The following is a 243,793-nucleotide window of genomic DNA, read 5'->3' as shown; positions in this document are numbered from 1 at the left end:
CTAGGAAGATCCATTTCAGTCCATCAGTCTCTAGGTGAGATCATCCCTGCAGGTCCTCTGCCAGATCAGGAGTTTGGTTGTCCCTGACTTCAGAATGGAGTAGCTTGTGATCAGAACATGATTGAAGCTTCTCCCATCATACCAAAAATCCAGAATGAGTCCCCTTGCATGGGCACAGCCTGTTGTAAGCCACTCAATGAAACAAAGTTATCATTTATGAGCATATGGAAGATGTTTCAGAGTGGCAACTCCAGAATCAGTCCCACTATAGGGGGTCTGTGATGTTGTGGGGTGGTCCATATATACCACAAGGATTCCTACACCCTCTCTATTTGCTGTATATCACACCCTATTCACCATATCTCAAGACTCATATCAAGACCTTGTCCATGAAGGAGTAGATCTCTAGTGCGTGCCTTACCTCTGACATGCAGAGAGCTTGGTCACTCCCCTTCCTGCCCATCCCTAGGTTCACGCGTCACCGAGACACCAAATGGCTAAGGCTGTACTAATTCACAGCCAAGGGAACTATCCAGCCATGGGTCCGTAAAAGTACAATAGGAGGCCTGTAGCAGGGTGGCCATTTGCCTGGCACCCCCTCGTGGCCAAACACATTTCCACACGGGTCTCGCTCTGTTCCCTTTCTTCAGGAGCAGCACACAGCCTCCCAAGGCTATCACCAGCCCTCCCCTGAAATAGGGTCCGTAGCCTAAAGTAATTCAAATAGACCTTAAAGTCACAAACACAACGTCCATTGTACTAGCTCCATAGTTCATACCCACCTCCAATGCAACTGCCATGCACAAAGCCCGTATTCCACTCTGCAGACACCTCGCCTACCTCTATCTGTGCACACAACCTTGGCGCTTCCGGCTGCCTTTTACATTGACAACACCTGACTCCTCTCAGGGGAGTCTCCTCTTGCAACAGCGCTGGCTTAGACCCAAGCTCTCCAGCCCCTGGGCAAACCCCCCTGACACAAGGCCTCATCCACAATCAGAGCATGACGAGAACTGGTTTTATTAATGAGCTGTCTGGCTTTGGTCAGCCGAAGTCTGGAGCCCTTGTCTATTGTTGTCTGGTCATGTAAGGAGTGGAACTCAGGAGTGATCTAAGGGGCAAACAATGAACCCCTGCTGACCAGGCCATGCCTAGGCTGGTGGCACCTTACTCTATTGCCCCTTGCTGGCTGGGACAGGGAAGGGAAACCATGGAACCTGCACCTGCAGCCTCCCAGAGCAGCCCCATTGCAGTCATGGGCCCAAGACCCCATGCAGGGCACATCCCCTCCTGCAGCTCAGGTCAGAGCGGAGCTTTGCTGGAGGCTGCCCTCGCTCAGGCGGGCTCCTGGCCCCACTAGTAGCACAGCACTGGGCACGGTTAGCAGGCGGCACCCTGGGACACACCCAGCCAAGGGGCAGGGCAGGGGGGCTGCGCCCTGAGCATCACACAACCCCCTGTGCCACAGCCAGGGGCGGGGCCTATTGTAAGTGGGGGACGGGGCCTGGCCGGGGCGTGGCCCGTGGGAAGGAGGGGTGTGGCCACGTGCAGGGGCGGGGTCTCTTGAAGAAGGGGCGCCGCCAGGCACAGGGGCGGGGCCTGGCGCGGGGGCGGGATTGCCGGCTAGGGGAGGGCGCGGCGCTGGCCGCCTGCGCCCGCGGGAGGAAGCGGCGCCGAGAGCCTCGAGCAGGCACCATGAACCGCTTCAAGGCGTCCCGGTTCCGGCACGCGGCGGCCAAGCCGGCCCGCAAGGAGGTGAGTCCGGTGGGGCAGGGCCGCCCCCGCAGCCGCGCAGTGTGCGCTGCGCCCCACCTGCCGCCTCGGCTCGGGGGGGGCCCTGGGACCCGCGGTTTCCCAGCCCGGCCCCCGGGACCCCACGACCTCCCCCCCGCCTCTCTGGTTCCCTGAGCCCCTCTCCCCTTCTTCCCCCACCCCACGCCAAGGGGCCACCCCTGCTTCCCCTGCCTTGCTCTGGGGGGGGGCAGCCCCGGAGGCTCCCTGGCCCCCACCCTCTGTCTCCCACCCTGCCCTGGCCCCTGGTGGTCCGTTTCCATCCCCTCCCCCACAGGTTGTATGGGGCAGAGGGCACATGGCTCCCCCCTTGGAGCTCCTTTCCCGGTGCTCCCGGGTGCAGGTGCCAGGCAGAGCTGGGTGATGCAGTTTGAGGGGCTCTGACCTCCCATGACCCTGGGTTGGCTGGGTGGCCCCCAAAGTGCCTTGTCCCCTCCCCTCTGTCTCCCTCCCTGACCATGCAACCTGGGGTGATGGGGGATGACGTCTCTTCTGGAGGTTCCCCAGTTGCAGGTGGTCCCAGGCAGCCTGTGGCTGGGATGAGCTCTGGGGTCTGAGTCTGTCTGCTCCCTTGCTCCCAGTTACTGCACTGGGGTCCAGTGGAAGTAGACCCCTCTGCCCCCAGCTTGCTCTGGTGTCAATGGCCATGTGTGGTGCAGGATGGTGGAGGTCTGGTGCCTAGGGTCTGGAGTGGGGGGCTCTTCCCTGACAGCTGGTGATCTCCAGGTGCCTGTCCTGGCTGTGAGTGGATATGGGCCGTCCAGTTTGAACGTATCAGCGCTTCCGCTGTTCACATCCGGAGCTCTGAATGGCATTGCATTTCCTGGGCTTTGTTTGCTCTCAGGCCATCTCCAGGCTGCTTTCTTCTGCATCATTTTTTAACTGTCAGAAATCGGAGAACAACTCTCATCCCATCAGCCAGTCCCTGAACACACATGCCGGTTTTATTGCTGGTATGAAAAAATCTAACTGGAAAACAAGATCCAGCTGACTCGAAATGAGTTTTCAGTGACTTAGTTGCTATCTAGGCTGCCTGGTTGGCACCCTGTCTGTAAAACACAAATACTGTTGTCTTCCTGTGTTGGATCTTAACCCTAGGTGAAAAATGCTATCTGCCTTATTGTAAGTGTTCTCCCTGGAAACTTTTTTTTCCTAATGACACTGCTCTGCTAGATATTCTGGTGCCATGTGGCTTTGAAATGCTAAGTTTACCACAGTGTGCTGTTCCAATGGACTTCTCAAAGAGTTGTTTGCAACTGTTTTCAGTTTAGGTTTTTGTATCACAAGATGTTCTCAGCATTTCCGCCCTCTCTTCCTCTCAGGGGTTGAGTAACCTCTTCCCTATGATATAGAGCTTTTCTTTACAGAGCAAATTTCTAGCTTAACCTGCTAGGAAATGAAAATGTTTCAACATGCCCTTTATGCTAATGTGGCAGAGACTGGCAGTGTGCATCTATGCTACCAGTGAATTAGAGCAGGAGGTAAGGACACTGCATGACCGCGATCCACAAATGCAACACTACGGACAACTTCTCTCAGTACAAACTGGGAATCTTGGGTGTCAGACACTGAGTGCAATAAGCTACAAACTTAAGCATTAGGAAGCAGAAGAGTGAAGGTGGTCTAACAAGAGCCTCATCCTGCAGCCTGTTTACATGTAGTGAGTGGCCTCATTGGCTTCTGTTAGCCAACTCATGCAAACTGAGGCTAGGGGATCAGCCTCTTAATTTGGAGGCACACTGCTTGTGTGCTACACCTCAGTTATATAAGCCTAACTAGTAAGTGCATTATGCAGGAACTGCATTGGGAGTTAAGGATGTTCAGCATGACTTTCACATTTCCTCACTCTTGCAAGTGTAAATTGGTGGCCGTTAAAGGCAAAAGAAATATATTAATACCCAACTACTTTCTTTACATAAAAGGAAGATTGAACCTGCTCCTGTGATACGAGGGGACTGCCCAAGTCAATTCTATGCCCCTGAGTGGTGCAGAGTGGAACTGTGCAGTCCTGTGATTCTGTAGATAAGGAAGTGAGGGTGCAGACTTCTGGATAGCTTGCTGCAATGCTGTATAGTGAACAGTGCATGCATGTGTGAAGCTCTGAACTACTACATTAAAAATGAAAATATTTTGTGCCTGTGTAGTAACGATCTCACTAAAGAGTCTAAAGTTCTGTGACTCTCTGCCATGTTCTTCACAGCCCTGCACTTCTATAGCAGCTGGCTGGTGGGGATCTTGGAGTGCTGCACAGGCCATTCGCCCCAGCTCAGTTCACTCACCCCAGAGGTGGCTGCCTTTTCATGGGTTGGTAAGAGAAGGGAAGTGATACTTCTGAGTGCTCAGAAATGAGAGGTGCTATGTAGCTTGTCAGGGTTGTTTTTGTATAGAGCAGGGTAATTGCACATGGCACTTTACACTCACATTGGACAACGTCTCTGCTTCCAGGTGCTCACAGCTCAGTAGAGAGCGATCACAGAGCACACTGGCTAACTGTTAGAGTATCTGACTCACTAAACAGAAGCGCGGTTGGTTTTTGTTTATTGGGCAGCAAAGTTTAGCTTTAAGCATTTAACTATCCCCCCTCTCAAACAGTTGATTTAATGTCCATTAGAACTGTTTGAGCCAGTCATCTTGTGGGCAAGTGTTGTGCAAACTTCACTCACCTAAATCTGCTGTTCTGCTGCTGGACACCACTTGGCCCTGCTGATGTACCTCTGACCTGGCCTGTAGTCCCTGTGCTATTCAGGTCTAGGCTCAGGGCATAGCTCCTTGTCTGCCTGTCTCTGGCACACAGTGCTTCCCAGTGGCAGCGTGAAACTGACCAAGATCGCATCTCTTCTGCAAACTCTGTTCAGGAGCACAGGGCTGATCCTGGGGGAAGGGAGGGAGCTGGAACAGGAGGGAGCCTGAAAAGAAAAGGAACCGCTAGAAAAGAAACTGGGAAAGGAACAGGAGTAGGAAATGCCCTGGGATGCATTGCTGTTGGATCGCCCACTGAGAGACCGAATTTTGTCTGTCTGTATTCAGACCAGCAGATGGCTAGGACTAGGGGACAGGACCAAGGGAGGAAGTATTTCCTCATACTACTCTAGTGACCCCATCCTGACCTGCTGTTTCAGGGCATGGGAGGCTTTTTGACACCCTGTTATGAGAGCCATAAGGGCTCTAGATTAGCCCTTCTGGGTTCGGTGGCCTTTATGGGTCAGGGATGAATAAATAAAGGGCAGGGGACTAGGGGCTTGTGGCAAAGCCCCCCTTGAGTAAAGAGCTAGCAAAGTGAGGGAGGAGAAACAAGGGATGGTATGAGAGGAGGATGGCGGAACTGACTGGGGTTGGGGAGTTTTTCTGAGAAAAGAGGCATGCACAATATCCAGGTAGGGAAGAGGTGAGTGAGTTGGGTAACTGCAGGTGGAGATGATACTGAGTTTTTCGGCTACCAGTTTAATTCCATGGGGTGTAGCCATTTTGGTTACCCAGCTAGTCAGGGGTATGGTGCATTATTCCCTTTCCTGATGTAAATACATTGCCTTGAATTGTGGCCCCTCTTCTTCCCTTAGTGCAGGAACACTGTGCTCAAGTGGTACTGAAGTGCAGACCTTGAATCTGTTGCCAGTTTGAAACCTGAATCTCTTCCTAGATCAGACAGAGCAGGTCTGAAGGCAAGGCAGCTCAGGCCCTGCTGATAAAAGCAAATGAGGAATTCCACAAATACCTTTCAAGAACCCAGGAAAGAGAGGGAAGGCAAGTGTTAGGGGGAGAGGCTGGTGCCATGGTGGGGGGCCAGGCTGCAGGGTGATGAAGCTCAGCTCTCTGAGGGAGGCTACAGGGCTGCCTGGCGTTGGAGATTAAAGGCCAAGCAATTCGGGAGGAAAAGTCAGTGGGAGGCAGGGGAGGTGAGGCTGTGACAGTGCAGCAATAATGAGCCTTGAGTATTGTGTCTGTAGCTTTCCTCTTTCAGCAGGCTCAGGTGAGTGACCTGTTCCCTGATGCCATGTGGCAAGGCACGGCCAGACCAGGGTTAGGGTTTATTACTGGCTTGCAGCTGCGAGTGAGACCACTTGACCTTGCTTCCCCTCTACAGAGCACTGTCTGGACAGCGCTTGGTGCTGGCTGCTCTCCATGAGATCTGGTGTGTGTGACCCAAATTCTGATTCCTTAACATGGAGACTGTTTTTTTTTCTCCTTCCATATTTTTAATTGCAAACCATAAGAGTTCTCATAACCCAGGCCCTGTGCAATGAGCAGTTGTCTGCTGGCAGTTCTTGTGTGTGTCTGACAAAATTGTGCAGGTCAAATTAATTCCGCAGGTAAAAGCGGAAGCAATGGCCTAGTTACAGCAGCTGCCTGCACCTCCCGATAGGTTCTTTGCACACCCGCAGTCAGGTGTGCAGAGCCAAGAACCCACCTGGCCCATTGATGCTTCTGTCGAGTGACTGGAATCTTGACTGGCTGTGGCTAAGTTTTCTTCAAAGGGTTGATTCTCTGTATTCAGATTAACAAACTGCTAAATTTCAAAGGCCTAACAGGAGCTGAGCTGCTTGCTAAACAGCAGTGGGTATAAAAATACACTCCGACTGGCAGGCCTTATGGACGTCGCTGCTCACGCTGAAGGCTGTGGGAGTCGCGCTGGCAGCAGGCCCAGGTTTTTGCTGGGCTAGTTATGGATATTGGTAGCCAGCGAGGCCCAGCTTCTTACAGGATGCTCGTGGCTTGGTTTAGAATAGAATCCCATGCTTTGTGGAAGTGCTGGGCTGACAGCTGTGGAGAGCAAACTCCTCTGCCTGCAGAGCAAGGCAGCAGCATGGAGAGTGGCAGTGTTTGCTCCTCCACCTGCCCCAACTCCTGGATCTGGCTCCTCTGGGTGGGAGCGGGGTCTCCATAGGCCACTTGTCGGCTTCTCTGCTGAACCTGCCCATGAAGGAGCAAGGGCTGCCAGTCAGGAGGGCCTGCTGGGAGTGTTGTCCAAGCCCCAGGGCTCCTGGGCAGCAGCTTGGCAACACTCATGGGGGTGCAGGGAGACTCAAACCTGCAGCATCAGCTGTGCTCCATGTCTCTCACTCCCAGCATGCCTTGCTGCTTTCCTTGACATCGCCTAGAGGGCAGCTGGAGCTGCTGGTTAAACCAGCATCCCTCTCTAGCCTGAAAGAGCCCCAGGAGCAGGGAGGGGGCAGCTCCTGCTCCAGCACTTCCCCGCCACTCCTGTGAGGTGAGACCAGGTTTGACTGGGGTGCCGAGAGATGGGGGCAGAGCCTAACGTCTTGTCCCAGGCTCCATAACGCCTGGCTGTGGCCCTGAATGGGAGGGGCCAGTTTCTGGTGAGTGAGGCTGCTCATCGCCTGGGACCTGGAGGGAGATCAGCACCACGTATCGCCTCTGCCTTCAGGGAATAATGGCAGCCTCACCACTGTCCTGGCCTTGGCTTTGAATGGGTGACCGAGAAGTGAAGGCGCCACAGCGATCCCTGGTCTCCAGCCCTGCACCATTCAGTCTCTGCCCTGTCATGTCCTGAGGGACAAAAGTTGCTCTGCCTCTGTTTGGAAGGCACCTGAGAGCGAGGCTCGCATTCTGTCCCACAAATGAGAGCTTGAGGTCTGGGAACCAGGCAGCTACTGTAGCTAATTGGGCTCGGAGAAATGGGGAGAGATGAGTGTCTGTCAGCCTGGCCAGGCTGTGGTAGCTCCTTAGAGGTGCCTCAGGCGTTGGGGGAATGCACCTGTGTTTGGCGGAGCTGTTGTCTGCTGCGAGGAAGCCTTCCCCTTGGCATGAATGAGGTGTGGATGTCTGCCAGCGTGCAGCAGTGAGACGAGGAAATGATACTCGGGGTGCACAGTAAAATAGGTCCTACTGGAAATGCCACCTGCTGCTAGTTAAGTCTTCCTGACCAAAGGGCCAGGGCCCTAGGATGGGCAGTAGGGGGACAAATAGACACTTCTAATCTCCTCGACCCATGTGCTGTTTAATAGACCACAGTATCTCTCAGAAAACTGTTTCAGATCCTTTAGTTCTGCCATCTGAGCTATTGCGTGCCTTTACCTTTGTACGCCACTCAGGATCTACAGATGAGCAAGTGCTAGGTACGTGCAGAGGATTATGGGTGTAGATTGTAACCCTTTACGGCAGACTTTGACGAAGTCTCTTAGCTGTGATATGCCACCTGCCCAAACTCTCCTCTCTGAGAGGGGTAACTCTCCCTCCAAGGACATGATTTGTTTGAAGGAGTGCCCCAAGCCAGGGTGCTACCTTATGCTTCTACTGGCTGCCACCAGCATGCTCTGGAGTGCAGCCAGGAAGCTACATGCAATCATCACGAGCATCAAAATACAACAGCGGACAGCCCATCTGCTAGTATGGAACACCTACCTCCAGGGTAGCCATGACTAGGACTGGTCTGTTCTGTCCCCTCTGAGTGGCCAAATACCAGCTTGTGTACTTGCCTGTGGATTGTAACCCCGGGGAGGTACATGCAGAACCCATGGGCTTTACCAGGCCAGTGTAAATTCTAAACACAAAAGGAGCTTTCCATCTCACTGCTCTCAGCTGGGTGGGTCACCCTCTAAGTGAAATGGACTAGTCTGGCCTAGGATTCCACAACAGCCCCATGAAGGCCTTCTGGAGTAGCCTCAGTGACTCCCTGATATTGAATAGTGGCTGCTTAAACCTCCTGTGAGGTGTGGTATGCTACTCCGGTTTGGGAGGCACCTCACTACCATGGGCCTTAGTGTGAGGAAGCCTTGTTTATGCCTGCCAGGGTCAGCTCCCCAACTCTATCAGCCTCTGGCAACACAAGCACTGCCATCCCTCATGGCCGCCAAACATCTCCAAGGTGTTCCCCTGCCCCTGGTCCACTGAACACTGAGTTTTCAGGTCCTCTGTTCTCGGAGTGGTACACCCCAACTTTGAGTGATGCTGTCAAACACAGCTCCTCTTACCACATGGCATTTAAAAAGCAGGTATAAGTTTACTTAACAAATACAGAGATTCAAGTGACAGCAAGCAGAAATATTGACTACCAAGGGTTACATATAAAATAAAATCATAACTCGCATACTAGAGCCTAAACTTAACTCCCAAGGCATTGTTGGGTTACAGAGAGAGCAAAATCCTTCCAGTGTATTACAGCCAGGCTTGGCTGGGACCTTCTGTTTGTGGGACAAGTCACAGTGTCGTCTTGCCTCCACAGTGGAAAGATGCAGGATTTCTGTACAGATATAGTTCAAAAATCCATTGGCTTCACTTGCCAATTGGATAGCCATGGCTGCTTGTGTTTTCCTATCTAGGATCTCCGCTGGAGACTTTGCAGTCACTTGGTTAGCATTTGGCCCAGACTGTACATGTATACTGCACAATGGGCACCTAATATTCAAAGACCTGACATGATCCTTTGGCGAACTATTGCATAGAGACCAGACTCCCTGCAACCCTTACGCACCCCGTGCCCTCGGCCAGTTGGCCTCGAGCTCCCGGAGTCACAGTATGATCTGTGCTGATTTAGTTCCCCATTGGTAGAGTTTGTGCCACTAGAGCTTCCTATCCAAGGTCAGAATGGGAGGCTGCACCTCGGCAAACTGCTCATCAGAGAAAACAATGAGCCAGGTTCATCTCTGTCCTAGTGCTGGCTGGGGCAGAGAGAAGCATGTGTACACCCCCTATCTGGTAGCTGCAGGGGTCAGGGCAGCCCTCAGTGCAGGCTGTGTGGATGGGGCGGGGTTAGGTCTCTGCTATGCTCCCCTTTGTGCCGGGCAAGCTGGTGCTAAGCATCCCAGGGCAACACTGAATAGGGCCCACTTGCTTCACCTTCCGTCCCTGCAAATTTAGCAAACTCTGTGCCACTGAAATGCAGACACCTCTGGAGTGAAGGTCCATGGTGAACTTGCAGGCAGCAAGCTGAATACCAGTTAGGAGGATAGAAAGTTTGGACAAGGCGGCCAGGGTGAACCACTACTCACAGGAGAAGTGCTGAGAAATAAATATATTTTTCAAGACACTGTCAATGTAATCTGTTTTAGTCCTTTTCCAAAAGGAGCTAAAAGTTGTTCCAGGGCTTTCATCGGCCTGAATCCTCCTGGCAGTTTTTGTGGCCTTGCAAATGCGTTCCTATTTATGATTTTGCTGTGTTACAGGCCCTCAGGAGGTGAAAGTGGCTGTAGAGGGGAAATAAGGAAACTGACTAGACTCAGAAAAAATCGTGGAGGGGGGAACCTCTTCTCTAAACTTTTACGGTAACTTTGTGTGTTTCTTGTAACAGTAGCAGGCTAAATACACTGGAGGCCCAAGTGACTCTTAAGAGGAGGGTCCCTTTCATGTAAGGTGGGGCAGTTATTTACGGTCTCATTCACAAGGCACAACAGACTGCGTGGAATCCAGCACAGCCATTTGTGCAGGATTTGAACATGCTTCCGGGAAATCTAGGTCTGATGCTTACTCCACTCAGCTATCTCCTCTGCCTAAACAAACCTCAAAGCCACCTCTTGTTTTCCTGCTAAAAGTTGCCAGCTTAATCCTGGAGACCAAGGCTTTCTCCACCGAATAGCCGGGGCAGCTTCTTGCACTGCCTTTTATAGAGACTATCTAGAGGGCAGGGAGGGGATTGATTGGTCTCCATGGTCCATTTAGTCCTTGACGTCTCTGCTGAGACTGCCAGTAAGGAGGCAATTGGTTCCATTTGGGGAGGTGGTTAGGAGACAAGGCACCTGTCCATAGGAAATTGGACTCACCGCAAACTGTAAGGGCTTCCCTTGACCTCCAGCATAAATCCAACTTTTCCCTTGGCATTAAGAGGGATGGGCACTTTTGTCTCTGTCTATATTTTTCTACGATGTCTCTATCAAAGTGTCAGGTATAGACTGCGGGGTGGTTACGGTTAGTTTAGAATGCAGTGAAGAGGGTTAACAACGGGTTTCTTCTGCTATTGTGTGACTTATTCACTTGGGTGTCTCTGAAATTCCTCACAATCTCCTCTAGTCCTGGCTAATCTAAATCATTGTCATCCTGCAAATATTGCTACCTCACTGTTCACTCCCTTTTCCAGCTCCAACAGTATTTTTCATGTTGAGAATAATATTCCCAAATCATAACCTTTGTCCCTCTTAGCCAAAATGGGATCAGATCCCAGGTAGGAACATTTCTTCATCTTGTCACTCAAAGGTGAGGATTAGCATTTAAATGTAGCTGGCCTTTTAAGTGCAGATGACTAAAATCATGCCTAGGACAGCATGATGCAGATCTGGCAAGTGCCTTTATTTGTTAAATTCCTTCCTTCCCTCAGTATCTGTTCCCCTTTCTCTGCTAGCCAGCAGCCTCCTAATCTAGTGCCCCGCTGGCAGCACTAGCTCTAACAGCAGTAAAGTAGCTAGGGCCCAAACCAAAACCTCTGAGTTTGAATGAAAAGGGATTGATAAAATCTAATATGACCAGAAGTATTTTAAGATGGCTTTTTACTGTGAACCTTCTCCAGACCCTAGGGTCGCATGAGCATCAGGCCTTTCGGTGGCAGTGACCATCTTTGCCACTCAAGCTTAGGGATTTGCAGAGTAAAATGTTGACATTGATTTCTGTGCATTGTTCTCTGGTTTCCCTAGTAGCTCCAGTGACTGTAGGAACAGTCATTAGCGCGGGTGACTGGGAGTCAGAATTCTGGGCTCTGTTCCAAGTTCTGCCACGTATATTTGCCGCTTATATTTTGTTGAGCTCATAGATTGCAGGGTTGTGTTAACAAATTGTCTGTAAAATGGGCAGGGGCTACAGCGGTCTAAAGCGATGGCAATTGTGGATCAATCCGAGAGAAAAGCTAACCTTGTAGCTCGTGAAGGATATTGTCTCAGTAACTCTGGGTATGCACAAGCTAAGTTTATTAGGAAGCTGCCAGTAGCTGCTGAGTGGATAGAAATCCCTTACATAGGCAGTCATAAACGGTTAGTCACCTCTATTCTAGAGTTGGACTTAGCCCTTAGAATGCTGGTATTTCCAGGTTCTCATCCTAATGGCTACTTAAAAGCATGTCTGCCTGCCTCATCCGGAGCGTTAATTTCCAGCTGAAACAGAACGTGGAAGTGCTCTACCAAGTTAAACTGTTCGGCAACAAAAATAACTGCTAAGTGTTTTAGGATGATCTCAATTAAGTCCCTTTCCTCCGACCTGTCTCAGACAGGAAGCGTGCTGAACAGAAGCAATCTACTGACATCAGTTCAAAACCAGCACAACAATATTTTGTTGCTGAGCACAAAACTCCAAAGGGTTGATCGAGCTGCCTTGAACTGTTAACAGTTTGGGAGTTCGAGGACTGGAAATTACATTGAGCCATAGTTCCAGACTGGCTATATTAGGCCTTGGACCAGCGTCACGAAAGCACTGCTTGTCCAAGGGTCCAGTGAAAGCTGACCTGCCAGGGCTACAAATCAAGGCTGTGTGCCATTAGAGATCACATCTTTTCAGTGGTGTTCGACACATGATTTGTAGCCCTGGTAGTTCATGAGAACAGACTCACAGCAGGGCTTTCCAATTCCCCTTGTCCCTCTCTGTCCCTGTTCGGTTCTGCCTGGGGTTAGTGGGTGGCAGCTGTCTCCAGGGGCTAGTGCTCGAAAACAAAGTGGTGCTACGCATGGAGCTGCTCTGGGCCCTGTTTCTTGCACAGAATTAGCTGTTAATCTGCCGCGCTTGGAAAGGGGCTACGTCCTGGCGTTGGCCTGGGGATTAAAGAGGAAGATGGTCCGAATGGTACTGCCCATTTCTCACCCGTTGGTGTCCCTGCTAAATGCTCACCGTGTAACTTCTTGTTGGTCACAGTAAACCTCTCCATCCTTGTCTCTGCCAAGACCTCCTGCCCCAGAGAAAGCTGAGTCTGGCTGAGTCTCTCATGGTGCTGTTGTAGGTGGTGAAAACGCTTCTCAATTTCTGCTAAAATTTTCTCGGGCACATGCTTGAAAATCAAGGCAAGGGCCAAAAGAGTCTGGGTCCTGAAGCTGGCCTTTGAGGAGGCTGGGTGTGGACTGAGGTGCTGCTGCCAGTGGCGATGCATGGGGGTGTGTGGAGGCTGTGGGGCGAAGGGGATTGTTCGGAGCATGGGTGCAGATGCTGCTCTGTGCTGCGGTGATTCAGCTGGTCTCAGAGGCGGGTGCTCAGTCCCAAGAAAACGGAGTCTTTCTAGCCTGGAGGAAGCAATGGAGAAAGCGGGACTCTCTTGTCTGCGGGACTTTGCCCGTTGCCTGGTAATGAGGGTCAGCACCTGGGAAGCTGCTTTGGCTCTCGGCTTCTTCACGCTGCCCCAGCTAGGAGCTATTGTTGAGCACGGACACACACGTCAAAAAGACCTTGTCCCAGTGACCCAGACCTGGGCTGTACTGAAGTTAGATTCCAACAGTGGGCTGTGCTTTCAGGGCACCCAGGAAGCCCGGCGGGTGCAGAGCATGTTTCATAGGCTGTCTGTTCTGCAAATAGAAGGTGTGTTCCTAATGCTGGGTAAAATAGCAGCGAAGACATGGCAACTCCGCGCTTGGATTCCACCTCAGGCTCCTTTCCATGCTTTTACGCCAGCTCCTAACCCAATTAACAGCCTCAGGGCAGTGTCCTTGTTGCTGTTGTAACCCAGGTAAGCTAACCTGAACTAAGGACACACCTCTTGTTTGCAATTTAGGCAGAGCCCTTGGCAGTGCAGATCCCAGAGCCTGGGTGCAGTCACTTACCAGGTGACATGTCAGGTTTTAGATTTGCCTGTACAAAGCTGCAAGTCTTCAGTGCATCCTGGCTGCTGGGGAGCAACTCTTGTGATGCCAGGACTGGTGTAGTCAGCTGAAGTTTTCTGTCCCGTGGTCAGTAGCAGGGAGTTCTCAGTGAGGCATCGTTGGCTGTGAATTCAGACGTGTCTACCCACCACATGCACCCCCTTGTCAGATAGTGCTTGAGCTGGGGCCCATCAGGGCGCGCTGCGAGACTTCTCTACCACGGGGGTGTGGAGGGAGGAGGAGATGCTATTCCTGGCCAGACAGTGTGATTGTGGCTCTGCTCCTAGAGCCCTGGATAGGGGCTGTTCTGCATGAGCCATCCGGACAGGATTCAAGGGCTGACCACCTCTGGGGTAACTTCGTGCAGGTAGGCCCAGAGCAGGGCTGGATTGCCAGGTGAGCACTTCCCAATCTGAGCAAGAGGGGAAGGGCCTGGGGGTGGCAAATAACCACTGGACAAGATTCCTTGGGAACCAGCCCTGGAATGCCTGTCTGTAACTCTGGGCCCATGGGGACGGGGGTGGAGGGGAGATGGGGATTAAGCTGTGGAGTACCGGGGCGTGGGGAACCCCACTGATCTCTTCTTGCCCTGACTGGGGAAGCCTTGTTTAGGGGGGCTGTTTGCCATCTGCACCCCCAAGTGACAGTCTGAGAATCCATGTGCTCTGCACTGCTTGCCTTGTCTGTGCCCCAGGGTGTGCCCGGGCAAGCCTGCTGAGAGCACCCTTGGGCCAGCCAGGACAGGGCTGGGCATTGGGAGCAGCTACTCCACAGAACTAGCTGCAGTCCCAGAGGGAGCCCAGCACTGCTAGAAATGGAGCAAGGGAGAGGGATGCTGCAAGGAACCCCCTGGGGCAAGCAATGGCTTGGGGAGACGGGGCACAGCTGTGTGGTGGTGGGAGGATGAAGTGTTGCATCTCTCCCTTGGATGCATGGGAGATCCAGCTCCATGGCTGCTTCTCTACTCCTTCCCCTCTTCCTTCTCCCCAGCCCACTCAGGGCAGGCCTCTCCTAATCCAGATTTCTCCTCTGGATTCCAGGCCTGGATCAGGGATATCCGAGCCGGCTCCGCCACCTCCTGTGGGAACCACATCAAGTCCAGCTGCTGCTTGATAGCATTTAATGCTGACTCTGCAGGTAAGGCGCTGGGTGGGCCGAAGTGGAGCCTTGGTGGAGAAGGGTGACTCAGATGTGTGTGGAACACGGCTAATGTGCCCATTAACCCTATAGTCATTGGGGCCCCATTGTGCTAGGTGCTGTGCAAACACACCCTGCCCTGAAGAGTTTACTTTCTAATTAGACAAGAAAGGGAGAAAGGAAACATTATCCCCATTGGATAGGTGGGGAAACTGAGGAACAGAGGGGCAGTGACATGCAGGGACTAGAACCTGTGTCTCAACCCTCTAGGAGGCTCCAGACTAATAACAGGATGTTGTGAGTTAGAACAACCAACAGTAGGGAGCACAATAGGTGAAAGCAGAGGCAGGGAGGCCAGGTTACAAGACCATGTGAGTACTTATGTTCATTAAAGACATGAATATAATGAACCTCGGTGTTCAGGGCGCCTGCCTCGTGGGAAAGATGGCTCTAGCAGCACAGTGCCCCATGTGCCCTGCGGGACATTGGTTCAGCAGAATGTCTCTGGGAAGCATGGCAGTACCACATCCCAAAGTCTGTGTCTGTGGTTGGCGGCTGCCCCATTTGGGTACTGGCCTGGCTTTGCTTGGTTCCTGGGATCCACTGAGGTGTCTGGAAGTGAACAGGGGGTGACCGTCAGCTCAGTCATTACTCGCCAATAACGGACTGAAACTGGAGTGGGCTATGTGGACCCTGGTGACTGTTATCTCCCCCAATAGCGCTCTGTGCTTCAGACCGGACTGGTACGAAGCCGGCAAACTCCCTTGGTGGCGCTCTCTGCTAATGACTGGTCCAGGCACTCTCCGGCAATGGCTGGGGGGAGCTTGCACGTGCATGCCCTCAGCCCTTGGGGTGTCGTCTGTGACTGTGATACGTTGTCTGTTTCACTGCAAACCTGAGTCTCCCTGTGAACATGCTGCAGGGATGGAACCCAACACCTGCAGGAGATGGGAGCTCCCAGCTGAGCTGGCGTCAGAGGCATGTCTGCCCCGGCTTGCTTTTGGATGCTAGGCGTGCATGGTGTGTGGCACTCCTGGCAAGCAGGATGGTACTCAGCAAGGGGCAGCCGTGATGGGCTGGTGGGCAGCTCAGGACTTACGTTGTCTTTCAGGCGTGTTGGGCATCGTGCCACTGGAGAGCCAGGATGGAGGGAAGATGGCTGTGTCCCAGCTGTGCTGCCATTCAGGTGAGCTCACCAGACCAAAACATATTGAATGAGGAACCAGCGCTAGTGGGTGGGAGCCAAGCAGTCTCAAAGGCCTCTCTAACACTGCCAGGAAGGGGCAGGTTTGTGAGGCACGTTCCTATATGCTGAGAACAGGACCGAGAGCCACCAGATGCATTTCACGGGCCAGCCACTGGAAGGCAAGGAGTTTCTGTGATTAGTGACCTGGTGCGGATTTGAACCTGTGACCTAGTGGTGAGAGTCTCCCTTGCCTACTGCTAATCCATGAGCCTCCTCCCAGCCATTGCATGAGGTTCTTACAGCCAAGCAGGGCATGGATCTCTGACTGGGTCAGTGGCCCTTTGGAAAGGAGCTGTCACTTGTCGCCCACTATCCCTGTGACTCATGTGCTAGGACAGAGCGCATGAGAGTACTTGACCGCTTAGTGGGATTGCAGGGCAGCGCCTGGACAGCCTGCTGGCCTGTCTCAGCACAGGCTGCCTGCTCCAACCGGAGGATTTTTCAGGGCATATGCAGCAGATAATCAGAGCCGGAGGAGTGTGGGTGTTTTTTTTTTAAATGCTTTATGGGCCTGTATCTCGTCATTTTGTACAAATGGAAAAGTACGCAGTGACCTACTTTCTTGAGCGTGCCAGATGCAGCAGAGGGGCTGTTAATTACTGTGTCCGCCTCCCTCCCCCAGGTCCCTGCAGATGGAGTTACAAGGAGCGCCTTTCAGTGGCCTGCATGCCGAACCAGGGAATCACAAAGGGGTGTTTTGTTACCAGCGGCGTTGCTTGCTGAAGCAGGGCCTCACGCCGCAGTAGTGCGTCCTGACAGAGCTGTGCATCTGTGTGCTGGCTGTGGTGCTATCTGGGCTGGACGCTGTCTGGCTAAGGTCGTGAGGCTCCTGCAGATACTGACACCAATTTCACCCTTAAGTTAGCAAGGCATTCCACTGCCTCTCTTCATAGGGGGCCAGCAATGGAAAATCCACTTGGGCCCAAGCCCTTTGATGGGTACAGAAGGCCTGAGTGAGGGTGTTAAAGAGCAGGTTTGCTCCCATTACAGGGTGTACAAATCAAACCCAGAAAGCTGAGTCCTCGCTCTCCTGGGGTATGATGGGAGCTCTTCCAGCCTTCATGTGGGATGGCTGGATCTTTCACACACAGTGCTTTCCTCCCAGCTGTTCCATACATTTGAGTTGAGTAGCTGTCTCCCCTCCTCCTTCAGGGGTTTTCAACAGTCGTCCGAGAAAACTGGAATTTCTTACGTGGAACCAATCGCCACAAGGCCTTTTTGATCCATCCCTAACAAAGCAGAAAGGGCAGCGAGCTAGTTCTCCCCATCCCTTGGCAGAACACCTGGGACAGGCTGGTTAGCTCGTGGCAGCAGAAGGGAAAGGAAGGCGTCCCACAGTGGGTTAGCAAGGGCTGAAATAGAGCCACTCTGCTCTCCCCAGATACCTAGCTCAGCAGTGGGGCTTCAGTGATCATCTGATCTTCGAGCTGCTCATGGGAGAGGAGCTGCTAAGCCAGCGGAGGTTTGTCCATTGCTGCCTGCTGGGAGCTGTGGGCTCTGGGAGAAGCATGTAGCAAGGCTGTTGTAGGGCAGGGAGCAAGTGGGCTGTGGCTGCAGTGGACATGCTGCAGCATATGAGCCGAGAGCTGGTGTGCCATTGGAGTGAACCTCTGCTCTCCTCTCTCCCCATCAGATGTGGTGACGGACTTTGACTTTTCTCCATTTGACGCGCTCTTGCTGGCGACAGGCTCTGCCGATGAAACTGTGAGTGTAAATCGAAATGGGGGCCGAGGGGGGTGCGTGCGGCAAACCCACTTGAGCAGGGCAGTCCTGTGGCCCTGGGGTCATCTCTGGGCTGTCCCATACAGAGAGCTGGGCCTGGCTTGTACAGGACCTTTCTTGGAGAACTAAGGAGTGGGGCTGAGGGGCAGCCACAGAGGGATGAGGATGTAAAAAGGAGCTGTTCAGAGGAGGGTGCTTGGCCTTCAGGCTACGAAAAGGATGAAAACGCCTTCCCAGTTGTCGGGGGAGAGGCAGCTGCTGAGAGCCCAAGGAGATCAGTGAGATGCGGGCTCAGTGCCCCCCTCAGGGTCTGGGGCAGTGACGGGCTATGGTAACTGTGCTCTGCTGGCAGCAAGCCAAGATGTTCATAGCAGCCACCTCTGGGGTGGAGGGCGGGCTCAAGGGGCAGCCACATTTGTGCGGCAGGTGGGCTGTGTGTCTCCTCTGTCCGTGCTGGGGAGGGAAGGGGAAAGGGCTGTGATTGCCTCGGATCTATAACCCCACATGGCACCCAGGCTGTATATCCAGTTGGGTAGGACTGGGAACCCCACAGAGGCTCCAGCCCCCCTGCCTAGGGGGGACAAAGCCGAGGAGGTGAATGGCTGAGCACTTGCTGCCAGCTTTCTAGAGTAGAGGAGCCCAGTTCAAACCCCACCTCCGCACCTGGGCGCTGTGGCAAATGGAGCCTTCTGAGTGTGTGGCATCTTCCTGGGGGATTTGGGCATGGGGGGAGGGGCCTTCAAGGGGTCTTGCTGGGGTTCACCCTTGTGTCTCGGGCTGTAGGTGAAGGTGTGGCGCCTGTCTGAGAGTGGCCAGGATCTGCCCTCCTGCCCTGGAATGACCCTGGGGCCGGCGGGATGCCAGGTGGAGACACTCCAGTTCCACCCAACAGCGGACGGCGTCCTGGTGAGCGGAGCTGGGAGAACAGCAAAGGTCTGGGATGTGGCCCAGCAGAAATCCCTGACAGGTAGGCATGGCCATCACAGTCCTGCAGAGCATGTGCCCTTGGCCCAGGTGCAGCCTTTCCTGAGTGAATGCTGGAGCAAGTCTCTGCTCAGCTGCGTTTACTCCGGGAACTCCTGCTACCTGCCTGGGGCTAGTCCCTTGGCCGAGTCTGTGTCCCCTTTGTAGGTGCGGTGTTTTTCTGAATGACCTCAGTGCTGATGAAAGCTGCCACCTGAGCAGTGCTGCAGGGCACGGGTAGTGACTGTCCTAGACACCCATCAGGGTCTTAACCCCGTCCCGAAAGGGCCACCCTACAGGGAGTTCAGACACCATGGCCCAGTTATTCCTTGGCCTCCCTGCTGAGACACCCGTCCAGAGCATGTGGTGAGTGGTGGTGCGGGCACCTGCTCCCCTCACTCTGGGGCGTGTGTGAGACCAGCACATGTGTCACGCTGGCCACTGAAGAGCCCCTGCATTGGGATGGTGCTTGAGCACCCTGGCCTCAGCTGGGTTTGAGCCAGGGCCCTATGTGAAGGAGGCCTATGCCACGGCTAGGACCTCGAGCGGCTCACTTCTCCTGGCACTACCTGCATCTGAATTGGACCGGAAGCCCTTGGGGCTGGAGCATGGCCCTTCACGTGAAAATGAACCGAAATTCAGTCACCTGTTTGTTACTTCCAAGCAAAAAATCCAGAATTTGAAATGTTCAAAATGGAAGTGTTTGGCTGGAGAAGAGACTAATGCCTACAGTGGTGCAAACTGCAGCCATTCTTCTAAAGCGCTGCCGTGTGCTAAGTGTCTGACCTGTGACGAGACTGTATGTTTGTGGGGTAGGGGAGGAATCACCCCCCTTTTGCCCTCCCCTAGTGGTGACTGACAGCTGTGCCCGCCGGCAGCTTGTGCCCAGCAGGGATTGACTCCAACTCTCTCACCTCCCCAGCACTGGAACCTCACGGCGACCTGATCCAGAGTGTGGCCTGGAAACAAGATGGTGCCCTCCTTGGCACCTCCTCTAAGGTGAGCACAGCAGGTGCACCAGGTCAGGTGGGCTGGGAACCCCGAGTGCTATTTCCTGAGCAGATCTGGTGTGCAGCATTCGGGGGGGGCACACTGGGGTACGATCAAGCCACGGTGTGATGGGAGCATCTAAAGATCATTCTCCTCCCTCTGCTGTGCTAGGAGTGCTGCTGCTGCTGGAGCCTGGCCTGCTGCCTCTTCTCTCAAGCAGCCTGGGGCTGCCCGCCGCAGCACCTCGGGGCAAGCTTGTAGAACCGAGGCGTGAGTGTCGAGCAGCTTGTGCACTAGATGCCCAGGGCTCTCTAGACTCCCCCGCAGCAGAGCTAAGCCTGGACTAGCTCCCGTCTGCCAGGGAGCCCATGACAGCGGTGCAGTGGGGGATGGGACTGGACAGCTGCTGGAGGGGCTGAGCCTGGCAGAGGAGAGGGGAAATGGTAAAATGCAAAGCGCTCCTGCATGTGCCGTCCTTGGTCTTGTCCCTACTGAGCCAGCAGGCGCGGGCTGGAAAGGTCTGACCTCAGTTCTCCTTTGAACTGACCCAAATCCCTCTCACTCCGTGTGCTAGGGGAAAGGAGTTCAGCTTTTACCAGCGAAAGGGGTCTGACAAACGTGAGTCCAGGGCCTGATGCAAGGGGAAGGAGCAAATAAAATACGTGGTGGCTGATTGTCCTGGCTTCTGTGCTCCAAATACACAGCTTGCTGCTTTCCAGTGAAGACCTCCCACCCCAGTACTAGGGAAATGGCAGAGCCCTTGTCTAGAGAGTCACTCGCTTGGAAAGGCAGCAGGGAAACCAGCAAATGCCTCTTGCCATACGTGCTCTGACCCCTGCAAAACCCCTTTCCTAGAGCCACGAGGCTAGCACCATCAGTGTGCCGCCTTCTGCTCCACGTGGTATTGCCAAGATCTGTCATCAGCATTTCTGCTTCCCTCCTCCAGACTTGGGTTGAAAACACTTGATGTGTTATGAACAATTTTGCTGTCTCCCTGCAAATATACAGCAAAAGCAGCTAACCCATCATCTTCCCCGTCCCCACCTCTCTCCTCCCCTTTACAGCCTTTGCTGTTACCCTTCCTCTTAGCTCATCATGTGAAATCACTTAACAGAAAAGAGGCTGCAGTTCCTATGGCATTCCTTGCTACAATTGGGCTGTTAATCCTGGTTGCTGTTCAAATAACATCACCAGCTGGGTTCTGCCTCCCTAAATTCCTCCTGCAGTTTCAACTGGGTACAATAGTCACTTCCTATCCTTAGCTGTTATGTAGTGTTGCTGTGTGCTATTCTGTTCCACCGTAGAGGCAGCTGCATTAAGAGATTCCTGTGAGGTGGGTAAGCTCTCTGGGATCCTGCATGAACACAGGATGCTGTTTTCCTACAGTTATGTAAATCCACTAGTCATGGAGTGGGAATACAAGAGGCTGGCCTGCACTCCAGAGGCCTGCTCAGTATCTGAACACATCCGTTCCTAACGAACAATGTGGCTCTTCCCTAATAAGGGTATCTGGAGGGAAAAGTGTAGTGGCGGAATACCACTCTGCAGAGGCAGACCTCCCAGTAAGCACCCAGAGCAATGCTTGATGCAGGGACCATCTGCTAGACGAGTAATGGCTCTCTTTGAGTGGGACCTGCATTCTGGCTAATCTTCAGCAGAAAGCCTGCCAACATCCCTGCAGAGGACAGAAGAGGTTGAATGGAGGGGAGGGCATGATGCATTCTGTATTACTAGTCAAACGTATGGGCGGGTGGCGAATGTGAGACCAGAGAGTGACCCTGGATTTGGTGTTGCTCCCTGAGCAGTGTGTGCTGCAGAGGTGGAGTACTCTGTGCAACGTTCTAACGCTATGTAACAGCTGGCTTGCTTGCATGGGTACCAATATAACCTTCAGGCAGCAGGTCTATGCATAAGAACTGCAATCATAGGGCAGAAACAAGCTTTCCTGGGGATATGCTCAGCATGTATAGAGAACTGCACCACAGTGCACAGTAAGCATTTCTCCAAGTTTCTTTCAAGTCTATGGTACTAGTAAACTTGATCCTTCCTTCTGTAAAATAGGAATGTAATATTCCTGGAGTCACTAGATGGTGCTATTTCAGATTGTAGTTCTCTTCATCTGGCTGAATAAGAGTTAAATATTTTATTTACCAGATATTTTCAAGACACTGTCACTTAACATCAGACTTAATCAGTATTAATGTCATCATAACGGATAGTCATAAATAAGGCCCTACTTAACTTGCGATATTGTGGAAATTGCAGATTCTGCAATATTAGGCTTCCACCACAGTTTTGACAGCGGGAGCCCTGCCATGCCCTCCCGGGTGGCTGACAGCAAAAAATCTCAGGGAAAGTAGTAATGTATTTTATTACCACAAACAATAAGATCCATTATTACTTTTCTGCAATTTTCCATGGCTTGTCCACAACTCAGCTGCAATTTTTTGACAATCATTCTGCAATTCAAAAAGGGCCCTAGTCATAAATAGTTTGTCAGGCAGTGCTACAGAATGGTCAGCAGGGGTCACCCAGGATTTTCCATGGTTCTTGATTTTCCTGGCTTCCAACAGCAGAATTCATGCAATGTTCCCTCTAATTTTTTACATCCATGTACAGAATTAATCTTATTATGTGCACCAATATGGAGGTGAAGTGTGGTGGTGGTGGGGCTGAGGGATTTGGAGTGTAGGGGGCTCAGGGCTGGTGGTGGGAGTGGGCTCTGGGGTGTGGCTGGGGATGAGGGGTTTGGGATGCAGGCTGCCCCAGGGCTCTGGTAGGGTGAGAGGACTCCCCTCGGCCCTCTCTCGCCACAGCAGCCCAAGGCCGGGGGAGAGGCGCCTCTGCCTGTGTGCGCTTGATATCCGTGTGGCCACACAGCTTAGAGGGAACTTAGTTACTAGGTGTGTACAAAAGTGTTTGAGATCCTGATGAACAAAACTCTCATGGTCTAAAAGTAGAATTTCTTGATCGAAAATCAGAACCAACTGGATTCAAAGTAAATTTCTGCAACTTGTCCCCCTCTCTGATTGTCCAATCATTCCTCCAGTTTCTGTACCCCATGGTCTCTGAGCGTATGCGCGATCCTTAACATGGCTGGTGCTGGCTCTCCCTGGCTACCTGGATACTGCAGGCATACTGCATTTTTGTGCCTCTAGAAGAGGAAGTGAGGCACTAATATTCCTGTTGATACTGGCAAATCTGTCTGCAGCTGGGCTAATGACTTCTAGCTCTAGCTGCTGACTGGGGAAGGCAAAGTCAGACATTTGTGACAGCTTGCTGATAGCAGCCCAGGTAATCACATGCCATTGATTGGCTGTTCCCAGGGCTGTTTCTTCCCTGCCTGGCTGCTCTGGCGGGCGACTCGCTCTTTGTCCCGTCCCTTCTATTTGCCCACAGGATTGCAGACAGCATGGCTAAAGTGCAGTGAAGGCAATCCAGTGATTTTTCAAGTTGCTGGCGTTCTCGTGACTCATACTGGTCGATGCAGGCATCTGACTGCCTTCGAGCTCTCTGAGTGCAGGGCTTCCATTGGCCAGCCTGGAAGGGCTGATGCCACCTCTTGCCGTGGCAGAGTTGACCTGGTGTGGGGGATTACAGGCTCCTTGCTTTAGTAGGTGATGCTGGAAGCAAATACGACACTTCAGCAGCAAGGGGAAATCCTGGCTCACTGCTGTCAAGGGAAGTTCTGCCATTAGTTTAAATAGGCCAGGATTTCACCCCAGATCTCTGGCCCTGTACACTTTTAATCCCTCAGGTCCCTGAAGACTGAGCTTTGTCACTGCCAGTGCATGTGACTGGAACCATTGGACTCCTCCAAAGCTGTTGGGTCTTTGCTGACCACTGTCCTGGGTGGCAAGCGCACGCTTCCTCCCCTGGCCAAGCTGTGGGGGAGAGTCCAGCGCTGTGTCATTCAGAAACTCTCCTCACATCCCACTCTGCCTGGCTCCTCCAAACAGTCCTGCCCCCGTCCTGCGCTCTTGCTCTCTGGGGTAGATCCTTAACCATATTCCAGCCGTGCCCAGGCACCTTGGCCAGGCTTGAGGCCCGTTGTGCTAGGAGCTATGCAAACACAATGAGAGGCAATCCCTGCCCTGATGACACTGCCATTAAAATGACCAGACCAACGGCATCTGAGCGGAAGGAGGCTGTAAGAACAAACCCTGACGTGCTCAACCCATGGTACGGCAGTGCCACCAGCCTGAGCTGGGTTTTGCTGGGAAGTGATCAGCTAACCAGCTGGAGGATGGGAAAGGGGACTGCACAGGGCAGGTGGGGAGATGGGTGAGGACATTGGCACCAGCAGCAGAGGACAGAGAAGGCCCAGTCAAAGCATCGGTTGCTGGTGATCTCAGCGCCCAAAGGTTCCTGCTGTGGCTGATCCTGCCCACTCCTGTGCTTGTGAGTGGCTCCTCCCAGCCTGTTCTCTTCCCCAAGGGGTTGTGGCGAGGGGTGGGGTCATTGGGGGCTCGTGCCCCGTGAGGACAGTGTGGGAGGGGTAACTGGGTTGGTCTCCCCCCATGGGATGGCTGGCCCTGCCCGGTTTCCACATTGTGCTGCCCCTGCTGAAATCCAATTACCCCAGCGCTTCTGCTGCTCATTGGAAGATGAAGGGGAGGATGGGCTAGGTCCTCGGCTGGTTCCACTGTTCTGGGTTTCCTTGAATTGGGTGGGAGTGAGGGACAGGCCCGTGCTGCGAGGTGCTTGTGCAGTGGGCTGATGCGCTGCTCTGACCAGTCGGCTGCGCGGAAGGGAACGGGCGATACTCAGCCGGTCTGGGGCAGGCTTGTACCTGCTCGTCTTACCAGCAGAGGTGTTGAGGGAGGGAGCCCTAGCTCCATTAGGGCCCTGGGTGTCCTTGTGGATGCTTTCCATTCTCACCAGCGTTAAAGGACCTGTTTGTGTCCCCCTGACACCTAGGCAGGCCTCTGCCTTCAGGAGGGGCAGACATCTATTGAGAATTTAGTGGATGCCTGTGAAGGAATATGCTGCAGCTGCCCTTCCCCACTACCCGGGCTAGGCTGTCTTTGTCTGTGCCAGCCCTACAGATGCCAGCTTCCTCCCCCAGAGCCGGGCGGGCTCTGCAGGGCCCACAGGAGTGAGTGTGCCACAAACTCCCCATCAGCATGTTTGACTACAAACACACCTGGAGCATGGGCAGGACTCCCAGCCTGCAGTCTCATCTTCATAGCGGACCCAGCCTGAGACGGCTGATCCGAGCAATGCTATGGAGAGCTTGTGCCTGTGGGCATGGAGCAAAGACTGATTGAGAGGAAATGCGTGACAGGGGATGGATCACTTGAGAATTACCTGTTCTGTTCATTCCCTCTTGGGTGCCTGGCATTGGCCACTGGTGGATGACAGGATACTGGGTTAGATGGACCTTTGGTCTGACCCAGTGTGGCCATTCTTATGAGAGAGGACAGAGTAACACATTGCCCATCTGTAGCATCATCCCCCAAGGATCTCTAGCAGCATGTGCACTGGACGCGTACTTACTCCCAGTGTACTGCTCGGGGTGGGACCCCAGAGGAAGAGCCAGTAACAAAGCCATGACCAGAACCTAGCAATCCTGCATGCCGGGCAGCACCTCTCCCATTTTTACAGCACCTAGCACAATGCGCTTCCCATCACTACCATAATAACAAGAGCCCATGACTTCCAGCCCAGCTCAATTCACCGGAGAGATTGAGACTTCATCCTAAAGAAACCCACTGCTTACTCCTGGCTGTTGTTCCTAGGGACGGCAGAAGCAAGCTTTGTTCCATGCTGAGCCAGGGGAGAGCGGGGCTCAGCCTTGGCTGAGGCAGGGATGTGTTAGGGTCGCCAACTTTCTAATCACACAAAACCAAACACCCCTGCCCCGCCCCTTCTCTGAGGCCCTGCCTCCTACTTGCTCTATTCCCCGTCCCTTTGTTGCTCACTCTTCCCCACCCTCCCTCACTTTCATTGGGCTGGGACGGGGGTTGGGGAGGGGTGAGGGCTCTGGGCTGGGGCTGGGGAGGAGTGGGCTCTGGGCTGGGACAGGGGGTTGGGGTGCAGGGGGGTAAGGGGTTTAGAGTGCAGGAGGGGACTGGGGGCTGGGGCAGAAGGTTGGAGTGTGGGGCCCTCTGAGGAAGTGGCCGCCAGGTCCCTGAGGCCTCTAGGCACATAGGCAGCTGTGCGCACTGCCTTTATGCCCACAGGTGCCGCCCCCCGCAGCTCCCATTGGTTGCAGTTCCCGGCCAATGGGAGCTGCAGAACTGGTGCTGGGAAGGCCTAGGGGCTGCAGGGACCTGGCAGCCACTTCCGGGGGCAGCGTGGAGCCAGGGCAAGTAAGGAGCCTGCCTTAGCCCTGGGCCCCTGCTGAGTTGTCGACCAGACTTTTAACAGCCCGGTCAGTGGTGACAACTGGAGTTGCCAGGGTTCCTTTTCAACCGGGTGTTCTGGTCGAAGACCAGGTACCTGGCAATCCTAGCTGTTTTGGAAAGTCACCAGGCACATTCTGGGCACTGTAGAAATGATGAATCGGGGGCTAGGTGTCTCAGAGCTGGCTGGGTTTGTGTGGGGCATTGCAGTGAACCGGGGGAGCTGACCCCTTCATCCTGGTTGAGAGAGGGAAAAGGTGGTGGTGTGGGACTGTGGCGAGTGAGCACTAGATGGTGCTTGTGACACACATACTGCTCCGGAAGGGCCGGCAGTGCGGCACTTTCCCTGCCTGGCTCGAGCACCCAGCTCAGGGCAGGTCTCTGAATTCTGCAGGGGCAGGCCTCTGACCTTCAGGGCACCCCAGCCTTGTCTGTGCTTGACTCTAGCAGAGCCGGGGTGGGCCGGCTGGCGCTGCTAGGGTCCTGGCACTGTACCTCTTGCTCAGAGCCAGTCTGGGGGACGTGGTGTTAATGCAGCCCTGTCCCTTCTAATGTCCCCCTACTACTGGAGCTCCCCATCACTAGAGCTCCCTGAGGAGTCTCTCCAGACCAGGGCTCTGGGGCTCTGTCCTCGCACCCCCATCCTCCCGTGCCCTCGTGGGAAGGCTGGGGCATGGAGCCCTCAGCAGCTGGGAGAAAGGCTCTGAAGGTTTGAACAGCTTGATTCGTAATAATTTCTCTCCACTGGGAGCTGCTTCCTTGTAGGGTCACAACCTTGCTAATTCCCCGCTCAGCCAGCCCTTGGCTGCCTGGGGGGCTCTGTCTGATGGAGGGTTGGGGGAAGACACTTTTCAGGCAGACATGCCAAACCCATGAAAAAAAATGCAGAAATTGGGCTTGTTTTTGGTTTAATTGGCTTGTGAGTTGTTTGTTGGCTAGTTTTTGGCTTCTAGCTTGTTTGGCTTGTAGCTTGTTGCTTTTTTTTTTTTAAATTAATTAATTTTATTTTTTTTATCAGGCCCTGGCAAGCAGGGGCAAGGTGGGGGAGAGAGTCAGGGGTGCACAGTGGGCCCACCACAGTCCCAGACTGCACGCCAGGGGGATCTAGTCACATAGAGTGTTGGGGTTCTTAGGGATTGGCTTGTTTTGGCCTTATTTTGAAATGGGATTAGCTTGATTTTTTGGCTTATTGTGAAAGTCAGGGTTCTTATTTACTGTGTGAAAATTGGCAACTGTGCTTTCAGGCCCTTTTCTAAAGCATGCCTTAAAAGTTCCCACTCCTGAGAGCTGAGTGGGGGCAGGTTGCACAGTGGGCTATTGGCCGCCTTGCTGCCAGCTCAGCAGAGGTCCCATGGCACTGGGCTGCTGTCAGAAAGCTTCATTTGCACCTGCCAATGTGCTGAGGTGTGAACAGCCTTCAGGATCCATAGATCTGGTAGGAACAGATGTGGCCACCCGGGCAGTGCTTTCCCATTGGACCAGCTTCCTCTGCCCCCTGGTGGTGATAATGACAAACCTCATGGTAGAGTGTGCTTCCCAAACCAAATACCAGGCTGGTGGAATTACTGTATTGAGTGTCCTTGGGATTGTCCTGTGACGAGGGTTTGGCTGGAGGAGGTGGTGACTGAGCAGAGCCCAGCAGCAGTAACCAACCATTTGGGCCAGGAAGTGAAGAACATTGCAGCGACATTAAGTAACAGGGGAACTGGACTGCAATGACCCAGCTGGAATCTGGCCCGATTGCACACCTTGCATCTCTTCTCCGGCACAGTAAGCTCTGCCTGGTCAGGAGGGGGCAGACCCTCCATCTGCCCTCCTTTGTGCCTGTAGCCCAGCCTGGGTTGGCATTAACCAAGAAGAGCGCCTTTGGTGTTACATCACCTGCTCACTTGCAGCACTTTGGCACAGAGGATCCCAGTCCAAGCAGTGACAGGATCTGTCTGCTCTTCATGTGAAACCAGGTTCCATGCACCTTCCCCTGAAGTACTGGCTGCTGTCAGAGCCAGGTTTTTGGACTAGATGGACCTTGGGTCCAATCCAGTCTGGACAGTCCTAAGTCCTGGCAGGCACTTTGCTGGCCCCTGTCTAGCTGGGTAGCAGTGCTGTGCTGTTGCTGTGGGGCAATTGATCCTCTTCCTGCTGGTGCTGCTGTCCCACAGGAATGGGGCTGGGGCAACAGCTGAGAGGAAGAATTTCCTGGGCTCAGCTAGAATGCATAGACAGGCGTCTTCGGTCTGGGGCATAGCAGTGATATGTGGTGTGTGTTCGGTCCCCTTGTGCTGCCTCTTCTCCCTGATCCTATGGTTGGGTGGCTGGGCTGAGTCGAAGGCCATAATCTGCTGCAAGGCAAATGCTGTCCTGCAGGCACTAGGGCTAGCATGGGGCTGGGCCCAGAGAAGGGAGTGAATTTCGGGCCTGCCGAATCCCTCAAGCCCTCAGCAGGGAGTGGGCCAGAATGTCCCTTTGTACCGCCCCTTGAGCCAACCTAGCCCTGCCAGCCCGGAGTGCTGGGGAATCCACCATTTCATCGTGGCTGGCTCGCAGTACGGAGTAGCTCCTGCTGCTCTGAGCACGCTATGAGAGCCAGGCTCTTGAGCTAGGGAATAGTCTCCCCAGAGAAGGGCTTGGCAGCCCCTTTGCCTGGGACACCCAAATTAAACACTGGCAAAAGAAGCATAGATTTGTCCTGGGTTTGTACAGTGCCATGGGGTCCTGCAGTGTCCTGGGCCTGCTAGGGTGATATGCATAATCAATAAGCCGTGGAGAGCAGTCAGTCCTGGCCCCTGGCAGGGAGATGAGCTGAGCAGCAGGGCTCTCTTCCCTCCCTCCTAAAGTGATTTAGGAAAATGGATCATCTGCATGGTGCCGTGCCAGCAGGATGCCTGAGAGGCAGGGGAAGCAGGGTGATGGGGGAGGTGACGGCGATGAGGTCAGCTCTCAGTCCCGCCTCCTTAGAATCAGGCCCTGCTGCAGTTTCCCTTGGTCCAGGCATTTCTAGTCGCTCCTCCTTTGGGAGCCTCTCTGCCAGGAGAAGTGAGCCCAGTAGCTGAGCCAGTCGGCACCTCTAACGCCCTTGTGGTGTGCTTGGAACTATTATTGATTCTATTGAGGGCTCTTTTCTCTCTCTTCCCCCCCGCCCCACCTGTTGGCCTTCACCGTGGCTCCCTCCCTTGACTCATGTTCCCCTGGACACAGGCCAGGGCATATGGGCAGACAAAACAGACCCCGTCCTCTCCCGGAGCAAGATAAGAGACAGCCCCAAGGGCACGGGAGAAGAGGAAGCAGCCTGGAGACACAGGGTGTCTAGGGCGGAGATGGAGCAGGAATCACTGCCACTACCCTTGTCTGCACTAGTGTCCTTGATCATCCTGGGCTGTTGTCAGTGCAACGTTGATAAGGGGCTTGATCCCTGGGGCCCTGGCCTGCACGAGGAGTTTGTAGGGCGGTCAGTGCTTGGGGGTGTTACGGGGGTGGTGGAGCCGATTGGGGCCAGTGTGACCCATGGGAATGCTCCCCAACACACACAGCCCGGAGCTCTAGGGACATGTGGGGTGTCAAGCTGAGCCTGCCGATTGCCGTCACCACACTCCCCCGTGCATATGGCAGGGCTCTCCAGCATAATGTCCAGACCAAGGGTTTGGTCATTACACTAACAGCCAAGCCAAAGGTGCATCCTTTCTCTGCAGAGGCTGCTGGGCCCCTCTGTCCTCCTGCCGGCCCGCTGAGCTGCTGCCACAGGGAGCTCCGCAGCCAGGCTCTCAAGAGCTGGAGGCAAGGGAGCCTGCAATTCCTTCCCTAGCAGCTTTGGGGGCAGGCGTGGCTTCCCCCTCGTTCAGCTCTCCTCCCCTCACCCCGACCTGTGGGCTCCTGATGGCTCAAGTGCTGGCCTCAAATCTGTGAGTGAGGGGATGGGTTTCCATCTGATGGTGGCAGGAGGGAATAGGTAGGCCCCAAACTGATCAAAGCCCCAAGCCTGCCTGCCCGTGAAGAGGGATTGGATTGGGGTGAGCACCATGCTGGCTCCATGGGAGAGCCAGTCTCTCTGGCGTGAGGGGAACTCTGTCCCGCCAGAGCCAGCGTGCTTGGGGGTGAGCACAGACAGCAGCTTTCCAAGCACCAGCACTGTCAGTGCCCCGGGGTCTGCACACCCTCACGCCAGCCGGATAAATTCAGCTCCCTCTCCACTAGCCGGAGCCGCAGGGCTTGCCGCATATGGCAGAAGCCGGCAGGCCGGAGCCAGAGCAGAGGAGTGGCATACGAAGGGTTTCAGAGTAGCAGCTGTGATAGTCTGTATCTGCAAAAAGAAAAGGAGTACTTGTGGCACCTTAGACTAACATATTTATTTGAGCATAAGCTTTCGTGGGCTAAAACCCACTTCCTTGGATGCATGCAGCGGAAGATACAGTAGGAAGATATATACATACAGAGACCATAAAACAATGGGTGTTATCATACACACTACGAGTGTCTCGTTGTAGTGTGTATGATAACACCCATTGTTTCATGTTCTCTGTGTATATATATCTTTTCCTATTGTATTTTCCGCTGCATGCATCCAAGGAAGTGGGTTTTAGCCCACGAAAGCTTATGCTCAAATAAATTTGTTAGTCTCTAAGGTTATTTCTCAGTCACTTTATTTTGCCTGTAAGTGCACTTTGACAGCATTTCCTAGGCCGCTGGGGTTCCCTTTCCTTCCCTCGGGGACAGTGAAGTGGCTTGGTAACAAGGCAGACCTATAGGCCTCAGGGACTTGGAGCCTATCTGCACTGCAGTCCTGTGGCACGATCACAGCTCGGGTTGACGTCCCCAAGCCAGCTTTAACCCAGCCAGCTCAGGTACCGGAGGCTGGAGCAGGGACGCTGCAGCAGCTTAGCCTAGCCCTGTGAGTGATTCCCCAAGGGTGTGTGGCCCAAGGTGCCACAGTCGGCTTTGTGGCTCTGGTAGCTGACCTTGCTAGATGACAACTAGCTCCAGTGTGTCTGTGAGCTGCAGTCACACCTTGGAGACACCCTTAGCGGGGCTGATTGGGAGGCAGGGGGATAGATGAGAACAATTGAGGGGGAAAGGAGTCCAGGAGAGCTGGCTGTATTCTAAAGAATCCTCATTGAGGTTGCCGGAACAAACCATCCTGGTGTGTAGAAAGAGTAGTAAATATGGCAGGCGACCAGCTTGGCTTAACAGTGAAATCCTTGCTGATCTTAAACACAAAAAAGAAGCTTACAAGAAGTGGAAGATTGGACAAATGACCAGGGAGAAGTATACAAATATTGCTCAGGCATGCAGGAATGAAATCAGGAAGGCCCCAGCCTTGGAGTTGCAGCTAGCAAGAGATGTTAAGAGTAACAAGAAGGGTTTCTACAGGTAAGTTAGCAACAAGAAGGTGGTCAGGGAAAGTGTGGGCCCCGGGGAGGCAACCTAGTGACAGAGGATGTGGAAAAAGCTAATGTACTCAATGCTTTTTTCACCTCTGTTTTCACAAACAAGGTCAGCTCCCAGACTGGGCAGCACAGTATGGGGAGGAGGTGGCCAGCCCTCTGTAGAGAAAGAAGTGGTTCAGGACTATTTAGAAAAGCTGGACGAGCACAAGTCCATGGGGATGGATGCACTGCATCCAAGAGTGCTAAAGGAGTTGGCGGATGTGATTGCAGAGCCATTGGCCATTATCTTTGAAAACTCATGGCAATGGAGCGAGGTCCCGGATGACTGGAAAAAGGCTAATGTAGTGCCCATCTTTAAAAAAGGGAAGGAGGAGGATCGCGGGAACTACAGGCCAGTCAGCTTCACCTCAGTCCCTGGAAAAATCATGGAGCAGGTCCTCAAGGAATCAGTCTTAAAGCACTTGGAGGAGAGGAAGGTGATCAGGAACAGTCAGCATGGATTCACCAAGGGCAAGTCATGCCTGACTAACCTAATTGCCTTCTATGATGAGATAACTGGCTCTGTGGATGAGGGGAAAACAGTAGATGTGTTATTCCTTGACTTTAGCAAAGCTTTTGATACAGTCTCCCACGGTATTCTTGCCAGCAAGTTAAAGAAGTATGGGGTGGATGTATGGACTATAAGGTGGATAGAAAGCTGGCTAGATTGTCGGGCTCAAAGGGTAGTGATCAATGACTCCATGTCTAGTTGGCAACCGGTATCAAGCGACGTGCCCCAAGGGTCGGTCCTGGGGCCGGTTTTGTTCAATATCTTCATTAATGATCTGGAGGATGGCATGGATTGCACCCTCAGCAAGTTTGCAGATGACACTAAACTGGGAGGAGTGGTAGATACGCTGAAGGGTAGGGATAGGATACAGAGGGACCTAGACAAATTAGAGGAATGGGCCAAAAGAAATCTGATGAGGTTCAACAAGGACAAGCGCAGAGTCCTGCACTTAGGAAGACTCCCATGCACCACTACAGACTAGGGACCGAGTGACTAGGCAGCAGTTCTGCAGAAAAGGACCTAAGGGATACGGTGGACTAGAAGCTGGATATGAGTCAACAGTTTGCCCTTGTTGCCAAGAAGGCTAACGGCATTTTGAGCTGTATAAGTAGGAGCATTGCCAGCAGATTTAGGGACGTGATCATTCCCCTCTATTTGGCATTGGTGAGGCCTCATCTGGAGTACTGTGTCCAGTTTTGGGCCCCACACTACAAGAAGCATGTGGCAAAATTGTAAAGAGTCCAGCAGAGGGCAACAAATGATTAGGGGGCTGGAGTACATGGTTTAGAAGGAGAGGCTGTGGGAACTGGGATTGTTTAGTCTGCAGAAGAGAAGAATGAGGGGGGATTTGATAGCTGCTTTCAACTACCTGAAGGGGAGTTCCAAAGAGGATGGATCTAGACTGTTCTCAGTGGTACCAGATGACAGAACAAGGAGTAATAGTCTCAAGTTGCAGTAGGGGAGGTTTTAGTTAGGATATTAGGAAAAACTTTTTCACTAGGAGGGTGGTGAAGCACTGGAATGGGTTACCTAGGGAGGTGGTGGAATTTCCTTCCTTAGATATTTTTAAGGTCAGGCTTGAGAAAGCCCTGGCTGGGATGATTTAGTTGGGGATTGGTCCTGCTTTGAGCAGGGGGTTGGACTAGATGACCTCCTGAGGTCCCTTCCAACCCTGATATTCTATGAATTAATCGAGCTGCCTCTTAGTGTGACATGGTTCCCCTGCTTTCCAAGAGAAGTGCGTGGGACAGTCGCTGGGCTGGGGGCATGTCCCTGGCCTTCACTTCTACCTTGGGCCTAATGACCAGGCATTTGTGGGTCTCTAAGTGACCCTTGTGTTTAGAGACCCTCCTCCTCCAGGTGTATGTGGTCCCTAGGTGCTTCGGGACAGCAGTGCTGGCTGGTCCTCCGGGTACCAGGCCCTGCACTCTCTGCTTGCCCTGGCTCTGGCAGACCCGCTCCTCTTCCCACCCCCCCAGCAGGCAGGACTTGCCAGCTATTAATCAATGGAGAAGAATCCCTGATAGAGTCCAGGGGGGAGCCCCTTGGCTGGAACAGGGCCAGCTCTGACTGGCAGGCGGAGAGGAGTCAGTAAAGAAAATGGGCCGCGGGACCCTTGGGAAGTCGCAGGGACCCATCTCTGCCCCTGCCAGGAGAAAGCAGCTTGAATGAGGGCAAGTGTGGCTATGGATCCAGGCATTGACTCAGGTCTCTCCTGGGGCAGGTTCTCTCTGCTGCAGGCGCTGGGGGCTGGAAGCTCTGGCCGTTGTCCCCGCTCCAACAAATTGCAGAGCAGGCCTCCCTGAGACTGGCTCCTTGGGCAAAGTCTGGCTCCCCATATGTCCCCCCAACACACAGTTCACTTAAAGCAGACTGCATCAGGGTTCCCCTCTAGGGGGCTTTTTGGGAAGGGATGGGGTGAGCCATAGGGGAACGGGAGCCAGCAGCCCCAAGGAGGGTGGAGGTCACAGGCTAGTGCTGTTCTGTGACTGGTGGTCCCCCCCCCCCCCCCCCGCCAACCATGCATTCAGTCCAATGTGCGTTAACTGTCCTGTGTTCTCCATGGCGCTCACCTCCAACTGTTCTCCTTGTATCTCCACAGGATAAGAAGCTGCGGATCTTTGACCCAAGGACCAAGCCAGCTGCAGCCCAGGTACTTCCTTAGTTTGCCGGGGGTGGGGCGGGGGGGAAAACGGACGGACGGATGGACAGCCTGGGTGGAGCAAAACGAATTCGAGGTCGGTGGTCAGATACCACGGTGATGGGCCCAGTAGAAGGAGCTGAATCGACCCAAGAGCTACAAGGTGTAGATAGTCCGGGGCCTGTCTGTATGGGATCTTCACTGCCGGGATCTGATATTCGGGAGAGGTACCAGGGTTTGGAAGGATATCGTTACAGACTGAGCTCTTTGCGGTGGGGTGTGCTCCGGGCAGCTCCATGGAGACTGTTCAGCATGGGTTGAAGAACTGTAGCAACCTCTGGGTGTTCATATGCCCAAACCACTGAATCTTGGGTGCCCGGAGTGGCTGCTGGCTGCCGTGGGCTCTGGCTGTCTTTTGCCTGGTGAAGTTCTGCCTGTTGCTGCCTCCTCCTCAGGCCTAGGGTCCTTTCTTGGCTTCCCTCAGGCTATCTGCATAGAGCATGGGGAAGCTTTTAGGCCATGAAGACTTCAGTGCAGGACACCTGCTTCCAATCTGCAGTCCCCTTTCATCCTGATCCTGGTATTCCGTGAATTCAAAGCGACTGGTCGGGGCCCATCTGCAGTCAGCGGCCCCAGCTCCTGCGGGGAGGGAGGTGGCTCCCACATGGGTTGTTTGCCTCCAGGTTTTTCCAGCAGCTGAACGAAATAGCTTCAGTGTCATTGAGGTCTGACCGACCGGCTCACTAAACGCAGTGATTAGAAAATAAATAGTGGGGTCGGAGCTGCATTCAGCATGGTGTTTAAACAGCCCCCATTAGAGGTTTCCTGTGGCTTCTGGGAAGCTGAGGTCCCTCTCCCCTCTGGGCTGGCTTGAGTTATAGGAAGCATGGAGGAGGGGGAAGAACTAGTGGCTTCTCCTGTGCACCCAGACTGTTTCCTTCCAGGACTTTCAGTGTCTGCGCCCTCCAACTGCTCATGTTGCAGCCCTTCCATTGTATGTTAGGCCTCGCTTTTTGTTGCGGGGGTCTGTGTGTGTAAGACACAGGCTGGTGTGGTCTCCCCAGTCGCGCATGGTGTCAGATGGATGGTAGGTTGTGCCTGTTAAGGCCCTTCCACTATCCTCATGGCTGTGGCCTGTCGAGAACTCGCTGCACTAATACTGCTCGCAGCCAGTGGAGATTCCTCTTCAGCACCAGCACTAGAGGCCTGCGTGCCAGGAGCTGACAGTCTGCTCTGCTGGGTGTCTGTCTGTCTGTCTAGGTGCTGGCAGTGGGCAGAACTCTGTCCCCCATAACCTTGCCCCCCCCCCCCCCCCGTGCGGGAATGGGGATGCGTTATTTGCCAGAGTGCAGTGAAGTGCAGCCTCTCGCAGCAGAGTCAGAGAGCCATGCCCCCCGGCCTTCGTGGTTAAAGGGCTGCTGGCTATTCCGAGTGCTTGCCAGTAGCCCGTGCTCACGGGTCTGAGGAGAGGTGAGCCTGGGGCACCTGGGTGTCGGCTAGCTGGGGCAGTATGGGCTGGCCTGGATCTCAGTGCTGAGCTGGTCTCCCTCACCCCATCCTTTGGCCTGTCCCAGCAAATTGCTCCAGCTGCTCAGACCCTTCCGTGGGAGGCGGTAGAGACGCCGCTCACACACAAGCCTGCAGTCTTCTCCCTGGAACTAACCAGAGGGCTGTCTGTCTAGGGGTGCGGGACCTCCCTCCCTTTGGGGCTGAGTGTGATGAGTTTCTGCCAGGTTCCTAGCCCTTGCTGGCTGGCCCCTAGCGCTATCTGAACCAGTTGGTTCATAGAGCCATACCCCACTTGGGGTGCTCTCATCAGACAGCATAGGCTAAGCAGGGTCGGGCCTGGTCAGGATTTGGATGGGTGACACCTACAGAAAACCCAGGCTGCTGCAGGAAATGGTGTGTCTGATTCAGCAGGTGGTGCTGTTGAACTGGTGTGCTAGCATGGTGCTAGGGGATTCCCCAGTGCTGAAATAGCCTTAATTCTGACCACCAGGGGCTATCGTCTGTCCCACAGCATCCTTCCTGCATGTCGGAGGTGTTAGCTCCGGGGTCCTGGCCTGACTTCTCTTTCCACTGATTGCACTAGCCTGCCTTCCCTCTGCAGCAGTGCAGAAAGTGCTAGGTTCCAACACTGAGGTGGCTACGCTCAGCAGCAAGGGGGGGGGGGGCCTACCAGGATGAAGGGCACGCAGGGAATAAGATTTTCAGCGACACTCTGAATTTACATCGCTATAGCCACGTCTCTTGGGGGTGGGAAAGATCTCCCTCCCTGAGGGACGATGCTATACCGACCTGACCCCTGATGTAGACACCTCTCGGGGAGGTGGATTAACCTATGCCGACAGCAGAATGCATCCTGTCGCCATGTTTACGCCGCAGTGCTACAGCTGCGCCGCTGTTGTGTTTTAAGCCCTGACCGCCTCTTACCACACATTGCTTGGGTGCCAATCAAAGCATCTTGCGTAGGCCTGGCTTGTACACAGCCCCTCTCTCCCCTGGGGTGGCTATATGCACAGTACCTGTCGTGGGAAGTGGAGCAGCTAACACAAGCTGGAATGGCAAATGTTCGCCTTTTGAACTGCATCTTTGCCTCCCACTGCTCCAGGTGCATGCCCGACACGGCTGCAAAGTGTTGAATCTCTTCCTGCTGGCGTGCAACCCCGTGCTACTCCAGAGGTCCCCCTATTTATTCCCTGTGAGCCCCTGTCTGGTTGTATAATGGCACGTCAGCAAGGGGTGAGCTCGGCGGGTTCCAGCCGAGTCTCCCAGAGAGGGTGGACCCCGTCTAGCTGAGCTATTAAAAATATTGTGTGAATGATGGTTGCTGTTGAAAATAGGCAGTTTGCCTCCTCTGCCGTCTGATCCATCGATGTTTGTGTCCAGTGCGAGCCCCTCATCTGTGTCTGGAGTTGCCAAGAGAAACATGCACCTTCTTGGCAGTTACCAAGAAATGCTGAGTTGCAGCCATAATCCAGTCTCGTTTGTAATTAATGAAGATGTTTAGTCTTCTAGAAATGCCACATATTACATTGTGCTGAAGGGAGAACCTTTAAAATGCCATAAATCCTGAGAGTTTGCACAGGATTTAGTCAGCCAAGAGGAATAAAATCTGATTTTCCTGTTGCTGAAGCGGCTGGGTTACTTGGAAGGGCGTCTCCTCCTGCGGGCCAGAGCTGCTATGAAACTGTGTCGTCTCAGGGCTGCCATGGAAAGCAGTGGGTTGCTGCGCTCTGTCCTTTGACGTGACCCAGTTTGCATAGCAGCTACTGAGGCACCAGTGCAATGAGTTTTCCAGGTCAGCTGGAACCACTGATGTGACAGAAATAGGGGCAGGATGTAACACAATCTGAAGCAAAACTTGTGATGCTAATGTCCGGAGGCTCCGGACCTCTGACGCCATAGGTATGCTCTGATCCTTCATGGCATAGAACCGTCACAGCCTTTCCTCTTAGAGCCTGGGTACTGGAGTTACTCAGGACTGTCTCACTAAACTGACTGCTCCTTCTTTAATTTAAAAACAATCTGACCAATTGCAAACAAGAAACCAGGGATTGGAGCTGTGACCGCATGGAATGTTGGAGCCTGACTGGCAGCTGTGTGGCCGGGAGTCCTCTGTCTTTCCGTAGAACAGAGATATTACGGGCTAGGGCCATGTGAACTTCCCTCAACAAGGTGCCTCTCCGTTGACCTTCAGGTCCGCTCTTGGGGTGGGGTAGGAGTTCTGTCTTTGAGCCATTCAAGCCTTGATTGTTCTGCTGAGGCTGCCACTGCCCTGGTGCCAGCTGTGGTGGTGGATTTCTGCTATGTGTGTCTGTCCCCTGAGCACTAGAGGGCAGTAGGAGGGGAACTATAAAAGGCTGAAATTAAAAGCATGAGAACATAAGAGCTGGGATGCTGGGTCAGACCATGGTCCATCTTGCCCAGTATCCTGTCTCTGACAGTGGTCTGTCCCAGAGCTTCAGGGGGAGTGGAGAGAACAGAGCAATTATGGAGCAATCCACCAGTTTTCCACACTCTGCTTGTGGCAGTCGGAGGCTTAGGGTCACCCGAGCGTCGGGTTGCGTCTCTGACCATCTTGGCTAATATCCATTGGTGTACCTAGCCTCCATGAACTTATCCAGTACTATTTTTCAACCCAGTTAGACTTTTGGCCTTCACAACATCCCCTGGCAATGAGTTCCACAGGTTGACTGTGCATTGTGTGGGGAAAAAGTACTTCCTCTTGTTTGTATTAGACCTGCTGCCTGTTAACTTCATCGGGTGACACCTGGTATTTGTATTGTGTAAAAGAGTGAATAACGCTTCTGTATTCACTTCCTCCACAGCATTCCTGATTTTTGTAGACCCCATCATCTCCCCCATTAGTCGTCTCTTTTCTAAGCTGAACAGTCCTGATCTTTTTAATCTCCCCTCGTATGGAAGGCTTGATCATCTTTGTGGTGACTGCTAAATTAGACCCCATCATTTTATATGCATAGCTGGGATTATTTTTTTCAATGTGCATCATCTACATTGAATTTCATCTGCCATTTTGTTGCCCAATTGTGTGAGATTCCCTCTGTAACTCCTCGCAGTCTGCTTTGGACTTAACTATCTTGAATAACTTTGTATTTTCTGCCAACTTTGCTTCTTCATTAATGATCTGGAAAAGGAGATGAACAATGAATACATTGAACAGCACCAGTGCAAGCACAGATCCCTGGGGGACGCAGCTGTTCACCTCTCTCCATTGTGAAAACTAACCATTTATTTCAAGCCTTTGTTTCCTGTCTTTCAGCCAGCTTCTGATCCACAAGAGGACCTTCCCTCTTATCCCATGGCTTCTTAGTTTCCTTAAGAGCCTTTGGTGAGGGACCTCCTCAAAGGCTTTCTGGAAATCTGAGTACACAATAAATTGATTGGATCACCCTTATCCACATGTTTTTGATCCCCTCACAGAATTCTAATAGATTGGTGTGGCATGATCTCCCTTTACAAAAGCCATGCTGACTCTTCCCCAACAAATCAGGTTTATCTGTACCTGATAATTCTGTTCTGTTCTTTTCTATAAATTTGCTCTGTACTGAAGTTAGGCTTACCAGCCTGTAATTGCCAGGATCGCCTCTAAAGCCCTTTTTAAAAATCGGCATCACATTAGTTACCTTCCAGTCACCTGGTACAGAGGCTGATTTCAGTGGTAACTTCCATACCACAGTTTGTAGTTCTGCATTTTCATATTTGAGTTCCTTCAGAACTCTTGGGTGATACCATCTGGACCTGGTGACTTATTACTGTTAATCAATTTGTTCTAAAACCTCTTCTATTGACACATCAATTTGGGACAGTACTTCAGATTTGTTGCCCAAAAAGAATGGATATGATTGTTGGTATCTCCCTCACCTTCTCTGCAATGAAGACTGATGCAAAGAATTTGTTCAACTTCTCTGCAACGGCCTTGTCTTCCTTGAGCGCTTCTTTAACTCCTATGTCATCTAGTGGCCTAGCTGCCCATTTGGTGAACTGCTTCTGATGAACTTAAAACAAACAAACAAAAAATTACTGTTAGTTTGTGCATCATTAGCAAGTTGCTTCTCAAATTCATACTTATATTTTTACATTTTACTTGCCAGAGTTTGCGTCCCTTCCTATTTTCCTCAGTAGGATTTGACTTCCAAATTTTAAAGGATGCCTCTTTGCCTCTAATGGCCTCCATTACTCTGCTGTTCGGCCATGGTGGTACTCTTTTGGTCCTCCTGTCATTTTTGATTTGGGATATATGTGTAGTCTGAGCTTCACTTATGGTGTGTTTAAGTAGGTTCCAGTCACTGTACCCTTGTGACTGCGCTTTTTAATTTCCATCTAATTAGTGTTCTCATTCTTGTGTAGTCCCCCTTTTTAAAGTTAAATGTTACTGGGGTGGCTTTTTTTTTTTTGGTATTTTTCCCCCCCCCTACAAGCATGTTGCATTTAGTTACATTAAGGTCACTATTACCGAGTGGTTCAGCTACAGTTACCTCTTGGACCAGATCCTGTGCACCACTTAACACTAAATCCAGAATGGCCTCTCCCCTTGTGGGTTCCAGGACTAGCTGCTCCAAGAAGCATTCATTAATGGTGTCTAGAAACTTTGTCTCTGCATCCTATCTTGAGGTGATATGTTCCCCAGTCAATATGGGAAAAGTTGAAATCCCCCTTATTAAGGATAAGATTATGTCATGGATTCTGTGACTTTCAGAGACCTCCATGGTTTTAGAGTGGTAGCCGTGTTAGTCCGTATCAGCAAAAACAACGAGGAGTCCTTGTGGCACCTTAGAGACTAACGCATCTATTTGGGCATAAGCTTTCATGGGCTAAAACCCACCTCATCAGATGCCTGGAGTGGAACATACAGTAGAGAGGTATAAATACACAGCATATGAAAAGATGGGAGTTGCCTTACCAAGTGGGGGATCAGTGCTAATGAGCCAATTCAATTAAGGTGGAAGTGGGCTATTCTCAACAGTTGACAAAAAGGGGTGGAAATCACTTTTGTAGTGCTAATGAGGTCAATGTGATCAAGGTGGCCCATTTCAAAAGTTGATAAGAAAGTGAGTATCAGCAGGGGGAAACTAGTTTTTGTAGTGACCCATCCACTCCCAGTCTTTATTCAGGCCTAATTTGATTGTGTCCAGTTTGCAAATTAATTCCAGTTCTGTAGTTTCTCATGGAGTCTGTTTTTGAAGCTTTTTATTGAAGAATTGTCACTTTTAAGTCTGTTTGTTGAATGTCCAGGGAGATTGAAGTACGCTTCTACTGGTTTTTGAATGTCCTAATTCTTGATGTCAGATATGTCTATTTAGTCTTTTGCATAGAGACTGTCCGGTTTGGCCAATGTACATCCGTTTCAGCCCTGGAGTGGGAGGCCAGAGCTGTCAGCCAGCAGGGGCCCTGGAGCTCTGAGCCACCATGGGCTTTGGGGGTGCTGGCACCACCAGCCCCGGAGCCCCCCTGGGCAGCAGGAACAGGGACCCGATGCGCCGAGCCACCAGCCCCAGAACCCCCAGGCACCATGGAGCTGTCAACCACTGGGGCGCAGGTGCTGGACTGCACCCCCACCCCAGCAGAGCTCGGGCTAATCTCTCCTCTTCCCCACCCCCGCCAAAACCTGCAGGGCTCAGGCTTCAGTCCTCTCCCCCAACAGCCCCCTCCCCCCATTATTTTTAGTAAAAGTCACAGACCGGTCATGGGCTTCTGTGAATTTTTGGTTCTTGCTGCAACCTGTATGTGGTTTTTACTAAAAATAACTGTGACAAAATCTTAACCTTGCCCATTATTATTGTGTTTTCTGGGTTTGTAGCCTCTCCCTTAGCATTTCACAGTCACTGTCACCTTCCTGGTGAGGTGGTCAGTGGTATTTCTGCTAGGATTCTCTTATTATTCAAAGCATGGCATTTCTATCCACAGAGATTCTATGGGGCTGTCTGATTCATTTAAGATTTTCTCCTTATTTGACTGTGTGCTTTTTCTAAACCCGTAGTGCCACTCCCTCCATTAGCATGACCTACTCGGTCATTCCCGGGTATTTGGTACCCTGATATTACTATATCGCACTGATTATCCTCATTCCACCAAATGCCAGCCTTCTCCTAGCAAGCTTCTGGAGCAGCCACGTCTTACCGGCTCGGTTTCAAATGCAGGAAGGCCAGACATGAGCGCCCTAAGTCTTGGGATTCCAAGCTTAGAGTTTGGTTTGGTTTGGATTTGCCAATCTTCCCACTGGGGGTGTAGGTGGGAACAGTCAAGGGTAGGAGCCAGTGCATCTAACTACCGAGGGGCTTGGTTTACTGTTTGAGGCTGTGGCTGTGAGTCTGCCCCAGGCCCCGGTGTTCAGAGGATGAGTCCTTGCACGCTCTAATGGACTCTAGGGCTACTTTACGATTCCTGGGCATAGCTACGCCTACAAATAAGAAACTATTCAGTAGGTCACAGACCGCCTGGAGATCACATCCTGTTCAGTTTTCTGGGTTCCATAGATCCACCGATTCCCCCCCACACCCAAAAAAAAAGACATCAAGCTCAGGGAAAGAGGGTCACCCAAACGCCCTCCACAACCACCCAGCCATCTTCGAAGGAGTAGTTTTGATGGGTTGGTTGAGGGTTCGAATCCCCTCACACCTCTGGATTTGCAGCTGTGTCTATTAGCCCACCTCCCCCCTTTGGAGACCACCTTGCCTCTTTCCAACATGCTTGGAGGTGGATCACTTCAGACAAGTGGGTCACAGAGGCCATAACATTGGGCTATACCATCTGTATTACATCACTCTCCCCCTTCCGTTCCTTCCCCATCCCTCTTCAGGGATGTCTCAGTAAAAGCTTGCAAGAGACAAGAAGTGAACTCTTTCCTTTGATTAGGAGCAGTAGAGCCTGTCTCTCCTCCTCCTCCTCACAAAGACAAGGGATTTTACTTGAAGTGTCTCCTTGTGCCAAAGAAGGAGGGAGGGTGGAGACTGATTGTAGATCTAAGACTTTTAAACAGTTGTAAAGTCTCAAAAGTTCAGGATGGTGAGCTATAATTCCGGCAGCTATAATTCGTTCCCTGGAGAAGGGGGATTGGTTTTCAGCCCTCCACTTACAAGTTGCCTGTTTCCATATAACACTACACCCATTGCACAGGAAATTCCTCTGCTTCACTATAGGCCAGGATCATTTCCAATGCCAAGTGCTTCCCTTCACCCTTGAGGCCAAGGAAAGGCCGTTCTTAAAGGTCCTGGCAGTAGTGGTGGCTTCCCTCCGACAAGAAGCCCTCCTAGTCTTCCCGTACCTCGATGACTTGCTACTCAAGGGCTCAGAGGTGCCAACTTTTCAAAGTGCCGGGGAGTGCTCGACCCCCCCCCCCTCCCCCAGCTACACCCCATGCACTGCCCCACTCCACCCCTTCCCCCAAGACTCCACCCACACCCCACCTCTTCCTGCTGCTGCTTCACCCACGCACCCCACCTTTCCCTGCCCAGTTCCGCCCCCTCCCCCAAGCGCGCCGAGTCCTTGCTCCTCCCCTCTTCCTCCCAGCCTCCTGCCTGTGTGCTGCAAAACAGCTGATCGCAGCGGGTGGGAGGCGTGGGGAGGGAGGAGGAGGCATCACTGATCCGCAGGGCCTGCTGGTGCGGGGGAGCTGATGGGGGGGGGGGGGATGCTGGTGGGTGCTCCGAACCCACCATTTTTTCCCTGTGGGTGCTCCAGCCCTGGAGCACCCACAGAGCCGGCACCTATGCAGGGGTTTCTCCTCCAAAGCAGTGCTGTCTTCCACCCAGTTGGCCCTTGCTCTGTCCCAGGAGTTGGGTCTGCACCTGAATGTAAAAAAAGTCCAAGTTAATCCCTGTACAGAAGATACAGTTTATAGGGTGTATTTGGGCTCATTGACTATCGGAGCCTACTATCCTTTAGACAAATTTGTAACCCTGTCAGGTCTAGTACAGGCAATTCAGAGGATCCCTCGGACCAAAGTAGATCAGTGTCTTCAGCTGCTTGGGCATGTGGCAGCTTACAACTTTGTGACTGATCACACATGGCTAAACCTCCCCTGCTTCCAGGGCTGGCTCAGAACTACCTGTTCTCCTGGCACATGCCTTGGACAGACAGATGACAGAGGGAGGAATTCTCTAGACTAGTGGAAGGATCAACTCCGCATGTGTGCATGTGTTCCTTTCTGTGGCCCAGCCCCATTAGTGACTTTAACAACAGCCGCGTCCCTGTTGGGATGGGGAGACTACCTCAATCCCCCCTCACTGCTCAGGGCAGATGGACAATTCAGAAAACCCGTCTCTACATCTATCTGTTGGAGTTCAGGGCTGTCAGGAACGCTTGCCTTCGTTTCCAACCCCTCTTTGGGGGAAATCAATCAGGGTCATGACAGGCAATGTATCTCACATGTTCTATATCAACAAACAGTGAGGAGCAAGATCCCCCACCCTGTGGCCAAAGTCACAAAACTATAGAACTGATGATCCAAATTTCAGCGGTCTGCCTCCCAGATATTTAGAACACCACAGCCAATGTCCTCAGCAGACACTTCTCACAGGACTGTGAATGGGAGCTAGACACCCAAGTTCTCCACAGCATGTTCCAAAGAAGGGGACTGGCAGAGGTGGGTCTCTTGGCCACCTTCAGCAACAGAAAATGCCCTCTTTTCTGCTGAACGGGAGTCCGAGTCACCACTCCTTGGGAGAGGCCTTTTTTCAATCTTGGAAGAAGGGTCCGTTCTGTGAGTTTCCTTTAACACCGCTGATACTGAAGGTGATGAACAAGATCAGGCAGGACAGCCAGAATTTTCCTTAGTGCTAACCTAGTCGAGACAAGCTTGGTACCCTCACCTGCTTCACTGGTGTGTCCAACTGTCCCTCATCTCCTGTCACAGGATGCGGGTCGTGCGCATCATCCCAATATAGCAGTTCTTCACCTCAGGGTGTGGCTCCTCAAGTGTTCATAGGATTAGACTCCTCTTGCTCTCCAGTTTTGCTCACCGAGTACTGTCTAGCTTTATTAAGGGTTTGGAGCATCTCTCCCTATAGATTAGAGATCCTACCACGACCTGGGACCTCAACCTTGTACTCAGTTACCTTTGAGACTTCCATTTGAACATTTGGCAACCTGTTCTCTGTTGCATTTATCTATGAAGACGGCCTTTTTAGTAGCCATCGTGTTGGCTTGTAGGATCGGGGAGGTTGGACCCTTGTTGGCAGATCATCCCCCCCCCCCCCCCCCCCACTTCACGGTGTTCTTTAAGGACAAGGTCTCTTTACATCCAGAGCCTAAATTCTTGCCTAAGGTTCTGGGAGAGTTCCACCTTAGTCAATCCATTCACCTACCTGTGTTTTCCCTAAAGCCCATACTTCTCAGCAGGAATCCTGTCTCCATACCCTGGATGTTAGAAGGGCATTGGCATTATCCTTAGATAGGACCAAGCAACTTAGGAAGCCACATAGGCCTTTCGTTTCCTTCATGGTTAGCTCCATGGGATCCTTAATCTCTGCTCTCAGACTATCGAGATGGATACCTGGGTGTATTATCACGTGTTATGAGCTGCAGGGATTCACCCCGCCCCTGCAAAGGGCGACAGCACATTCAACCAGCTCACCGGCAACACCTATGCCATCACTGAACAATGCATCAGTATCTGAGATCTGTGGGGCTGCTCCATGGGCTTCAAAACCTTCCTCTCTGATCCATGCTGTCAGGTCCGATGTGGCACTTGGTTCTGCAGCTCAGTCTTCAGTTCTGGACTCGGTTCCAAAGCACCCTCCTCCATCTGGGGTACTGCTCAGGAGGCAGCTGCAGGGGAGCACCCACAGGGACACTGCTCAAAGGCTTACTCGCTTTGTGCCATAACTGTGGTTCCTCAAGATATCTCCTTATGGGTGCTCCACGACCCAGCCTCCTTCCTCTCTGCTTTTGGACAACGTTTGGATGAAGAAGGAACTGAGGATTTGCCCATACACCCCGATGTAGCCTCGGTGTCCAGCACGGGAAGGCACAGGCCACATGTGCAGGTTGAACGGATGCTGAAAATCTCGGATCCGGGGCTTGAGAGGCACACGTACCCCTGAAGTGGAGCGCCCAGAGGGACACATCTCAAAGAACCACAGTCACTGCACCCCTTCTTCCCTGTTTGGGGGATCCACCCCGAATGCTGCTCACCAATTCTTGAGCTAATCAATAGAGTGGTGAGAACAGGAACCTGCTGGACCAGCATTGCTCTGGGGAAATACCAAGCTGAGCTCACGGGAGAGGCGTCGGCGAGATGGCCACTGGATGGGGATGGACATCCCACCCCCAGATCGCTGTTTGAGGATCCCTACCACGCTAGCCGTGTAGCTGTCTGCTGAGCCGTCAGCAGGGAAGAGCTACCCCTACACTGTTTGGGTTCTGGCTCCAGAATGTGCTTGGAAGGAGAGAGCTGAGTAGCGAGAGGCTGATAACAGGACCGTGAAGCACCAAGTCCTCTGTGTCCAGTGTCTGCTCTGCATGGTCCTTGGGACAATGTCCCTCCCCCACACTCTCCTCTGCACTGCCTGGCTGTAGCCAGAGGTTGGGCAGGGTTGTTGGTAGTCTGATGGTCTGGAAATCAAGTTAGAAATAGCAGGGTGCAGGCTGCCATGGTAACCAGGGGCCATGGGGTGGGACTGCATCTGCTCCTGCCAGCCGGGCTCCCTGCAGGCTCTGGTCACGTTAAGGTGGCTGTGCTGGGAAATTGCTGACCAATAAAGAGCCATTAATTAATGCCTTAAACCTGCATCCTCACTGTGTTTCTCTCTGGGCTTTCTCCTTGCTAATCTGAGCTAGCCTCTCCATATTGATGACACTTGCTAGTACCAGTCCCTGCAGCCCTACTGTCTCCTTGGCCTGACTTGGTCAGCTCCTACTCCCGCCCCAGCTTCCATCCCTGGAGTGCTCCAAGGACCCAGATCTGCCTGCGGGGGAAGGTCTCGTGTCCCGCACTCTGCTTCAGTCCCTCACTTTCCCTGCACAGCCGGACACCCCATCTTCCCTGCCTCCCTTGCGTGCCTATGTCACAAAGTGCCTGTTGCTGTCTTTCCTTTCTCTGACCCTGCTGCACCTGGCTCCCTGGCTTGTGCCCCTATCGCTCGCATCTCTGCTCTAGGGGCAGCCTCTGCCGTCTGTGCTCTCTTTCCACACCACCCTGTTACCCATCCCCTCGCTAGGGCCCAGTCCTCACCAACCATCCTGCCATGACTGCTTGGCTGTCAGCACTTGCTGTAGACCCCCCCCGCCCCCGTTTCCTTCCTGCCCCCAGCCTTGCTCTGCTCCTCTCATTCCCCTCCCCGCTTCCCTTGCTCCCCTCGCTCCCTTTGTACAGTGCTCCGAGGGTGCTGCCACCGAGGCCCTGCCTCTCTGCTTTAACACTTCCATTCTGCTCCAGCTTGCGTGCCTCTGGCGTGTTTTGAAGTGAATTAATCTGGGCTGGTCCATGGCACTGACAGAACCGGGCCAAGGCTGGCTTCTGCCCGTTGGGCTGGGGAGAGCTGTGTTTGGGGGGCAGGCCCGCCTACTAGAAATTCCATCATTTCTATATTGGTTAAAGGAAGGTCCATGCAGAGAAATGGCATCTCCTGGCCCAAGCCTGGGAGTTGAAGGTGCAGGGATGGGGGTGTCCCCTCAAACGCTCATTAACGCCCTTCTCTCATTGCCCATGCAGCGCCCACCCCTTCTCCCCTGGTTAGCACTGGGTACCCTAGCGATTCTCTGTGGGCTGATCAACCCTGCAGCAGCAGAATCCTAATCCCGGTGAATAGGGACGGGGTGCCTGGGGTCCCTCTCTGCCCAGCACACGAATATTCCTCTCCCAGGGGCACAGCATGCGGTGTAGTAAGTGACGCCTCCCATCAGATGCTGCGGTAGCGCTGGCTGGCAGGGGTTCGATGAAGGGGCGCGGTATGAGATGAGGCCCTGGAGCTCCCCAGTGCCAGCGCATGGTGTGGCTGTGTGGCGGGGGCTGCTGCCCTGAAGCCTTGGGTATGGATTGCTGCCAGGGCAGGGCGGGGGGGCGGTGTCCTTGGAAAGGCGCCATGCTCTGAGCTGGCAGGGGCTCGGAGGCTGTGCCCCCTTTACACAGCAGCATGACTGTGCCAGCTCTGTGCTTGCTAGCTGTCTCTGCAGGGGGGGCTGGGCTGAGGGAGGGGCTGTTCCGAGGGGGATCCTAGCTGGCTTGCATGCGAGGGTGCACCCTGCTGTGGAGCCCAGGCCAGTGCTGAGGCACCTGCAGGCCTAGAGGCGGGTTGCATGGCTGCACTGGGAAGGACATTCAAATACAGCCCCTGTACCATGGACTGCTCTAATGTAATCAGTTGGGGGGGGGGGGGGCGCTCAGCACTGGGAGTCTCCAGCGCTGACCTTGCCCCCTGCAGTGCAAGAGCTAGTGTAAGCGGGGGCAGGGGTATGCATGACATGGTGCCCTGCCTCCACCAGTGCTTTTATGCTGGCGCTAGCCTGACAGTGGGGGAAGGGCTGGAGTGCCCCGGGAGCTTGGAAGCCAGCCCTGGGTGGCTGTGAGGGCATGGCTACTAGGGCCAGGCACCTGGCTAGCTGTGAGGAACGGCTCCTGCTTGGGTGGACTCCGGCTCTCAGCACCATGCTGCTGGGGAGGAAGGGGCTGGGAGCCACAGCAAAGCAACCAGGAGAGAGAGTTCAGCTGTCCTGGGGCTCTGAAGGTGCCTCTTCAGGGCCATTCTCTCCATCACGCCGCCGCCGCCCCCCGATGTCTGCTGTCCCCAGGCCTTGGGCCTCCCCCTTGTTGGTAGAAGAGGGACACTTAGATCTGAGTGGGGAGCAGGGTGGGGGCAGGGAGACACTGGGAGATGCCCCAGGAAGTGGGTGGCCCTGCTCTGGGGCTGCGATTTCTCACTGGAAGGCAGTGGGCCTGCTTCGCTGTAGGCATGACGTCGGGCCAAGTGCTGCTCTGAGAGCTAGCGATGTTTCTGCCTGGCTCAGCGAATGGACGGTCTTGTGCGCTCCCTTGAAATGACTCTGCAGAGGGTGTCACGGAGTCCCTGGGCGATGCTCTGGAACTGCTCCCCATGAAGCCAGTCAGGACTCTGGGGCAGTCGCCTTCCTGTGAGCAGCCTGTCTTCAGGACACAAAGCTCACACAGCTTCCACCTTCCTGGGTCTGACCTCGGAGCATTCAGCATCCTCTGCCCCTCCGTGCGCTTCCCACAGCGAGTCCGCTCAGGCAGGGCTCCTGGGGAAGCCAGAGGGTCCTGCACTCCAACTCCGCAGTGAGACGTGACTCTCAGCCAGCCAGTAAAACAGAGGTTTATTAGACGACAGGAACATGGTCTAAAACAGAGCTTGTAGGTGCAGAGAACCGGACCCCTCAGCAGGGTCCATTTTGGGGGGCAGTGAGCCAGACAACCACATCTGCCCTTCTCTCCATGTGTCCAGCCAGCCCCAAACTGAAACTCCCTCCAGCCCCTCCTCCCCTGGGCTTTGTTCCTTTCCCGGGCCAGGAGGTCACCTAATTCCTTTGTTCTCCACCTTTAGCTCTCACCTTGCAGGGGGGAATGGCCCAGGCCATCAGTTGCCAGGAAACAGGGTGTCTGCCAGCCTCTGTGTCCAGACCCCTGCACACACCTGCCCTCTAGGGCTCTGCAATGATCATACACCCTTAACCCACCCCCTAGATACTTAAGAACTGCCTAGGGGAAACTGAGGCACCCCTACACTATTCAGAGGAAACATTAAGAACAGTCCCACTTCGTCACATCTCTCCCCTCTTCGAGATCGAACTGAGCGGTGTCACTTTAGCCAGTGACCTGGTGTCACGGAGTGTGGGGGAGTCCAGGCCCTGCACCCCTCTTCCTGGGATTCACTGAGACTCTCAGCCAGCCAGTAAAACAGAAGGTTTATTGGACAACAGGAACACAGTCCAAAACAGAGCTTGTGGGTACACCCAGGACCCCTCAGTGAAGTCCTTCTGGGGGAGCAGGGAGCTTAGACCCCAGCCCTGGGGTTCCCTGTGTTCCTCCACCCAGCCCCAAACTGAAACTAAACCCACCGAGCAGGTTCCCTGCTGCAGCCTCCGTCCACATTCCTGGGCAGAGGTGTTACCTCCCCCTCCCCCTCCTGGCTCAGGTGACAGGCTCTCAGGTCTCCCGTCCCCAGGGCACATTCCCAGGTCAACACTCCCCCCTCCCTGCTGCGTCACATCGTCACATCTCTCCCCCCTTCGAGACTGAACTGAGCGGGGTCACTGTGACCAGTGACCTGGGGAAGTTCGGGGCCCCCTCTCCGGGACAGCGCATCCGCTATCAGGTTGGCACTTCCCTTCACATGGACCACGTCCATGTCGTAATCTTGCAGGAGCAGGCTCCACCTCAGGAGCTTGGTGTTGGCTCCTTTCATCTGGTGCAGCCAGGTCAGGGGAGAGTGGTCGGTGTACACGGTGAAGTGTCGCCCGAAGAGATAGGGCTCTAGTTTCTTGAGGGCCCACACCATGGCCAGGCACTCCTTCTCGATGGCCGCGTAGTGTTGCTCCCGGGGTAGCAACTTCTTGCTCAGGTACACGATGGGGTGTCTCTCCCCCTTTTCATCCTCCTGCATTAACACCGCCCCCAGTCCCGTGTCGGAGGCGTCGGTGAACACCACAAAGGGCTTGTCAAAGTCTGGGTTTGCTAGAACTGGGCCACTGACCAGAGCCTCCTTCAGCGCCCGGAAAGCCTCCTGGCACTGCTCGGTCCAGACCACCTTGTCTGGCTTCCCCTTCTTGCATAGCTCAGTGATGGGGGTGGCTATGGCGCTAAAGTGGGGCACAAATCTTCGGTAGTATCCTGCCATCCCAATAAAGGCTTGGACCTGCTTTTTGGTGTGGGGAGCGGGCCAGTCTCTGATCACCTCCACCTTGGCCGGTTCTGGCTTTAGGCGGCCGCTCCCCACCCGATGGCCCAGGTAAGATACTTCAGCCATCCCCACCTTGCACTTCTCCGCTTTGACAGTCAGCCCAGCCCCCTGGAGTCGGTCCAGCACTTGTCTAACCTGGGACACGTGGTCCTCCCAGGTCTGGCTAAAGACACAGATGTCGTCAATATACGCCACGGCAAAACTCTCCATCCCCCTCAGGAGCTGGTCCACCAGGCGCTGGAAGGTGGCCGGCACTCCCTTGAGGCCGAAAGGCAGGGTCAGAAACTCATAGAGCCCCAGAGGGGTGATAAAGGCCGATTTCAGCCGGGCATCTGCATCCAGCGGCACCTGCCAGTAGCCCTTTGTAAGGTCCATGGTGGTAAGGTACTGAGCTCCTCCCAGCTTGTCTAGGAGCTCGTCCGGCCTGGGCATGGGGTAGGCATCCGATACAGTGATGGCATTGAGCTTCCGATAGTCCACACAGAACCGGACTGACCCATCCTTTTTGGGGACCAGCACCACCGGCGAGGCCCAAGGGCTGGCCGATGGCTGGATCACCCCCAAAGCCAGCATGTCCCGGACCTCTCTTTCCAGGTCCTGAGCAGTTTTCCCTGTGACTCGGAAGGGGGAGCATCTTATCGGCGGGTGCGACCCTGTCTGCACCCGGTGGACAGTCAGATTAGTGCGTCCAGGCTGGTTGGAAAACAGCTGTCGGTACGGATGCAGCACCCCCCTGACCTCAGCTTGCTGGGCAGGGGTGAGCTGATCCGAGAGGGGGATTGTTTCCAGGGGGGAACCAGCTCTGGTCCCAGGGAATAGATCTACTAAAGGGTCATCTCCCTGCTCCTCCCACTGACCACACACAGCTAACACCACATTCCCCCTGGCATAATATGGCTTCATCATATTCACATGGTACACCCGGCGGTGGTGGGCCCGGTTCGACAGCTCCACCACACAGTTTACCTCATTGAGCTGCTTGACGACCTTGAACGGGCCCTCCCAGGCGGCCTGTAGTTTGTTCTTTCTCACGGGGATGAGAACCATCACCTGATCCCCGGTGGCGTAGGCACGGGCCCGCGCCGTGCGGTCATACCAGACCTTCTGCTTCCTCTGGGCTCTGGCCAGATTCTCCCTGGCCAGGCCCATGAGTTCAGCCAGTCTCTCTCGGAAGGTCAGGACATACTCCACCACTGACTCTCCATCGGGAGTGGCCTTCCCCTCCCACTCGTCTCTCATCAGGTCCAGGGGGCCCCTCACCCTCCTTCCATATAACAGTTTGAAAGGCGAAAATCCGGTAGACTCCTGGGGCACCTCCCTGTACGCGAACAGCAGGTGAGGTAAGTACTTGTCCCAATCCTGCGGGTGCTGGTTCATAAAGGTTTTCAGCATCATCTTTAGCGTCCCGTTAAACCTCTCCACCAGCCCATTGGACTGGGGGTGATACGCTGAGGCCCAGTCATGCCGGACCCCACATTTCTCCCACAAGCACCGGAGCAGGGCCGACATGAAGTTGGAGCCTTGGTCTGTCAAGACTTCCCTGGGGAACCCCACTCGGCTGAAAATGGTCAGGAGCGCATCTGCCACGGTGTCTGCTTCAATGGAAGCTAAGGGCACTGCCTCGGGGTAGCGGGTGGCGAAATCTACCACCACCAGAATGTATTTCTTCCCCGACCGGGTCGTCTTGCTGAGAGGCCCCACGATGTCCATGGCCACCTTCTGGAAAGGCGCCTCTATGATGGGCAAAGGTCTCAACGCCGCTTTCCCCTTGTCCCGGGCCTTCCCCACCCTCTGACAGGGGTCACAGGATCGGCAATACTGCCGGACGGTGGTAAAGACCCCGGGCCAGTAAAAGTTCTGTAGCAACCTCTGCCGGGTGCGCCGGATTCCCTGGTGCCCTGCGAGGGGGATGTCATGGGCCAGGGACAGGAGCTTGCGGCGGTACTTCTGGGGGACCACCAGCTGCCTCCTGATCCCACAGGACTCCCCTTCCCCTGGGGGAGCCCATTCTCGGTACAGGAACCCCTTCTCCCACAGGAACCTCTCCTGGCAGCCTCTCCTCATGGTCCGTCCCTCACTGAGGTCGGCCAGGTCCCTGAGCTTCTGCAAGGAGGGATCTTTCCTCAACTCGGCCTGGAACTCAGCGGCTGGGGAAGGGATGGGGCCCAGTTCCCCCTCCGTGGCCAGGTCTGAGGCCGCAGCCTCTCTGAGCCGTGCCCCTCGGCGCTCCCTCCCCACCCGAGTAGGGTCTCGCGCCTCCAGTGTGGTACCCTCCCCAGGGTCAGGTCGCAGTGCCCCTCGCCGGCTCTGGCTACGGGTCACAACCAGGGCGGTCTGGGGGTCGCTTGGCCAGTCCTCTAGGTCCCCCCCATCAAAACTTCAGTGGGCAAATGGTGGTGTACCCCCACATCCTTGGGGCCCTCCTTGGTCCCCCATTTCAGGTGTACCCTTGCCACGGGCACCTTAAATGGGGTCCCGCCCACCCCCGTCAGGGTCAGGTAGGTGTTGGGCACCACCCGATCTGGGGCCACCACCTCGGGCCGGGCCAGCGTCACCTCCGCGCCCGTATCCCAGTATCCATTGACCTTCCTCCCATCCACCTCCAGGGGAACAAGGCACTCTCTCCGGAGGGACAGCCCCGCACCCACCCTGTAAACCGAGCACCCTGAGTCCAGAGCCTCCAGCCCTCTGGCGGGGCTGGCTGGGGGTACTCTTCCCTCCTGAGCAGGTGGCAAACTGGTAGCCCCCCTTTCCTGGGTCGCCTGCCCCTCGTCCAGCTGAGTCCCTACCCAGTTAACCCTGGGTAGGTTGGGTCTGCTCAGTTTGTCCCTGAGCCCGGGGCACTGGGCCCGTACGTGGCCTCTCTGGCCACAGTGATAGCAGCTCAGGTCACGTTGGTCCCCTCGAACGGGTCGGAGGGGCCCGACACCAGGCGTTCCCCTTTGGAGGGGGTTCTCCCTATTTCCCCGCTGGGAGGCCCCATGGTGACTCTCTCTCTGCATCGGGGGGGGCCTGTTCTTTTGGGACTCCTCCCGGCTACCCCCTGACCGACTGTTCACAAACTCGTCGGCCAGCTGCCCTGCATGCTGGGGGTTCGCGAGCTTTTTGTCCACCAGCCACAGCCTCAGGTCGGAAGGGCACTGTTCATACAGGTGCTCCAGTACAAACAGGTCAAGCAGGTCCTCTTTAGTTTGGGCCCCCGCTGTCCACTTGCGGGCATATCCCTGCATCCTGTTGACCAGTTGTAGGTAGGTGACCTCAGGCGTTTTACGCTGACTCCGGAACCTTCTCCGGTACATCTCGGGGGTCAGCCCAAACTCACGGAGCAGGGCCTGTTTGAACAGTTCATAGTCCCCTGCCTCTGCCCCTGTCATCCGGCTGTAGACCTCCACGGCTTTGGGGTCCAGTAAGGGGGTGAGGAACTGGAGCCTGTCTGCAGGGTCAACCCTGTGCAGCTCGCAGGCATTCTCAAAGGCCGTCAGGAAGCTATCCATGTCCTCCCCCTCCTTCCGCTGGGCCAGGAAGCACTTATCAAAGCTCCTTGCAGTCTTGGGTCCCCCCTCACTCACCGCAGCCGGGGCCCCACTGCTCCTCAGCCTGGCCAGCTCCAGTTCATGCTGTCTTTGTTTCTCCTTCTCCTGCTGCTCATGTTGACGTTCCCTCTCCTTCTCCTGACGTTCCCTCTCCTTCTCCTGACGCTCCCTCTCCTTCTCCTCCTGCTCATGTTGACGTTGTTTCTCCTTCTCCTCCTGCTCATGTTGACGTTGTTTCTCCTCATGTTGACGTTGTTTTTCATGATCCTCCAGCTCCCTCATTTTCCTCTCCCTCTCCCATTCCAGCCGCATCCGCTCCAGGGATGGGGAGCTCCGCTGGGAGGATCCCCTGCTGGCTGCTGGGGTCAGGGGGCCCTCGGTATTCGCTGGGCTTCCCACAACCCCTCCCCCAGGCATAGGTAGGAAGGGTCTCGGGGTGTCCTGGGCAGCAGTCTGACCCCTCCCAGCCTGGTCAGGCCCCAGGGCCCACGCTGCGTCCGCCGGGCGGCTTCCCTCAGGGACAGGGATCGGGTCATCCAAGCGATCCCTCTCCTCCAGCTGGGCAATCAGCTGTTCCTTGGTGGACCTCCCGACGCGCAGCCCCCTCTGCCTGCACAGCTCCACCAGGTCGCTCTTAAGGCGTTTAGCGTACATCTCCCGGCTGCTAACTCGCAGGCCGGGCAGCTGTCCACGGTTTCCAGGAAAAGCCCCTAGTGTGCCAGTCCTTCTTGAGGTCACCACCTCTTTGCCAGGGTTGAGCTGCAGACTCCTCCGCCCCTGGGACCGCTCGCTGCAATCCCCCGGGGGACCCTGTTACTGCAAAAGTCCTTCTCTCTGGTCACACACTCCCAGGGGTTAACCGCCCCCTGAAACCGTCTCTCTCTGAATCTTCAGCACGCCTGGTCCCCGTCAATCCCCCTTCGTTTTACTGTTCCCCAGTCACTTACTGCAGGAAGCGCCGTTCACGGGGTGCAGTAGATCCCACCGCTGCCACCAGTTGTCACGGAGTGTGGGGGAGTCCAGGCCCTGCACCCCTCTTCCTGGGATTCACTGAGACTCTCAGCCAGCCAGTAAAACAGAAGGTTTATTGGACAACAGGAACACAGTCCAAAACAGAGCTTGTGGGTACACCCAGGACCCCTCAGTGAAGTCCTTCTGGGGGAGCAGGGAGCTTAGACCCCAGCCCTGGGGTTCCCTGTGTTCCTCCACCCAGCCCCAAACTGAAACTAAACCCACCGAGCAGGTTCCCTGCTGCAGCCTCCGTCCACATTCCTGGGCAGAGGTGTTACCTCCCCCTCCCCCTCCTGGCTCAGGTGACAGGCTCTCAGGTCTCCCGTCCCCAGGGCACATTCCCAGGTCAACACTCCCCCCTCCCTGCTGCGTCACATCGTCACACCTGGGGAAGTTCGAAGCCACCAACGTTCCCATGGATGCCCCAGAATCTCTCCCATTCCTTGGTAGGAGTTACACCAGGCCCTTCCAGTTTCACGCCCTCCCTTAGTTTGGGGGTGGTCGATAGCACTTGCAGGCTGCATGTGGGAAGGTTTATGCGGCCCGTGCCCTTTGGCCACCCCAAAACCACAGGGGGTCAAACTGGGATTGGGTCTTCTCCCCAACAAGCTGGCCAAACACAGCCACTTGGTTATAGGACTGTTTAACATTCTTAACAGCTTTCACTTCATCTGAGACCTTCTCAGAGCTATCCACACTGGATCTTTCAACAGGAAAGTCAGTGGATCCATTCACAACAGAAAATTTCTGGCTGTTAGGAACTGAAACTTTCTTAATTAAAGAAAAGGAGTACTTGTGGCACCTTAGAGACTAACCAATTTATTTGAGCATGAGCTTTCGTGAGCTACAGCTCACTTCATCGGATGCATATTGTGGATTAAATCGCTTTCACGCCCGTCAGTTGCAGTAAACTGCTTGCAAAGACTCCTTTCCCTAGGGCTTTTCTATGCAACAATTCACCCCTCACAGAAATTCTGCTTTTACCTTCTTTACCTAGGGCTTGCTCTAGAGGAACACTTTCCTGAGCAGCAACAGACTCTTTCTGGGTCTCCCTTACATCCAGAATTACCTCTGGCCCATCCGGCGGATTCCTACACAGTCCCCTTTCAGGCAAACTTACAGACTTCCTAGATAAAAGGTCAGAAGCATTCTCCTTCCCTTTGCCACACACAAGTTCAGGAATCTTTTCCTTCTTGTTACAGGTTTCCACACCCTCAGTAGGTAACAGAATCACATCGTCTTCGTGCTCTACTTGTGCCCTGGCTAGGATCTCACCCTGATTAGACAGAGTTGCTACACCCTTTCCCAACAACACACTAGCAACAGACAAAATACAAGCACCAGAATTGTCTGGTCTCTGGGATTTTACATAGACACTAACTGGATGCGACCTAGTTACAGTGCCATTCTCCTGAGCAGAAACAAACTTAGGACCATTCCCTTCCTGGGCTTTAGCTGAATCCAGAACCAACTCTGAGACAACTGCACTACCCTCAACCATCACAGGCTGAAAGGCCCCTTCTGTCTGCTCCACAGACAAAGAAGAGCCGGACACACTTTCTCCTTTACCAGACACCCAGCTTGGGATCTCATTCCCCTTGTCCCAGCACACAAGGCTGGTCACAGACAGCTGCTTTGGAGATCAGGGTAGCTCCCTCCATAGGCAAGTCAATACCCCTGACAGACACAGGCACATTTCCTTCACTGTCACAATTCTCCACCCAGGTAACAGGTAAGGTCCAGGGACACTCATCTTCCACTCTCCTCGCCTTCCCACCCTGCTGACTAGACAAAGCCATCAGCTCACAAGGCTGCCTAGGCTCATCCAGACTTTCCTTACCAAGCACCTTGCCACTCCCAACAGATACCCTGCCCTGCCTATGTCTCCTCCCACTCAGCTGGGGTCTCAGCTCCCACTGTGCTCAGCGCTGCCCTTGCTGTCCCAGTGGGGGTAGGCAGCAAGGGCGCTGCTTTCCTCACTGCATCAGAGCCAGCGTGAGCCCCCTCTCCAGTGTGCAAGGGGCGGGGAGCATCTCTCTGTCCCACCCAACCCCAGGGATCTGGTTACAGGCAGGTAGCCTGAGCCTAGCAGCTCCTCCTCCACTGCCAGCCAGGTCATCTGCATCTTCACTGACCATTTCCCTCTCCACCGATTGGTTCCCTGGATTCAAATTCAAACCCTTGGCAGTTACCGGAGCAGGGCCTGGATCCTGTCCCAAAGAGACACAGTCGCCCCACAACAGGGTCTCGCAGCTGGTGTCCTGGAGAACCACAACGACCAGCCAGCCAGACCCCTCCTGTGTCTGCACAGGGATCTGGGCCATAGGCAGGGCGAGGGGCTTCGTCCCTGGGACCCTCACCCAGCTCACACAGCCCCTCAGCATCTGAGGCTGCACCACTCAGGGCCTGACAACAGTTCTCTCTGTCCCAGGATCTCGCCACCCCAGGAATGTCTCCCCATTGACCATCACCTTCCGCTCCCACTGGAGGTCTGAGGGGCCTGGCCCCAGGAAACTCCACACAGACATATAGGTTGGGGTCAGGAGTGGGAGCCTGTCCACCTCCCCACCCATCTGGCTGACGGAGTCTATGGCCTTGCGACCCAGCAAGGAGCTAGACACCGGGGCTTTTCCTCAGGGTCCCCCTGGTTCAAATCTCCAGCCTGCTCAAAGGCAGTGAGGTGGGCATCCACATCCCCCCCCGTCCTTAACCAGGGGCAACAATTTAGTTTCGAGGTTCCCTGCGGAACTGGCACCCTGGGGTCTATCCCCACTCACCCCTGGGAGGTCCCCTATGCCTCTCCGCTCCACCATCGCCAGTTCATGCTGCTGCTGCTTCTGCAGCTCTTCCTTGGACTCTCACTGTCTCTCACAGTCCTCTTGGTCTCTCGGACTCAGCTCCAATCCCGTCCGTCTCCAATACCCCGATGGGGAACCCGATCGTGAAGACCCTTGTCTGGTCAGGGACAAGAGTCTTGGCGATGCCTGGCTCCCACTCCAGCTGCTCCCAGATCCTGCTATAGCTCCATTTGGGGTCAGGAATCTGTTCCTTAGAGTGGTCATCCTCCTCGAGCTGCACGATTAACTGTGTTTTGGTGAACTTTCCAATGCTCAACCCTTCCTTTCTGCACAGGGTTACAATGTCCTTCTTAAGGAGACGGTGACAGGCCATCACTCCGCTCTTCCCAAGTTGTTGTGGACTCACAGGCCTGTGTGCTCTCAGCTCCCCGTCGTTTCCAGGGAGAACCCCTAGTGTGCCAGCCCTTCTCAAGGTCACCACCTCTTTGCCAGGGTCGAGCTGCAGACTCCTCCGCCCCTTGGACCACTCACTGCAATCCCCAGGGGGACCCCATTATTGCACAGTCCTTCTCACTGGTCACACACTCCCACGGGTTAACCGCCCCCCAGAGCCGCTCCTCTCTGAGCCTTCAGCATGCCTAGTCCTCATCATTCCCCCTTCGTTTTACTGCTCCCCCCGTCACTTACTGCAGGAAGTGCCATCCATGGGGTGCAGTAGATCCCACCACTGCCACCAGCTGTCACAGAGTCCCTGGGCGATGCTCTGCAACTGCTCCCCATGAAGCCAGTCAGGACTCTGGGCAGTCACCTTTCTGTGAGCGGCCTGTCTTCAGGACACAAAGCTCACACAGCTTCCACCTTCCTGGGTCTGACCTCGGAGCATTCAGCATCCTCTGCCCCTCCATGCGCTTCCCACAGCGAGTCCGCTCAGGCAGGGCTCCTGGGGAAGCCAGAGGGTCCTGCACCCCAACTCCGCAGTGAGACGTGACTCTCAGCCAGCCAGTAAAACAGAGGTTTATTAGATGACAGGAACATGGTCTAAAACAAAGCTTGTAGGTGCAGAGAACCGGACCCCTCAGCAGGGTCCATTTTGGGGGGCAGTGAGCCAGACAGCCACGTCTGCCCTTCACTCCATGTGTCCAGCCAGCCCCAAACTGAAACTCCCTCCAGCCCCTCCTCCCCTGGGCTTTGTTCCTTTCCCGGGCCAGGAGGTCACCTAATTCCTTTGTTCTCCAACCCTTTAGCTCTCACCTTGCAGGGGGGAAGGGCTCAAGCTATCAGTTGCCAGGAAACAGGGTGTCTGCCATCCTCTGTGTCCAGACCCCTGCACACACCTGCCCTCTAGGGCTCTGCAATGATCATACACCCTTACCCCACCCCCTAGATACTTAAGAACTGCCTAGGGGAAACTGAGGCACCCCCACACTATTCAGAGGAAACATTAAGAACAGTTCCACTTGGTCACAGAGGGCTCTCCTGGTGCAAACCCAGTCCTGCCCCCTACCCCAGTCCCCTGGCTGGTGAGGGAGGGAGGCTTGCTGGGGAAACTGCTTTGAGCTGAGCGGGGGTGTGGTAAAGGAACGCAGCCCTGTTCCCCTTCACCCACTCACTCATGGGCTGCCCAAGCACTGAGCGGCCCCAGCTGTGCATCTGGCCGGCACCTGGCTTCGATTAGGGAGCCGGGAAGAGGCTGTGTTAATGAGCCTCGCTGGGAAGCCAGCGAGCGTGGCCCGTCTGGGATACGCAAGAGTGCAGCGTCTTCTCATGAGAAACTTCCCCTGGGCGGCTCGGCTGGGGGCGGCGCTGGGAGTGGCGGCGAGGGGAGGTGCACGTGGCAAGTCCTAGGAGCAAACACCCAGTGTCTTATCGATCCCCTCCATCCTTTCCCAGCTTCCCCCGCAGCCGCCTCTCCCCTCCCCAGGCACCAAAGCCCAGCAGTGCTCCCCATGGCCGCGGGCAGCTGGGGCAGCCTCCTCCAGAGCCGTGCCATGGCGCTGCCAGCCCTGGGGGCTGTTGAGCATTGTGAACCTTTCCTCCCCCCAGCTCTGTGTGCTGGCTCTAGAGCCCAGCCAGGGAGGCAGGGGTCAGGGCTGGGGGCTACCAGGTGACAGTGAGCCTCCGAGCCAGCTCCACTTCCCTCTGTTATGACCTGGATGTGAATGGCTGGTCCCAGGGGCCTGGTACAGAGATACATTGAGGCACGGGCGGGCGGCAGGGTGCTGGAGTGCAAGCCCTTTCTTTGCCCTTGTGCCCAGGTGTAAGATGCCCCAGGAGCCATTGGCAGAAGCTTGGGAACAGGAAAGGTGGAGACACAGGGTGGTAGGAGGTGGTAACCTTCCCTCTCTGCTAGGGGCGGGGGGTGCACTGCACCAGGGCAGACAAGGAAGTTGAGAACACACGCCAGGCCTGGAAATGCCCTTTCCAAGCTCTCCGTGTGTCCCCGGAACCGGCTGGATCTTCTCTCCTTGTAACACTTGTGCCGGGCTCTCTGCTGCAGTAATGTGGGTGTACCAGGGGTGGGGGGGGAAGGAGAGTGCTGGTGCTGGGGGAGTGTGGTGGGGGGTGAAGATGGCTAAGGGAGCCAGTTAACTGCCCTGGAGGCACCTGGAGGAGGAGACAAGCAGGGATTTAGACACCAGGCTCAGCAGGGCAGGGACAGGTGGAGCCTGTATAAGCCAGAATGCTGGGAACAGAAGGGGCTGCAGGAAGGCAGATTCCCGTCACTCCCTGAGAGGGTAGAGGTGTGCTAAGGACTAAAGAGGGAAGGCCATGGTCACTGCTTGGGAGAAGGGAGTTGGGAGGTTGGTGAACCCAGAGAGGGGGGAAGCCAGGAAGGTAGGAGATTGCTCCAGGGAATAGCAGCAAGGTAGGACAGTCCAGCCCTGGGCTGCTGACCGGAGGGCCCCTGAGCTGGGCTGTGGAGTAGAGGGTGGCCCCAGGTCCCCCTATCAACCACTGAAGGAGCCCCATGGTCAGAGCAGTAAAGGGAAGGCTGCCATCATGTATGGAGGGACTTTGACCATCCCCACTCCCCGGCCCAAAAGGGGAAACACACATGGTGACCTGGCTTTGCCAGAGGGCCCAGTCACGAAGATGGAGCGGGGGAGAGGTCGATGGGAGTAGAGACTGCCAGGGAGGGCGCAGTGCCTGGTTGGAGCTAATCTCCAGGACGTCCAACAGGTGGCGCTACTAGTGGTGAGTGCACCCCATCACAGGGAGCAAAGACCCCTAATATCTCTCCCCCCCCCCGCCCCCAGCCACTCCTTCCTGGTTACAGGGCTACTGAGTTGTGCTGCCTCCAGCCAGCTCTCCCGTTTGCTCCCCCACTAGAGCTCTGTGCAGCCCCCAAGGTAGCTGGTAAGCCCAGCCCAGGAGAAGGTGGCAATTGGGAAATGAAATGCTGGTGGCTGAGAGCAAGAGCGGGCCGGGGACCCTGGAGCCTCCTGCTGCAGGTGGGGTGGGAAAGGCAGGCCCAGGACACTCACCATGCTTGCTCCTGGGACACCACGGTGGCTACGGGGGGTGGAGGAGGGAATGGCTGAAGCCTTCCAGGGAGCGGCATGGAGGCAATTCACGCCCCCTGTGGGGGCAAGTCTGGTCTCCTTGCTGGCTGCTGAGGACCATCCTGCAGCAGTACTGATGTGACTCCACGCTGCAGGGTCTGGGGAGCACATGTCCCCCTCTCCCCGCAGTGCCTGGCTGCCCGAGGGAGTTAGTGGGGAGAAGGGGGTCTTCCACCCATCTTCAACTCCATCAGCCATTCCCAGATGGCTGGGCACAGGGACTCCCAACTGCACAGAGTGGCCTGGAGGGGGTTTGTTAATCCCTGCATGGTTAGTTGGCCTGTTTGTCTTCACTCTGGGGTCTCCCTAAGGGTTGGGGGTGAGTCTCTAGTACTAGTGTGTGCCCCATTTGATACGACACCTGCATCGCCTAGCGTGTGTCCCAAACATGTGTTTCGAAGGCAGGCAAGTGCCTCCGTCCCCCCTCACAGGGGAGCCTGAGGAGTTCAGGGAGCAGCTCTCAGCACGGGGGCTGCTCCCTCTGGAGTGGGGGGCTTTGGCGGCCCTCTGCTTTGAAGCTGGCACCCCTGACTGCCCTGGGAAGCAGGCAGATTCCAGGGAGTGGCTCCCCAGGGCAGAGGGCCTGCTGTGCACAGCACTGAGCTGATGTTTCTAAGGGACTGTCAGTAAACGGACCCGAGCCTCCTGGCAAAGGCAGCTGGGCTGAGGGGGGCTGGCCTCCCGTCCGGGTTCTCCACTCACTCCCGTCAATGCCCAGGCAGCAATGATGTGAGCAGTGACTCCAGCGGCCCCTTGCTGGCTCCGCTGCTCCCTCACAGCAACTCCAGCAGCCTGCCCCCATGCACTGTGCCCCCTGGGTTTGGGACTGGAGGCCTGCTCGGGGCGGGTGTCTCTTCCCCCTACACTGCTATTAGAGCTGGAGCTGCTAGGTGCAGGAAGTGCTACTGTGAGGCAGGTTGCGGTGGATTTGCTGGGGTACTGAGTGCCAGGTCCTGTGCTGGCTGCCTTGCTCTTATGGCTGGGGGTTGGGCTGGGGGGGGTCTCTCTCTGCAGGGCCTGGAGGAGCTGTATCTGTGTACGTGAGACTGTCAAGGTTAGGCTGTACCCAGCTGTGATCCTTCTGCTTGTAGATCGATCGGAAAGGGGACCAGAATCGGGTGGTTTCTCTGAAATGGATACTTGTGTTGCTGCCACCAGCTGAGCCGCAGAATGAGGGGGGTGGGTGGAACCCCGTTGCCGATGGGCCGATCTGTCGGGGACAGGGATAGCTCCCCCAAGGGCAGTGGGAGAAGCTCCAGTAGACCGGAGAATGCCGTGAGGAGATCCAGTGCTGCTCTCTGGGGCACAGGCTTGAACTGTTCACAACTGGGGTGGGAGATTTCCCAGAGAGCCTGGGAAATGCTGCTGGTGAGCCAGTCGGTGGTGCCCTTCCCCCAGGTGGGTACTGAACAGGCCGCCAACGTGCTGCAGGAGGTGCCCTTGTGCCCATGAATGCCAACACGAGGTCCTGCCCGCAGGTGAGCATTGCTGAGAAGCTGGCACCCTGACTTGTGCCTAGCAAACTTCACAGGAGACAATTACCCTCTGCCCACCTAAATTGCCCCTCCACTTCCGAGTGGGTAACCATATTCTTCTCTTCCTGTGTTCGGCAGTGGCCGTGTTCTGCCCCAGATGCAGCCGCGTTTCACCGATGGGTGATGAGGTTCCTGAATAGTGCACAAAATGCTTTGGGATGTTGTGAGAGGGAAGACGGAGAAATGTCTTATTGCTTCAGTCAGGGTTGCTTCCGATTTGGGTCAAGGTGTGAGATGACGCTCATTGCTAACCAGGTTGGAAACAACCCAGGAGTCCTGGCTGCTGAGAACGTGCCACCCCTAACTGGCATCGTTCATTCCTTGTGAGGTTTCTTTTCCCTGGTCTCTGCTCTCAAACATCCCTGTTTTTGACGTCTCATTTGGGCTTTGCTCCTCTTCTGCAGCATCTAATGGATGCTGCAGCCATTCCTTTGCTCATGCCGCTAAGCGGCAGACCACTGTAAATGCCTGTCTTGGAGCTGTGAGCTGAGTCTGCCGTGGCCCGTCAGCATGGCCGCTGCCCCCACAACCCATGTGGTAAAACAATTTGAGAGTCAAAGAAATAACACCTCAGATCGTGGGAATTCAGCCCTCTGCTCGGGAGATCCTTCCACGACCCTCTGGATCCGCCCAGGAATCCCCGCTGCACGAGAGCCCATCCGGTTCTGCAAAGTCTCCTGTCACGTCTGATCTCAGGGAGTGTCCTGTGCTCGCTGTGATGTCAGATCTCAGCTGGCTGGGGATTGCTTCAGGAAGGGGGGCTGGTGAGAAAAGACTCGGCAGCGCACAGAGGTTTAACTTTCTCTCCTCTCACCTCCCGGCCGACGTAATATTCCATGCAGAGGTCACCCAGGGGGTACCTGACTCCCACCCTCGGTAGCCAAACTTCCTTCATGCTCGGAGAGTAGTCCTCTGTATCCCACATTCCCAAGGAGGCCGTGGGAAGCACTGAAAAAGTTGGCCTAGCTATGGGCTGTCTATTTATAGTAACACATACTACAGGCTCTCAAGCTTCTGTTCCCTAGTGTAACTGCACAAGACTGTTTATATTTCCTCTTCTCTTCTCCCCCTCATCCGTCCTTCACAGGAATGTTGCTTGGTATTGCAAAGATGTGGAAGCGGAGGAGGAATCAAGAGGACACAGTGATGTTTGATTGCTCAGAGCTCAAGTATGAAACTGCAGAAAAACCTGAGTGTCTCTGGATTAAGTTTAGAAGTGTGAGCAACAAGGGTGATGTCGTGGTGGGAGTCTGCTAGAGACCACCGGACCAGGGGGATGAGGTGGACGAGGCTTTCTTCTGGCAACTCACAGAAGTTACTAGATCGCAGGCTCTGGTTCTCATGGGAGACTTCAATCACCCTGATATCTGCTGGGAAAGCAATACAGCGGTGCACAGACAATCCAGGAAGTTTTTGGAAAGTGTAGGGGACAATTTCCTGGTGCAAGTGCTGCAGGAACCAACTAGGGGCAGAGCTCTTCTTGACGTGCTGCTCACAAACTGGGAAGAATTAGTAGGGGAAGCAAAAGTGGATGGGAACCTGGGAGGCAGTGACCATGAGATGGTCGAGTTCAGGATCCTGACACAGGGAAGAAAGGAGAGCAGCAGAATATGGACCCTGGACTTCAGAAAAGCAGACTTTGACTCCCTCAGGGAACTGATGGACAGGATCCCCTGGGAGAATAACATGGGGGGGAAAGGAGTCCAGGAGAGCTGGCTGTATTTTAAAGAATCCTTATTGAGGTTACAGGGACAAACCATCCCGATGTGTAGAAAGAATAGTAAATATGGCAGGCGACTAGCTTGGCTTAACAGTGAAATCCTTGCTGATCTTAAACACAAAAAAGAAGCTTACAAGAAGTGGAAGATTGAACAAATGACCAGGGAGGAGTATAAAAAATTTTGCTCAGGCATGCAGGAGTGAAATCAGGAAGGCCAAATTACACTTGGAGTTGCAGATAGCAAGGGATGTTAAGAGTAACAAGAAGGGATTCTACAGGTATGTTAGTAACAAGAAGGTGGTCAGGGAAAGTGTGGGCCCCGGGGAGGCAACCTAGTGACAGAGGGTGTGGAAAAAGCTAATGTACTCAGTGCTTTTTTTGCCTCTGTCTTCACGAACAAGGTCAGCTCCCAGACTACTGCACTGGGCAGCACAGCATGGGGAGGAGGTGACCAGCCCTCTGTGGAGAAAGAAGTGGTTCGGGACTACTTAGAAAAGCTAGAGGAGCACAAGTCCATGGGGCCAGATGCGCTGCATCCGAGAGTGCTAAAGGAGTTGGCGGATGTGATTGCAGAGCCATTGGCCATTATCTTTGAAAACTCATGGCAATGGGGCGAGGTCCCGGATGACTGGAAAAAGGCTAATGTAGTGCCCATCTTTAAAAAAAGGAAGGAGGAGGATCGCGGGAACTACAGGCCAGTCAGCTTCACCTCAGTCCCTGGAAAAATCATGGAGCAGGTCCTCAAGGAATCAGTTTTGAAGCACTTGGAGGAGAGGAAGGTGATCAGGAACAGTCAGCATAGATTCACCAAGGGCAAGTCATGCCTGACTAATCTAATTGCCTTCTGTGACGAGCTAACTGGCTCTGTGGATGAGGGGAAAGCAGTGGACGTGTTGTTCCTTGACTTTAGCAAAGGTTTTCACACGGTCTCCCACAGTATTCTTGCCAGCAAGTTAAACAAGTATGGGGTGGATGAATGGACTATAAGGTGGATAGAAAGTTGGCTAAATTGTCGGGCTCAAAGGGTAGTGATCAATGGCTCCATGTCTAGTTGGCAGCCGGTATCAAGTGGAGTGCCCCAAGGGTCGGTCCTGGGGCCGGTTTTGTTCAATATCTTCGTAAAAGATCTGGAGGATGGTGTGGATTGCACCCTCAGCAAGTTTGCAGATGACACTAAACTGGGAGGAGAGGTAGATACACTGGAGGGTAGGGATAGGATACAGAGGGCCCTAGACAAATTAGAGGATTGGGCCAAAAGAAATCTGATGAGGTTCAACAAGGACAAGTGCAGAGTCCTGCACTTAGGACGGAAGAATCCCATGCACCGCTACAGACTAGGGACCGAATGGCTCGGCAGCAGTTCTGCGGAAAAGGACCTAGGGGTTACAGTGGACGAGAAGCTGGATATGAGTCAACAGTGTGCCCTTGTTGCCAAGAAGGCCAATGGCATTTTGGGATGTATATGTAGGGGCATTGCCAGCAGATTGAGGGACGTGATTGTTCCCCTCTATTCGACATTGGTGAGGCCTCATCTGGAGTACTGTGTCCAGTTTTGGGCCCCACACTACAAGAAGGATGTGGAAAAATTGGAAAGAGTCCAGCGGAGGGCAACAAAAATGATTAGGGGACTGAAACACATGAGTTATGAGGAGAGGCTGAGGGAACTGGGATTGTTTAGTCTGCGAAAGAGATGAGGGGGGATTTAATAGCTGCTTTCAACAACCTGAAAGGGGGTTCCAAAGAGGATGGATCTAGACTGTTCTCAGTGGTAGCTGAGGACAGAACAAGGAGTAATGGTTTCAAGTTGCGGTGGGGGAGGTTTAGGTTGGATATTAGGAAAAACTTTTTCACTAGGAGGGTGGTGAAACACTGAAATGCGTTACCTAGGGAGGTGGTGGAATCTCCTTCCTTAGATATTTTTAAGGTCAGGCTTGAGAAAGCCCTGGCTGGGATGATTTAGTTGGGGATTGGTCCTGCTTTGAGCAGGAGGTTGGACTAGATGACCTCCTGAGGTCCCTTCCAACCCTGATATTCTTTGATTCTATTCTATGATTCGGGTACCGTGTGGCAGGAGCCTTCCACCACTGGGACCAGGCAGGGCCCTTGTGCTGTTTCCTCTGAATGGAGTGCTGGCTTGGAGAGCAGCGGCTTCCCCCATGTGCTGGCCTGTCCCACCCTTGACAGGGACATGAACAGCTTCTGGTTTGTAGGCAGGGGCCACCAGGGGAGATCTGTGATGGTGGGGAAGGCAGGATTCCTTCTGGCCGAGCACCAGCCAGCAGAGTCATGGCAGGATGCGCTCTCCACTTGCTGCTCTGTTGGAATCTGTCCCGGTGGGGCTGGGGGACTGCATCCCACTGAGCGCTGAAACGTCACGGGACGCCGCCTTTTCCAGTGCTGGCCAAAGGCCAGACCTATGAACATCTGGGGTGAGGCGGCTCCTCTGGGGCTGGTGTCCATGGCAAACCCACTTCTGCAAGTGTCCGGGATCGTTGTCCCCACTCAGCTAGAATGGGGACAGCGCTTCGCCAGGTTGCGCCCAGATTGCTCTGCTCTCGTGTTGAGGTGACTGTCTGTCCCAAGGGGTCTTTTAATGGGGATGTGCAACCTTCTGCCTCCATGCCGCAGCTCGAAACCCCTGCCAGTGGAGCTGTTGAGATGAGTCCCTGGCCTCAGGGCAAAGCCCTCACCAGCTGGCAGCCTCAGGAGAAGCTAAGGGCCACCAGGCTGCCCTCCCTGCTGGAGGCGGTCCCTCTGGGGCAGGCGGGGCCCCGTTCATGGGGAACGGGCGGGCGTGAGGGTGGAAGAGGAGGGACTGTGGGCATGTAGCTTGCTATGCTGCCCGTGCTGTGCTGTGTGCATGTACAGGGCTTTGTTGTCCACACGTGGCAGTCCTGACCCTCATCCGCCCATTTGCCCAGTGGGCTTGTGCGTTGTCTGTGCCCTCTCCTACCCCAGGGACTCGGGGAGGGGAGGAAGCATCCCATTTGTGGAGAGGCCTTGGCACGGGTTCCTTGCAGTGCATGCGCTCCATCCCTTGGGAGCCCTGAGGGAAGCTGGAGGAGTGAGAGGGGAGGCCGGCTGCCTGGTAGGGAGGGCAATGAGCAACCATCCCAGCTCCCTCCTGGGCCTGCTGCGTGCTGAGGAAGGGCCTGGAAAAAAGCCCAGGCTGGAACTGAGGGTTGGGCACTGGACCAGACTCCAGCTGGGCCCGCCGTGCCAGGCTCCGGCTGGGCAGGTGCAGTGGGAATGGCTCACGCTGAGCTGCTCTCCCCATCTCTCTCTCATAGGTATTCCTAGCATGGCTGGCTCCTTACGGTCTCAGGCCCAGTGTCGGCCCCAGCTAGTGTTAAATCCACACCCTCATTTTCTTTAGATGGTAGCTGGTCTTTCCCTGGACTGGGCAGAGGGTCTTCAGAGATCAGGACCCCCACCCCTCCCCTGAAGGCCCATGCGGGAGTTCTTGGTTGAGGTTTTCCTTACCTCGGCCCTGGCTGGCTCGCCCTGCCTTCACAGCCTTGCTCCAGTCCAGGGCAATGGGGCAGGTGAGGCCTGCTCACACCAGATTCCCGCCTTATCGAACGGGGATGTTTGTACCGTGCTCCCCACCAGGGCTGGGGCCTGACCGCCTAAAGCAGCATCTCCTCAAGTCTGAACAGCAGCGTCTCCTTCAGCTCAGTCATGCCCTGCTGCAGTGGTCCGGCCTACTCAAAAGGAGCACTGGTAGGGGGCTGTGTAGCTCTTCACAGTGTATTTCTTCTCCTTCCTTACATGCTCTGAACAGTGAAATAGTCAGTGTCTACACTGCGGTCACCATTGGCATCCTGCTGAAACCAATGGGACAGCTCATGCCTCAGAGCTATTGTTTCAGGCTCTCTACAAACTCGGGCAGAGATTGCTGCCCGTTGGATCTCATTCAGGTTACACTTCGAGAATTTTTCTTTGCAGCTGTAGCAGCTAGAGATGGATGGAGATGGAGACTCTGAAGAACAATTGAGGCCTGTCCGGGCTGTGCAGCCCCGCACAGAGAAGCTAGCAATCTCTTCCCGTGACAGCCACCCACGTGCCTTTATCTCAGGCTGGTCTAGGCTGAATAGATGTGCCGTTTGAGTCTCCAGGTTGCAATGGCTGATGGCCATTTGCTGGCAGGAAGCATCGGGGACAGGTCTGCGAAGTAAGAAGGTTTTCTTCAGCAGAATACTGTGTTCCATCGACCTCCATTCATCTTACGGCAAGCTGGGGACACACAACTAATATTCAACCATGTGCGTCGTCACTGGGACCATTCGACCCATGCTAACACTGCGGCTCCCGTGCTAAGCAGCGTGGCTCCTCCACACCGCCGGCATGAGGATGCTGCAGCTGGAATAGCTGCGAAGGGCCAACCCAAGCCTACCACAGTACGCAGGCCTCTTTGACCACCCAAGAGCACGCTTGTCGGCGAGGCGCCTGGTGTGGGCCCACTCGCCCTGCCCAGATTTCTCCGTGACGTCAACATGGTGTGAAGAAAGTTTCTGGTGCCAGCTGCAGACCAATCTTCTGATTATGCGTGTGCCTGGTTTTGCTTTGTCACGCTACTCCTGAACGTGTCAGGGTCCGTATGCGGCCAGCCTTCACCCCTGTGGGCAAAGACAGATGCTGTCTCCCATTGCTGCCATCTGCTCTCTGCCCAGATCTGATGCTCATCAGAGGGCTCTGCCGAGGTGGCGTGGTGAGCACCACACCTGATAAGCAAAAGAAATAAGAAGGTGCTATTTTTACAGTGGCTTGTCCCCGGGAAGAATGTACATGCAGTATCCTGTGCCTACCCGTGCCAATAACACGTTAGTTACACAGGTGGAGATGGGTAACCCAGCCACAGATTGTAGGGATTGAGAGCACAGCATTGTCTGTGTAGGCAGCTCATTGCCTTTGGGCGAGCCATCATTAGTGGTCACTCTTTGGAGCCAGGAGATGGGACTTGCTGGGCTACAGATCTGGGCCATTTGTGATTTCTCAAACCCCAGCCCCACTCAGTCCCTCTTAGCAGCCCAGCCTGGCTGTCTCCAGTGTCCAGCCCTGCTTGGCACACCCCCTGCTCTTCCTGCTGACCTGCTGCAGCTGGGGGTGCACTGGCATTGGCTCCTTTTCTTCTTCCTGACCTATAGCAACAGAGAGGAGGAGCCGAACTCCGAGTGTTTCAGGCCAGAAGGGGCCATTAGATCGTGGAGTTGGCCCTTGTGCACAGCACAGGCCGGATAGTTTCACCCAGCCGCCCCTGGATTGAGTCCCATCACTTGTCTGTCACATCTGGCGGGGGGCGTGGGGCGGTACAGCCCACGTGCTGCACTGTCTGCCTTTTTGTGCTCAGCGCTGTATGGGGCACAGTTCCTAGGGGAGTCTGTGTACGTTTCCTCCTGCCTGGTTATTCTGGCCTTGGGCCTGGCAGATTTCTCTCTAGCTGTGGATTCCGGACAAAGCAATCTTTTATTCACCCCGCCCTCCCCGACTTGGGGGTGTGTGCGCACGCTTCCTGCACTGACAGCTACACACGTACACACGTGCATGTGCAAAAGCCGCGAGGGCACAGGCAGAGCTTGTGCTGAGCTCATTCTGTTCCCGGTGCCCAGTGCAGGTTTGGCTCACTGAGACTCCAGTGTGTTCATCTGCAGCTAGTGGCTGAGGTGATTTCTGTGGCTGTAGCAGCCATCCCATGTAAGAGGGAAAACCTGACGCCCAGAGGGGTCAAGTGCGTGACTGGCTCCTGCAGTGAGTTGGGTCTGTGGGCTTCACTCACGGCTCCCTGCTGCAGTGGCCGGAGCAGGCTGGGTGCTCCTAGCAGAGGAGAGCAGCTGCTCCCCCTCCCTCAGCCCTGGCAGAGCAGGAGCAGGCAGGGGAAACGAGCGAGGGGGAGGGATTTTTGGCATGACTGTGCTGATCTCCTGGCTTTGAAGTTTCCCTGCGACCACGGGGAAAGCAGCTCCAATAGGGCGGGGGCGGGGAGCCAGCTGATGGGATAGGAAGTTGGCGAGGATGTGTGGGATTCTTCTCTTTTTTTGTAAACTTTGGAGCTGATTTGACGTTTTTCTCTTTCCCAGTGAGCCGGCTGCCGCCCTCGGCTCCCAGCGTGGGTAAATAGAACCTGCAGTGCCCCAGGCCCGGGGGGTGAGAGCCGTGTAGCATTCAGGCTGCGTCCTAGCTACGGCTGCCTGGCCTCTGGCCCTCCCACAGGGAAGGGCCGGGCCCCGCTCCCAACAGCCTCTGTGTGGCTGAGGGGTCCCAGCCATCCTCCCTTGTCTGTTGTCAGGTGGAAAGTCAATATTCTCCCTGCCAGCTATTGCTTTGGCCATGGGAGCGGAGGCTGCGTGGGGGAGCTGGTGACTTTCCTTTGTTCCTTGCGCTCCTAGGCAGCAGTGGTCGCTGTCTCACTGCAGCCAGCTGTTACCAGTTCACTGACCCGTCACCCATTCAGCGGCCAACAGCTGCAACTGACATGCAGCATCTACGCCCCCTTCACAGCGCCGTCTCTTCCTGCCCTCCCCGGGGGCCCCCTGCTCTTTAGCCTGCTGCAGCCCAGGACCCTGCAGCCGCGTGGCTGATGGCTGGAGGCCTGTGTTAGCCAGGGGCTGCCTCCCCGCAGCAGGCTCCCTGGGTGCCAGAAACGGTTCCTGCATTGGGCTGGAGCATCTACGGGCTCCCACTGTGTATTACAGGGCTCTGGGACTCCGCTCTTAGCCCTGGAGCATCACTCTGGATAGCTTGGTGGGGGGCCTACCAAGGTGCATGGAGGCTGTCAGTGCCACCGAGGGCCTGTTCAGGGCTGGAGCAGAGAGAAGTGGGCTGAGATTAACAGAAGGAAAACCCTGGCAAAACTTCCCGCCAGGGAAGAGCCCTCCAGGCTGTGGGTCAGTCTGCCAAAAGGGGCAGAAACTCCACCTCTGGGGCTGCTCCAAATTAGCCAGCCCAGGCACTAGCGAAGAAGGGACAAGCCTGCCATGGCTCCTGGCTGGGGTGACACTAGGGTGGTCCAGGATTCTCCCCCCTGGATTTCTAGGCCTTTATTAGTATGTATAAGAACCTGAGCTGGGAGCATCCTGGGCACTCAGGGCCGCATACACACACAGAATGGAGCCCACCACCGCCACCACCTCTCCAGCTGTTGGCCCCCTGACTATCAGGCACAGCAGACACCATCTGCATTTGCTTCCCGCCGAGGCAGGGGGAGCCCTTGTCCCACCCCTGCGGGCACAAGGGCAGGACTTGCTCTGTATCCCCCTCGAGTAGGCTGCTCCATCGTCCAGGGTTTGGGGCCTGCCAGTGCAGCCGAGTCCTTGGGGAACCTGGAGGGGGCAGATGCTACTGGGGAACCTACTTGATAATTGCTTTGTCTTGCCCTGGCTGCTCATGCTGGTGGCTGGGATGCTGAGAGGTTTGCCATGCAGTCTGCTGCCCACCAGGACCTGGCTGTAGAGAATCCTATGGCACACTCCAGTCGCGCACACACACATCCCTGCACACTCACCCCCCTGCACATTCACCTCTTGCTTGTGACATCTGCACCGCCTGGTGTCTCGGCCACCCCAGCAGCAGTCAACCTTCCTTCTCAGACCCATGGGAGCTGGTGTGTCTGCTCCATCACCTGCTCTTTGCCACTGTGGGAGCGGGCTGGCAGCCCCTTGTTTCTGCCCGATACTGGGGGACCGCCCTAAATGCCTCCCACCGGAGTCTGGTGTGTCTGCTCTGGGCACATCTCTGTGGGGTCCACAGGGCCGGGTAGTGACACAGTTCATCCCTGTAGTCAGGAAGTGCCCCCCAAACTCCCGGGGAGGGGTTCTCTAGTGGGGTGCAGGAGGATGTACCATTGGGACAGGAAGAAGTTGTGTTAATCTCAGTAGTAAACTCTGTTGGCCGTTTCTGGGGGGTGAGCTGTGGGAGGGGTACAGATTCCCAGCTCAGGGGCATAGGTTGATGTGGCCAGTTGGGGAGGGAAATGAGGTCCTTTGAGCTGCTGGTGCTAAGTTGCATGCTCCCGGGATCGTGGCTGGATGGAGACAGGATCCCTGCAATCTAGAGCATTTCATTAGACAGCTGGGGATCCCAGGAGCAGCTCCGTCTCCCCTACCAGGCATGGAGGCAGGGCACAGTTCCTGCCAGCCCTCCTCTACAGAAGAAGCAGCAGCTTGCCTACTCCTGTGCCCCAGCCAGGTGCTGCTTGAGATGGTGTGATGAAGTGGGACTGTTCTTAATGTTTCCTCTGAATAGTGTGGGGGTGCCTCAGTTTCCCCTAGGCAGTTCTTAAGTATCTAGGGGGTGGGGTAAGGGTGTATGATCGTTGCAGAGCCCTAGAGGGCAGGTGTGTGCAGGGGTCTGGACACAGAGGATGGCAGACACCCTGTTTCCTGGCAACTGATAGCTTGAGCCCTTCCCCCCTGCAAGGTGAGAGCTAAAGGGTTGGAGAACAAAGGAATCAGGTGACCTCCTGGCCCGGGAAAGGAACAAAGCCCAGGGGAGGAGGGGCTGGAGGGAGTTTCAGTTTGGGGCTGGCTGGACACATGGAGTGAAGGGTAGACGTGGTTGTCTGGCTCGCTGCCCCCCAAAATGGACCCAGCTGAGGCGTCCGGTTCTCTGCACCTACAAGCTCTGTTTTAGACCATGTTCCTGTCGTCTAATAAACCTCTGTTTTACTGGCTGGCTGAGAGTCACGTCTGACTGCGGAGTTGGGGTGCAGGACCCTCTGGCTTCCCCAGGAGCCCCGCCTGAGCGGACTCACTGTGGGAAGCGCACGGAGGGGCAGAGGATGCTGAATGCTCCGAGGTCAGACCCAGGAAGGTGGAAGCTGTGTGAGCTGTGTGTCCTGGAGACAGGCCGCTCACAGAAAGGAGACTTCCCCAGAGTCCTGACTGGCTTCATGGGGAGCAGTTCCAGAGCATCGCCCAGGGACTCCGTGACAGATGGATGCAGAGGAGATGGCGCTGAGGAATGATCCAGCACAGCTGTCAGCCCTGGGTGGGATGGGACTGTGGCTGGCTCAGCCTGGCTTTTGGCAGCTGTCTACCTCTCCCCCGGCTGAGGTGGGAGCAGATGGGCGTTCCTCTACCCAGCTCATTGCAGTGCCTCAGTAAAGTCTGTGCTGCTGTGGTCTTAAATGGTGGCCAGCCTGCATGTGAAGGACTGTGCCTTGTGGGATAACCCTGCTTCCCCAAGGCTGGGGGGCACTTCTTCCTAGCCCGGCTCTGGGCTTTTCTCCCCGAGCCCTGGATCTCTGACCCCACTCCCGCAAAGGCAGTTTGCTCTTTAGTAAGAATGGTTCCCTTCCCTCTTCCTGATCTGCTCCCATCGCAATCCTCACAGGATCCTCGCTGAGCCAGGGGCACCTGGGGGGGTGGGTGCATCGCCACATGCTCAAGCCGGATTAAAGCCCCTTATTCTTTTGCTTCCCCTCTTGCCGGAGTGCTGAGCAGGTGGCAGGACAGTCGGGAGCTGCTGGCTGAGCTATCCCTCTGTCCCTGCTCCTGCGCCAGTCCCGTGAAGCAATTCTCAGCTTCAGAAGAGCCATTTCCTTGAAATCACTTTCCCAGCCGTTCCGCACGCTCCACACACCTGTTCTTTATGGAGTCAAACGCTGCAGGGTGTTAACGGCCTTCCCTCTGGGTCCATGCAGAGGTGCTAACCCCACTCTCCTCTCCACATGCCAGAGGCTCCGTAAAGCTGTCCGGCAGTCCCAGCAGAGCTGGGTGTGTGTGGCGGGGATTAGACTGCTCTGGCCTGAACCGAGGAGTGAGTCTCGAATGTGGGGGAGCACTGAGGCCGGGTGAAAGAGACTCCACTGGTAAAATGAGACCCTGTGTCTGAAGTGTGGTAGAATTGACATGGCAGTGAGGGGTCCCTTTGACCGGGCCTGTGCTGGCCACCCTGCAGGCTGAAAGGGTGGATTGGATTGGCCTGGGCAACATCTCTGCAGTGGGAACAGCCTGGGCAGTTCTGCACAATCCAGCTCACACGCTCTGAGCTGCGCTGGCCCCTTACTGGGATCAGACAAGGACGTCTGTCCCGGGAGAGCTGCCCGCCGCTAGGCCTAGCTGAAGACTTTCCATCTCGACCGGGTTTTGAATAAAACATTTTTGTGAAAAGTGTCTGTGGAAAGCTTACCTTTATTCAGGGACAAACTGACCACTCTGAAATGGAGAGAGCTGAATTCTGAAATGCTGCCGTGGTGCCTCCTGCTTCCCTTCTCTGAGCCGAGGGCCCCAGCCAGCCACATGATGCTCCTCGTCTGTGCAACTGCTGTGGCCTTCAGCAGCGGTGACCCTGGGGCATCCTCGCAGACGTAGGCTGACCAGGGAGCCTGGCCCAGAGTGTAGGCGGGAACAGGAGGCCCTGTGCCAGCATAGCCCAACTGATGGAGGTTGGGGGGTTGATTCTCCACCCCACCCTCCCCCAAATGTGAAATGCTCACTAGGGAAAATCTGGATGGAAAGGAATCTCCTTTCACTTTCCGTCCAGTTCCCCAGGGCGCCGTCTCCATGCAGTATGCTGGTCCCACCTCTGAGACCCTGAGCCTGCTTTAGAGACCTTTGGTGTAGAGAAGGGGCACTGCTAGGAGGCCAACTGTCTCCTTTGCCTCTCGCCAGCTGCATCTGTGCTGGTCACTGCAGGGCCTTGGCCAGAATGGCACTGGAGAGTGTCCCTGCCCATTCACAGCCAGTGTATTGTTCTGATCCCCGGGTGCTGGACTGATGGGAAAGGGGGTGTTTGAATTTACAGGGGGGTGCAGGCCAGGGTGTGAGACCAGGAGGGCAAAGATAGGGGCGGGCTGTATGACAACAAAATAGTAATTTGAAAATATGACAATTTTTGATTTCTAAAACAAAAAATGTTTAAAATATATTGAATTTGAATCGACTTATGAAAAAGTAATTATAGTATAATAAAAATGTTTAGGACAGAAACTCCCTGAGCTAACGACCTCTTGAGATAGCACCACTGCAAGATAACGACCATGGCAAATAATGCATTTTAAAAACCTTGGCCTCCTAGGAAACATATATTGATATAAGTTTCCCAGTCACAAATCTAGCATTCTGGAGCCAAGTCCCTAAAACATACTAATCTAGTTGTCCCAAGAACAAGAAATTATGATAACTCCTTCTGTATGTGCATAAACTGTCAAGGAATTTCACTAACAAAAGAGGAGCTAAGCTCCCTCTGGCCAGCTTCGTTCGTTTTCCTTGGCAAGGTGATTCGGCGCTACCTCTCGGCCCCACGTTGTAAACATCATAAAACACCAATAAACACCAGCATTTGAATGTCTGATGATTTATTGTTGTTGATAAATCATCATTTGAAACGAGTAGGTCGGCAAACATCGCCGAAACGAACGTGCCGACATTGTCCGAACAAACACAGCCGAGTGAGGAAGCTCGTCTTTGCTCAGACTTTTCAAACCTATTATTCTTTTTCAGGTACAAGTATTTGATCATATATCTGCTTCTAAAGTGTGTAGTAATGTTTCCATTTCCGTTCAGATTTCCAACCACCAACTAAATGGAATTGTTTTCCAACTAGAAAATTAAAACAGCTTGATCTAATTGGAAAACAATTAAATTGGCAACACTGCGAGTTGATGGTAACTAGTTAACCACAGGGGGTGGGGCGCGGTGGGGGGGAAATTCCCTGGTTCCAGGTTTCCTCCCCGAGGGGAAAGAGCCCCAAACCATCATTGCTGCTGTTCTGTTGAGCAGAAACCCCCTTCCCTTCGGATTAGTCCGGATGTGTTGTTCTTTTCTAATTAAACAAAGTCACCATTGGGCCTAACTGATCTGCCCATGTGCCCCCACTTGGAGGGTCTGTGTCTAATGGGGCGGGAGGGGGCCTCTCAAGGGGCCAGCCCTGCCCCTTTAATCACCCTCTTACTCCTTAGGCCATGGACATGGAAGTTCCTGCTTGTCTGTTTCCCCTTGTAGGCCCCGTCCTGGTTTAGTAACACAAGGGGCCTCTCTCCTTCCAAAAACCGCTCTCTGCTGGAGTGAACAGCTCCCTCCCTAGCTTGCCCCTTTCCCATCTGCTAGCCCACCAGTGCCGGCGGGTTCATCCCTTTGCATTGCATGCAGTGTGCACCCATTCCATGCCTCAGTGTTCCCGAGTATGAAAACTGGGGTCGAGCCCCCTTTGCAGAGTGCTTGAGGGAAGGCGCTCCGGGGGGCAAGGCATTGCTGCATTACCAGGGCTGGAAGCCTGTCTGTTGGGTCTGTGGAGATCCCATGTGGGGCGGACAGGGGAGTGGGCTTTGGAGGGGTGTTGTGGGGCTGCCCAGGTTCTCTGCACTGGGTTCTGCAGGAGCCCAGCGCTCCCTTCTGCCCTCCCCTCGGGCTTTCCGGCTTCGACCCTGTTCTGCTGCTTGTTCATGGATTCCAAGGGGACCAGCGCAGTCACTGGGCCTGGCCTCCTTGCTGAAGGGGAGCGCAGCATCGGCTGTGGAGTGAGGCCTGGGGGCAGGCTTCCCCTGAGCGTCCCAGGCAGCAGTGAGCTGCATGTTTTGGGGTCACCATGGCAGAGTGTGGGTGCTTCCGGGCACTATGGCCCATGCCTTGGTTGGGTACACAGCAGGGTACCCGTCCCCTTCCCGCTCCTGCCCTCAATCCAAGCTTCCTCCTCCTCCTTCCCCAGAACCTGCTTCCTGAGGCCCCAGCTTGCTATGTGGGAGCCAGGCTGGGTGGAGCTGGCTGGGCGTGGGGAAGGGCCCGCAGGCCTGTGCTGTCTGCAGTCCTGGCCTGCTCCCATCTCTGCCTCTCCGGGCCAGCAGGAGAGAGGGAGAAGCCATGGGGGCAGCTGCAGAACAAAGGGCAAGCATTAAAGTTGGCTGCATGCCAGCCGCCCGAGGGGGCAGCGCTCAGAGCTGGATAGAGCCCGCGGGGCGAGGAGCTGCAGGGCCATACCAAGCATCCACTGGAGCAAACCCAGTGGGACGAGCTGTGCTCTCCCTTGGTGTGGGGCCCGGGTGCCACTGCCATGGAGCAAACCAGCACATGCGTGGTCTGCTTCCACCACACCCTGGCACATTGCAGGGCTGCGTGTGGGACCCGAGGGAGACCAGGACACAACCACGCTCACTGGGACAGATCGCTGTGTCCAGCATGGGGCAGCGCAGGGGGTGGCAGCGTGAGCTAACTGGTGCTCGCGGCTCCTTGGGGTGATGGCTGCCTGGGTCTCCCTGAGACACGGGGACAGTGGCCAAGTTGGGAAGGCCTTTGCAGGCAGAAGCTGTTCTCTTGGGAAATAAAATCTCTGCCGTGTGTTAGCCTGTAAGTCTTTAGGACACCCCGACCCCAGGGATCCCTGGAGTCCCATGGTCCCTACGCTTGCTGGCTGGCCGTGTTGCCCCATGGTGCGCACCTGTTCCAGGCACTCCAACCTTGTACAGCCACGCAGAGTGGAGTGGCTCACTGGCTTTGCACGTGGTCTCTGGGGTGGGGGAAGAGGTGGGATCTCTGTTCTGTCTGTGCCAGTGGATCTAAGGACCTGTATGGGATCCCCTCTCAGAGAGAGTCACTAGCCTGCTTCCTTCCCTTGCGATGCCATAGCATTGGCACATGGTGCCATGCAGGATGCTGCTGTGCCCGCATGGGCATGAGTGGCCCAATTACCAGGCTTCCAAAACTGGCAGGTGCCTCATGCACCAGCGGTCTAATACTGAGCCCCTGACCTAATCCATGGGCTGCTGCAGGTGACTGGGGCAGTGGCAGGGGAAGCCAAGGAAGTGTCTAATTCTGCGCGTCACTGAAGGTGCGATCAGCCCCTCCATTGCAAACAGAATGACCTGAGAGCAGCTCCTTCCCCCAGAGCCCAGCCGCTCCCTGGTTTCCTGACAGCGGGGCCAGCAGCAGCCGCTCATGGGGCTTGGGTTCCAGGGCACAGCTCTCCTGCTGCCAGCTCTGTGCTCGACCCAGGGGCTGACTTGCCGTCCTGCAGTGTCTAGGCAGAGGGCACATGTGCATTTGCCAACGCCGGTGCTAGCGGCATCAGGAGCCCAAGCAAAGGGTACTGCTGGTGCCACTTGGGTTTCTAACACCATGTCTATCAGCCCTGCGCTGGGCAGGGATAGACGATCATGCTAGATTTCCAGCTCTGTGCTGGTGCCCCTAGCACTGCAAACCCTGTCGGAGCTGGCGTTAGCTGCACTGAAAGGGCAGGTCCATTTCTCAGCAGAGCTAATGCCATGGCAGCTCTGTGTCCAGCTGAAAGCACAGGGAGGCCAAATGGACTTCTTGAGTTGGGATTCCTTCGGGCTGTGGGCCCTAGCGCTGGGCGGCTTGCAGACAGAGTTGGCTCCGGGATCTCCTCTGAGCACCGGCACTCACAACCTCTACCTTGCATCTGAGTAAATCATGGCCCACTGCAGCACAGCCCCGGGACACCATGTCCGGGAGCTAGTTCAGGTGGAAGAGTGCCAACCCCACTTCCTGCCACACTGGCATTTGCACAAATCCGTGGACCACGCCCAGCCCAGGGTTGCTTGGCAGAGATGATGGCCCCAGCCTAAGCGGGGCTGGTGGATTTGAATGGCGTCTGCTCGCTGCCGCTTGGTGTAATGACATGGAGCTGTGCCGGCCTCTTACTTAATTGCTAGTTCAGGCCTGGGAGCTCTCTGGGGGAGAGCATGAGCTCTTCTGGTGTCTGGAGCATCCTGAAGTTGCATTCCCATCTTAGCCATGGCAGGGGCCTTTGCTTTTCCCTGACGTGCTTAAAACATTAGTGGTTTGGGTTTTTTTACAACTGGAAATTTCTCAATAAGCATCTAGGAAACCAGCGTCTGGTGCGTAATGGGGGTGGGCACCAGCTGATCCGTCCTGCTGGAATGCGGATAACCGCAGGGCCCAGCTGGGGGCCGTCTGCCGAGTGGCAGCCAGCCAGAGCTGGTTAACAAGAGCTAATCCTCTGCCCTTCCTCTGGAAAGGGACTTTTTGGAAACGGCAGCAGCGGCGAGGGAGGGTGTCCACGTCTCATTGCTTCTGGATCGAGTGGGTTCAACTGGCAATAAACAAAAACGGTCTCTGCCAGGGCGTGGAGAGGCCCTCCTCGTGGCCTGGGAACCCCAGGAAGCCTTCCCTGAGACCTGTGAGCCCAGGCCATGCCCCTGGTTTGCACAGGTTGTACTGGCTGGAAGGCAGGAGAGAGCTCTGGAACGCTCTAGCTGCCCTTCCACATGCACCAACTGAGCTGGCTTTGTCTCTGCCATCCCTATAGACTCCAGCCCCTCCTACCCCCCACCCCCAGAGCCAGGCTGGCCCTACAGAGCCAACAGGGGACAAAGCAGACAGAGCTGTTTTCGGTTGCATTGATGGGCAGGTGAGCTGGTGTGTGCACAAGCGAGCAGGGAGGGGCCGTTTCACATAGTCACTTCTCAGAGTAGAAACAGGCTTTTTAACTCGGGCTTTTCATCTTGAAAGCACTACACAAACATTATCCCTCGCCAGTCCTGCGAGCTAGGGGAATAGTATTTGACTGGGGAAACTGGGGCACGGAGGTTGTGCTTTGCTCAAAGCCACAGCAAGTCAGGGCTGAGATGCAGGGGTTCCTAACTCCCTGGCCTTTGCTCAGATCCCCCCGCCCCCCACCTACAGGGTTTTGTAGCTTCTGGTCATGCCTGGGGCCCAGTGTGTGTTGGGGCTGGCTGAGTAGAAAAGGCCTTTGCATTGGGCTTGGGCTAAGATACCATCTTCAGAGTCCTAGGATGAAACGAGCTCCTTTGTTCCCTACCTTGCTGCACTACCTTGGCCGGCACTGCTCTGGCTGGAGATGTCCCTGGGCAGGGGCTGCACGGCTGTGTGACTGCACTGCCAGTGTGGCATAACCTCCTGCCAGTGCTCCCCTCCCCTCGCCCCATCTCCTGCACCACGACCAGAGATGGCAGGGTGCAGAGTGGGGGCTGTAGCGCTTCCCAGCCCCTCTGCGCCCAGCTGTGCTCCTGTCACTGGGAGTAGGACATCCTCCCGAGTTAGACTGACCAACGACTTTCTGCTCAGAAAGGTGACTGTGTGAAACCGGCCCCTTCCTGTGGCACAAACTGGCCCACAGCTGTGCCGTTAGTGCTCCCGTGGGCCTGCGCGGTCAGCCTGGCTCGGGGGAAGGAGCTGAGGCTTGGTCCTCTTCATGCAGCAGCAGGAGCATTGCGTGGGGAGCTCAGCGATGTGTGTGCAAACCCAGTGAGGGTCACAGGAGAGACTTCATTAGTGGGGCTCAGCGAGATGTGAGGAACCCGGCCTGGCTCTTGGTTCCGAGCCTGATTATGCAGGGCTGGCAGATCAAACTCGGGTGTAAACTGAGTCCTGGAAAGACCCAGGGGTGCCCTTTTAGACCCAGGGGTGCCCTTTTCAGTCACTGTACAGCACGGCTCTGCACACCCCTGGTGCTGTGCAAATAGTGATCATTGGGTTTCCTTTGTGTTTTTCAGAGCATCCAGGGTCATGCAAACAACAAGGATTCGAGGCTGCTCTGGATGAACACCAGCGATTACGTCCTCTCAGTAGGATTCAGCCAGGTATGGCCCCCTGCTCGCCCCGGCGCCCTTAGCTAGGATTGTTCCTTCACTGGGGCTTTCCGCCGCCTTGTTCCTGCAGAGCTTGTGCAGATGGTGCCGTGGGTCCTGCCGGTCATGCTGTACATCTTTTGAGGGGAAGCTGGTTCTATAGGGGAGGCCAGCTTGCCTACCACATCTTGCATGGAGCGAGAGCAAGCACAATATTGGCAAAGCGCTGCGCCCACCTCCTGGGCTTTACAAGTTCCCTGGCAGCGGTAGCAGCCAAGTAGAACAGCCAGGCCGACACTTTGTCATTTCCCCTCTGAGGGGCTGCCTGGAGCTCTCACCACCAGGGAATAATGAGGAGACAAAGTGACCCTGCCAGGATTTGAACCTGCAGATCTGAGGGGGACTAGGGCTCTGAGCAGGGCTAGACAATACCATGCCCAACTCCCCTGCGCTGCCTGCTTCTGCCATATGCCACAGTGTGGAGCTGCGCTGCTTGGAGCACACCAGGAGGAGACTTGTGGGAAGGGCTAGCGTGGCCGAGCCCATGCTGCGTTGGAGCAGGGTGCACTGAGCGGGGAGCTAGTGCTGAGCTCTGACCCCAGTGGCCACGTGCAAGCAAAAGCCTGTGAGCTCAGCCGTTTGCTTGCAGGGCCATGTATCAGACGGTTACTCTGGGTGCAGCCTGCGTGCCGGGATCTGAGCGCTCCCGCTGGCCTGTGCACAGCGCAACAGCTGCTGACCCATCACCATGCCCATATTTGCAACCCCTGGGCCAGCGGGATGGAGCTAGGGAAAGTGACAAAATCCATTGGGAATAGAAGTTAACCCCGACCTGTGGCATGCAAGCGAGCAGTGAGCCCAGGGGAGCAGGCTCACCTCTGCCCACTGGAGCAGCAGCCGGGGCAAGCTCGAGAGAGACGACTTGGAGTCGGCCTCCATCACCTCTCAGCTCCCCCAGCCCCCCTGACCCCACTGCCCATCCTCGGCACCACTGAGTGCTGCATTGAAGATGGCTTCACCCCTGGGTATATGCCTCTCTACCAGTGCAATCCATGGGGATGGATTCCTCTCGGAACAGTGCCTGTTGGGCGGGCCGAGCCTGCCATGTGCCGCGGCAGACTGTGAAGGCTGATCAGATGTAGGGAGAGGCCTCCAGGCAAAGCCCTTGCTGTCTAGGGAGCATGTTCCCCTGAATGCAGTACAAATGCAATGCACCTTATCGGGGTCCCCTCTCCTCAGGGGGGAAGGGGGTGCATGACTGCCTGCCCAGGCTGCCTGTCCCTTTTAGAAAGGGAAAGAGGATTGCATGCTTTTGCTGCCTGCTCCCCCCACAGCATAGCCCAGGGCTCCCCTATGCCCATCCAGGATGCACTGGGGTCGCCCATGTTCACTTTTGTTCAGACCGCTCTGCCTTTGAGCCTCATGTTGGGGGTGGTTCCCTGGTGTCTCACCCCACGAAAAGGCTCCTGCTTATGTCCCCTTGCTGGGGGTTCAGCATGAAAACCCTAGCCCTGCAGCCCCCCGGCTCTAGTCCCTGCTCCTCGAAGCCAGCCGCCATTTGGCCTGCAGCTTCCATGGCGGCTGCTCATGTTTGCGTGCGGGCCTGCGGCAGGGGAAGCCGCTCCCCGGCCGGGAAGGGGTCTGGTTTGATCTCACTGGGCTGCCCCCAGGGCCCCCTGCTGGACTGCCTGTGCCTCTAGGGCCGCCTCATTGCCACGTCTGGCTGCAGCAGCCACCAGTACTGCCTCCAAAGCAGCCCAGCACCTGGCCACGTGTGTCTGTATGCGCACGTGTGTGTGTGCATCTGTGAGTGTGAGTGTCTGTATGTGTACATGTACACAACCAGTAAGCATGTGTCTTTCTGCTCTTGCAGATGAGGGAGCGTGAGGTAAAGCTGTGGGACACACGGCGATTCAGCAGCTCGCTTGTCTCCGTCACGCTGGACACCTCTCCAGGGTAGGAGCGCGGCCCCCGGTCCCGGCATTGGGGGGTGACGTGAGGGGACGTGCTGCTGATGGTTACTGGGGTGGGGGGCTCTGAGCTCGGTCTGTGCTGTGTGGGGTTTGGTTTGCATCTGGCCGAGCCAGGAGGGGTGTTACCAGTGAGACGTGCCCGTTGTAACAAGGCAGCCAGCCCCTTTCCCAGCCTGGGGTCAGAGCCCCTCCAAGCCTGGAAGCTTGGGCCTGGGTAGGGGATGATCAGCCCCAGCTGGAAAGGGGCAGGCGATTGCCTGATGGACGCACAAAGGTTGGGGGAGCTGCAGGAAGCAGGCTGGGCCCTGTGGCAGGCCCTGGAGCTGGGTGTCCCAGGTGGGAGGTCTGGGATGAAGCTGCCGGAGCAGGAAGGGGAAGGAGTGTTGGGTTGGTGTTGAACCGTTGGGGTTGGGGGGGCACAGAAGATGGTTGGTGCAGCCCATGAAGGGACCTGAGCAGACTCTGGGCGTGGTGTTAGCCAGGCCAACAGCCCACCCGTGTCTAGAGCCCCCTGCCGCGAGAGGCAGTGAAAATGCTTGCGGTAGCTTGTAAACTTGGCGTTGCCGGCACTGGGCATGAGCGGATGCTGGCTGCCCTCTGGGAATGCCCCAGTACTCCCAGCCCCCTTCGATGACCCACCCCTAGTGCTCCAGATGTGCGATCGCTTTCCCTTTTCTGGCAACGCCCAGCTGTGTGGGGTGAAGAGTGGGCTCCAGGAGCGGGCTGCAGTCATATTGTCCTCCATTCCCTGGAGCCAGCTGCCTGGCTTCTCTCCCCTTTGCCCCGCGAGTGGCTTATGTAGGACCACGAGGTTCAGTCCGACTGGAAGTGCTGGAGGAAGTGCCTAGGGATGATGCCCACCCCTTGCCCCCTCTGTTGGGAATGCTGGGCAGGGTCGGGGAGCCCCTGCTCGAGTCACTGGTGACCCTTGCACTTGAGTGGCGCCAGTGGGGCACTCAGCCGGGGGAAGGTGCTGGTGTCTGGGAAATGCAGGGAGTTGGATGTTTGGAGAAAAGGAGATTCCATGGAGCGAGTGAACCAAACCGCCAGCTCCCTGCTCTGTTCTCTGTGTGGGACTGTGTCTGCCTGTCACCCAGAGAAGCGCGCGGTGACTTGTGTCCCACTCTGTTTCTGGGGCCGGCACTCTGGGCGTGACACTAACGCTGCACACGCATTGATTTGGGGCACACATGGTGTTTGCTCAACACCTGCTTTTGTGGGCTGTTTGGGAAGGCACGTTCGTGGCCTGGGTGGGTCAGCGCTCCCCAAAAAAGCCGTGAAGATGGCTACGCCATCGGGACCACAGAGGTGACTGTGCTCCCTTCAGCCTGGCGTGACCTCTCCCACGCTGGGTTGGATTTATGGCCTTACAGAGAGCAGCAATTAGAGAAGGAAGTTCATCTGCGGGGGAGAAAAATCCGCCCTGAAGGGAGGGGCTGGGGAGCTCTTGCCCTGCCCCCAAATGAGGGATTGCAGCAGGGCTGGTCGGTTTCCCTTTGCTTGTCGGTTGCACGCTTGGGCTCTCTGTGCTAGTGAGAAGTTGCAATTTCTGAGTTAACACTGGGTCCATTGAGCAGACCCTGTCTCCCATGCCATCTCCTTGCTACCCTGCTGCTCTGTCCCGCTGGTGCGCAGGGCCATACATGGGCAAGGGGCTGGGTCCCATGGGTTTCAGGAACATCTCCGCTTTCCTGGGTGACCATCTAGACTTGCAAGGGCTGCTGATCTGCTCTGCTCCCATTGCTCCATCACCAGCAGGCCGTGGTAATGGCTTCCTCCCTGTCCTTCTGGCTGGGCTGTCAGATGGGCACCCTGTAGCTCCTTGCCTGTAGATCCAGGATTTGTTCCCCTGTTTGAAGTTGGAGACGGAGAGTCAGGCAGGAGCGTGGGGGGTTCCCCTGGGTACACGTCTGAGTTTATTTCTCTATCGCTTGCTCACTCCAAGCCAGGCCTCCCAGGCCGTGCTGGGTGCTCCTCTACCCCAGGCTGCTGGGGAGCTGGGTCATGGGTGCTAGGCAGGCCGAGGCATCTGGCACCATGCCTCACCAGTCTCAGCCTCTGCAGGGACCACAGTCCAAAGGTGAACAGCCCGGGTCCTACAGGAGGTCAGATTGATCCTATCTGGCCTTGGAATCTTGGCATGGATACAGTATCTCCCCCTCCCTCCGCTCCCCATGCTTAGGATGGAGCTTGGGCCTGAGTGTGCTAGACTCTGCCATCTTCAGTGGCTGGAGGATGGCCAGCATGGGGCTGTGTCTGGATGCTGGTCAGTACCCGCCCCGCGTCTGGGATAGCAATGACTGGGGCTGGCTGCAGCAGAGGGGAAAGGTAGTGTGTCCCGGGGCAGCCCCCAGTGTACATACAGCTGATCACGGCGGGTGCTGCCTGGCACAGTGCCCATTCCAGGAGAGGTCAGACGCGCCTGTCGTGCGTGGGGGGAGCCAGGGCAGACTCGGCTCTGGCACCGGGGGTGGGGTGGTGAATTGGCGTTGCAAAGGAGGGCGGCTAGCTCAGCCCCCTCTCCCCCCCCATGCTGGCAGCTTTCCGCCAGCACAGCACAGCGGCAAGGGCTGCCATCTGTCAGGCAGCTCCTGACACAAGCGGCATAGGATCATCCTACTTCCTCCCCTAGCAGTGGCTCTCCCTGCTCCCTCCCTGCATCTCCTGGGCACAGCATTGCTGCCTTGGCCGGGATGGGAGGCAGCCCTGGGAGCACAATGATTAGCGGGTGCTGGCTCCAGCCTTGATTGAGGCATCTGTGGGGATTGGGAGTTGTGGGGAAGGCATGGCTGGACTCTCCCTCCTGTTGACAGACGTTTGGGGTGCATCCATCAGTCATCACTTGGCACGGGTCACCTTGGGAGCTGCCCCCGTCGCTCTTCAGGAAGAACGGGCCCTCGGGCTGAGCTCTCCCCCGCCCCACCGCGCAGGAGGGAAAAGGTGGGTGCAGGGCAGTAAGACTTGGGCTGTTTGCTGTGTCAACCCAGTGACCATTCCTGGGGGCTCTGTCTCAGTCTGGGCGTTGGTCTCAGGTGATCTCACTCTCTCCCATTCATCTCTCTCACTTCCCGTCATTCTAACTCCCCCACACTACATCCCTCGTGTCTGTTCTAGGCAGATCTCACTGCAGGTGCTTAAAGGGGATGACGGGAGAGGCTGCACAGCAAATCATCCCTTCCCTGAATTCAGGGGTCAGAAATATGGGGGTTGCTCGCCCAGGCTCCACCCACAAGCCAGGGCACTCGAGAACTCAAGCTGCCTCTCACAGCAAACCAAAGATGGTCTCTCCTTTCTTGTGTGCTTTGATCAGCAGTGAAATAGCTGACACATAAAAGGTCATCATCACACTTCAGAGTTAACACTCATCTTTAAATTAGCTGGGTGCGTTCGGTGTTGTGGGTCTCATTGGGGAGTCCAAGGCTTTGGGTTGGGGCGCCCAAAGCTGGAGGAAGGTTAGATCCAAAACATCCACTAATGCTTGAAACAATCAGAATAGCTGTTTTGTGCTCTATGGGTCTGGTGGGCCCTCTTTCTAGACAGCCTCCCTTGGCGTGCGAGGAGTGGCGTCTGGAAGTGGAGAATCATTCTGCGCGACTTAGAACGGGTGGAAATGTTTGGATTTTGGCTAATTGAGTGAGGATCGCCGTCATTGTCAGAGCCAGCTCCGCCGCTCCCTGCAGGAACACAAGGGGGCGCTGGGAGGGTGCTGACTGTAGGTGCCAGGCTGTAGGAACGGGCACCGCTCAGGCTGATCTCGCCTGCTGCCTGGAGACCTCCTGTCACCCCCATGCTGGCGTCTCCCGCCCCTTGGAGTGGCCAGAGGAAATAGCTTGGTGAGAGAGCATGGCACCGAGGTTCCTGCTCCGAGGGACCTCCTGGCTCCAGCAGGAGGGAGGGAAGGAAATGCCCTCCAAAATCACACTGAAGCCCATAATTTGCCAGGTGTCTGCACAGCCCATCAGGAAGCTGGGTCCTGGCGCACAGGGCCAGAAATGTCAGGAGCTGCTGGCTCAGCCACCTCACAGCTCAGCCAGCGGCTGGAAGATGCTGTTAGCGAGGCCTCTCCCCAGTTACCTCCTGGAAAGCACCGCTCCCCTTGCAGGCTGTTCTGTGCTGCTGGGGTGGCTGGAACCTCTGCTCCCCATGCCCAGCATAACTGGGCACCCTGCTATTGCTACTGTCGCTCAGCTGGCTGCCTGGCATCCTCCTTGCACACCCTGGAGTGCTTCCTGCGGGCACCCAGGGATGTCACATACCCGCACGCACAAGGGTGCTGGGCACTGCTGTCTTTTGTGTATTCTATTGCTCAGTCCTTATTCTACAACACCCCATTGAGAACTCACATCCCAGTAAAGGGTCGCTTGTTTGTGTCAACTGCAGATCTGGCTAAGGAGCTCGTCTTAGTACAAGAAATTTGCATTAATAAAGATCTCTGAATGTTCCTTTGGCTGCTGACCCCAGAAATCTGCCTCTGCACCTAAACCGATCCTTGTTTCAAGGCCCTTTAGAACCACTCTGGATTTATGAGCCCTAGTAATCCTCAATCCAGACCCGCTGCTGCTGTGCAGAATGGATCTAATATCTGTACTTAGAATCCAGCAAGCCCAGTGCACAAAGGGCGAGGCCTCCCCCAGCCCCTACTAGTGTGCGCACGTGGATCGCTAAGGAAGGCAGCTGAGGGGCGGGTTGGAATTCAGCTTCTAAATTAGATCCAGAAGTGCCTTCCAGCTCCACGGCTATGTTTTTGCAGGCTGGGATTATTTTGGCTGCTGGGCTTTATCTGCGCTGGAGGAATGTGACTGGCAGGCTGTGTGCACGGCTCTTATCTGTGTGTCACTTCAGGGGTTCATAGGGGCACAGCAGTATCGAAATCAGAGGTGATAAAAAGAATTGGGGGGAGGGAGCAGTTGAGGGGTCAGGAGGCGAACTGATTAAAGAGGGGTAAACCAGGGGCTCTGTCCCCCCGGGATGCACACTGCAGAACTGAGGGAGGGACGGGTGTTTTTAGAAAGCAGAGCAGTTGAGCTGAAATAGGAAGGCGAGATTCCATTCCTCCCTCCCCCTCTCCCTCTAAATCTCTTTGAAATGACAAACCAGTGCAGGGTTTTGGCTTGTTACTTGCAAATGTGATAAGCAAATGCTGTTTTTCTTCTGCTGAAAACCCCCGGCTTAAGGCCCCTCCTTGGGCTGGTGCTGGGTCCGCGGTGCCAAGGGCTGAGCAGACAAGGTGCTAGCTGCAGTCAGTGACTGGACTGGAGGGGCCTCCGTGTAGGTGGCCTGTGATGGACTGAAGTGGGGGGGCTCACACAGCTGCACCCACTTCGTGCCTTCAGGGAGCCAGCTTCTTGGCCTGCCTGGGCTGCCCATGAAATGGGATTTGGTGTCTCAGGGTAGCGCTGGCTTGTCCACGTCACACCACTACCTCACGCTGTGACCTGTCCAGCGTCTCTGCTCAAGAGTGGCCAGGGCTGGGCTAGCAAGGGCTGCGGGTCGGGGTTGAGGGGCACTGGCAGAGCTGTGTGGAGAGCCCAGGGCTGGGCTAGCAAGGGGCTGTGGGTTGGGGTTGAGGGGCACCAGCAGAGCTGTGTGGGGAGCCCCGGGCTAGGATAGTGGGGAGTGGGGCGGGGGGCTGCAGGTTGGGATTGAGGGGCATCGGCAGAGCTATGTGGGGAGCCTGGGCTAGGATAGTGGGGGGGGCCTCAGGTTGGGATTGAGGGGCCTCGGCAGAGCTGTGTGGGGACTCTATGACTGGCTATATCCTTACAAAATTCTCTGCTGCCTGAAGGTCCAAGTGGAATCCTTTTCCCCACTGAACTGAGCTGGGCAAGCCGTGCACTAGGTGAAAGCTAATATCATAAGAACAGACACAGGGTCAGACCAATGGTCCATCTAGCCCAGTATCCTCTCTTCTGACAGTGGCCAGTGCCAGGTGCCCAGAGGGAGTGAACAGAACAGGGCAATTATTGAGTGATCCATCCCCTGTCATCCAGTCCCAGCTTCTGGCAGTCAGAGGTTTAGGGACACCCAGAGCATGGGGTTGCATCCCTGACCATCTTGGCTAATAGCCATTGATGGACCTAGCCTCCAGGAACTCATCTAGCTCTTTTTTGAGCCCTGTTATAGTTTTGGCCTTCACAACATCACCTGGCAAGGAGTTCTACAGGTTGACTGTGCATTGTGTGAAGAAATACTTCCTTTTGTTTGTTTTAAACCTGCTGCCTATTAATTTCATTGACTGATCCCTGGTTCTTGTGTTACGTGAAGGGGTAAATAACACTTCCCTATTCACTTCCTCCACGCCACTCATGATATCATAGACTTCTATCATATCCCCCTTCAGTCGTCCGTTTTCCAAGATAAACAATCCCAATCTTTTAAATCTCTCCTCATATGGAAGCTGTTCCATCCCCCTAAACATTTTTGTTGCCCTTTTCTGTACTTTTTCCAAATCCAATATGACTTTTTTTGAGACGAGGTGACCAGACCTGCACGCAGTCTCCAGGGTGTGAGCGTTCCATGGATTGATGTAGTAGTAGCATTGTGATATTCACTGTCATATTGTCTGTCCCTTTCCTAATGGTTCCTAACATTTTGTTAGCTTGTTTGACTGCCACTGCACATTCAGCAGATATTTTCAGAGAAGTATCCACTACTCCAATATCTTTGTAGAGTCATAACAGTGAATTTAGACCCCATCATTTTGCATGTACAGTCAGAATTATGTTTTCCAGTGGGCATTACTTTGCATTTATCAACATTGAATTTCATCTGCTGTTTTGTTGCCCAGTTTTGTAACTCTTCACAGTCTGCTTTGGACTTAACTATCTTGAGCAATTTTGTATCCTCTGCAAACTTTGCCACCTCACTGTTTACCCCTTTTTCCAGATCATTTATGAATATGTTGAACAGCGCTGGTCCCAGTACACATCCCTGGGGAACCCCGCTATTTATCTCTCCATTCTGAAACTTCACCTTTTATTCCTACCCTTTGTTTCCTATCTTTTAACTAGTTACCAATCTATGAGAGGACCTTCCCTCTTATCCCATGACTTCTTACTTTGCTTAAGAGCCTTTGGTGAGGGACCTTGTCAAAGGCTTTCTGAAAATCCAAGTACACTATGTCCACTGGCTCACCCTTGTCCACATGCTTGTTGACCCCCTCAAAGAATTCTAGTAGATTGGTGAAGCAGGATTCCCCTTTACAAAAACATGTTGACTCTTGCCCAACAATCATGTTCATCTATGCATCTGACAATTCTGTTCTTTACTATAGTTCCAACCAAAGTGCCTGGTACTGTCGTTAGGCTTACTCACCTGTAATTGTAAAATCCCTGTGAGGTGGCTTTGAGTTCTTTAGATCACTCGTCTGGTGAGCAACAGGACAGCCACTGTGTCCTGCCAGCCTCTTTCCCTCAGGGCAATTGGTTCTCCTGTGAAATTTGCTGGAGTCTTTTCCTCCCAAGTGAAGATCCAGGTGGGGGCAGGTGCTGTTCTGGGTGGGTCCCTGCTCTCTCCCTGTGCTCTCCTTGGTTTAGTTACTGCTAGCTGAGGAAAATCAGCTGGAATTGCCCTGCCTCTGTGAGGCACAACAAGGAAAGTGCCCCACAGCCCTTTCCCAACCACAGGGCCCAGGATTCCTCAGGTATGGCCCTGGTTCATGAAGTGCCCTTGGCTACTGTTAACCAGGAGGCCACAGGGACAGGGGAAACCACAGTTGAAAGGTCAGTTCATCTTCAGAAGCCACCAAGTGAAGAGACCCCATCTGTCCACACTGTCTGGCTTCTCTTCAGGGCTAGTCACTGGGAGTTTGGGGCAGTCACTCTGGGTGGAGGAAGCAGGAGGGGGCCAGCCTTGCCCCTGTGTGAAGCAGGCCAAAGCTCTTGGTGCCCTGGGAGTGGCCCATTTAGTCCGCTGGGCACTGTCTGTGTGCTCCTCTTGGGCAGAGATGAGTATGTGAGGCCAGGAAGAAGTGACTGACACCTCCTTTAGGGAACCAGGAAACCACTGCCTGGCACTGCTAGCCCTCTCTGGTTCCTCGCACCAGCCAGAGAGTTTGAGGAAGAAGCGAGGGGGCTAACACTAAGCGCAGCTGGCTCCCTCTAGGGCTTGGTCCTCTTCTGTGGGGTTCCAGGCTGGGCATGGCCTGAGGGCAGCCCAGAAACCCTCCTCGGGGCAATGGCCAGAGGGGGCCGATGAGTTATGCGCGGCAGCCTGCTCTGTGTACCGACCGCTCTTCTCTGTGCACCGGTCCCCAGGAAGCTGGTAGGTGCTGGCTGGTGGAGCGGGGCCCAGCAGGCAAGGGAGCACTCACTAATCTAATGTCGAGCAGCATTGGCGTTGGGTGTGTCTGTTCTGCTAGGGAAGCGGCTTGGAGGGGATAAGTTGGCATGGGCACGGGGGGTGCTGGGAAGCTCTTATTTGCTTTTGAGGGAAGTGTTAAGAGGCCTCGGCAGGGCCTGGAGAACAGGGCTGGGTTTCACTGTGCAGGAGCTCTGCCAGGCCTGGGACCCAGGTGTGTCACTGCTAAACTTAGCCCTGCCACAGTGGGGCTCGGGGAAGTCCTGCATGAAGCTGGGTGCCCCATGGCTCTGGGTTCCAGCTGGGTGTCTTGTGCCCCTGGTCCCTGAGCCCACCCGCTTGCTCCCCCAGCTGCCATTCCTTGGCTCTCGTGTTGGAGCACAGGGGCATGCTGGGAGCGAATGTAGCTCTGCTCGAGGTGAATCCATGAACAGGGCAGGACCCAGGGCCCGTCACAGCTGGAAGGAAGTGACTGGCCGGCTGCTGCTATAAACATCCTCCCTCCAGCGTGCATGAGGCCTTGGATGGCTCAGCCTCTGGCCCCTGAGTCGTGCTGGAGCTCTCATGCTGTAGCTAGCGCAGCCAGAGCCCTGCTGGCTCCGACCTAGCCTGTTTCCCGGGGGCAGGGCAGGAGTCCTCCCCGCGCTCTGTTTTCCAGTACTTTGTCCCAACAAATTGACTCATGCGCTGCGGTGTCTGCCTTCGCCCTCGGGAAGCTCTGCGAGCCTCCTGCTCCGGGTGAGAAAAGCTCTGCTAGATTGCAGGGCCTGCTGACCCTAGACTCTGGGAACGGAGCCTGTTACCTTCCTGCCTCCGAGCTCACTGGCACCGACCTGGAGGAACAGGGAAGCGCTGTCACAGGCCAGGCCCAGTAGCTGGGACGTTCTTGTGTTAGGGGATGCTCCGGCCCCTCCCCTGCCCCCCAGCCTAGAGAGTTTCTTTCCCATTGTAAAGCCAGCCTCCCTCGCACCAGCGTCGCAGCACCCCCTGTTGGTGGTAGCACTGGGCGTGGTAGCACAGCCACCTGCTCTGGAATGGAGCCCAGGGCCTGGTGGCTCTGCAGGCAGAGATCGGGATTAACCCTGGGAGAGGGAGCAGGCGGGCACTGCAGGGCCTGGAGCGCCGGCTGACTTGGCGTGGCTCAGGTTTTCTTCTCCTCCCATCACTCCAAGGCAGCTGATGCAACAAACCAGCTTCTGCCCTGATGCAAGTGTAGTGTCTAAACCGCTGCCTGACTCGCCACAGCCCAACTTCCTGCTCTCCCCTTGGCCCTGGCGCTGCCTCACCCAAGGTTAGTGTTGGCCAACCTGCTCTGGTACAAGGGGCTCCATAAAATGTGGCCGGGATTAGCAGTTAGTTTGGCAGAATGGCCAGGTCTGCCTGCACTAGCACACGTGGCCTGTTCCCTGCCGGAAGTCAAATGGCCTCCGTTGCGCTGGGATCTGTCAGGATAAGAGGGGCTGCTCCCCACTGTCATGCAGCCATCTCTGGGGTGGAATGCAGCACAGCGTTTAGGAACGCTACAGAACAGCTTAGCCCAGGAAATGAGGGAAGAGACGGTAGCCGGGGGAGTTTAGGGAGAGGATCTTTGTCCAGGTCCCTGGAGTTAACGTCCCTATTCCTGTGGGAAGACTGTGGGACATTTTAATGGCAGTGTGTGGCTGGGCCCTTGGTTTCATAACTGTGGTACCGCCCCCTCCCCCATCTGCTCAGGGCCGGGAGTCAGCCACAGCCCTCTCTGCAGCACTGAATACCTAGCCTGTTAAATCCTCTTCTGGGAGCCAGCCACTGGGTACTTGCGTGGGGAGGAGGGTTTGCCCCCAGCAGAATAAGGACCAGCGTGGTGTAGAGCTGGGAGCAGAGCACCCCAGCACTGTGGCACCACTGGCAGGAACTGGGGAGGGAGGGGGGGTTGCCATGACAGTCCTGCCTGGTGGGAGGCTCCAGGTGGGGGAGGGCGGCCTCACCCCGCAGATCCATGGGTCCTATTCTCAGTGCAGGTCTGTCCTGCCTTCTGCTGTCCCAAGACTCCCTGCTCTCCTGCCTGCCTGTGCGCTGCTGCTGCTAGGCATTTCCTCTTGCGTGGCAATGCGGGGTGTATGGGCAGCTGTGAAAATGCAGGGCCTGTGTGTAACGTGACATCAGCAGCCCCCTAGGGGAGGGCAGCTCCTTGTCTCTCCCCCCCGCCCCGGTAACTCAGGGGGCTGTGAAACACAGCAGCCCCTTCTTGTGGCTAGGGCCCCACTCTCTGCCTGGTCTGGCACCAGCTGAGTTGCAGATGGCTTGCTGAGTGAAAGCAGTCAGTGTGGCCCAGCACCAAACCTACCTGAAGCCAATATCTCTGCATTCCAGTTTGGCACCTACCACTCGCTGGGAGCCCCCTGGGGCCCCTGGAAACAATCAGCGCAGCTCAGAAACGGCATTAGGAGCAGCAAGTTAAAGAAAATCGTACACTCAGAAAACGGGGCGAGGGAGCCTGCTTTCTGCCTGGCAGAGGGTGCAGTTCCAGGACTCGCCCAGGTCTGGGAGGTGCAGCAGATAGGAAGTGAGATGCCCAGCCGGGGTCTGCCGTTCATCAGCTGCTGTAAAGGCCGCGTTGGCAGGACTCGTATCTCAGCTACACAGTTCCCTTGCCTGGGTGTTACCAAACCAGAGTAGAGAGCAGCGCACTGGGTTAGGGCCTCAGCCTGGGGACCTCTCCCAGGAGGGGGCACTCTTGTTGTCTCCACTGCCCCAGTGTGCTAGGTGCTGCAGCAAAGCGCTTTGGTGTTCAGTGAACTAAGCGCGGGTCCCCACTGAGCTAGTTCCTGTTCTGCCTCGCACTTAGGGGCAGTATGGGAGCCGACTCAACTTCACCCATCTCTCCCTCCTCAGTGCCCGACTTCCCTAGCCTGCCGGCTGCCTTTGGCTTTCCAGTCTGAGGGGCCTGCCCGGGGCAGTTCTGTGAGTGGCAGGGTGGGAGGGTCGCAAAGGGCTCACGGCTCGCTGGGCCTAAAGAGAGCCGCTTCCACTGCTGGCAGACAATCCTCCAGCTGTGGACAAGCCAGCTGCCCCGGTGGCTTTCTACTGACAACACTTCTTGCTGTCCTGGGGCTGCAGATGTTCAACCCCCGTGGAGCCTGGCGCCCCCTTCCTGCCAGGGTGGTGGCATCTGCAATCGAGGGTTTCTAAATCCCTTATGGACATGACACCTCGTCTCCCTCCCTGGCTTTGCCCAGTGTCCCTTGCCTCACCCTGTCTCTGTCCCTTGGAGCAGAGAATCCCAGCTGAAACACAAGCCAAGGCAGGAGCTGGGGAAGGGGTGTGAATGGCAGGACTGTCCAAGGACAGACAGCGAAGAATGGGCCTTTCACGGGCACCAGCGGGCGCCGCAGGTCAGCAGAGCTGTCGGAGCTGCCTGCCGAGTGGAGCTGCGCTCCGTGGTCCTTTCCGGTCCATGCTCCTTTGTCTGGCTCCGGCCGGCTCCCCCGCGTAGCACAGCAGCCGCAGGGGCAGCCTGAGTGAGCTCTTAGAAGTGGTCCTTTCCGCTCAGCAACTCACTTCACAGCTTCCCCTGCATAGCCCCAGCCACGCGGGAGCCTCCTGCCTGAGCGGGCCGACAGTGCATGTGTTGAAGTGAGGAGGGTACAAAGCGAGAGGTGTCAGCCCTGCCCTAGGACAGCAGCTCCTTGCAGCCCACTGCTTTCCATGCCCCTCGGTCCTCGCGGGCAAGGGAGTGAATGAGAGCGGGTCTGGGGCACTTCTTGAGCGGGGAGGGGGGGCTCGACCCCTTTACAAAGGCAGGGATGCAGCTCACGCTTGCTCACCGGCGGCTTGCCGAGCACCCACACCCCAGGATAAAACGCCCAGCGAGGGAGAGTGGGAGAGCTTGTGTCTTGGCATGTAACTGGGGGAGCTGTGGCCCTCAGACCGGGTCTGAGTCTCTTGCAACTGGACACAAATTAGCATGAGCCAAAGTGACATTAATCTTTAGTGAGCACTGGCAGAGCAGGGGGGGTGCAGGGCAGGACTGAGGGGCACTGACAGAGCAGGGGGCAGGACTGGCAGAGCAGGGGGCTGCAGAGCAGGACTGAGGGGCACTGACAGAGCAGGGGGCAGGACTGGCAGAGCAGGGGGCTGCAGAGCAGGACTGAGGGGCACTGGCAGAGGTGGGGCAGGACTGGCAGAGCAGGGGGCTGTAGGGCAGCAGTGCCAGATCTTGTCCCTCTGGCAGGTGTTGGCCTGCGGGGAGTGGGACTGGGCTGTCTCTGCTCTTTCGAAACATTGGCCCAGCATTAGTCCTCCCCGCAGAGGCCCGGTTGATCCTCGTGTCAGGCATCCTGCTCTGCTCATGATCTCTCGTGGGGAGTGAGCCCCCTGCTTTGCCTCTGGCTCAGCCCGTGTGAGCTGCCTTGCTTGTTCCTGCTGCCCTGGCATGTTGTATCATCACTGCTGGGAGCCAGGTTCCCCCGGGGCCCCGGCTGTGCCTCTCCAGGGTGCAGCCCGGTGACTGCCGGGGCAGACTGGCGAGGGTGCTGCCCCCTCGCCTTGCATGGGAGGAGCTGCTGTGCGAGGGCGGCTGGATGAGTCAAGCAAGCAGCTTGTTTAGCTCCTGGAGGAAGTAATCCAGGGGCGGCCAGGAAACTCAGCCCAGTCATTAGTGCAGCCGGCCCAGCGGGAAGGGAGCCGTGCTGAGCCGGCTGCTCTGGCCGACACGCCCAGGGCAGAGCCCCGCCACCCGTGCTGCACGCCAGCAGCTCAAGCGTGTGGCCGGCAGCTGGGCCTGGCCTGTGTCGGGTGCACAGATCCTGCCATCCCGGCTGTCCTGTCCCCCCGTCCTACCCCCGGCCTCCTCACCATGGGGGGCTCTTACCCTGCTGGGGTGCCGTTCCAGACACCTACTCAGCACAAACTCCTCTGTGTTGCTGCTGCAGCTTCCCAGCTATACGTAGCAAGGGCTCTGCTCCAGTGCCAGGCAGGGTCTTAGCGGTGCCCAGGCAGAGACCCGGGGCTCTTGGACCAGCCTTCCCCCTCCAGGCTCAGCGGGGTCTGCTCCAGAGCACCTAGCAAAGCTCAGCCGTGGCAACCCCTCCGTTCCCCTTCCTGGCCGGGCAGGAAGAGTCCTATTGCTAGCCATGGACTGGGCTCCTGCTTCGGGACAGTGCCTGGCTGCTGGGCCAGGGCCAGTACTGTGGGGTAAGCAGCTGCTCTGAGAGGATAAAGCTGGGGGTGTAGGCCCATGTGACACCCACCCGCCCTGCCTCCACCAACGCTGTAACCAGAGCGAGCCAGCTTGGGCCTTCTGGGGCTGGCACCTCAGTGTTTCTGCTCCCCCAAAGGGCTGGGGCTAGTTCTCTGGACCAGCTCAGCCCTCCCCAGCCAGCAGCGTTCCGCAGCGTGAGCCCAGTGCTCTGGCAGCAGAAGGATAGGTGCCCCAGGCTGCCCCGCCGAGCAGCCCCCTCCCCAGCTTGCGTTCTGCAGTGTGGGAACGCTGTAGGGTGGGGGAGGGGAATGCACCCCCTATTCCCAACGAACCCACTCTGAGCGGTGTCGCCACCTCCCCACCATACTTAGAGATGCACCTGACCCGCGTTTCCACCTCTGCTAGCTCTCTGCGGGCTCAGGTGAGCCTTGCTGGGTTTATCGGGGTTCTTGCTTTCCCTACACTCGTCTCCCACATGCTGCTGGAAGCCCCTGCCGTCTCAGCCCAAATTCTGAGGTGCTGCCATGCATCCCAGATGCCAACTGGGCCCCAGTTACCAGATCGGCCCATAAGCACCAATAAGCTCATGCAGCACCTTTCTGCTGGAGAGCTCCTAAGACGGGTTGCTTTGCGCAGCGCTGACACGCAGCCACCTCTGGGGAGGAGTACAGCAGCTGCCATTGCATGGCACTACCCCACTCCACGCTGGGACCGGAAGTAAACAATTCCATGTCCAGGGGAAACTGTGGGGTGGTTTCATGTAGACAGAGTATAATTACCCCAGCTGGTATTCAGTCAGCCCGAGAATGCCACCAGACCGGTTCTTGTGCAGAGTGCCTGGGATGTTGAAAGATCACAGAAGGTCAGGACCTTGGGCCTGGGCTACACTAAAAAATTAGCTCAACCCAGCAAGGTTGTCTCTCAGCGAGGTGTAGTAACTACACCGAGGTTCCATCTCATCTGAAAGACAGCGCTCCCAACACATCAGTGCGGTATTTGTTAGAGGGTGGAGAGGGTAGAGAATCAGCACTGCTCCCTGCAGCACTGGGCGTGCGGTTTGGAGGTGTCCCACCCCCTGCGTCCCTGGCTGAGAGGGCAGCCCTGGCACGTGTCGCCGGGGGGCAGGCTAGGCCGAGTGGAGGTAGTGTGCGTGGGGTGCAGCAATCCATGGGCTGGGGCTAGTCCAGATACTTTCCTTTGAAAGATGGGTCCCCAAGGGGAAGTCAGTCAAACTGGGGCAGGCAGCCATAGCTGCACCGAGTTGGACGGGTCTCCAGTCTGTACAGACGCTCCTGTTGGGCTGGGGTGGGGAGCCTGTGCTCCTTCACAGGGTCTACACCGGGCACAGCATGCATTCCAGCCCTGTGGCAGCACAGCTGGCACCCTCTGGGCATCTGGGTTTCAGGCAGGGTTAGAGACCTGAGTGTAGGAGCAGCCCCCAGCCAGCAAGCTGGCCTGCCCCCTTCCCCACTCCCCCCCCACCCCCACCCCCCGGTTCATGTGGCCAGGAGGGCAGATCTGGGGCGGAGGGGAATAACTGGCAGTGTTCCCTCCAGCTCTGCCCTGGCCCAGTACCCAAATCAGGTGCCAAGCAAAACGGCTGTGTAGGCCTTTATTACCAATGATAGTGTATTCTGGCTGTGACAAGTGGCCCCATTGTGGATGGGGTCCCCTGGGGTGGAGATGTGGGCGCACACAGATAATGCCCACCTCCTCAGGCTGGCGGGGTGAAGACACAGCCTGACCAGGGCTGGGGAGCGGAGCTGTCACCCACGGCGCTCAGCCCAGAACCGTAGGCTCTCTTGGCAGCCTGCGCACAGGCTGGTGCGGCAGCGAAGGGAGAGACAGAGCCCTGGAACTGGCCTCCAGCGAGTCGGGGAGCTGGGAGGGTGAGCGAGGTGCAGGACGCGCACATGGGGCTGTGTGGATGTGCAGGGCAGCCTGGCTCATGGGGCAGGGCACCGTTGCGGGCTCTCCCAGTTCTGCTGTGCCTCGGGGCGTCACCATGGGCAACCGCCAGGGCTTCGTTCCTCTCTGTGCAGCTTGCTCAGCTTGGAGATCTGTGGCTAGGGAGCACCGGAGGAGTGGCGAGTGTAACGACACTGAGCTGGCACAGGTGGACTGGAAAGGGCAGCCTCTGGGGCCTCAGGGGAGGGGGCCTTGTCCTGGGGGGTCTGTGCATAGCTCAGCCTTGGCCTCCATCCTGGCTTCTGGGGAGCAGCCTTAAAGCCAGCGCCCCTCCTCTCTTTAGTAGCCAGCCCAGCCTCCCATTCCGCTGTGTGTGGTGTGAGGTAGAGCCGGGCACTGTAAAGCCTGGAGGGCTGAGGACTGGGCCAGGTCTGCTTTCATCCTCACGCTGTCACCTGATTGTGTTTCCCCTGAGGCTCCGGCCGGCCGCAGCTGCCTTGCCCTCGGTGCTTCTCAGGGGGCTGAGGAGAAGGATGCCGGGGTCCAGTGCGGGGGCTGCTGTTCCTGAGGAGCAGTCTTTCACTGACAGAAGTCTTGCCAGCACGACCAGCTGCCAGCAGGCCAGAGCAGGAGGCAGGGCCATTGTGTTGATTTAGGTGGAACACAACCCTGTCACTGTCCGACATTAACCAGTGTTCAGCAAGGTCAGGGGGTGATACACAGAGACCTCCGCCAGCTTGGTACCATGCACCACCGAACAGCCTTTGAACCTTTGACTGAACACACAGAAAAGCAGGAAAACCAGAGAAAATGTTTCAAATGTCAAGTATTAGTCAGGCTTTTGTTTGAACAGCATCCCTTGTGTCCTTTCCCTTGGCTGGAGGGAGGGGTTAGAGAACTCAGAGTGTTAAAGATAGTGCTATCTGGTCCTTGGCGGGGAAGTTGGCTGTGATGAGCTGGAGCTGTTGGTGCTGCTGTTAAGGTCCGGTCCTGTTTCCTGAGAAGAGCAAACAAGACAAGAAGGGGACAGAAAAGACCACCAAAGACAGACAGTGCAACTTCTGGCTGGGGGGGTTGATTCATGTTTGCAGCCTCAGCGCTGGAGAAACACAGGCCCAGCCGTTCGGAGAGCTGGCATATTGGGAGCATCATTGGGCTCTTGAGGGCATTGCTTTGACTCCCTCCTGGTCCCAGGCTCATTGCGTTGGCCAGCGAAGACAGCTCTTACCAGACAGAAGGCAAAAGGAGAGGGGTAGGGACAGGAGGATGTAAGGTGGGGAAGGAAAAAGACACACGGGAGGGGGTGACACCGTCTCACACCCCAGGCAGAGTTTGGGAGTTAGCTGGAGCAAGGGAGGTGGAGATGTCGGCTGGGTCCTTCTCTCTTGTCTGGTCTGCTCAGGACATCGCTAGAAGGAGGATGGAGAAGGTCCCAGGAGATGGCAGCCAGGATGCTGACGTGCACTCCTTCTCCTTCTTTGGTCTTTCAGTCAGCCCCCTCGCCCCCACAGTAGCCAGCTTTCCCCCGCCCCACAAGAGCCTCTTGTTAAGAGCCCCAAAAGGGAAGGGAGATGGAACAGCCCATCCCCTCATTATTTGGTCCACCATTTAGGCCCAATTTCTGACACGTTAATTTTTAGCCATTGATTTGCAGTCCCACACTTCTCTTGTCTACGGGCACGATTGTCACCCAGCCCGTGAGTTCTCTCAATAGGCCTGGTTGATAGGACTAATTCAGCATCCATCTCCCTTCCGCACCTTTTTCCAGCCGCAGTTATTGGTATTGGCTATTGTGACGCTTTATAAACTTTCGCTCCCTTCATACAGCTGGGCTCACAAGTCAGCTGGTTACCAGAACACCTGCTGGGAGGAGAGCTGGGGTGGGGGACAAAGCAGAGCACCGGAAGCCAGGCCAAGCATCCATCTGGGGAACCCATTTGCACTTGAGGGACCCTTGGTTACCATGTCCTCTTTCTACATCCCTCTTGTGCCTCTTGCTGAAATAGCCTGGTTTGTCCTCCGCCATGAGTGCGGGAACAGAGGGGAAGGGATAACCCCTCAGAGGGGAGGAGTTATTTAGGCTGGCAGAGGGGCTGTAAATGAGGGGTAATCAGGTGAAATGGAGAGAGGGATACTTCAGGCTGACCTTCAGGGAATCATCCTGCCAGTGGGATGGCCGGAGCTGTGGTGCCTCCTCCTGAGAGAAATGGAGGAAGCTTTCGGCATTTGGCTCACTGAAAGCTAGACTAGCCAAACCACTGGAGAAAGTGCAATGGGCCGAATCCCAGACTGGCCCTTGGGGGTGGATTATCTCTGAACTCGGGACCTTTTTAAGCTCTCATTTCTGGGACAGCATAGCATAGCCCAGCACAGCTCCCCCTCCACCCAGCCAGTCTTTCCAAGCACTGGGATCGTTGTAACTTTCGGTTGCCAGGCAAGAGAATTCACACACAGCCAGGCTTGCCTGGTCTGACAGGAGGTTGCACGTTGATTCCCAACTCCTAGGAAGATGGGTGGGAGTGTGGGGGGAGGCCGGGGGTGGAAATAAATCAACCTCTGTGTAGTCCCTCAGCTTTGGGAGCCAGAGACGATGCTGGTATTGGAATGGTACCCACCCAGCTGAATCCTAGACCTTGGCTGATGTATGTGAGCTCTTGGATTATCCAGCCCCCGGCCACAGGATTGCTCCCTGCACTACATAGGGAACATGTCTTTCTGTTCTGTGTTTGTACAGCACCTAGCACACTGGGGTCCTGGCCCAGGACTGGGCTCCCCAGTGCTACCATAATAGAAATAATTAATAATAATTTGCATCTACTTCTGGCCTGGCTTTCAGAGGCATTGCTCTGCCCAAGTCCCCACTGAAGTCAGTGGGAGCTGTGTCTGCTCTGGAGATCAAAGCTTTAGGGCCTAGGAGGCAGCACATGGGTTCCAAGGGGGAGGCCCTCAGCTTTGGGGGCAGGGAGAGCCGCTGTTGGAAGTGGCTGTGATCCCATTTGATGGGAAGCCCTGTAAAACTGGTGATATGGGAGCAGCTGTTCCAGGGTTTCACCAGATTTACAAGCTCCCAGGAACACTCGCTAGACAAATGCAGAGCTCCTGTGGATTGGAACGGACACAGCTTTCTGAGCGGAGGGACAGCCAGCGACCTCCACACTGCCCCCGGCTTGCTGCGTTACCCTGTGGGCGGGCTGGGGCACCGTCTCTGGCACTTGGGTTCGAGGGAACATGCCCAGCTGCTGTTGTCCGGCAGCCAGTGCCAAGAATTCTGGGATGCTTGGGGTGGGGGGGTCTGTCTGGTTTATCCTGCCACCAATCACTGTGGTATCAGGGCGCCTTCTATGGAGAAGTGGTAGTAATAGCCAGGTTGCTAGGGGACTTCATGGAGTGTTTGGCTCTTTTCCCTCTTCGGGGATGGGGGGCAGATGAGGGTTCCGTGGAAACATTCTCTCCTGGCCTGGAGCTGGGGGGAAGCAGAGAGGAGAGGAGGAAGGGCTCCAGACTGATGCTCCGTTAAACCTTTCCCTGCTGCAATGGATAGTCTTATCAAGAGCTGTCCCTTAGAAACAGAAGATGTGAGTGTGTTCTCCTGGCTTGGCGAGAGGCTGCTCCCCCTTTGCGCTCTGAGGAATGCATCTCCACCTTCCCAGCCACAGGAGCTCCATCTCATCCCTTTTATCAGCTTTAATGGAGGTTTTACGATGGCTTTTGTAGTGTGTTTCCCGAGCCCCATGAGTGCTGCTTTGACAGCTGGCCCGGGCATGGCGGCTCTGCGACTGAACCCCAGCCAGTGGCAATTAAAGCCAGGTGGAGAGGCGCTACTGTCTCATTTCGGGGGGCAGGAGGGAACTGTCTCTTCCCTCCCCGCACAGACGATTGCCTCAAGCCCCTGTACTAATCATTCACTCAGCTGCAAGGTCCCCCTTGCTTTAACCTGCAAAAATCAGGGCAGCTGTTTGGAGAGTGAGGGGGACTGAGCGCTGCTGCGGTCTGTGTGTCCCGGGCACTTCCTGCACCAGGGCCTTCCAGAGCCACCACAGACCTTCCCTGGCATTAAACCTACTTTGGACAGCAGCTTTTGACAGGGTCGTTGTGCTCAGCACAGTCAGAATACGCGCTCAGGAGCCCCTTCAGCAGCGCTAGGCTGGAACAAGCGGCTCTGATTTCTTTTGGGGCATCCCAGGGCTGCATGACTCTGAGCCTGGGGCTGTAGCTTGGTGTGTGGAGGGGGGTTGTGTCTCCAGTCAGATCCTCCCCGCTCCTGGGTGTGGGCTAGGCTAGGACTTGGAAGTGTGTTACCTAATCAAACACGTTCTAAAGGTCTAGTGGAGAGGAGGTGACCTAGACTGATAGAGCACTAGACTGGGACTTCAGACCCCTGGTTCTGTTCCCAACTTTACCCTAGGCCAGCTGGGTGACTTTGGACAAATTGCGGTGCCTCTCTGTGCCTCAGTTTACCCACCTATGGAATGGGGACAACGATACTGACCGCCGCTGTAGAGTGCTTGGTGATCTCAGGATGAAAAGCGCTGTGGAACAACTAGGCGTTATCTACCATGTGCTCAGATGGGAGGGTCCCCCTTGCTTTTACCTGGCCACCGTCACCTCTGTTAAAGTCCACGCTGCTAACTGGCTGGAGCACCATGCCTAGAGATCCTAGGCCAGGCAGAGCCATGAGAGATGCAAGAGACAAATGCATTGGCCAGCACCCATCAGCTGATAAAATAGGAAACTGGTTTCCTTTGACTCTGCTGGCCATGTGCCTGCCACCTAGTTCTTGTCCAGGGGCTGAGCTCCCTGGCTAGCTCTGGTCTAACACAACAGCAAGAAGTTGTAGCTCTGTCTGGTGCTTCAGTGGCCCCCAAAACTGCACTCTTTGGGCACCTCAGTCCTCCGTTTTATCCGTGAGCTGTCCTACGTGGGCACTGAGCCACAGTGAGCCTAAGGGACTTGTCCAGGGTCACAAAGGAAGCTGTGGCACAGCAGGGAACTGGACCCAGGTCTCCGGAGTCCCAGGTTAGCTCTCTAACTCCTAGGCCATCCTTCCTGTCTGCCACAGTCCTGGCATGTATATATGGGGCCTCCCGGGGAGTGCTCCATCAGGCAGGGGACCTGATCCCGGGGAGCTGGATTGGAATGCTAGATCATCTCTGCCTCTGACACACTCTCCCCCAGACACACACACAGCACTCTCCTCTGCTCTGTTTCCATCTCTGCTCAGAGACCTGGCCACCCCCTGTGGCGAAGGCACCTGGAGGTGCTGTCCCTGTAAGTGTTCCGGAGGTGGGACAAGGGTTTTCCCATTTCTGCTGATGCTGCTGTTGTGCAGAAACAGGTTCTGGAAACCCAGCATAACTCAGGGCAAACCCTGATATGTGCACTGCACTCCCTCAGCTGGCAAGCCGAAGGCAGAACATGGCAATTGCAAGCATGGTGCCATGTAAGAGAGGTGTCTACGGTTTTATACCATTCCCTTTGCAGTGCTATCAGAGGGCCTTACGAATGGGAGAAGTTATCCACTGGCTCTTGAGTTGAAGACGGAAGTGCTGGATGGAGCCCCATTAATAATCCAAATCCGAGGCGGTTTAATCAATTAGCCACAGCATTTAAAACCCTCTCCAGAGCAAGCCGCGTGGAACAGCCGAGCCATGATCAATCCAATGAGCTCTGCCAGGGAAAGGTTTGAGATGGCCCCAGGGACCCCTGACCAACACAACCCTGCTCATGTCACTTTCTCAGTGAAGGGCTGGGAGCTGGGACCTCCCATCCCGCTGCCCCTTGCACCTGCTGTGCTGCTGCCACCCGGTCACCTTCTTCCAGTGACACTCTAACAGATCCATGCCCTTAGCGGCATGGCCAGTTTGCTCTGCTTTGGCCGTCCCATTGCTGGTGCCTTTGGCCGTGGGAGCGCAGGAATGGCCTCCTGGGATCAGACCAATGGGCCAGCTAGTCCAGGATGCCATTGCAAACAGGGGCCAGAACTAGATGGTTCAGAGGTAGGTGTCAGTCCCACAATAGCCCCGGTGGCATAATCTGGCTCCCATACAGAGCTCGGGGAGACATAGTGGGTAGAGCTCGGCTCAGGCTCTGAGCAATCGCTCTGGATAAGCTTGGTCCGTTCTCAGCCTTAATGGCTTCCTGGGGCAGTGAGCAGCCGGGAGATGGCGCAGCCTGGGAGGTACGGGCCATATCTGGCCGTTTCTCCTGCTCCTGCTGCTGCTGCTGCCCCCCGCACATGTAGCTAGGGTCTCAGACAGGACAGCAGTCAGGCAGCAAGCCTTTCACACCGCCTGTGCCCCAGCAGCGGCACTGCTGCTTTGAGTGTGCTCGCTCAATCCCAGCTAGAGCATGCATGGGAATGACGGTTTTCAGCAGTCTGAGATGGCTCCTTCTGGCAAGGGGGGAGTGAGTAGAAATGGGCTTTCTTGCCTGCCAGTCTCTTCCCAGGACTCCCTGGAGTCAGGGTGCAAGTCTCCAAGATATCCGCATCCCAGGGTCCCTGCTAGGCCCGTCCAGCCAGTCAGGGTCTGCGGAGAGCCCTTGGTACCAAGCCCGGTTCTGGGGACTCCGCTTTCGGACAGGTGATGTGGATAGCGTGGCAGTGAGCTACCAGAGATGCTGGAAGAGCAGGGGGCAGATTTTCTGAGGTATTTCGGCATGTGAATATCTTTGAAAACCTGGCCTAGGGAGCTTTCTCTCTGCTGCTCCTGCCTCGCTGCCCCTGCTGCTCTACCTCTTGTCCCCGAGCAGTGCTAAACCCCCCTGCTACCCCTTCTCCCATGTGCCCGTCTCCATGGCCCAGCCTGCTTCTTTAACAGTGACTCGTGGCCTGTGCGCCAGAGGGGCGTGGGGCTTTGTTAGCAGTGGAGATCAGAGGCACTCGCCAGTACTGGGAACACCAGCTGGCAACATCCTTGGCAGGCTGGCTACCTTCTTGCCGTGCAGGGAAACTTTAGTTCCCACCCCACGGAAAGAACAATGATTCTAATGCTTAGCCCCCAGCCTTGGCTCTGAGAGATCCCCTAGGAATGAGTGGTAGCACCCCATTGGAGCTGCTCCTGCTCTGGCATTGCAGAGCTCCCCTAGCTCAAGGGGTGGAGTTGGGAGTTCTAGTCCCAGCTCTCCTGGGGGTGTAGCACAAGGATCCAGGACAAGGCCATGTTTAACCCTTCCCTGGCCGGCTCTCCCTGCCACATGCTCTGCAGCTGTGTTCTCCTGGGCGAGGGGGAGGGGAAGTTGCCTTTGACCCGAGCTCAGAGGCCATTTCCCCTGCAGCGGCGGGGGGCCAGGCTGGCAGCCTGCATGGCTCTGGGTAGGCCCAGCCACTGTTTAGACTGAGGTCTGGCTGGGGCGATGTCGGCTGCTGCCGGGGAAATGGGCGACCCCCCACTTGGGTCTCGGTGGCTGAGGAGAGGAGGGAATTCCTGACTCCCCTTTGTTTGCAAGCCACTTTCTTTCAGATCCAGCCCTGAGTCAGTGGCCTCCACCGCTCCCCCTCCCATCAAGGCTTTGGGCTGGAGATGGCTGCTGTCAGTGGGAAGGGGGCTTTCCTCCTTCCTTTGTCTTCGCTGGGGAGGGAGGGGCTGCAAAGAGCGAACGAGGGGCTCAGAAAGCTGATGGGAGCCGAGGCACATAATTGATCACTAACAGTTCTGGCGATTCTGTTCCCCACGTCCTGGCTGCCTGGGGGTTATAAACTGGGGGCTCGGCTGTCACTCTGTGGGTGTTCCCAGCCCCCCAGCTGCCCTGCAGAGCCGCTCCAGCCAATCCCAAACCCGCCGGGCTCCCCTTTCAAATCTTGCCCTTTTTCCCCCAGGATGAACTATTCCTGGTGGCTTATCCCCCACCATCAGAACCAGGCCCGCTCTGCTGGTGCAGTCGGAGCCAGGCGGGGGGCGAGCCAGGTGTTGGCAATCCCATAGGGCAGCTGCTTCCTAAGCCTTGCCTAGAGAAGCTGGCATTCTTCTGGTCCCAGGGGCCAGGGCTCCAGTGTTCGGAGGGTCCCAAAGCAGTGAAGGCAATTAGCCGCAGCTGTCCCTTGAGAAAGTCTCCAGGCCCTTTGATCTTCCCTCCCACTCAGCTGGAGGGTGAGCTGAGGCCTTGGAGGGAATGGACCGGTGAGCATGGCTGCAGGCACTGCTGCTTGCAGGTGGTGAGTGCTGATCCATTGGACAGGCAGGTTCCCAGGTCTCGTTGGGGGCCAGTGAGGCCCTGGCTCTGGGCATGCCCCGCCAGCTGAAGCCTGCAGCTGTGCTCCCAGCATTGAAGCGATTTGAGGTCTCTTGAATCTCATTTCCTCTTGTCGCCCCCACATACCTGAAACAGACAGAAGTTGGTGATGACCGCGTCGAGCTCAGGGAGGGTTGGGACCTCGGCGCTGACATGCCAGACCCAGAGTTCTACATGGAACTCAACAGGTAGCGAGACCCCAGCGCTGGCGCCCAGCGTGGCCCCCTGCTGCGTCTGGGCAGCAGCGAAGGCTGCCCGGGGAGATCCCCGTTTACCACCAAGATCGAAGCCTTTGAAATGGCTCCCCAGGGTGAGGGTTATAACATAGCACACCCCCTGGTTAACGTGGGGCTGGCCTGGAAGAGGCAGCTGCATGAAGCCTGGGGGCAGATGCCGAACCTCCCCTGGGGCCGGGTGATTCAGGGAGATGGTGAGCGAGCGGAGGGAGAGGCCTGGCTGGAGCGGGGAAGAGTTCTTGCTGAAGCAAGACGTGGGGCTGTTTTTCCATGACTGGACAAAGTAATTCTGGTGACGGGATGTGGGGGAAGACAGGGCCTGGGTAAGTGCTGAGGGGTGTAGTAAGGGAGACCACATCACACAAACCACCCGCTTGGCTGGCCGTCTCTGAAGACTGAACGGAGCCATGGATGCCAAGGTCAGGACTGAGGCACGTTGTGGAGGGGGAGCAGCCCAGGGGAATCTTGTCCTGGCGCTGCCTGGATGCTGCAGCTGGGCCGTGGCTTGTCTCTGAAATGGTCAGCCTGGCCCCTTTCACCAGCAGGGAAAAACCAGCCTTGCCGAATGTTTGCTGTCAGCAGTTTGTTGTCATATTCAGCACTGACACAGCTCTGCGCTGGGTGTGCAGATTCCCTCCGCACCTTGTGCCAGTGTCCCTCTCCCCGTCCCCCCGCATGCCGCTAGCACATCCAGATTGAGACACAAGACGAAGAAATTCAAAGGCGGGGGCAGATTCTGCTCTGGCACTGCATGGTACAGTGCTCTCATGAACCCCTGCCTGGCCCGGAGCTCCCACCTCCCCCGGTGCATTAGCACCCGTGGGACGGTGCGTAGCCTTGATTGCCGTTCCTTGAGACACAGGTCTGGGAGGGCTTGGGACTGGTGCTGCGAGACACATCGCTTTGCTTGGACATCACTTGAAGAAGCGGCTCCCGAGGTCATCTGAAGGTGATAGCCGGCGTTTCATTGGTGAGGGCACCATTGCACGCTGTGCCAGAGACCGGCGCGATGCCCTTCCTACGGGGAGAAGGGCTGCACAGGAGGAACTCCTGGAGAGAAGTGGGAGCTGCCATGTGGGTGCCCTGGCACCATGCAAGGTACCCCGGCCAAAGCCTGCGGGTGCCATTTTCTCTGCTTCTTCCCCCTGAAAGGGTTAATAGTGCCTGGTGAGCTGGGTTGCTGCAGGACAGGGCTGACCTGGTAATTGCTCCCTGTAAAAATAGCTGCATGCGGGGTGAGGGGCCAGCTGGCTGATGGAAGGCGGCTAGCAGTGCAATTGCTGAAATGACTCCCAGATGGGCCGGTGCCCTCGTCCCAGCAGTGGTTCTGGCATACGCCCGCCTGCCCGCACACATGGCTCTGCAGCTTACTGGGAAGCAGACAATTGCTCTCCCTTGCACACGGGCTCTAAATGGGAGGCAAGATGGAGATACACCCTCGTGCCCTGCCCTGGGTGCTGGGATGCATGGGCGCATGTCACTGGGCGAGCTGGAGCTGTGCCAGAGCACTGAGCTCTAAGCTAGCAGAGGGAGCATGTTGGATCATGATGGGAGTGCTGGTGCTAGCACAGGGGTGAAGTACCCTCCCTGGGAGTGCCCCTGAAATCCCACTGCCGGCCGCCCCGTACCGCTTGCTTTGGACATGGTTGGAGCAGATTTTTACGTAGGGAGGATTGTGCCCTGGTGTTTTCTCTTTAAATCTCCCTCCATCAGAGTGTCCCAGCTGTCCAGCCTTGCTGCCACATCTCCTCGGCCAATAGGGTGTGGCCAATAGGGTGGCACACAATTAACCAGCACCCTTGATACTCCAGCTCCCAAAGCCCTCTGCAGTTGCCATGGGGCTGGTGGTGAGGGGAAGGGAGCTGCAGAAAGCACAGAAGGTGTAGCAGGAAGTGGAGGGGTCCCTGCTGCTTGAGTGACTGAAGAGGAGGCTGGCCAAAGCCCTGCAGACCATCTTGCCCAGCTGGCCTTGGTCTTTCTGTGTCCAGTCGGAGTCATTTGTATACTGTCAGTGACCATCTATACTTCCCTGGGCCAAGGGCAGTGAGGAAGGTCTGCTAGAGTCCATTGACTGGGGCTGGATTTACCCACAGTCACTGCAAATGGATACTGGTGGCCAACAAGCCCTCCTCAGGCAAGGAACCTCTCCTGGGCTGGAGTAAAGGTGGAAAACCTTGCATGGATGCTGGGCACAATGTTGGACGGCAGAGAGAAACCTGTGTTGGATTCTCATGGCCAGCAAGCTCTAGCCCTTTTTAGCCTCGGGGCAGGGAAGCTTTGCAGAGATGGAAAAGATTGGGGCTGCTAGGTTTAGAGAGGAGTCAAACAATGGGGTCTGGCTCAGAGAAGGGAGATCAGGATAGTCTAGTCCCCTTTCTCACATGAGACCAAGGGGACAGCTCATCAAACCGAAAAGGACACTTTAAAACTGACCAAAAGACATGCTCTTCACACACACACACACACACACACACACCCACCCACCCACCCACCCGCGGAACTCATTGCCACAAGAGGTCAGTGAGGCCAGGAGCTGAGAGGGGTTTGCTTGGCTACTTCTGTGGATGATGAGGACATTCAGAATTACAATAATAAGGATTAAATAAAGAATTTGGGAGGAGCTATAAACCCTCCTGTTCCAGGGCGCGAGCCAGCTTCTAATTGCTTGGGTCAGGAAGGAACTTCCCTCGTGGCCAGGCAGCCCAGAACTGCAGGGCTCTCGCACCTTCATCTGGAGCGGCTGTGGCCAGTGTCAGAGACAGGATCCTGGGTCTGCTCCAGCCTAGCCATTGCTATCCTCTGTGATTAGAGCATCTGTCAGAGAGTGCTTGGCACGCAGCACCGGAAGGAGAGAAACCCCACTGAGATTAGCAAATGGCAGCCTTGTCAAGTGTGGGTCTGGTGTGGGATGTGTGCCTCACGCAAAGCTCCAAGGCTCTGGCAGTGGCTTCCTGCTCAAGCTCTCAGTTACCAGCAAGGGCTGGATTTAATAGTAAGAGGGATTTGGGGTTTAATTGCAGGGGTTTTGCAATCCTTCCTCGGTGCTGATTCAGCACCCAGGAATTAGCAGCCACTGCACAATGGGCCTCCTCTAATCTGCTGCTGGCGCACTCCGCCTGCACTGCTGCTGGCAGTGGGGCACTATTGGTGTCAGGAAGCTGCGTGGTAGCTTTGGTCTCTGATGGAAGGTTTGCGCCGGGCTGCCCTCGGATGCCAGCTGCTGGTCCATGGTTCCGAAATGGCTGTGGCTTCCCAGGGGCCCTGTGGGCTGAGTGTCTGCAGATTATGGGCACAGTGATCTGTGGCGGTGGTAGAGGATCTCCTGCCACCTTACAGCCTCCTGTTCTCTGCCTGGGGCTTCCAGATCAGGCCCTAAGCATGACACTGCTTTGGTGTAAGTGAAGTGGGACTCAGCGCTGGGGCATTTGGGCTGTGATAGGCAGGAGGATCTAATGGTCCCTTCTGGCCTTGATCGCTACGGAAGTAGGAGGACTTTGGTCTCCAGGGCTGTGGACCCAGCAGCTTTCACCAGCACCAGGCTCGCATGGGATCACTTCCTGGGGAAGCCGTCTGTGCATCTGGGGCCCTGTAAGCTGCCCTTACCTGGGCTTCCTGTGGCCGGCGCTGCGTCCTCTCGACTCTTTGCAGTGTTGTTTGCCAGCAGTTCAGGTCATCTCTGCCTCCAGTCAATGGATTGGCCTTCTGGGCCATGCCTGTCCCTGATCTAGTGGGAAGGATGACAGTCCAGTCATGGACTGCCCTCCCTCTCCTCCCAGCACCTGTGCTGTGACAGTCACGCCCTTCTGGGGGTCTCTAATGCTAGTGTCCTGCTGATTTCTAACTCTGAGTGATATGCTTGCTGCCTAATGTATCCCTGCCATTTCCGTCAGACACAGCAGCCTGTGGCAGGAGATGAAGTGGAGTGTTGCTGTGTGCTGTTCCATAGTTGCTGCGATCCACCCTAGAAGTGGCTGCATTTAACCTGGGTGAACCACCTAGATCTCTTTCTTACCTCCCAGGGTGCTAGGTTGCCTACCCAGCTGGTTTGTAAGGTGTCGTCAGGGCTGCCAGCAGCTGTCTCCATCTATATGTTCGATAACAGCCAGTTGACATACCTGTTAGGCCATGCAGTAGGCAGCATCCGGTGCCCCTTGTGCTGACAGCCCTGGCGGATGAGCTGCGGCCGGGGAGTTGGACCCTCTCTGGAGAATCAGGTTGAGGAGCTGAGCCTCCTCACTCCATGCTGACCCGCTGTCTGAGGGGCAGTGTTGCCTGGCCAACCGACAAGCGAGGTTCCATGGCAAGGCATTTCACCTGACCAAGGCCAGGCCTGCCTCCTCCTTGCCATTCCCATGCACAAGAGCCAGTCTGCCCTTTCTTTCCCGAGCGGACCAGGAAACACAGTGCAGGGCTCTCGCTTTCCCCTCTTGTGCGTAGAGGAGCAGGTGTCGTGCAGCAGCAGCTCTCCATGGCTCCTGTTCTGCGCGCATCTCACTATGGTGCAAAGCTGTATAATGCCTCATTTGTTGTCTTGCATTGGAAGATCCAGGGAGCGCAGTCTGGCTGCGATCAGCTGCTTCCCTGTACAAGTCTATTTACCCAGCAGGTCAGGAGTCAGTGCCTGGACGGCTGCTGTCAGGTTTGAAGGGGGCGAGGATGGCCAAGAATGCTGCAAAGCAACAGTTAATAGGGCAGACAGCTCATCCTGGCGGTCTGGTTGCCCCCTCCTAGCCGTCCACCCACCCTCCACTGGTTAACAGAAAGCTTGGACTTGAGTGAGGATTTTTCATCTCTTCGTTGTGGGGATGGAAAATATACAAAGCTCCCCACAAAAATATTTAGTCAGCAGCAATTTTCAGAGGAATTTGGGATGTTAATTTAAAAAATCTGCTGGGAGAGGACTACAATGGACCCTTTGAAAGGGAGAGGGCGTCCCTCGTGCCTGGCTGCAGAGATCTGAGTGCCAGCTCCCAGAGAGACAGCCCCTCCTCTAATAGAAAGCAGCCCTCCAGGAAGTCCACCTGAGGAGTGACTCAGAAAAATCCAGCTTGGTCCAGACGTGCCTCTGCTGGATGATCTGCTGTCCAGACCAGAATCCTCCGGGCACTGGGCAACTTCTCGCACCAGGCCGTCTGCGGGCATCAGCCCTTGGTACCTGGAGCTGCCAGCCTGCAGCTCACAGTAGAACTCCAAGGGTCCTGCTGGCTCCTCTGCCCTGGGCCAGCTTCAGCTCTGCTCAGACACGGATTTGAGGCTCAGCTTTGGGGCTGGGTGAGGGAGTTCAACTTACGACCCGTGCGAGGGAGCTAAAATCCAACTGGTGGTTAGAGCTTTAGGCATGTGGCTAGTGCTCCTGGGAGAGAGAATGGAGGCAGCCAAACTCTACCCATGTAATAGCTACGGTCTTGCAATCTCCACCTCACCCCTTGCCCACCCCAGTCCTTGGCTTCCCCTGCCAACAAAGGGGCTGGCTAGTTCCAGTGGACGAGGCTGGTTTTTATGATGTGTCCAGTTGACCACTAAGAACTGGTCTGAGATCAGCATCCAAGCTTGCTTGGGCCCCATTAAACTGAAGTAATAGCTCCAGGGCTGTACCAGTCTGGGTCATGTTCACACTGGCTAACGAGGGGCAAAGGCTCCATTTCTCATGACCAGCCCCAGACTACGATTCCATAGACAGGGAGTATAACCTCTCTAGCTCCCCATAAGGGAGTCGGGATGGCCAGTGGTTAGGGTGCTAGCCTCTGAGATTCAGGAGATCTGTATCCAGGTCCCTGCTCTGCCACAGACACCCTATGGGACCTTGGTCAAGTCACTTTGTCCCATCCGTCCAATAGCCCTGCCCTGCTCCTCAGGGATGAATACAGAAAAGGCTGTGAGGCGCCCACCTGCTCCGGCGTTGGTGGCGAGGGACGTAGCGACGGTAGATGTTATTTATGGTAGATTATCGCAGGGCCTAGCGGCCCCAAGCACTAAGCAGGGCCCCATTGTGCTAGGTGCTGTCTAGCCATGCGATAAGAGGCAGTATGTGAAGGGAATGTGGAGATTGTGGCGTTAAATGCTCCCAAGGCAGGTGCAGGGGCTGAGGCAGTATCCTGTAGCCCTCCCCTAGACCCAGTTCTCCTGCTGGCGTCAGTGCTCCAGGAGCGGAGGCAGGTGACTGGGAAGATGATCCAGCCCTGTGCCATGGTCAGGTGTGCGAGAGAATCGATCCACATGCTCACTAACTGGCCTGCTCCAGGGCCCCCCGCTGCTCCTCGGGGAACCTGATTTCCAGGTCACATTCCCCCTTTCAAATGGGGGAACCCTGTCAGTCCCGTGGCTGCTAGGTGCCAACAAACCTCTGTCTGAGGAGATGAGTGTCTGAGTCACTCTCCTGGCAAGCGGAACGGCTGACCTGTGTCTGCTCAGATGTTCCAGACGAAGCTGCGCACTGGGCAGAGACAGGTCTCCAAACTCCAGCCCGAAAGGGGAACGAGTCAGAAACTGAGCGAGTGAAAAGAGGAGGCTACAATGGAAACCACTGGGCAGCCTTACCTAGTCCCCCTGCTCGCATCCGCTGGGTGTGTGTGAGTGTGAAGTGTGTGTGCATGCACGTGCGAGGTGTGCGTGCGTGTGGGTGTGTGCTCACTTATAATCAAGGCTGCTAAAGAAGTCCCAAGGGGCTGGATAGTGCTGGCCCACAGGAGCTGTCAAGCAAGCACAGGCCAAGTGAACATGTTCTGCCCTGTGAGACACATGCAGGCTGCACCGAGACCTGCAGTCTCCTGTGTACATGCGTGTGGCTGGGCCCTTAACAGTCCTGTGACACTGCCCAGCAGCGATCGCACCGAGCTGCCCAGCACGCCAGTGCGGTGCGTCAGTATCCTGGCCCACGCAGGGAAGTTGTGGCACACAGGGAGCTCTCCTGCCTCGGGGCTGTGCTTAGCCACCCATTCTTCCCCCCCATATAGCACACTCCCGACAGCACTCGGCTCCCCAGCCCTCCCCCAAGTCACTGCACTAGGGACATGTGAACGGGCCTGAGGCCTCGGCGTTATGCGCAACGGTCCGGGCTCTGCAGCAGCCGTGGCAGGGCTGGTTCCTTGTGTGAACTGCTGGGGGAACTGGGGATTAATGGCGACACTTGGAGGACTTGGGAGAATACGGGGAGCCCCCACCTCAGCTCTGGAAGAAGGGGCGTAGACAGTGTGCACGGAGGGACAGGGAACAGCCGTCTGAGCAGTGGGGAGAAATGGCCTTTGACGTGTGTGTTTATAATGGCGCAGCCTCACCTTGGCTGAGGGCCCAGGTCTGTCACCTTTGCCGGTGCCCCTTGCTCCCCAGGGAAGGCTACTGCACCAGTGGGGTGGCCCATAGGCTGCAGCTCCATCCGGCAGGAGGCAGGGCAGCGGGATGTTGGCTGGCGCTCAGTGCAGTTCTCACAGCGGGGTCCATGTCACTAACGTTAAGGAGATAGTTAGACCTGACCCCTGCTGCGTGGGGTGAGCTTTGCATGCTCAGGCTGGCATCATTGGTGCCGCGGTTAGCACTCTGCGAAGTACAGATTCACGGTACGTTAGCACCTCGGAAGGGAAAGCCTCCAGCCCAGGGAGCCAAGGAGCTAACTGCACTGACCAGATGCCAGCCTCTCCCATACTGTCCCTAGGATGTCTCACACCTCCGGCAGCCACACCCAGCCAGGCTGCACAAGTCCCCCGCACCCGCGGCTCACCCAGCAGAACCGGGCCACTCAGGGGCCAGGGCTTGGCCCTGGGCGCTCACTTCTCCAGGAGGCGTTATTGTGTGTCCGCACCACCACATGTGGCAGGCAGCAAAGCTTTTGTCCGTGTGATTGAGGACAGAAGAAGCCAGGCCGGGGGGTCAGGAGCAAGGGGTCTGGGCAGAACTGGGGGGGGCAGGCCCAGGACTGAAATAGCAGCAGCGCAGGTTGGTGAGGGTGGGGTATTGGCCCAGCTCTGGGGGTGCAGGTGCTCAGTGGCTGGTACAGTTCAGATCTTAGGGGTGCACGCTCAGAGGCGGGGGCTGCTTGCACCGGGCCTGACTCAAATCTCTGCTGTTCTCTCACAGCCAAACTTGTCTGGTTGGCAACACCTGCTCAGCAGAGGCCCTGCACTGGGAAACTCAGGCTGCTGCAATGGAGAGGGAAAGGGAGCCAGGGAAAAGCAGTGCCGGGGGGCCTGACCATCTCAGCCCTCTGCTCTCTGAGAGCCCTGCCTGCCCCTGCACTTCAGAGGGGAGCGGGGCTGAGGGCTGCAGGCCACGCTCTGCTCCATGTGTAATCCGAGTTCTGTAATGCTCCGTTAATCAGAGCCAGGCGGGTCCGTCAGCGAGTGCTGGGGGAGGGGGGCTATGGAGGGGGAGGCAAGGCGGGTGGATGAAGAAATGAGAGGCAGCTGTGTAAATATTGATGGAATTCGGCTAAGGAAAAGTGAAACCAACTGAATTCTAAATTCTCGGACTCCCAAGTCTCCATGTAAACACACTGGGGCTGCCTGAAGCCAGCCAATCCTCCTGCAGGCACGCAGAGCACCAGGGAAACTGCCCCCTGCCCCCATGTACCCAGTACAGCATGCGCTGTGGGGCAGCTTGTCTTTCATTCATCCCCTGGGCTGAGGCACAATGGGCTGGTTTGAGTACAGTGACCCAGCCCCCGGTGCCTGCCCAGGCTGGAGCTGGGCAGAGGACCCTGATGGTGCTAGCTTTTTGTCCTGTGGCTGAACATCCCCTCTGCCCTCTGATGTGCCTGCAAAGGTGGAGCGGAGCACGAGATCTCTGCTGACCGCCCGGCTTGGCTTGTAGGCAGGACACGTCCCATCGCTGCTGGCTTCAGGAGTGGTTGGACAGTGATGGGATCGGACGGAGGCTGGAGAGAGAGGGACCCTGCAGCGAGCTGGCGTGCATGGCTGGGAAAGCCATTTTCAGGAGCTCCTCCAGGCTGATCCTATCCCTGCGCTTCAGCTCTACCCTGCATGATAGTTCCACCTGCAGCCGTACCCCCTGAGACTGAGCGCCCATCTGACCCCCTGCACTGCAGGAAGTGGTGTTGGCGATTCCGTAGGTGGCTGCCTCTCCCTTACGCCTGCCCTAACCCAGCATCCCAACACTGTGCCAGGAGGACTCTGCCAGCCCAGCCCTCCCTTAGCTCTGAGGAGCTTTGTTCAACTGGTTGTTAATCAGCCAGGTGGAACCTGCAGCCTAGCTGCTGGGAGGAAGAACTCGCCATTCTTTGCCTGGCGGCTGACCAGCTTGTGATCTGACCTGCTGTTGGAAGCGGGGGCGGCTGGAGAGGGATGTATTCGTCACCCTCCAACCTCAGCCAAACCCCTTGCTGCAGCAGTTCTCCCTGGAGGTGGGCAGTGGGCAGAGCAAGCTAAGCTAGCGGGACCAGTTCCTGGCACCTCCACCATCCCCACAGAGGGTGAGCATGTAGAAAATCCACCCGCTCTGACTTCTAGGAGTTCCCTGACTGTTTCCTATGAATGTCAGGTCTCATTCAAAGGTGAGCTGCACAGGAGTACCGTACAGGCCTTCACAGTGTCGAGAGGGGATTGGGTTTACGTTTATTTGGGGTTTACGTTTTTCACATTAGAAATGTATGTTCTGCCTACCCTGGAAGGTCTGTGGCTGACTGGGGAACTGGTAGCTTTTTGGTACCTGAGATACTAAGGAAATAAAACCTGATGCCTGGAAGCGCAGTGAGTTTTATTCAGGTTGTTTAAAACCCCGGTTGTTTTCTTGTCAGCATCTATTCAACATGGGGGGGAAGGAAATATCTCGCTAGCAGCAAAGGGCTGAGAAAAGACCCAATCCACATCTGAGTCCTCCACCAAAACAGGAAGCTCAGATCTGTTGTTCCTGCTAGTCCAAAGGTTAAAGACACAAAACAAACCCAAACGCACAATTGCCTTCCTCAATCCAGAACCGAAGCCAAGAGGGACCTACAGCCAGTGTATTTCCTTTGCAAGTCACCTTTAAAAGGGAGGAAACAAGGAAGTTTCTGTCCCCCACAACTCCAAAGACCTTTCCCAGGGTAACTGACATATGGGTGTCTGCAGACAGGCTGTGGGTCAGCCCAAGAGAAAAGGGAGCTGCCACACCCCACCCCACCCCACCCCAGCCCCTTGGGGCTTAATGGGCTGTTAACCTGGGAACCTCGGAGGCCTTGCCTGCACTGAGGAAGTACACACAACCCCCTGCGCCCCAAGGGCCTAGCATGATGCAGTGGTGCTAAAGCCAATGGGAATCAGTAGCGCAGACATGACCCTACGCCCAGCAGTGCCTTGAGCCACATTTACAGTGGCCACTCCATGAGCTGCCAGAGCGGGCCCTTGGTGGGAGTTGTTCTGTGTGTTTCTCTTGCACAGAGCGCTGCTGAAACGCCAGCGGGGTGAGCCGCTCAGTCTCCAACTGACTCGCTGATCCACTGGGCTGCACAAACCTCCATGTCCCAGCCTCCCCCGAGATAAGCCTTGGGCTAGGCAGAGCCAACCTTTGCAGAAATGGCCGCTCCCATGACATGGAGAGGGGAGTGAATTTGCTGGACTCCTCAAAAAGGTGAAATGGCCATTGGCGCCCTGGGGGCAGGAAAGGCTTGGGCACAGTGGGGCAGCCAGCTGGATTTCCCAGGGCTTCCCTCCTGCTTCTAGCAGTGAAAACTGTTCCCGTTTCATAAGCTAATAAACCCTGCTAACAACCGTCATCTGGTGTTGAGAGGAGGGAGGAGCCTGGGAGAACAGCAACTAGCGATATCAAAATCCTAATTTTGGCTCAGAGCCTGGCGAAGCATATGGTGCTTGTGTGTTTGTATTGCACCAGGACTCTCTTCCCGACAGACACTTCGGGCGCGAGGTTCATCCAGGGAAAGGAATTCACCTTATCAGGTCGGCGTGCGAAAACAGGCCTGAGCAGCCACTGACAGCTCCCCCATTACTCCTCACTCCCCATCCTCCAGCAGAGGAGATTTAGATGAGGCTTCTGGTCTTTTTAACAGAAAGAAATCTTGTCAGAGCATCGTCTTGACTCATGTACTGGCCAGAACCGAGCTCCGTTCTCCATCCTGCACAGATAGTGCCTGTCTCCATCTCTTGTCAGCGTTTTGAGGCAGGACCTTTGTGTTCTGTGTTTGTGCAGCGCCTAGCACAATGGGGGCCTGGTCCATAACTGGGGCTCATAGGCTCTGCTTCAATACACATAACTAACTGCTCGGTATAGAACGCTCCCCCAATGTAATCTCAAAGCATTTTACCAACCTGGATGAGCATCATCGAATGGGAAACTGAGGCAGAGCTACTTGCCCAAAGCTGCACAGTGGGAAGTGGCACAGTTGGGAATAAAAGCCAGGCATCCTGGATTCTCCACTTGGTGCCCTGACCCTTGGACCATGCTCCCACCCTAGATGGTGCAGATCTGCCACCAGTACTGCTAATTGAAATGGTGGTCTGGTTACATATGCTACAGAGAGAGCAGGTTGTCTTGGGTTAGAGGGTCTTTTGCCACTAGCTGGCCTGTCCACATTCCCTCCAGCTCAGGAGGGACCTGCCACCCGGTGGCAACTAAGTTTGGTCACAGTTCCGCCTCAGGATCCACATCAGGGAAGCCACCCGCACAGTTGGTGCGACCAGTGTCTCTTGGGGCAGACAAACTGCCAAGCAGTGGCTGGCCCTGCAGACGGAGCACCCCGCTTTGCCAGGAAGGGGGTCCCTTGTGTGGGCAGAAGCTGTTGCTGGGGAAGCTGCAGCGGCCCGGTGAGTGCTCTCCCTGCCCCGGAGATAGAGAGGGTTCCCGTGTCCGGGGCGTGCTGGCCCATGCTTTTTGCCAGCGTTAAATTGGTGCACCCAATTTGAACATAAATGGAAAGCTGCAGTGGTGTTAAAATCAGAGAGTCTCACTGTAGGTGCTATGGGGCTAGGGCTCGAGGAATTAAAGAAAAGGAATAAAAAACCCTGACAGCTGGAGTTCTCCAAGAGCTTAATTTTTTCCTTCCAATTACACTGTGAAAACCAATTTTTTGCACAGTGAAAACTCAACACATGGCCCCCCCAGCCATCACCACTGCTCTCCCCATGATAACTGGACTCCTGCTAATCATCTCCCATGGGTGGATGGGAAGCTGTAATTCCTCCCAAGGACACTGGACCCCTCCTCAAAGCTGGAGTGGTAACTCGGCGTTCCCACTTCTCAATGGGGTAGGGAGACGCTGATGTGTCGGTCTGTGCCTATGTCCTTAGCATCCCTCACAAGCTGGACACAGCGAACGCTGTACAAAAGATTTTATTTTTGTACAAAAAGCATCCTCCTTCATCTATTTTACAAAACAAAAGGACACAGATCTGCGTTAGAAAAGAGCTTTCCCAGAAGAAATGGGAAATAACCATGTATAAATAGTCTCTAAAAGTTCTTAAAGCTTTAATTCCCGGGTGGTTTTTTCCTTCAACGCACTGGGGGAGTAAGTCCGAGAGTCCCTGCACCTCTGTCTGTGTGTGTTGGGTTTTTTTCCTTCCTTTATTGCTTTTCAGGGAGAACTACTGATGAGTCTGTTATCCTGGGAAGCACTTAGTTAAAGGAGCTTTTGTTACCAGCACACTGAGGCCTCTTAACTAAGTCACATATCTTTCTCTGTAGCGGTGGCTAAAAAAACCTTCTCTCTACACACATAGCAGGGCAGCCAGGGAAATGCAGGCACTTAGTCGTGTGCTGAGCTGATAAATTACAGTGTCTACTTCCTAAGTGTATAAGCCTCTAGGAAAATTGCACATTATGTGGGGTTTTGTCTTAATTTAAGTTAACCCTTCAATGTCCCTTGTCCCATGAGGAACGTGCCCTGGGTACTAACAATGGTCAGCCCGTATCCCGTCCATCCAGGCTCTGGAACTTGTGAATGGCGACTCTCTCACGATCTCTCTTTTGGTCTAGAAATAGGACGGCTTGACCGCTGGGGTGTTGTTGTTACTGGGGTAGCGTTGGTGCATCAGGGGGACCTCGCATTCCAAGCCATTTGGCACCGCCATGTTCTCTGGCAGCTTTTGACTGTGGGTCGCTAAGTCTCTGTTTTCCAGACATGTTTTCACCCCTTCCAGCTCCAGGGGGCTGGAATCCACCCTGGCATCGGCATGTGCCTTAGCCCGTCGGTGCCGGAGATAGTACGTGACTGCTGTCACAGCAATCACCAGCAGCAGCACAGCAGCCAGCGCGGGCACGATCATGAGCGTCAGGTTGCTGTCTTTGCTCTGGGTGACAGGCAGGTGCTGCTGGTGAGTCCCCTGCACAGCAGTGTGGGCCTCGATGCAGAACTCCCCTTCAGAGGGCTTTTCCCCCAGCGGCCCGGTGCAGAGGCGGTAGGTGGAGTTCGGTCTCAGTGCGCGCACGGTGTATTCGGAGAGTGACGTCGGCAGGCTGAGCGTGACCGGCCGCTTGTCGGGCCCAGACAGGTTGCGGTAGGTCAGGCGGATGCCCTTCAGCTGGTCTTTGGCCTGTTGATAATTTTTTAAGTCCACTGTCAGTGAGGTGCTGCTGACCTGCTTAATGCTGATTTGCTTGCTCTGCGTGGGCGCCTGGGTGATGGGGGGCAGGGTTGTTCTCTGGATCTCGGCCTCGCAGTACAAGCCCGAGAAGCCGTCGGGGCACTGGCACTCCAGGTGGTTGTGCGCGTCTAGCTGGCAGGTGCCCCCGTTTAAGCACGTCCGGGGAGGGCAGATCTGCATCTCGGGGCTAGTCGGCCCCTGCGCAGCTGTGTGTGGCGCACGAGTAGAGCTGTCCTGCCGGGGCGCGGGCTCCCGAGTGGGAGCAGCGAGGCTGGGCTCCAGCGCAGAGTGCCCGCTGCTGGTGAGGAGCACGGCCGGCTGCGGGGAGGTGGTTCTCAGGGTGGGGGTAGGGGTGGGGGTGGCAGGACAGCCGAAGTCTGAGTATTCCAGGTTCTGGAGGAGCTTAGCAGCGTTCTTGGGGGGGAAGTGGCACCTTGTCTCCTCAGACCTCCTGAGCATGACATGGCTGGTGTGCAGCCAGCGCCCAAACCAGCTCAGCTGGCAGAGGCAGTTGAATGGATTCTCGGCCGCGGTGATGGCCCGGAGCCTGGGGAAGACACTGAAGAAGTCCTGGGGGATGGTGTTGAGGTTGAGGTTGCTGATGTCCAGCTCTTGGAGGTTGGGCAGCTCCCCAAAATCCTCTGCCTGCAGCTGAGCGATTTGGGCATTCCCAGCCAGGCTGAGCCTGGTGAGGCCCCGGAGCCGCCGGAGCACCTCCGGGACTCTGCCCAGCGCGTTGTCTGAGACGTCCAGCTCGTGGAGGTTGTTCAAGTTCTGAAAAAGCGCCTCATCCAAGCTGCTCAGCCCCAGCCCCGCGATCTTGAGAGACTCTATGTTCACCATGTGAAAGGCACCAGCTTCGATGGTGGCAATGCCGTTGCGGCTTATGTCCAGCAGCAAGAGCTTGGGAAGGTTCAGCGGAGGAACCGAATGCAGCTGGTTGTTCTGGAGCTTCAGCTCCAGCAGGTTCTCCAGTGTGTCCAAGGCGGCTGGGTGGATGTGCTGGATTCGGTTCCGGTCCAGGTAGAGGCGCTCCAGCAGGCGCAGCCCGTGGAAGGTTTCGTTGGTGATCTCGCGCAGCTGGTTGGACGACAGATCCAAGTTGACAAGGTTGGTGAGGGGCTGGAAGACATTCCTTTGGAGGCTGGAAATCTTGTTCTGGGAGAGGTCCAGCTGCTGCAGTGCCGGGAGGCCCCGGAAGCTGTCGTCATGGAGCGAGGTGATGCCGTTCTCGAAGGCGTATAGGTAGGCCGTGTCCGGTGGCAGGCCGCTCGGGACGGCGTGGCTCCTCCGGGCCGTGCAGAACACAACCTGTGGCTGGTTGCACTGGCAGCCTGAGGGACAGCCCTGAACCCGGGCTGCAGGGGGCAGAAGCAGCAGCGTCCACAGGATCAGGTGGTCCATGCTGGACTCTCTGTAGAGGGAAAAACCAGAGAAATGTTACCTGTCAGATGACATTGGGGGTTGGGAATCAAGTGTCTGACCCCATCGCATTTCTTCTGACATGTCTGTAAAGTTACAGCCAGTCTCCGTACCCCAGGGGGTTATTTGGGCAGGGGCTAGGGTGGGAAAGGTGGGGCAGAGAGCTACTCACGGGGTCATGCCTGCAGACAGTGTGCCATGCAACAGCAAACCCCTGAGAAATCTTGTGGGTGGGGGGGCTAGTCATATCGCTGATGGGTTTAGAGAGTAAAGCCAGAGAACTTGGATATGGATTTCAAGCCCACCCACCCCCACCCCCATTCGTGGACCCAAACACCCTCAAACGTCAGGGTTCTTGTAGCATCATTCCAGTGCCCCATGGGCAGCAGCTTGAGCCCTGCTGGGGGAGCAGGTTCTTCTGGGGAGCCCAGGCTGCAGGAGGAAACACTCCTGCAGCAACCTCTCCCGCCGCAGCCGGCATGACATGCTGGATTTCCACCCCGCGGGTCAGTTACTGCAAAGGGCTCATGCAGAAAGGCTTTGGCTGGGTTTCCCCTTGCTGATAAGCAACCTGTTTTGGACTGACGCTGGTGAAGCCAGGATGAGCTGAGCAGCCTCCAGGACCGCTGGCTCTGGGGTGTTAAGGGGGGCAGTGCTGGGCTTCCCTTCCTCCCTGCACTCTCCTTTCCTTTAGCCCAGTTAGGATGATTCTGACGAAGCCCGACTTGCAGAGGGATGGGGGCATACAAATGTGAGGAAGATGGGCAGCTAGGGAGCTGTTCCCTACAGGGACCCAGGCTCTCTTCTTACAGCAACTTGCTCCGGTTTCCATGCCTCGAGCTGCTGTGTTTACTGGCCGTCAGACGAGGCCAGATTCCTGCGATTCCAGCTGGTTTACCAGTTCCTCGCCTCTGCACTCGGGCCAGAGAGAGCCACCCTGCTGTTAGCAGGGGATCATGCACCGCTGCAGCTACATCTAGACCAGGCCATCAGTACTGCTGGGACTTCTGCCAGGCGGAGGGTGCCCAGGCACTTAGACCATCCCCCTCCTTTCTCATGTGGGCAAAGCTGCCCTGCTGGGGATCCCTGTGACAAGCCCACTGCAGGTGAAGCGTTGCGCAGCCTTGCAGGATCAAAGGGTCCCAATGGTGCGCAGGCCTGGTACAGCAGGGCGCGTGGGAGCCGTTCAGTGCCATCGGCAGCTCCCAGCTGAGCAGGGGCTTTGCGTGTCTGACCACAGCCCCCATACCGGGACCCCTGCTGTGCTGTATCGCTTTTCCCGAGCTGTTACTCATCCCTTCCTGGTCCCTGAATTCCCTTAGCAACCCCGCTCTCTGGACTATACTCGTCAGCTTGCTCTGGCCACCAGCACCCGCCGTCTAACATCCCTTCCCTCCCCAGCTCTGGCTAGCACGCAGGGATCCAGCATTGGGCTCTCAAGACCAGGCCAGGGGTGACATGCTCCCAGCGCGCAGTGTTTGAAACCAGCTGCCTGGAGCAGTGCCGGCTGGCTGGGGACAGATCCTCGTTCTGCCCCTTGGAGACCTCGGCAGGATGAGGAAGCTCCCCTAACAGCCTGCAGTGCGGAGCTGCGTAGGGTCTGGCCAGCCTGTGCTGGAGCGTGTCTGCCATGTGCCAGCACACACGACCAGCCCCCCATCCATCCCTGGGGCCTCTGGGACTGTGTCCTTTGACCCCTGCATAGCTGAGAGGTTCCAGCCTGACGGCAGCGCTCTGCTCCCGCTGGTGGATGGGAACACGCACTGCGTGGGGGGACAAGGCCCCCTTCCGTCCTCACACCCAGCTGCCCTGCCTCGGCTTCCCGCAATGCGCAATGTCCATGCATCCCAAGGGGCTTCCAGGCAGTCTGTGGGGGGGGGCACAGTGGGAGCTGGGTCACTGGCCCAGCAGCTCAGTACAGTGGGGTGGATTTCTTGGCTGTCCATACTGAGGCCTGGGAGCTTGATTTGCAAAGCCCCTGCGAAGACAAGGCAGGACAGTCTCTCCTCCCCACGTGCATTTCACTACAGCCCCACCTGCAAGATCAGCGGGGGAGAGTCCTGCCTGATACCATGTGTGCACGGTACCGTTCCCCTCCTCACCAGCAGCCAACACGAGCCTCACCCACGGAGTGGGCGCTCAGCCCGGGCAGTCTGACCCACTGGCTGCCTTAAGTGTCCCTGCCTGAAACAACCTAGGATACATTTCCGTACCACAGGGCAGCGACATCGTCCGGGGCGGGGAAGGGTCACTGCTCCTCATATCTTCCCCCCATACTCCCTGTGTGTCACCTGAATAGTCACCGTCCCTGGCCCTGCTCCCTTCCAATCCCGGGCACCAACCTCTCCTCAGCTCCCTCTTGCTGCTAACGGCACACCCCTGGTTTTGGCAGCTTCCTAGCAGCGTCATCCATCCCACCATGGCTCGGACAGGGCCTGGCTCCTGGTAGTACTTGGCTGGCCCATCTCGGTGTTACTCAAAGCTTGGGCTCCCTCGCAGGGCAGCTGTGGGAGAGGGAACATTTCATCCCAGTGACTCACATCCTCCAGCGCTCTCTTCCCTGGCTGCCTGGGGTTCTGCTCAGCAGGCCGAGCTCTGGGCACTGGAGACCACAGCAAAGGCCCTGCTTTAGATTGTGGAGCGACTGGAGCTCTGGGCTTCATTTCCTAGCCTGGCACATGTCAAATCCTCCCATGGGCAATGCCCACAAGTGCCAGCCATTGCTGGCCCCCTGGCACACCAGCTCTGGTCGCTGCTGGAACATTGCAATGGGGGACAGAAGCTCCAGAGCACTTGCCCCTGGCTTCATGGCCTCCTGCTTTCCCCTTTGCTGCCATCGCCTGGAGTCTGCTGCCTTTGCCCTGCAAACAGATCCCCTTGGAATAGCCAACAAAGGCTCTGCCTGTCCCTTGGACACTATGCTGGGCACAGCCTGGCACTCGCATGGACAAGCACTGGAAGGGTCAAGGGCCACCAGTGGCCAGGACCCCTCCACAGCTGTCTGAAATTCAATGTGCAGGTCATGCCGTCTTGACTCTGACACACCCAGCCCACGGGGGAAAGGGGAAGCCCCCAAGCTCGAGAAGGAAATTCCAGCCCTTTGCATATCAGCAAGAGTCACCACAGACCATCTAGTCCCCTGGATCCTCTGAGATGGGGCTGCGGGGCCAGGAGCTGCCCCCTCACCCCTCCCCTGGCTGCCGGAAGGCAAGTCACCCAAAGAGCAGCTGCTTTGAGCCCTGTCCCTGAACGCCCGTCACTCCAGCCAAGAGATCACCCCAGAGGAGAGCGGCCTGAGCACTACTGCTGGGCAGGGCAGCCACTTTCCAGGAGCAGGGCACAGTCTGCGCTCAGAAAGGGAGCTGCTTCCCCTGCCTCATTGCTTCTGAAAACGCTTTAATCACCTGCTGGCTGTCCCTGGGCGCCCTGGCAGCTGCTTTCTGAATGTCCACCTTTTCTTCCCTCCCTCTCCCACACGGAGTGGAGCTGGTCACACAACTCCCTTGGAAAGAGAGTGATGCCCATGCAAGAGCCCAAGTGCTTGGGACAGCCTGGAGAGCTGACCCATTTCCCCCTCCTCCCGGATCTGCCCTGAACTGGGGGAAGCTGCTGTCAGATGTCCAGCGTAGATCGGGGAAACACCACAGACCTTGACATAGCCTCTGGCCTAGTGACTGGGCTGGCTGCTGTGGAACCAGGGGCAGCAGAAGTGTTACAGGGATTTAGAGATGTTACAGGGGAAGTGGTAGCTGCAGGATCCATTCCCCCTCCCCCCCGCAACTCACTGGGGCATTTCTGATTTTTTTACTGTTTCCAAAATTATTTCTGGGCCCGCCAAATGGCATCACATAAAGGGATGCCAAGAGCTCTTCCTGCTGGGAACACTCGACCAGGTGCCATCCCTGTGTGCGTGCAATGCACCCATGTTTAGCCGCAGGGGAGCCAGGCGTTCCTTATGCTCTGTGCCAGTGCCTTCGAGCTTGGCTCTCTCCAGCCAGAGCTCTCTATTGCAGCTGGGAGGGCGCTCGCCACAACACCTGTGCCATGCCCACGCTCAAACGAGTGCCTACTTGTCCCCTAGGCAAATGTATTGCTTCTAAAGTGATTACCCCAGCTAGGGTCAGGCATCGTGCAGAAAGCCACTGTCCAGTGCCCCACCCACACAGCTCTGCCACTGACTCTGGAGCCAGGGACCATGCAATGTGGCCTGAACTAAGTGTGTTCCCCCTTGGAACTGTGATGAGAAACCACTGGACTCTCGCCTTGTGACCCGACTACGGTGAAGTGGCAGTCGGCTGATGGTACCGAACTCCTCCATGCCTCGCCATCCCCCTCAGCCCCTCGCCACAATTCCTCTGCTTGGGCTCCTTGGATGTTGTTATAGGGGGAGAACACAGTGGGGCACTCTCCAGCAAGCAATGCAGTGGCACCCCCACTGATTGCTGTGAGGGCCAGGGGGTTTGGCTGATCTCACGCTGTTCATTCGCCCCCTTCCTCCGCCTCCCCCACTGGGGTGCAGAATAATTGTCAAAAGCCTCTTGCTGTCCATTGCCCAGAGAGAGTCCTGCCCATGGCTCACCAAGAGCCCCATGGTCGGCCTACCCCGAGCATCCCAGCACTCCCTCTTGCTCCACGCTCCTGCCTTATGCTGGGCAGGGGCCAACAAGACCTTGTGACTTGACCTCACCCCCCACACCTCTTGGCACCATTTTCAGCCCAGCGCTTGGAACAACTGCTGGAGGCACCGTTCATTGCTGGATTCCTTCCACCCAGAATCCTGGCGAGGCAGCTCTGAAATCCAGCCATGCCTTAAGTCATTGCTTTGGGTGGGAGCATCCAAAGGCAGTTGGGATGCAGGGAACATCCCTGGGCTTTAAGATGGAGCACAGAGTCTCTGCTGGATTTAACCATATGAGTCCTGGAAGGGGCTCTTCTCACCCCCTGGAGAATGGGCTGAGCCCTGCCCATTACTCCGGGCACCAGCTCTGTACAGAGCCGCACGTTACAGCGACTGACTCTCTGTGGTAACAGCAGCAGATTGCCGAGCTGGAGAGGCGGGAAAGCAACTCCTTGGCAAGTCTCTTGCGTTTGTCCAGTGGGCAGCACTAGGAGCAAGGAACACTGCGGCGACTTGGGGGTGAGCTAAACGCTAGCTAGAGACGGAGTGCTATGCATACATGGAGGCTTGCGCCAGAGCGTTTAGGGAGGCTGATGGCGTGGCTGAGAATGCTGCGAAGTATCTGCCGTTACCTGCTGTTTACACTCCAGTAGCACCCACACTATACTAGGCATCAGGCACCCCCCCAGTCTCTCTGCCCCACAACACTCAGGTTGTTCCTCTCAGTTCCCATCAGCTGGGGGTTAGGACCCTGGCCTGTGGCTCCAAGCTGAACAGCTCAGGAAGGCTGGAGGCATTTGCCAAGCTGTCATCGCTTGGTTATTATTGCAATGAGATTTATTTTCAAGAACACAAGCAGCCTCCGCAGGAGCTGCACTTCCAGACCCTCTGGGGACCCTTCCTGGCCAGCCTGCAAATTCAGATTCTTCTCATGGGGGTGCGAGCTGGGGGGTCGAGAGGAGTGAGTCTTTGTAACTGGTTGCTGTGATTGGCCTCCCTGGTATCCTACTCTTGGTAAGGGCAGGCATAGTCCCGTCTTGCTGTGTGTGGCACTGCTTCCCACCCCATGGGCACAGCTGCCCATTCCCTGCCCCTGAGGCAGATGTTCCATTCTGCCTATGGCCCCCAGGGAGGAAATGCAGACTGGTGGAGGAATGGTGACCAGCTCCAAGCACATGGTTTGACTTTTGAGGGGACAGCTCTGGAGCAATCAGACCCCCCCTGCCAACTGTTCCCTGGGGGGAGCCCATGGAGGGGGAGGAACACTGAACTGCCCCTGTTTAGCCATCCTGGCCCAGGGCATGGCCTGCAGGGAGCCAGCAGCCTGGAGGGAGGGTACAGCCCCCCCCAGGGGGGCAGCGTGCACCAAAGCACAAAGGGCCACTGGGATCACAGGGGCTGCTTGGTTCTCAGCCTGTCTGTCAATCCTTTTAATAAGAGGAGTAATTACCAACGGGGTGGTGGGAGTGAGGGATCTTTGTAAATATCAGCAGAGCTGGCATGGGCCAGACAGGCTCCAGCCAGGTAATAAATTGTGGAATGTGCAGCTGGGCTGGGGGAGGGGGGCTGTGATTTGCAATCCAGACAGCCCAAAGAGCTTAGGAGGGGCTAGCAGAGGGCTACAGGGCACCAGGCCAGGGCCAGAGCTGCTCATGGCAAGGCCAGACCATGGAGAGGAAGAGGCAGGTGGCAGGGAAAGCACTGCTGCACAGAGAGGGGAGATCAAGCTCACCTCTGCATCCCACAGATAAGGAAAGGAGGCAGCTAGCAGGAAAAGCTCCAGGGAGGCTGGGGGGCCTGAGCTGTTGCTTTGGCCAGGCCCCGAGGGATAGCACCAGGGACTCTCTGGCCTGCCTCTGCCCTCCCACTTCCCCATGCTCTTTTACCTGCTGAGGCCTCCCATGGCCTGGAGACTGTGGGTAATGGGAGCCAGCTGTGGCCAAAGGAGGCACTGCCAGACCAGGTTAGAAGTGGAGGGTCCTGTTGCATTATCAGTGGCAGGGGAGAGGAGTGGTCTGCCTTGGTGTCCCTTCCTCCCTGGGAATCGGCAGATCAGCGCTTGGCCTTCCCCCAACAGCCTGTTACAGAGCCGGGGGGCCCTGCCAGACATGGGACTGACCCCTGCTGCCCCTTCCCGCTCCCTCCAGAGACCAGCCCTGCCTCCCCCCAGCCATGCTCCCTGCTAGCCAAAGTGCAGGGCTCCTCTGACCCACAGCTGTGAGCACAGCTCCTCCTTACGCCAGGCACCTGCTCTCGGCCTGACCCAGCAGTACACAAGTGGCCACTACCAGCTGCAGCAGAGCACACCCAGCCTACAGCCTCACCAGGGTCAGTCTCAAATCCTGGGGGAGTCTGTGGCCTTGGTATGGAGACAAACCACTGGCAGAGCACAAGTGGCACTGCTCTGGCTGGGGGTTACTGAGAGCTGATAAAGACGATCCCCACTGCCTCTTCAAAGAGTCGCCTTTCTGCTGTAGGCACTAGGGATTTGCTTTGTACAGCGCTCTGGGCAGGAGCAGGCCCTTAGTGCCCACGGGCAGGGAAGGGAGCAGGATCGTCATATGGGGCAGACAAGCACTGGCAGGATAAAAGTGAGGGGCCTCAGGGTAGAAGGGGCTGTGAAGTGGCCACTGCAGAAAGGGGCAGGGTGGGAGGCTGTAAGGGGTGGGAAAGGCTGTCTGAACTGCCCCCCAATCAACATGTTCTGCTCCCCAGCTGTACTCTGCACTCCCTACAGGGGCAGCTCCTGACAGGCAGGGAAGGCAGCTAAGGGCTGTGTGGCCCATGGCATGGCTGTGACTGGCCCAATTCACAGCTGCAGGCTTTAGGCCCTGGCCAGGCAGCCCACTGTGCCGGGCAAAGGCTCCCTTGTGGCACTGGGCTGGAATTTTAAACCACTCTGTCGTGGCCACAGGTGGTATCTGTTCCCAAGATGTGGGGACTTGAAGCAAAGAGGAATCCAGCACTTCCCTCCTGCTCCAGCTAAAGCCAGCCTGGGTAGAGCACTGAGCCCCAGCACCTGGGTCCCCCCCCTGTGAGGTAGGGAGTGCCCCCAAAGCATGGCTCCTATTAAAGGAAATCTTATCCCCTCAGCACCAGGCAAGGGTTGCTGCTTCAGGGACAGGACCGTCCCGCTCTGCTGCCATCTGACACTTGCTCACATGGCACAGCTGGTCCGTAGAGCAGCTCCTGCCTGCAGCTAGGCTGGGCACTGCACCACAGGGCATAACCTGTCACCCAGGCAGCATTGAGGTGGATGAGCTTGCACTGAGACACCAGGCCTGGCTGCGGGGATGCCTGGCCATGAAGCACCATGCTTAGAGGAGGGCGCTGTCCCACCCAGTGACCTGACCAGTAGGTCAGTGTTTAACCCAGGATAATGAATGACAAGCTGCATATCCACCCCAGGGCAAAGCCCTCTGTGTCACACAGCACAACCTGCCTCTGAGCTGCCAGCAGCACTGACATAGCCCTGCCTGCGGCTCTCGCTGGGACACTGCTTGCTTTGGGCTGGGCCTGTGCGGATGGCCTAGCAGCAGGGATCAGGAGCCCTCCTGGTTCCTGTGCCTTCTTGGGGCCTCCGTTCCCCCCTCTGTAAAACAGGGAGACTGCTAGGCAGGAAAGCCACAGAGTAATGCTTGTCAAGTTCTTGGAGATCCCTGGGCAGCTGGCACTGGAGAAGGGTGGAGCACTGGGCAGCTGAGCCAGCCCAGCTGAATAAAGCTCAGACACAAATCTGCAGCGCAGCTAGGGCGAGCACAGAGAACCAGGTCTGTACCTGCAGCAGAGAGGCCAGGGTGGACAAGGCTTGGGGGACTTTCCTCCCTAGCAGCTGTGGGTGTTAGTCCAGACTGATGAGCCCTTGGGGCTCAGGGTCCCTTCACACAGTCAGGGTCTGTCTGGGGCTCTCCCCCAGCATGTACCCCCTGGTCCTGCTGCCAGGAGAGGGGGCAGCTCAGTGTGGCTCTGGCTCTCTGCAGGGAAGCTGCACTATGCCCAGCCCTGGGGAAGTGGGGGGTGGAGGGGAAACGAGAGCATCAGGGGGTAGCCCTGGCTCTGAGCAGCACTGGTTCAGCCCAAGGGTGCTCCCAGCAACACTCGCTTGCCCAGTGAGGGCTGCAGGCTGTTGAGTACTCTTGAGCACATAGGGGCCTGGCAGGGCACCAGAGTGGGCCTGCTGCCAGCGCTGGGGTGGGAGTCAGTTTTGAAATGCCAGGGTCAGGTTTCGCTGACATGTCTGGCACTGCAGCCAAGCTGCTGACTAAACTGCTGTCCCTTTAATTGTGTGGGCATTTCTTCCCCACACTGCCAGGTCAGGACCAGGCTGCTGGGTGGCTTTGCTCCACCCATGCTTAATTGTGGACTGAAGCTCCCTGCCACGAGCCCGCCTACACCCTGAGGGCCAGGCAGGGCCAGATTCCTAACTGCACTTCCGTGTGACGAGTCCATGCCTCACTCTGCCCTTCAGATGCATCCTGGCAAAGGCTAAGCCCGTGGCTAGCACCAGGGCCCCTCCCTCCTTTATGTGGTCACCTGAATGGGGTCACCTGTTCCCCCTCAGCTGTCTCCTCTCCCCTCCAGCCCAGCTCTAGCACTGAACAGCTGACGAGGTGCATGGTGCTGGCCCTGGGCTGCTGCTAGAGGCAAGGCCCTGGGCTAGTGAGGCAGCAGGGCCCAGCCTGCGCTCCCCTTCACAGGGGCATGGCTGAGAGAACTAGACAGCCAGAGGTCCTGGGCATAGCTCCAGTGGGCTCAGTGGTACTCCATCACACAGTGCTCGCTAAGTGGAGATGCTGGACCCTGAGGGGTTAACCATATCCCAGAGAAAGCTTGCCGGCTTAGCACTGCTCAGACAGGCTTACACCTAATAAACAGGGGAGACAGGAAAAGGGGGGCCCAGCCAGGAGCCAAACAGGATGGAGACAAAGCCCCGCTTCTCTGGGAGGCACTAAGCTGCTAATGCTGGCAGCACGCTTGCTTTGCCACGGGCCCAAGCGAACGCAGCCGGAGCACTAAATCCAGCCCAACCTCTGCTCTACTGGCTACACTCCCATCCCGTGGGCCTACAGCACAGAGACTTGCTGGATCGTTCATATTTTCCAGCTGCGTGCGGAGCTGGGCCCAGGCAGCCCAGTTCCCTGCCAGCCTGCCTGTGTGGGGGTGTTTACTTGGTGATGGGACTGACCAGGAGGTCTGTACTGAATTCACTCGCCTTGGAGACAGAGCCCAGCTCCCTGCCTCCACTGGCCCTGCCTGCTGTACTCCTCCACTGCCCACAGTTGCCGGGGCTGTTGCTCTGAGCCTGAGTGGGGTGGGACCAGCCTCCAGATCCCCTCCCTGCAGCTCCTGTGTGCCCCGGCCAGCGCTAAGGGATGCTAGAGAGAAGCCTTGCCCCACGGTGCAGGCACAAGGAGGCACTGGGGGATGGTAAAAGGCAGAAAACTGCCGGGGGGGGGGGGGGGTTAAAAAAGACTGAAGGGTGAACCTGGGGAACTCCCTGCTGCAGGCTGTTATTTGTGGATACATATGCAAGTGGGGTAGGCAGTGATGCCAGCTTGGATAAACCCCCAGGCCTCCCCATCCTCATGCTTCCAGCTATAAATTGACTGCCACTGGGGTCAGGAAGGGGTTGCTGTCTTAGTGTTCTGTGGCACTCAGATTTTCTCTCTAGGCAGCCCAGGGAGTGGCACACCCTCCCAGCCAGCCCCATGCAGATCTCCCCATCCCCCCAGAGCAGCAGACTGTTCCTAGGGCTGCCCTCTCTTGGGCACTTGGGGGCAGCTTTAATCTTCCCTGAGGGCTTCCTAGCAGACCTCCTGAACGGAGGCTGCCTTGACTCTGTCCAGGGGGCTGCATTCTCTGGGCCTGCTCCCCTTCCTGGCCAGCACAGTCATGGGGCCATCTGTACGCCCCCAGGGCCTGAAGCTCTCAGGCAACTGCAGCCCCCACCAGCCCTCCTGCCATGGGTGGTCCCTTTGCCTGGGTTTACAGATTGGGGTAAAGCAGGGCTGAATCTGGCCCTAAAGGTTCACCTGTTTCCCTCCAGTCCTGTTGCCCAGGCAGCCTGGCACCATGCCCACACACGTAGAACAGAGCAACCCCCTGTTGCCTGGAATTGGTCCTGCATTTGCTGCTTTCCCCAGGGGAGCATTGCTGTGCCCTCTCCCCTGGGCACAGAGCAGCCTTCCAGTGCCTTGGGTTCAGCCTGACCTAGGGTGGCAGAGGGCTCCCTGGGGTCCCCGCACTAGGGTGCTGGGTGCCCAGCCCAGAGCAGCTAGGGAGAGGTTTAGATTTCCCTTAAAGCAGCCAGCACAAGTCTGCCCCCAGCTCATCACCGCACCTTCCTGGTGGGCATTCAGCACCACAGCTGCCCTCAGCGTGTGGCCTCTCCCTAGGGCTGCCATGGAATTCTGGTGACCCAGCACATGCGTGTGCACATTGCGCTGTTAGCCAGGGCAGGTTTGGGGGTGCTGGCACTCAGGGCAGAGGATGGGGAGGTCCATGAGGGCCTGGGGAAGCCACTGCACAGCCTGGTCTGGCTCACTGGCTGACCACTCTGGCTGGATTAGCCAGCACAGCACTCCTGTCTGAAGCAGGAGATGGGCTGGCTAGTAGGGATCCATTCCTGGATTGCCCAGAGGACTGTGGCCCCATGGCCCGGGATACCCTCAGAGCCTGGCTGAGACACTGAGGGAGCTGCATGGACTGATGTGCTGTTACCTGCCCACATGGGCCCATAAGCTGCCAGTACCTCTGGAACTGTGGGGGCAAATGGAGCAGGGCTGGGGGCTGTGCCAGGCCCAAGATCCTCTGGGCAATGCCAGGGGGACAGACTGGGAGGTGGGGCACTGTGGGAGCAGCACATGCAGCCTTGGGGTGAGCCTGCTCCAGCTCTTCCCTCAAAGTGGGCTGTGCGGGGCCCCCACCCCATGACTGCCCCACCATAGCACCTGGGAGGGGACAGAGCTCAGTTGGGCGGGGGGGGGGAGAAGAGGGCTCTCTGGGAGTACTGTGAGGGCAGGGACGGGGACTGGGCAGGGAGGCAAATCCAGAGCCGCAGGGGCGCTGCCCCCCTGAATGGGGTGGCCAGTTCTGTCACTTCATCCTGCTGCCTGCTGTAGCATCCTGCCTGCCTAGCAGGTGCTGGGTTTACCCCTCATGTTATCTGGACCCCCTTGTGCCAGGCACTGTACAAACACCAGGGCCTAAAGAACTGTTTGCAGCTCCTCACACACAGCCACCCCTCACTCCTCAGTGCCAGCCCTCTGCCTCTGGCTTTAAATTAGCTCCCTACCCTCCTGTTTGAATCCAGCTGTGAGTGGAGCAGTGAGCAGCGGGCAGCATCAGACAACCTGGCAGGACAGACTGGTCAGCTCTACCCTTCCCACGCCACCTCCCTGGTTGGTTTAACCCTTTGTGTTCAGAGGAGCAGCAGCTCACTGCCCCTCTGAACATACCTCAGCTTGGCTCCACCCCTTCACTGGCCCTCTGTTCCTGTGTGGCCTTCCCCGCAACCTCCTGCAGAGGGCTTCTAGCAATGGGAACAGCCTCCTAAAGTGTGCATGCCCTCCCCACCCAGCACCCCAGCCCAATGCCACTTAAGTGCCAATACCCAGTATCTAGGCCCCACAGTCTATGGGGGGATGCAGGGGACTGAGCTTGTGCCCCCTGGAGTGCCAGCATGTCATGGGGGCTTGCCTCTGAGCAGCACCAGCTTCCCTGCCAGCATGCTGGAAGCCAGCAGCCCTGGGCAGCAGTGGGGCAAGTTGCCCTGTGCCCAGGGGCACCAAGAGCTTGCTGCCCTGGTGGGGAGGGAGCTGGATGGGGCAGAACCCCCCCAGGACCCCTACCCCAAGCTAAATGGAGTCTCTCCCACTCCATGCTCAGCCCAGAGAGGCAGCAGCTGGCTCAAGTGTGCCAGCCTGGATTTCTAACACTGCTAGGGCAGGGATCTGCTGTGCCTACACATCAAAGCACAGCTGGGCCCAGTTCCACCCCTCTCCCACCACCCCAGGACAAAGGCAGCCAGATGCCACATGCGGCCCTTGACCCCATCCCTGTACACAGCCCCTTGGCCACAGAAGCCCAGCAGGCAGGCTGTAATTAGTACACACAGCTGCAACCCATAATTGGGAAGGGCACTCAGTGGGCAGCCAGCCTTCCTGTGGCCAGAGAGGGAGAGATGGGCTGCTGGACCTGGGAGAGCCACGTCAGGCAGTGGAGTGAGACAGACTGAAGCATGCAGGGTCCTAGATGGCACCAAGGACTGATCCCTCCTCCGCCCTGTCCCCTCCATCAGCTATCCTGGGGAGCCCCAGGAGTCTGCATCCTGCCAGGGCTCCAGCCCCTTGTGCTTTTAACCACGTTTTAAGCACCTGGGATGTCAGGGGGTTGGTTCAGGCCCGTCTCCAGTTTAAATCCTTGGAATTGGATTCTGCTGCCTCCTACACCAGTGTACCGCCATTGGCTTCACTGGGGTGACTCCTGATTTACACTGGGTGAGCAGAACACCTGCTGCCTCCCACTGGCCAGTGCATGAACTGCAAGGTAGTAAGTAACAAATGCAGGGCTGGAAGGGCCCTTGAGGGGTCTGCTCCAGCCCTGACGCTTAGGCTTGGTCTATGCTAGCACTTTTGTCAGCAACATTTTATCATTTGGGGGTGTGGGGAAAAACAAAAAACCAAAAAAAAAACCAAACAAACCCCACCCTGCTGCCCAACATAAAAGTTTCACTGAAAAAAGCACTGGTGTGCACAGTGCTGTGTCACTGCCACCACTTGTTGGGGAAGGGGGGTAATTATGCCAGTGGGAGAGCTCTCCCTGCCAGCATAGTGGCGCTACATAGGAGACCTTAAAGCAGCACAGCTGTAAGGTCCATAGTGTAGACATAGCCTTAGACCAACCCCAAGAGGTGTTGGTCCAACCTGCTTTTAAAAAACCTCCAGCGATGAGGATTCCACAACCTCCTTTGGAAGCCTGTTCCACAGCTCAGCTATCCTTTGAGTTGGACAATTTTTCCTAATATCTACCCTGAATCTCCCTTGCTGCAGACTAAGCCAATTCTGGCTTGTCCTCCCCTCAGTCAAGATGGAGAACCTCCTTTTACTGTTCTTGGGTCCCCCCTGAGCCTTCTCTTCAAGACTAAGCAGGCCCAGTTCTTTCAGCCTTTCCTCATAGCTCATTTTCCAAACCTCTGATCATAGTTGCTTTTCTCTTTAGAGAAAAGACTTTAAAGGCCAGAAGGGACAACAATAGGATTCTGACCTCCTGCACATCGCAGGCCACAGACCCTCACCCAGCCCCTCCTTTAACAAGCCCCTAATCTCTGGCTGAGTTACTGAAGTCCTCACATCATGGTTTAAAGACTTCAAGTTACAGAGAATCCACCATTAACTCTACAGTAGAGCCTCAGAGTTACGAACTGACTGGTCAGCCACGCCCCTCATTTGGGTCTGGAAATATGCAATCATACAGCACAGTTCTGTGTTAAACGTAAGCTACTAAAAACAAAGAGAATGTTTAAAAAAAAAAAGATTTGACCAGGTAAGGAAACTTTCTGTCCTAGTTTCATTTAAATTAGGATAGTTAAAAGCAGCTTTTCTCTTCTGCACAGTAAAGTTTCAAAGCTGTGTTAAGTCAATATTCAGTTGTAAACTTTTGAAAGAACCACCAGAATGTTTTGTTCAGACTTACAAACTCCTCAGGAATGGAGGTTGTTTGTAACTGGGGTTCTATTGTAGTTCAAGCCAGCAAGTGACCTGTACCCCATGCTGTAGAGCAGGGGTGGGCAAACTTTTTGCCCAAGGCCAACATCTGGGTATAGAAATTGTATGGCGGGCCATGAATGCTCACCAGGCTGGGATGTGGGAAGGGGAGTGGGCTCTGGCTAGAGGTACAGGTCTGGGGTGGGGCCAGAAATGAGTTCAGAGTGTGGGAGGGGGCTCCAGGCTGGGACAAAGGGCGGGGGGGGGGGAATGAGGGCACAGGGGGTTGCTCAGGTGTGCAGGCTACCCAGGCAGCGCTTACCTCAGGTGGTTCCCAGAAGCAGCATCATGTCCCCCTTCTAGCTCCTATATGGAGGCATGGCCAGGCAGCTCTGTCCTGTCTGCAGGCAGTGCCCCCGGAGCTCCCATTGGCTGCGCTTCCTGGCCAATAGTAGCTGCAGGGGCAGTACTTGGGGCATGGGCAGTGTGCAGAGCAGAGCCCCCTGACTGCCCTTAGGTATAGGAGCAGGAGGGGGGGACATGCTGCTGCTTCTGGGAGCCATGCAGAGCAGCCCTAGACCCTGTTCTCCAGTAGGAGCTTGAGGGCAGGATTAAAATGGCCCGTGGGCCGTAGTTTGCCCACCCATGCTGTAAAGGAAGGTGAAATCCCCCTCCCCCTAGGGACTCTGCCAATCTGACCTGGGGGAAAATTCTTCCCCAACCCCAAATATGGCAATCAGTTGGACCCTGAGCATATGGGCAAAACCCACCAGACACACACTTGGGAAAGAATTCTCTACAGTAACTCAGAGCCCACCCCAGCTAGTGTCCCATCTGCGGCTGTTGAAGATATTTGCAAATGCAATTACAGCTGGGCCATATGCTATCGTAGACAGCTTCACCAGGCCTTCCCCTCCAAAAAGCTCAATCTTGAAATAAGTTACGTTTTTCGTCCCCACTGCTCCCCTCAGAAGGCTGTTCCAGAACTTCATTCCTCTGATGGCTAAGTTTGGTCTAATTTAAAACCTAAACTAAATGATGGCCAATTTATATCCATTTGTTCTTGTGCCAACACTGTCTCTTAAATAACTCCTCTCCCTCCCTGGTATTTATCCCTCTGGTACAATTGTTCTATAAATACATCTCCCCTCAGTCTGTTTGGTTAGGCTAAGCAAGCCAAGCTCCTTAAGTCTCCTCTCCTAAGGCAGGTTCGCCATTTCTCTGATCATCCTAGTAGCTCTTCTCTGCCCTGTTCCAGTCTGAATTCATCTCTTAAACATGGGAGATCAAAACTGTACGCAGTATTCCAAATGAGTCTCACCAGGGCCTTGAATAATGGTACTAACACTTCCCTGTCTACTGGAAATACCTTGCCTGATGCACCCCAGGACCACGTTAGCCTTTTTTACAGCTGCATCACCTTGGCGGCTCAGTTATCCTGTGAGCAACCAACACACCCAGGTCTTTCTCTTCCTGTTGCTTCCAGCTGATTTGTCCCCAGCTTATAGCAAAAGTTCTTGTTGTTAGTCCTTAAGTGCATGACTTTGCACTATTCAATTTCATCCCATTTCTATTACTCCAGTTTTCAAGGTCACCCAAATCTCCTTATGATATTCCAGCCCTCCTCTGTATTTCCTTTGTCTAGAAAATTGGTTCTTAAAGAAAGATCAGGTTGGTCTGGCACCATCTATCCTGTGTGACACCATGTTGTTTTCTATCCCAATTACTATTTACCTTATTGTCTTTAATTACTTTTTCAAAAAGGTGTTCTTACACCTTGCATACAATTGAGGTCAAACTAACAGGCCTGGAGTTTCCCAGATCACTTTTCCTAATTCAGATACTCTAATTGCAATTCTCCAGTCTTAGGGTATGACCCCGAGTTTAAAATCCTTCCTACTGGGCTTGCACATTCACGTGCCAGTTCCAGCCTCTCCCCAATTTGTTCTCCTCTTCAAAGAGGTTATGAGGCCAGAGATCAGTAGTTCTCCACACTGACCAGGGCAGGGTGCAGATAGCTAGGCAGGGCTAAGATTATGAGCACAGCCATTTGAGCCAAGGAAAGAGGGCAGCAGGAAGCCAGAGGTCTTGAAGCAGGAAGCTGGCTCTGGTGCAGTGAACAAGAGCAAACTTAATGCCAGCACATCTCCAAATTAGGTCCTTTGAGACCCCAGTCCTTCATGGGACATCCTGCTCCTGAGTTAGACACCTACTGAAAGCTGCTGCCTGTCTCAGCTAGAGCCCCCCCCCCCCGTGGTCAACCAAGCCTTCCGGCCACACTATGCCCCTCACCACAGGGTCTGGGCACCACAGTATCTAAGCTGAACCTTATTTCAGAAGTAGGGTGTTGTTGCTGCAGGTTGGGGGAGTGTATGGTGGATTGGCTGGGAGGTGGAGCGTTCCAGCTGCTCACTGCCAATGCGATGGCAGCTATGGACCTCTGGAGCAAGTGTGCTGGGTATGCACCTGTCCGTCATGAGGGATCTCTGTAATATAGTCCTGCAACTTAACAGGACCTGGCTGAGAGTGTAGGCTGGACTGGAAAACAACCTAACTCTCTTGGGCTTGGGTCGGCTCTTCTCCTCCTTGGGGGTCACCTGCTTCTGCCAGCCACTGCCACCCCACTGCACAGCACATGCTCTGGAGGGAGCATGCTGGGAAGTGAGCAGCATACACAACCAGCAGGGGGCAACAGCTGGCGTGGCAGGGCAGCACTGGGTCAGGTCAGAAAACAATTCAACCCTCTTGGCAAGGCTTGAGGCTGGTTTAAGTCCAGGTGGGGTTTAAAAATTGGGCCTGAGCAGCCTTCTACTCCACAGGGAGGCTAAGGCCACCTTTGTGCTGGAGGAGAGGGGTGCAGGCAGGAATGGGCTGTGGCTGAAAGGGATACTTTTCCCTGGGTTCCAGGTCCCCCTTTGGGCTCAACACAGCAGGCACTTGGCAAGCCTGAACCCATCATACACCTCAGCCATTTGCCCGTGCCAGGCTGGGAGCTTGGTACCATCTCTCCTGGTAGGAAAGCAGCGCTGGGCACCCTCCTGTTGCTGCGCACATGTTTCTTGGCCCCTTGGACTCCCCACCCCCCAAGCCTCACCACCAGACCCCTCAGGCCCCTGGCCTAGCCTGGCCGTGTCAGGTTGCAGACGCTGCTCTGCCTGTCACTCCGCATCCGAGGCCTTCTCTGTGGGCAGAGCAATTTCCCCTGACAAGCCCACTTCAGTGTGCCCTGGGAGCAGGCAGGGGGTCAAGCTTAGGCACTTAATCCCCCTCCCCTTCATCCCAACCCCCCCCCCCCCCCACATCCCCCTTCCCATTTAATTAAGTCTCTGAGGCAGCCCCAAAGGAATGTGCAGCCTGTTTATTGCATTCCCTCCAGCCAGCAGCAGGGGCCAGGGCCTGCGTGGATCCCCCACTCCTCCAGCCTGGCTGTACAGTAGAGAAGGGGATTTTTCATTTTGTCTCAGCAGCACGCTGCCCATCCTTTTACTAGCCCCCCTACCCCACTGCCCTGCTGAAGGGCTGACCCAGGTGCTGGGAGTGACAGAAACCAGCAGGGCTGCTTTCTTGAAAGGAACGCAAGCCCATGAATGCAAGGGAGGCCTGGCTCCGACACCCAAACCCACCCACACCCTCAGCACTGTCTGACACGCGCACGCCCGGCCAGAGAGCTCCTCGCCAAGCAGCCACTAATGAGAATTCCGATCCCATGACTCCAGCTGCTTAGCTGGGCCTGAGCCTGGCAGGTTTGCTCCAGGCTGCACTGGGGGGGAAGGAAGGGTGCTCAGCAGGTGAGCCAGAAGGAAGAAACCCCAACCCAGCTAGGGAGCGGCCTGAGCTGGGAGTTACGTCAGGCCCCAGGGTGACCCAACAGGGCGACAGAGGGTTGTGTGGACTATAAAAATAGTAATTAACCAGCTGTCATCCTCAGCACAAGAAACGTCCCACCACTACCTTGGGCAATGACTGGCCCTCACAGCAGAGGGGCCATGGGCTCCACAAGGGGCCCCCCCCTCCAGGTCAAGGCCCAGGCCCACTGGCCAGGCAATGGAGGGGCGCTTCCTGTGCCACATGGCACCAGCTGTGGGTGTAGGCAGATGGGTCTGTGCTATCCTGGCTGCCTGCAGGGGGCACTGAAAGCTAGCTCAGAGCCAGGAGCCCTCTGCACACAGAGCTCCATGCAAGAGCGTGGCTGGGGGCCTGTGGTGCTGGGGAACTGCTCTTACGGTGAGCTAATGCTTTCTTCTTGCTGCTCCCCCCCCAGACCCCTCTCCAGACCAGGCTGCCCCAAGCATCTCCCCCCATGGGAGTGTTAGCCAGCCCCAGCGTACATCCCAGCACCACCCAGACCAAACGCTCAACAACTATGTGAAGTTCAGCCCAGCTGTTAAGGGAAGGAGGCTCTTGCCTGCTGGGCACAGCCTTTTGCCACCTGAGGCTGGCATGGCCCAGCCATCCCCCATTCTAGAAGCTTGCACTTTACTAAGCACCTGGGCTGAGGGCCAGTAAAAGCCACAGGGCCAGGGCCGAAATGCTGCCTGGCCCTGGCCCCTGGGAGCCAGCTGGTGGCCCTTCCCTGAGGGGTTAGTGCTACCCAAGCTCAGGGCTTTGGAGGGGAGGGTTGTTTCAGGTGATCCTCTACCAGTAGTTGTGCCCCAGATGGGATGAGAGAGAACCAGTTTGCAGTCAGCTCCTTTCCCCAGTGTGTCCCAGGGACAGGCCTGCCACTGTGCTGCTCACAGCCCTGCTGACAGCCGTAGGCTCCCCATGGCTGTGGAAAGCAGGGCCCCTGCCATGGTGCCACTGGCAAGAAGGGCCTATGTGGCCAGCAGGCCGTCTCTGCCACAGCCAGACAGCACAGTCTAAGCTTTGGTTTCTTTACAGATGTGTTTAGCCCTTACACTCAAGAGCATGGCTTCCCCCGTGTGGGCCCAGCCCAGTGCCACCCTTTGAGGGGATATGCTGCTTTGGGGTCTCACACAGCACTGCATTGTGATACACAATCCTAATGCCAAGGTTGCTGAGAATATTGGCTCCTTTGAGCATCCCTCCCCCAATGTTCCCAGGACAGCCCCTCCACTCACTGCAAGGCCCTGGACCCCCTCCCAGGGGCATGTTCCTGACCTTGCACTCGGCCCCCAATGCTCCCCAGTGGCAGCTCTGTGCCCCGCTCGGGCAGAGGCAAGGGGGCCTTGCTGATGGGTGGCTCCCAGGGCTGGAGGTAGGATGGCCGCCAGCAGCAAGGGAGGTGTACTCCTGCCGCGCCAGCTCTGCGCTGCTGGAGAGAGTCCAGCCAGGCTGCTTATTAACAGAACCCCTTTCCGGTGTCTGACACTCTATTTACAGAACCTCCTGCGTCCCACTAACAAAAGAGAGAAGAAAATAAACACCGCCAGGCAGGGAGAGCTGCCCCTGCCCTGTCACACAGCACCCAGCATCACACCACTGCGCCCATCACTGCTACAGACTGCTCTGGAAACCACCCCCTAACACCCCCGTACAGCCACCTCCTCCGGCTCAGAGGAGTGACAGGCCCCCCTGGCTTTTCTTTCTGCTGAGACACTGTGTCTTGTGCATCCTGGTCACCGGGTGCACTACTCCCCGGCCACCCTTGCTGCCCACCTCCTCGTCACTTGGACTCAAATCCGCCTACATCCTGGCCTGCTCCATCCCACAGGCGCCCGGGGGGGGGGGGGGGGCGGGGGGTGTTAAAGTGTCTATGTGCTATTGGGAGGGCTAGCCAGGCTAAGCCAAAGCTGCCAGCGGGGCTTGGGAACTGTTGCATTAGAGGCTGCTCCGTTCCTCACCCCAACAAGCCACCGGCCTGAGCATGGAGGGGTCCATCTGCCATGGGGGCTTTGGCCCAAAAAGGCTTGTGGAATCCACTGACACCCTAGTCCAGAGGCCGCTAGGCCAGAGCCCCAAGTCTGCCTGCCAATGCTTCAACCTCACTTGCCTCCCCAAACGCGCCCTGGCTTCTGCCAAGGGTCCTAGCTAGCGCACAGGGGTCTCTGCCAAGGACTAGCACAGCTTGTGGGGCTGGTTCCTCTGTCCCCCTCGCCAGGGCGCTACGGGGAGCGCAGAGACGCAGGGCCACGGGCTCAGGGGTTTCCCTGGGCTGATTCGCTCCCCAGTTCTCCCTTCTAGTTAATAATTGGGCTGGCCACGGCTCCCCCCGCGCGAGGGGCCCGCCCGGGCTGTTCGCCGGCAGCCAGCAGATCTTATCGGGGCTCGCAGTCTATTAAGCTTTACAAGTCCCTGTAAATCCGATCGGGAGATGCGGTCGCTGCGCGGGAGGGGCTGGCCCGGCTCCCTCTTGCCATTAACGGGCGCTGCTCTGCTCCGGGTCCAGACGGGGAACGCGGCGGGAGGGGGTGGCCCCTGGGTATGGCAGTGACCCCCCCCACCCCGACCACCTCCGTGCCTCTGTTCGGGTGGGGGGGGTCCCCGCGTCCTCCCGGCCGCAGGCTGCGCCCTTCCCGCGGGTCCCCCGACAGCCCGTGCTCGGCGAGGGTTCAGCCCCCTAGGAAGGGGCCGCTCCGCATGACGCCCTCGGGACAGGCAGTCTGTAAGCGGTGCCCACTACCTGCCCGGATCGGCAGCACAGCCGGGCCAGCTCAGCAGCTAGCCACGGTGGGCTCCGGGGCTGGCGGGCCGGGCCCCCAGCCCCAGGGATACCGGTCCCCCCCGGCAGCGCACGGCCCGTCTCACGGGCCTGGCCCCCCAACGAGCGGACCAGCTGCTGCGGCCGGCGCCCCGGCTCCCCGCCCCAGGTACCAACGGAGACAAAGGCCGGCTGGACTCACCGGGCTCGGAGCCGAGCCGCTGGGGGCTGCTGCAGGGGCCGAGCTCCGGGCGATGCAGCCTCCAGGTTGACCGGTCGCGGCTGGCTAGGGAGCGGGCCCGGCCCAGGGCTGCGGGCACCGGCTGCAGCGCCTCGCGCCCCGGCCTTCGCACCGCGGCTCCGAGTTGTAGCCCCAGCTACTACGCGCCGCCGGAGCCTTTAAGGGAAAGGGGGCGGGGCCGGGGGGCGGGGCCTCCGGGCAGCGCCTCCGGATTGGCGGCAGCGCCTCCGCGGAGAGTGGGGGGCGGGGCAAGCGATGGGGGGGCTGGAGCAGTGTGTGAATGGGGCACTGCGAGCCATTGAACCAACTGTGACCCTGTGTGTGATGGAAACCTCCTCCAGCCGGGGGGCAGCACCCCTGCGTGACCCCCCGTCCGTCCTTGCCAGCCCAAGGGGTCAGCCCCAATCTCCCCCCCCCACATCCCGTTGTCAGCCCCCATCTCCCCACGCACACATTCTGGTGTCAGCCCCCATCTCCCACTCCCTGCCCCCCCCATCCTGGTGTTAGCCCCAATCTCTCACTCCCTGCCCCTGCGCCTGATCCTGGTGTTAGCCCCAATCTCCCCCTACCCTAGATCCTGTGCCAGCCCCGATCCCCCCCAGTTGCCGCTGTCAGCCCTGAATCTCCCCCCACAGATCCTGCTGTCAACCCCGCTCTCCTTCCCTCAGATCCCAGTGTCAGCCCTGATCTACCCTTACCCCAGATCCCACTGTCAGCCCCCATCTCCTGCTGCAGCCCCTGGTGTCAGCCCTGATCTCCCCACCCTGGGGGTCAGCCCTTGATCCTCCCCAGGCTCGGGGGTTAGCCCTGATCTCCCCTTACCAGCCCCCAGCCCAGGTGTGTGCGGATCCACAGGGGGCAGACATGGGCTGGGGAAAGGAGATCAGGGGCTGACATCCTGGCCATGCTGCTGCCATGCCTCATCCAGGGTGAGCCCAGTGCAGCTCACTGGGGGGCAGGGGTCACGCAGGGAGACAGTTTGGGGGCTGACACTGCTGGGGGAGCTGGTTGCAGGTACAATGGATTCCTCTGGCTTTGGGCTTGTATGTGCCCCTCAGCGGCGGGCCGGGTTGTCTCAGCCCCCAGTCACACCCTTCACCTGCCTTTGAAGCCCTTTCCTAGGGGTATCGCTGTGATCACACTGATTGGAGATGGGGCCTGGAGTGCTGGAGGAGGGGGTGGGGGGGCTTTCCTGCTAGGCTATGTGCTGTATGGCTAACAGGGGCCATGGGCCCCTCGGTGTGGGAGCTCGTTTAGACACCTGGCGGTGAAAGCTTGACCCCACCGGAGGCGATGGCACCAGTGGGGCCAGGTGTCTCCCTGCTGTGAGAGGTTTTGTACTTGTGGGATTCTGTGGGAGAGGCTGGCTGGGAGTGGGGGATCAGTGGGAGAGGAGGCCATGGGGAGGGTTGCCAGGGGACTGTAGGTTTTCCCCCACGCGTGGGGTGAAGGGGAACAAGGGACCATTGAGGGGCTGCCCAGGTTGGTGGTGCACAGATTTGTTCCCCGCTATGGGACATTTGGGGCCCTGGGCTCAATGAGCAGGGGGCTTCCAGCCTGTCCCATGCCCCATGCCCATGGCAGTCATGCTTGGTGCTTACCAGCCTGCTCACTGGCAGGCTGTAGAGGGAGGCCAGTGGTTGGCTGGGCCAGGGACCCTGTTCACCCTGATCAGTGCCCTCTGGCACACTATTGGCACAAGGGCTGGGGCAGCATGAGCACTTTCCTGCCATCTGCTGCTGCTCCTGTGTCAAGGTTCCTTCCCCACTCTGAACTCTAGGGTACAGATGTGGGGACCTGCATGAAAGACCCCCTAAGCTTATTCTTACCAGCTTAGGTTAAACGCTGCCACCACCAAAGTGTAACACAAAGAACAGGGGAAGTGCCCACTTGGAAACGTCTCCTCCTCCCCCCCCCCCCCCCGCCAAATATCCCCCCAAGCACTACACCCCCTTTCCTGGGGAAGGCTTGATAAAAATCCTCACCAATTTGTACAGGTGAACACAGACCCAAACCTTTGGATCTTAAGAACAATGAAAAAGCAATCAGGTTCTTAAAAGAGAATTTTAATTAAAGAAAAAGTAAAAGAATCACCTCTGTAAGATCAGGATGGTAAATACCTTACAGGGTAATCAGATTCAGAACATGGAGAATCCCTCTAGGCAAAACCTTAAGTTACAAAACGACACATAAGCAAGAATATACATTCCATTCAGCACAACTTATCAGCCATTTAAACAAAACAGAATCTAACACATATCTAGCTAGATTGCTTACTAACTCTTTACAGGAGTTCTGACCTGCATTCCTGCTCTGGTCCCGGCAAAAGCCTTCCCCCCCAGCTTTGAAAGCATCTTGTCTCCTCATTGGTCATTTTGGTCAGGTGCCAGCGAGGTTCTCCTAGCTTCTTAACCCTTTACAGGTGAAAGGGTTTTTCCTCTGGCCAGGAGGGATTTAAAGGTGTTTACCCTTCCCTTTATATTTATGACACCCTGTTTCTGGAGTGCCCCTGTGGCAGCCAGCCCAGCACCCCTTTATTATGAGTACAGATGGCAGCATCTGAGCGTGTGAGCGGGGCGCGGGGGAAGGAAGCCAGGAGGAGCAGTGACTGACTGTGCACGAGGACGCTTGCCAGGAGCTGGGCGCTTGGGCAGCGCCAGCCAATACGTGGCAGTCTGTGGTAGCCAGCCGTGGCCCCAGCAGGCCGTGCTCTCAGCACACACGCCAGCCGGATTAACGTGGGAATATTTGTATAACTGGTCGTGCCAATAGCTGTCAAAACCGGATTGAAATGTACCTGCTAGGCCCATACAAAGCAAACTGTGTGCCTGGCACTTGTTTGGCTTCTGGCCACCCCCTCTGGGCTGCTCAGCAAGGAGGGGGCAAGCTTGCACATTTCCTCTCTGCAGCAGGATCTTGGCTGCTTGAGCAGAGCTTTCCCCTGCCTTACTCCTCCCAGCAGCTCTGCATTGCCCCCAGTGAGAGAGCAGGGGAAAGCTGCAGGGACTGGGTTAAAGAATGGGAGGATGCGCCAGGTGCTGGGACCCCACAGCTGGAGGTGACCCCCAACCCTGGGCCCCTTGTTCAGATTGGTGGTAGCTGCCTTTTGGAAGCAGGCCAGGAACCTAATGAACATTGTCACGGTTTAGCCAGGTAGGGCTGTTCCCTGCAGAACCAGCAGAGCAGGTGCTGCCAGCACAGGTGCATTTGCCTGGCTGATCCTGGTGGCTTGGCTCAAGCGCCGTTCCCCAGAATGCCCCATGCCCCTAGCTGCCCAATACAAAGGCAGCCCCCGGCAGGCATGGTGTAGGCACCCAGACGAGTGTAAGCTGGTTCCTCTTGCTCTATTGCAGACATGAACCAATTCCTGGGCTGTCCCTATGCTTTGTCAAAAGCGCCACCGCTGAGGGGATCTGTCCCACCATCTCTCCAGTATATATGCCCACATAACCCTTTCCTCACCAGTGCCCTGTGGTTCCTCTGCACAACCTATGTTTTTGCTCAGCAAAAGAAGCTGAATGGTGCTGTTGAGAACCTGCTTTGAGAGCCAGAGGATTTGCTGACTCAGAAGCTGGTTTGTCTTTTGCTTTCTGTCCTGCATTTTTTGTAGGATCCCAAAGTGCTTTTTCTAGGTGTAGGAGTCACTTCATAGAATCATAGAATATCAGGGTTGGAAGGGACCTCAGGAGGTCATCTAGTCCAACCCCCTGCTCAAAGCAAGACCAGTCCCCAATTTTTGCCCCAGATCCCTAAATGGCCCCCTCAAGGATTGAACTCACAACCCTGGGTTTAGCAGGCCAATGCTCAAACCACTGAGCTATCCCCCCCTTCACCCAGCACTAAAATGTAGCCACCTCTGGTGTGGAACATGGAGGCAGCTGAACAGTGCACTGCAGCTGGGCCCTGTGTATACTCTGATTAACCGGTGGTGTGAATCACCAGAATTCTTCCCTTTATATATTTATAACATAATTAAGCTTCAGATTCTAAGCGTTCATTGTCTCTAACCCGTATGATGGTGAAGGTAACCTGCAAAGTGTGAGCGAGGTATGACTGATGTAGCAACGTCTGCCAGAGTCTGTAGAGAGCCTGAAACAATTGCTTGGAGAGGACTGTGCCTGCCCCAGTCCTTACAAGAGGATATTACCTTGGAAAGCTAACAATGCACCTTCATTTCCAGTGTGATTAATCCTATCACGGCTGACTCTGCTGTGTTCCTCTCCCACTGATGGAAGCAGGCAGGGGGTGGTGTTGGGGTGACATGAAATTGCATTGTTCATTGCTGTCAAGGTTTGCTTGGGTGGGGAACTCAACACACTCTTCTTGTCCCAAATCTGAAAGCCCTTGGTCCCTGCTCAGAGAGTCACCCCCTTTCCTAATGGCAGAAACACCCAAATGCCTCCTAGGTTCTGCAAACTTAAAGCTGACTTCCCACCAACAGCCTCCAAAGGTTCAGTTAGAGTCAGCTAGAAATTGGGGTACGATGGGGCCAGGGGAGGACTCTAATATCCAACTAAAGAAATAACCAGTGCTCCTGGACTGGCCTGGGACTAGACAACTCGAGGGTGCCATGCCACACAATTCGTGTGCCCCCCCCCACATAGGGCTGGGGGCCTGGACCATAGCAGGCCGCGATTTGGGACAGGAAGTGAATGCTGGGTCAGCTTCCCAGTCAAATCCCAGTGCAGATTGGCAGCACGCATCTCCCTCCCTCGCTCTGGGTAACCACAAAAATGTCAGGAGGAAAATAATATATTGTCCCTTTGTTCTCTTGAAAGCTGAGTGTTTAGTTTGCTCCCCTGCCCCTATCTTAGGTAAACAGCGACGCTGATTAACCGTGCTCTGTTCCAGGTTTATAGCCTTGTTGTTCTTTTATCGCCCCAGCTAATGGCCCCTTCTCCATTTCAGCAGCCCCCATTGGCCCTGCAGTGCGGTGGGCGAAGTCCAAGGAGCTAGGCTGACAAGCTGCTGGGGGAGGTTTCGTATACACCAGGCTGCCGTCCTGCAGCAGCTGTGTTTCTCTGTCTGTTGTGTGGGGGGAGATGCAGGAATGGGCTAGGAGCGTTCCTCCAGCCGGCATGTGGAATGACCTGCCATGGCGGGGGCCAGGTGGAGGTCTGGGAGGTTGCCGGGTACAATCTCGGGTAGCTAGGTACAAGGGGGGCTCAGCGGGTGCTGCTGGGAGGGGTCCGAGGCCAAAGCCCAGCCTCTCGGGAGGGCTGGGAGCAGCGTCCCGCCCCAAAGCAGCGAAGGTTCCTATGGCAGGAGTGGGGCCTGATGTGCCCATGTGCTGAGCACACACAGCCGGAGTCAGTAGGAGAGTCGGGCGCTCCGCAGCCCGGAATGCCAGGCCCCACATCCAGCCAGAGGGGACCAGATGGGGAGAATGCTTGTCTTGGGATCCCCCCTCAGACCCAACAGTGCAGGCCCGAACCTGCCCTACGAATGTTCAGGGGTCCTGAGAGCTGGGGGGGTGAGGGGGCCCAGAGCCATTCTGGGCAGGACAGGAGGGGTCTGCCCCGCTGATCCTGGGGAGGGCCTGGACAGGAAGCTGGGGGAGCGTGGTCCTCTCTAATTTAAAACTAAACGAACTCTCACAGGATTAGCTGGCTTCTAAGGGTTCCCACGTCCCCTGTGGGCATCGGGCCGGCCAGCAGCAGCGTCAGAGGATGGTCATCCCTCTCCTCCCGCCCGCTCCCTGGGGCTGCACCGTTGGGTGGCTTTGGCTGTAGGGAGGGAAGTTTGCCCTCATGGGGCGTCAGCGAGTTTGGAGGGTGTCAGGGACTCAGGAGTGGCATTTAGACAAGTGGCTCAAAGGCCCTGGGGGTTAAAGGCTTCCCGAGCCTGCAGAACTGCGCTTGGCGGGTGCCCATGGGCGGGCTGGTACGGCCAAGGCTGTTAGCAGCCCCGAGCCTAGGAGTGTCAGCTTGGGAGAGACTTTGGCTGGGAAATGCAGGCCCCGTTCCTGCCCTCTTCAGCCGCTCTGCATCTGTCAGGGCAGCTCCGAGCCCCCTGGGAAGCAGCCACGGCCCTGCTCCGTGACAGCCCTCCCCAGGGACCAGCAGGAGCGCTCTGTGCCGTAGCATCAGTCCCAAACCCTGCCCCACAGAAACACACAGCCCTGGGAAAAACCATATAGAAGACCCAGTGCTGCCCCCTGGAGGTGGGTCATGTCATGGAACAATGGTAGAAAATCTCAGAGAGCCGCTGTCCTCAAACACTGAACAAGGGACTTTATTAGACTAAGGAAGCAGCAGCTCCCCTCCAGCTGCTGCATCCTTGCCCCAGTGTGTAGCTTTCTCTGTTGAACTTTGGCCCAGCAGCCCTCAGGCCCTTCACAGCAGGGTCTAGCCCAGCAGGCTGGATTTCCCTCTCCATCTAGTGAGGAGAGCGTTGCTGGCCCTGTGAACATAGGGACCGTGTCCGAGGGGAACATCTGCCTTTCCCTGCTCCCAGCCTCACAGGGTCTCTCCAGACACAGCCACTGCCCCGGCTCTCGAGGGGAGCCCGGCTTGGTGGGGTGGGGGTTCCATGATGCCCCAACCCCCAGCCAGCTTGCCCGTGTCAGGGCTCGGCATTGTTAGGCTTGCCCGTTCTACTGAAGCAGGGTATCTGACAGACCCGCTGCCAGGGGAGCCGGGTGTCCCTAGGTGAGGCTCCCTCCTGCTTATGATAGAGTGTCCCCCCGTTCTCATGTGACCCCCCTGGCTCTCCCACCCTGTGTGTGGGGAATTCCCCCTCCAGCTCCAAGGCTGGCTGGAAGGGAGGGTGCAGGGGGGGCAGGGAAACGTCCTGGTGCCAGAGCACAGCCTGGGCTTTGCTGGTAGGGTGAGTGTGCCTGCCCCTGCCCCCAGCTCTCCCTCCCAGGCTAGCAGGGCACAGCCCATGGAAGCAGCCTCCTCACTCCACACCCCCTTTATGATTTGTCCAGGTCCTATGGCTGGATGGTTCGTGCTTAGGCCTGGCCCTGTTCCAGGGCTGAGATGGCACCATGCAGGCACGGGGCCCTCCGGAGGAGCAGATCCTGGCACCCCTGCTCCATCTGACTAGCAGGTGAGACAGGACCAACCAGACCTGTCTGAGAAGCCGGGGCAGGGGTGGGCTGGCGATCTCCTGGGCATGCGGTCACGAGCCAGAGCATCCCAGCTAGAGCCTGGGTGATGGGGGGCTGCCAACCAGCTCCCCTCTAGCCAGCAGCCTAGAGCGCTGCCAAGGGCCCTGTCCCTACCCCAGTGTGGCCAGTTCCCTCCCAACCCCGCAAGCCTGTGCCCAGCCCCGGACTCCCATCTCCCACTTCTGCAGCCCTAGGCTCTGAGCGCCTGCTGAGTTTTTGGCACCGCCTCTTCCTGCCCCATTGGTACCCGCCCCGTGGGGCTGGAGAGAGCTCTCGGCACCACCTCTCCCTGCCCCCTGGGGCTGGAGAGAGCTCTCGGCACCGCCTCTCCCTGCCCCATTGGTACCCACCCCAGGCTGAGCCAGCAGGCAAAACTGTCAAAGGGCGAGAACCTGACCATCCCCGTGTGGCCTGCTGGCTCCAAATGGCTCAACCTGGAGATTGCTCCCTCAGGGCCGGTGGACCCAGAGCTGGCGCCTCCTGTGGGTGAGTGTGTGTCAGGGAGGGAAGAGACAATAAATCGGTGCCCCCCACCACATGTACCAGACCCCATTCTGTGAAGATACAACAGGCTCTCTAGCATTGGCAAGGGGCATGGTTCGAGGGGACAGTGGCATTGGGACACCCTAGGGGCAGCTGAACTCAGTATCCACGAGGAGCGTTGTTGACACGAGTAACGTCTATGCACTTGTAAGCAGCCAGATTGTAGCATCTGGCCCAGACGTGCCCGTGGCCCTGCCTGGTGAGCGTTACTGCCCTGGGACTAGGTCCCAGGCCAGAGCCACGGTGCTCTTGGGAATCGAGGGGAAATCCTGATTCCTCGCTGGCTTTCAACACCGGCTGGCAGGGGACGATCAGGGCTGTTGTGCCGTGTGCTCACTTGGCAAACCAGAGGCTGCTCTGGCACAGCAGGTACGTTTGTGTGTGTGGCTCTGTACGTGTGTAACACTCATACACGCTCCTCCCCCGGCCTTGGAGCTCTGCTCAGTATTTGCCACAGAGGAAGCTCCCCAGCCATTAAGTGACAGTAAGTGGAGAGAAGCAAAGGCAGAGCCTGGGAAGCAGAAAGTGGCCGAGGCCCAAAGGCAGCACCACTTGTGCCGTGAGTTAGCTTTGGGGAAACCAAGTTCTCCGGCATGTGAGCCACAGAACTCTTGTCCCAAGAGCCCTCCAGCCTTGGCTGCCTGAGCGCACTGGCTAGAGGCATCCAGGAAGGGCTCAGGGGATCGCTCAGTGGCCATTCTCGCATGCACTCTGGTGAGCTACCCCTCCCCGGGCATAGGAGCTGCTGCTGGATGGGGCTTTGCTGAAGTCATTTTCAAGGACCCCAAGCGCCCTACTCACCATGCAGCAGAGATGGCTCCTTCCCTCCCCCGAGATGCAGCCTACTCTGGAGAGGAACATCGCCTGTATCTGTGGTTTGCTGCCTTAGTGCCGAACCATCTTGTGAGCAGGGGATTTTCCTCAGCTTCTCTAATGCACGGCCCAGGTGCTCTGAGCAGGGTTGGCGCTCGGACGGTAAAATGACAAAGTCCAGTGCAAGCCACCTACCTAGGCCTGGCAGCTTCTAAGGTTCCAGCACAGGGCTGATCAGCCCACCCCTAGGTCCTCTGCTCAGAGCCCAGAGCTCTCTGCTGGAGCAGCCCAGCTTGGAAGCCTGCCTCCTCCCTTTTTCTTCCCCATGCAGTCAGCCTACCCTGGCAGGTAGGGCAGGGTGGGACTGAATCCAAGACAGACCATTAACCCCTCCCTGGTCCAGTGCTGTATTTGTCCAGCTCAACTTGTTGGAGCAATGCCACCAGCCCGGGAGCAAGGAGACATCCTTCTGCCTCAGGTATGGAGCCTGCCATTGCTTGGCATTTCTGCATGAAAGAACCCAGACTGGGCAGCACCTCCACCCTTTCCTGAATGGCACCAGTGAGTGCCCAGGTGACCAGGGGTGAAGGGCACTGGCAGAGCTGTGTGTAGGGAGCCCAGGATTAGAACAGCAGGAGGGGCTGCAGGCAGGGTTGAGGAGTGTTGGCAGACATTGTTATTTGTATTATGGTAGTGGCTAGGTGCCCAGTCATGGCCCAGGACCCCATTGTGGTGGTCTAGCATTGGCAAGGGGTGTACCTTTATTAGGTGTATTACGGTAGTGCCCAGGCACCCCAGACCCCCATGTGCTGGGTGCTGTATGTTTATTAGGTATATTATGGTAATGCCTACCCCCTCCCCCCAGCCTCCATGTGCTAGGCACTGTACATTTGTTAGATGTATTACGGCAGTGCATAGGCACTCCAGACCCTATGTGCTGGGTGCTGTACGCACACGGAACACGCATACTGAACACGCAGCCAGTCCCTGCCCCAGGAGCTGACAAGCTAAGGTCTGTGTGTGGCGTCTCAGGGCTGGAATATCGGCGGGCGTGGGTCAGGACTGAGGGGTTAGGGCAGAGCTGTGGGGCGCCAGACTGGGGATGGGTAATGGCATTGGTCTAACTCCTCTAGCCCGAAGGCAGAGATCCCCCAATGCAAGCCAGCCCATGCCTCAGGGGGCCAGGCTGGGGGGGACCAGTCAGTGGCAGGGTGGGGAGTGAGCAACATACCGGGGCGCAAGGTGGGAAGCAGGTACATGGTAGAGCAGGGTCTTGACTACCACAAGTTCCCCACCCCGCCTGGACGTTGTTTTTCCTGCCGTGTCTGGGCAGGGCCCTCGCTGGGGGGTGGCACCAGCTGAGATGCCCACAGGCTCGATGGCTCCCACGTCCCATCATGCCCCCGAAGGCTCTGTGACGGTGGAGCAGGGTGAGTCCAGCTGCAGCGCTGTATAGCAGGTCTCTGAGATCCCCTGGCACTTGGGGCAGCTCTGTGCCAGCTCTGTGGCCCAAAGCGATAGCCGGCACTGGACAGGGACTGGGTATTGCCAACCCAGAGGAACCCACGGCGAGCAGCTTTCCACCTGAAGGGCTGGTGTGGGGGGGAGGGGTGGCCCTCAGGAGGAAGGCACCAGTGAGCTCCGTGGGTGTGTGGGAGCCCTGGCACAGAGGAGGTGCCAGTGAGCTCCGAGAGTGGGAGCCTGGCATGGGGAAGGCGCCGGTGAGCTTTGTGGGACAGCGGGGGTCCTGGTATCGAGGAGGCGCTGGCAAGTTCCAGGTGCTGGGTGTGGCACTAGGGGACTGCTAAGGCAGGAGGGGCCCTTGGCACAGCAGGTGCTGTCAGGAGCACATGGGAAGCTCGTGCAGTGGATGGAGGAGCCCCATTGGTATGTCTACACTGCAGCAGGCAGCCTCCTAGCCCAGGCACACAGACGCTGAAACACCTGTGTGGATGTTGTGGTACTGCAGAGGCTCCAGCTGGCCCCCTACCCTGGCTCCCAGCTGTCTGTAGTGTGCTGGCATGAGCCCTACTGGCGCGATTCTGTGTGCCCGGACTGGGCGGCTCAGTGCAGACGTACCCAGCCAGGCCATGGCTAGATCCCAGCCTGGCCAGCTAGCCGGTCTGCATCCAGGGGACTTTCAGCCGGTGTGGACCAGCCCCGTAGCCACCACCACACCGCTTCCTGCCCAGCAAGGCAGGCTCCCAGGCCCTGCTCCCTTGGGGGCTGAGCCTGGCTGGAGCATGGGAGCTGGAGGGGCCCAGGATAGAGCTGAGCTCCTCCCCCATGACTTTCCAGGGATCGCCTGATGCTGGGCCCAGAGGGCAGGACTCACCTGCATCTCCTGGGGGGCTGGCGTGGTCGGGGGCAAACCTGGTCAGAGCAGACCTGGAGGCAGGAGGGTCCAGTTCCCCCAGAGCCTGGGAAGTACCCTGGGATGAGGTGACTGGATCTCTTCACTCTTCCTGATCTCCTCCCCCTGCAGGCCCTGCTCCCCATTCCTCCTCCACCCACATCCCCCACTTGGCCATCTTCCCTTCTTATCCCCTCTGCCCACTCTCCCCGGCACAGCTGAGGGGGCTAGCAGCAGTTCTGCAAGCTAGCAATCGATGCCAGGAACTCCTGCCCATCGAGGCTTTCAGGGCCACCCCATCTGGCGCGAGACGTGCTTCTGGAGCTCCTGGCGCTGCACCTGCGTGGCTTTGGCTCCAGGGGTTCCTGCCGTGAGCTCTGCTGGCCCGGGGGCGAAGCAAACCTCACCGTGCACGCTCCAGGCCCTGTGCCCAGGACAGGATCCCTTGGGCCTGTTGGGCCAGGCCATTGGGAATCCCAAACTGGTACTGTACCCGCAGGGCTCCCGGCTGCCCACGTCAGGCGTCTTGCTTGGGCTTTTCCACCTAGCGGCTGGGTCTGTAGCTGCAGAGGCAGGAGCAGCCCTGGTGTGGGGAGGCCATGGGGTCTGGCCTGCGATCGGGTAGGGGTGGGGAGGCGCCAAACAGTGAACCCTGGCCCCTGCCTCGTGCTTGGAAACCGCCATCCTGGCACGGCCATGATCCTCCCGTGGGCACTGCTCCGTGCTGGCATTGGTGCTGCTTGAGCGTGGGAGTAAAAGGGGCTGTCCTGGCACCCGGGGCCTCATCCATCTGGCTAGCCAGCCCTGCGCGGGATGGGCAGAAGCTGAGCCAAGTGCTCTAAGGGCCAGGTGGTCCCTGGTGGGCAAGAGGGGGGAAGCAGTGCTCTCTGCTGCACCAGGAGAGCAGGGAGGGGTTGCCAGCAGACAGCCATTACCCTCACTGGGGTCCCTCTGCCTTGGAAGCCCGGATTGGCCGGGAAATGGCGGGGTCCCTCTCTCCTCCACTCTCCATGCCCAGCTCACTCCTGGGCCTCGGCTGAGGCTGCCTGTCAGAGGGTCACGCGGTGCCAGCTGGGCTGGTGGTGGCTGGGACAGGGACTGAGACCTGCCACTCTCAGTTCCCAGATGCCAGCATCAGGCACTAATCATTTTTGGCCACCTTCCAACCAGGGCCGGGGGGTACGGCTGCTCCTTGGCCGTCTTGCCCAGCTGCACCCGGGGCGTTCTCCGGGCCATGGGAGTGTTTCACTGGAGCGGGTACCTGGGTGTGGAGGCAGCATGTGCCAAGCAGTCAGAGGCCGGGAGGCAGCAGTGGGGGACGGGAACCTGCTGCAGCCCAGCCCCGGGTGTGGCTCAGTGCAGGAGCCCCAGACCAACGGGGAGCTGCCACCGGATCCCGCTGGCCTGTAAATCAGGGCCCGGGTGGCAGATGTTCCCAGGCATCAGTGAGTTCCCAGCAGACAGGTTCCAGGAGAGGCCACTGTAAACATGTCAGGCCGGGCGTTGTACATTAAAGGATTATGACATGGGAAGCCATAAATCAGGGGGAAGTAGACAGTGCTGCAAAGCGTTCTCACAGCCCGGTGTGGAGGCAGGGGTGGGGGAATCTCCGCTGACCTCTCACGGCGAGAACGAATCCTGACACAGAACCTGCCCCGCTCTGGGTGGTGTGGGCCAGGTTCTGCTCTGTGAAAGCAGCGCTGATCCAGTCACTCCATTCAGAGAGTCCCACCACGCCGCAACCCTGGCAATTCCTTAGTGCTTCGAAAGCTCTGTCCCAGCCCTACCTCCGCGCGCCTGCCTGCGGCAGCATCACCCTGCGGTGTGTGCTGGGAGAATGGGGTCACAGCAGGGGACACTGGAGAGGCGTTTACCCTGCTCGTTGGTACCGGGGACGTTCTGCTGGTCCAGGGAGCAGAATGGAAAGATAATCAGAGTGGAGTGAGGAGATGGAGTCGCAGGTCAGGAGCGGGGGATATCAAGGGAGCCGACCTTTGAGGTTGACACAGTCATGACTTCTATGATTTTTTTACATTAACTTTCAAAACAAAAAGACGTCTGAGTTGGTGTCTCTAGTTCTCAGGTGCTGGCGGGGATTAGGAAAGTGGGTCTCATTTCCAGATCAGTTCATCAGGGCGTTTGTTCTTGCCTAGCGTTAACCGCTGGGACTCACTGCTGCAGGACATCCTGGAGATGAATCTCACGGGTGTGTCTGCAGGCCCATAGAAAGGCTGGCCGGCTGCTGAGGAGGGCTCTGGTTGGCTGACTTGGATTGTGATCCCTGTCACAGGGGGCACTGCCATGTTCAATGGAGACCTGATTTCTAGGCTTGATGGGGCATTCTCAGTTTGAAATCGAATCTGTTACCAAAACAGTGAGTTAAACATCATTGCGGGCCCTGCCCTGGCCTTCCTGCCAGCGTCTGTGGGGTCACAGGCACACCGTCCTGTCTCTGAAGAGGGTTTCTCTCCTGCTGCTGTTTGAAAGGGGACAGTGACTGGACATCAAGGTGCTGTCAGATGAACTTGCGTGGTGGGGTTGGGGGTGGAGGGGACTGTGTCTCTCTGAGCTCGGCATCTTCCCTGATTCTGGCCCAGCCATGGAGATGGCCCATGACGTTCTGCTGGGTTTCTGGAAATCGTTGCGCTGATGGAACTGGAATGGTTGCAGGAGTGTATGTTTGGTTGAAATTTTTGATGGGAAGCTATTAAAACTTTTCCTTGTGGCCGGTCCATCAGGCCAAAACACAGTTTTTCAAAATGTTTCATTCCCTGAAATATTCCAAATTTTCTACTTTTCATCCCAGTTTGGGATCCGGGATTTCCCTGGCGACGGGAGGCCTGGTTGGCGACTGGCTTGCCCCAGTAGTCTTCAGACAACATCCAGTGCGTGTGATCTGGAATGGATCATGACCCCCGACCACCCCATCTCATCTAACCTCTTTCCCTGGTCCCCTGCACTTGCTGGTTTTTCTAGTGGCTCTGTTAGCACAGGCCCATCAATGCCTAAGCAGGGGACCCAACTTCCCCGGCATCACCAGGCCATCTCTCAGCTGGCTGGTTAGCCCAGCAAGCTTCACGCCAGGCTTCTCAGGAGACAGGGAAGCTCAGAGCAGGGGAATGGAGAGGAAGAGCTGCCAGATTCTCACCCTGATCTCTCCCGGGACGGCTTTAGCAAAGCTTTTGACACGGTCTCCCACAGTATTCTTGTCAGCAAGTTAAGGAAGTATGGGCTAGATGAATGCACTATAAGGTGGGTAGAAAGCTGGCTAGATTGTCGGGCTCAACGGGTAGTAATAAATGGCTCCATGTCTAGTTGGCAGCCGGTGTCAAGTGGAGTGCCCCAGGGGTCGGTCCTGGGGCCGGTTTTGTTCAATATCTTCATAAATGATCTGGAGGATGGTGTGGATTGCACTCTCAGCAAATTTGCAGATGATACTAAACTGGGAGGAGTGGTAGATACGCTAGAGGGGAGGGATAGGATACAGAAGGACCTAGACAAATTGGAGGATTGGGCCAAAAGAAATCTGATGAGGTTCAATAAGGATAAGTGCAGGGTCCTGCACTTAGGATGGAAGAATCCAATGCACCGCTACAGACTAGGGACCGAATGGCTAGGCAGCAGTTCTGCGGAAAAGGACCTAGGGGTGACAGTGGACGAGAAGCTGGATATGAGTCAACAGTGTGCCCTTGTTGCCAAGAAGGCCAATGGCATTTTGGGATGTATAAGTAGGGGCATAGCGAGCAGATCGAGGGATGTGATCGTTCCCCTCTATTCGACACTGGTGAGGCCTCATCTGGAGTACTGTGTCCAGTTTTGGGCCCCACACTACAAGAAGGATGTGGATAAATTGGAGAGAGTCCAGCGAAGGGCAACAAAAATGATTAGGGGTCTAGAGCACATGACTTATGAGGAGAGGCTGAGGGAGCTGGGATTGTTTAGTCTGCAGAAGAGAAGAATGAGGGGGGATTTGATAGCTGCTTTCAACTACCTGAAAGGGGGTTCCAAAGAGGATGGCTCTAGACTGTTCTCAATGGTAGCAGATGACAGAACGAGGAGTAATGGTCTCAAGTTGCAATGGGGGAGGTTTAGATTGGATATTAGGAAAAACTTTTTCACTAAGAGGGTGGTGAAACACTGGAATGCGTTACCTAGGGAGGTGGTAGAATCTCCTTCCTTAGAAGTTTTTAAGGTCAGGCTTGACAAAGCCCTGGCTGGGATGATTTAACTGGGAATTGGTCCTGCTTCGAGCAGGGGGTTGGACTAGATGACCTTCTGGGGTCCCTTCCAACCCTGATATTCTATGATTCTATGATCTATTCCCAGTTTGTCAGATGTACAATAGTGAAGCTGGGCAGCGTCTGTGTTTAACGTGGGGACTGCCCGAGGAGCGATCTCCCTGCTGGGTTGGAGTGAGGTACGTGTGCTGCCTCCAGCCCGTCTGGGCTACCAATCAGGCCAGTGGCCTTTGCAGCTCCAGGGGCTGTCTCCAGGAGCCTTGCCCCCAGAGATGGTTTGCTGTGGGAGGGGGAAGGTCAGCCCCCATCTGCTCTGGCCCTCGGATCTGGCTCTTTAATTAACCACAGAGCTGTTTGGAGGGTGCTGCCAGATGCCCAAATACAACAGCTCCGTGGGAACGTGTGAGCTGGAGACCAGCTGTGCCCTGCCTTGCCCCTTGGGTGGGCAGGTACACTGGTGCCAGGGGAACGTGAGATGCCCCCTTCCGGGCTGGTAGTGTCTTTGCACTGGTGCAAATGATGGCACCAGGAGAGTCCGGGCCCCAGCCAGTGACCCCGGCTAGCAGCAGAACGGGCACGCCCAGACAGTGGCTATTTGTGAGCTAGCTGGGGCTGGCAAGGAGGTGCCTGTTTCTTGGGCTCAGCCAATAAGCTGCCAGCAGAGCATCCATCCGGCCCTTTGGCACCAGCTGAGCTCAGTCACTGCTGCATTGCACCTGGAGTGACCACCGCGCCCTTCCCACACATAGCAGGCGGAGTGTTGCAATACTTTGCCCTGTCGCAGCCCAGGGCTGACACCAGCGGTGGCTCTGGGGATGTGGCCTCATTCAGCCTGGGGTCCCGGCGTGCAGAGGGTTAGCTGTGTGGGTCTCTGTGCTGGCTGGCTGTGGGGCAGAGGAGTCCCCGTCCCCCAGGCACGTGGACAGGCAACCAGGGGCCTTTTGCTTTGCCCTGGACAACTGGGCCCAGAGCTGTGCTGGGACCAGAGAGAGCTGCCCGATCTCCTCGCTCTTTTGTAATGATGCGGCTTCTGGCAGGACACTACTGAGAATATCCATTCAGGACAAATTGCTTAGAGCAGAGCAGTCACAGCCTAAGGCTGGGTGTCCTTTATTATTAAGGCACGCCAAACCAGCCAAACAGAGAAGACTTGGGTTTTACCCCACTGGCTAACCAGAAGTCATACAAGCAATTCCCTTAGATACTCCAATTTCCTAGTATCACCATCAGCGCCGCTCCTTAAGGGGGTGAATGGTTATGAAAACCAATACCCCAGTAAAAGAAAAAAGTTTCTCCCAATTGTAACAATGCTGGTTCTGGCGGGACCCAACTGAGAGTGCCAATTCAGGACAAACTGCTTAAAGCAGGGCAGTTACAGCCCAAGGCTGGGGTTTTTATGCACACCAAGGCAAACCAAACCAGCCGGACAAAAAAGACTTTGTTTTACCCCACTGGCTAACCACAAGTCACACAAGCAATTCCCTTAGACACTCCAGTTTCCCAGTATCCCCATCAGTGCCACTCGTTAAGGGGATAAATGGTTATGGAAACCAATACCCCAGTAAAAGAAAAAAAGGTTCTCGATCCCAAAGGACCAAGCCCCAGACCAGGTCAATATAACAGTCAGATCTTACTCACAAATCACGCTGTTGCCAGTCCTTTAGAATCTAAAATCTAAAGGTTTATTCATAAAAAGAAAGAAATACAGATGAGAGCTAAAACTGGTTAAATGGAATTAATTACGTACAGTAACGACAAAGTTCTTGTTTAAGGCTTGTAGCAGTGATGGAATAAATTTTAATTTGCTCTAGAGAAACATCTTCCTGAGCCTTATCAAACGCCAGATTCACTTCTGAGATACCAGACAGACACTCAGAATTTTTTTCCACATATGCACTGCTTCTTTGCACAGACAAACAGCCATCTTCCTCAGACAAACATTTGGAGAAACCCTCCACAGGCAAATCCTTGCCCCTAATAGACACAGGTTCAGGATTATTTCTTTCCTGTGACTGGTTTATCTCAACCTGACTGAACAAAGCTTTAATATCATCCCCAATCAAAAGATCCTTAGGCAATAATTTTCTTACACCAGCTATAACTTCATGTCTAACACCGTTCTATTCAAGATGGATTCTGGCTAAAGGCACACTTACAGTAAACTCATAGAGGATTACAATATTCAGACTCTCATTTGGTAAATAATCTTCCTATTTGACATGATCTGCTTTAACAAGAGTGATGTCAGAATCTGTAATTTGCCCTAAACAGCTTTTACCATTGACTTTTACATTCTGTACACAATTTATGGGGTTACCTTAACCCGAGCTCACAGTAAAAGCATTTACATAAAAGGTGGCAGTGTTGGGGGAAAAAATGGTTACACACAGACAACTGCTTAGAGTCAAACAACATACCAACATTGTTACAAACTGGATAGATTCTATCCCCATCTTTGTTGTTGAGAGGGACTGGATTTTCAGTATGATACAGTTCCTGTTGTTCTTTTATTCTCTTGAGTTGGAGCTTAAGTCTGTCCTCTTTAGACTTAGCTTCTAGTTCCTGCTATCGAATATATGCCATTTTTTGTTCATGTTCAAAACACAGGTGTTCTCTTTCAGTAACTTCTCCTTCCATATCATCTATTTTTTGCTTTTGTTCAAGTTCTAGCTGCTGGTTTCTCACTGCAAGCATTTTCGCTGGGTCTGCTTCCTTATCACTGGCAATTAACAGATTTTTCAGTTCCTGCTCTGGGTCCTTTTGCTTAAAATACAACCCTCTCTGTAAGCACAATTCTTCCAGGCTTTTTCTGTCAGGATCTTGATCATGGATCACTCATGGTAACTGATTTTTAACCCTTAAACTCTCCAATATCAAAATTAAATTTTGACAAGTGTGTGATTCTGATCCAAAAACCCAGTTAACCTGTGATAATGTGTATCCAAGCACGAATACACCACTGTAACAATGCGGCCTCTGGCAGGACACTACTGAGAGTATCCATTCAGGACAAATTGCTCAGAGCAGGGCAGTCACAGCCCACGGCTGGGTGTCCTTTATTATTAAGGTACGCCAAACCAGCCAAACAGAGAAGACTTCGGTTTTACCCCACTGGCTAACCAGAAGTCATACAAGCAGTTCCCTTAGACACTCTAGTTTCCCAGTATCACCACCAGCACCACTCCTTATGAGGGTGAATGGTTATGAACATCAATACCCCAGTAAAAGAAAAAAGGGTTCGCCCGATCCCAAAGGGCCAAGCCCCAGACCCAGGTCAATGTACCAGTCAGATCTTACCCACAAATCATGCTGTTGCCAATCCTTTAGAATCTAAAAGTTAATTCATAAAAAGAAAGAAATATAGACGAGAGCTAAAACTGGTTAAAGGGAATTAATTACATACAGTCATGGCAAAGTTCTTGGTTCAGGCTTGTAGCAGTGATGGAATAAACTGCACGTTCAAATCAAGTCTCTAGAGTACATCCACACTTGGATGGGTCATTCAGTCCTTTATTCAGAGCTTTAGTTTGTAGCAAAGTTCCTCCAGAGGTAAGAAGCAGGATTGAAGACAAAACAGAGGGGTTTCCAGGGCCTTTTATATTCTTTCTTTTGTGGGCGGAAACCCCTTTGTTCTCCTATGCAAAATCACAGCAACAAGATGGAGTTTCAGAGTAGCAGCCATGTTAGTCTGTATTCGCAAAAAGAAAAGGAGTACTTGTGGCACCTTAGAGACTAACCAATTTATTTGAGCATAAGATGGAGTTTGTAGCCACATGGGCAAGTCACATGTCCATGCATGACTCTTTACAGGGAGAGCTGCCATTGCTCACATGCTACCTTGAACGTTTCCAGGAAGACTTCTCATATGGATTGGAGTCTCCCAAGGTCCATTGTTAGTTAAGTGTTTCTTGATTGGGTGCTTAATCTGAAGAGTCCCTTCTCAGTAAGATGGCCAAATGCTTCACTGGTGCTACTCAGAATCAAACACATTGAGATACAAGTACCTAGCCAATATTTATAACTTCAAATATAAAAATGATACATGCATACAGATATCATAATCATAACCAGCAAATCATAATCTTCTCATAGACACCTCACTCGACAACCTTTGTACAATATTTGCTGCAAATATATAACAGTGGTTGCAACAATGATCTATACGGTTACAGTTCATGTCAATAACGTCACACTTGCCCTGGGAGGTGGGGCCCAGGGTAGGGGTGGGGCCACGCCACCCTCCCTCCCCATCTTCAGTCTGACCCCCACAGAGTGATGGGGCTCTCCTCCGGCTGGGGGTGTCTGCAGGCAGGTCTGCCACCACAGGGGGTGCGGGAGGGGAGATTGTGCTATCCCCCACCGACAGGGACTGGCTGCTCTCCCTGGGAGCCAGCATCTCGCCTGGGGGAGCAATCATAACATCTGGGGCTCTCCAGGACTCTGGAGCTGGCAAAGCTCCACCCTGCCCAGCCCCTGCAGCTGGAGCTCTGTGGTGGGAGAGAGGGGGCAGAGAGGCTCTAGAGTACGGGGGTGGTCACTCCGGAGCAGGCATGGCGGACAGGTCAAGGAGAAGCAATCACACAGCGGGAGGGGATTGATCCTGAAATCCCTCCAGCCCAGACAAATGCCAATGTGGCTCCCCCGCAGCCTGACCCAGCTGGGGTGAGCACCCCCACCACCATTGCCAGGGGGCAGGGAGTGCACCTGGCACCAAGGGCCCTTGGTGCCCACACGCTGTTTCTGGCATTGCTGTGCCAGCGGGTGGCTGGGCGAAGTGCCCGAAGCTGCCTGCGGGGTCTGAAGAGTGGGCACCCAGGCTGGAGCAGGGAGAGGGGCTTCTTCGGGCGATGCCCAAGCTGTGCCGTGCAGCGAGGGGTGACGTGCAGGGCATGTCTCCGGAAGCTCCCTGTGAGGTGCTGGACATGGTGGGGGGGCTGCTGTGGCGCAGCCTGCTGAGGCGCAGCCTGCTGAGTCTGTGAGGTGGTGGGATTGGAGTGCCAGCGCCCTGGATAATACACTGCAGGGGACGCTGGCAGGGCGAGTGCCAGCATCGCCCTCAGAGAGCTGGTGTCGGGGGCGGGGGGCTGGCTGACCGGTAATGCCAGCGCAGATGGGGCAATCACCATTCCTCCTTCCGGGCAGCCTCTGATCACTGCTGGGGAGGGGTGGTGCCCCCAGGATGGTGCTGTACGTTGCTCGGGGCACGAGGCTCAGATGGGGAAGTTGGCCTCTCACCACAGCTTCAGGTGTAGGCAGGCCAGGGCAGCCAGCCAGGGCATCGCCTGGCCTCCCTCAGGCCCGTGGAGTCCGTCACACTGTGATTCTTGGTTATGGGGGCTCTGGCATGCACCCAGCTCCTTCCCCCAAGCCCTGCAGGGGGCGATGTCATGGCAGCACTGATGCCAGCACCCTGGGAAATGCGGCCGGCTGGTTCTGGCCTGGCACAGAAACGTTTCCAAAGAAATCTTGCCGCCGAGGGAAAAAGTGGTTGCTGCACGTTTAACACCAGCTGCTGTATCGCCGTAGCACCGGTCTCAGTCTGCTGCACGCCACCCTGGCACCTGGGGGGCATCAGCACAGCTGTGGATGTGGGTGTGACCTGGGGCTGGATTATCGGTGGGAGGCAGGGCAGGACTGGGGCATTGGCATAGCCATGGAGGGGACCCAAGGCTGGAGGACCGGGGGGTTGTAGGGCAGGACTGGGGGCATTGGCAGGGACGGGACGGTCCGGGCGCCAGGCTGGGATTCAGCCTCGCGGGGACGGTCCGGGTGCTGGGCTGGGACTGGGCCCCACTGGGATGGTCTGGGCGCCGGGCTGGGATTCAGCCTCACGGGGATGGTCTGGGCGCCGGGCTAGGACTGGGCCCCGCTGGGACGGTCCGGGCGCCGGCCTGGGACTGGGCCCCGCTGGGACGGTCCGGGCGCCGGCCTGGGACTGGGCCCCGCTGGGACGGTCGCTGGGAGCTGGTCACTGAGCAGGCTGGAGTGCTGAGGTTCTTTGAAGAGCTTTATCTGCCTCTCCCTTTCCTTTCCCGCGTCCCTCCGGCGCACTCAGCGCCCCCGGCTGCAGCCGGCTGCTGTGTCCGGCAGCTCAATCTCCATATAAGGAGCTCGCTCAAAGCTTTTCGACTTCAGTGCATTTTTGTCCATTTCCAACTCGGGCAAAGGCTGTCAACCCAGCCCTCAGCTCCCGAACCCCCTGGGCTGCCCCCGGCTCCCTCGGGGAAAGCCCCCTGTGGGGAGGGCTAGCGTCTGGCCGTGCCCCTGCGCCTGTGGCTGGTCACTCGGCTGGCCTGGGCCTGAGGGAAAAAACAGGGGAGTCAGAACCAAAGTGAAAAACTGGCGCTGCACCCTGCTGGGGAACATGCCCCGGGCCCTGGGGTACTGCACTGGGGCCGCTCCCCACTGGGGAGCCATCCCACAGACCAGTTGAGAAGCCCAGGGTTCTGCTGGCATTGCCCGTGGCGACCTACTGGCTGGCACGGTCAGGTGCATGCGGAGCAGGGGCCCCTCCGTGGGTGCCGGCAGCGGCATGGCTGATCCGTAGGCCTGGCTCCAAGCAGTTCCCCTCACCAGGCCCCTTTGTCTTTCAGGGCGGCGATCCCTCTCTTGGACCCTGACACTGGGCTCTTGGTGGTGGCTGGAAAGGTGAGTGCTGGGAGAGCAGGGGGGCCATGCTGCAGCTGTTGTCATGGGGAGCCGGAGCTCTCCTTGGGGGCCCTGGGGCTCTCACTCCGAAGCATTTGGGCCAGGAGTATGGTTCCTCCCTAGTTCCCTTGGTGGGGTTCAGCTGAGCAGGGCCCCCTTGTTCTAAACCCCTCTGCTCCCCCTTAGGTGAGGTTGGGTGCACCGCTAGTCCACTCCAGTGGGGGGCGTCACTGCCGTGTCCCCTTATGGGGTGTCCCCAGGCGAGGGGTCTCGCTCCATCCCTGGGGTGGAGGCAGCAGAATTTCACTGTCCCTGAAGCCTCCTGCTCCCTGGCCCCACAGCGGCTGGTGTGTCCAGGCGAGAGGTGGCTGCAGCGGTGCCAAGCCGGGGCGGGGGCAGCCCGTTGTGCCTGCCCGGGGCCTGTGTGGGCGTTTGGGCCCTGCCATCTTGTTTCTGTTTTCAGGGTGAAAATCTCCTCTACTGCTTTGAAGTGTGCCCCTCGCTGCCAGCCCTGATGCCGGGTGAGTCTCCATCTAGCGGCCACCCCGCGCTTCCCTTCCCAAGCTCCGTGGGACCTGGGGTGCCTTGGGGACTGCTCTCAGGCTGTGGGAAGGGCTGACATGGCAGAGGGGAAGCAGCCCGCTTCTTTGGGGTGAGGCCTGGGTATTGAGGTCCTCTTGACTGCCCCCACAAGGGACCCTCTGATATTATCCTGTGGGCTCAGTCCACCCAAGCAGCGCTCCAATAACCCGCGGGACGTCCTAGAATGCTGTGAGCTGTGTATAGTCTAAGGGCTGAGCCGGCCCCAAGCCTGGTGACAGGGAATGGGTGAGACCCCAGGCAGTCCCTGACACAGGGCACAGTGCTATGCCACACCCCGAGGGTATGCCTGGCCGATGCATTCAGTCAGTCTCCGTGGGCGCAACAGGCAGGGGGCTGCTCAGTGGGACCCCCTGTGCGGGGTGCGCTGGGAATGGCCGGGCAACACAGTGGATCCCCTGTCCTTGGGGACAGCTTGGGGCGGGCAGGAACCAAGAATGCCAGGGAGGAGGCCCGCTAACAGAGCGGCCGTGCAGCCTGCAGGGCACGCAGGGTCACGCTTGGGGGGCAGGTTCCTGGAGGGGCTGCCCTGGAAACAGAGTCCTAGGAGAATTGGACCTGGGGCGGGGGAAGAGCAAGCAGGTCCCTGGATGTCAGGGGCCACCTATGGCAGCGCAGTGAGCCACGCCAGCCAGTGGCAGGGGGATCACCTAGCCGCAGTATGAGGGGCCCCGGGGGCTGGCCTGGGACGGGGAAAACTCTGGGACCACTCAAGAGTTCTCGCCCCGTCTGCCTGTGTGCTAGACTGGCCCTGAGGCACCCCGATTGCCCCCACAGCTGCTGCCTGGTTTCGTCGGGTCAGCGTGCCAGGGTCTCCTGCCCGTGCCCCGGGATGGCTGATTGGGGAGCTTGGTCTGTAATTGCGCTGGGCACGGATGTCAAGCGAGCGACAAGTCTGCGAGGCAGTGCTGGGTTTGAAAGCATGACGAGCCGCAGTGCCCGAGGGCCAAATTCAGTGGGGCTGGAGCGCGTACGTAATGGGAAGGCCTGTCCTGACTGGGGTCTGGCAGGGCTGGGGTCCAGCAGGGCTGGGGTCCGTGTGCTTACCCCAGATGGCTCTGACGCCAGTAAATAGCCGCTGATAGTCCTGCAGGCCACCCGGCCTCTCCAGCTGCCCTCCAGGCGATGGGCAGTGCAGCCCCACTCACACCGTGTCTCCATTTCCTGCTAGTGACCCAGTATCTGACGGAGGGCAAGGCCAAAGGCGCCACCCTGGTGCCAAAGCGGGCGCTGGACGTCATGTCCTGCGAGGTGCTCAGAGTCCTGCAGCTGACCGACAGCTTCATTGTTCCCATCAGCTACACGGTGCCCCGCAAGGTGAGCCCTGGGCATGGAGGAGCTCTCAGGATATCTGGCAGCCCTGTGCCACCAGGCTCTGTCCCTTCGCTCCCAGGAGCACATGGCTCAGCTTGTCCCCCGCAAACCCCAGGGGGCAGGTGCGTCCAGCTACCCTGGGTACTGAAGAGCAGGATTGAGTCTTACCGTGCACCCCACCTCCACAGTGACCCTCCTGTGCAAGTGCTGAGCCCTGGAGCTGGCAGGGGGGAGTTCCCTGGCTGCCACTGTTCCCTCTAAGCTGTGCGCGTGTGTACACGCACACAGATCTTAAACCCCGCGCACAGGGTGAAACCCCGCGCGCACAAAAAATGAAATACTACAACGGAGCCAGGCCGAAATATCATTTACGGGCGACTTTTGACATTGTTTGCCTGCCATCTATCAACACAGCCAGATTCTACTAGCTGGCAAGGCGGGGAAAGGGATAATGTATAAGCATTTTATTCGCTTGGGTGCATTTGCCTCATGGCACTCAAATTTGAACACTGCTTCAAAAATTTGCACAGAAGAAATTTTTTGCACACACGGCCTGTCAAAAATTAGAGGAACATTGCTGGCTGGGGCCTTTTTTGAGTGGGAAAATGTTTTGTCCCCAAAACGGCCCGTCTTTTAAACCAGACGTTTTGTGGGAAAACTTGAATTTGAAAAATAGTTTTCAAAAATGTTACCGAGGTTTTTAACTCCCCCCACCACCCCAAATCTAACTAAACAACAGAAACAAGTTGAACATTTCCAAATAGTTTGCAGCTAAACCCATCTACTGCGAGCAGCTCTCCGTCCGACCAGCCGCCAAGTGCCCCAGGCTGCTCCTGGCCCCACAAGCAGAACGACGCACCTTTTAGCTGCAGTCTATTTATCACCCCGAGCCATCAGTTCATAGGACTCCTTTTTTTGACTCTCCTCTTCTGAATGAACCAGCAGCTGTCTCTAGCCAGAGACTGCCCTATTTCATAGCACCGGTCTGGTCCCATCCAAATGGCTCAGAGGATGGGATAGAACTTGACTGATTTGCGGAGGAGGGGTAATCAAACACGGATAATCATTAGAAACACTTTTCCTTACTGGATCTCAACGTTCTTTGCAAAGTATTACCTGCATTTCACAGATGGGGAAGCTGCGGCAGAGAGGTGGGGTAGTGACTAGGCTGAGGTCATCCAGTGGCAAAGCCAGGAATGGAACCCAGGTCTCCACCCACTGGGCCGCATTGCCACCCCAACTAGCTAGTTGAGATGGGCTGCAGTGCCAGGCTGTCTAGGGCACATCCCTGTTTGCTGTCTAATACACCCTCCTGGCTCTATCTCCTTCTCTATCTCCTGGCTCTCTCAAGGCCCTTTTAATGAGTGACCGCTTCCAACACCCTGGGGAGGGAGCTACGTTGTATCAGGGCCATTTTTCAATTGGGGAAACCAAGACATGGAGCTGTGGCGGTGCACATTGTCAAACACGGCTTCCGATTCGGAGTGGCTCAGTGTTCAGTCGGAGACCCTGGGGCCTGGTTTTCAGAGCGGCTCCATCAGGTGGAGTTCTGGGCACTCAGCACTTCTAAAAATAAGGCCCAAGGTGTTGTAAGCTGGGCCCCTCACAACCAGGGGCCTGCCCTGTTGGACCCCCCTTCTGGAGAAGTGTCTGCTGGCACAGTCACCCCGTAACCCTGGAGCAAGGCTGGGACCAGAGCTCCTGTCTGCCAGCCTCAAATCATGCACCCAACGGGGCATCCCCCAGGGACGGGAAACCCCTGTGACTCCTGTGTCAACTCCCCCTCTGTGCCAAGTGCACAGGGATCCAGTGCCGATGGCTGGGCACCCATAGCGAAGGGAGCATACCATCTCCTGGTGCCGTGAGGTGGGGCTTTCTGAAGGGATTGGTGAGGAGGAGGGGGTCACTGCCGGGGCGCCGAAGCATCTGCAGGCCCGCTGGACATATCGGCTGTAGCACAGTGAGAGGCTTCCCAGGCACAGGGGGGCTGGCTCAGGGTGGGGGGGGCTGCGGACCCTCAATTCTCTGAGGGGGAGAGGGTGCAAAGCCCCAGAAGCGGCCCCCTGCCTGGTTTTTGCAGCTGCTCCTTTCCTGGGGAAAGCTGGAGGCTGCGTTTGGGACTCCAGGTCGGGGTGCAGATCCCCTGGCATAGCAGGCAGCTTTAGGGAGCTCCACGCAGCGAGGCTGTGTCCTTGCCCAGTTCCCTCCGACGGCCAGGACTTCCCCGCACCAGGGAGCTTCAGGGGATGTTCCACTGAGCAAGATAAGAGGGCCCCAGGAGTCCCGCACAGGGTTCATGCTCACAGGGATCATCCTGCCAGGGGCGAGACCATGCCAGCCCTTCCCTGGCGCATGCTCACTCAGCGCCACTTACAGCTTGTGTCTCTTCCAGTCCTTGCAGGAGTTCCACGAAGATCTGTTCCCAGACTCCACTGGGCCCGTCCCCGCGGTGTCAGCACAGGACTGGTGGGCAGGGGACAACAAGCAGGTACCCACCCAGCTGTTGACTTGACCTTCGGAGACCCGGGGTGCCCGAGGAGAGGCACTTCTACAGCTTCTCTCCATTGCTACCGTTCCATTGGTGCTGGGGGTGCGAGCCTGCCCCCCCCGTTGATGCTAGTGGTATAAGCCCCCCCATTGGTGCTGGTGGCATGAGGCCCTCCCATTGGTGCCAGTGGTTTAAGCCCCCCCATTGGTGCTGGTGGCATGAGGCCCTCCCATTGGTGCCAGTGGTTTAAGCCCCCCCCCCCCGTTGGTGCTAGTGGTATAAGCCCCCCCATTGGTGCTGGTGGCATGAGGCCCTCCCATTGGTGCCAGTGGTGTAAGCCCCCCCCCATTGGTGCTAGTGGTATAAGCCCCCCCATTGGTGCTGGTGGCATGAGGCCCTCCCATTGGTGCCAGTGGTGTAAGCCCCCCCCCGGTTGGTGCTAGTGGTATAAGCCCCCCCATTGGTGCTGGTGGCATGAGGCCCTCCCATTGGTGCCAGTGATATAAGCCCCCCCATTGGTGCCAAGGGTGTGAAGGCTCCCTGTTGGTGCTGGTGGTGTGAGGCCTCCCCTGTTGGTGCCAGGGTGTGAGCGCCTGCCTGTTGGTGCTAGTGGTGTGAGTCCCCCCTATTCGTACCGGGGTACAAGGGCCTCCCTGTTGGTGCCATTGGTGTGAGCCCTGCCACCCCACACTGATGCTGGGGGTGTGAGGCAACCGGGCTACCGTGGCATTCACTGATGAGGCTGGTCACCGCCAGGGCAGGTCTCCAGGATGTGGCGTTTTGGAGCCAGCGCCTTGTCTGTTCCTACCATCACTGAGCCAGGGGTGGTAGTGCTGGGACCCCCCCACCATGTAGAGCAGGCTGGGGGTCCTGCCCCCCTGGGTGACCGTTCTGGGGAGTGCTGCCCTCTGCAGGCTTCAGAGAGCCCCCTGGGGGGCGATGGGGGTTGGGGTGGCAGCCATGGTGCTGGGCAGTGACCCTCTGCTGCTGCCCATCAGGTGGAGAAGATGAGCCTGAACCCCGCCCGCAGGCCCCAGGAGACCTTCACCTCCTGCCTGTTTCCCCCTGCCCGGCGTGAGGAGCCCGTGCCACCGGCTGCCCAGCATCTTGCTGCCCGCTCTGGGGACATGGACAGAAGCGTGAGTGCTGGGCCTGGCTGGAGCTGCCAGCCCACAGGGCAGGGGCTGCCTCGGGGTCCCACACACTGACACATCCCTGGGGCACTGCCAAGCTCCCAGCGTGCACTGGGGTGTGGGGCACACCTGGCCTGGGGGACGTGGGGCAGTCACCCCAGAACCTGGGTGGGGCTGTGCAGGGTAGCACAGGAGTGAGGGCATGGCCATAGCAGCTGCAGGGCCAGGACTGTGACAAACGGCCACGGTAGGGGTTGGGGGGGGGGCATTAGTGTCATGTGGGGTGAAAGGCTTGTGGGGGGCGGAGACAGGTCTGGATCCCACATCCCTGCCAGGGTCTGAGCGCTATAACCCCACACGCTGCCCCTTTGATCCCAACTGGCAGCGCCCCACCTCTACCAATGCCTTCCAATCCTGACCTGCCCCCCAGCTCTGCCAACCTTCCACCCCCAGCTCTGCCAGCACCCTCCAATCCTGACCTGCCCCCCCAGCTCTGCCAGCCCTGCCCCCCCAGCTCTGCCAACACCCTCCAATCCTGACCTGCCACCCAGCTCTGCCAGCCCTGAGCCCCAGCTCTGCCAATGCCTTCTAATCCTGGCCTGCCCCCGGCTCTGCCAACCTTCCACCCCCAGCTCTGCCAGCACCCTCCAATCCTGACCTGCCAGCCCTGAGCCCCAGCTCTGCCAATGCCTTCTAATCCTGGCCTGCCCCCGGCTCTGCCAGTCCTGCCCCCGGCTCTGCCAGCCATGCCCGACCTCTGCCAACACCCTCCAATCCCAGCCTGCCCCCCAGCTCTACCAGCCCTGCTCCCAGCTCTGCCAGCCCTGCCCCCACCTCTACCAACACCCTTCAATCCCGACCTGCCCTCCAGCTCTGCCAACACCCTCCAATCCAATCAGCAGCCCCTGGCTGTTCTAGCCCAGCATCAGATTCTCCCAGCTACCCACCATCCCCTGATGACTCCTAGGAGCTGCAGCTCCCATCGCCCCTGGGTTGGCATCTGACCACTGGCTGGTTCCCTGCCTGGCTGCGTTGGGTGGAGGGCAGGGGCTTTGGCCAGGCTGTTTAACCCCCTGACTCCCTGTGGGGTCTGTTCTTCCCCACAGGAAGGCAGCAGCCTCTCGTCTCCCCCCAGCTCCCTGAGCTCTCCCTCCAGCTCAGCCCCATCTCTCTCCACCGCCAGCCCCAGTCAGAAGTCCCTGCAGAGCATTCTGGGTAAGTGGGAGCGGCCGCTCAGGGGGGCGCGGGCGTTTGGCTAGGCGGGTGCAGCCTGGAGCCAGGCACTAGGTGGCCGCCACGCCCAGGGCACTCTGCCATCTCCTGGAAGATGGGCAGGGAGAGGAGCAGCAGCTGGCGCCTGGCTCTTCCTCGGCCCAGGCAGGCGGCCAGAGCTGGGGATGGTCCGTGAGGCCCTGCCCTGGTTGGGGGCAAATCCCTCACTCCTGCCCTCGTCCCCCACAGGGCCCAGCTCCAAGTTCCGTCACACCCTGGGGACACTGCTGCCCCGCGGCACCCACATCACCAACCTCAAGGGGCTGAACCTCACCACGCCAGGGGAGAGCGACGGCATCTGCGCCAACCGGCTGCGCGTCGCCGTCCCGCTGCTGTCAGCAGGCGGGCAGATCGCCGTGCTGGAGGTAGGTGCGCGCCCAGGCTGGGCGCTGCTGGGACGTGCCACGGCATGGGTGCGGGGTGGGCCCTGGGAGGGCAAGCTTCCCTGCCAGAGTGCCTCCACCCTGCCACCCTGGGGCTGAAAGAGCCCTGGCCTGCTCTGCTGCCCGCTGCCCAAAGGGAGCGGCTGGAAGCACTGCTGAGACTGCATTCCCTGGCTGGCCCAGCCCCTGGCGCTGTGGAATCACGCAGGAGACCCAGTGGGGCTGGACTCCCTGGTGTGGGGCCTAGCTCTCCACAGCCGGCCCCACTCTGACAGCTCAGTGTGCTGCAGGGACATCTCCCCGAGGAGATCACACATGTGGGGTGAGAACTCTGGTGTCAAAACCTCCAGCCCTGCCAGCCTGCACTGAAGGGGCGCTCGCCTAGGTGGTAGCAATAGTGGGTCTGTAATCCCCTGTGTGGGCCAGCCACTAGAGGGCACTGTCGCCCACACACTGCTGCCACTGTGGCTCATCACCTGTGGCCTGGGGAGGGTGGTGCTGAGATGGCGGGGAGGGGAAGCGAGGTGTCATCCTCCCCACCGCGGCACGCCTGGGGATGGGGGTGAAGGTAATGGAGCTGCCGCGCTGCATTGACTGCGGGATTCTGCTGCAGCTCTCCAAGCCGGGCCGGCTCCCCGACACGTCCGTGCCCACCATTGAGAATGGGACGCCGGTCGCAGACTTCTGCTGGGACCCCTTCGACCTGCAGCGCCTCGCAGTCGGTGCGTGAACTCTCTATCCTCCCCTAACGCCCAGCTCCTCGCTGCCAGCTGCAGGTGTGGGGCTGTGCTGCTGGCCTAGGAGAACTCTCCTCATTCCAGGCCCATGTCCAGGGCTGCCCGGTGCTCTCCCCCCGCCAGGACACACTGTTAAGATCAGCAGTCCCTCTTCACTGCCCTTCTCTGGCAGTCTTCCTCCACAGATCTCCAGTGCGCTTTGTAGACCTTCAGTAAGCCCCCAAAACCTTCCCCCGCCTCAGCCACAAAGGGAATCTGTGTAATCCCATTTTACGGGTGGGGAAACTGAGGCACAGTTTCTATCCCTTGCCCAAGATCAGCCAGGTGGCAGAGCCCGGAGTAGAATCTCTTAATTCCCAGCCCTGGGATCTAGTCCCCCTGTTCCCCGTTACTGCTGGATCTTCTCTCATAGGCTAGTGAGTTCCTGATCTTTTCGGTAATCGCTACATGAGCAGTGTGATCTAGTGGTTGTATCAGGACCCGTCAGGCGGGTTGGGTTCTAGTCCCAGCTTTGCCGTTGACGTGCTGGGTAGCCACGGGCCAGTCACTGCTGCAGGACTGGGTTCCTGTGAAATGAGGCTGATGCCACTGAGTCCAGCAGAATACGCACGTTTCCGAAGTATTGTTGCCATTGCCAGATTTCAGCGGGTGATTAAAACAGGCCAAGCAATCTCTGGGAAATGCCAGGGGGAGATTTTTAGGAATGGTTGAAAATGAAGTTTCAGCAGTTTTTAAAACATGCTGGGGGCCACTCGGGGTGTGGGCACATTTCGGGACGTCCTGCTGCCCCGGCCCCTTGTCCTTCCCAGAGCACAGCTGGCATCCCTGATCTTTGCCTGCCCAAGGCCCCAGCGTCCCAAGGGGCAGAGGCTGTTAGCACCCGGCTCATTCTTTGTCTCTGTTCGGCCACCTCGGGCGTTCAGCTGGCGACGATGCCAAGATCCGACTGTGGCGAGTCCCCCCGGGAGGGCTGCAGGAGACGCTGCTGGAGCCTGAGGCCGTGCTCAGAGGTAAGGGCTGTGGGAGCGTCTGTGGTGCTGGCAGACAGGGAGAGGCTCCGAGTGCATCTCTCTGTCCATGGCGGGCTGCAGTGCCCGGCCTGCCGGCTGGGTTTACCTGGCCCGCCCCGCAGTCATGCTGTGCTGGAGCGAAGCTTTCCCTTAAGCTGATGAGCCCATCTCTAAGCTGGGGCTTCAGAGCAAACCATCCGGAGGGGACGGGAGTGTGTCACTGCTGAAGAAACAGGGCCCCAGGATTTGCCAGCTGGCTGGCTCCCTTGGCGGGGCGCGGGTGCTGTCACCGCTCTGTCCCTCTAACCAGGCCTGGTTTCAGTAGCCCGGGCTCGCTGGCTCCTTGCTCTGGGCTTCGCACGCCGGGGGCTCTGAACAGAGCGCCTGTCGCACCCTGGCTCCCTTGCCCACGCCAGGCCATGGAGATCTTCTCTCTCTCTTCCCCAAGGTCACACGGAGAAGATCTACTCCCTCAAATTCCACCCCCTGGCTGCAGACATACTGGCTTCCTCCTCCTACGACATGAGCGTGCGGATCTGGGACCTGCAGGCGGGCAAGGAGAAGCTGTGCCTGAGGGGGCACCGAGAGCAGGTAGGGGGCGAGCGAGGCCAGGGCAAGGGCCAGGAAAAGAAGTCACCACAGGCAGATGAGGCCTGCAGCTCCCCCACACTGCAACAGCCCCACGCAGCCCACGCGGGAGGGGAGGGCGCAGTCAGTGACGTGGGCTGTTGCTGCCGGAGAAATACGCAGGGCTTTTTAAAATGCATAAACATCTGCAGCCGGCCATAGCCGCGGAGATGGGAATCCCCCGCAGCCCGCTGTGGGCTGCACCTTCAGAAAGCTAAACCCCTCCTGAGAGATGGTCAGTCCCAGAGTGCTCCCTCGGGACGCCAAGCCAGACAAGCGCGCCAAGAACACAGGGGACAGCTTGTGTCTGGCAGCTGGGGTGTGTGAGCCCTCCGTGCGCCAGGGGCCAGCCCAGAGATGCACGCAGCGGGGTAGCTTCCTCCAGCCAGATCCTTCCAGATGAGCTCGGCACTGGCCCGCTCCCAGACCAGCCTGACTCTCCGGGCTGCAGCGCCTGCCCGTCCTGGCTGCTGGCGCGTGCCCAGGGCAACACCAGGCAGAGCTCAGGCTGCAGGGGTGTACCCTCCAGTCGCCGTCCCAGGGTCAATCTGGATGAAGGCAGGGTGTGAGCGGAAAGCCCAGGAGCCGTACTGTGAAGCAGTGCTGACAGTGCATGTACCCCATGCCCCCACAGCGCTGAGTCCTGGGGTAGCACGGTCAGAACAGAGGCACTGCATCCTAACCGGCCTTTGCCAGCTTGCAGCCATGCCAGCCAATGTCTCAGCCGAACCACCGAGCCTCATGGCGGCGGTGCTGGGAGGGCCCTGCCCACGGCCGATCCCCGCGCTTGGGACAGGGCTCTGGACAGATGGGACTGCATTGGCAGGGGGTGGGAATCAGCACTGTTTGCCTGTGGGCATGAGGGGGGCTGGGACCTGAGCTAATGGAGCCCCTCTGTCTGTGGGGCTGCCGGGCCGGATCCCACCCTGCATGCCCTCAGGATTCCTGTCCCCAGCTGGTGTGGTTCAGGAGCACAGGCCAGCCTGGCGTGCCCAGAGCCACATCCCCGTGCTGGCGCCAGGCTGCGCGGGACACACTGGGCGTGGGCCACAAGGGGAAGGCTGGCATAGCTGAACTGGTTTAAACTGGCATGGGTTTAGCATGGGAGCGAGGCCTGGCAGAGGCAGCCACAGTGGGTCCGTGGCTGTCCTGGCGTGGGGCTGGGCCCCCTTCTCCGGCGCACACAGGCTGATTCAGCTAGCGGGCCCCCTGCTGATTCTCCCCTTGCCTCCAGAGGTCCCTCCTCTGCCATGATCCATGCTGCCCCACTCTGCTTTAACCCTTCCAGTGCTGAGCTCGCAGCCTCTCCCAAGCTGGCTCCTCACGGTCACAGCTTGGATTGGGGCCCCAGCCTGCCACCCCATCGCTGCCAGGCCCTTCCCTGCTTACCATGCTCGGTGAACACCACGCAGCCGGTGCCCAGGGCTGGGACATGCGTGATGCAGGCCGTGGGTGTCTTTCAGATCCTCAGCATGGCTTGGAGTCCGGATGGCCGGAAGCTGGCCACGGTCAGCAAGGATGGCAGAGTGCGGGTCTATGCGCCCCGCCAGTCCCTGCAGCCCGAGCAGGTGAGGGGTCGGTCGCTTCCTCCTGGGGGGTGGAGAGGAGGGCATGACAGAGCCAGGGCTGTGGGGGGACCAGGAGGGAGCTGGCTGCGGGGCACAAGGGTCCCTGGGGGGGTGTTTGGCCAGCAGCAGCGGGAGTGGGCTACAATGTGCTCTGCTGTGCCCAGCCAGTTGTGTGCTCCCACTCCTGACTCCCAGTCCCACCCCGAATTTGCCCTGTGCAGCCCATTCCCCTTTGCCACCGGCCAGGGTCGAGGCAGCTTTACAAGAAGTGTTGGGGGCGTAGGCCTGGGAGTCACGGTTCTCTCCCCCAACAGGAAGGCCCCGGCCCCGAGGGCGGGCGAGGTGCACGGCTGGTCTGGGTCTGTGGTGGCCGCTACCTGCTGGTGTCTGGCTTCGACAGGTAAGGGCTGGTGCTGCGTCCCCGGGCCATCAGTCACCTGCGCGGGTCATGGCCCTGCGATAACGTCCATTGCCATGGTCCTGGGAGTGCAGCCACCTCTGGGGGAAAGACGGCAGTTGACCCCACATGCGGGCCGTGGAGCTGAACACTGGGTGGCTCCGAATTGCACTTATCACTGGTCCCAGCAGGGCCTGTGCCCTCAGCCAGGCTGTGCCGCCTGCTCCGCAGGGCAAGGCTCCGGAGCGAGGGATGCTAGCTTCGTGCCAGTGCCTGGAGCAGCATGGCACCCACGCCCTCCCCAGAGGAATCACCCGGGGGCGCAGTCACTTCCTGGCTGGCCGTGCTGCAGAGTCCCAGCTTGGATGACTGCTCTGCTGGGGACCCCAGCTCCACTTGCCCTGCGGAGCCAGGGGTTACTGGTGGGCAAAGCAGGGCTTCACTTCCTGTCCTAAACCGCTGCTGCACCCTGGCCCTGCCGCCCCATGGGGCTGCATTCCCGAGGGGGCCACGCACTCCCTGGGATGCTGGGGCCGGTTTGTGGAGGAAGCCCCAGGGGGTCCCTGGAGACCAGGTGGGAGCCTTGTGAGAGGTGGCCCCAGCGAGGGGCCCAGGAGACAGGGTCACCTGCCATTCTGCAGGAGATCTCCCCGCCAGGAGCCAGGCCTGGGCCCTGAAGCCAGCTCCATCCGCCTTACTCTGCACCTGGCCTTTATCTAGACACCAGGCCAACACCCTGGCGCTGTGTCCATCTCCCTGCTGCCTGGCCTGCAAATTCTTGTGTCCCGGCTCCCCTGCCCGGCCCGGTGCACCTCTTGACTGGGAGGCAACCACAGCCTGAGCCGAGCCAGCCCCCATGCCACGTGGCCTCCTGCATGGCAGTGCCCCAGGAATGGGATCGCCAAGGGAGCAGCATCTTCTCACAGGAGGGCGAGGGCAGCTGTGTGGTGAGCTGGCCACGTGTCCCGCTGATCTGTGCCATGTTCTCCACACAGCCGCAGTGAGCGCCAGCTGTACCTGTCTGACGCAGCGTCGCTGGCAGCCGGGCCCCTGGCGGTGTTGAGCATCGACACAGCTCCCTCCACCCTCATCCCCTTCTACGACCCGGACACCAGCGTGGTCTTCCTCACCGGCAAGGTGAGTGTCTGGGGGCGGGGCAGCTCAGCCAGTTCGCATGGACAGGGCATCTGCCAGCTCCTGCCAGTCCTGCCGGGGGCTGGGCATAGGAGCCAACCTGGAGGTGAGTTGCAGAGCGAGGCCCGGGTGGAGCCAGGAGCGTGACTGGGGTGTTCCCAGGGCTCGGACCGACAGGGCCCATCATTCTCTCTCCATTGTCACTGCGGGTGGCACATCCTGGCTGAGCTGCCAGGCCTCAGGCTGTGCCAGGAGTACCAGTGGGGCAGCCCTGGGCCAATGGGCAGTCAAAGAGCCTGTGGCCTTGGAGAAAGGGCTGAGCAGCGTCTGGGCTCTGCCTGTCCCACAGGGCCTGGCACATGGGTGTGGACCTGCTAGCTTCGTGCCAGTCCCTGGAGCTGCACGGCACCCACGCCCTCCCCAGAGGGACCACACGGGGGGTCGGTCACCTGGCTGGGTTGCGTGGCTGGCCATGCTGTACAGTCCCAGCTTGGCTGTCCCATAGGGCCCTGGCACATGGGTGTGAGCCTGGGAGAAGCAGTGCCCGGCAGCTTAGCAGGGAGTGCCCCTGTGCCCGGCCGCTGGGGCATCAGTGGCCACGCTCTGTTTGGAGCAGGGGGTCTCCAGAGGGCTGGGCCCCAGGATGATGGAGTGGAGTCTCCCTGCATGGGGGAGAAGCTCCCTGCCTGGGTCCCCTGTTGGGAGGCTCTTGGCCCGGACAGCCCCACGGGCTCCGTCCCACAGTGGCCAGGCTTCAGGCCGTGCTCTCCTTGCAGCTGGCCCTGGAGGCCTGGGGGCTGCTCCTCCTCTGGGTCCCGCCCGGGAGCCTCCCCACAGCCCATTGCCTCCCTCCCCGTGTCACCATGGGGCTGCTGCATCCTGGCTGGCTCACCACACACTGCACCTCCATGAGAGCACCAGGAGAACACGGCCTGGCCGCACCCCATACGTCGCCAGCTCTCCCCTCATGCAACTCTCCTTGGCCTTGGCATTTAGGGCGACACAAGAGTCTTTGTTTATGAGGTGGTCACCGAGGCGCCCTTCTTCCTGGAGTGCAACAGCTTCACCTCCAGCGACCCACACAAGGTACCGGGGCTGGCGGGGAGAGGGCCCTGGGCAGAGGGAACAGGGTCACCTCTGCAGTGCCAGGCCAGCTGCCCGCTCACAAAGGCAGGGCTCCTGCCACCCCAAGTTGGGCTCTGCGTGTCCAGTGTGTACCCTGGCCTCCCCCAGCCAAGCTAGGCCTGGGGGCGGCCTGGCAGCGCCTGCCTTTGCTGCTGCTCTCCTTGGCTGGTGGCAGGTTTCTGCGAGGCTGGGTGGATGGGGCAGCTGTCCCGGCTGGCTGTGTTGGGACAGTCGGATCTCCCAATGGATGACGAGCAGAGAGACACCAACGCCTCTGATCCCCGGCTCAGTCCTGGTCTGTGCATGCTCCAGCGGCATGGGGGTGCCCATATCCCTGTGGCCGGTTGGGGGCGATTTCTGCATCCATCGCCGGAGCAAGGAGACCTGAATGCTCCATGTCAGCTGTCCTGGCTCGAACGGCCCCAGGCCATGGGCGGCTCTGTCACATCAGGGGCACAGTCATGGTCCAGGCCATGTCGCTGCATCGGAGCATGGCAGAGCGGGCACAGCCGGGACCTAGCGATGGCAGAGCCTGCTGCGCCCCATGGGTCCCCATGCAGGGCTGTCCCCGATCACATGTTCCCCAGGGCTTGACCAGCCCAGACCTCAGTATCCCAGGGACAGCCTGTAACCCCTTCCCCGGGAGACCGGACCACATCCCCAGACAGATCCACCCTCACCTCACCCCTTCCTTTTCCCTGCCAGTCCTGCAGCCAGGAATTCGCCACTCTGCTCCCTTGTATAGCTGGTGCAAAGCCGCCCTCTAGTGGCCGTCCAGGGGAGTCACTGTCTCCAGGGTGCAGGGGCGTTATAGCGCAGCAGTTCCCCGCCACTGCCGCTCGAGGGACGCGTGGTGCCAGGGGACATGTGCAGGGACACAGTGCTACGAGTGCAGGAGGAATCCCGCTCCAGAGGCAGGTGGAGCTGCCCACCTGTGTGTGCAGGGAAGCCTCCTGGGCAGTGCCCCCAGCCCCACCCTCGAAGTCCAGGTTGGCAGCCGTTCCTCTCACTGCATGCTGGCCGGCGGTGGGCAGGAGCTCCACATCCCTCTCTGGGCATGGGGGTCCATGGGCAGGCACCAGGTTAGAGGTGCGCCCAGGGGCTTGGCTTTCCATAGTGTGGGGTGTGGCACAGGAAGGGAGAAAAGGAGGCTCTGAACCCCTGAACTGCCCTTCCTCGTGCTGAGCCCCAGGGGCTGGCCTGGTGAGCGTTGCCCACATAGGCAGCCGACAGACCGGTCCCATGGGGGCAGGGCCTTTCTCGTGGCTTTGGGCACCTGGCCTTCACAACCCAGGCATCCCAGACTGCACCAGGAGCCCTGTGGCACAGGGTGCTGTAGAGACTGTTCTGGGGAGAGGCAGAAGCAGGAGGAGAGGGTGGGGCCAGGGGACAGCACCATCCTTTGTGATCTACCCCATGGCACTTCTTGCAGGGGTCGGGTTGCCAGGCTGGGCTCCTGTTCCAATTAGGGTAAGGACGTTCTGCCTCCATTCAGGCCCACTGCAGTGTCAAATGACTGTCAGGTTTCTTCATTTGCTTGCTGTTTTCCTGGGCTGTTAATCAGCTGCCACGTTCCACACCAGAAGTGGCTGCATCTCATTGGTGGTTCAGGCCTTCCCTCTCTCGCTTTGCTTTGTAACTCTGCAGAGGGCCATGGAGCCTGCACAAATCCTGTGCCCTGAGTAGGCAGCGCCAGGGAGCCGGCAGCACTGCCTGAACACGGCCTCCTGGGGGTCCGTCAGCCCGTTGCCATCCCTGCCCCTCGCTGAGGAGGAAAGCAGGACTCGGCGGTATCCCCAGTGCCCCGGAAGTGAGATTCACAGGGGCCAGGCCCCCAAGGGGTGGTGCTGCCAGGCCCTGGGGGACTCTGACATCTCCCTCTCTGCTTTCCCAGGGCTTTGTGTTCCTGCCCAAGACGGAGTGCGATGTGCGGGAGGTGGACTTTGCCAGGGCTCTGCGCCTGAGGCAGAACTCCATCGAGCCGGTCGCCTTCAGGGTCCCCCGAGTCAAGGTGGGTGGCATCGGACTCCCTGGGGTGCACGGGGGGCTGGGCCGGGACAGTCTGAGCCCCGAGGAGCGAGCCCTGCCGTGCTGCCTGCCCCCTCCCCTAGGGGGCTGGCCAGGTCAAGCCCCTTCACCCAGCATAGCCCCTAACCCCGGCCTTCCTCCCATGTGCAGAAGGACTATTTCCAGGACGACATCTACCCGGCCACTGCAGTGTGCTGGGAGCCGGCCCTCCCCGCCGCGGCCTGGTGCGCGGGTACCGATGGGCAGCACCGCACCATCAGCCTGCAGCCCCAGGACATGACGCCAGGTGGGTGAGGGCAGGGCCATGGGAGGTGGAGAGGCCCAGAGCGCCGGGCGCAGCACAGGTGGCGGCTGGCCTCTGGGTGGTGCAGAGTGGGTCCCATGCACCTTCCTCTTCCCCACACGCACCAGCGTCGGGGGGTGGAGTGAGGGCACTCAAGGGAGGAGGTGTCCCCGGCTATGTGGCACTGGGAGAAAGACCCATAGACCCAGCTGAGGCTGATCAGACCGGCAAACCCTTGCTGGGCTCAGGGTGGGCAGGGGGAGGGATCTGGGGGTCCTTGCCAGGCTCTGGGCAGGCAGGGTCTGCACCCCAGGCTGGCGTCTCTCTCTGGGACAGGAGGAGGCCAAGCGGGAGCCGTTCTTCGGTGGCCCTTTGTGAAGGCTGGTGAGCTCGGGGCTGGCCAGTGCCGGGGGGGGGGGCGCAGAGGGTGAGGAGGTGGGTGCTGATGCTGCTCTCTCCCTCCGGACCCATCTGTGCCAGTGAGCGCAGCCCCACAGGATGTGCCATCCCGGAAGTACGTCCCGGCCTCGGTCTACCTGGAGGAGAAGTCTGACGAGCAGAAGAAGGAGGAGGTGGGCTGCCCCGGGGATCTGTGTGCTTTTGACTCACCTCAGCTTGGCCACTCCAGCCAGCACTGGCCAGCCAGGCCCCCTGCCCCCACAGCTGCAGGCTGGACCTGGCCCAGTGCTGGGGACCACTGACCCTACTGGGTGCCCCCCTACTCCCATTGTCCATGCCAGGCACTGACCCCCCCCCACGAGCCCCACAGAGCCCCCTCCCTGCTGGGTGCTAACCCTGCCCACCGGCCCCCTGGAGCCCCCTCCCCGCCTGGCACTGACCCTACCCACCAGCCTCCTGGAGCCCCTTCCCCACCAGGCGCTGAACCCACCCACCAGCCCCATGGAGCCTCCTGCCAGACACTGACCCACCAGAACTCCCAGGTGAGGGGGGAGTATCTGGCACAACAGTGCCCACTGGACAGTTAGTCTCCATTCTGTGCCTGGGGCAGGGGAGCGGGGCTGCAGTGCCTGTATTCTGCCACCCGGCTGCCAGTAGCAGACACTGTGGGGGCAGTGAGCGCTGGGAAGGCCCCCTGGGTCCCATTGCAGGACAGCACCGATGCTCTGCCCTTCTCCCCGCAGCTGCTGAGTGCGATGGTGGCCAAGTTGGGTAACCGGGACGACCCCCTGCCGCAGGAATCCTTCGAAGGGGTGGATGAAGCGGAATGGGTAGGGCCGGGGAGCCTGCTCCGGGGGTGACAGGGGGGTGTTGTGACACGCTTCCCTGGGGGTGGGGGGCAGGAGCCAGTCACTCAGTTCACTGGCCATGAGGGGAGGAGAGCTGGGGCCACAGTGCTGCCTGGACCCCACCTCCTGCTCCCCACCCCCACGGGGGAAGCTGGGCAGCGGGACCTACAGACGGTTCCCTGAGGAGAAACCCTCTTGGCCCTCCATATCCAGAGGGACTTGTGGGGCTCTGGAGGAGGCACAGAGCAATCACACCCCTGTGCCAGGAGCTCTGCCCGAGACGGGGGGTGGAATCCCAAGAGGACAGCATGCCCGGTGATCACACCCCTGTGCCAGGTGCCCTGCCCGAGACGTGGGGGGATCCAGAGAGGGCAGCATGTCCAGTGATCACACCCCTTTGCCAGGCACCCTGCCCGGGCTCCCGCTCACTCCATCTCTTTCTTTGTAGGACTAGCCCTGGAGGGGCAATTCCTGTTTCCTGGGACCGCAATCTCCTCCGTGCCAATGCTGCTGGCTCCCCACCTCCCTGCCTGGCCTTCACAGTCCCCACGCTGAGGCCTTGCTTTTTGCTGGACTGTGCCCACACCCCAGGGCTTCGCCGCTCCCCAATCCAGCACCGATCTCCCTGGAGGGCCTCGGGCCCAGCCCAGGCCCTTTCCCAAAGAGCCCGGGAAGCTGGCTCTGCGCCGGGCTCTGCCTTGTTACCTAAGGGCTAACTGACTGAGTGAGCCAGATCCTGCCAGCTTCGCCAGGCTGCACCCTCCTCTCCGTGTGGGGTCTGGGAGGGCTATGGACGCTCTGCTGACCGCTGTGCTGCCAGGGCTGGCCATGCTGCCCATGGCTTCGGCCAGTTTATACCCTCTGCCCGTTGGACCAGCAGGCTCCTCCGGGCACCTCAAATCACCCATCCTCGAGCAGAGCTGCTCGTCGGTTGGCTGACGTTCACATTGTGCTTGGGCCCCAGCCGATGGCACTGTGGTGGTAACCACCGCGGGCAAGGACAGAGCCACCCTGGGGGCTGCAAGGCTGGGGAAGGAGAGGGCCGTGGGGAGCTGGGGATGCCACCGTGGGATCTGGGGGCTTCCCAGCCTGGCCTTTCATAGCCACCAACCCTCCCTGTTCTCGCAACACAATCTCTTTAGCCCGACTGAGCATGGCCCCCAAGCAAGGGCGTGGCCTGCAGCACCTCCTTCAGGCCAGCCCTGCTCACAACGTACTGGGCTTTAGGGGTCTGATACCCGGGGCTGCAGGTGCCTTGAACACCTCCACAAGTCCACTCTGGAGCATTTGCACATGCCTCACGCTTCTTTCAGGCTGCGGGGAGCAAGGGCCAGAGGCTGGAATCACTGCGGCACAGTGTACACCAAGTGCCTTCTCTGTGTTCGGCTGTCACCCCGCTGCACCTGGCTCACTGGCACCTGTCGATCCAGTGCAGGGGTCTGGCCTGGGATTGTTCTTCAGTTCAGATCTGAAGGCGAGGTCACACTTGTTCTGTTTCCCGTCCGGCAGACATTCAAAGCACAAGCCTTCCCAAGAGGGGCACCACACCCTGGCCTCGAGGGCTGCCTGTCTGGAGGGTGGGCAGGAGTCGCTGGTGGGTAGCCTTGGCAGAGAGCAGGGATGGCACAGGCCTGGAGCTTAGCACTGTGGTTCAGGAACCCAAGGGTGCCCGGCCTGTGTGGCACTGCCAGCCCAGGCCTGGGCCCAGCCCCAGCAGAGCTTCCACTGCAACCCCACTGGCACGCCTCTGGAGCCTCCCCTCTACCCCAGGCTGGGCTTGGGGCACAGGCTGCTGCTGCGGGTGGGCGGTGCCCTCCTTGGTTACAACTTGGACTCAAGTTCCAGGTACTATTACTGATTTCCCTCTGACCCTGGCATTTAGTGCAGCGCCCCCATCAGCTCGGGCGGGCGGTACCCGAGGGCTCCAGATGCTTGCCCTGCTGCTTGTGGGATACCCAGTCTGGACGTCTCCAGGCTCCAGGGCTGCCAGGCTGGCATCCTTCCCCAGCATTACATTCGCTCTGCGCAGTATTTCACCAACAGTGTGAGCCTTTAGCCCACCTAGGCAGTGTCTAGCAGAGAGTGCGTGATGTCGCCCAGTATGTGACCTGTCTGGGTGGTGGGGGAATGTTCTCTTGGGGTGAGAGAGCAGAGCCGAGCTACCCTGAGCCAAGACCCACAGCTGCCCAGCCCTTCCTGGAGGGCCTGGCACCGCAAGGGGCATTGCCTTGCCAAGAAGCCCAAATGCCAGAGCAGGACTGGGGCTGTGCTTTGTAAGGCCCGGGAGCCTGGGGGTGGGGACTCAGTGGGTGTCCGCTGGGAGAGGACAAATGCCAGCAACCCAGTGAAGAGGAGGGAGGGGGCTTCTGAAACGGCGCCGCGAGTTTTAATAAAAAATGGTATTTTAAACAAAACAAAGGGAGGCAGCAAATCTATAGTCCCTGAAAGGCAGCATGGCAGGCAAAGCCTCCTCCTTCTCCAGGGCTGTGGGGGGGATGGATTCTCACACCTGCCTCTTGGCTGGCTGGTGCCGCAGCTCCCTGTTGATGCTGGCCTGTGGCCAACTCCCACTTGCCCGTCATCTGGCTGTCTTTGCAGCCCAGCTCATGGGCTGCAGCTGCTGGGAGGGCCAAGCCCAATGCAGGTAGTCATTGTGGGCAGGGAGTCCCTGAACCACTGCAGCCGACTGTGCCTTCTCCCCTCGGACCCAGTGCTCCTGTGGGTGAGCCTTAGCGCTCACCACCACAGTTGTGGCCAATGGAAGGTGCCTCCCAGGGCTCTGCCAGCCCTCCATTTTCCTTGGTGGGATACAGGGGTGCAGCGGTGGTACACCCGAGCCCAGCGCATCGTCTTGCAGCCAGCAGTTTTCAGGGCCAGGCACCCTCAGCTCCCACTAGGCACATCACTGACGCTCCGGCCTGGCCCGCTTGGAGCCTGCAGGGGCTGTGTTCACAGCTCAGGACTAGGACTCCCTGCAGCTTGGGAGACGGCTGCCCCTGGTGCAGGCACCATCTGGGAGGGGTTGGGAGTTGCAGCTGTGTTACGCCTGGGCCCGGGGGCGGGCAAGGCTGTGCCCTCATGGAGGTGACCCAAAACATGGAGAGGATTGAGTTCAGATGCGAGGCCCTGGGGGAAGGGAACTGCCATTGCCATGGGGTAACTGGCTCCCTGTTGTTCTAGTGACTGCTATTGCACCGGGTGTGGGTGGAAGGCAGGCAGCAAGGGCAACCTACGAAAGCCCGACCCCCCCTTGGCTGATTGTTTGAAGTCTGGGTTTGTAGCAATTTGGAACCAAACCTAAACATGTTGAAATTGGCCATTCAAGGGACTGGAGGTCTGGCTCAGGGGTCATTCACCTGTCAAGCTGCCCCAGAGCCCATGGCTGGAGTCACGAACATGGGAGCTCTGGGGTCTCCAACTCTGTTGACTTGGTGGGCTGCCCCAGAGCTGGGGCGCCTGCCCAGGGTTTCCAGGCTCGCCTCCCTGCCTGGCAGGGGCGGTGGCTGGACTGTGCCACGGGGCAAGACCGCCGCCCAAGGGCTCCACCCCAGCCAGTGTTGATCCCAGGGCACTCAGCTCGTCGGGGCGGGTCGTGCCAGGGACGTGGCCAAATGCCAGCTCAGCCAGTTCCCTGCTGCCCCCGCGTCCTCCCTGCCAGGGAGATGGGGCCGGGCCGGGCCCCCATGGTTTGTGCCCACGTGGCCGGTCCCAGCCCGGGGGGGGGCACACTCCAGGGGCCGCGGGTGCGGAGCGTGGCGGATCTCGGGCCGGGCCAGGACCCAAAGCCCCAACCCAAGCGCTGCAGATGGGCCGTGGCGCGGCTGCCCTCCCCCGCAGCGCGGAGGGCGGGTTGGGGTCAGGCCGGGGGGCGCTGGGGCCACGATGGGGATGAGCGGCCTGGCTCCCGGGACAGGGGAACCGAGCCCCGCCCCCGCTGCAGCCTCCCCGCCGTCCGCCAGGGGACGCGCTCCCCTCTCGCGCGGCGCTCGGCACCTGCCGCTCGCTGGCCGCGGGGACACTCTGCCCGGCGCCGTCTCTATGGCGCCCCCACAGGGGCCGCTGCCCTTCGCTCCCTGAGCCGGAGCCTGCCGCAGGCCGGAAGCGCCGGGGACATGGTGAGCGGGGCCGGGGTCGCTGCCCCGAGCCGGGGCTCCCCAGCCGCGCTCCGTCCTGCGCAGGCCCCGCCGCGGGGTGCCAGCCCCGGGCCCCTCTGCCCGGCGGGCGCCGGAGGTTGGGTCCACGGACTCGCCCGCGGGGCCCCTCGCGGCGCTGGGGGGGAGCCCGGGCAGCCCGCGCGGCCGCCGGCCCCCGGCCCCGGCCCCGGCCCGCAGAAAACGGCTGGGTCCGTGCGGCTCGGCCGGGCCCGTCTGAGCGGCAGCAGCCTGGGCGGCCCAGAACAGCCCCCGGGCTCCCCTCCCCGGTGCCGGCGGCGCGAGGTCAGGGAGCCAGCCGTCCGTCCGTCCGTCCGTCCGTCGCCCCAGTGCGCTCTGTCCATGGCAAGCGGCCCTGGGCAGAGCGTGCGTGTGCCGAGGCCTCGCGGGATGGGGGCTGGGAAAACTCCCCTGGCTCGGGGGAGGGGGGCCCGGGCGGCCCTCGACCCGCTCTGCCCGGGCACCTGACCGCCGCTGGGAGGGGTGAGCCCAGCGCCTGGCGTCAGTGTACAGCGGCCTGTCTGGTCGCGTTCACATGCTAATGCAGGGGCATTAGCTGCTCCTCCGTTTCCGGTGCCCAGGGCCGGGCTGGCCTTGCCCTGCAGCCAGCCAGCAGGGACGTGCAGCTGCCTGGCCGCTAGAAGGCGCTCGCTGCGTAACAGGAACACCCCGGGCTGCTGGGCGCAAAGGCTGAGGTTACTCTGAATTCAAATGCACGGTCTGGTGAAGTCTCCCCCCCAGTGCAGGGTTTGTCTAGAACCGCACTGTGCGTCGCCAGCTGTGCGGCCTTCCTTCCCTTTTGCATCCAGTGCCCAGCGAGCATTGGGGTCGCCTCTGGCTGCCTTTCCTGGGCTCCCATAGCCAGTGATTTAACTAGTCCCAGGGCACTGGCCCTGTTGGTCCCTGATCTGCCCCAGGCTCTTTTGGACCATGTTATGTCACTGGCCGGGCTAACCGATTGCTGGCTTTTGGCAGGGTGAATGCTTTGGGGGAGGAGAGTGCTTTTAAGCTGACTAGTGCCTGAGTTGTGCGCGGGAGGGGGAGCCGCTGGATCTCCCTATTTACCTGATTCCCTTTCTGAGCGATGCAAGGTCCGAGGAGTAACCTGGGCACACCCACTCAGAAGGCCCCTTCTGTAGGCCCCTGTCAGCAGGAGGCATTTCACTGCTTGTGCTTTGTCTGCAGGCCAAGTACCTGGCGCAGATCATCGTGGTGGGGGTGCAGGTGGTGGGCAGGGCCTTCGCTCGGGCGCTCAGGCAGGAATTTGCAGGTAAGCACCAGTCACCGTCGCCAACCTTGTCTCTTGCATCCAAGGGGGATATCCATGGAAACCTCACGTTGTCCTTGAGGATGACCCCCAGCCTTGGCTCTACTGGCGGGCACTGGGCCTGTGCTGCTGAGCTCCCCCTGCAGCCTGTGGCTGGAGAAGGCAGCCTGGATTGGCACCTTCGCTTGTGATAACTGCTCAGTAATGTGCGTTAGTGTTAGCATGTTACCTACACGGACCCAGGCTAGTAACATGAACTGCTGCCAGGCAGGGAGCAGGGATGGGGACCTGGGCTGGGATTCCAATGTTTCCTGGGAGCCCTGCTCGGTGGCTGATTGGGCCAGGCTTACTGGGTGGCCCTGGTGGGGACAGTTCTGAGTGCTGTACAGAGAGCAGGGGGATCCTCTGGGAGGGAGGGCAGGATCATCCCCATTGCCGCACACAGCCTGTGACAGACTGGAATTGAACCCAGGCATCCTTGGCTCATGTGGCCATGCCCTGCGCTCCCCCTCCCTGTCCCCGTTCCCTTATGTCCATAGAGGTCCTGTGGCACTTCCCTTTGCATGTTCAATAGCCCCAGGTAAGCTCTCCTGTGAGCGCTGTGGCCAGGTGCGCCAGGGAGAGCGGGCTGTGACTGGAGGAGTGATCAGCTTGGGGTCTCTCTGAACAGCCAGCCGAGCAGCGGCCGATGCGCGGGGACGCGCTGGACCCCAGTCTGCTGCAGCCACCAGCATCTCAGGGATCAGCCTGCAGGAGGCCCAGCAGATCCTCAACATCTCCAAGCTCAGCCCAGAGGAAATTCAGAAGGTAAAGTCATGGCTCGGAGCAGGACGGTCCAGCAGGCAGGCCTGCATGGCAGCAGGTTGCTGAGAGGCCAGCCCCTTTTCCCCAGCTGAAGCCTGGTGTTCTTGCTCTGGCAAACACTGCCAAATTAAATGTAAAAATGTAATAAGAAAAGCGAAAAAGGAGTTTGAAGAACAGCTAGCCAAAAACTCAAAAGGTAATAACAAAATGTTTTTTAAGTACATCAGAAGCAGGAAGCCTGCTAAACAACCAGTGGGGCCTCTGGACGATCGAGATACAAAAGGAGCACTTAAAGACAATAAAGTCATCGCGGAGAAACTAAATGAATTCTTGCTTCAGTCTTCACGGCTGAGGATGTTAGGGAGATTCCCAAACCTGAGCCGTCTTTTATAGGTGACAAATCTGAGGAATTGTCACAGATTGAAGTGACACTAGAGGAGGTTTTGGAATTGAAAAACTTAACAGTAACAAGTCACCGGGACCAGATGGCATTCACCCAAGAGTTCTGAAAGAACTCAAATGTGAAATTGCAGAACTATTAACTATGGTTTGTAACCTGTCCTTTAAATCAGCTACTGTACCCAGTGACTGGAAGATACCTAATGTAACACCAATATTTAAGAGAGGCTCTAGAGGTGATCCTGGCAATTACAGACCGGTAAGTCTAACGTCAGTACCGGGCAAATTAGTTGAAATAGTAAAGAATAAAATTGTCAGACACCTAGAAGAACATAAATTGTTGTGCAAAAGTCAACATGGTTTCTATAAAGGGAGATCATGTCTTACTAATCTGTTAGAGTTCTTTGAGGGGGTCAACAAACATGTGGACAAGGGGGATGCAGTGGACATAGTGTCCTTAGATTTCCAGAAAGCCTTTGACAAGGTCCCTCACCAAAGGCTCTAATGTAAATTAAGTTGTCATGGGATAAGAGGGAAGATCATTTCATGGATTGAGAACTGGTTAAAAGACACGGAACAAAGGGTAGGAATAAATGGTAAATTTTCAGAATGTAGAGGGGTAACCAGTGGTGAGCTGGAACCGGTTCCCGGAACCGATTGTTAAATTTGGACAACAGGTTCTAAAAAGGCTTCTAAATTTAACAACCGGCCAAAAGTGGTGCCCTAGGCCACTGACTCCATGGGTGTTCCGGGACTGGAGCACCCACGGGGAAAATTTGGTGGGTGCAGAGCACCCACCGGCAGCTCCCCGCCCAGCCCCAGCTCGCCTCCGCCCCTGAGTTACGCTCTGCCCCGCTCTGCTTCTCCCCTCCCCGCCCCCCCCCCCCCCCGGCTTCCTGCGAATCAGCTGTTTGCGCGGGAAGCCTGGGAGGGCTGAGAAGCAAGCGGCGGCTTCGCGCTCAGGCCCAAGGAGGCAGAGCGGAGGTGAGGTGGGGCGGGGGGGTGCAAGGAGGGTCACCCGCGCTGCAGCAGGTAACCCAGGGGGCATGCAGGGGAACCGCTCCCCGCCCCAGCTCCCCTCCGCCTCCCTGGGCCTGAGCGCGAAGCCGCCGCTTCCTTTTCAGCCCTCCCCGGCTTCCCGCGTGAACAGCTGGTTCGCGGGAAACCGGGGTGGGGAGGGGGGTGGAAAAGCAGAGCAGGGCAGCGCGTTCAGGGGAGGAGACGGAGCAGAGGTGAGCTGGGGCCGGGCGTGGGATGGGGAGCTGCCAGTGGGTGCTCTGTACCCACCAAATTTTCCCCATGGGTGCTCCAGCCCCGGAGCACCCACGGAGTCAGTGCCTAAGACACCACTTCTGATGTGATCAGTGGGGGGAACTAGTGGTGTTCCCTAAGGGTCAGTCCTAGGACCAATCCTATTCAACCTATTCATAAATGATCTGGAGAAAGGGGTAAACAGCGAGGTGGCAAAGTTTGCAGATGATACTAAACTGCTCAAGATAGTTCAGACCAAAGCAGACTGTGAAGAACTTCAAAAAGATCTCACAAAACTAAGTGATTGGGCAACAAAATGGCAAATGAAATGTAATGTGGATAAATGTAAAGTAATGCACACTGGAAAAAATAACAATATGATGGGGGCTAATTTAGCTACAACTAATCAGGAGAAAGATCTTGGAGTCATCTTGGATAGTTCTCTGAAGACGTCCACGCAATGTGCAGCGGCGGTCAAAAAGCAAATGGGATGTTAGGAATCATTAAAAAAGCAATAAGAGAATAAGACGGAGAATCTCTTATTGCCCTTATATAGATAATGGTACGCCCGCATCTTGAATAGTACGTACAGATGTGGTCCCCTCATCTCAAAAAAGATATACTGACATTAGAAAAGGTTCAGAAAAGGGCAACTAAAATGATTAGGGTTTTGGGTTGGGTCCTATATGAGGAGAGATTAGAGGCTAGGACTTTTCAGCTTGGAAAAGAGGAGACTAAGGGGGGATATGATAGAGGTCTATAAAATCATGAGTGGTGTGGAGAAAGTGAATAAGGAAAAGTTATTTATTTGTTCCCGTAATATAAGAACTAGGGGCCACTAAATGAAATTAATGGGTAGCAGGTTTAAAACAAATAAAAGGAAGTTCTTCTTCACTCAGCGCACAGTCAACCTGTGGAACTCCTTGCCTGAGGAGATTGTGAAGGCTAGGACTATAACAGGGTTTAAAAGAGAACTGGATACATTCATGGAGGTTAAGTCCATTCATGGCTATTAGCCAGGATGGGTAAGGAATGGTGTCCCTAGCCTCTGTTTGTCAGAGGGTGGAGATGGATGGCAGGAGAGAGATCACTAGATCATTACCTGTTAGGTTCACTCCCTCGGGGACACCTGGTGTTGGCCACTGTCGATAGGATACTGGGTTGGATGGACCTTTGGTCTGATCCAATATGGCCATTCTTACGTTCTTATGGCAGGAGATGGCCGGGTGGCGGCGTGTTTTGTTCCAGGGAGTGAGTGTGGGTGACTAGTTGGGGCTGGGCACCTCTGATCTCAGTGCAGCAGCTTCCTTCAGCAGGCCTGTTACCCATGGTGCATTGAGGCACTTGCACCTTCCTCTCTACCCCAGGACCCTTCTTGGCTTGCCCTGTAATCAGGGCTTTCCAGTGCTGCAGAGGGGAGAGAGGTTCTGGGCTGAAGTGCTTGGACTCAACCCCCCATGACAGCCCCCCAGCAAATTTGCATGCCCTTGCTGGCGGAGTGTCAGTGAGCGAGGGTGGCTCCTCCCTCTTCCTCAGGACGCAGGCACTGCCATGGCTGTCCCCTGGAGGGACCTGTCACTATGGCTGAGAACAGCCAGCTGGCAATGCGCTGAAATGAAGAGCGAGGGGCAGCTGGGAGAGGCAGCTCACGGTTGGCTTGTTTCCTTTGGCAGAACTACGATCACTTATTCAAGGTGAATGATAAGTCAGTGGGGGGATCGTTTTACCTGCAGTCTAAGGTAAGTGGGGCATTGGATGGGTCTGGGCATCCGTCCTGCTCTGTGCCAGGCTATTGGGCCGGCCTCGCAGGTTCAGGGGCTGGCTGGCTCTCTTAGGAGCTGGCGCCTGGGGCTGGAGGCTCAAAGGCTGTCCTCACTGTTTGTGGTGCTCTAATTACCCCTTTGAGCAGAAGCAGACCTTTTCAGGGGTTTTTGCCAGGGTGAACGTCCTGCTGGCAGTGCCTTCTGGGTGTCTCCATCCCCACGCCCTGCCCACATGCCCCCACACCTCTCTGCGCCCCCGTCACACAGGCTGGACCCTGGGTGTCTCCGATGGCAGCATGTCGGACCCTGAGAAAGGCCGAGTTCCCTGGGGTCTGGCACAGCGTCCGTTTGCCATCCTGTGCTCTCTGGAGCATGTGGATTGAGGGGGCAAACTTCCCTGGGCTACAGCATCTTTCTCAGGTCCCTCTGCTGCTGCATGGTGGGGCCTGGCCTGGAGCCAGTATCAGCAGCCCCCCATGCCAGTCACCAGTGTTCCCTCTAATTTTTTACGTCCATGTGCGGAATTAATTTTTGTATGTGCACCAATATGGAGGCGATGTGTGACACATCACCTTCATATTGGTGCACATAACTCATGTGATGGGCGTGGGGCCAAGGGGTTTGGAGTGTCGGAGGGGATTCACGGCTGGGGTAGAGGGTTGCAGCATGGGGGGATGAGGGCTCTGGTTGGGGGTGCAGGCTCTGGGGAGGGGTTTGGAGTGTGGGAGGGGGCTCAAGGCTCGGGCAGAGGGTGGGGGCTCTGGGGTGGGGCCAGGGATGATGGGTTTGGGGTACAGGCTGCCCTGGGGCTGCAGTGGGGAGAGATGACTCCCCCCAGCCCTCTCTTGCCTCAGGATCTTGGGGCTGGGGAGTGGCATGTCTCCCCGGCCATGGCAGCTCCGGTGGGCCTGGGCCGGGCTGAGGGAGATGCTCCTCCCCTGGCCAAGACAGGTCCATGCTGGGGCCGGGCTGAGGGAGGGGCTCCTCTCCCCCAGCCGCAACAGGTCCACGCTGGGGCCAGCGGAGAGGGGCACCTCTCCTCACCTGAGCCCCTGCACGGGGCTTAATAGGTAGCTGCGCAGCTTAGAGGGAATTTAGCCAGTCACGTAGGTGGTTTCTGCTGCCTCCTCCTGGCTGCCCTGTGAAGTGCAGCCATGTCCCTTGGCTATCCTGGGCCTGAGGCCTGGCCCAGGTATGGCGGACTGGGCGGTAGGTGAGACTCATTGGAGACACTGTCCCACAGGTGGTGAGAGCCAAGGAGCGGCTGGATGAAGAGCTTCGAATCGAGGCCCAGAGACAGAGTGAAAGAGAACAGGGGCAGAAGCCAGAGACGTAACTACTCCCCATGCCCTCTTCTCAGCCCCTCTAAATTATAGCCAGCCAATAAATCTCCTCTCTGCAGCTTCTTCTGTGTGGTTTGGATTCAGGGGATTCCATGGGGGAGCTGGGTGGGGGTCACAGCCTAGCCCATTGCTCTGCGGGCAGCTGTATCCACTACCAGATGGCCAGGGACCTCCCATAATGCACTAGGACAATTGGGCAATGAGATAGATGGGGGAGGACCATTCCTTCCTGGACCATTCGCCTTGAAACATGGCGTCCAATTGCCCCCACCTGCCGCAGAGCCAGAAATGCCTGGTGCTGTATGCAGCCAGCTGGCTGCCTCCTTGGGAGCCCCATGCTTTAGAACAGGGGTGAGCAAACTACGGGTTGCATCCAACCCATCAGACCTTTTAATTTGGCCTTCGGGTTCCTGCCAAGAAGTGGGGTCGGGGGCTTGCTCCACTCCGTGCAGCTCCCAAAAGCAGCAGCATGTCCCCCCTCCGTCTCCTACACGTAGTGGCAGCCAGGGGGCTCCACACAATGCCCCCACCCCAAGCACTGGCTCTGCAGCTCTCATTGGCTGGGAACCCAGAGCTGGCGCTGCATCTCCACGTAGGAGCCGGAGGGGGGACATGCTCTTGCTTCCGGGAGCTACTCGAGGTAAGTGCCACCTGGAGCCTGCACCGCTGACCTCCTCCCAACCCCCTGCCCCAGCCCTGATTCTCCTCCCACCCTCCGAACCCCTCCATCCTATGCCGGAGCACTCTTCTGCACCCCAAACTCCTCAGCCCCTGCCCCAGCCCAGAGCTCCCTCCTGCACCCCACACCCCTTATTTCTGGCCCCACCCCAGAGCCCACACCCCCAGCTGGAGCCCTCACCCACTCCCGCACCCCAACCCCCAATTTCATGAGCAGTCATGGCCCACCATACAATTTCCATAACCATATGTGGCCCTCGGGTCAAAAAGTTTCCCCACCCCTGCACTAGAAACAGGGTTTCCGTGTGCCCCTGGCTCAGTGTGATGGGGGTGGACACTTTCCACTGCACCCACCATCTCAGAGATGTATCTGCCCTTCCACTCCCTGGCCAGGTCCATCAGTGGCCTTAGGTCAGTGTCTGCTGGGGAGGAAGAGTCAGACAACATGGGCGGAGATCTGCTAGGACGTGGGAAAGCTGCTGTGCGAGGAGACCCACTGCTGAGCCCCCGGGAGTCAGTGTGAGCTGGCCCTACCTGACTGGACCCCTGTATGCCCAGCTTTCCCTGGGGGCGAGGGGCAGCCTAAAGAGCCCAGCAGTTTAGCAGGGCAAGGAGGCCGCGGGTTTCACCTGGGGGCTGCAGTGACGCATTTTCTGCCCAGCCATTTGGAAGGCCCCAGCTGCCTGTTCTCAGCCACTCCTGTGCAGCCCCGAAGGCCAGGCACAGATGGGCTCTTGGGACCAGACTGAGCCCAGGGGGCTCAGGAACCAGATCTCACCATTTCTAAGAGGGTTTTGCCAAACTAGAGTGTAGGCGCAACGGGAACGGCTGAGCCCAGGAGGTTGTAACCGCTGTGCTGCTGGTCTGTCACCACCTGCCTGGGCCCGTCAGACTGGGGAGGGCAGCAGCCTGCATGGCTTCTGGGGGCTCCCCCGTAAACTCCAGGGTTCAGCTACCCTGAGATGCGTGGAGCATTTCCTGGGTGCAGCGTTGTTCCACAAACCCCTCCAGCCAGGTGAGCTCTGGCAGCCGCTGATCACAACAACTGTCAGACCCGTGCTCCCTCCACTCCTGATCATCGTAACTACCAGGCCACCCGGGGGGCGGCAGGCGGCATGGTCCCAAAGCGGCGCGATCCTGCAGCTCTCGGGGCACGGCAGCCCACACCCTGTGTGGGTTTAGCTGTACCAAGTCCTGAGATCTGGCTGGGAGAGCCCTGCCCCAGGGGAACTGACCAGAGGGACTAACTCTGCCTGAGCCCAGCTGGCATAGTAGATTGTTTCCCTTTCCTAAGGGCTGTCGGTACCACAATGACACACGCACAGCCTTTATAGCACTGCCCTCTGTGCTGCTTTGCACAAGCCCTTCTCGGCTCCCTGGCCCTGCAGGGCAGGTGTGCTGGGCACTCAGCTGGGCCACACGTGACTCTGATGTTCCCTCGCTCGCTCCTCATTGCCCTGGGCTGGCTGCACAGAGAGATGGACACTCCTGAGAACATTGAGGTTCATCCCAAACCCTAAGCCTGACCTGGCTGCCTCCCCTGGGGCCCCTTCTGGCCCACTGGGGGGAGATGTCCGTACCAGAGGGCTCAGTGGTTCCCAAACTGGGGGCTGCAGCGTCCTGGCTCCCCCTCTCTGTTTCGGTAGCACCTGCAGGCCTCGTTGCGCTGGGCACTGGCCAGACCTGGGAGGAGGCAGGAGCTTGTGGGCCAGCTAGACACCGAGGGAGAAGGGAAATGGATGGCCATTTGTCTAAGATCTCCCAGCAGCTCCGGGCTCAAACCCAGCTCTTCCCATCCCCACACCAGAGCCCTGCCCTGCCCACTGCCTGTCATTGCCAGCAGCTCCTGTGCAACCCCTCGCCCGTTCCCAGCACAGGCCGTGCCCGTCGCTGGCACCTAAAGGTGCAGGTGCCAGTGGGAGGCTGAGGTGCTCACAGGGGTGGTGTCCCTAGGCAGTGCTGAGCAGGGTGGAGCCCCTGAAAAGCAATCACAGGCCGACACATCCAAGGAAACTTGTCAATTCACTTTATTGTTTTCTTAATAAACTTCCTCTCCTCCGGAGGCTGAGAGGGGCAGTCGTGAGCGTCTCGCTTTGTTTCTTTAGTTAAAGGCTATGCTAACAGCAATGGAGTCGAGAGGAGAAAGAACGTACGCTACCAGAGAAAGGCACTTAGAGACGGGTAAAATACCGAGAGCCTGGAATGTGCGACGACGACCGAAAAACAAAACGTATACCGGCCCTGGCAGGCCTAGTCTATCACAAAGCACATGCTGTGCTACTGTTAACCCTTTGAGTGGCATGCTGCTCGCCCAGCCTGGGGCGAGAGGGCAGGGGCTTCTCAGCAGCCCCAGAGCTGGCAAGCATGATGCCAGTTCCCCCCAAGAGTCAGCTCTGGGGGGCTGGCTCCCTGCCAGACTTGGGCTGCGGTGCTGTAACATCCAGACCCTGCAAGCCCCTCCCTCCAGCAGATGCACTGGAGCTTTTGAGGTGGAGGATGTGGCCAGTGAGGGGGTCTAGAGCCCTGGCTAGGGGGGTCTCCTGGTTGGAGGGTGGCAGCAGAGCAGGGGTCCTGCTGAGGGCAGGGGAGAGGTACGCAGGACCCCCTTGTGTACCAGGAGCAGCAGAAAAGACAACGAGACCCCTCCTGCAAGGGAGGAGTAGTCCGGGGGGGGCCCCTTGGGGCGAGCACTGAGCAATCCCTCTGCGGGGGAGGGAGCGTCCGAGGGGCAAGCGTGGGGAAGGGGAGAGGCCAGGAGACCTGGGCATGAGTGGTGGCTGCTTGGAGATGCCCTGTCCTCAAGAAGTGCCTGAGCCTGCTCTTGTGGGCACAGCCATGCCATGCCTGGGCCTAGCTGTGCCCGAGGAGCCTGGCTCTGGAGCAGCCACTCAAAGTGCTAAACCAGTCTAAAGAGTTTATGTAGCTTATACGTTCGTAGGCCAGCCTGGCTGGTCCTGGAGTGTCTAGAATAGCTTACGGTACATACTGCGTGGGTCTCTCCGGGCAGCGCCAGCTGAAGAGATGGGCTGAGCCCACGGGCATCACCCACAACGGCTCAGTGCAGCTTTGTGGTGCCAGCCAGCCCACCCGCCTTCCGTCATTGGCCACAGCTGAACCTCCAGACCCAAGTAGTGCAGGGGCCAACCCTGCCTAGATCTGCTGCCTGCTGGGGGCAACCACACCAGGCCCTTGCCAGGCTGGGAGGAGCCCGCTAGGCCGCATGGCATGAGCCCAATCTGCACGTTGCTGTGGCTCTATTCCTTATGGGCAGGTGACTCCTGGAGACTACAACTCCCAGTAGGCACTGCTCGGGTGGTGCACTGCCTGCTGGGAGCTGTAGTCTCAGGCCACAGCCTTCGCCACCCCACATTTAATGCTGTAACTTAGGCTGGCTTGCTGCCCCCTCACTCAGGGCAGGGCCCCAGCAGCTCACCAGCTGTGTCCCTCCACCAAGCAAGGGCTGTGATGCCACGTGGCTGGGAGGGGCAGACACATCAGCCCCCAGTGCTGTGGGGTAACAGAGCCCCCCCCCCACCAGGCTGCACCATGGGCAGTGAGAGTGGCCCTATGCTGTGTGTAATTAGCTTTCTAACTAGCGGGGTGCATGGGGGGGCAGGAGACCAGCTGGGGGGAGCTAATGCTCCCCAGCAGCTGGCACCCATAACCACAGTTCTCTGATGGGCCAGGCTCTGCCTCCCGCTGCCCCTCCTCAGGACCGGGTGCCCCAGGGGCATCCGGCTGTCACCCAAAGCCACTTGGTCTCAGCCTGGCACTGGGCCTGCTGTTCACCAGGCTGCCCACAGGGCTGGCTGGGGTGTCTCCAACCCGCCCCCTGGGGCAGCGACAGCAGGGGGCACAGCTAGGCCCATCGAGGGAGCCAGAGAAGAACATGGGGCAGCTGGCTGCACCCAGCCCATGGGCATTACTCTGTGTGTGGGGGACAGGGCTAGTGGGGTCCCACCTACTTGCACATGCCGCAGCCCCTGGTCAAGGACGGACCCAGGGGAGCTCTCAGGGCAACAGCCTGCCCAGGCCACGTGGCCACAGGCAGCCTGGCAGCCACACCTCGGGGAGGTGGAGTGTGCCAGGGCAGGGCTAGCCAGGGCCCCGGGCAGTCAGACTGGGGCTGGACTGGCAGGGGCATGGGCTGGAGCAGGTTGCAGCTGCTGATCCAGTCACTGGGAGATGGGCAATGGTTCTCTAGGGTGATCTGGCCAAAGGGGAAACCAGTTTGGGGAGCATCCGCAGCAGGCCTTGTGCGGGTGGGGCTCAGCCCCCGGCCTGATGAGACTCAGCTGACCACGAGCCCTTGGCAGCTGGCCGGAATGGGAGCTGGGCAGGTGCAGGGCCAGCCTGTGGGCGGTGACCCCATGGCTCCCTGCAGTGCTGGGGCGGGAGGCTACAGGCATCTGCCCACTCAGGGTGTTAACTGAAGCACTGCCCCGGCACTCGCCTCCCAGTCAGCGGGCCAGGGTGCACAGCCAGGAAGGGGGATGGGGGGCTCCCGCCCCGCGCCGCCGGCCAGCCACGCACGCTTGCGTTACATGCTAAGGTACTAACAGAGCTGAAGGCAATCTTGCCCCCGCCCCCCTCCCCCAGGTTGGGGAAGGGGCACGGGAGCTGGTGAGCGGCATACTCAGCCAGTATGCGTTGTCGGGGGTGGGGGAGGAGGGTCCGGGGGCAGGGCTCCCCACAGGACGGGGGGTCCGTCTGTCTGTCTCAGTCCAGTCAACCCAGGGCTGAAGGGCGATGGAGCTGCAGTCCAGAAGTTCATCGTGGTCTTGTCTCGCCTGCATCTCCACCGGGCAAGCCCAGCTGCGGCTGAGTAGCACTGCCTCCTCCACTGGCACACGGGCCCAGGGAGGGCTGGGTGCATTCGGGGCCCGGCTGACTCGCTCTTGGGGGGTCAGACTGGGCAGGGTGGGAGCTCCGTCACCTTGGGGGTGAGAACGGGAACACCCCGCTCCAGCGGCTCCTGGTGGTCCCATGTGGCTGGGCTGGGCTGGCTGCTCCCGGGTCAGCGCCGCTGGGCTCCAGGGGCGCTGGCTGTGCTGCAGGCCGGGCTGGCACGGGCACAGGGAGGTGGGTGATGGGAGAGGACCACTGGCAGGTGTTGGGGTGAGCGAGGCGCTAGAGCCCTTCGCATGGGAGTTTCTGGAAATGAGCCAGCCTCCCACGGTGTGCGGGAACCGGAGCTGGAGTGGAGGGAGCCACTAGCCCAGCGCCATGGCAGTGCCAGTCCTAGCGTGGGGGGGGGGTTACCCCGAGCCAGAGAGGAAGGTGCCCAGGGCTGCCTGTGTCATGGGGCTCAAGGGTGGGGAAACATACCCGTGTCTGTGGGTTCTGCTGGCACCGTCCTCCCTGCCAGGCCACGTGTGATGGCCAGATGGCGTGGCCAGTGCCAGGGGGCCAGCTCTGCTGCAGGGGCCAGGGGACACGGCCCCCAGGAACCGCAGGCTGGGCAGGGGGGGTCAATGGGCCCTTCCTCTGGGATCGCTCACACCCACCCAGCTACGGGGCTGCGTGGACGCCATCATCGCCCACACAGCGAGCAGAGGGCACAAGGACATGAGCACCTGGCACTGACTGGGGAGTGGGCACAGGGCTGGGTGTTGGGATCCCAAGGCAGGTGGCTGCGTGGCTCAGGCCTCAGGCAGGGGGCACCTGGTCAGCACCAGGGACAAGGGCCCAATGGGGGACCGGTCAGAGCGAGGGTTGGGTGAGATAAATAAATAACAGCGCCTGCTGCTGCCTGAGGCAGGCAGCCCCCAGGGAGAGATGGGGTGATGGCACACCAGGCCAGCCATATGGCCCCGATCCAGCTCCACGGCCTCATTGCCACCAAGGCCACGGCCTGGCTCTGGTCCCTCCGCAGTCGTCCCTTTCCAGCACTTGCTCTGCTGCCACAATCGACCCTGGTGCCCCAGCCTGGCGCCTGCCAGAGCCATGAGCCCACTTCTGCTGTGTCCTGTGCCAGTGTTGGCACCTCGGAGAGCCAGCAAGAGGCTTTAGGGTGTGGCTGGCTCAGAGAGGGGGCAATTAGCTATCTGGGGGGTCCCATGAAGAGGCCTCTGGAGCGGCCTGCACTGGGCCGGTGATGCGGGCCGGCCGCAGGGCTGGGATGGGGATTATTGCTATTCTCAGAAGAGTCGAACTCTTCTTTCGTGTAGGGTCCAAGCGAGACCCAAGCGGCAGTCGCAGGGGAAGGGGGCGGGAGGTCCGGATTCCCCCCAACCCCGCTGGCAGATTCACCCGTCGAGACCCATGCCAAGGTGGCGCCTCGTTTTGCGTCTGGGCTTCGTTCATTCAGTTCACCACGGCCGGCTTCAGCAAGACGGAGCCAGGGGGGATCACCACCCAGCCAGGCGGCAGGGCCTCGGGGCTGCCCATAGAGCTCACGCCGGTGGACAGGTCCAGCACCGCGCCGGGCAGCAGCGGCAGGCTCTCCGGAGCACGCCTGAGCCGGGCCCGCTCAGTCCTGTCGCACGACTCTTTGCGGCTCTCGAGCCCTTGAGCTTTGCCCGCTTTGGCCACCCTGGTGTCACCCACCTGGCACTTCTCCATGTCCGTCTTGCCAGCAAGCAGGGACACCACTGGCAGCCCTAGCCCACCAGCACCAAAGGGAGATGCCAGCAAGGGGTTCTTGGCCAAGTTGAGTGGTGCCCCATTGAGGGACAGCATGGGGCTTGGAAGCCCTGGCAGCGCAGCAGAGCCCACGGCACCACAGGCCAGGGTGCTGAGGTCCAGGGGCCCCGGGGCCAGGGGGATGGGCAAAGAGGTGCCCAGGCCGGGCAGTGCATGCCCACCAAAGAGGGCGGCCGGATTGGGGATGATGAGCTGCGCCCCGTTGACGTAAGGCACTTCCGCCGAGGCGACGGGCGTCTTGGGAGGCTGCTGGAGTTTGAGCAGCTCCTGCTGCTCGTGGGACACGAAGTGGCCATGGGCCTTGATGTGCTTGCGCAGCGAGCTGGGGTCCGTGTAGCGCTTGTGGCAGCCGGGCATCTTGCAGTAGTAGGGCTTGTCCACGTAGTGGGTGCGCGTGTGCTTGAAGCGGTCGCTGGAGTTGGAGTAGCGCTTGCTGCAGCCCTCGTAGGGGCACATGTAGGGTTTCTCGCCTGCAGGGGAACACAACAGCCATGGGCTGCCACAGGCTTCTTGACCCAGCATGCCATGGGGCCTCCGCCACCTGGCCACGGGCTGCCACAGGCTGATTTAGTTGGTGTTGGTCCTGCTCTGAGCAGGGGGTTGGACTAGATGACCTCCTGAGGTCCCGTCCAACCCTGATATTCTATGATTCTAACCCAGCATGCCACAGCACTTCCTCTGCCACCGGGCCATGGGCTGCCTGACCCGGCGTGCCACGGGGCCTCTGCCACCGGGCCATGGGCTGCCTGACCCGGCGTGCCACGGGGCCTCTGCCACCGGGCCATGGGCTGCCTGATGTGGCATGCCAGGGGGCTCCGCCACCAGGTCATGTGCTCGCACAGGCTGCCTGACCCAGCATGCTACAGGGCCTCCACTGCCAGCCCACAGGCTTCCTGACCCGGCGTGCCAAGGGGCCTCCGCCACTGGGCCATGGGCTGGCCGACCCACCATGCCACGGGGCCTCCGCTGCTGGGCCACAGGCTGCCTGACCCAGCATGCCACCAGGCCTCTGCTGCCAGGCCAGGTGTGCCAAGGGGCCACCGCCGCCAGGCCATGGGCTGCGCTGACACTGACCTGTGTGCGAGGGGATGACACCCAAGCCCCCCATCTCCGACACTGACCTGTGTGGGAGCGATTGTGGATTTTAAGATTTTCCAGCCTGGAGAAGCTCTTGTTGCAGGTTGGGCAGCGATGAGGCTTCTCATTGGTGTGGGTGCGAATGTGGATCAGCATCTTGTACCTATGCCAGGGAGAAGGGAACCCAGCTGGGGTGAGCCAGCCCAGCATGGTGCTCCAGGGAGAGGGGGAGCCGGCTGGGGTGAGCCGGCCCGGCAGCGTGCTGTGGGGCTGCAGCTGCCATGGGAACCCAGGGAGTTGATGGAACAGCTGCCCTCCTCCCCCCCCGTCTCAGGACACACAAATCACCACAGCCGCCCCGGGGGGGCCAGGAACTGTCCCCAGCTCAGAGAGGACAAGGACTTGTCATACCCGGCAATCAGCACAGAGCCCAGATCTGCTCCTGCCCCCCACTGAATCCCCATCCTGCCCCATAACCACCCCCACCCAGATCCTCCCATCCCTGCCCCATAACCCTGTAACTGCCCCACACCAACCCCCCAGTCTCTGCCCTTTAACCACCCAGCCCTGATCTCCCCGCCCCGTAACAACACAGCCCGGATCCCCATCCCAACCCATAACCAGCCCCCATTCCTGCCCCGTAACCTCCCAGCCCCAATCCCACCCCATCCCTTCCCCATAACCAGCCAGTGTGTCACTAACAGTTGTTGGTGTAACTGACACACATGGTTTGCTGGAAGCTGCAATCTGCCTGAATTTCTCCTTCCTCTTCCCTCCCCTCAGTCTTGAGGTCCCGCGCCGCGTCTCCCTCCCTCCCCGCAGCTCGCTGTCCCAGCCTCACCGCCCCCGGCCCCCACCTGGCATTGAAGCCCCGGCCATGGCGCGCGCAGCCCTCCCAATGGCAGCAGTAACCCGCATCCTTCTCCGGCTTGACGTGGAAGTCGTTGACGTGATCCACCAGGTCTTGGAGCAGGTCGAAGAGCTGGTTACACTGCGGGAGGAGGGGGGGCAGGGTTGGGTCAGATGGCGGCTGCAGGGGGAACCCCACTGGGTCTGGCTGGGGGAGGGTTGGCTGCAGGGGGCCCGGCTGGGGGAGGGGTGGGTGTTTTGATGCACGGCAGGAGGGATCAAGTGGGAAGTGGCTCGGGCCCCCCGAGGACTGGCCAGGACGTACCCACCCCCCCCGTCACTCCCTAGCCCAGACCTACCATGGCTGTGGCCGGCCCCAGAGGCTGTGGGCGCTGGGTCCGGGGAGGTGGTCCATAGAGATCTACCAATGGCCAGGAGGGGCAGTGTCCCAAAGACCTGTCCCATGGCACCTGCCTTGCAGCCCCCTCTGCCCCATCCCCCCTCCACTGCACAATACGCCCCTCACAACCCACTCTGCCCCACCCCCCTCCACCGCACAGCACGCCCCTCGCAGCCCCACGGCACACCCCTTGAGTCCCCTCTGCCCCATCCCCTCCAGTCCCCTCTGCCCCGCACCTCACCCCTCGCTGCCCCCCTCCGCCCCGCAGCACACCCCTTGCTGCCCCCCTCCGCCCTGCGGCACACCCCTCGCTGCCCCCATCCACTCTGCGGCACGCCCCTCGCTGCTGCCCTCTGCCACATGGATGCCCCTCGCTGCCCCCCTCTGCCCCGAGGGACACCCTGCACTGCCCCCCCCGGCCCCACAGCATGCCTCTTGCTGCCCCTCTCCGCCCCGCAGCACACCCCTCGCAGCCTCCTCTAGAACACAGATGTCAGGGGATTTACCCTAAACAGGACTGGGGCCATGGGCGTAGCCCCCCACCCAGCCCCCTGGGGCCCAGCTGCCCCCCTCACCTTGGCCCAGCGACACACCAGTTGCTGCGGCAGGGGCAGCTCCGGGGAGAGGCGCTTCTCCTTGGGGGGGGTGAGGAAAGCCGAGGCCGGCAGGTGCAGGGCACCGCCCGAGCCCAGGGGCAGGAAGAACTGGAAGGAGCTCGGGAGGCCGTCGATGTAGCGCAGGGACGGGAAATCCTGCAGGGGGAGAACAAAGGTGCTGGGGCAAAGATACCAGCTGGGGCAGGGGACTGGGGGGGCGGGGGGACTGGGGCGGGTCAGAGACATTGGCTGGGGCAGGGGGGTGGAAGTGCCCCACCCTGGGGATCAGGAATGATGTTGCACAGCTGGATCCCAAAGCTCTGCAGTGAGAGGAGCCCCCCCCTTGCACCCAACCCCCCGCGTCCCAGATGGGGCCAGCTCCCCCAGGCTCTGCCGCACCGCTACCTGCCCATCCCCAGGCAGGCACAGGCCAGGCGAGCCGCCCTTTCCGCCCCCCTCCCCGCCACAGCCCATCCCATTCCCTTCCCCCCTCCACTCCCTTCCCTGGCAGCCCAGCCCCGCTCAGCAGGGCCCAGGGCTGTAGGTCTGGGGCTGCCACGGGCAGAGGGGCAACCATCTGGAAAAGACTCTTCCTGCTGAGCTGGGGGAGGGAGCTGCCGCCGCGGTGCCCCCAGCCCCCTTCCCAGCAGCTCCCCCATCTGCCCCAGCCCCCGCCCTGCCGCAGCACATCACTTACATGGGGGGTGGGGGCCATGGGCAGGTCCCCGCTGCCCTGCCGCTCAGGGGACAGCGAGGTGCTGCCACCGGGGGAGTCCGGGTCGGACGGGGGTGACAGGCTGAGGTCGAGCAGGGGCGTTGAGGAGAAGCGGGCGTCCCGTTTGTCATGGCACTTGGAGGGCAGCAGGAGGCCTGGGGGGCACAAAGCCAGCAGGTGAGCAGTGATTCCCACCCTGAGCACCTTTCCCCACCACTGCAATGCAGCCACCTCTGGGGCAGGATGCAGCGCCCCCCCTCTTCCTCACTCCCTGTGCCCAGCCCCACAGCTCATGGTCTGCCCCAAGGGATCCCAGCACAACCTGGGGGACCCCAGCCATGTGGGCCCAGCCCCAGGGGCAGGTGGCCAGCAGGGGGCAGAGCGTGCCCCAAGGCTCTTTCACCACTGGTCCCACCCTTACAAGACTGCATGCAGGTGGCGCCCCCCTGGTGTCCGTACCAGAGGGTGTAGGAAGGCGGTCCCCCCAGGTGGGGCCCTGGACGCCCCTCCCCCTCTCACCAGCTGGCAGGGAGCCAGGTGAGCCGGGGCCCATCGCCGCGGCACCATCATCCTGGGTCTTGAGCTCGCGGTGCAAGGCCCGGTGCTTGGCACTGCCCAGCGTCCGCTTCTCCCGTGCCGCCCGCAGCTTGGAGATGCTGATCTTGAGGTCAAGGGGCTCGTCCAGGGAATGCATGGTGCCCGGTGTGGCCGCTAGCAGCGTCCTCTGGCAGGGAGCAGACGGCGTCCTCTGGGGCTTGCTCCCCCTGCAGCCCAGGGGCAGGGGCAGGGTGCCCAGGCAACCTACAGGGGAGCAGAGGGGCAGGGGGGTGAATTGGTCTTGCCGCCCTCTTGGACCCACACACGGCCACCCGTGCACCCACCCTGCACAAAGCCTGTCCCAGTGGCCACAGGATCTGGACGAGGAGCTCCAAAACCTGCCACCAGGAGCCCCCGCCACTTACTGCCAGGAGCACCCCCAAAAACTTGCTGCCAGGAGCCCCCCCAACCTGCTGCCAGGAACCCTTCGCAAAACCTGCCACCAGGCTCCCCCATCATGCTGCCAAGAGCCGCCCAACCGATAGGTGCTGGAACTGGGGGTGCTGCAGCATCCCCAACTTGAAGTGGTTTCCATCATACACAGGGTTTACAGTTTGGGTCAATAGCTCTCAGCACCCCCACTGTACAAACTGTCCCAGCACCCTGCCCCAACCCGCTGCCAAGAGCCAGAAATCCTGCCACCAGGAGCCCCTCCAACCTGCCACCAGGAGCCCCCCAAAACTTGCTGTCAGGAGCCCTCCCAAAACTTGCCACTAGGCCTGCTCTTAACAGGGGGCTGAGAAATGAAAGGGCAGATTCTGGAGAAGGAACAGTTCTATGTACGAGAGTAGGACACTGCAGGCAGGCCTCCGTCCCCCCCACCCCCCGCTCTGCTGGTGCGCCTCCCTCTCGACCTGCAGCCCCCTGCTAGCCCAATCCTGGGGCCCCTTGAACCCCATTTTCACCAGACCTCCAGAGCTGAAAGGCAGGTGCAGTAGGTGCCACGACACTGCCCCTGCCACCCACCCTGTCCAGCTTTCTCCCCTGCACAGTGCCCAGTGCCCCCCCCATAAGCTCCCCCCACCCCCTGTGGGCAGAGTCCCGGCAGCTTCTCACCACCCTGGCTGCGCTGGAGAAGCCGGGCTCCTGCTCCTCCCCTGGCCTGGCTCAGAACTCAGCCCTACATTTTCCATGGAGCCCCATGCCCGCTCCCACTAAGCCGGACGGGGGGGGGTGTGCTATGATCAGTGAGGAGCCATCAGGCAGGGGCTGGGTTCAGTGACCCCGGCCTCACCCAGCCTGCCAGGTGGGGAGGGGAGGACAGGGCCAGAGGCAGCCGGCAGAACTGGCTTAGCTGGTCCAGAGCCGGGCTGCAGCCCCCCAGCACAGTGACCCGTCTGGAATTACAAGCAGCTGTTTCCCCTCTGCCTGCAGCAGCCACAGCTCTGGGGGCAGTGCCAGGAGTCGCAGGGCTCTGCAGGGTGGGGCCCAGGCCAGGGTGGGGCCCACATACACCAGTCACATGCTGGCCCCTCTGCTTGGTGCGGTTACTCAGGCCTATGCGGTGCCCACAGATGCCAGGGCAATGCCAGGCCCAGTGTGGAGGGGATCTGGGCAAGCATCCAACCTGCTGATGCCCCTCACTCCCAACCCGCAGCCCCCTGGGGTTGTCAGGTGCTTTGAGATCCTCGGCGGAGCCATGCTGCGGGAGGCAAAGCTCTGACAGCTGGGGCAGGAGCCTGCCCTTGGCCTTGCTGCTCCTGCCATCCAGGGGGAGACTACAACACATCATGGAGCCTGCAAACGTGGAGCTCAGCCTGCTCTGGGGGGACAAACTCCCACAGCCTAGGGCTCTGGGCAGGGAAGGCCAGGGAGTCTGAACCAGCCCTGTGCCGGCCATGTGGGGAGCCCAGAGCTGGGCTAGCAGGGGGCTGCAGGCGCTTCCCCATCACCACCAGCCCGAAGCTGCTGGAGCCAGGAGGGTATTCAGCTACGCAGGCTTGGGGGGCAGCAGGGGGCTAGAGAGCGGAGGGGAGAGGGTGCCTGGGGCCAGGCAATGTGGGAGGCAGCCTGGGGCTGGGGAGCATGGGGGGAGGGGCTGCACAGGACCAAGTAGTGGGGGGGGCAGCATGGGACTGGGGAGTATGGGGGGGCACAAGGCTGCGGAGTGTATGGGAGGAGGGATCAGGGGGCCAGAGAGCAGGGGGGCAGCAGGGGGCCGGGCAGCCTGGGAGGCAGCCTGGGGCCAGAGAACGGGGGTGGCGGAGGGCTGCACAGGACCAGGTAGTAGGGGGGCAACATGGGGCTGGGGAGTGGGAGGGGGGGCAGCACAGGACTAGGGAGTGTGTGGGCAGCATGGGGCCAGGTACACTGCTAGGTTGAAGGGTTGCGGGGGGTTAGGGGTGGGGGATGGGCAGACCCAGACCTGGGGGGCACCGTCCCCAGCACGAGGCTCCCATGCACGAGAGACGCCCACTCCACAGCCAGCCTCACTCTGCCCCCTGCCTGCCAGCCCCAGCCCACGCCAGAGCCAGCCCAGAGCCGCTCAGCTCAGGTCAGGCTGGCCCTGCTGGGCACCATGAGGTTTGCGCCGAGCCTAGGCGCCCCAGAGCCTGGCTGGGGTCTGGCAGCCAGTGCCCCAAGGCCCTGAGCCCCTTCCCACTTGGCAGCTTTGGCTCAGCCCAGAGCCCAGCCAGCAGACCGAGCCCCCCCTCCCTGATCCTCAACAGCCCCCAAAGGGCTGCTGGGCTCTCTCTGCTCCTGGCTGGGGGCGCCCCGCTGCAGTGGGCAGGGACACCCTTCCCCCCCGCCCCGTCCAGCCAGCCTGTGGCCCCCTGTCTGGCTGCGCTGGGCACAGGGAAGGGGGAGGAAGGAAGTAAATATTTATCTCCCGCAGTTCAGAGCCTGGGAAGGCTCCAGCTGCATTCATGGCCTCCCTCCTTGGACTGCCCTGCCCTGCCCGGGGCCTCTCCCTGGGGCAGGGGAGGGGACCTGGCGGGCCGCCAGCCGTCTGCTAGCTGGTTCCTTGTGAGCCCGGCCAGGCGGGCCCTGTGCTGCCATCCTGGGATCCTCCGTGGACACGAGGCCTGGCTCATTTCCTGCCTGCTTCCTGCCGGGGCACCTTGCCCTGGCCCGCCCACGCACGTCACCCCCGCCCCGTGACTCAGTTTCGCCACCTGGCCATGGGGACAGTGATGAGGAGGGGGCAGTGCTCGGAGGGCCCCCAGCACCCCACACAGCCTGATCCCAGAGGTGCCTATGCTGCAGTGAGACCCCAGGCAGCTCCGTGGCTGGTCCCGCCCAGGCCTTGGGCGGCCCAGGCAGGGTCCCGGGTACTTTTCCTTGGCAGGGGAGGGACATCACCCACCTGGTGCCCACCACCTGTGAGAGCAGGGGCATCACGATCAGGCGCCCGTCACCCAGCCCAGGGGCTTCTCGTCCTGCCACTGCCCCGACGTCTGCCAACGCCAGCAGATCTGAGAGCGAGACGCCCAGCCCCCACCCACCTTGCCTCCCTCCGCATGGGATGTGCTCGGCCCTGCAGACCCCTTTCTGGGAGTGAGCGGCCCCATACCCTGCGCTGCCTACAGCAGGACAGCAGGGAATGTGCCACAGGCCCCCACAGTGCCAAACCCAGACTGCCCTAGCCCCACAGTGCCCGCGCCCGGCCCTGCCCCAGCCCCACAGTGCCCGCGCCCAGCCCTGCCCCAGCCCCACAGTGCCCGCGCCCAGCCCTGCCCCAGCCCCACAGTGCCCGCACCCGGCCCTGCCCCAGCCCCACAGTGCCCGCACCCGGCCCTGCCCCAGCCCCACAATGCCCACACCCGGACCGCCCCAGCCCCACAGTGCCCACACCCAGCCCTGCTCCAGCCCCACAGTGCCCACGCCCGGCCCTGCCCCAGCCCCACAGTGCTCGCACCCGGACCACCCTAGCCCCACAGTGCCCACACCCGGCCCTGCTCCAGCCCCACAGTGCCCACACCCGGACTGCCCTAGCCCCACAATGCCCACACCCGGACCGCCCTAGCTCCACAGTGCCCACACCCGGTCCTGCCCCAGCCCCCTGGTGCCCACAGCCATCTCCCCCGGCTCTGCAGCAACGCTGCCTCTTCAGCTGCCTCAGTTCATCCCTGCTGCACCCACTGGGCCAGCCCTGCAGTGCCCCTCCACAGCCATCCAGCCCCACCTCCAGCCCCCATTGCCCGCCCCCAGAAAGCGTGCTCACCCCCGCCCAGCAGGGACTGGACAATGCAGGGTGCTGTGTACACACCAGGCCTGCTACACCCCCCCCCCCCCGCCCCAGCTCTGTCAGTGCCCCTCAATCCCAACCCAGAGCCCCTGCTGTCTCAGCCCTGGCACCTCCACCCAGCCCTGTCCTCCGTTCCCCCCCCAACCCCCTGCCCCGGCCATGCAGAGCATGATGCCCATGCTGGCTTTGGCGAAGGGTCTGTTTTGCAGCTGGCCGAGAACAAGGCGCTCGTCTCAGCTGTGATCTCAGCCAGCTCCTCCTAGAGCCCAGGGCTCGCTAGCGCCCTCCCTTGGGAGCCCGCTACCGCCGCCACCTCCTCCCTGTGACCCACGCCAGGCCCGGACTGCCAGGACCTGAGTCAGGCATGGGGAAGGGGCCATGAAGCCAGCCTGGGGTCAGGCTGGGCAGGGGGTGGCGCAGCGCAGGGCAGGGACACTGGCTGGGCGCAGCAGAGAGGCAGCAGAGGGAAGGGAGGGAGCAGGTACGATATGCCCGGTTCCCAGCCCAGTCCTGCACTCAGCACAGCCTGGCTGAGGCCCACATGGCCTGGCTGCTCCCCCCTACGGGGCCCCCAGGACCACAGGGGCCCCAGTCTCAGCTCCAAGACATTCCACAGACCCCCATCCTGTGCCAGGCTTAACCTCTGCAGCCCCCTCCCCACTGCAGGGCTGGAGGGATGGGCCAGTGCCAGCATCAGAGCACTCCCCTTCCCGGGGACTGCCCCCATGACCACCACCGGGCCCCTCCAGACCAGAGCAGAGCCAGCTTCGGGCCTCCAGCACTGCCATCCGGGGGGACTCCATATCCCACCCCTGACACCACATCTGGGGGGGTCTCCATCCCCCGCCCCGGCACTGGCACCCCAGGGGGTTCCATCCTGCACCCCAGGGACCCCAAGGGCAGAAATATCCTAGGGCCTCCCCCGCTTTCTACAGGTTCAAGCAATTTCCCCCTCCCCCCCAGCCCTGTGCCGTTCCCTCAAGCCAGGCTCTGTCTCAGTGGGCACTGCCCACGCGGGGGGTTGCTGGGGGTGGGGCTGGGGCTCCCAGGGGCAGGCCTGGGCTCTGTGCCAGGCCCTGCCAGCGTGGCACTGGGGTGGGGGGAGGCACTCCCTGCAGTATCCCCCGGCGGTGGGCCAGGTTTGTTTTCGTTCTGCTCCTGACCCTCCGGCAGGCCCCGCGCCAGCCCCCCACCCTGCCTGCGTCTGCAGCTGCAGCCCAGCGCCTGGTGCATGAATGGGGGGCTCTTTCCTCTCCAGCGAGCCCGGGGCTGGCAAGCAGGAAGTAGAGACTTCCGCGGAGCCGGGGCCAGCCCTTGCTCCCCCCTGCACGTCCTCTCCCCCCACCAGCCTCCTTCTCCCCTTCCTGGGCCAGAGCGCCTGCCAGCCGTGCCCGTGTGGCACCTGTTCCCTGGCTCTGCCTGGCTCGAGCAGGCCTGTCCCTGCCCCCACGCCCAGGCGCCCCCCCCAAGCTGGCACCCAGCCAGGCCAGGCTCAGACGCTCTGGAATGCAAAGCACCTCCTAGCCCTGCGTGGGGGGCGAGGACAGGCCAGGGGAGGGGGCCGAGCGCCGAGCTCAGCAGGGGCAGCAAGGGGGAGACGCAGCCCCTCCCCCCCGGCCCCTGTCTTCCAGACAGGGTGATGGAGCCTGTGCCCAGGGAGCCGAGGCTGTTGCATGGGGTGTGGGGCAGGACTGGGGGCAGCTGGCTGGGCTGGCAATGAGCAGGGTGAACTCACAGGGAAGGCAGGACCCCTGAGTGACGTGTCAGCAGGGCAGGCCAAGCCCGGTGGCACCGACTAGCCCCGCACTGGCAGGCTGAGCAGGGCCATGGAGCCTGGCCTGGCCTCTCCTCCCAGGCCCTTCCAGCTCCCGCAGAGATGCAGGGGAGCCAGCCACGCTGCACTGACCTGGGCACTCGGGCCAGCAGGAGGCGCCAGAATAAGGGCAGGGGGCTGGGCTGGGGGCTCGTTGCCACACACACCAGCCAGCCCCAGTGCCCCCCCAACCAGCCAGTGCGCCCCACACCCTGTGCTCCAGACACGCTCCTGTCCCCTCACACCACCTCCCCTCCCCATCCCCTGCACACACACCCCTCCTCTCTCCCCATCCACTGAACAAACCCTCGCCCCACCCCTCTCCCCTATGCACACCCCTTCCCATCTTCCCTGCATACTCCCTCCCCCACTCTCCTTCCCCTGTGCACACCCTCCCCATTCCCTGCACACACACACCTCTCCCCCATCCATTGAACACACCCTCCCCATGCGCACACCCCTCCCACTCTCCCCTGCATACTCCCTCGCCTCCCCAACCCCTGCACACACCCCTGCCCTACTCCCCTTCCCCTGTGCACACCTCTCCCCATCCCCTGCACACACACACCCCTCCCCCATCCACTGAACACACCCTCATCCACCCCTCTCCCTTGCACACACAGCCCGCCCCTTCCCCTGCGCACACCCCACCCTCTCCAACCCCCTGCACACACATCTCCTTTCCTCATCCACTGAACAAACCCTCCCCTGCGCACACCCCTCCCCCATCCACTGAACACACCCTGCCCCTACCCCTCTCCCTTGCACACACACCCCTACCCTCTCCAACCCCCTGCACACACACCTCCTCTCCCCATCCACTGAACAAACCCTCCCCTGCCCACACCCCTCCCGTCTCCCCATCCCCTGCACACACCCCTACCCTCCCCATCCACTGAACATAGCCACCCCCACCCCTCTCCACTGTACACACCCCTCCCCTTCCCCTGCGCACACACCCCTCTCCTCCCCCAATCCCCTGCACCCACACACACCCCCTTCCCTTCCCCCAATTCCCAGCACACATACATGTGCCCTCCCCACGGCCCCTCCACAGCAGGGAGGGGGGGCTGTGGTATCCCAAGGGCAGAGTGGACTCCTGGTGAAGTCCGGGAGGGGGAGGGAAGGGAGGCTCAGCTGATCATGCTCCTGCCCCACCACCTGCTCTGGGACCCCCAGCAAGTCTCTTTGGCCCAGACTTCCAAAAGCACTCAGCACCCCGGGGCTCCACTGAGAGCACTGGGGGACCCCCCACTGAGAGCACTACAGAACCCCTCCCCCACGGGGAGCCAAAGGAGATGCTGGGGGTGGAGAAGCCCGACTCCCTCAGGCAGCCAGCACTTAGCTCCCCCGCCCTGCCCAGTGCTTTGTTCCCTAGCTGGGGCGATGCTGCTCGGCCCACTGTGGAGAGACAGGGGCCCTGCTTGCCAGGTATCAATGTGCAGGCAACTGGATCTGCCATTGTCTTGTCAGAGGCTCCACTGATATGGGGACCAAGACCCAGACAGCCAAGCGACACCCATGCTATGTCTCTTCACCTGCGCTTAGAGCAATCAGCCTTCTGCCACCCCCAAGGCAACAATGTCACATATAGGGGAAACTGAGGCACAATCCGGGGCTCATCAAAATATTACAAAATATTCCCATTTTGTCACAGCCTATCCATCTGCCCACCTGCTGGTCCGTCCGTCCACCTGCCTGTCCATCTGTCCGCCCGCTCATCTCACACACACAGGGCATCTCTGTGAGGTCCCTCTGCTGCCCGCCTGTCATTCTGCCTCACTGCAGGGATGGGGCGGGGGGGAACTGAAGGAGGCAGGAGAAGAGAAGAGGCACAGTCCCCAGGGCGCTGGCTGCATTTCCCTCACGCTCAGAGACTCCTGGTTTAGGCCCCAGTGCCGCGAGTAGGGCAGGGTGAGGGCAGGGCACAGTGAGGACAGGGCAGGGCGAGGGCAGCGCAGGGCGAGGACAGGGCGAGGGAAGTGCAGGGCAGGGCGAGGGTGATGTCAGCCTGCCTTTAGAGCCTGGCTTGAGCCCCATGGACAGGCGGGACCCTGCTGCCAGCCCTGGGGAGGCAGCGGGGGCAGGACTGGCAATGCCCAGCCTGCCCCCAGCACCCATACCTGAAGGGCTCCCAATGGCCGCAAGCCAGCCAGGCAGGATGATGGCACAGGGAATCCCAGTGCTGGGCACCTCCATGCCTAGCGGGTATCAAATGGGGGAGGGGCTGCACCCCTAGTGCTGCCATATCAGCCTCTGGTGGCACAGCCCTGGGTGCCAACCTGGAGCCAGCGGGGGCTGGGGGCACTGGGGTGGGGACGGCCAAGGCCTGTCGGAGCCTGGAGCCCATCCCAGCGAGGGTAAGTGGCTTGAACCCGCCGTGGACAGGAAGCAGCCGGCCCAGGGATCGGGGTTGCCCTGGGCCGGGAGCCACCCAAAAGGCTGCTAGGAACTCAGTGCACACAGCAGCAGTGACCGGACGGGCCAGCTGTGAGCTGGACACCCACTGCCCTGCACCCCTCCCATGGCCCCTCCAACCCGCCTCTGCCCCCCACTGCCTTACCCCTCCACACACCCCCACTGCCTCTCCCCTGCCCTCTGCCCCATGCTTCCTTGCCTTCCTACCCCCTACCTCCCTGCTGCCCCTGCCCTCCTTTCCCCTCCCCCGCTGCCTGTGTCCTCCTCCCCACACCCCACTGCCCCTGCCCTCCCTTCCCCCAGCAGCCGTCCCTCTCCTTTGCTCCTTGTCTCCTTTGCATTAACACCCTGCAGCTGCCCCCCCCCCACAGCTTCCTAGAGCCAGCAGGGGGCACTGCTGACAGCACAGGCTGGCTGGAGAAGGGCAGGGCATGCCCTGGGGGCCGCTCCTGTAGACAGGGGGCAACTGGCTAGGGGGGAAACAGAACCCAGGTCGCTGCCAGGGCCGGTCCCAGCCCCACCCTGCCTGACCCAGCTGCTCCACTCAGTCCCCCCAGTCCAGGCATTGGCGGCTTTCTCGCCCCATCCCACTGGGCCCCCAGCTCCACCCAGCAGGGGCAGGCTGACAGGAGGCCTGAGCAAAGGCTGGGGTTTGGCCAGGGGCCCAGAGCCTGCGCGCCAGGGCAAGGCGCGGGGCAAGGGGGAGGGGGAGCCGAGGGCCTTCCCCCACCCGTTCTCCCCAGCTGGCTGGCCTCATCCTAGATTCCTGGGCTGCTACTGGGAGCCAGCCTGGGTGGGGCCCGCTGGCTGGGAAAGGGCTTCGAACCGCGGAAGAAACTACTCCCGAGCGAGCGAGCAGCTGCCAAACCAAACTGGCCCTGAAGCACAAAATTCCTGGGAACAAACCTTCCTCGAATCCAGAGGAACCGGAACAGCAAGAGCCACCCCGCCTTGCCCCCCAGACACCACGGCCTGCTATGCCCACCTCAGCAGGGGCAGGCTGGGGGGCCCAGAGCACGGCACGGGGCAGAGCGTGGCTAAGTGCTGCCGATGCCCCACCACGCCTGACCCGCAGCCCCCTGCTCGCCCAGCCCTGGGCTCCCCACAGCCCCGCCAACGCCCCCCACGCCTGATTCGCAGCCCCCTGCTTGCCCAGCCCTGGGCTCCCCGCCCAGCTCTGCTGCTGCCCTCCAGTCCAGACCGGCACCATGCCCAGCTGTTCATGTCCTGCCCCCCAGCTCTGTGGGTGACCATCGCCCTGGCACTCTCCTGAACAAAGTGGGAAATTGTGCAGGGTTTTGTGACATGAGACCAGAATCACTTTACTTGTGGTTCAGAGGTAGCTTTGGATCCAGGCATCCTGAGATCCCACCCCTCCTTCAGACAGATGTAACAAAGGGGGAGCCGGGCATGTAAAAATGGGGCAATGGCACAAGCTGGTCTGGCCGTGCCAAGCCCATGGGCACAGGGCAGGTGGCAGAGGCAGGGCAGTCCAGGTGCTAAAGTGGCTCACTCACCTGGGGGAGAGATGTCCCTTCCCCCATGTGTCCTGGCCCCTCCCCTGAGCCATTTGTACCCTGTGTCTGGCTGCTTTGAAATGCCAATGCTGGGCGCTGGATGGCCCAGCCCTGGGGGACTGAGGCTGCCGGTTCCGATCCAGGTCAGGAGAGTTGGGCCACCCAACAGCCTCCATGCAGTTGGCAAAGGAGCCTAGCACTGCCCTTGGTTGGCAGGCTCTCCAGAGGCCCTACAGACTGATTCTCTCCAGGGGTCCTTCCAAGACAAGGGAGCGTGCGGAAGTTGCCGTGAACCCCAGGAAATAACAGCACTACTCAAGGGAAATGCGCCAGTGGCTGCAGAGGAGGAGGGCCGGGCATTTCCATGCCTAACATGGGCATCTCGCTCCCCCAGCAAGTTGGTGTCACCCGCCAGGGCTGCCCCGGAAATCGACACTTCCATCCGAGAGCCTCAGCCGCTGAATCCTCCCTGACCCAAACCCACCCACAGGATCCTGCACCCTGGCAAGCTCAGTCCACTGCTCAGCTGCATGCCTGCTTTGCCCTGTGAGCCCATAATGTGGTCTACAAGGGCCGGGGATCACAGGCTTTGAGGGCAACACAGGGGATGGGGAGGGCAGACAACAGCATCTGCAGCCTGGCAGCACCTTCAATGACCCAAATCCTGCTCGGCTGCCACTTTGGGGTCTTCCCCGAAGCACTGGGGGAAAATCATGATTGTACAGAAATCAATTCAGCCCCCATTGAAATGCAGCCACCTCTGGGCTGGGACAGGGCAGCTGTTTTAACAGCAGACAGCAACTCTCCACCCCCCGGCAGGCAGTGACAGCGAAGCTAAGGAGCCAGCATGCCCTGGCTAACACCCCAGCTCTTGCAAAAAGTGGCTCTCTGGGCACTCCAGGCTGGCAGCGCCTTGGTGCCCAGGTTTGACCCAAGACAGATGTGTCCATTACATGGGCCTAGGTGCAGGCCAGCTGTAGCCACATAGAGGTGTCATACGGGGCACCGAGAGCAGTATCGGACCGTGCCCACACACACACAGCACAGGACTCTGTGTGGGTCCCAATTGCCTCCCCTGACATGAGAGCTCCCCACCGGGTACAGGCCACGCCCCAGGAAACAAAGGAGATTGAGCTGGGGCTGTGGCAGGAAGGAATCGCACGCACATGAGCCAGGAATCCCTCCGGGCCATGACTCAGAGCATCGGGGCCAGAGATCGCTAGCCTGGTGGGCACCGTTTTCAGAAGCAGCCTGTGGTTTGGAGTGCCCACGCTGGGACTCGGAGGGGCTCCCTGTGCTCCAGCCCCCAGGGACTGGGAGCTCATCAGATCACCCCGTCAGGTGGGACTGCCCAGTACTGGGGTACAATTCATCAGGGCAAACTCAAGGGCAGCAGGGCCAGCAGGCAGGCTCTCCGTAGGAACCAGTGCTGTGCAGAAGCCCCCGTGTGGCACTAGGAGGCGATGGTGTACAGCTGGGGTGTAAAGGCAGGGTCCTGCCTGCTCCTGGGTCCTACAAAGCGCTGCCACTTTGCCCAGTGGGCGAGGACAACCGCAGCATGCCGACTGCCTTCCCCTGCTGCCCAAGCTGCGGGGCCAGGGGGAGTCAAAGGGCTGCACAGCACTGCTTGCTCTTGGGCACGTGGGAGAGGAGCAGGAGTTCTGGTTTTGCCGGGCCATTAAGACAGATGTTATCACCCGGTTCCTAGTGCACTGAGGACTGCTTTGCTGGCCGGTTCCCTCCATGCCCCCTGGCAGGAGCACGCTGGGCAGCAAGCACCCCTCTCTGCAAGGCGTGTCTGGCTGGGAACAGAGGGGGGCTGCAGGAGATGCCATGGAATGAGAGTCTCTCTTTGCAGTCCAGCCTGACCTCACCACACGGCCCAGCTACGACTCCACGAACACCGAATGGGAGCCAAGCGAAGCTGGCAGCAGCTTCCCCCAGGCCGGCTGGCTCTGTTGGGGGAGGGACAGCCTGGGACCCAGCTACCCGACTCTGGGCACCAGCCCTGACACGCATGGATGGGCAGCAGTGCCTAGTGTGTTCCCAAAGGTGGGGGAGGCCAGGAGAGCTGAGACCACATGCCAGCCCTGGGGAGGCTGGGCATTGTGCAGGAGGAGAGACCCTCGTAACCCCTTCAAGGGCGGGGCAGCTGTGGTGAGTTTCCCGGGGGCTCCCCCAGCCACTCCCTTGCTGTCTGCCTTCCCCTCTTCTCCAGTGCATGGCTCCTGGGCTTCCCAGCCAGCCCCCACCCACCCCGAGCCAGCCAGCAGCCAGGATGTCAGGGCTGCCAGCTTGTATCTGCAGAGCCAATGCCCACTGTCCTTCCCTCCAGCCCCTTCCAAGTGCCCCTCCCCCAGGCCTTTGCACAATCAGCAATCCAAGAGGTAACACCCAGGCTAGGTCACCATCACCGCGGCACATGCCTGTCACAAGTCAGCTGCCCGAGTCCCTGCCACATTCCCGCATGTCCCCACCCATCTGCAAACATCCCTCTGGGCCAGCTGACACCCAGCGCAGGGGCAGGGCAGCGTGTAGCCATGGCAGAGTGCCTTTCGCGCAGGGATCTCCACTCCCCGTCCAGCTGAGCCCCCCGACCCCGGGACAGGCAGGGCACCCTGGCCCTAGACAATGCAGCGACCTGCCCAAGTCAGCACCAAAGATGGGCTTAGAATCGAGGTCCCTCCATCCCCCGTGCTCTGACTGCTAGGCAATGCGCCTCTTCCAGGACTGCACGCCATGATGCAGGACAGGCCTTAACCCTTCCTCCGAGAGCTGGCACTGGCCAATGATGTGCCCGACCAGCCCCTCCACATACACTGATGCGGGCACGGGGGAGGTCTCTGCCCAGCTGAGGACCAGGGAATGACCGACGAGATGTCGCACAGGGGATCTTGTGTTGCAAAACAGTGATAGTGAGCCCATCGCCTGGGGGAGGCAGGTCGCAGGCCTGAGCCTGTCAATGCTGAAAAAAACAGGGTGGAGCCCTGAGCCTCTCCAAAGACGAAGCAACCCCTGGAGGGTTCTCTGTGGGGGACTAAAAACCGATGGCTTGGGACTGCGTAAAGGCAGCAGAACTGGCCCAAGCTGCTATCTGGGACGGGAGGAGCCGCTCTGCCCGTGCGGGGGTGCATGACGGGGGGATCCAGGCTCTCTGGACTGGACAGGCACTGCAAGGCCTGACTTAGCCAGGAAAGTCACCTGGTAACAAGCACAGGCTGCGTTATGGCCGACGCTTTTCTTTACCCTGGAACCAGGCCCGCAGTCTGTGCGCTTGCTTTCATTTGACCCTTTATCTCGGGCTCTGTTAACTCAACCTCCCATCTCCACCGAGCTCAGGTGCATGGTGAACTGAGGGGAAAGTGGAGAAGTGGGGTGCGGTGGGCGGGCGTGCACAACCAGGAGCCAAGGGAGGGGCACTCGGGTGGGCTGTGTAGGTTGCTGGCCTGCCCTGGGAAAGAGCGGGGCTCGTGGAACCCGGAGCAGAGCACCCGTGGTGCCAGCAGCTGGCAGGTTCCCCTGGTAGGCCCAGCTCCGTGAGCAGGTGCTAGGGAGTCTCCCTGGACCCTTGGGAAACCCCTAAAAGTGCATTGGGGGAGCTACCAGAACACGCCAGCCAGCGCAGGCTGAGCCCACTGAGCCAGGCAGTCGCTGACCCCGCGCCCTGCTCTGAAATGCAGGTGCAAAAGAGGGGATCGGGGAGCAGTTCCACCCCCACTGGCCTTCTCCTGGGCCTAGCCGTGCCCTGCCACCTTCATACTCACTCACTTCTGTCCAGCGGCCCAGGGGGCCAGGGCGTGGTGGCCCACAGGGCCATAGGGCAGGAGCCTTTGCTAGGCAGATCACAATCACCATCCTGGGAAGCTATAGCCATCTCCTGCCATCCTGCCCCTCGCGGGACGGCCTGGCACCTCCTCCACAGGGATCGTATGCAGGCAGGCCCCACGTGGGTTAAAACCAGTGCTTCCCCTATGAGCTCCCCCTCCCCCCAGCTTCATGTCAGGCTCCCACTGACCCACAGAGCCAGTGCGGGCGCATCACAGGGTGCTTTGCCACAAACCCTAGCCGATTGCACCTTCCCCCCTCTCTGGCCCGCAGCTGGAGCGGGCACAGGCCGTAGGCCCATCTCTTGCAGGAGCTAAAGACAGAGCGATACAAACTGGGCCCCGGCGTCTCTGCCGGATTGCCAGCGAGAGTGGCTGCCACCTGCCCTGGTGAGGGGATGGTCGGTGCTGCCTTCCCGCCCCCAGCGAGCTACCAGCATGGTAGGGAGCCCCCCACCTGCAGTGGGGGCATAGCATCGTTAGAGAGAAGCTCAGGTGGGCTCTCTTCTCACCCTGTCTGCCTCGTCACTAGCACTGCGCCTGCCTCACTTTCCCTACCAGCTGCCTGGATCTCCACTGCCCCCCCCCCCCCCCCCCGCGCACACACACACACACATGCTCCTGCGTGCTGGCTCCATCGCCTGGGACCTCTCCAGGCCGCATTCTCCCCTGCCTCGCCCCTCGCTCACGGGGGACTCACTCGCAAGCACCAGGCAAGGGACAGCCAGCCCCCCTGCCCGCTCATATGGGGGGTATGAGCAGCAGGTCAAGCTGTCCCCAAACCCGTCTGCTCTCAGGGGAGATAATTTGCCTGGCGGGGGGTGGGGGGTGGCACCAGCCCTGAAGTGCTGCCAGGAGCTGCTGCAGACCCAGGGCACAGCTGGGTCCCATCAGGCAACGGCCTGGTGGGGGTGGAGGTTAGTCAGTGCCTGGTCATGGGCTCAGGGGCCGGGTGCATGGTAGGGGGGAGCCATTGGTGCCTACGGTGGGAGGCAGCATCCATGCCCTCAGCTCAAGGTCAAACATGGCTGCCCCACAGCAGAGCGTCTGCCAGCTCCACAGGCGTGATTCTCTCAGATATCCCGAGAGAGATGCAGCACGTCCAGCCCTGCCCCCCCGTCCCCAGAACAAGCCAGCAGCATCCTGAACGCTTCACCTGGGCTCCTGCCAACGGGGAGCCGGCCGGCCCCAAGCTGTCTGTGGAGCCGCAGCTGCGTCGTGAAGCCAGCCAGAAATAGCAAGGGAGAGAAACAGGGAAGGGCCAAAAGACACAGGGACTGTCCTCATACACGCTGCCGTGCCAGAGCTTGGAGCGGGAGGGGCAGGCCTTTCCCAGGGAGCCTCTGCAGGCACTTCTGAGTCCTAGCAGGGTCCAATCCACCCTCATGCTCCAGGGCAGAGGCAGGAAGAAATCACCCCGTGGCCCCGCCAGGCAAGTGGGGAGAGAATCAAGGCTCCCTCCAAAGCAGCTGGCTGGAAAAAGAACCAACTTTGCCGTATATCCAGGGGAGAGAGTGGGGCACAGACCAGGGCCCCTCCAGAGCAGCCTCCGCCCACACAAACACATGCAAGCAGAGTGATGGGCCCTGAAATGCCCCAGCTGCCTGGCAGCACTTGCAATGGCCAGCGGGCAGGCTAACAGCAAGGTCAGCGTGGATGAGGATGGATGGGCGATGCTCGGGTCAAGCCCGGGCAGCAGCAAAGGGGAACCCAGCCACCACCCCTCTGGAGACGAGGATAAAAACCCTGCCCGTTCCATGGACCCCTGTGAGAGAGGAGACCCGGGCCCCTAGTGCCTGGGTACTGAGAGATGCTCCCAGAGCCACAAGCCCATCTGCTCCAGGCTGGATTGAACATACCAGCTGTGGCCGGGCACCTGCTGCACAGCCCTGCTGGGCTGGCCAGGCAGGGCGTTGGGATGGGGAACAGACCGGGAGTGGGGAGGGGAGGTGGACGCAGAAATGGGAGGCAGGGTCTGGCACCAGACGTAGGATACACCAGCTCCACGTGCCAGCCCCCTTGCAGTGCTGGGGACAGAGCCTGCAGGCTCTGTTGGGGAGGGGGTTGCACCCCTGGAAATCAGCTGGACACTGGGTAACCCAGACAATCTCGCCATGCCCCAGCCTGGCTGCACTGTGCCCCTTGTCTCATGGCGACACATCAGCCTGGTCCAGGGAGCCCACGCAGGCGGGAGCTGAGGGAGTTCAGGGGAAGATGAGGGTGGCCGGGGAATGCAGTGTTCTCACATGCAGGTTGCTCTGGGAAGGAAAAGGGATGTGGGAAAAGGGATAGGAATGGAATCCTTTACCCCAGCGCTTTCCCCTGCTTCTCTGATGGGGTGGGGGAGCTGCGGGACCCCTGCAGGGCCGGCACCCGCGATGGACACATGGAACATTCAAGGCCGGTTGTGTTAACACTGTCCATGGACTGCTGGGCTGGCAGAGATTGTATTCCTGGCTAAATGAGTCACATAACGGAGGCTTCCTGCAGGCACCACCGTGTGTGTGTGTGTGTGTGTGGGGGGGGTGTAATTAATGCAAAGCCCCAGGAGTGGAACAAAGCAGGTAACAGCTGAAGCAGCTCCTCCGCCCCTGGAAACAGCCCCCGGCCTGGTTTGACCTGGTTCAGCAGACAAAGGGCCCTGAGCAGTAGAACAGCCTGGCCTGGGGAGAGGGTGACTCACAGAGAGGCAGGAGGCTGGGACCAGAAACAGCCCTGCAGGAGACCAGCCAGGCCCGCCCAGATGCTGCTCAGTGGGCTCCTGTGTTTTAGACACTTTCGTTCTGAGGAAACAGTACTTTGCCTTAGGAGCTCTGGCTGGGCACTGGCTGGCCCTGCCCTGGCAGAACGGGACAGCGGGTGCTGCACTGAACTCAGACCCATGGAGGGGATCATGGAGAGTCCCAAAGGTCTGCAGCCTCGGGCTTGGTCTGGAGTTCATAGGATCCTGCCCTGAGAAAGGTGAGGGCTGGAGGCCTGAATGGCCGGCCCTGTAGAAGTGAGAGGGGCAGCGTGCATCCCACCAGTGATGCCAAGATCAGCATCAAGAGAGGTGCTGGGGCTGCGTGGGCCTGGAGGAGCTAGAACCCCCTTCCCACAGTGCAGGAGGGCAGCGGCAGGAACCGAACCCAGAGCTCTAAGAGGCCACACGGATGCTGTGGAATACGCTGCCCAGACGAGGAGGCAGCGTGGCTCAGCCAAATAGTACTTCTAGCAGCTGCCCTGAGGCAGGATGGGTCCAGGCCAGTCTTTCTGTTGGGGAGCAGCAGCCTGGAAGGGTCAGTTGGGTTGCTGTTTGTTTTTTCCATTAGAAAGTCAGGCCTCATCCCCTCGGCTTTCCTGGGAAGACTGGGTGACAGGGGAGCAGGAGAATTACGACCAAGGGAGAGGGTTGACCACAAGAAGGTAAGAACGGCCATACAGGGTCAGACCAATGGTCCATCCAGCCCAGTATCCTGTCTTTTTACAGTGGCTGGTGCCAGGTGCTTCTGAGGGAGTGAACAAAACAGGGCAATTATCACGTGATCCATCCCCTGTCGTCCACTCCCAGATTCTGGCAATGGAAGGTTTAGGGACACTCAGAGCATGGGGTTGCCTCCCTGACCATCTCGGAAAAAGCAAATGCGGGCCTGTCAGTGTGGCGTGGCCGGCTATTGAACCTGACAGCGTCCTGCTCCTCCTTTTCCTCATGTGTCCACAGGAGTTTCATCCGGGGTTGCCAGACACGGTCAAGTCCCACCCCACTGAACCCCTCCTGCAATGCTGTTAGAACAGCCCTGGCTGGCCCACGGATGGGCCAGACCCTCGCCAGGGTGGCTGGGGGAGGGGAGTGGCTGCAACAGGAGGTGCAAGGTGTTTCCAGTACGCTGGGGAGAATCTCGCCGGTGCTGGGAAAGGAAGCATCTGAACGCTGTTGGGGAACGTCCCCGTCACATCCCCGGGCTGTTCAGAGTGATGCCAGCCGCCGGGGTGGCCTGGCTCCCATTGCGTGCACCCCGTACCTGCAGGCTGGCTGGAGCTGGGGCTCCCGCAGCAGCCAGTCCAAGGGCAGAGTGTCCCTGGCACGTACAGAGGGAGGATGGCTGGACGGCGACCCAGGAGAGCTGTGTCCTGTTCCCAGCTGTGCTACAGGCTCCCTGGGGGACTCTGAGCAAGTCCCTTCGTCTCAGCAGGCTTCAATTCCCCACCTGGCCAGTGGGGTGAGAACCCTTCCTCTGTCTGACTGGCTCGGTGGGCAGGGTCGGTCTCTAACTGGGAAGTGCCTGGCACAATGGGCACTACTGCCATCCAGTGGGTTACTGTGAATACTCCTGCGCTATATGGGTCCCACGCTGGGACTGTCACCTCCTCTGATGCCCCTTAGACCCTCCCCCTCCAGGACACACCTTGCAGACCCCTCTTCCCTTCCTAACCCAAGACAGGCCCTGCGCAGAGGGAAGAGTGGGAGCCCTTCTCTCCTCAGCCACCAGGGTGTCCTACCCAGGGGGCCATGCGGGCACTAGGCTGGCAGCCGGTGGTCTGATCGGGAGGCCGGGTGGCTGCTCCCTATGGCCCCAGCCCCGGCACGCAGTAGCCAGATTGGCTCGTCTTGGCTGCTGAGCAGGACACAGCCCTGAGCTGCAAAATAAGCCTTTCAAACAAGAGAGCCTTTTAGCAGCTCGCAGCCTCCTTGGCACCGGGGCCGTCTGCCGAGGCCTCGCGAGGGCAGCAGTCTGTCTGCTAGCTCCCTGCCCTGGGAAATGCCAGGGGCTAGGCCTTTTGCAGGCAGCCCCCTCTCCCCCCCCTCCCGCCCCAAAGCACCGTGGGAGGGCCGGAGGACAGGTCCAGCGCTGAGGCTTCAGTGTGGGAAAGGCTCCGCCAGACAGCTACTGCCCCCCTGCCGGGAATGAATGCACAGTTCCGGGCAGTTCCAGGAGTGGCAAAGTGCACGCTCAGCTGAGTCACATCACATGGCTCCCCGGATGGGCCCGCAGTCATGGGACAGGCTGGGGTCTCCCCGGGCTTTGCAAGGTGGGCACCTGGGGATACAAGAAAGCCAGGATGTGCAGGGAGGCTCTGCCTCGGGGCCTTGGGATAGAGAGCCTGCGCCTGGGGTAGGTGAGCAAGGGGGCTCCCTTGGGCTGGGGGTAGAAGGGAGCCCGGGGCAGGGACGGGGCCAGAGAGCTCACAGAGCCCACTCCACTCCATCTGTTTGTTTCCCAGTGGCTCTTCCCCTGGGAACGGAGCCAAATGCAGAGAGCTCTGGCTCCCCTGAGCGCGAGGAATGGAGGTGGAAAGACGCAAGGAGGGAGAACCTGCTGCAGACAGGGCCCAGTTCACAAGTGGGGCAGCCTGAGGGCAGGATCAGGGCTGTTCTCACCCCAGCACAGGGGTTAGGGACTCTAAGGTGGGCAGGTCCGGCTCAGGCTCCGGGAAGGCAGGTGACCCACCGGAGAAGGGGCTCAGTATGCTGCAGTACATGGGCAGCAAAGCAAACCAGCCGTGGGTTGAACCATGGCAGTGGGCAAACTGCCACTTGGCACCCTCAGGCCACGGGACTAGGAGTGGTAACAACTCATAGCACGGCTCCTTCTCCCCAGCCAGACAGTGTAGGGCCCTGCTCTTGACAGAGGCTCTGCAGGGGAAGGGGGCTCTCAAAGGCAACTCACGCTAGCAATTCCAGCACAGGCAGGGTTCAAACTCTGGGGCCCACCTCAGTCGCCTCCCAAGCTCTGGGTGCCGAAGCTGGCGGACCCCAGGGGGAGGGAGAAGTTGAATATCAGACCCCTGGGGGAGGGAGATTTATTAGCTGACATTTCTCCACGTGCAACACCTGGAGATCAGCCCCAGACACCCCACCCCACGCCCATTGTGGCACTAGGTCCTGCCCCTCTGCCTTCCACACCTGCCCCTGCCACCCACCCCAGCTCCACCAGCACTTGTTCTAATGCCCCAAGCTCCTGAGCCGAGTCAGAGAACCACCAGCTTCCTCCAATCCATCTGCCAGAGAAAGATCTCCTCCTTTTCCCCCTCAGATCTGGAGCCCCCCGCCCCCCCCTCCAAATTACACCTGCCTGCGGCTCTGCATGGCCAACACACCTGGGGGATCATTCTAGGGACAAACAAGCGATTGCAGGTCCCTGTTACAAGCACTTCCTACTGCTAATTTCTCTCTCTGCCTGGGCTCTGCTCAGTTGGACTCCTGCTAACTCAGGGCCCTGTTGATGGAGGGAGACAAGAATCCCAATGCAGACGTGGGGCACGTGCCAAGCCTGTCCGCACTCAGTGGGGCTGGCCTGACGCAGCTCCTGGCCTGCCCTCATGCCCGTCAAACCCCGTCAGGGGGTCCCTCGCTCACACCACGCGGCTTCCCCATCGCGGGGTGTCATGAACCTGCAGTTCAGGTTGCTACAGCGCATTTCCTGGCAACGCAATCATGGAAGAGTCAGGACATCGCCCGGGAAAGCCAGCGTTCATGGACCATGTCAATGTCCCCTCCCCCGCCCGGCCACCCAAACACCCAATTCACCCTCCTCTTCCCCACATGGCCACCCAAATGCCCATGTGTGTCACATCACATAGGCTGGGGGAGGCTGTGCCCACGTTCACGCTCCTCCCCAAAGCCCTGCTTGCCCTTCCCTGCTTGGCCCCAATGGCCCCAGCCCAGGCAGGTTGTTCCTCTTCAGGGAAGCAGCGGGTTGGGGCTGGGGTTAGGGTGGCCAGGCCAGCTGGGGTGGCTGGGGATGCCCTGCGCTGGGGGGCCCTGGCTTGGGGGGGTGGGCTGGAGGCACTGGGGCTGCGCGCCCTGTGTTTTGGGGGGCCATGTGCCGCCCCACCCGTCCGCCCTGTGCTTGGAGACTGCAGGAGTTGGGGGGGGTGCACACCGCCCATCCCCCCTGTGCTCGGAAGCCCGGGGGGGTGGGGGGGCATGCACCATCTGCCTACCCTGTACTAGAGCGGGGGGGGGGGGCGCACTGCCTGCCCGGTGCTCCAGGGCTTGGGGGGCTGGTAGCCACGGGGAGGGGGAGCTCTGGCAGAGAAGGGGGGCAGGTCCTCAGGCGGGGGGTGGGAACCTCTGGTGATTCACCTGCCACCCATGCAAACGCCTGTGCCAGCCTCCCCTCCACCCAAATGGCCCCACCAAGCTCCCCTCCCCACCAAGCCACCCAAACACCCATGTCACCCTCCTCTCCCTGCCTGGCCACCCAAACGCCATGCTAAGCAAACACACACCCACCCAACCAGCTGCACCACAGACCCTCTTTCAGCTCCAGCACCCAGTACAGCCTCCTGCTCCCCCCATCGCACCCCCACCCTGAGGAATGCACGCTCTCCACAGACGAAGGCACAGTGCTGAGCCTGCCTGTGGTTCGGGCTGTACGGTTGAGCGTGCTGGCGAGGCCCTGGCCGTGCTGTGGCTGGGTGTGGGTTGGTGCTGGAAGGCAGCGTGCTATGTTTGGGTGGCCAGGCACCGAGCTACCTTGGGAAATAAGGCACACAGACGAGGTGACCTGCCCAAGGGCTGAGAGCTGAGCTGGGATGAGTACCCAGGTCCCTAAATCACCCTCCTGCTTCAGCAACCACCGCTGTCAGTGAGCAAAGGCTGGGCGGGAGGGGATCCCCTAGGGTTTTGTAAAAATCCGTATTTCTCATCATAGGAAGTTATCCTGTTGGTGTTACCTGGTGGCAACATCCGTCCACGTTAGAAGCCGAATGGGGTAGGGGGCTGGAGCGGAGAAATCCGGGCTGTGCAGAGGGGCACCGGGCTGAGCAGGCAAGGAGCAGAGCTGTATGGGGCTGTGTGGGGAGGGGCACTGGCTGAGCCAAGGGGCTCTCTGCTGCCTCCTTGCCTCCCACTGTACAGGCATCCCCAGCCCCAGCCCGGCTGCCTCATCGCCATCCCAATACCCGGGCCAGCTCCCTTCCCTTCCCCCCCTCACCATTAGAAACTGTTGCCATTGATTCTCAACATCTTTTTCCTGGGTGGTGCTGGGGACAGTGGCGGGGAGTTGGGGGGTGACCTTCGAGGTCTGGGGACTGTGGGTTTTTAGTGCCAGCGTGAGATTTCCCAAAGGCTCACGGTCAAAGCGTGACCTGACCACAACAACGTTACAGAAATGTCAGCTGTCCTGTGCTGCAGCCTTGTGCTCAGTCTGGCACTGAGGTGTTGGGAGAGGGATTTCAGCCTGGCTTGAAGGGCAAGTCTCAAGTGAGTCTTGCAGAGGGAGTCACTCATTTCTGCTACCTCCCTAAGACTCCAAACACATGTCACCCACCACTGAAATGCTACCACCTCTCGAGGGGCATTTAACAGGGCACAGCAACACTCCAGTTTAATTCAGGGAATGGGAGAGAATATTGTATCCAGATGAAACCACCAGGGGAGGTTTAGTTACCCCAGGTGGGATGTGGCCAGGATGCCCCTTCTGTGGTGCACAGCACCACAGCATGCCATGACAACAAGCAGGAACAGAAAGACCAGCAGATGGCAACACAGTGCCCCCTAGCACCAAGATGGGGCATTGGGCCCATATTGGCTCAAAGGGAAGAGTGTCCCCTAATCAATGAACCAGCAACATCATAGCCCACTTCTTCTCCTCACTCCCTTCCATGTCTCCCATCCCAATGGTTGCCAAGGCAGACCCTGCTTAGCTTGAGAGACTAAAGAAGTGCACAGCCTGAGATCACTGTATACCACATGGCCAGCCAGGGATGGGCTCCAATACTCCAACACATCCATGGCCATGGGATCTAGGCACCTGCACCTCCTGAGGTGCCAGCGTGTGAATTCCCAAACCGCACCACGGAGCTGGACATGCCACTAGAGACCACACGTGGCTGCGCAAACCCACCAGCCTGCTTTGGCACTGCGCTCTAGCTGCAGGTGCTACAGCAAGGGGCTCGCAGCCCAGCAGCCTTGGATTCCATCTCTCCTTGGAGGGAGCAAAACAGACAAGCACGAGCCACCAGAGTTAGCCACGCCACCGCGCTCTCACACACGCATGCATCCCCAAAGGGACCTGCTGGAGGGACAGAGCCAGTTCACTGCAGCCTCCACTCCTCAGCCCAAAGTGCGCTGGGAATTCCTGCTGTGCCAGCAGGTGCCAGGCAGACGGTGCCAGCCCAGCTTCCCGTTCATTTTCCTCTCCAGAACAGGGTCCCTCACGGGCACCAGAAACTCACTGCCGGAGCCAACAAAGTGAAATTCAGGCCTACTTTGACTGTAAGCACTGCGGGGCAGGGGTCTGGTCCACTCTCGCTGGGCAGCGACCCGCACGTTGGCAGCGCTTTAGACATAAGAAAACTGCAGGGCTCAAAACCAGTCCAGCTGAGGACTCAAGTTCTTGACACCCAAACCCGGCCTGCCCCTGCAGGGACCTGGGAGCCCCTCTTGTCTTTGCAATAGCTATTTTCCCTTCCAGTGGTGTCTGGAGAGTCATGTAAGTCATGTAGCTAAGTGCACTGGCCGGCTGGAGCCTCTGGTTAGCACCATTTTATTCACACTGCCCTGCATTTTCTCCCAGGGCGCTTGACGTGCTTGGCAGAGGCAGAGAAAGAAATGTCCTTTCTGCTTCCAAGAGGAAGAGAGAGGGGCAGGTTCACTGGAGGGTGACTCCCTCGCCAATCTCAGCAGCCCTGGGCACCCAGACCCAGATTGAAATGGGGGGGGGTTACTTGTTTATTGGTAGTTGTGTGGGGGGGAGGGGTGTTCCTTTGAAACCTGCCTTTAGTACAAAGCCTTTACTTCTACTTAATGAATGTCCATAACACACAACTTCCTCCTGCAATCCAGAATACCCCCCTCCCCGGATAAAGGCAGTCTGCTGTAACTGATGGCTGTTTCCAAACATGTCGGTGGGGGCACTTTAACGCTGAAGTTTTCTGCTTTATATCTAAAATAAAGGCGGGGGGGGGGGAAATAGGAGGTCTCGCAACCGCACAAGGTGAGTGGCACCTACTGAATCAACATACAAACTAGTTATTGACAACCTGCTCCCCCCTGCACCAGCTCTGCCATATCAACCCCGAGACCCCTGCCCCCAACAGAAAATCCGGGGGAGATCTGCAACCAGTCTCTTGCAACCTATACAGAAAGTGACTCCTCCAAGCCCCCCAACAAGCAAACGGCACGACAAAGAGTTGAAAAGATCACAGCCCGGTGCACCGAAGGTAACGCGGATTCCCTTACCTTTTCTACTGGGTGGGGGGGCGAGGACAAGCCTCTGCTCCTCGCCGCTTTGTGTGAGTCTCTTGCCTGCTGCGGGGGTTGAGATGGAGGGGGGTGTCGGAGGATCGTACCGGGATTTTCACAGTAGACTGCAAATTGGTGAAGCAGGGAGGACAAGTTTCCGCGGGGCCCCGGGAGCCGAAGCAGATGGGGAGCTCGCCTGGAAGAAGAAAGAGCTGCTTTCCCTGCTCCGCCACATCTGCAGCTCCGGAGAGCGGGGATGTTTGCCGCTGCTTCTAGCGCTGGATTTGTGTCTCTCCGTCCTGGGGAAGGAGGGTGGAGGGGCTGGTCTCTGCTTCCAGGCGGCAGGCTCCTAGGCGGGGAGGGGGCTTGCGGCGCAAAGCGAGCAAGGGCTGCGGGGAGGTGGAAGCGTCTCTTCTCCTCCTCCGGCTTTTTTTTGGGGGGGGGAGAGGGGGCGGGAGTGAGTGGTTTGAAAGGAAGAGGCTGCGGCTCAGAGGTGATCGCCTGTTTCAGGGGAAGAGAGGAGAGGAGAGGGAGGAAGGGGTGGTGGGTGGGTGGATGGATGGGGGTGTGGAGGGGGATGTTATTTCCCAGCGTGATTTATTGCAGCCCTGCGGAGCTGTCTGAAATTGACCAGCGCTGATCAGTTTCAGACAAATTCTCCATTTCAAGGCTGAACCAAACCCTGGGAGCTGAGCGCATGCCCCCCAGCAGCTCCTCCCCTGGCTAGAGGGCAGCACTAGGACAGGCTGGAGAAGCAGGCACACAGCGCAGTCGGAGGGGGGGAGGGAGGGAGAGGCACACACAATGCAGTCCCAGCCCCGGTCCACCACCCACCTCCCCACATTCCCCAGGAAATCCCTGCAGGAATCCAGCTCCCCCGCCGCGCCAGGGGCAGGGAAGGTCACAGGCTGCAGCCCGGCCGCTGCAGGGAGGCGAGGAGAGCTGCTCCGGGCCCCAGGGCCGTGAGCAATGCACCCCAGGGCGGGGGACAGCTGGGAAACGATGGCTGCCCTGCATTCCTGTCTCACACACATCCCTTGCCCGTCCCCTCACTCAGCCCTGCGGCCAAGGCCTGAAAGGATCAGAGAGGGAGAGGGGTGGGAAGCCCCAGGGGAGGGGGGCGGGGGCAGGCAGGTCCCACAGCAGCACTTTCATTTCTGGTGCCCTTTTACATTCCCCTAAGGTGTTTCTCTTTGCTGGGGGGCTTAAGGGGGCTGCGAAGAAGGGGCTAGGTCTGGGGATTCCACCAGGACTGGTGAAGTCTCTTCTCAGCTCTGCCACCGATTTGCTGTGTGGCCACAGGCAGGTCACTTTGCCTCAGTTTCCCATTGGTAAACTGATACTATTAATGACGTGCCTTAGGGGGAGCTGACAGGCTCAGCCTGGATCCCAATAAGGCCTGCAAAGTGGTTGGAGGTCCTCACGTGAGAGGGGGCACAAAATCCTTGCAGTAAATAAGGCTGCTGTGAATTACATGGGCATAGAAGGGAAGGAGAGACCAAAGCATCTGGGTGAATGGTGTGTGTGTGTGTGTTCAGACTAGAGCTGGGAGGCTCCTCTATGGGAGCACAGGTTGGCTTGGTGCCCTGTGGTAGTGCAAGGCCAGGCAGCATCCCTGGGCTCTGTGCCCACTCCCCATTGCCAGCATGGGCTTTCAGTGCATGCAGACCAGGGGACGGTCCTAAGGGCGCTGGCTGGGAGCCCTTCACCTTGCTCCAGTGACCCTGCAGCCAGTCCCGATTCCGAAAGGAGTTCTGCCAACTGCCTGGTCAGAAGGGGGGCAGCCAAAGGCTCCCATAGAGGGGCTGCAGGAGTAGCTGTAACAAGAGCCGAAGCCACTGCAGACGGGGCGTGCAGAGAGGAGGGGGATTCGCACACCCAGGATTCGTCCCCTTTCTTCTTTACAAACTGAAACCTCCGCAACGTTTTGAGATTGGAGCATTTCCAGACACTCCGGGACAGCGCGGGCAGCCGGGACAAGCAGGGACTATGGGGCTACCTGGAGCACTGGCGGCGCCTCTTTAGAGGGGGAAGGGCTCAGGTTACAGCTGTGCCCACAAGAGAACAGGCATCAGCATTAACCTCCAAAGACCGACATTCAGCCACCGCTTTGCTCCCCAGCCACGGCCTCGCTCCCGGGAGCCGCCCCTTTATGGGCCTTCCCCACGGGAAGTGATGTAGTTTGAGACAGCAAATGTAGCCAGTAAACCCGATTTTCCCTGGCCCCTCGCGTAGCCACTGAGACCCGGCCAAGGGGGTTTAAAGCGGGGGCAGGTGCCAGGGGCTCTGGCCCTGGTGCAAGGCGAGGGACAGCCGGGAGCTCATCGCGCAGCGCTGCCCGGGCCACCTTCGGCGTGTGATGTCAGCAGGGCAGCCTGACGTCAGGCCAGCTGGGCGTGACGCGCAGGAGGGCGGTGGCGGCGGCTGTGTGACCCGCGGGCGGCCTGTGGCTATTTCCGTCGGGCGGAGGCCGCGATCTAGAGCCAGGGGGGCCGTCCCGCTTCCGGAGGCAGGAGGTGGGGGAGCGCTGGAGCGCGCTGCGGAGAGGGGCGGGGGCAGATTCCCCGGCCGTGATCCAGTGGAAACTCCCCGCTGCGGCCATGGGGCAGCCCGGGCTTGCTGGGCAGGGAACCTGAAGGGCGGCAGCCGCCCGGGCTGCTCCCTGCCCGGGCCTGGGGGGGCTGGTCTCCGCTTCCCTGGGGCCCGCTGGAATAGTGCCCTGCTGCGCCCTTCAAAGCGTGCGGACCTGGGGGCGTGAGAACGGGGCTGGTGGGTGAGACTGGGGGTTAAAGATCCCGGGGGTTGGGTGAGACTACGGGGGGGGGGGGAGAGCAGGGCTGAGCCCAGCTTGGGGGTGTTACAGAAAGCACAGGAGTTGGAGTTGGAAAAGCCCTCTTAGATCAGCAGCTTCCTCTGCTGGGGCCAGTGGGGGCTGCTCCCCTCCCCCTGCCTAGCTGCTGTGGAGGGTCCCAAGCCATGGGGATTGCACCCCCAGATCCATCTCACTGTCCGTTACTGTGTCACTGCCTGGCTCACAGGGCTCTTTGGGAGCGGTCATGTGACCCGCAAGAGCCAGGCGAGCCATGAGCTTTGGTCCTAGATGAGCCCCTGACACCCTGTGATTGTGGCCAAGGGAGGTCAGCTGTGAAATGGGGGCAGGAACCTCCTGGCAGAGCAGATCAGACCGTTAGCAAACTCGTATCTCAGTGATTGGTGGAAGTGGGGCAGGTGCTGGAGAAGATGGGTAGGAGCAGAAAGCTGGCTGACCCCTGGATGCCAGAGCCAAGCTTCCTTGGAGAGTGGATGGGTGAGCGGGCACAGCAGGGTCTGTGGAAAACCCATTCCAAAGTTCTCCCTTTAAAAACACAGAGTTCTTTACAAAATGCTGAAGCTGCTAAAGGCCCTGGTCCCGCTCACCAGCCGGATGGGACAGGGGAGTTCAGTTTCTGTGGCTCTATCAGTCCTCACCTTCTCTGCTGCTGCCTGCGAAGGGGGCAAGTTAATTATTTTGGGGGCAGGTCTCTGGCCTATGTTACAGGAAGGCAGAGTAGGTAATCACAGTGCTTCTGCCCTTAGAATCTGTGAATTGGAAATACACTGAGATCAGCTCCTCATTTCATATGGGCCACAGGTAACCTAGGAATTAATGTCAATGGAGCCAGGCTAGAGTGAAAGATTCCAAGCTCTCGCGGCCAGGGCCAGGGCCTCAAGCCATCCTGGACTCCTGCGGCTGACTCTGAGGCGTTGCATGAGGGGTTAGTTGAATCTCATTTTCAAATCCATAACCCCTCACCTGGCCTGAAGCCTTGTCTCTCCTGGTGACAGGTTACCTGTGCTGCTGAGCAAGGGCTGAAATGTGGCTTCCGCCCATGAGGCCGTGCAATAATGGCATGTGCACAAATGTCCCTTGTTTTCCCAGCAGCGCTGGACAAGGGGTGAGAATTGAGCATGCTGCCCGCGTTAGCAGCCTGTTAACATCCTTGCTGTGTTTGCAGGGAGCAGAGAAACCATGGGGATATTCCATGTTTGCTCCCCCAGATATGAATCACTTACTCTGGGTTTAATAATAAACAAAATTGATTTTATTTAAGTATAAAAAGTAGGATTTAAGTGGTTTCAAGTAATAACAGAAAGAACAAAGTAAGTTACCAAGCAAAATAAAACACACAAGTCTAAACTAATACATTTAAGAAACTGAATATAGATAAATCTCACACTCAGAGATGTTCCAATAAGCTTCTTTCACTGACTAGATTCCTTATTCTGGGCCCAATCCTTTCCCCGGTACAGTTCTTGTTAGTTCCAGCTTAGGTGGTAATTAGGGGTTTCTCATGACTGCAGCCCTCTTTGTTCTGTTCCACCCCCTTTTATATCTTTAGCACAAGGTGGGAATCTTTTATCTCGATCTGGGTTTCCACCCTTCCTTCTAAATGGAAAAGTACCAGGTTTAAGATGGATTCCAGTATCCTGTGACATGTTCACATGTCCTCTGAGACTTCATTACTCACTGGCTGGCACCCAGGTATACAGGAAGGCTTACAAGTAAACAGAGCCATTTACAACAAATTGTCCTGGTCAATGGGAGCCATCAAGATTCTAAACCACCATTAATAGACCACACTTTGCATAATTACAATAGGACTTCAGAGTAATACTTCATATTTCTGGCTTTAGATCCAAGAATAATACATTCATACAAATAGGATGAACACACTCAGTAGATTATAAGCTTTGTAATGATACATTACAAGAGATCTTTTGCATAAAGCATATTCCAGTTATATTATATTCACATTCCAAGCGTATTTTCATAAAGCATATGGAGTGCAACATCACAGGAGTACTGCAGAAAGGGATCTGGGGGTCATAGTGGATCACAAGCTAAATAGGAGTGAACAGTGTAACACTGTTGCAAAAAAACAAACATCATTCTGGGATCTATTAGCAGGAGTGTTGTAAGCAAGACATGAGAAGTAATTCTTCTGCTCTACTCCATGCTAATTAGGCCTCAACTGGAGTGTTGTGTCCGGTTCTGGGTGCCACATTTCAGGAAAGATGCGGACAAATTGGTGAAAACCTAGAGAAGAGCAACAAAAATGATTAAAGGTCTAGAAAACATGACCTATGAGGGAAGATTGAAAAAATTGGATTTGTTTAGTCTGGAAAAGAGAAGACTGAGAGGGGACATGAGAACAGTTTTCAAGTACATAAAAGGTTGTTACAAGAAGGAGGGAGAAAAATGGTTCTCCTTAACCTCTGAGGATAGGACAAGAAGCAATGGGCTTAAATTGCAGCAAGGGAGGTTTAGGTTGGACATTAGGAAAAAATTCCTAACTGTCAGGGTGGTTAAGCACTGGACTAAATTTCCCAGGGAGGTTGTGTGCCTAGGGCAGCCGGGGTGGTATTTCCCCCATTTTACACAGCGGGAATGGAGGCACAGAGGTTCGAGCCAATCGTCAATAGCATCAGCTAGTTTTGGGTGCTCTACTGGAGGTGTGTGTGTGATTTTTAGAGCACTTCACATTTTATAGCCCTGGGTCTGTTCCAAGCCCAGCTCCCATCGACTGTAGTGGCTGTGGTGAGTACTCGGCACTTCTGCAAACTAAACCCCCATGGTCACCTGTGAAAGTACTTAAGTGATTTGCTCGGCATCAGAGAGGAACACTGTGGCACAGGCAGGGATGGAATCCAGTTCTCTGGGGCAGCATTCAACTGCATAAACCATGATACCATTCACTGCACACCTTCCAGCTTCTATAAAAAATATGAGGCAGGGGATTGCCTCCTTCACTGCCCAGCCCTGCCTCATCCCCTAGCTGGTCTGTCTGGTGCACTGAATGAGACAGGGGTCCTTTGGACATGTAATTATGGACATTTGTGATAATGTAATTAAAGACTTGTATCATGGACAAAGGGGCAGAGTTAAGGTTGCACGGGTAGCCTTAATTCTGGCATTTCCTATCTTTGGAGCACCTGATTTTTGCCACCTTAACATTATTTGAAGTAGTTTTCGATGTAATTTCCTAATTTAAAAAAAAAAAACCACCTTAAACATTGAAAAACCCCAACTGCAGACCCATATTGACCCCGCCCCATAAGTCACCTTTAAATCTACAGCACCAACCTCTACAACTTGAGTTGACTATTTGGGCCTGCCACTAGAGAGCGATGGAGACACACATTTTGCCAGTGGGCTTCTCAGCTCTCTGCTAGAGAGAGAAGGCATGCTGAGTTCAATTCCAGGTTCTGGAGGGGACTGTTCTCTAGTGGTTACAGATCCTGTTGCCCTCATCCCCCAGCCTCTCCCTGTTCTCTTCTGCTCCTGTCCCCTCTGCTGCTAACCACACTTCTCCACACACACTTCTACCCATCCTCCCCACCTATCTCCAATCCCCTGCCCCCAAACCCTTCCCTCTGCTCCTGGTCCTCTCCTCAGCTCCTGCCCCTTGCCTCCCACTTGTTCTTGTCCCCTACCTTCTGCCCCCCTCTGCTCCTGGCCTGTCTCCAGTTCCTTAACCCTTTGCGTTCCAGCCAGGCCAGTCCTCCTTCTCCGTGCTGCCTGGGCACCAGCAGCCACAGGGAGGGTGCTGAGAGCACAGTTGAGACAATCTCGAAGCTTTCAGCTCCAGTGCCCAGCATAAGAGAAGCCCTGACATCCAGGAGGAGAAATTGCAGGGCAAGTTCTGCTCAGCCCCTGCATCCGTGAGATGGGGCATGCTCAATCGCCTTGCAGAGATGGCGCATGTTGGAACTAAGTGATGTGAGGGGTGGGAGCATGTCCAGGGCACCCACAACCATTGAGGAATGTAGCTGCTGGCCTCTAACAAGTCCCACCTCAGCATGCGTGAATGGAGACTTTTCAGCTGTTTATAACAAAGACAGATTTGGGGGAATTTTTACCAAAGGCACCTCCCTAACACTAGCTCCCCATATTCCATAACATGAAGGCACTAGAGCTTCTCAAGAAAACCATTGTAAGGGTTTTTTTTTTTTTAACATGGGAAAACAACCTTGTGATGGATTCTCCCCCTGGTGCCACCTGATATACTAGAGTACCAATGAGCCTGCCAGTTTTACCAGTTTGGGTTCCCTTACACTGCCCTGCTGAGCCAAGCTCCAAGCCTCCTCCAGCACACACGCAGGTTAGGGCCACACCTAGCTGCAGAAAGACACAGACACTGAGATCAGCTCTGCGTGGGAAGACTCAGCTCAGGAATTGCCCCTCTGGAGTGTAAATACAAAATTGTATTGTCTTGCACTGCATAGAAAACTGTACAGTGTAAGCTCATGAAATTTACTCCCTCACTCAATGTGGAGGAAGATATGCACAGCTTCCCCCCCCCCCCCCAGTTATGAATTGCACAAACTGGTTTATAGAAAACAAAAACAAGTTTATTAACTACAAAGGATAGATTTTAAGTGATTATAAGGGATAGCAAACAGATCAAAGTAGATTACTGAGCAAATAAAGCAAACATGCAAACTAAGCTTAATACACTAAAGAAACTGGCTACGAGTAGTAATTTCTCACCCTAAATGTTGTTTTAAGCAGGTTGTAGAGATTCTTGTAAACAAACTGCTCTTGCTTACAACTTAGAACTCCAGATATTCCTTTCATGGGCCAGACAACTTCTAGCCTGGGTTCAGTCCTTTCTTCCCCAGATCAGTCTTAGGTGTTTTCAGCAGTCGTCTTTGGCGGGGATTCAGTGAAGAACCAACCTAAATTAACTCACTTCCCTGCCTTAAATAGGATTTATATATAGCAGGAATCCTTGTTTCCCAGTTTGATCCCCACCCACTATTTGTGGGAAAATACTAGCAGACCAAGATGGAGTCCAGGACCAGGTGACATGATCACATGACCCTGTAGTGTCAAAGCAGCATCCCAGGAAGCTTCTCAGGAACGTGGGAGATTAGCATCTTCCAAGACCTATTGTTCTCCCTAAAGGCCCATCCAGACTGATTTCATTCTGTCTGGTTGGCGTTCCCCAGATGTAAGCCCACTTGTAATTGTTACATAGTCAATATTATTAACTTTAGATACAAAAATGATACATGCATACAAATAGAATAATCATAGTACATCATAACCTTTCCAATGATACCTCACATGATTCATCTTGCATAAAATATATCTTAGTTATGCCATATTCATATCCTAACAATATCTCTATGAAGAATATGGGGCGTGTTGTCACAAACGTATTTCCCCTAATCTTGTTCTTGGAAGTGGTTGAGCCATGTTAGCTGAAATGTAAAATCAGCCTGAGGTGGACACCGAGACTGGGAAATTTCAGCCCAAATGGTTAAAGTTTGGTAAACTTATAAGCAACAAAAACTAGGGTCTTATAATGGAAAATGTCAGGCAACCTTAACTATAGACACTGCTAACTGCACCGGTTTTACTATAGGGATAGCTAAGCGCCACTGTGCAGCACTCATGGTACATGGAAAAAGGGTATAAGAGTAGGGTGGGTGGTGGGGGATTAGAAATGGCCCAAAGCTACAAAATTCAGACATGGATTTCATTACTTCCCACCCCCCGCCCCAAGTCCGGAGCACCTGGATCTTGGGTTTTGGGTCAGGCCCATCTCGAGAACACATACAAATGAAGTTTCCCAGCCTGCAGATATTTAAATTAGACCCATGTGTCCTGTGGGGTCGAACCCAAATATTTGTGTGGTGCATGCTTGGTAGTGCTGGAGCGTGATGTCCTCTGTTTGTCTGCTGAACCGGGCACTGTCCAGAAAAGGTTTCCTGCCCTCTGTGGCTGCATGCCTCATACCCTGCCCTGAGGGGATCCTCTCAGCGGGACGATAGTCACTTAATGCGAGGCTTCTCTACTGGTGCTGCAAGCTAGTCCAAGCTGTGGCAGGGATTTTCCAGAGGTGCACTATTGTCCACTAGAAACTGGACTGAGATGTGCCAACTCACTTCACCTGGGCTGCCCCCAGCCTCTGCTAGCACAGCATTCAGCCCCGGCTGTGCTGGCTTTGAACTGGTGCCCTAGAGGTGAAAGTGCCTGGATGATCTGTTAGCTCTCCGGGGCTGCATTGCACAGGAGGAAGCTGACTCTGGAGGAAACAGGTGTTTGGCCTGATCTATCAGTCATCCAATGTCGGACCCAGGTAACCGTTGTAAGCATGCGACTTGTGAGCCGCATGTGGGCTGCTGACCAGGGCTTACTTTGTAATGAAAGGGGTGCTTGCTGATTTGTGGGAAGCCCGGCGGGGGTGTGCGGAGAAGCAGAGTGGGGCGGCGTGTAACTCAGGGCCGGAGGCAGAGCGGAGGTGAGCTGGGGATGGGGAGGGGAGCTGCCAATGGGTGCTCTGCACCCACCAAATTTTCCCCGTGGGTGTTCCAGCCCCAGAGCACCCATGGAGTTGGTGCCTAAGGCGCCACTATTGGTCAGTTGTTAAAAGGGCTTCGCGGGACAACTGGTTCTAAAAGGGCTTCTAAATTTAACAACTGGCTCCAGCTCACCACTGCCTAACTCCATTCCTGAGCCTCCTACAAGGACCCCAGTCTGTGTCCCCTGATACCACAGGCCTGGGGACCCAGCTAGAGGTGTAGAACCAGACCTCAGACCAGAGTCTATGACAGTGGTTGTAAATCCAGTTCCTGGGACCCAGCCAGAACCAGCCCAAGGATCGGGGGCCGTGATTTGGGGGCCGTGTGATAAATGAAGCGGTGCGGGGGAGGGGGGGAGTAGCTCCCTTTTATGGACACCCAGCCAGCTAGTAGCTATAAAATACCACTTAGTAGCTGTTCTCTAATTGCTCTACCTGTAAAGCGTTAAAAAGTTAGGTAAAAGTGTGGTAAAGGTGTGGCGGGGCTCTGAACTGCCAGGCCCGGAGGTGGCCGGGCTCAGCCCTGGCAAGCCCTGGCGCAGGTTAAGTCCTGCCGCTGACCCAGGCAAACAAGTGGGGTTCAGCTGCGTTCCTTGTTCTGGCAAACTCTGTTGTGGCAGTTCCTCGGTGGCGTTAGTGTCCTTGGTTCTCCACTCGCTGTCTCCTTGCCACTCCCTCTGGTGTTGCCAGGACTGCATTGCAGTGGCTCCCCCCTGCTCTCTTCAGCCCAGGTTAGGCCCCAGGACCCGTTGTGGGGCTGCTGTTCCGGTCCTGTGGTGAGAGCGGGATGGGCAGAGGAGGGGTGGCTCTAGGCCCAGCAAGGTCCCCCAGGGTGAGTTAAAGCAGGTCCGGGCGCTGTCCCAGGCCTCCTATGAGTCACAGGAAGCAGACAATGGCTGGTACACTGCAGCATTCAGTCCCCTCCCTCCTGTCCCACTCCCCCTATGCCGGGGCTTGGCATAGGGCTCCACATGCTATGGGTCCAATCCTGGGGTTCCCCTGGGGGTGTTTGTGCTGCTGAAGTGGCATAAATGGACCTGAGGGAGCAGAGACACTGGCCCTGTAGTTCCAGAAACGGATTTGATCATTACAAGCCTGTATGTTACAGGGCAGGATTTACTGGCAGCTTGGGAGAGCAGGGGCTGGCGGGTGCTAGCCCAGGCTTTCGGGACATGGGAGGTTGCCTGTGACTGACGAAAGAGCTAGGGCAGATTTTCAAACGAAGAAGAAGACCTGGCACTTTCCATTAGGAGATTGCAAAGCACTTTACAAAGTGCATGCAGACATAGGCACTGACTCCGTGGTGCTGCGGGGCTGGAGCACCCATGGGGAAAAATTAGTGGGTGCTCTGCACCCACCGGCAGCCAAGCTCCCTGCCCCACCTCACCTCACCTCCTCCTCCGCCTCCTCCCCTGAGCATGCTGCATCCCTGCGTCTCCGCCTACCTCCCAGCACTTGCTGTGCCAAACAGCTGTTTGGCAGCGTAGCAAGCTCCAGGAGGGAGGGGAGAGGAGCAGGAACATGGCGCGCTCAGGGGAGGAGGCAGGGAAGAGGCGGGGCTGGGGCAGGGATTTTGGGAAGGAGTTGGAATAGGGGCAGGGAGGGGGCAGAGTTGGGGCGGGGACTTTGGGGAAGGGGTTGGAATGGTAGCGGGGCAGGGGTGGACTCGGGGCAGGGCCAGGAGGGGCAGAGGGGGGTCGAGCACCCACCGGCATGAGCAGAAGTTTGCACCTATGCATGGAGGTAGGAAAACTGAGGCACGAGCTGGGAATAGAATCCAGGTCTCCTGAGTCCCAGGCCAGTGCTCTACCCACTAGGTCATACGGACTTCAAGGTACCCATCTGCTCCCATTTAGGCATTGAGCAACTGCTGGTCGGGTCCAAGGCCCTGTCTTTACAGGCACAAAGGGTGTGATTTTCACTCGGACTGGCGTGGGCAATGTAGCCTAGCGTGGCTGAGGAGCCCCTGGTGATGCAGGCTCACTTGTCTCAAGCTAGACTGGCTGGCCATGTTGTAGCCTCGGGGAGCCTAGTCCAGACGACAGCTTCGGACATGCTAGCCAGCATCTTACCCGAGCTTGTCACACTTCCAGCCTGCGGCTGGTACCAGCTCGCTCACCATTGCAACAGATCCAGCAGGAGCCGCTGACAGACCCACCGGGATCTGGGATGTGGAGGAGAGGGAGCAGCTGAGGAGCAATGTGGCTCAGAGTGAGGGGCGGTGAGAAAAACAAGCCGAAGTGATGGTGGAGATTATCCCTTCCCAGGTATCGCAATATCCCCTAACATTGGGCTGCTTATTTGCAGCCAGGGGTGACCGGAGCTGGCAGTGTTTAATCAGGTAGCAGCCATGGGCTAGTGGGCTCTGTCCGGTCTCCACTGCTCGTTGAGGGGAGCTGGCAGAGATGGTAGCATTGGCCCGTGTGTTGGGAGCTGTTTGTATTCAGAGGGGTGAGCTGTGGGAAGCTGCTACTTGATGTCACTTTACATACTTTGCAGGGTGCCCAGAGCCTGCAGCCCCAGCGCTCTTTGTTGCTCTACATAGAATGAGAGCAAAGATGCAGAATCAATCCACGAGGGGCTAGAATGGGAGCTGCTGGGTGCGAGCGCCACATTGGGAAGCTGCAGGCCAGCTGTGCAGCAGTGGAGAATCACGCCCATGTGCCTCTCACACTGACAGTCCAGGGAGTCCTCGATTCCAAGGCCAGAAGGGACAACCGGGCTCATCCAGTCTGGTCTCCTGTCAAACACAGGCCACACAACTTCACCAAAGTAATTCCTAGAGCAGATCTTTTAGACAGCCACCTGTGACACTGGCAGACTAGGTGCCAGCTCATGCCAAGGTCCCCGCATATCAAGGGAACACTGACAAATGCAGAGCTGGAAGCCCTCTGGCTCCCCAGTGCGCTAGCATGGTTAAAACAGGGAAAAAGATTCAGAGAGTGTGTTTAGTGTTTATGGAATGCTTGTGAGCCGCTGCCAGCATTAATCTCCCTCAAAACACCTGTATCCCCCACCGAATGCTTATACTGTGAGCCTCTGGGACTGATCTCCAACAGCAGGTGTCATGACCTACCCAACAGGAAAAGTCCATCAACACTAGGCGGACTATCATGGGATGGTAAAGCTCTCCCCCTCCCATCCATCGTGAAGTTGAGTCCTGCAAGTGGATTCCTTCCCTCAGCTGAGTTTGCAGCTCGGCGCACATCTCAGGAGGGGGATACAAATACTCTATTCTGCTTGGACTCCAGGGCAAGGTGTTCTAGGCATAAGCAAAAGATGCCCAGCTGCTTAGCTTGGGTTAGCCCCAAAGGGCACATAGAGATTATAGAAGCTTCTATTACTTTCTGAAATGTAATATTGTAACTCATTTGTGTGTATGGACGTTTACCTGCTTTACCTTATACCTAACTCTCTTATATCCTTCTCCTATATCAGATAGCTTTAGATAGTTTATCACAGAACTGGCTACAAGCGTTGTCTGTGGTGTGAGATCTAAGGTGCAATTGACCTGGAGTAAGTGACTGGTCTTTCGGGACTGGGAGTAACCGGACCATTGCTGTGATCCTGGGTGTCAAGGACCATCTATCACACAGGTGGGTTCACCTGGACGGTGAGATAAATCAGAGGACCCCTGTGACTCCAGGTTTAGGCTGTGATAGCACCAGAGGGGTTGACACTTGATAATTGGTTGGTGAAACATAAGTACAGAACTCACAGCCCATGGGGGGGCTGTGCCCTGGTTTGTGGCAGTCTGCCCTGAGGTTAGTACCCTGCTCTGGAGTCACTGAAGGAGCATTACAACAGCCCATCTTGAGTTACAAGTTGTCAGTGGTGGTGAATCCCCCATGAGCCTTGGTGAATTGTTCCAGTGGTTAACCACCCTCACTGTTAAAAACTTGCACCTCATTTCACTGTTACCAATATATGCCAAAGCTCTTTAGGTTAAAGCCCTCCCACTGGTTCTACCAATGGGGACTTGGAAGGGTGGGGCATCAGTGGAGTTAGAGCAGCGATGAATCTGGTCCTCAGCCACTGGCCTGTGGCTGCGGGAGCTGGGACGAGAATTCCTGATTCCTGTGCTCTGACCGCTGGCCCATTTCCTCGGATGCAGCAGCTAGATGGGAAAGCAAACAGCTTTTCCAACGCATTTCTCAGTGTGCCCTGGCTCCAGGCAGGGCAACTGGCACCGAATGCTCAGTCCAGAGAATCCAGCTCTCTCTCCAGCAGTTTGGGCAGACAATGGTTTGCGGTGGCAGAAGCTGCTTTAACAGCCCTGGAAGCTGAAGGCATCTAGGCACAGAATGGGACAGCGCCAAGCTCCCTCAGCCCACTGCGCACTTTCTTGGAGGGACCCCCACCCCCTTTCCTGGAGCGGGGAGCAGCTCAGTCCCTGCGGGCCTTCCTCTGCTGGCAATGCCAGGGAGGGTGGTGCTGGCTATGGAGGAGGCTGGGCAGTGGGGCACCATGGCCAGGTCAGGTGGGCAGAGGTCTGAGCTGGATAACAAGGGGGCTTCGTCAGACAGCAGGACCCAGATCCAATTCATTCTGCCTTGATGAGGGCCAGCCTCCCCTCCCTGGCATCCGTGGGGTCTGGGTCCTGGCAATGTGAATTCAGGCCCCGCCAATGAGCTCCAGTTGGCAGCTGCAGCTCCAGCTCCACATGGTTCCCATGAGGCTCAGTGGTCCCATCCCTCCCAGCCCAAGGGTCATCTGGTTCCCTCCTTGGGGTGGGAGTTCCCTGATGCTTGGCCCACTCACTAACCATTTTGGCGGCTCAGCTGTTGCCACCCTCCCCAGAGTCAGTGCATTGCTGGGGAGTCTCCTAAGGGGTTGTAGTACCAGGCACTTAGCCACCAGGGGGTGCACAAGGAAGGCAGGTGCTGCACTGTACCCAGCCCTGTGGGCACAGTGCACCCGCTTTGCATTGGGGTGAGTGCACCATGCGCCAGGCAGGGGAGAATCAGCCCTGCAGAGCACTGGGTTTGCCCTGTTCCTGGCCCTGCCCATCCCCATGGGAGAGCAGCCAAACAACCACTATCAAAATCGGAGAGTGCCAGCAGGAAGGGGCTCCCTCTGCCGGGTCATGACGAGGCCTCTGCCAGGGCCGGACAGGAAGGGGGCTCTCTTAGGCCTGGCCATTTAGGAGCCAGTGACCCTGTGGCCGGATGAAGTCACGTGCCTGCCTGCAGGGGTTTTTCTCTCCTCTCCCACTTTAAATCACCCATGTTGGATGAAGGGGACCCCGGGGTGGAGGTGGAGCCTCTGGGTCTGGCCTGGATGCTGAGTCCCATACCCAGCCAGCCCTGGCATGCCTTGCTTGTGTGTGTGTGTGGGGCGGGGGGCGGGGGGTGGCTCTGTCTGCGTGTTCATCTTTGGAATGCGGCTGATTTGCTGCAAAGCAGCCATGTGCTGTTGCTGGTTCTCCAACATCTGGAGGACTGAATTCCTGGTGGGAGAGCTCACAGCTTCCTGCCAGCACAGGCCACTGCTTGGCAGGCCCAGCAAAGAAACAACATGGGGGAAGGGGGCGGGGGGACTCCCTGTGTGCTCAGGAAGGCATGAAAACCACCCCCAGAAAAGGGCCAGGCCTGCCAGAGCCAGACAGCACCACACAGCCTGAGCAGGGCAGTGCCAACACGGGACACCCAGCACAAGCGGTCTGCGGCATGACACCAGCAGCTGGAGGAAGCCCTCCGCCCGCCCCTGAGATCCTGTCCTTTTGCTCTGCAGGGCCAGGGATTCAGTCCAATGCCCAGCCCAGATGGCCTATCTGCAGTGCCCTCTGCTGTCCAACAAGTGACCCACACAGATGCAGTCCCAGATTCAGTCCCAGCTCCTTAAGCTCCTAGGCAGGTAGGAAGACAACACCACCTCCTGCTGGCCAATTTCAGGGGATGAGTCAATGGGCTCCAAAGTGCCCCCAATTCAACGCCCTTAGTTGGAGATTATCCCTGTTTGGGGAAAA

General features: G+C 57.9%; 4 protein-coding genes across 6 annotated transcripts; 2 read left to right on the top strand and 2 right to left on the bottom strand.

The window, feature by feature from the left end:
- Positions 1–1,618: 1,618 nt before the first annotated feature.
- Positions 1,619–184,381, top strand: CORO7 (coronin 7). The gene is made up of 28 exons (XM_074965691.1): positions 1,619–1,755; positions 14,549–14,645; positions 15,757–15,831; positions 17,525–17,595; positions 18,397–18,580; positions 19,499–19,575; positions 33,943–33,993; positions 80,944–81,030; positions 82,892–82,974; positions 164,608–164,662; positions 165,126–165,183; positions 166,434–166,579; positions 168,969–169,064; positions 170,063–170,203; positions 171,304–171,412; positions 171,659–171,834; positions 172,466–172,574; positions 173,513–173,599; positions 174,048–174,190; positions 175,690–175,794; positions 176,109–176,194; positions 177,187–177,328; positions 178,322–178,411; positions 180,345–180,461; positions 180,629–180,764; positions 181,242–181,333; positions 181,904–181,990; positions 182,457–184,381. Exons 1-28 carry the CDS (start codon positions 1,696–1,698, stop codon positions 182,460–182,462), a joined length of 2,766 nt encoding a protein of 921 aa, XP_074821792.1. The 5' UTR covers positions 1,619–1,695; the 3' UTR covers positions 182,463–184,381.
- VASN (vasorin) lies at positions 119,122–143,088 on the bottom strand. Of its 2 annotated transcripts, none has more exons than XM_074964673.1 (2): positions 142,915–143,088; positions 119,122–121,781 (listed from the first exon to the last, which is right to left on the bottom strand). In XM_074964673.1, the coding sequence occupies exon 2, from the start codon at positions 121,769–121,771 to the stop codon at positions 119,756–119,758; it is 2,016 nt and encodes a 671-aa protein (XP_074820774.1). In that variant the 5' UTR covers positions 121,772–121,781; positions 142,915–143,088; the 3' UTR covers positions 119,122–119,755. The 2 variants fall into 2 exon arrangements, with proteins under 2 accessions (XP_074820774.1, XP_074820775.1); XM_074964674.1 differs by lacking the exon at positions 142,915–143,088 and adding an exon at positions 124,132–124,323.
- Positions 184,382–185,961: 1,580 nt separating the features above from the next.
- Positions 185,962–193,038, top strand: PAM16 (presequence translocase associated motor 16). Its single transcript, XM_074965696.1, has 5 exons — positions 185,962–186,123; positions 187,345–187,429; positions 188,097–188,233; positions 191,554–191,619; positions 192,887–193,038. Exons 1-5 carry the CDS (start codon positions 186,121–186,123, stop codon positions 192,977–192,979), a joined length of 384 nt encoding a protein of 127 aa, XP_074821797.1. The 5' UTR covers positions 185,962–186,120; the 3' UTR covers positions 192,980–193,038.
- Positions 193,039–195,685: 2,647 nt separating this feature from the next.
- On the bottom strand, positions 195,686–228,865 carry GLIS2 (GLIS family zinc finger 2). 2 transcript variants are annotated; one of them, XM_074965689.1, is made up of 7 exons: positions 228,473–228,865; positions 204,406–204,747; positions 203,929–204,101; positions 203,211–203,387; positions 202,244–202,377; positions 201,431–201,549; positions 195,686–200,779 (listed from the first exon to the last, which is right to left on the bottom strand). In XM_074965689.1, exons 2-7 carry the CDS (start codon positions 204,638–204,640, stop codon positions 199,971–199,973), a joined length of 1,647 nt encoding a protein of 548 aa, XP_074821790.1. In that variant the 5' UTR covers positions 204,641–204,747; positions 228,473–228,865; the 3' UTR covers positions 195,686–199,970. The 2 variants fall into 2 exon arrangements, with proteins under 2 accessions (XP_074821790.1, XP_074821791.1); XM_074965690.1 differs by having other exon boundaries at positions 204,466–204,747.
- Between the last annotated feature and the right edge of the window lie 14,928 nt (positions 228,866–243,793).

Source organism: Natator depressus, chromosome 10 (genome assembly GCF_965152275.1).
Source record: "Natator depressus isolate rNatDep1 chromosome 10, rNatDep2.hap1, whole genome shotgun sequence".
NCBI classification, from domain to species: Eukaryota; Metazoa; Chordata; order Testudines; family Cheloniidae; genus Natator; species Natator depressus.
Note: the sequence above shows the minus strand (reverse complement) of the source record. Positions and strands in the feature narration are given on the sequence as shown.

Coding starts and splice junctions, on each gene's coding strand:
- CORO7 (XM_074965691.1), top strand. CDS start 1,696: ATGAACCGCTTCAAGGCGTCCCGGTTCCGGCACGCGGCGGCCAAGCCG. Junction 171,413..171,658: donor GTCCCTGCAGAGCATTCTGG/GTAAGTGGGAGC, acceptor CGTCCCCCACAG/GGCCCAGCTCCAAGTTCCGT. Junction 180,462..180,628: donor TCAGGGTCCCCCGAGTCAAG/GTGGGTGGCATC, acceptor TCCCATGTGCAG/AAGGACTATTTCCAGGACGA.
- VASN (XM_074964673.1), bottom strand. CDS start 121,771: ATGGACCACCTGATCCTGTGGACGCTGCTGCTTCTGCCCCCTGCAGCC.
- PAM16 (XM_074965696.1), top strand. Junction 188,234..191,553: donor GCCCAGAGGAAATTCAGAAG/GTAAAGTCATGG, acceptor TTCCTTTGGCAG/AACTACGATCACTTATTCAA. Junction 191,620..192,886: donor CGTTTTACCTGCAGTCTAAG/GTAAGTGGGGCA, acceptor ACTGTCCCACAG/GTGGTGAGAGCCAAGGAGCG.
- GLIS2 (XM_074965689.1), bottom strand. CDS start 204,640: ATGCATTCCCTGGACGAGCCCCTTGACCTCAAGATCAGCATCTCCAAG. Junction 203,388..203,928: donor CCATGGCCCCCACCCCCCAT/GTAAGTGATGTG, acceptor CTCCCCCTGCAG/GATTTCCCGTCCCTGCGCTA. Junction 201,550..202,243: donor GGCCGGGGCTTCAATGCCAG/GTGGGGGCCGGG, acceptor TCCCTGGCATAG/GTACAAGATGCTGATCCACA.